This window comes from Tursiops truncatus, chromosome 1 (genome assembly GCF_011762595.2).
Source record: "Tursiops truncatus isolate mTurTru1 chromosome 1, mTurTru1.mat.Y, whole genome shotgun sequence".
Taxonomy (NCBI): domain Eukaryota; kingdom Metazoa; phylum Chordata; class Mammalia; order Artiodactyla; family Delphinidae; genus Tursiops; species Tursiops truncatus.
Window position 1 is genome coordinate 63,886,731 of NC_047034.1, and position 288,358 is coordinate 64,175,088.

Consider the following 288,358-nt stretch of genomic DNA (forward strand, 5'->3'; position numbering starts at 1 on the left):
CTTTGAAGGGTTTAAGAGGATTTCTTGGTGGAAAAAAAAGTTTCGAGCAGCGTTACCTTTTAGGTAACAAAAGGCGGAGTTAAGGATCTGTATTTGTGTTCTCTTTGATGTACTTACGTAAAGCAACTCTGGAAGGACACAGAAAAACTGAATATCTGGTAGATGTTGGGGAGAACTGTGGGAAGGGTGTGGAAGGGCAGCCTCCCTGCATCTGTTTTTATTCCCTGATTTTTGAACCCCATCAACATCTGCCTTTTCCATTCTTCCTCCCCACCTGTCAGCAGGGCCTGACTGCCAGGCTCTGAGGACTCAGAGCTCCATAGGACACAGATGTGTGTGTTTCCAGTGAAGGAGGCAGGCATCTAAAGAAAAACTGGTCATGTCATATGATAAACGGGAAACAGCCTGTGAAGGGACCCAGAGGAAGTGCTAATTACCTGTCGGAGAGCATCAGAAGTAGCTATTCAACAGGCCAGAGAAGAAAGTTGGGCGGAGGTGCTCCTGACTGAGGACACAGCCTGCACCCAAGCACAGGGATGTGCTGGGGTGATGTCCGGGCAATGTCTGTCTGAGGCACTGGTGGAAGCAGAGAGTTAGTGCATGGAGTCCAGTGGGAGAGGAGAGAAGAGAGCAGGGGAGAGGGAGAGATGATGCTAGAAAAGTTGATTGGGGCCAGAGAAGAAAAAACTTGAGACTTTTCTTGGCATGGGGGATGCATCAGAGGACTCCACGTGTATGTCTAAACCCCAGTGATGACGGCATGGGGCAGCAGCCGCAGCCCGGAGGTGCCCTCGTCTTTGAGGTGGGAGGTGGGACTCGCTGAGCCCGGAGACCCTTCCTTCCAGGGCTGGCTTTTCATGACTAGGTCAGTGCTTCTTCTGTTTCTGTGATTGCCAACCCTGTCAGCTGAGGCTCTGCCAGGTGCACGCAGAGCCCTCTTGTTAATGCCCTACCTTCGCAGGGCATGAGAAATACTATCTGCCCTGGGGCTCCGAGGAGAAGATGCAGCCCGGGGTGAAGCCACTTTCTTGTGCCTGGGAGTGAGTCAGTGATGCAACCGAAGCCCACTACCCAGTGGGAAGAAAGATGAGACGCTGAAGAAACTCCAAACTCTGATGGCTGTGCTCCGCCCTCCCCACCCTGCCCAGATGTTCTGGGAGACGCTGGCTGAACTTTGGGGCACACCCATCCATGTTCCTGGCAAGCATGGCAGCCCGGGGTGTTTGCACTACCTGGCTTGGAGCTGCTGCTGGCCCCGAACCAGGACAGGGTGGCTTAGTCCTGGTGAGGACACTGGGCTGCCTGGAATGTGTCCGGCACCTGCAGGTAGGTGCCCGGCTGTCGCCGCAAGGATCCGAGGCCAAGGTTTGTCCTTGAAACTTGGCAGCTCCAAACAGGGGCAGCGTTATTTTTCAGGCTGACGTTTAGGGTGGGTCTTACTCCACTTACATATGAAATCAATGAGATAATGAATGTGAAAACATTTTGAAAAGTCACCAAACTTCTTACTGCACCCCATCCAGCTGGTTTTCCTCCTGCATTTCCCACTTCTGTCTCACCATTACCCCAAGCTTCTTCGATTCCTTTTCTCCTTCCTTCCTCCTCACCTCACAATTAAACAGACACTGAGCTTTTCTGACTTGGCTTCTGGGATGTCTTTTACATCCACCCCCACCCCACTTTGATTTCATGTCTGCAGCCCCGGTCCACACCCTGGATTTCTTACTTATACTAGAGTAGTGAAGTGTATCTGTCTACCTCCCTTTTCTTCTTCCTTTGAATTATCAGCCACACTGCTACCAGATTTACTCATCTTTGACCATATGCCTAAGTATTTTCCTCCTCCAGTCCCAAACTTTCAAAGGCGATTACCTACAGAGTAAGAAATGCTAAGGTCCGGTATTCAGCCTCCTGGCTTGCCTCACTTGCCTGTGTTCACAGAGATCTTCCAACTTACCTTGGCTTTTTGGCCTTTGTGCTTTCACTCAAGCCCTGCCATCTGCCTGGAATGCATTCATTTTCAATAACCTCCTGACAAATTTCCCCTCCACTCTTTAAGGTTCAAAAGGGATTATAGATAAATTATTTATGGGATAAGAAAGGTGGCAATGACTATATTTTAGATGCATCAAAGAATCTTTCTTTTTAATGGTCTTGTTAACGTATTCATGCAGGAAATATTCATTTTGTGCAAGAAACTCTGCTGAAGATTGGGGTGGAAAGTTTCACTGTTTACCCACTTGGGCACAGGGATCTAGAGCTATGAGGATTAAGGTTACAAACAAACCCACAATCACAACTCTAATACTGGTGCAAAAATATCTGTAGAGTAGCTGCTTCCCTTGTTTGCTCTAGCTACCGGGAAGCTCAAAGGCAAATTTGACTCTCAGTGTTCATTTGCTCATTCAGACGGTCACACATAACAGGTGGCAAGAATGTACTCAGAACAATGTTAGATCAAACTAGGTGAGCCACACACAGACACGGCTGCTGCCAGCAAGATGTGGCCATTAACTCATACCCAGCACATCTGCATTATCCATTTTCTCTATCCCCAGTCTTGTGGTTCTATTTTATTTGTCTGTTGTATACAGCTTCAGTTTTATGTTAAATTCTTTTCGGAAAAAGAGAGATACAATCAGTATATAAAGGTAAAAATGTTCCAGCACTCTTCATGAGGTCACAGATTTGATCTCTATTGCCATGAGCTATATAGTTTTGTTCTTTTATTATAGACTTTCTCCTAAAGCCAACTAGACATATAAATATAATTGATACACAGTTAGATGTGATCAGAGCAATTTTGTAGGGCTTTACTTTTCTCTGTTTCGCCTTGTAAACTCAGAGTGACATTTAACATTCTATCACGATCAAAATATTAGCCCTGGGTTATTATTTGGGGGGTGATTTGTTTTTCTGTTCCCAGTATATAATTTTGATTTTTATAAAATCCATTTCAATATTGATAGTATTCATATGCAACCTCAAATTGTTTTTGGAAGCCACATGGTATATATTATGTAAATAAATTAACAGTTCCATAAACAGGGCATATTCATCAGAAGAAATGAGAGGGTATGTAGGCTAAGGGGTAAGGGGTGTCTTCAGTGTTCTGGCAGCAGCCACTCTAGCTTCATGTCCTTGATGGGTGAAGATACAGGTGGGGTCCCTTCCTTGCTGAAAATACCTGTAAGTAGCTGGGGTCTTACTCCGGGCTTGGTGGAGGCGGTCTCTGCAGCTGCTTATTGCAGAGCTGCCTCTGGGCATTGCCTGACTGAGGGGCTTGTTCAGAGCTGTTGTACCCTAGCACTGGACACCCCAGTGCTGCAAAAGGCTTTAGCCAGGCCCCCCAACTCTTCCCCCGGGCCTTGAGTCCAGGGCTGTCCTCCCAATCCACATACACATTCGCCATTCACTGCACACAACTGAGGGGAGGTGGGCAGGGGAACCGGGCGCAGAATGCTAACAGACCTGTCTCTTCACAGATCCTTCTCTATTTAGGTGCCTGGGGAGTTTACTCCTTGTAACCCATCCCCCGTTACATCCAAGTTCCTGGTACCTAGTGTGAAGTAGCACATGTAGACGTCAAGAGGGGGCTTGTCAGAGCCCAGGAGTGATAGGCTTATGCAGGAAGCCTGCAGTCTGGGGGCTTGTTAGGAGCACGTGGGATTGTTCCAAACAAAATCCCTTCTCAGATTGTAGGTGGAACTGAGAGCCAGACAGCACCTGAACTTCCCTCAGTGCCAAAGACTGTCTTCAGCTGAATTCAGTATTCAGTTCAGTTTAATTCCAGTCATAGTCTTTGGATACCGCTGCCTAAGTGCTAGGTACTAGGGCCACAGATGTATATAAAACACAGTCCTAGAGATGCTTATTGTCTGATGATGGTGATGATGATGGCAACTGAAAGTCACTGAACTCTTACTACGTGCCTATTACTTAGGTTGTATGTAGTTTTCATTTAACACACAGAGAAACAACTCAATTATTTTATCAGTTTATTACATGGGGAAACTGAGGATTGGAGAGATGAAGAAACTTTGCCCAAGGTCATCCCAAGTGGCAGAATCAAGGCTCAGTCTCAGGTCTGTGTGACCCCGGGACTCATCCTGTAACCACCCTTGCATCCTCCCAACCAGAGGGCACAGCCTACCCCAGGCACAGAAATGCCTCAATTACCCAGTGGCAACTGTTGTCATTAGACACATGGGCTCTGTCTAAATCTGGCACGGCTCCTGTTTGCTCATGAGAACAGGGCGAAGGTAAGATAATTTTCCTTTTCCTATATCTGCTCACTCATGGGGAGGTTAAAGTGAGACAGAGAGGATATCTGAACTTCCGGTTAACCAGACAGAGAGTTAGACGCTTCACATCCGTCATCTCTATTAACTCTTGAGGAATATTTTATTCCTTTCCTTGTACAGGTAAAGAAACTGGAAAATGGAGAGGTTGGGTGATTTAAGATTAAACCATTTACAAATGTCCCAGCGGGGATTTGAACTCAGACCTCTCTATTCTCAAAGCCCCGGCATGTTCATTCCAGTACACCCAGTTATGCCATGGAGTAGACTAAAACTTCAGGGCATTCTCCATGGAGTCAACACATATTCATTGGGTCTCTTTGGTATGTAAAGCATCTTGCTGGGCGCAGGAGAATCCCAGATGAATCCGACATGGATCCTTTCCCGAAGGAGCTCCCAGTCCAAGAGGGAGATGAAGTGGGCACATAGATGATTCGACTACAAGATCCAAAGAATGCGGTGTTTTAAATGGTGCCTTTGTTAGCCAGGATAAGTCTCCTCCGTGCCTCGGGCTGTGCTTGTCATGTTGGTGGGAGAATCTGGCTTAGGCATCGCCTGATTTCCCTCCTTTTCAGGCAGCTGGTTTGGGATACCCCCTTTCACTCCAGAAATCCCCAAGGCACCTTGTCCTCCAGTTCCTTCGAGAGATCTGAATGTCAACGCAGGGCCAGGAGGTTCCCGGGAAAAGAATCCAGAGGTCAGGAGAGTTTGTATTCCCAGTGTGTCCCCTGCCACATGAGTCTTTAGCCGCCCCCGTTAGCGTACTGCCTTCTCTGTCTAGGCAGTAATGTGTCTGCTTTTTTTCCTCTCGCTTGAAATGCACTTTGACATTTTTTAACAAATAACACAATTTTCCCTTTGTGTTTCCCTTAATAAAACACAGAAATGAGAGCAAGAAAAGGAAAGTAAAAAAACATGTTCCTGTCATCTCCACTCTGTAGCAGGACGTCCTTCTCCCTCACTTTCTGTCTCCCTCCCACCAAGCATCCGTCTTCCCACCCCTCTCCCCACATCTCAGCCACAAAGATTCACGAGTCTGATGGTGTCGCCTCTCCGTTTTCTGCCATAGAAAAGGGGTAGCTCCACAGCTGGTCTTTATGTCTCGCCTGCATCTTCCACAGATATGCTACTTGACTGGAGACAGATGATGGGAAAGAACTTGAACGGGATCAGGGCGCCTCCCGCTTGAAGGAGAACCCCCACCCCCACCCCGGGTTACGAGGTTCCTGCACACCCTCTTGGGGCCCCACGGTTACTCCTCATTCGTTGCCCTTGCCTGTCCTCCCATGATGGCAACCCCTGGACCAGCCTGACAAGGACTCCACATTTTCTCCTTAAAGCGGAGTACTAGGCTTAAGACACAGTCCCTGGATCTCTTGGAATCTGCTTGAAGTTGCAAGATTCCTGACGTTTCTTACCAGGGATAAATGGAAGTTTCCACACTTGAGGCCAAACACCAACTGTATAATTGCGATCTGGGGGAGATGTGGCCTACCGGCAGCCCGTGTGAAGAAGGACTGAGCAGGTTTTGTTAACAACATGTACAATGTGAGTCAACAGCGGCCAGCCACCGAAAACGCTAACATAAAATCAGACCATGCTAATGAGTGTTTTATGGCCAGAGAAAGGAGAGGAGGCCCTGAACATAGGATCACTGGAAAGTTGCAACAGGTCTGGCTGCCATAATTTATGAGAGATAGAGAAAAACTGGAGCGGGTTCAGAGAAAAGTGAACAGGATGGGGGAGGCCGCTCTGCCCACATCTGACAGATCTTGGAACTAGGATTTGACATTGTGAGTGCCCAGCCCTGAGCAATCAATGGACCTGAGGTGGCAATTCTAGGGGAATGAACTTGACCATATAAATAAAATAGTTGTACCAGATGAGCTTTAAGGTCACTTCCAATTCTGAAAGTCTGTAATTTGGGAAGTCTCTCCTGCAGCCTGTTTACCTCGCTTCCACAAATTCTTGGGAAAAAATACTTCTTTCTGATAAAAGGGAGAACACGGCTTATTTTTGATAAAGAGCTTCTGGACGGTGGCTCTGTGGTAACTTTTTTTCATTAAAAAGGTAAAATAATGGTGTTTGAGTTAAAAATGGAAAACCATGAGGCATGATTAGGAGGACTGTTCACAGGTGGAAATACGCCTGTTCACTCATTCATGTCACTGAGTTGACTAAGGGCCAAAGTGAAACAATAAGGGGTAGGAATGGGATTCATGATCCCTAATTCATTGGTAAGGGTAAAATAAATCACAGAAGATAAAACTCTGAATAAACAAGGTGTATCTATATTGGTTTAGACACATCACTTGGACACATCAGCTAGTCCACACCTAGACAAATGTTGCAAAGTACATAAGGATCCCCTGGTTCTACTGGCTATCCCATTGTCCAAAGGAAGTCTGGTTCTACAAACTTTAGACTGTGGGGGGCCTTACGGACCATATAGTATAGCCCCGTCATTTCAGAGAGGAAGTATTGCTGCACAGAGAGGTGAACGGATGGCCTGACTGACCCAGTGGCAGAGATGGGAATGAAACCGAGGTCTTTTGATTCCTGACACACTGTGTTTTCACCTTTACTGCAGTGCTTCCCCCCTCCCCCCCAGTGAGTGCATCCCTCATCCATCAGTTAAGTAAAGGGTACTTGTTGATCACATATATGTGCCTAGCTCTGCACCGAGGACCCTACGACTTATAATGTATCATGAGATACAACTCTGTCCTGGAGGTGCCCAAGGGCCAGCTGGGGAAAGACATTCCTACCAAAACCCTTGTGTAATCTACACTAGTCAGGCTGCCTTCCAGATGCAAGGACCACTGGAAAAAGTTGGGTCCCAGATCCAATGAGAATCTACCCACTTTCAGGATATTCTCTAAAAGAAACATTCTCACTACTAGTTAACATATTTCATAAATTCAAGACCTTCAGTGAAACCAAAACTCCGCTGGACATTTAAAAAATTCTTTATGATTGTATTTGCCTAACTCTTTTTTTCTTGCCTAACTTCTATTTTATGTATTCTCTTAAGAACACTTGTCATTCATATACATTTTCTTCACACCCTGCTCTATCTGGGGTGGCAGAAAGGACAAAGGACAGGTGTCAGGGGACATGCCACTAGCCATCTGGTCAACATCAGAGAAATCTCGCAGCCCTGCTAAGCCCCCCAAAATCATCTGAAACAATGGATAAAACTATTTGTTCTGCCTACCTCACGGGTTTATTGTAAAGATCAAGCAAAACCATGTATGTGAAAGTAGCCTGAACAGTATAAAGCAGCGTTCAAATGTAAAGCATTAAACTCTTTGCCCTTTTCCCTTGTTTCTCTGAAGTGATATTCAGTGTTTGGCTTGTGCTTGCTGGCATAAAGTACTGAAAATGGGGTCACTGCCCCTAAGCACATTGCAGCAAGTGCTGCCAGTACTTTTTCTTTAAAAATAAGCAAGTGGTCCTGTCCTTGGAGCAGGTAATAGAAAACGCTTGCTCTGTGGCATGTCCTCTGCTCAGGTTCACCTTGCCAAAGTGCGTGGGAATTCCAATTCACTTCTGTTCGGTTCAGGAACTGAGGGGCCCCCAGAGAACCCCAGAGAACTGAAACTCCCCGTAGTATTCAGGTGCCCTCTGTGCTCTGTTTGCCTCACCTGTAATATTGGGATAATGTCTCCACCTCATAGGGTTGCTGTAAAGATTAAATGAGTTAACTATGTAACCAAGCCTGGAACAAAATAAATGTTCCATAAACGTTAGCCAGTGTCATGATTTTTTTTATTGAGCCTCCACTTGAAGCCCAGGACAGTCGTAACCTCCTGGGATACACAGGAGACCCAGTTTCTGCTCCTGCAGGGGCGAATGCTCTATCACTGGAGGCTAGGGTTAGGAGGTGTAGTGAGTTAACATTTCCCCCCAGATACTTTGCTCCCCTTAGAATGTCCCCTTAGCTGACTTCCAGCGCAGTGTTATTCCGAGCTCACCTCCTGGGGGTCAGATCCCACCTAGTCGCTACCAGGAGCCTGATTCAAGCTCTGGCCTTGGATCCTCGGCATCTGCATCTGTGTTCGAACGGCTTTCAAAGTGAAACGGTGAACGGGGTTTTGAGGCCAACGGAAGTTGGGAACTTGCGGGAGCCCTGGGTGACCAAGAAGGGGTTTGAGTAGCTCGGAGCTGCAGGGTCCCGCAGCCACGCGCGGCAAATAGCTTCTTGGCCTTTCCGGCTGCCCGGGTGAGGTTTGCGGTGCTTTTATCACTCGCAGTGGTTGGAGAGCGGCCAGGGAACCAGCGTGCCGGCGCCGCGGTCCAGGTGGCGTGGAGATCTCTGCGAAGGCGCAGCGGGGGCTCGGGGCCGCGGGCGGCACTGGGGCCAGCGCTCCCGGAGGTAGCGATTACACGTGGAGGGGAGGAAACTTTGCGTGCCCGGGAGGTTGCAGCGGCCGAGGGGCGCACCCGGCGGTGGCCGCGAGGTTGGGCTGCTCAGCCAGGCTGGGAAGCGAGCACCACGGGCCCTCCACGGGACGCGCTCCCAGCCCCCTCCCTGCGCACCCCACCCCCTTCCCTCCGCCGCGCACGCAGCGCCGCGGCCCCTGTCAGAAGCGACCGGATCCGCCCCAGCCAAGCAGGGCCCGACTCGCACCCAGGACCGTGGGCCTCCGCCTTCCCTCTAGCCTGGGAGAAGCATCGGGCCCTCCCCTCCTCCCGAGGAGCGACGCGGGCGGGCAGGACGTCCCGAGAAGGCCGGCCGCCCGCGGCCACGTCCCGGCCCGGCCCGGGCGCGCCGAGGAGCGGAGCCAGGGGCCGGCGCTCGCTCCGGCTCCCTACCGGGCGCGCCGGAGCCGGGGGCGGCCGCTCTGGCTGCAGCCTCGAGGGCCTACGCCTCCCCCGGCCGAAGCTTCCCGCGGCGCTCGGCAACTTCATTCGGCTCCTGCCACCGGGAGCGAGCTCACCCATCAGGTAAGGAAGGCTGCCTGCTCCTAGGCTCCAGCTCGGGCGGGCGTGTTTCTGAAAGTTGATTTGAAATGCATCCAAGAGTGAGCAGGGCCAGCCGCGGCTCCTCCCCGAGGCGACTTCTTTGCTCCTGCAGACATTCCCGGCACCGGCCGACCGGCGGGAGGACCTCCCCGCGCGCCCAGCACGCCCGCTCCTGCGCGCCCCCAGCAGATGCCAGTGCCCTGAGTCCGGGAGCTGGCGGGACGCTCTCCGGGTCGCTTACTCTGCCCCTCCTCGGTCGGGGCAGGTGAGGGACGCAACGCGGCCGGTCTGGGCGCGGGCTATAGACCTCGTAGTTCCGCGTGCCTGGGCCGGGCCCCGCGAGGGAAAACACCCACTCTTTTTAATCTCCATCTTACCCCAGTAGTTGGGTTCCCGCAGAGGCGTCCCTAGGGCCCCCACTAGTATAGGTTGGGGCGGAGTCGGACTCGGGATGGGAAACCTGGGCTGGGGACCGGGTGGAGGGGGTTGGGGGGCAGGGGAAGGAGAAACGCAGTTGGGGGGCGGAGGCCTAAGTACTTAACGCGTTGACTTCGAGTGAAATCAGATCAGTCAGAGCAGTTCGCTGTGACTCGTTTCTCTCCTCCCACCCCACATTTCTCTTGGCTGGACTCTACCCTCCCAGCTCATTCTGGTCACCCTGGACACTCCCTCCGTCTTTTCCCAAGAGTGCGGCGGCTACGGGCGCCGCGTCCCAGAGGGCACAGACGCCTAAAGCGTCGTCTCCTCTCCTCTACAGGTCCTCCCGGCCCGGCCCGAACATGCTGGACGGCCTGAAGATGGAGGAGAACTTCCAAAGCGCCATTGAGACGTCGGCCTCCTTCTCCTCGCTGCTGGGTGAGTACTCAGGCCATGCGCCTGGGCGCACCGTCTTTCCGCCAGGCCCCAGCTCTGGAGCCCAGCTTGCTTGGACCCGGTCGGCAATAGGGGAGCTAGCGGCCCGCTTCATGCACTCAGTTGAGCCCACTCCCTGTCTAGCCGTCAGTCTCTGTGGGTCCTTCCTACCCTTAACCGACAAGCCACCCCAGGCCTCACGCATCGGGCACCGAACTCCCCAGAGCCGCGAGGGGCGGGCGAGATTGCTTGCAGGCGTTTGAATGGCAAATGATTAAAAATACCCAGGACTGGATTTTTAATCACAGAGCTGATCGACGTCTCACAAATGCCGCCGTCTTCTCTGAGGCTTAAGGACGAGCACACAAACCCCAGTCACGGAGCACCCAAGTTCGAGGCGGCATCTCGCCTCCACCAACTCCAGCCCCAATCTCAGCCTCAAGCACCGCGGAGAGGCTTTTCCGGGCCGGTGGGCAGCGCAGCGCGGGGATTAGCCCGCGCGGCAGGGCATTTGACTCGGCTTTAATTAACTGGAGCCGGATCTCGGGTCCGGCGTGTCGCCCTCCCTCCCGGGTCTCCCCAATCTCTTTGCAGCGACCACGGAGGAGCGGCGAACCCAGGGCTTCGACCCACACGCGGGTCTAACCGAGCTGAGGCCAGGGATTCCCACCCTCCACCCCGCACCCCGCCCTCGATGCTTTTCAAGTTTGGTGAATGGGTGTTTTAAAATTTTTTAGCGGGAGGGGTTTTCGTTTTGTCAGTTAAACCTCTTGCCTCTTTCCCTAACTCGGAACCGCTAGAGCGAGGTGGAGGCGGAGGATGAGGCTGTTCGGCTAGAGAAACCAGACTGAGGGAGGAATCCCCCCCTCAACTCCCCAGATGAAACGAAATCGCGTGCACCGCGTTCCCCTTTTTCAACCGCCCTTTCGGAAACTTACCGACTCCATACAGCCTCGGAAGATCCAGGGCGTCAGAGCTGGCCCAGACCTGGCGCAGGGCGCGCTCGAACTTCTTGCGTTCAGCGGGCGTCGCGGCTCGCCCGGTACTCCCTGCCCGGCCCACGTCCGCTCTCTGCGCCCGGCTCGTGGCCCTAGACGCCGAGACAGGGCAGAAAGAATAGGGAGTATTTTAAAGATCTCGCTACTTCTAGACCTCCCTGCCTGAGCGCCAAGGGGACCGGCCCCGCTCCTGAGCCGGTGGCTGCGTCTCCTGAGGGGAAGGCGACCGAGTAGCAGGGAAACTGGGAAGGGTCAGGCCCTTTGGGACACCACGCGCAAAGGTATTGTTACCCGGGGGAATAGGCCTTCTTTAAATAGCTGTGAAACGTGCCGACATAGCGACAAAGGTGGCTGAGCATCCCACTACCCTCAAAAAAAAAAAAAAAGCCGCCCCCCCGCACCCGCAAACTAAAGGGACAAAAGTGACACAAGTGCAAGGGTTGGGACAGAGAGGAGTCCCTTTCGCGCTGAGTCGCTTTGGGTGCGTTTTCGCCCTCAACGCGTGGCTGCTGAGCTCGCCTGATTCCCGGAATCCTGGCCGGACACTCCGCGGCGTCTCCGAATCCTGCTTCTTCCCTGGTTTTTTTTTTTCTTTCTTCCCTCCATTTTGATGCTTCTTAATTATGAAAAAAACCCATCTGTAATTTGCGCTCCAGCCAGCAGTTTGGGGTTCATTGGTTTGAACAATACTTAGTTTGCTTAGGGCGAGAACGGTATTTTTCTGCACGCACAGGACTTTTTAGGAAGCAAAGAAAATGTAAAGTTTTCCTTCAAAAAATAGAGCAGAATTGCGTTTTAGCAAAAGACAAAACCAAACAACAAAGTAAAAAATCCTTTTTACACACTCACAGTTTTAATAATAGACAATAGAGACAAGCATAGTGAGTGATTTAGTGATTATGTGATAAACCTGGGAGCACAAATTTATTTGCAGGCCGATTTTACAGGATGTGCGCACGTTTGCGCGCATACCAGGGTAGGTTTGATAATTAAAGGCCACTTATTATTGATTTCTGCCCCCTCCCCTGGTAGAACTGAAACCTTCCCACATAGTCCCTGTTTATTAGAAATGCCATTTGGTTTGATTTTGCTCTGCTCTCCAAATCTAAGCTTGGATGTTTTGCGGGGGGCTTCCCAGGGTGGGAGGACGCGGGGGTAAATCCGTGGGTGTGGAGTGATCCGTAGCTGGTCCGGGCCGGCTTTGGCCGGGATGCTGGGCCGGCTCGGCTCACGGGCGGACGTCTGTTGCTGCTGTAGGCAGAGCGGTGAGCCCCAAGTCTGTCTGCGAGGGCTGTCAACGGGTCATCTCGGACAGGTTTCTGCTGCGGCTCAACGACAGCTTCTGGCATGAGCAGTGCGTGCAGTGTACCTCCTGCAAAGAGCCCCTGGAGACCACCTGCTTCTACCGGGACAAGAAGCTCTACTGCAAGTATGACTACGAGAAGTAAGTGCCCGCGCCTCGGAGCGCGCCCCACACACCGGATCAGCGGGCGAGGGAGCCTTTCTCCTTCTTCACCCCCTCATATGCTTCTGGAAGGAGCAAGATGCGCCCAAGAGCCCAGATACGCAGGTGCCCATTTACCCGCATCCTCCATGCTCCCCAGGGCGGCAGAGGGACTGCGCGGGTGCACGCAGCCACGGCCCAGGCCCCGCAGAAGCCCAAGGGATGGCTCCCGTTGTGGTCTGCTCGCCCAGTTTTCCTGACCTGGCCATTCCCCGAGGACACTCCTTTGTGGGTACTCCCACCCCATCAACGTTGTTTCTCCCCTCCCTGCTTCACGGGGGGTGCCCTTGGGGGCGGCCAGTGGCCCACCTCTGCTCGCCGGCTCCCCCTCTACCTTACCCACCTGTCTGCGCCACCCACGCGCTTATGCGCAGAGCTGAGGCGGTCCTGATTCCATAGCTTGGGTCCCCTGTGCTCCTACCTCGCTTGGCTTTGTCCACTGGGGTCCCCAACAGATTGGGCTCGGAAACACCGCTGCTGCCCCTCTGAGCTCCGCGGCAGCGCACACCCCTTTTGCTTTTTCTCTCACTGTATTCTCCCCAGCCCCTTCCCCGTTGTCTGCAAAACCCTCGGGCCATAGGAGCAGTTAGGCCAGGTCCTCCATCCTCCGCCTCCTCCCTAATTCCCATGTGGGCATGCGTTTCTGCCACGCCGCAGGTTCAGTTCCCTCCCGTCGACGCGAACGTTCTGGTGTGTTTTGAGGAGACCTAGGAGACAGGTATTTAAGAAAGTGGATTTTTTCGATTCTAGATCTACATAATGTCTAAAGCCTGGACGAGGCTGGGGAGTGGGAGTTTGAAGGACTTCCTGGTTCCGGCCAGGCAGGCCCGGAGTTGCTTAGTAGAGCTGAGCTGGGGGGTAGTCTGGGGTGGGGGTGGGGGTTGGGGGACTGCCTTTCCTGGTCAAAAGAGTTCAGCAACAGGGACACTGACTTCACTGAGCTGTGCGGGGTATTGAAGCAAAGAAAAGTGGCTGAAACGGAGGCCTCTGTTTTTGTACCCGAGGACTGGATAAGTGACGGAGTGCCCTCGGGGCATGGGCAGGAGAATTCTGCATTTGTCACTGGTGAATGAAAGGGACAGCACTATATGAGGATAATCGAGGGAGGGTTAGTGTTCCTGAAAAGCAGTTCCTATCATGTTATTAAAAACACACCATGAAAGGAGGTGTCCAGGAGAAGTCTCAATATAACAGAAAGCTCTGGGAGAGAACAGAAATATCTTCTTGTCTGATTTGCCTGGACTCTGAGGTTTACTACAGACTGACAAAGCAATCAGATCCAGTGACCACACACACAAAAATTCTTTCTGCTGCTCAAACTCCCTTGCTATAGCAAGCTTGAATTTTACCCCCATGTGGATAGAGTACTGGGCATTTTGTTTTGTTTTGAAAAGATCATTTTACACTTTTCAGCACACAAAAAAATAGGTGTTTGATTTTGGATGCGTTGGGCCATACAGAAATATATAAAGAAGTGAAAATGCATCGCCATTACCCAAAGTGGTGATTACGGTTTCAATTTTTGAAAAAAGAAGATGTGGTTGTATCTGTTCTTGATTGTTCAGTGCTCTAGTGTCTGAGCGAAAAGTGCCGTTTTTAGGTAATTCAGCAGATTTTGTGCACACAGCTTCAAGTACCACCTTTGGATAAAGCTTCTGGTTGATTGCTCTTTTTTTTTTCTTTCTTTCCCCTGTTGCTTTTCGTCTGAAGGTTTTGGGATTGTGTAGTCCCCATCTTTATCTTTGTGCTTATAGATGACTGAAATGTCCACATCCTTCAGGCACAACACTGGCAAATTCAAAAGTATGGGAGCTTAGGAAAGGATTTGGGTGGTGAATTTCTATTGTTTGTGAAAAAAAAAATCACGAATCAAAGAAGGCTTAAGGGTCAACACAGCTGTCTGGCCAGTCAAATCTTCTTTAAGGAAGTCAGGCTGTGTCAAGAGGAGAAGAAACAGTTGTTGTAAAGTACTTAACACAACAATGTCCCCTCCATTTCAGCCTCCCAGGTTTGGAGCGGTTTGGGCTTATTAGCCCACTAGGGTCAGTTCTCCCCGCACAAAGCTATTTCTGCAAAGGGAAAATTGCAGGGATCAACTTGCCAGCTGTTGGCCAGAACCAAGCAGATTTTACAGAGTAGTGTGAGCTACATTGTTTGGAGAGGTGTTGATGCTACAGTGAGGGTTTTTAATTTTGATTTTAACATATATTTTGGAAACACAGATGGCCAAAATGGAGTTGCTTGTCTCTTTAGTTCACTGTCAGCACTTGTCTGTGCCCAGAGCCTCCACTGTTTTTTTCTGATTAATTTTATTCCGTTTTTCTCTCCTCTGTCCCCCATCCCAATCCCGTTCTTCTTTAACCAAGCAGGGCTGTAATATATTTAATAATCTTAATGGCATTCATCTGCGTGGTAGTTGCTATAAGAGAAGAAAGCGTGGTTTGTTTGTTTGTTTGTTTTAAAATTAGGCTCAAGACAAATTCCTTTATTCAACAAGCTCTTTGAGCTCCTACAGGCAAGGCACTAGGCTAGGGGATAGGAGGATACTGAGAAAAAGTCTTGGAGCCTGCCTTCAAGAGGCTTATATTATAGCCTAGCACTTTCTCCATCTATATTATCCTAACTATTGAATATTTCTTGAAAACCTCTACTGAGACTGCAGGACTAAGTATTGAATAGAAGCTGTCTGGAATGACCAGAAATTTAGCCTCCAGGAGGATGCAATTCAATTTTAGATAATAGACATGAAACAGTCACAGAGAGCACATTTCCTCTTTAACAAATACATTTGTAAACATAATTTTTGCTTTCTTTCTTCGGATCTTTTTAAAAATTTGAGACCCAGCCAGAGCAAGTGGAAAGGAAATTAAGATGGAAGTTAAAGTGATCGGACAATGGTGGTGGTAAATGATGGAACAGTTCATCGAAAATGAATATTCAGGCAGTGCCCTTGTCTCCAAAATTCATGGAGCTCAAATGCTGTTTTTACACATCAAAATAAAAGAACATATAGCTAATGCACAGTCTTCAGTGAAGTTCATAAACATAATATTAACCAAGTGGACTTATCCTGTTTATGTTAGCCATTTGTATGTGCATTTCTGGCCATTGAGCACTGTTGCATTTGAATTATTAGCTGCCTATTCATGGTGTCAGGCAGCCAGTTAAAAAGTGAAAATTATACTCTGTCAACTAGTTGTTACACCTTCTTGATGTCAAACACCATATTTGTCTAATTTTAAAGAATTGAATTGACAGTGGCATCTTAGGCGTACAGCCATTCATTTGAAGACTTCAGGGTATTTTGTTAAATATTTGTCTCATACACTGTGACACTCTTAGGAATAATTTATCTCCTCAGCATCCAAAACAAATAGGCATTTAAGGCTGGAGTGCGGAAAACTGATTTATGAACGTCCAGAAATTAAGAACTGGAGGTGACCTTTATTGTTCGTGACGTGCCGTCAAAGAAAAATAACTAGTTCGGTGGGATGGTACACGCACAGAATTGATGAAGGGGCATCATGTCACATAAAACATCAGGATGCTATAGGTGTGGGTGTTTAAACGTTGGACTCAGCCGTCTTCAGTGTTCCCGAAAGTTAGCAGACAGCCGAAGTATTTTCCAGCCTGGGGAACTTCTACTTACATAACTCTTGTTCCCTATTTAACTGAGTCCTCTAGGATCTGGTTAGTTTGGAGTTTTCCCTGAATTTGTTCCAAACAAATACTGTAGTTGGACTTACGTTGGAGAAAGAAGAGGCTGCTGAATAACAGGAATGTGGTAATACAATAGATAATTAAGCCTTCTGGAAGGGATCCCACATTTAAATCAAGTTTATATTGTTTCTTTCATGTGCCTGGCGGCTCTGTGTCAGGCGGGGCCCTCTCGCCTCACATATGAAGTTTATCATTACCCCTTCTGGACATCCTAGGAGCAGTGTGGGACAGTACTGCTGTCATCAGGGCTGCTCTTATAACATCATAACTCCCCACATGTCAGCAAAGGGCAGGCCTTGGGAAACCTTCTCTCAGAGGGCCAGTCCATGTTTTCTCCCCTTTCTTTTGGAGCAGACCAGTTTTTCTGAAGGAAGGGACTCGAGTGAAGCAGAGTACATATCCCTCACTTAGAGCTTTCTCTGTATGCTTCTTTCGACCTGGTGATTGGCAGCCCCGAGGAGAGGATGGCTGAGGTAATGATTTCTTTTAGGATCAGTAATAAACTAATGCTGCATTTTATCAAGGTAGTGTAGGCTGTATGTGTAGGGAGGATGGTTAGTTTGGTTTTATTACTGTGACATTACTTGGAGATCAAAATTGGGCATCAGTTCCTCGTAAAAGAAGCCCACAGATGAAATTACAGAGGCAGTTGTTAGATTTTTACTCTATCTTTTGTTGGCCTCACTCCTGGCATAATAAAAGTTAGGAATATAAAAATCAAACACAGCTAGGTAATGAATTGATGTCTGCATTAAATTGCAGGGGGGCTTAGCTTGGGATAAGCACGGTCCATGGGCTGTGGCTGTGTTTGTGCAGGCTGACTTATCTCTTTTTTTATTTAGAGGGTGATTGGAAACCCTCCTTGTTCAGAGGTTTTTTCTCTTTTTATATGTATTGGTCCATAGGTAGGACTTTCTGAATCTCAGACTTAAAATGTTGAAATAAAATTAGAGAGCAGGAGTAGATATTAATGGTATTCTGGGGATTAGATATGAACATTGCCTTTCAGAGTAGACTTGTGGGATTCTTTTGATCCTTCACGTAAATGGAGCACATTAAAAAAGTTATTTATCCGATCCAGTTTTACATATTGTAGAGTTCTGGGATTCTGTCATCCACCTGGCTAAGGAGTTGCTTTTGCTGTTCAGATTTCAGTGACAAGAGCTTTTCTGATAGTTCATTGTTTGTCTTGCTTTTTAGTTTCATTTTTCTTATTTATAACTTTTGTGTGAGCTAAAATACTGTTACTAAGTTTTGAGAGCCCTCTTTATTGTTGTTTTTTAATTCTGGGAAGGTGTTTTGGAATTAATGAGTAGGTACTGTTTCTCTAATGAGAACAGTTCCATTCATTAAATTATCAGCTAATTAATTTTTATGGTCAAAGAAATTATTTGGATCCTACTGTTCAGAAGTGAGAAAATAGACAAGGATTTAAAATACTCATTATATTGCCGGGAATTTATTAAAGCTTCTTAAATTGATATACAAAATGTCATTGTTGCTTTATATCAAGATCGAAGATTCAAACCGTATTGAATCACGTTAATTTGATCGTTAACTATAGTTGTACAATACTGGGAAATGAACTATGGGGGGAAAAGTGCGATCACATCCACTAAAGAAAGGTTTAAAAGTAATTTCCGCCTTAACTATGAAATCTTAGCTTTACTTTAATGCTTTGCAATTTTTTTTTTATACCTTTCTAACATGGAAATTTAAATGCCCATATCTTCAGATGGGAGTTCTTGGTAAGCCACTTGCAGGGTGGGGTATGGAGGATTGGGGGCTGTATGGGGTGGGCAGTGCCACCCCTCACCCCACCCTGCACAGAAGCAGAAAGGGTCCTATGTGGGAGAACCCTGTCCAGTTTCCAGCATGCCTGAGGCTTCCCCCTAGGAATGAATGCCCTGTATGTTTTTCTGAAAGTTTCTTAGCAATGTGTAGATCAGCGTTGCCAGCAGCCTTTTCAGATTCAGTTTGGGGAAGTTGGTAATTTTAGGAACAAAATGTAGAAAAGGTTCTGGAGAAAAGAGGCCCTTTTCTCCTTTGCGCCTGTTTTCTGGAACCCACAGAAAAACTTGGTACGCCTCACGATTTACATTTTCTCCTTCGTCTCCTTGACTAGCGCGATGTGGGACAGTTTAGTCAATTTATGACAATTAGAATTAGTTATGTTATCATTGACCAATGTCAGCCGCAGCTTTGTGTCTCTTTGTCGTATATTAAATGAAACCCAGCCAACTGTCTTGCTGAAATGAAGCAAACACCTTCCAAATGTCAAATTGTTATTTTAGTCAAGCACAATTATCTGTCTCTATATTTTTAAACAAGATGAAATTAATAAAATTGCTGTGGCCCTGGCATTAATTAGCAGGAGGATTAGAGCTATATCAGCTAAAAAGGAGGTGTAAACACTATAATCTTGCTGCATGTTTGTTTTCACACTACTGAAAATAAATAAAATGAGACTTAGGTTGGGGATTAAGTTTCTTTGGGCATTAGACAGCAGATGCAATTGGAATGCAGCAGAAACAGTGAAGTATTAGTGAAGACATTATCAGAGGAATAAAACTGTGGCCCAACACTGGTTTCCTACCAATTTCTGGTAGACTTGGTCCCATTGCAAATAGCCCCATCTGGGCAGTTAAAAGAGGATTTTTAAAACCTACTTCCGTGCTGTACTTTTCAGTCGCGAACCAGGGCAACCAGATCATCTGTAGAGCTTGTCACCTGGCTGCCGTGCTCGGGTTCGCTAGAATTTAATGGAACCCTTGCCAGATCCCCCATTATTGCACCATAATGTCATAACAACTAAAAATACAAAATGGACTGTGCTTCTCTTAGTCCTTAGCTGAAGTCACATGAAAGAGTTTGGTCTCTTCTAGCCTTTCAAGATTCCAGTTGGGGGATCCTATTTTTGGATAACAGTAAATATGTCTGGCTTTTCAGACTCTCTAGGCCTCCAGTGGCTTTCTACCCTGATGGATTTGTATTTTATCATCATTACCCTATAATGGACAAACCCTGGTAGGTATCTGGCCACTGTGGATCGGACTGCCTTGTCTCATGGGCCAGTTAAACTCTTCATATTAAAAAAGATCTTTGACATCCAGCAGTGCTAGGAATGGGCCACATGCCATATCTGACTTCACATCTAGCCCCATCCCGTTCTGCCTCCCCCTCACTCCCCTATGTCCTGTAGAATTCTACTAACTTGACTCTTGCAAGCACATGATATTACTTAACACCGTCTCATCAACTGCCTCATTTCTCCCCCATGCCAAGTTTATGGACTGTTGGTCCTCTTTTAATTTTTCTCACTTGGAGGAAACAAATTCATCTTTTAGATACACAGCATAATGGTCCACCCAGTTGTGGAGCAGAGCTCAGCTACAATACCTGGTGAGGGGCATTAAAACACTCAGGTTTGCATGATCCCATGACCACACTCTTTGGGTGACCAACTGGGGCCCCTGGACATCTTTCTGAGTGTGCCTGGCACCTTCATGGATGCTGGGTTATGTTTTTCAGTGGGTCGGAGAAGTGCCTGAGTCTGATGTTGTCACCAGTAAACCGGGATGAGGAGTTGTTTGGTGAGAAGCCTGGCTAGCGCTCTGATAGTGTGTACTCACTCTCAACTCTTTTTGCTGTTTCTTTGGGTGTCACACTTCTCCAACCTGGAAAGAACCATCCTTTATCTCTTGAGCGCCAGCGTCTGCTGCTGCAGTGAGAAGGGATCTCTGGAGCAGCCTCCTCTCCTAGTTCCATGGGGCCCCTTCAGTTACACGGTAGCCACTCCTTGACTCACAGTTCTCTTGCCTGCTCCCTGTCAAGCCTCAGGAACTTTTAAAAGGATTTTTCAAAACAAAACAAAACAAAACACCCCCTCCTGAACTCCAGATTAGCCTCTTAAGCTCATTAAAGTTCCTTTAAATACCAAAATGTTGGGCTCCTGGGGACTCTCCCCCCAAACCATATTTTCATTCTTAACATGTTGTCATCATTTGGTGTGCAGCAGATTAGGGCCAGCTCCCTCTGGGCCCATAAACAGTCCCCTCTCTCTCTGTAGGAGGGTCCAAATATGTCTTTGTGTGAGTACTCAACAGCCTAAACCTGAGTGGAAGTGGAAGCTGATGCCGGCTTGGCCTGGGGCCCCCAGCTCCAGGGTAGAGAAGGGGTTGATGTCACTGGGGACAGGGTGGGGCCCGGAAAAGGGAATGGGCAGGTGAGTGGACAAAGTGTGGCTCATACAGTTTTCAGGAGTTTGGTAGTCACTGAGCCCTCTCCCAGTCGCCGTGGAGACCCAGTGATGGGCGAGATTTAAAGGATTGTCCTTGCCCTAGAGAGGCAGCATGGCTTTGGGAGGACCCAACAGAAACACTAGAGCCAGTTTCTGTTCAGCTGCCAGGCATTGCTGGTCATCATCGTCCAGAGGTGGATTTTTACAGCTACACCTGCCTTTTGCCTGATGCTCTCTCTTTTATTGCAGCCTCTTTTCCAAAGGGCCTCCTTAATACATCCCACCCCGGTCTCTGTCATTTCAGGCTTCCTTCCTTAAAGCTGGCTCTTGGGGAGAGCTTTCTGGTTTTGACAGTGGAACAAATCCTTTTTAACATAACCATCGAGAGTTTCCTCCCCTGCTGCTGGCTCCCCCTCCCCCCTTCTCCTCCTGTCCCTCCTCACATTGTAGCAGGGATTCCTGTTGCGCACGTATTCCCCAGTACCACGCGCAGTGACGGATACCGTCTTCACAGGGATAAGGGCTCAGCTCTTCAGAGACATAAGCCATGCCATGCTAGTGCCTCATGGGCGGTACCATGAAGTAGACACCGGAAATCCAAAGGGGAAGAACATCCCAGGAGACCCTTCCCTGCGTGTCTTTGGTGGAAGTGTTGCTTGGTCTCTGCAACTGTCTTTCCCCTGGGGCTCTATGCACCTGGAAGCCCTGAGTTCAACCACAGCATGGGTTTTCCAACCCCCTTTTCAGAATCTCAGCTCAGCCTTGCCTTCTTGCGTGTCTTATGCTCAGAACCTATCTTATGACCTTTTAATTTTCAAATTATGCTGTGTGCAGGCTAGAGGCTGCTCTCCGCTAGCTGTCAAAATGGAGAGGATGTTATGAAATAATTCACATTGGGATGTACTGTGATATTCTTCCAAAGATACTTTTTAGCTGGAAGGGTGTTCAGTCAAATTATTTTCTTTGTGTTCTGTTATTGGTTGGGTTCTTCTATTTTAAAGTCCACGTCCATAGATGGAAGGGGTTGGACAGGTGGATATGAATGGTTTGGGCACTCCACAGCTCTCTGCATTACTGGAAAAATAATATGAAACACATGTCCTACTGTCAAGAGATATCCAAGCCACAATTTCCTCATCTATACAAAGGAATAGAATAATAACAGCCTCATAGGGTTATTGTGAGGATTAAATAAGGTAATGAACTTGAAAAGCCTTTTGGTAAAATGTGGAGAACTATACAGGCTTGGGTATTATTATTGTTGGTTTTTTAATATGAGTAAAAGAATACATATTCTTAGAAGCTGTGTACAATAACACAGTCTAGTGGTTAAGAGCATAAACTCTGGAGCCAGAGTGTCTGGGACCAAATCCTTGCTCTGCTGCTCACTAGCTGTGTTACCTTGGGTGAAGGTCATGCTTTCTCTGTGCCTGTTTCCTCTCTCTAAAATGGGGATAAGAATAGTACCAACCTCAGAAACTTCCACTTATAACATAAATAAGTACTAGGGATGTAATGCACAATATGATAAATATAATTAACAGAGCTGTATGTCATATATGAACATTATTAAGAGAGTAATCCTAAGAATCCTCGTCACAAGGAAAAATATTTTTTTCCTATTTATAAAAAGTTTGTGTCTATATGAAATGATGGATATTCATTAAACTTACTGTGGTAATCGTTTCGTGATGTATGTAAGTCAAGTCATTATGTTGTACACCTCAAACTTATGCAGTGCTATATGTTAATTATATCTCAATAAAACTAGAATAAAAAAATTGTACTAACCAACCTCATAGGATCATTTTGGGTTAATATTTTTAAAGCATGCAGATCAACGATTGACTCATAGAAAATGCCATCAAAGGATGTGTTGAAAAAGAATGTATCTTTTTGAATCTTCAGAGAGCCTTCACAGATATTATCTTTATTGGACCTTACAACAATTTAAAAAGTTAGATAAGGAGAGGTGTTTTTTTTTTTTTTTCCCCTTGCATTTTGTAGCTGAGAGAGAAGCTGGGATGCTATCCGAAGCCTCTGACTCCTGGTCCAATGGCCTTTCCACTAAATCACACCATCTGCTCCTTGAATTCTGGTGTTCACACCCCAGTGAGATCACAATTCTCAGTCTGTCCTATTGAACTAGCTCTTGGAAAACAAGTCCCCACCTGCTAGATACTTGAGCTTTCCGGCAGCCTTCCGACGGTCAGCTGTTTATATATTCTGTGGTTTTAAAGGAAGTTTTTTGGATTTGGGGAATGCCTGAGTCAGTGAGTGTGTGTGCGTGTGTGTGTGTGTGTGTGTGTGTGTGTGAAAGCTGCTAGTGTACACTCATCACTGTTTATCAAACTCCTCCGCAAGTGCAAAGCTGTCCTACCCATCCCTCCTATCCCATCCCATCTGCATTGGTCTCCACTGTCTGCCAGCATCGCTGTTCTTCCACACCAGAAGAATGACACAAAGGGAGACAAGCATCCGTTTACCTCCTCTCCAGCTCCCAGAGTTTGCGATTGGTGACTTTTGTTCTGGGAGCCTGTCTGCACATTTGGCAGCAGAACTGTTAACTATCAGATCTGGAGCCTTCTAGGCATACTTCCATTGGGACTAGCCAGCAGCTGTCCATCCATTCCTCAGATAACCCCTTTCCAAGTTTTCTTCTGAACTGTGCTGTATTTTCAAACAAGCCTCAGCCTCAGCTAGGAAAGATCCCACTGTGCCCCCGTGTGAGGCTGATTTCCCAAACTATTCGCTCCCTCTTGTTTATTACTTGGCCTGGCTGTATCGAAAAAGGGATAATGGAATCTTGGGTTTTGAGGAAATTAAGTATTCCTGTATTGTATTATTTCTCTCACCACTGCCGACACTTGGTTCTCTTAAAGGTAGGTCCAGTCAATTTTAGAGAGATGAAATGTACATTTGAATTTAATCTCTGTAAACTGGCGTTTAATGAAACTAGAGATTTCAGGTAATACACCAGCAATTGGAATGCACTTTACCTAGTTGTATGTGCATTTCTCAAATTTAGAACTAAATGGAATCTTATAAACAGTTGGTTCATTAATTAAATTACTCATGCATTCCTTTAATCATCAGACTTATTAAATTCCTGTATGTGACAGATATGTAAAAATGAATAAAACAAAGCACTGATGTATTAACAGTCTAGCAGAGATTGCTTAGAGACATAAATTAAACAGAGGCTTGAGAGAAGAGTAAACTTGTTTTAAGAGAGGCATGGCCACTGGGACTGAGTACCAGCTTGTCTAAATCCCTTGGTTCCCTATTGCTATGTGCTATTCATTATCTTTATAGTGCCTATCATAATTTGAAGTACATATTTATTTGTTGGTTTACTATCTGTCTGTGTCACAAGATCATAAGCTCAGTGAGGACAGGGACCTTCCTCTTTCTGTTTTTTTTGTTGTTGTTGCGGTACGCGGGCCTCTCACTGTTGTGGCCTCTCCCGTTGCGGAGCACAGGCTCCGGACGCGCAGGCTCAGCGGCCATGGCTCACGGGCCCAGCCGCTCCGCGGCATGTGGGATCTTCCCGGACCGGGACAGAACCCGTGTCCCCTGCATCGGCAGGCGGACTCTCAACCACTGCGCCACCAGGGAAGCCCCCTCGCTTTGTTTTTTAACTCCTGTATCTCCAGCATCTTGCATGGTTCTCGACAGATAATAGGCATTAGACATGATGGCTGAATGGATAAATGCATCAATGAATGACTTGCTTGGGGTTGTTGAAAAGGCTTCATGGAAGAGGTGATATGTTAATTGGCTCTTGGAGCGTGAATGGGAATGTGAACCATTCAGGTGGAGATGTCCAGGAGGCAGTTGTAAAAGAAGATCTAGAAACTATCCTGGACAAGAAGCTTTAGGATATGTTATCATATCAATATGAGAAGTGCCCAAGGGGATCCTACACAGAGTGAGAAGAGGCTCAAGGGTGTAGCTTTGGGGAGCCCTGGGAGAGGCTGTGATGAAATGGCACGGATGCAGGAGAAAACGCCAGGGTGAGTGGGCTTCCGGAGGACAGGGCAGAGGTGGGGAATTTTAAAATGTAGGGCCACCTATTTGCTCTTGGAATTGGCAGTTAGTCAGTGGTAACCTTATCAAGAATAGCTTTGTCAGAAGCTTGGCGGGATCAGGACAGCATTTTAATGGGTTTTACAATAAAAGAAAGAAGAAATGGAGTGATATGGCCGACTTTTTTGAGAAGATGGGTAGTGGAAGAAAGATGGGAGGGAAAACAGTACCTGGGGTAGAGGTAGAATAAAGGGAAGATGCTTTAGGATGGGGTGGTTTTGAGGCTCTATGATGGCTAAGGTGAGTTTTGCCAGGAAAGGAAAGAGGCTGAGGATCTGGGAGAGAGAGGGGCCTCCAGTTCACAGAGGAGAAGCTTGGGGAGGGTCAGGGATACATCTAGGGTACATGTTGAACTCCTGCTTTGGTCTTTCCTAACCATTCATTCCCTTTGTTCTCTTGTGCATTTCTCTGTGGATTAGCCAGAGCTGATCATCACTGAACAGAGGCCAGCAGAAGGTGGGTCCATTTCCCATCTCTCCTCAGGATCTCTTGTAAGGTGGCTACTGCAGCTTCCCACGTAGCTTCTTTCTCGAGGTCACCCTGGTTCATGGGCCGGGGGTGGGTGACAGCAGAGTGGGGCTTCAAGCTTGAGTCCTTCTTCAGATCCAGTTGTCTTGGTGTAAAACTTACTTATCATCTTCCTGTTTCTGCTCCTCGTTCGTGAAGATCTCTATTTGGTTACAGCACAGTCCAAGGTATACAGTATGTGGCTGATTCCCCAGGACACGTGTTCACATCTCCCCAGGCCAGGAACTAGTCAGTTGTGCTTGGCAACTAGACCATCCATACACCTATCCATTGGTAGGCTTTTGCTTCCCGTGATTCTCAGGAGAATATTCAAGAGAGGGGAGTCCAGGATGGGGACACCGTCCTCCTTATTGACCAGACCGCAGTGGCTTGGTCTCTTAACCCACTATCACTCTGTTTTACAGTCTTATTCATATGGTTGGTTCGTATATTTACTTTCCCAGACTGGAGGCTAGAGTGACCTATAGTGGAGAACCGTGGGTTTTCAGAATCCTTGAGCTTCAGTAATTCCTTTGCCTCTGCTTTATCTGGGTGGGCCCGGGCAAATCGTTTAACCTCCTTGAGATTCTCCCATTAGCCTCAGCGCCTTTACCTCGAGCTCTCTGAGGTCTGGAGCCTGATCACAAACTGCCTGATGTGTACAGTGGGGGAATGGGAATGTTTTTGACGAGGAGCGGGAGAGCAGTGTATGGTTGGGTGGGAATCCTTCCTTAGGTCTAGGGCTGTCGTATCTGTGTGACCCTAGCAGAGGAAAGGTGACAGGGTCATAAGGGGCCTGGCCACCTAACTTAGAAGGAAATTAAACTAAAATTGGTGCTATCAAGGAAGCTGAGCATTTTCCAATGGCTCTGCCTCTGTGGCCAGTAAATTCAGTGGAAAATATATCATTCAGTGATATGTTATTTGATATCATAGACACCCAACCGATTCATGGGATGAATTTTTCTGCTTGTCACCTGGCTGTAAGAGCTCCATTTAGACCGAGCTCAGTAGTGCTGGAAGGGGGAATTGGGTGGAGAACTGTAATACAAACTGCAATACTTCATGATGTATTATTTTTCAGTTTCCCTCCTGACAGTGAAAGGGCAAGGGCCGAATGGAATGTACTCTTTTAAATGGCAACATGGACACAGTGGGATTGCTGGAAAGCCGTTAGTAGCCAAACCCAGTTAATATCAGCTCAGGTAAACGCTCTTCATCACTGGCCCCTTTTCTCCAACTCAATTATTGAGGGAGTTCCCCAATGAACTCCTTTAAAATTTTAATGATGTATGTACGGTATTGCAGAGGTTGAACTGTTACGATGAGGTGATTTCGGCTTTACCCTGACGTTGCTGGTTAATTAGAGAGGAAAGAAGGTTCTGAAGCTCATATTACCTGTAACGTGGTAAGACCCACCATCAATAAAGTCACATGCCATGGAATCCAGGGAGCTCATATTCCTGCCTTTTTACCAGATTGAGCTAATTCTGGGGACAAGATGGAGGGAGAATATGTCCTGCCTGTGGCCCTCCAATTGTTTGTGGCTTTCGTCCAGATAGCACTTATTCTTAGAAGTGAATAGTGTTTTTAGGAGAAGCTAATGGAGAGATTTGTATCCAAGGCCTTGGTTTGATGTTGTAATTGTGCCTGAGGAGGTCGGTCAGTCCTCAACAGCCACCTGTAGCCTTCTTGAACATGAAGCATGTGCTTTGAGTTGCTCTTTTTGCAGGTAGTAACACAAACACGCACAGACCATATTCTGTCCCTTTGTGTAACTGAGGACGTACATAAGCGAGATCACTGGGCAAGGTCAGAGTTGTAACTTGTGGCCAGATAACTGAGTCACTGTCTCTTGGTTTCCATGGAGACCCAACCCATGTCTTCAGACTTACCAGCACCAAGGGATAAGTAAATGAGCTAATCGGCCACAACCAAGCTTAAAATCCAAGGGCATCAGTACACAGTGAGTGATCTGCATATGCAGATCTGTAATGGGGAGTACAGCTGGGGGTGAGGAAGGTGTGGCACAGTGGCTGGTACTTCCCAGGTTGGTGGCTTCTGTCTTCCATGGCGCGTCTCCACGTACCTCACTGAGAGCCTAACTGAGGGATCCTTCAGCATTTAGGAGTCCTGTATTTCAAGGGTCATTTCTAATTTTAAAACCCTATTTGATATCGGATATCCTGGGGCTTTTTTAAAAGCCCATTTCTTATTTCGCTTTTTAAAAGTGGGAATTCAGATTATTATCATTTTTCATGTAAGGTCAGTTTTCAGTTTTCCCTTCTGAAAGGTGACGCCAACTTGACTCGGTTTCTTTTCTCTTTGCTTTGAATTTACCGTTTAATTAAGGAGGTTGATATATTCAGGGTAAGATTTAGGATTGTGGCCCATCCCTCAGTTTTGGTCAGCCTGAAAGTAAATTTTAACTTTCATTTACTTTACTTATTCAGCTAATATTTGTTGAACACCTGCTGTGGGCATTGTTATAGGCACTTGGGGTAGAGCAGTGAACAATAGGAGAATTCCTGACTTCACGGAGCTTACCTTCTAGAGGGGAGGAAAGACAATAAACAAACAAATAAAATATGTCTCCCCCCAGATCTCCCCAAGTTTGACTCCTTTATGTGCTTACTCAGATATCCAGGTATTTAATATTACAACCCACCCTGACACTCTTCATTCTCCTATAACTTCTATATATTTCTTTTTTCCAGCTGCTAATCACCTTCTAGGTTACACTGTAATATATTTCTTTATTATGCCAATATATTGTTCCCCCCATTAGACTCTAAGCCCGTGAGAACAGTGATACAGGTTATGCCTCATTTAATAAGACACTTTGCTTTATTGTGCTCTGCAGAGATTGTGTTTTTTTACAAATTGGTTTGTGGCAACCCTGCATCGAGCAAGTCTGTTCGTGCCATTTTTCCAACAGCATTTGCTCACTTTGTGTCTCTGTGTCACATTTTGGTAATTCTCGCGATATTTCAAACTTTTCCGCTAATTTTAGATTTGTTATGGTGATCTGTAATCAGTGATCTCTGATGTTACTGTTGCAAAAAGATTACGACTCACTGAAGGCTCAGGTAATGTTTAGGGTTTTTTAGCAATAAAGTATTTTTAAATTAAGGTATGCACATTTTTTTAGACATAATGCTATTGCACACTTAATAGACTACAGTATAGTGTATACGTAACTTGTATATGTACTGGGAAGCCAAAAAATTTGTGTGACTCACTCTGTTGTGCCAATCGCTTTATTGTGGTGGTCTGGAACTGAACCTGCAATATCTCTGAGGTGTGTCTGTATTTATTTTGTTCACCGATGAGAGCCTGGAACATAGTTTTGTTTACTAGTCTGATGCCTGGAACGTAATAGGTACCCAGTGATCGTTGTGGAACGCTTGGAGTAATTTGATTCATCAGTAAAGCTGTCTTAGACCCATGGTGGACAAAAGTGAAGGCAAGAGGATGATTCCAAGATATTCCACCTGAGCTGAGTACCTTTACTGAGATGGCCAAGATGTGAGGAGAGTAGGGGAGAGGCAACAGTTGGGGAGGCCAGACTTTTCTTGTGTGTGGACAAGATAACACATCTGTTTCTTAGCTCCGTTATTTTATTCCTTAAAAACTTACGTAGAAACCAAAAAGGAGGGGGAAATGTAAAGGAGGTGAGTGAAAAACCCAGCAGTGTCGATGTTTGGAAACCGTATTTGGAATAGAGGTTTTTAAACCCAGGTTTTGCGTCAGGATATTCATGAATCCCTTGCCTTATTTTCCCAGGAGAGAGAGAAAGAGAGAGAGAGAGAGAGAGAGACTGTGTGTGTCTGTGTGTGTCTGTTTCTGGGGGAGAGGGTCCGTAGATTTTCATCAGATCCTGGAATCTTCTTGTGGTCCCCAAATGGTTAAGAGTTAGTAATCTGGAAGAAAAGGAAAGTTTTAGGAAGATTCTCACATGGAGATTGCAGCATCTTAAGAATGGGCGGCAGAAAGACCCCCTGCTTCCCCACACGGACAAGGGTTCAAATCCCAGCTCTGTTACTTGGCAAATTAACCTCTGAGAAATCTTCCTCTTTATTGGTAAAAGGCAGAAACTATCTCTTTACCTATGTTATAGGGATTAAAAATTACGCATGTCTATCCAGCATCTAGTAAAGATCCTCATTGGATGGCTGTTAATTATACTAATAATTTACTCACTAATGTTTAGCACTGCCAGCCAATCGTAGATTATGCCCATATGGGCAGTTTTATTCTGAAACCAGTGGTTTGTTTCTTTCATTACTTTTAAACCTCAGCATTACTTTTCTAAGAATTCTCAGTGGATATACCTAATATTTTAAAAAGATATAAAGGCAGACGGATTGCCTTGTGAAGTAAAGACACACATCAGATTTCAGAAGGAAAAATCAAGAGAAAGAAGTACTTGGTCTGAGAACAGGAGCTTTAAAACAGATAAAATCTACTTACCCTTGTGGGTTCATATGAACTGACTGATAAACTTAAGCTGCAGGCATCCAGTATTTATTTGTTACATTAATCCTAAACTGAAAGATAATTAGCAAATTTGTTAAGTAGGCTTATGTTTACTCTTCCTTGCCAACAATTATGATCATTTGTTGGCGACTTTGAACTGAGTTCTACGGACTTGATTACAGCTGTCAGGAGGAAATAATGCATTTGAATTTCACAAACCTGTGAACTTTCCAGGTCTGGTATGATATTTAACAGAGGCTCAGTGTTTCTCAGAAGGTACCTGTAATGACAAGACTTATCAACTTATTGATCATCCTTTTTAAACAAGGCCATAGAATAAACCGTAATTAATCAGTTTGCTAATAGTAATTTTGTGAATGGGCGTATATGCCAATTTTCAAATGTATCTATGGCACTAATTAATTTATGCATATGCTGTGTGTTTTAGCTTTTATGAGAGAGTCCAAAATCTTTGAATTTGTATTGTATTTAAAACATCCCATATGATTTCTCTCAACCTTTCTAATATTTACTTGGAATCTACCATGCAAAACTAGTGACACTGGGCTTTGAGAGCCTAAAAGAGAGAAAAGCCTAGAGAGTCTGTGAAAACAGACACTATATCATGTGATCATCACCACAGTCTCATTTGAGATGAGGAAATTGAGGCTCAAAGAGGCTAAATGATGGTGCCAGTGTTACATGGGTTCTGAGCCGTGTAGATGGGAAGCAGGCTCAGGCTTTCTAATGGCAAGTCCAGTGCTCTTTGCCATGTCACAGCTGCTTTGTCTGTGTGGCAAAGCCCTAGAGATGCTGCCTGTTCTAATCATCAGGCTGTGTGGAAAGGTCATGCCAATTTCTTCTGTGAAGGTTTAAATTCAAGCAGTTCTGGGACAGTTCTGTTGCTGAGCAGATAGGTTTAAGTTGCTCTCCAAGAATAAGTGAAGTGATTTTTCTGGACACGGTAATGCAAAAATTCCATCTGATTACCTGACACAGTGAGCATCGATTGAGAAACAAAACCAGCAATGATGCTGTGTTAACTTGGAAAATTGTCCTTTCCATCATTTCTTCTGGGTTTGGGTGCATGTATAGATTTGACCTTTATGTATCCTGAGTGTAAAAAAAAATTATATGTATTATATATGAACTTATGTATATATGCATATATACTTATACATGTGGAATCATTGGATTTTAGAGATGGAAGGTACTTCATAGGTCATGGATAGTATAATAGTTAAGAAAAGAAGACTCCCAACAGATTTCCTGATTTTTAATCTTTGTTTTTAAAGTACCACTCCTGTGGATAGCATTTAGCTGAGTCTTGCTTTTTTATCCATTCTGATAATCTCTTTCTTTTGATTGAACTGTTTATCCCACTAGCATTTAATGTAATTATTGATATAGTTGGATTTCAGTCTACCATTTTGCTATTATTATTTACTTTCTATTTATGCACTCTGTTTTTTGTTCTCCATTTCTCCTTTCGTGCTTTCTTTTGGTTAATGGAATATTTTTTTTAGAATTTCATTTTTATTTACTTATTGGCTTTTTAATTATACCTCCTTAGATTATTATTAACTTTTTCTTGGTGGTTGCTCCCAGGATTACAGTATGCATACATAACTATTCACGATGTCCTTAGAGTTAATATTGTACCACTGCACATAACATGTAAGAATCTTGGAACTGCTGTATACATCTATTTACTCTTTTACCCTGTTCTTTTTTGCTATAATTGTTAGTCTTTTTTATTTTTTTCTTTCTGTTTGTCAGATTGGATAACTTCTACTTACCTATATTTAAGTTCATTAACACTTTCTTCATCATCTCCAATCTGCTTTTAGGCCAATCCAGTGAATTTTTATTTCAGATAGTGTACTTTTTAGTTCTAGAGCTGCTCTGCCCAGTACAGTAGCCACTAGCAACATGTGGCTATTTAAATCTAATTCATTAAAATTAGATACAGTTTAAAAATTTAGTTCTTCAGTTGCAGTAGTCACATTGTAAGAACTCAATGGCCATATGTAGGTAGTGACACATTGTTTTGGACAGAAAAGATATAAAACATTTCTATTGTTACAGAAAGTTGTATTGGACAATGCTGTTAAAAATCTCCATTTGATTCTTTTTTATGGTTTGAATTTCTGTGATGTTAGTTCCTATCTTTTCATTCTCTTTAAGCATATTTTTCTTTATGTCCTTGATCATAGTTATAATAGATGCTTTAAAATCCCTATGAGCTAATTCTAAAATCTGGATCATTTTGGGGGTGATCTCTGTTGATTTTCTTTTCTCTCGAGTATGGGTCATATTAATAATTTTATATTGTATCCTGGACATGATACATTATAGATAACCTGAATCCTTATGTTCCCTCAAAGAGTATTTGTATTTTATTTTAAGAAACTTCCAGTTGGTAGTTAACTTGGATCAACTCAAACTGTAAACTCTGTCTTCCCTTTGGTGGGCCACACATGGAATCTCAGTTCAGTTCTCTGATCCTTAATTGGAAACTTGGAGTCTACCCAGCACACATGGGGTTCAGGGACCAGCTAGAGATTTGGGGCTCCCCCTCTCTGGGTAGTTCCAGGTTTCTTTTCTCACTTTTAGCCGCTGTGGTTGCCCTAAATTCTGTCCTTTGGTCCTTTTGGCCAGTAAGACTGTGGCTTTTTCATCTGAGTTTCTGAGTCACTCTGTGTGACTAAAAGCTGTAAAAACAGGAAAATTACCCAGTTCTAGTCAATTCCTCCATGCACTGATTCCTCTTCAATGTCTGCCTGCTTTGGGTCATCATCTGGTGTCTTCACATAGTTGTTTCCTATATTTTGCCTAGAGTTCCTAGTTATCTGTGGGAGAGCTGGTTTGATGGGATCTACTTAGTCATTGCTGAAGAGGAACCTTATTTCAGATCTTGAATCAGCCACTTACCATATGACCTTGTTACTACCTTTTATGCTTCAGTTCTCTTGTTTGTAAAATGGGAATAATACTACCTACTTTGTAAGATGAAATAAGTGCAGTAAGGGCACTTAGAGTTATTTCTGGCATAGAGACATTGCTCCATGTTAGCTGCTGTTAATATTACGAGTCCCGCCTTCTCATTTAGCATCTGTGGAAATCATCTAGCTGATCGGTGACAGAGACAGCACTGGAGCCCTAATCTCCAGCTGGGCTGCACATACACTCCGTGTACATACACAAGAAACATAGCAGTCTTAAAGATAACCATTTGCCCATCAGTAACATTTTTAATTATTCAGTGTGTTATAACTCTATAAATTATTTTGTTTCCATGGGAATGATTTTTTTTTGAGAGGTGTTTCCATGGGAATGATTCTTTTGAGGGGTGGGTGAAAGGCCAGTCTGACAGATCCTAGTACTAATAGCCTTTTCTGTTAGACTCCACAAAAACTTTTGTTTCCCATTTTGTTCCCCGTTTTGCTACCCTTTATTCACCTACATCACTGGGAGGCTTTTTGGGGGGAGTTATTCTGGCATATGGGCACTTACTACCTTCAACTACATTGTTCTGTTTTCTTTTCCTGTTTAATGGGACTGTTCAATTCCACTCTCTTTACTTTGTGCATGAATTAATCTTCCCAGACCCATGTCATGCTCGTTGCCTTTCACTGAATGGCCTTCAGGTTGCTGACCTGTTTTAGGGTCAGAGAAGCCCAGTCTTGCTTAGAGATCAAGCCAGGTCTTTGCATATCCAGCTATCAGCTCAGGGCTCTCTTTTACCATGGGGTAAGGGCTTCCCTGACGTACGTTGATACAGTCATGCCCACCGTTTTGTATTTTGAAATTTCTGCCCCAGAGAAATAAATTTCTTCCCTCCTGGCAATTGTACCATGACCTGAGGTTGTCCTCGGAAGCCATATTCTTTCCACGTGGGCGTGAGATAAAACAGAAGACCCAAGAGAGTTGGGGAATACAGTATGCGTTTCCCTTTGTTATGCAGCAGGAAACCTAGTACACACTGGAAACACATTGGAAACCTAGAACACATTGGAAAGGTGAAGTCTGCCCTAATTGTCTCTGTGAGTATGACTGAATTGCATAAACTCAGTCACTTTCAGAGCCTCATTCTCACAGTTGGGCCTCCAGCAGGATGCCGGCCATCATGGGCATGGGTGCACAAGCCCTAGAGCTGGCCCTGCCAGGTGATTCACCTGTTTGTCTTTGCTGGGTTCCTGGCCAGCTGCTGGGACAGACTTGCAGTGGGGTGAGGGCACCGTGGAGGTATAATGGAGAGCTTGCTTTCCAGCCTGCGGGGCTTGTATGTTGGCCTCACTTGTACCCACTTGTCCACATGTGGGAGATAGCCCTGTGCCCAGCGACAGGATGACAGCCGTGCACATCCCTCTGCGTCCGCATGCTGACAGGCTGTTGCTGTAGTTGGGATTGGCATCAAGACGGTGAACCCACAATCCCCAGCACTAATCACAGGAGCAGATACTTGGCCCGGTAGGCACCTGGTCACAATACAGACGCTTCTGTGAGAACTCGTGAGTAAGGGCTGAATGGGGGCGCAGCTTGGTATTTTGGTTAATGAGTTTTCCTTTCTTCCAGTTTGTGTCTCATGCTTTCCTCTCTCCTTCCTCTCTCATTGCTCTTCCTCTCCCCCAGTTTCCACCCCAGAGCCAGAATGAATGAAGCCATGCATTTTCCAGGCCTCCATGTTTGATGGAAATATTTTTCCATTAAAGTTCCTTGTTGGACTCGCTAAGTAGAGATGGTGGCTGCAGGCAGCTTTGGCCTCTCCCCACCTTTGAGAATTGCCCAGTCATGGCCTCTTAGGGAGAAGGATTTACAATTGAGACAATGCGGCTTTCACAGCTTTTAATTACACTTGACTCCTTCCAAAGCCTCCTGCTGGCAGTAGCTACCTTGTTGAAAAGGGCCTGGATTTGGGCTGAGAGCAGTGTGGGAGGCCCTCCCTGGCTGGGCCGTGTGTCCAGACCCTGAGTGGCCCCTGCCATCCAGCTGAGTTTCTCTCCCTGGCGGTGGAGGGCTTCGGGGAGAGAAACCCGAGGCTGTCCGTGGGGAGGTGAGCCCTAAGGGTGGAGTGTTCAGAGCAGCTGAGGAGGGCTGCCCTCGTGTCCTGTGTCCTTTTTGTTTGTTTGTTTTGGCCGTGCCGCATAGCTTGTGGGATCTTAGTTCCCTGACCAGGGATTGAACCCGTGCCCCCTGCAGTGGAAGCGTGGAGTCCTAACCACTGGACCTCCAGGGAATTTCCCCCCATGTCCTTTGAGGTGGATGCTGGGATAGGATTTGGAGTTTGCTGCTACGCTCTGAGATTCAGCAGCACCTTGGTTACCCCGCACACCCAGAGGGCTGGCGTGACAGTCCATGGCTCTCTCTCTGAAGCCAGGCTTGGTTCTGTTGAGGTCAGGAAGACCTGGGGCTTTTTCTGGGTGTCTATATCTGCTGTCACAGCCCCTTGAACATGGCCTGGGCCTGTAGCTGTTTCTGGATCATGTGCAAAGGTCGAGTTAACCCAGGGTTTGGGCTGCATTGGGGTCTTTTCTCTCCTTGGGGTGCTGCTTCTTTCTCCTCTTGGTCCCTCTGCGGTCCTTTCCCATAGTCCTCTCTTTCTCTCTCTCGCACGCCTTCTCCCAGCCGGTGAAAGCATCCACTCCCCTAATTGCAGCTGGCATCCCTTGGAGAGTGATTTTTGAATCCCAAGCCTAAAAGCTTACCTCTGCCTTAGTTTCTGGACCCATGTTTTCAAATTTCTAGCCAGGAGATTGAAACCAAGTTGTTGAACCAGTGAGTTCAGTAGGGTTGCTTCATCTCGGCCCTGTTGACATTTCGGGCTGGATGATTCTTTGTTGCGGGGCACTGCCCTGTGCACTGTAGGGTGTTTAGCAGCTTCCCTGACCTCTCCCCACTAGATGCCAATCTCAACTGTGACAATCAGAATATCTGTAACCATTGCCGTGTCTCCCCTGGGGGGCAAAATCTCCCCACGGTGAGATCCACTGGGGTGTAGTGTTACTAGTCACTGAAATGGGGACCACATGGAACTAAGCAGGTTTGGGGAAATAGATGGGTTAGGTTTTAGAGATATGATAGCAAGGGTGTTGGTGGCAGACAGGATGAGGAAGGCCTAGGGAGAGCTGGGGAAGAAAGATGCGGTCACCTGCAGAAAGAGGTCAAAAGGCCAGGGTCCAGACTGGGTGCTTCTCTTAAGCAGCCAGCCTAGTCGCTTGACTTAGTTGAGCCTCCGTTTCTTTCTCCATAAAACGAGGAGTTGGCCTAGAGGAATGTTCAGGTTCTGCTGCCCGGGGACTCTTTTCTCCACTTGTTTCATTCCATTGACCGATTCGAAAAGGCTGCCTTCTTGATGGATGGAGCGATTCCTTCAAAGGGAAAGAAAACAGGTGAGGGAGGAACCCACTTGCTGGGGGCTGGAAGGCACTGTGGTTAATATTGCCCTTATTTGCAGGTATTCCTAGTTGATCCTAAGAGAACCACACATTGCCTAGAGGGTGCAGCGAAATACTGAGCCTCAGAAGCCATGATATGGAAATTGGACTCCTGACAGCTCAGGCATGTCCAAAACCCAAATATCTTCCCTCCTATCTCATCTGCCCACTTCCCCTCCTCCCTCTCCCCAACTCCTTTAATCATCATTTCCATCCAGCCTCCTCCAGCCTATTGGAAAGATCTGGGAGGCCGGTGATGGATTTGACTGAACAGTGTGTAATATGAAAGGGCAGCGCTGAGCCCGAAGGGACTGGGGGCTGCCCGAGCTCCAATATTGCTTCCTCCACCAGGGCAGTGCTGGGGAGCCCCTCTGGGATTACTCACACGATATTACTGCCACCGATGAGGGTGGAGGGAGGAAGGGGAGGCAGGCAGGCGTGGGGGAGGGGCTTAGGAGAGCTGCCGCCCAGGCAGAGAATAACAACAACACAGATAACGGCGATATTTGAATAATAGTAAAAATAGTAATAATTGTGTTTTCCGGGTTTATTAACTTTGGGAAGTCTGGTTGATTAACTCTCCTGGCTTAATAACTTGGAGAAGTCTATGCTGGTTGCTGCAGATGCCTGAGGCTTGTGGGTGTGTTTGAGTTCATCCGTCTCAGGCAATCCAAGAGAAAGAGGGGCACAGGAGAGAGGGAAGGATGCGGGAGCAGTGATATTTGAAGTAATTAGAGAGACTTTATTGAAATCAAATGCACAGGCAAGAAATGGTAATTAACTGAGGGAAGAGGATGCTCTGTTCTCTTTCATCCAAGGACCGTGGGGCTGTCATAGATAATCCGCATCTTGGGGGCACTGGAGAGATTGTGAAAAGGCAGCGCTGGAAAAAATACTTAAAAAAAAACAAAACAGAGATCTAAATTGAACAGAGCAGGAAGGAAGCATACTTTTCCTCCTCTAGTTACCATTGGTACAACATGTCAAAAAAGTAAAAGTAAAATAAAAAAGATAGAATGGTTTAATTGGAAATTCAAGTTCCGTCCCAGAAGTTATTCACTCCTACGAATAATCCAAGACTCACTAAATAAGGGAAGAAACTGATTAGACAGATCTGGGAAGGTCAGATAGAAAACTTTTGATGAGAAGTACGGTGAGGAGTGGGATCTTGGGGGGGAAATTTCAGTATTTTGAAACTGACATCATGGTGTTGGCATTAGGAATCCAGAAGGTTGCATTTCCTTGGGTTCCCTTTGCGGGCTGTGCAGTTGCCTTTGGAGGGTTTTGGAGACGAAGGGGTGGTGGCCATCGGCGCTAACGAGTGGGATGGGCTCCTTGGAGAGACGGTTCAGCTTAACCTAAGGAAGACTTTCTAACATTGCTTTTGAACTTAGAGTCAGCCCTTTATTATGATGGTGGCATAGAAGGCACTACAAAATCCTTATATTGAATATATATTTATTATCTACTGTCTTTCAGTACAAAAAAGAAAACTGGCTTAACTAGATGAGTTTGAGATCAAAAGAGCACTGGATTTGGAGACAGAAAAGCCAAGTTTAAAGACACCCTTTGAACCTCAGTTTCTTCATGTGTAAAAACGGGGCAAATTATGTCTCTGGCAGGGTTGGCGTAAGGATTGCAGGAGGTAATGAAATCTGAATAACGCTTTGTAGGCTGTAAAGAGCTATACATCTTTAAGATTAGAAACAGTGATTGTTATTATTACTAGGTATTGTTTTATGAATATGAGGTTCCATGGTTCTAGTTGCAAATACTCTTTTTCTCCCAGCATCTCTGGTGGTTTTGCTTTATGTTCACCGTCCTGGAGCTGGACGGTAAGGAGCTGCTCTGTCAACATTGACACAGGGATTGCTCTGTGTCTGGATGTATTCAATCGGTAATTTCGCTTGCAGCTTCCTTTGTCAGTGCTTTGAGACTCATGGCCAAAATACACTGTGGACATGCAAAGTCTCTCCTGTATTATAGGGATTTACTTCTAATTAGGAGAGTATCAAGTTGAGAACTGGGCCCCTCATCAGGGTAGAGCCACTCTTGGGCTGGTGGAAGGAGGCTTAAGCTAGAGCCCTGGGTTGAGCTGTGTGGTCCAGGCTCCCATGAAGCCCAGACATTCAGCCCCAGGTGGGCCTTCGTCTTCCCACGCTGACTAGTCTGTGCTCACCTCTCTTACCTTCTGCAGGTGGTCTGTCCGAGAAGGCAGGGCTTTCTGACTATTCATCCCACTTATTCAGCATTTATTCCCCCAAACCTACTGAATGCCTGTTATGTGCCAGGCTTGAGTCTTATTTTAACAAACCATCCTTCTCACTGATTGGTGTCTGAGTTAGGCTGTTGATGCGACCACACTATAGACTAGGAAATGATGTGGGTGAATTTTGCTCTGTCTTTAAAAGAGAGTTGATAAAAAGATAACTACAAGTATTTAGTGGGCCCTTTTCATTCATTTAAACCTTTATCCATTCAGCAAATGTTTGCTGTACTGTTGTTGGGCTTATGGGAGGGAATAAAAGAAACAAGACAAGATCCTTGCCTTTCAGTATTTTATGATCCAGTGAAGGAGTTGAAAGCACAGATGGGAAAGTATTGGGAACAGTGAAATCAACAAGTGCAAAAGTGATGGAGTATAAATTAAACATGCAAGGCCTTATCATTTAGGAGCAAAGGAGTCACTAAAACGGACTGAAAAATAAGTCAGGGAAGGTCTTCTAGAGGAGGTAAGTTTTGACTTATGTCTTTAAGAAGGCAGTTGGTCGAGACCAGTGCTTCCCAGCTTTGCTGCCAGTGGTGGTACAAACGGTGAGTTTACCTGGCACGCAGGTGCACATTTTGTATTGCAATAGGACTGTTTTTACTTTTAATGTGTATAGAAAGATGGTAACATCAAACCAAGGATGTCATGGTAGTGATATAAGGTTTCTGTTTTAAAATACATCTGTTTAAGTAAAATAAGTGAATTGATTACAAATAAAGGGTTACAGTAGTACAGGTGGTGAGAGGCTTGGTGTAAACCATGTCTGCGACATGAAAATTCTTGGAGCTTAGGAAACACTGGCAGAGATGATATTATCACCTTACATAGGTTTAGTGCTTTACAGTTCACAAAACATTTTCATATATTTTATGTGATGTATCGTCATAACTGCCCTAATAGTCCAGTCCACTGACTGGGCAGGTAATGTTACCCTGGCACAAAGTAGAATTTTAATATGTATGTTTATTAATTGAATTTTGACTAGCCATTTACATGTAAGGAAACGAAGCTTGGAGAGGTTGACTTACCCAAGGTGAGACACCCAGTAAGTAGTGAACTGGGATCAGATCCTGAGCCTTTCGGTTCTGAAACAGTTACTCCATGGCAGAAGAGTAAGGGAGGTATTCCAGGTAAAGGGGATGGCATTTGAAGAAATGGAGTTAGTATTAGCAAATTGTGGTCTGACGTCATGGGTACAGCAAGACACGGGTGTACTGAATTAGGGCACGATCACACGTGCATTGAAAAATCTGGAAAGATAAGGATGGGGAAAATTGGAGAAGAGTTTTCAAAGACTAGGTGTTAAGGAAACGTGGTGGGTTACTGTTATTATTACTATTGTGGTAAAAGTCACATAACATAAAATTTACCATTTTAACATATACCATTCAGTGGCTTTTAGTACATTCCCAATATCTAATTCCAGCACTTTCCCATCATCCCCAAAAGAAACCTTGTACCCCTTAAGCAGATATTCCTCTTTCTCTCCTTCCCCAGCCCCTGGCAAACACTGCTCTGCCTTCTGTTTCTATAGATTTGCCTACTCTGTCTATTTCATATCAATTGAATCATACAATATGGCTTCTTTCACTTAGCATAATATTTTCAAGGTTCGTCCATGCCATAGCATGTATCAGTACATTAATCCTTTTTATGGATAAATAATATTTCATTGTATGACATACCACATTTTGTTTGTCATTCATTCATCAGTTGATGGACATTTAGGTTGTTTCAATCTTTTGGCTGCTGTGAATAATACCGCTAGGAGCATGCACGTACAAGTTTTGTTTGAACACCTGTTTTCAGTTCTCTTGTGTATATACCTAGGGGTGAAATTGCTGGGTCATATGGTATTTCTATATTTAACTTTTTGAGGAATTGTCAGACTGTTTTCCACAGCAGCTACACCGTTTTTTATTCCCACCAGCAGTGTATGAGGGTTCCAGTTTGTCCACATCCTCACCAACACTTGTTATTTTCCTTTTTTTTTTAAAATTATAGTCATCCTAGTGGGTGTGGAGTGGTATCTCATGGTTTTGATTTGTATTTTCCTGATGGTAATATTTTTATACACAGTTGACCCTTGAACAACATGGGTGTGAACTGCACAGGTCCACTTTATACGTGGACTTTTTTCAATAGTAAATACTACAGTACTACATGACCCTCAGTTGCTTGAATCTGAGGATGTAGAACAGTGGATGTGGAGTAACTGCCCGTAGGGAGGGAGGGCCGACTCTAAGTTATAAGTGTATTTTCGACCGTCTGGAGGGTTGGGTCCCCTAACCCCTGCATTGTTCAAGGGTCAACCGTACTTATTAGCCATCTGTATGTTTTCTTTGAAGAAATGCCTATTCAAGACCTTTTTGAATTGTGTTTTTTGTCTTTTTTTATTGAATTGTTAAGAAGCTTTATATATTGTGGATACTAGATCCTTATAAGTTATACGGTTTGTAAATATTGCATTCTGTGGGTTGTCTTTTCATGTTCTTGAATATGTCTTTTGATGCACAGAAGTTTTTAATTTTGATGAAATCCAATTCCCATTTTTTTCTTTTGTTGCTTGTTCCTTTGGTGTTGTATTCAAAATCCATTGCCAAATCCAAGGCCATTAAGATTTACTCCTATGTTTTCTTGAAGAAGTGTTATAGTTTTAGCTCTTATGATTGGGCCTTTGGGTCTATTTTGAGTGAATGTCTTGTATATGATGTAAAGTGAGGCATGATTGGGTTCTTGACTACAAAACGTTACCCAGCAGTCGTATAGGGAAAATTATTCTGACAGTTATTTTTCGAATGAAATAGAAAAACTGGGAGAAAAACAAGGAAGCTGTTGTGGAGGACAGAGCATTCAAATCATGTGGTTTATTTTTAAAGTAGCAGTTTTAGTGAGGTACAATTCACTCACCATAAGATACGCTCTTTTAAAGTATACGATTCAGTGATTTTTAGTGTATTCATAGTGTTGGGCAACTATCACTCCCACTTTCATTTTAGAACATTTGCGTCATCCCCCAAAGGAACCCTGTACCTATTGGTAGTTACTACCTATCCACAACCCCCCAGACCATGGAAAGCACTAACCTCCTTTCTGCTTCTGTGGGCGTGCCCTGTTGCAGACAGTTCTAATAAATGGAATCCTAAAATATGAGGTTTTTTGCGTTTGGCTTCTTTCACTAAGCATCCAGAGTTTATCCATGTTATAGCAAGTATCAGTACTTCATTCCTTTGTATGGTGAATAATATTCAATCGCATGGATAGACCACATTTTGTTTTGTTCAGTCGGTGCCCATTTGGGTTATGCTCAGTTTTTGGCTATTATAAGTAATGCTGCTATAACCATTCATGTAGAAGTTCTAGTGTGGATGTAATGTTTAGCTTTTATGTGATACTCATATTACATACTCAATAGTATTTTGTCATCACTTTCTACCTTTATCTTTCCTTATGATGTCTTTGACTAATCCGATGGAATTATTATTCAGGCACTCCAGTGAGAGTTCCTGTTGCTCCACATCCTTGCCAGCATCTGGCGTTGTCAGTGTTTGGATTCCGGTCATTCTAATAGATAGGCAGTGACATTCTCATTGTTGTTTTTCATTGACCAGTGTTTAATTACAAATATGTGATGATTGATAGTGTTACATTGCATTTTTAGATTACATATGTATTTGAAGAATTTTTCAAGTGTTTAATGGCCCTTTGTACTTTTCTGCTTTTCTTATTCCTTCTTTTATAACATACTTTTCACTCTCTTTCATGTGTATATATAAATTAACCCTTTTATTGTATTTAATGGATAGATTTTCCCCAGTTTGTAATTTGCTTTAAAATTTTTATCATATACATACATTTTATCTTATAATGAAATATTCATTTTCTTTTGTGATTTCTTTCATGGCATTACTGCCAACTAGTTAGTAAACAAATATGTTTGGAAGCCCTTCTCTATGCCAAGAACTGTGCCAAGCACTCGAAATTATAGTGAAAGTCAGACGTGGTGCCTGTCTTCATGGAGCTTGGAGCTCCTGAGATCACTTATACTTAATTCTTGCCTTTAGGGTTTCATTTTTTACATTTAACTCTTCCATCCATCTAGAATTATATTACTGTATATTGTCAAGTGAAGAAATTACTTTTCTCCAATATCTAGTTTTCCTGACGTCTTTTGTAGAAAAGCTTCTCTCTTCTCCATTTGTTTATGATGCTTTTGTTATCATCAGTTGAATTCATAGCCATGAGGGAATTTTTCAAGGCGACTTAAATTGTTTCACTTATTTGTCTGTCAATTCTAGATCTGCCAGTGTCATACTATTTTAACTTATGTAGCTTTATAATATATGTTTTAATAACTTAATAGAGCAAGACTGCCCTTGTCACCATAATTTTTTTTTTTTTAATAAAGACTTTTTGGTTTTCCTTGATTCATTCTTTATGCTGTATGTTTTTTTTGTTTTGTTTTTTGTTTTTTGCGGTACGCAGGTCTCTCACTGTTGGGGCCTCTCCCATTGCGGAGCACAGGCTCCGGACGCGCAGGCTCAGCAGCCATGGCTCACGGGCCCAGCCGCTCCGCGGCATGTGGGATCTTCCTGGACCGGGGCACGAACCCATGTCCCCTGCATCAGCAGGTGGACTCTCAACCACTGCGCCACCAGGGAAGCCCCTGTAGTATCTTCTTAGTTCCAGCTGTTGTATGTCTCTGTGTCTGTTTTATCTACTTTTTAGACAGAACTTCTTTAGTGGTGGTAATAGGGAATATTCTTGCCTTTTCCCTGGATTTTAAGGGGAAATGAATGCCTTTTGATTTTTTAAGTATGGTGTTGGCTGTAGGTGTAAGGTTGACATTCTTTTTTTTTTAAATTTATATTGTTTATTTATTTATTATTTATTTATTTATTTTTGGCCGCATTGGGTCTCCTTGCTGTGCGGGCTTTCTCCAGTTGCAGCGAGGAGGGGCTACTCTTCGTTGCGGTGTGCGGGCTTCTCGTTGCAGTGGCTTCTCTTGTTGTGGAGCACAGGCTCTAGGTGCGCGGGCTCAGTAGTTGTGGGTCAGGGGCTCTAGAGCACAGGCTCAGTAGTTGTGGCACACGGGCTTAGTTGTTCCACAGCATGCAGGATCTTCCTGGACCAGGGCTCAAACCTGTGTCCCCTGCATTGGCAGGCGGATTCTTAACCACTGCACCACCAGGGAAGTCCCCTGACATTCTTTTTTTTTTTTTTTTGCGGTACGCGGGCCTCTCACTATTGTGGCCTCTCCTGTTGCGGAGCATAGGCTCCGGACGTGCAGGCTCAGCGGCCATGGCTCACGGGCCCAGCCGCTCCACGGCATGTGGGATCTTCCCGGACCAGGGCACGAACCCATGTCCCCTGCATTGGCAGGCGGACTCTCAACCACTGCGCCACCAGGGAAGCCCCCCGCGACATTCTTTATCATGGTAAGTAATAGTTTTATTTTCTATGAAAAAGTTGGTGGGCACTGGTGTGTGTGTGTGTGTGTGTGTTTGCGAGAGGGAGAGAGGGAGAGAGGGAGATAAGCGGTGGGGGAGAGAGAGCGAGAGATCTCAGCTAAATTACTTTCAGCTTCAAATATCAGAAACCCAATTAACCTGGCTTAAATGGAAGTGGAATTTGTTTTTTTCCACATTATAAGAAGTCTGGGGGTAGGCAGTACTGAGACTGTGCCGCGGCTCATCAATGCCATCAGGCTCTTTCTCTATTTCTTCTTTCCATCCTTAGCTCATAGACCTTTATCCTCACGGCCAAGAAAGGCTGCGCAGCTCAGCCTCACAATCACATTCAAGGCAGGAAGAAGAAGAGGATAGGGCTAAAAAGGGAAGGGTAAAAGGCCAAAGAGTCAAACCAGCTGAGTCTTTTCTCCTAGGAGCCACCCAGGGGCTTTCACTTTATCTCATTAAGTCAGATGGATAACCCTTAACAGTACAAATTGGGAGAAGGGGCATGAGCACGTGGGTTGGGTCAACCAAGCAACAGCAGTGCGGCAGCTTGGAAGCAAATGGCTTGGAGACCCTAGAGAAGAGAAGTAATAGAATGCCTTAGCATTCAATACTCTGAACCGGGGGTCATTGGCTTTTGTGTGATTTTGAACTTCTCCTCTGACCCTCTGTGCCAGAACGGGTAAGTTACTTAACCTCTCCGTTCATGGGGTGATGTCTGCCTTGGCTATCTAGGAGGCTGCCTGTGAAGTGCAGGTGAAGTCAAATCCTAAGAGTGCCCCTATTTTCATTCTTTTTTTGCATTAGGATAAATTTTTTTGTGTTAATGAGTACGCTTCTCTTTCTTCCTGATTTTTATGGTATTATTAAATTACTTTTGTCTGAACTGAGCCGAAAGGTGAACGGGATGTCAAAAAAGGTAACATGGACAGCTGTTAGCAACAGGGATGATTCCTTTGAAATGGAGTGGAAATAAGGTGCTAAGAGAAAAAGCCAGAAAGTCATCTCAACTTCTGCCGAACCAGGGGAAGGAGGCGGATAGAACATTAACAAAGCTATTTAGTACTTTGCCCCAATCTGCTTTGCCACCCTTCTTTGCCTTGGGGTAAGAGAAGTGCCTTGCTTCACAGTTTTATTGGGAAAAGCACCCTCAATCATGTTGCTTTGTGGCAACTATTAATTGCTTCCTGAATTCAGACAGCATAAATAAAGTAGGTTGCCAGGGAGTGAATTACCCAGCGGATAAATGGTGGGTCATTAATGTAGTGTTGACCCTGAACCTGGAGGATGACGTGAGATCTACAAGAGCTCTCAGGAAATTTACCAGAACCCATTTCAGCTGGAGGTGATGTGTTTTAAATCCCTCTGTAATGCAATGAGGGGAATCAAATTAGATAATAGTTTGCAGAAATCTTCTGGGCCTGGAGCCCCACTCAGAAGGATTTTATCCTCTTGTATTATCATACTTCACATTTTAGGACTATACCTGTGTCCCAGTGTCTCCCAGAATGGCTTGATTTTCTCCCACATGGTGAAACTCAGAACTGACGCATCTGAAATGCCTTGCTCTGTCGGTGTTCTCTGTGCCCCTGTTTTTATAGTTATTTTGTATTAATAAGTAAATTCCAATTTTGTCTTATTCTGAAGCCCAAGATTTTAACCAATACAAAGAGAAGGGTAAGTTTAATATGTAAGTTTATCCATCCTCCTGCCTTCTTTGTGGCTTTCTCCTGTAAGAATACACAAGATTTCATTCCCCGGGTAGGTAAAACAGTCGGAATAGTTGGAGTGTGTGTATTAATTGTATTTCTGGGTATTTGTATTTATATGAGTCTTAAAAACTAGAATTGGAGGGCTTCCCTGGTGGCACAGTGGTTGAGAGTCCGCCTGCCGTTGCAGGGGACACGGGTTCGTGCCCCGGTCCGGGAAGATCCCACATGCCGCAGAGCGGCTGGGCCCGTGAGCCATGGCCGCTGAGCCTGCGCGTCCGGAGCCTGTGCTCCGCAACGGGAGAGGCCACAACAGTGAGAGGCCCGTGTACCGCAAAAAAAAAAAAAAAAAAGCTAGAATTGGAGCTGTTTGGGGTTTCATCTCTTTACTCTCCTCACTCTGCCTGGGTTCCACAAAGTCAGAGCACACTCGAGGAACAGAATAATTAACAATGGTTGAGGGCTGTGTGTGATGTATATGCTGAGTACATGGTGATGAGGTGGGTGGGGTCAGAAATATAGCAGAGAGGTCACTTTCTTCTTGGGCATTTACAAGCATCCATTCCATAAATGATCCTATCAGGGTAGTTTTGTCTTGAGTTTTTTTTCTTCTTCTGGTTTTTCTAAACTCGCTTTCCCTGAACCAGATCCTGATCAGGGATGTAAATATGCCAAAGGGGAAGGGGCACCTCAGTCCTGTGGAGGGTAGCAGGAGGGAAGGTAGAAGCCTTGCCTGGGTCCCGGGTGCACCTTGGGACCCAGGTGCAGACTCCTGCCGGCTGCTGGACTTCCCTCAGCCTCTACCTTCTGCACGTCCATTTTTCCTTGTGCTGTAAAAGGACAGACACATCTGGCTCCACTGCCAGCTGCACGTGTGGAACTCAGGTGTCCCTGGGAGCCTCACCTGCATGTGCATGCACATGGGGGCAGATTAACATTAAAGATTCCTTCCTCTGGCTCCAGTACCCATGTGGGACCTTTAGGACCCTGCAACTCTCCTCAGGCCCCTCCGCATCCCCAAGGCACACACTCCAAAGTATCTCTGCCTGTGGCTCTGCCGCCTGTCAGCCCCAGCCTCCAAGCAGAATTCTCCCGACCTTTCTGTCCTGTTCCAGCTCCTCCCTGCATGAAGCATCTTGAGGGAGAGTCACAGGCCCTACTGCCAAGGGTGTCTACTGGGAGGCTGCTGGTGTGGGTCCCAAGAGGCGGTGCCAATCCTCAAGGTGATGTGGGGTGATGGTTTCACGCGGAAGCGGGTGTTGTGCTCTGTCCCTGGGCCCTGAGGCAGCAACACTTGTGCTCGCAGCCCTCTCCACTCTGTCCTTACCCATCTCCCCGTCAGCTCTCAAAAGAAGTTCTTGGGGCTGGGAAGGGACAGGCACTGTGTGACCCCCTTCTGTCGCCCGGTGTCTGCCTGTCTCTCTCTCAGACCTGTGTGTGGTCTCCCTGTCTCTTTCTCTCTGTCACACACACACTTGTACATACACAAGGCAAAAAACCCACCATCAATGACTAAGCCACACAACTAGAAAAGAAAAACCTTCCTTTTTTTAATCAGGAAACGCAACACCCCATGCCGCCGTGCCACACAGATAGACTGTGGGTGACGGGTGTCTGGTCATAACAGCCTGACTGATTCTGGCCCTGCTTTGAGAGACAGACAGCGGGTCCTCACCTGAACAGCTCTCATCTGCCTCCTGTATGTCTGAGGCACTACCGTGGAGAATAGCCCTGTAAGAATTTCCATTTTCAGAACTCTTGATTTAAACCCACTACTGCTGAGAGGGGCACTCCTTGAATACTTTTTAGGCAATATCGTGGTGAGGATTAACTCTCAGCTGCTAGAGTCAAGGTTTTCTAGGAGAGGGGCAGAGGTCCTTGGGGGGTCACACGTGTCAGGAGATGTGTCAGGAGCACACGGGACTCTCCAGAGCCTCTTGTGCCTCCTTAGTGGTTTTGAGTTTCCGCCAAGGGCCCCTGCCAGCCAGAGGGGCCAGATCTCGACGCTATCAAGCGAGTAAGTACAGGATGGGGAAACCCTGCTCTGGGCTTCAGACTAACACAGAGTCAGGGTGACAAGGATTTAGTTTTACAGTGTTGGATTAAGGACCAAATACAAGTTGACTTGGATAATTTTCTCCTTGCTGGCTCCTTAGCTACAAGTAATTTATTCTAACCTTCTTCCATAATGCCAATTACAGCTGTTAGCACATACTTCAAAGGCAGGATTCAAAATACAAAGCTATGGTTAGGATTTCCTGCTCTGATATCCCAGGGGGCTTTAAACCAAGGTTGAAGTTGGTGGAGATGAAAGGGAGTGGGGCTTTTCCTCAGTGTTCTTTGGTTAGTGTGGAAGTTGGGGGAGCTTAGGGAGGGTGGGTAGAGCCAGCCCAAAGAGGGTGTGGCCAGAGGCAGGGCCAGTCAGGAGTTGTGGATGTGGCCAGGGGTGACATCGCCTTCCTAAACATAAAGGCTGTGGTTTACTAGAACCCTGATTTTCACTAAACAGGGAGGGGTAGAGAGCACCATGAAAGGCGAAGATGAAGAAAGAAAACAGGGCTATTAAGAGACAATTAATTGATAGACATGTCTTGTTGGACATGTCAAGAGGGGCAAACAGTGGGACTCCTGGCTGTCCTTTCCAGGGCAGGATTTCTGATCAGTCACTTAACCTGGGGGATGGATGACAGAAAAGGGAGCTGTGGAGCGAGTCCATCAGGAGCCTCCGGGGTGCTGGTGTCCAGGGCTTCTGTCTGGGAGGAGGGGAAACTGCCTGTGGTCACTGTGCCACTAGCTGGCGTGAGATGGACGCCATGGACTGTTATCTGCCGGCTCTGCCCTTAGTCCAATCATGCTTGTAATGATTGGGTGCTTGCTGTGGGGACAGGCAACAGGCTTGGCCACTGGAGAAGAGAAACTGCCAGTCTTGTGTAAAGGGGGGAGGTCCTAGAGGTCTTGTGGGTCTGGAAAGCATGGGCCTCTGTGCTCTTTGGTCAATCACTGAGAGGCTAAAGAAAAGAGAAGAGGGAGTGAATCTCAGAACGGGAGGTAAAACAGAAGAATAAAGGTATTGGGAGAAAAAAATATTTTTTAAAGGTAGAACAAAACCTAGAAGAAGTAAATGAAGAGAAAGAGAAGCTGAGAGGCAAGGGAGGAAAACAAGATGCAGGACTAGCTAGTAAGGGGGCCGGTCTGTTCTCTAACCTTCGGTTACTGTACCCTGTCTCTTGTCGGATCATCAAACCAGGAGAGGGTGACTTAGGAAAAAGTTACCACTGACCCGGAGGTACCCTGCACTTAAAATGCAAGCACAAAACCAGGGCTGCTGGAGCCCATTTAAAGCATCCTGGGCCGTTGGATTCTTAGAGGCTGACTCAACGAAGCCCTGTATCCCTTTGGCCGTGCTCACTACTTTGGCCTCCGAGGGACAAGCTGACAGTGTGTTCTGAAGCTCAGAAAAAAGCATGTGGTGTCTGTTCCTGACCCCCACCCCCCAAGGCATCTCCCACACAAATGGCTGAGACAGTATTTATTTCTCATGGAGGTGTCAGCTTGTGGAGATGTTTGCTGCCTCGTTTAGGCGCTGGCTGTGTCCTCTCTCTGTTTGCTGTTAACCCTCCCTCTCGTGGCTGTGGGCTGAGGGCTGGCCCCGGCCAGTTCTGGCTTAACCCCTCACTGCCTGCATCGCCTCACTGCACAGTCCAGCCCTGGCTTCTGAGGGCAGACATGGCAATCAAAGGATTCCTCCAGTGATTTTTTCTTTTATCTTAGATGAAAAAAAAAAGAAAAGGGAAAATGGTGAGATTTTCTAAAGACGGCTTTTCCAGCTTCCTAATAAATAAGACTTAGCTGTCATGTATGCTCCCATGAGACTGACTTGTGTGCTCTGCCTCTGTGGACTCACCTGGCCAATGGCTTCTCTTGGGTTTGACCAGAAATAGGCGATGATAGAAGAACTGAGGCCAAAAGGAGGAGGCTGGGTATTTATTCCCCTGACTCCATCCTTCTACAGTCCTGACATGTTGGCTCTGTCCTTTCACCAAAGCCATAGCTGCTGTCAGATGTGCTTTTCACACAGCTTTCTGGGTGCCTGTAACTGCTTCCTCTCCTCCACCCGACCCCAACCCCCAGGCCTAGGGATGGGCATGCTCCCTGAAGCTCCCAGCCCTGGGTTACTGTGCCATCCTTGGTTGCTCTCCTTAAACCCTATCCCACACCATTGTAAATAGTCCTTCTAAAAACTCTTCTCTGTTACCTAACCCAACAACAACAAAGAGGAGAGGGTATGTGTGTTTGCCCAAGTATGAAGTTGGTCAATCATTTCTAAAATGGTTCCTGACACTAGGCAGCTTCTGTCAGTTTTGTCCGGCCTTTTCTAAATGAAAATTTACGCATGAGTTGGGGTAAGGAACGGAGGAGGTGGGTTTCTAGAGTTTAGGATATGTGTACCTCTGATGTCAACCTGCTGTGCCATTCAGCTGGGATGCAGGGCCAGCTTCATGGGTGTGGGACCCGTGCAGTCACGCAGAGCCCTGTGTTCAGAAGGGTCCCACATTTGGTGTAACTCTTTGCTGTCCCGTCTTGAAATTCTTAATAATTGTCTATAATTATAATTCTTAATTTTTATAATCCTTGCATTTTCACTCTATCATGGGACCCCATAAATTATGCTGGTCCTGCTGGTATAAACTTGCCTATGGACTCTATCTTGTCTCCAACTGGCATAAGTTGAGCATGACTCATCCTCTGCCAGCCATGGGGATATAAGACTGCAACTAGAGTGTCATTTCTTCTTCTTCAGAAGACTTTTTTATTCCCCCTGCTGGTATGTAGCCTCTTTGAGATAGAGAGCAACCATTGAAAGATGATTCCTCTGTATTTTGTTCAGTCTCCTTTTCTCCATTTAAAAGTCTGAGTATACGTTCCCATTATTTATTGCTGCGTAGCAAATCACACCAAAAGTTAATGGCTTGAAACTATAGCTGTTTGTTTTGCTAATGAATTTGCAATTTGGGTAGGGCTCAGCAAGGATGGCTTGTTGCTGTTGGATGCGATGTCTGTCGGCTGGGATGGCTCAGCTGGAGACAGAGGACCTGTTTCCAAGATGGCTCACACATATGGCTGGCAGGTTGGTGCTGGCTCTTGCCTGGGGGCTCAGCTGGGGCTGTTGGCTAGGGGGCCTGATTCCTCTCCACGTGGGCCTCTCCACACAGGGTTGCTTGGGCTTCCTTACAGCATGGTGGCTGGTTTCCAAGAGTGAATGATCCAAGAAACAGGAAGTAGAAGCTGCCAGTCTTAAAATCTGTACCCAGAAACTGGCATGGTGTGACTCCCATGGTCACTTTTCCTGTCACAGTGCCCACCCAGATCCATGGTGAGAAGATATAGTCCCAGCTCTTGATAGGAAGAGAGTCAAAGAATTTACGATCAGATATCTTTAATCTTCCACAGTAAGCATACTTATTTTATATATGAAAAAATTCAAGGCAACAATGCAATGAAATCTTTTCTCAGGACAACTGCAAATCTGGGGCAGAGCTGGACTCAGTGCCTGTAAGCTCCTGATTTCCCAGACTGTGCTCTCTCTAGCATATCACACTGCTATTTTGCATAATCTAATAAACGGTAATAACTCTTCTCTGTCCTTGTGGCCCCATTTTTCAACCTCAAAGCGCATTAGAATAGTAGTAAGGAAAATATTCCAGTACTTTTGTTTTGCAGTGCTGAAACAGAGTCTAGGCATTTAGAAAACAAAGGAAAACACCAAAACCATAAAAATAGAAGCAGTTCTCATTTGTCTTGGTTGATTAGGTGATGTGGGGAGGATGTAACGGCACATGGTAACCTCATGTTACAGCAGCAGAGTGGGTAGCCCAGGACCACCTGCCTGAATGTCCATGATGGTACTAGGAGGCCCCTTGTGGGTCACTTTGAAGCTATAAGTTAAGATTAAAGGCTCTTGGGGAGCTCTCAGGCCTCATGAATGGCGTGCCACACACTGTGCCCTCTGAGAAGCTCCTGGGGGAGTCGGGCCTTATGGCAACAGTTGCCTCCCATCCTCTTTCAAAGAGCTTGGGTACCTTTGTGCTGATGGAGCCCAAAGATGAAGAGCTCACTTTCCCAGGAGCCTCCGGGGCAAGCATACCTTTATCCTTCTCCCTCAGTGCAGGGTCTACAGATTAGAACTTTCCCAGCCCAGGGTGATAGCCCTTAATCTTTGATGACAATTCTGGGAAAGAGATTGATGATCTCCAAACTCTGGAGTGTACGGCCCTTTGTTGTGGTACTTGGGATACCTTTTCTATCTTCAGGCATGTCTATGGAGTAACTGCAGGGACATGAAGCAGTTAAGAGCTAGCTAGTGGACCTCCACATCTGTCAGTTATAGTACCTGGGGTTCTGAGGGACAGGGTACTCCTGTCTTGCCATCTCTTAGGTGGAAGCAGAATGGGCTTGGGAACTTCCATTGGTTTCAGAATCCAGTTGAATGTAGGTTTCTTGCCACACAAATCCACATGAAGCTGGGAATGTGATATAAGCATGACTGGGCCCAAGACTCTTTCCACATAGAGGTACTTTGCATGTGATTATGAACCTCTGATAAAGTGCTTATCACTTCAGGCCTATGTGCCTCTCATGTTGAAAAACTCAGATGAATAGAGGCACTTTTATCCTGACCACTCTGATTCCAGCCAGGCATTCCTAGGGAAGAGTAAGGGACCCCGGGGAAAGAAAAAATGTGAATCCTGTTGATTGCAATGCTTAGTTCTTGGGATTCCATTACATCTGCGGAGGAGATTCCAGATAAGTCTTAAACTCCTAGAATGTCAGAGGAAGTGGGAAAGTCGGAATAGAAAGAGACTCCCAGATTTGGGAGACATTATAGCAAATAATGTCAAAATGGCAGCTTTTGTATAAAAAGTTCTCTCCCTGTCCTGTGGATGACTAGATTTACCCAAGATTATTCTAAGAGTCATAATCAAATACAATATCCTTTCCCAAGTCCTCGTTCACATAGCATCCCGTCTGTATTACCAAGTACCTAAGTCTGTGCAGATGAAATGCGCTGAGCTCTCCCAACTCTTGGTTCTGCCATTCAGTTGTAATTACTTTCCAGCCGACCTCAGTGACCCACACCGCATACCTGCATGACTCCCCAAATCATTCACTGGGATGTGACAAGACCAAAAATACAAGGGCAGAGAGAAGGAAGGGCGGGAGAGGGAAGGTGTGTGGGCCACATCTGCACCTCTGCCCTGTTGGTTGCAGGGCCCCTTCATTAATTATTCATTTTACACAGGCACTGATCTGCGTTGTCTCCAGTTTCCTCGGGGTTGTGATGATGTCCAGGTACCCTTGATAACCCACTTTGATGTACTGCTCCATCTTGGGTGCCCTGTGGATTTGGATGGAGGCAGCTTTGAGTTTTAAATGCTCCATCTGGTGACTTTCTATTAAGTAAGAAACAAAAGGAACAGGCACAGGAGGTGCTTCTTATCCTCTTGCCCTCCTCATTTATTTTATAACTTGAAGCATGCCAACTCTTCCCATCCTGGAAGAGAGCTTGGGTGGGGAACAAAGTGAGGATGAGCAAGAGACCGAGTCTGCGTTGGAAAGCAAGTATCATAGTCACCCATCACTGGTGAAGAATTTGAGTTTATACTGCATAAAGCTAGGATGAATCGGTGGGGCGTCAAGGGTCCTTGCCTTCAAGGAACTAACAGGCCACTGTAAGGGACAAGAGTCTAGAGAGCCTGAAACTCTGTGAACCAGGCAGAGAGCAATAGCCTTTCGTCACCAGACCAGGATTCATATGATCACTGCCACTTACAGATAGGAGAGCTTTGGGCAACGTCTTGTATTCCTGAGGCTTTTGTTCATCTGTAAAATGGGGAGAGTATTTGTGCCATGAGAGTGTTGGGAATATATGACACATCTTTGAGAAATGACCATTCAGTGTAGGTAGACAAGCATTTTTCTCACTTGTGTTTCTTTTTTCTCATTGAGGCAGCAAGATCGGATATGTCTTCTCTCTGGGCCTTTACAATGCGGTGATTTTTGCAGAGGTTGGATGCTGTGGTTTGGTTTGCCAAGACCAGCCCCCTACCACCAAGTTTCTAGCTCCAGACACAAAGAAGTGATGGTTCCCATGGGTCATGGGGAAGGTGGATCGTTCACTGGTCTTCTTGAGCACCTGGCAATGTCAGATGCCCAGCAGTTTTGGATTCTTCCCTGGGGAAGCTTCTGAGAGCCATGCAGGGAGTGCAAATTACCCTGAGAGTTTATAGCAGGAGATGAACCTACAGGAAGAATTGGGTGGAACTTGGCTAGAGGCGGGGGTGGGGGGGTGCGGGGCGGGGGGGAGGGTTCCTCCAGGGAAAGGGGAAGAAGCCATCATGCAGACCATTGTTGCTATTGTTAGATCCAAGGCAGAAGGACTGGGAGAAGATCACAGGGTGCCCTTGCATCTTGGACTGAGAGGTAACAAATGAGCTGACAGTCTGCCCTCCAGCCCCCCACCAGGACTTCTTGGTTTTGCCACTGGGAGCTCTTGCTAGGCAGCGATTCCTTCCCTGCCAGGTTTTTGTTATTAAAGTTGATCCCATGTATCAGAGAGTGGAAAGCAGGCCTTGGAAGTCAGCATCCAAGTGGGATTCGAGGCTCTCTATAGCAGCGTGTGCCAAGGGCTGGGGGTGGGGACGTGCGGCGAGCTTTCCACTCAGCATCCAGGAGCGAGCCCTCAGCATCATTCACTCTGTCAGGGTATCTCGGTGGTAATCACTTCCAAATGGCTGTGGGGTGGGGAGGGGGCTCCCCTCCAATCACCCAAGGAATGCCTTGACTCAGGACGGAAAGGGAGGTTTTCCATAAGCAGCTCCTCTTTCCAAAGGGGACGGAGGGTAGAATATGAGACGCCTGTGAGCCTCTCTCAGTGTCATCTAGAATACTCTCCATGTGAACAGAACGAAGGGGGAGGGAACGCTCAGCGAGGGTAGTGTCAGGTCCCATCATCTGACCTGGGAGGTGCTTTCAGGATGAGCAGCTCACCCCTCTAGAAACGACCACTACGTCTTGAGCGTCTTCCGGGTGGAGATTGTAAGAGTGTGTGCACAGACACAGACTCTGTCTCTACATGATAGACAGGTGCTGTAAAAGTCACCCGTCATACACATACGGACCAGAGCTGGAGAACATGGTGCAAGGGCGTCCAAATCACCTATCTGGGTGACCAGACCTGCACTGTTCCTTACTAGCTATGTGATTTTAACCGAGTCACGTAACCTTTCGATGCCTCGATTTTTCTTACCTGTGAAGTAGGGAGTATAATGTCTGTTTGGTAGAATTGTTGCCAGGACTCGGTAACAACACTTGGCAGAAAGTGCAACTCACCAAGTGCGTGCTTAGCATAGCTTCCAAACCTGCTATGGGAGATTCAGTGCCTTTCTCAATGCTTTGCCTTATACACCTTGCTGCCTGCAGTGCCTGCTGGGTGTTCGGCAGTGTCGCACGTGAACGTCAGGTCCAAAACCTGTCTGGGGCTTTCTTGCATTCAACACTTTCCTGTTTCCCGCCGCAACCCTCATCACTTCCATCTGCGGCGAGGAGACGAGAGGAGCTGGAGGGATTTGGCCACGTGGCTCATGGGTAGGGTATCCTGGGTGTTCCCAGCTCTCCTCCCAGCCATGGGTCCTCAGAGGGCTGACCCTGGGTTCTCTGGGGTCCACTGAGAACCCACGAACGGCCACCGGCCTGGCCTCCTGCAGTGAGGATGTGTTAGATGCATGTATTTCACACTTGGACTAATCCTTTCTTCATTAATATGCTGACTGGTTTTTCCTCAGAACTCTTTCTTCCATGGGTGATCCTTTCTTTCTTTTCCCCTCACGTTGGCAAGCAGTCTTCAGAAGTCCTTCTCCGGCTGCTCAACCTCCAGAGATGGTTCTGTGTCTCAACCTTTATTAAGGAGGAAGGGGGAAGTAGCATTCCTAACCATGGTTAGTGGTCTTCACTGTCTTTGTTTGAAAGTTAAAATTTTAAATGTGCTGTTGCTCAAGGACTATTTTCATTTAAGGCCTGAGTCCAAATACCAACGGTGGAATGAGGTACATGCTGTTAACTCACTGTACTTCTTCTAGGTCCTTCCATGCATGGGCCAGGCTCCTCTGGGTGGAAATTCCCAGGAGGTATGTACAGAGGACCAGCTGACCTAGCAGAGGGTGGCTGCTTAGTTGCAGACTCAGAAGGATCTGTCAGAAGGGTATTATTGAGGTCCAGAGGTCACAGGCAAATCGCCTAGTACCTCACCAGCATCTTTATTAAGTATGTACACACTGCACTGCGTATCACCCCAGAGTTCCTTCTGTGCGTAGCATGACCCTGGGGATGCAGGTCCTGATAACCTTCTTTATTCTGTCTGTGGCACAGGCATGTTTGTGGCTAATAACTGTCTCGAGTTGTACTATGGCCTTGGGCTTGTTCAAACCAGCCCCTCCCCCCACCCCTTTTTCATTTCTATCTGGCACCTGTGCTATCCAAAATTCTTGTGGAATGGCAGTCCAGTTTTCTGAACAGCAGATATCTGTCAGATTTAAGCCTTTTTGGAACTAGATTCGGTGAGGTTTGGATGGACAGAGTTATGAGGGCCAATGATGTAATATAGATTGATTTTCACACAAAAGTTAGAGCTCCTCTCTCACTTTCTTTGTCTCTTGTTCCCTATTATCTTTCCTCTTGCTTTCTCACCACTTCCAGATCTGTGCCCTGGCATTGCTTCCTGTGTTGGTCAGCAGAATGAATTTCCTGCCATTTGTTTCACTGTCATTTCTGGAACGAGAAGGGAAGTTTGGCTTGCCTTGCCTACACCGCCTGATTCCCTTGCATGAAGCCACAGGGAGTTCTCATTACCACTGCCCATATGCACAGACACAGCATCTGTCTTCTGCCCGGGAGGACACAGGGAGAGTGGCTGCCAGCAGCTCAGGCCTGAGCCCCATCTCCTGCTGACCACTTCACTCTGCATGCTGCCCGGGCAGGGGGACGGAGAGGAGAAGGAGGAAGGTGGCGTGGTCCACACAGCTTCCAGTAAGGACTGGAGTGGAAATCCTGCTGATGGTGGGAAGTCGGGCAGAAGCAGCCACCACCATCCACCTTATCTCTGGGCAGTATCAGGAGCTGTATCCTGGGTGTGAGATGGTGTGAGAGCCACCGGCGGGCTAGCGGTGAGGTTCAGAGGCCATCTGCGCAGACTGCACTTGGGAAGGAGCCATCACCGTGTGATGTAGATAAATGGGGGAAGAACAAGCAGATGATCACGTTTAGCTTTTAGAGAGTGTATTGGTTAGCTATGGCCACAGGAACGCAGCATAACAAAGCATCCTGAAACTCAGGGGCTTAAAAAAACAGACGTTTATTTTCTCCCTCATGGGTCTCTGGGTTGGCATGATTAATCCGTTTCAGGCTGTGGGCCATGTGGACTTGGCTCCAGGTGTCAGTTTGGGTTCGGGTCTTGTCTACATTCCCTTTGGATCAGCAGGCACTGAGCCGTGTTCCCGTGGAGGATGACAGCAGCCAAACCACATTTACTCACATTCCATTGGCCAAACAAGTCTTATGGTGAAGCCCAAAGTCAGTGGGGGAGGGAAATTTACTCAATCTCAAAGGGAAGTGGTGGGAGGGGAGTGAATATTTATTGTGTGTAGCCGGGGTACAGGTCCAGGCAGAATTTGGGCAATGAGGAAGTTAGCTCCTTTGTATGCACATCCGGGTGTGAGGGCTGCACTGGTTTCCCATGTGCCGTGGCTCTTGGCAGATCAGTCCTCGTCCTCCACGCTGCACCTTATCTCTTAGGCCCCAAATCTAGTCTTCGTGCTCACCCTGCTGTAGTTTTCAAGGAGCTGCCATTATGGGCTTTATGCCTGTCATTGAGACCAGTAATAAAGGTAGAGACCAGGTTTGAGTTGGATGCTGCCAGCACTTGGGTTCGATTTCTGCATCTTTGTACAGTTGGACCTCTGTGTCCGTAGGTTCTGCATCTGGGGACTGAACGCTGAGGATACCGAAGGCCAACTGTGCTGCAGCATTTCACATAAGAGTCTTGAGCATCTGCAGATTTTGGTAGCTGCAGCGGGCGGGAGGCTGGAACCAATCCCCCGCGGGTACCGAGGAATGACTGTATTTCTTTTGAACTACCAATGGGTATCCGATTTGACCTTTCTGCTGTGGAATGTGTATTTGGCCAGCTCCACCCAGGAGCCGTGTCAGGAAGAAGAGTGGTTATAGGGTCTTATCTGCTTCCCGACACTTACCCAGCAACCTGGTCTTGCCTCAGCCCTGAATGGAGGGGTTTCATTTTAGGTGCGATATTTGGCCTCCTAGGTCCTTTCAAACTTAAGCCTCAAGGTTTTCCTCTTGGAGTCTTTTTTTTTCCCCTCGTGCTAGTTTTCTAGAACACTCCATCCCAGATAGTGCCACAGTCAGAAGTTTTTCCCCTTCTCCTCTCTCGCTTGCTCAGTCATGAATTTCTAGCAGAGGGACCCTTTCTCCAGGGCCCTGTCACTGCTGGGTGGCAATGAGTCCATCAGATCCCGTTACTTGGGCAGTGTGCTATTTATCTGAGTCCCTCCTACCTGTAGACCAATCCAACTGCATGTTTCTATCTCCTTCCTTCCTGTCCTCCTTTCCACGAACACCTACTTTGTGCTGGTACCTGTGTCACACACACAAGACACACTCCTTGCTCTTGGGAGACCCATACTCTGGAGGGTCCATGAGACAAGGAATAAAAATCAATATAATTCAGAGTGGTAAGTGTAGTTGTGAAACAATGTACAGATCACAACTGGAACTTGAATTAGATGTACCTCAGCCTGCTGGTGGGGTTTGGTGGGGGGTAGTATTGCGTGGAAGGTGTCCGGGAGGAGGTAATGACTGAGAAGAATTGGCCAAAAGGAGAGGAGAAACTTTGCAGGCTGGTGGGACGATGTAAGTTGAGGCATCAGGCAGGAGGAGTATGCCAAGCACCAAGAAGGAAGCAGCAGTTCAGCAGTGCTGGATTACAGATGTCAAGAAAGATGGGGACGGGCAGGTGAAGAGGTGGGGAAGGCTGACGGCAGATCACAAGCCTTGGATGTCATGGAACGAGCTCTGTTTGGGGACCCATTGAAAGTGGCATTTGAAGCAGGGGAGTGACATGGTATATAAAAGAGTGTTAACCACGTACAATTAGTTATAATTATCTTGGTTTGGGGGGTAGAAATAAGTCATAGACTCAATAGCAAATCGTTTCCATCTTTCACTGTACATCCAAACCAGTCCTGCATGCCTCAGATGACCAAGTTTAGAGGAGGCATATCTTGGTGAGATGGTCCCACAACAGGAAACGTAATGTTTTTGCAAATAATGGAGAGAAGGCTGAACTAACTCTAGTGGAACTGTGTTCCTTTTTCTTTCTGAGACTGAGCTGTTATCTTGGAGGACAAGACTTTTTTAAGAAGGAGAGGCTAAAACTTACATGGCACTTGCCCTGAACCCAGCACATCCCATGGTCCTCTCAATCCCATGAGGTAGTTTCCATTATTGTTCCCATTTTACAGATGAGGAAACCAAGGCATGGAGAGGTTAAGTAACTTTGCCAGAGTGACCTAGTTAGGAAAGAGTGGAGCCTGGCTTCACCACCTCAGTTCTGACCCTACCTCCAGACCTGAGCTTCAAACCAGTATGTGGCACAGGGTCTACCTGTCACCCTCTTCTCCCTCCAGGCCCAGAGTCTGTACAGCTTGGATGGAGGGTGTGATAAACTCTGCATTTTAAGAAAATAACATCTGGTCTAGGATAATCCCACAGAGATACCAGACAGGACATCCTGTGTAGAAGACATGGAAAGTTTTATGTTCTGTAGCTACTGCCTTGGAATCCCCCCTGAGCTCCAGAGCTTGGACCAAAGGCTACTTAGAGAGAGAATTGTTAGGCAGAGGGGTCTTAGAATCTGGCAGAACACCGAGTATGGAGGAAGTGGCTTCTTTCTCAGTCTTAACCTTGGCTCCTTACATTCCTTTCTGGTACCTGTCTGCTTCCCATCATGCTTTCCCTCCTCGGGACCTGGAGGGCTGGCTGTTGGAGGGGAGAAGGCTTGGGCGTAGGCGCTGTCTGGAGGAACAAGTCATTGGGCTGCTGAAGCCAAGTCCGTGACCAGCAGGATCCCAGGAGGGTCAGCAGTTTGTGGTTACTTGGCCACTCTTCCAGCTGAGGAATGTGCTTCCCCCTTCTCATCTGTCTTGTGCTTTTGTAAATGTTGACGAGGATCCACGAACAACCCAAAGCTCCAGAGTGGGTACAAGGTCAGCCAACCACAAAGCATTCCCAGCCCCCAGCACATTTGGAGCAAGTCAGATGCCACTTGTGAGCCGTAAAAGAGGTGATCACGTGTGTGGATAAATGCCACAGGGCCATGGAAAGATGGGTGCACGGGGAGCCTGTCCCAGATTTACCTTCACATCTGGGATCCTCTTGGAGTTCTCTGTCTGTCTGTCTGCTATTGTAATCTCAGCACAAAAGGAATGTTCTCACCAGCTCTGCATTCCTGGTTTTGGCCCAAGATGTATGAAAATTATACATTATCTTTCTCCTCAAATCTTGAGAGTTTCATTAATATTATTTATATGATACCCTTCCAAAGATGATTTGAGGCATTTATAATAATATCAAATGCTATGGACCGAATGAATTTGGGGGAAGGGACAGTCATATGTTGAACCTTAATCCCCGACGTGATGGTATTTGGGGATGGGGACTTTGGGAGGTAATTAGGATTAGATAAAGTCATGAGGGTGGGGACCGCATGGTGGGATTAGTGCCCTTATAAGAAAAGGAGGAGACCTGAACTCTCTCTCTGCCATGTGAGGACACAGCAAGAAGTCTCCATCTGCAAACCAGGCAGCAGTTTCTCACTAGAAATCAGATCTGCCAGCACCTTGATCTTGGACTTCCCAGCTTCCAGAGCTGTAGGAAACAAATGTTTGTTATTTAAGCCACTCAGTCTGTGGTATTTGTTATAGAGTCTGAAATGACTAGGATAATGATTCAATAAAATGATTGAAGTAAGAATAAAAGAAGGAGAACAAGGGTGGTGTGGAGCAAGAGGTATTCCATAAAACACAGGCTCAGAGGAGTCATTCAGGTGGACATATGAAACTTAGTTCTGAACATTGGAAGCCAGCGGAGAAAGCAACTGTTCTGAGTTGCTGATAGGGCTCAATTGCTAGCAATTGGCAGCCTCCCTGGGCATCTGGAGAGAGAAACTTCCCCTGGCACTTTTCTCTAAGGAGGAGGAATCATAGGGACGATTATCCCAGGGTCACTGGGCAACTCAGTGGGCAGTGATTTTGTGAAAATACCTTTGCCACAAATTCAGTAAGAACTGCTACCTTCATGGCACATCTTCATGGCACTCAGGTAAAGTCAAAAGGAACAGGGCACAGACATTTTTGTTGGTCGATAGAGGACACTGAAGGCAAGGACATGCAATATCACTGTCCAGGGTAGTCAGGGAGTGAGGAGGAAAGGTGAGACCAGCATCACGGACATCTCAGAACATTCTCTCCTTTCGGTACGCCAGTGCGAGGGAACACGAGAAAGGCGGGGAGGGGTTGAGGGTTTCCTCTTGTCTCTGCTGTCAGACTGTCTGTCTCTGTGGTGTTGGGAAAGTCACTTAACTGTGGTCCAGCAAAATGTGGGCCTTGCAGTCCCCCTCTTCTATAAAATGAGAAGATAAATGATGCCCTGAAGCTCCCTTTGTACCCCAGCCTTCTATGATTTGGTATTTTTTCCCCTTCCCTGAGAGCCATAAACTGGAACCCAGTGAAAGAAGTCATCCCACAAAGAAATACTTCACCTTGAAAAAGCAAGTGGCTTTCCAGGGATAAATAACTCGGCAACAGCTGAAAACAAAGGAGAAAGAAAAAGAACGGATTTAATCCGTGCTCTTTCTTTTTCAGTCCTTTCTGTTTTCACTATCCCATCGCTTTTGCTCCTGATTCTGTTTTCTTCTTTAAGTACCTCTTGGAACCTGGCTGTCAGTTTTGACACTGGGGGAGCGTATTTAGCAAAGCGTTCTCACCTTTTTTTTCCTTTTGATGCTGAATTCCATCAGGTTGGAAACTGCTTGTCTGTGTAAACAGGGAGGAGGGCGGTACTTCGGATGGGTGTCGAGGAAGCAGAGAACGGTTACGTGAAGCGATGCGGTACATTTCCCAGCTCCTTCTTGTCCTCTGTGTGGGCATGTTTATGTAAACTTCAGGTCTTACAGAAACCATAGTATGTTACAGTATTGCATTGGCAGAAGAGTGTATGCTTGAGGCAAGTGTGTGTTGGACCCAGGCTAGTTTTGGGGTATGTGTATGTGCATGTATATAGGTGGGGGACCTCTGGAGTGGCAGTATTCAACCATACAGGCGCCAGGTGGGATGACAGGCAGGTGGGTATAACACCCGATAGAACCCAAACCGTAGAAAGTTCACTTGTTAAAGGGAAAGGGATATTAAATGGCCCATTGGGGGCTTCCACAGATGGCACAAGGTAGCTGTCCCACGGCTTCTCACCAGGTTCGGGATTGTGTTAAGCCGGTCCTGAGAGTTGGCGGTTTTGAGTCAGCGTCGTGCATATTTGCACAGTGGGCGGTGAGGAGAATTTTACCATGATTTCAAATGTAAGGAAAACAGATAACTGGGCTCTAATTTATTCGAGGGTCAGAACCTACTGCCATCAAACTCTTGATCCTCAGATTCTCTTGCCCTTAGATGCCACCCAGGAGCTTCTCTGGTTCAGTTCCCCAGGATGCTAAGTCCCTCTGTAATTTGCCTGGGTCCACAGGCGTCCTGGGATTCGTGGATGCAGAGAGCAGGTGGGGTGGGGAGGGGGAAGGGAGAGTTCTGGGCATTTCTATGATATTATATGCAAGTGCTGTGCAAATAAAATGCAAATTAAAACCGAGTGCTCTAGCACTGCGCAAAGGTGATGCAGATTTGCTTTTAATTTCTCTTCTGTGCAGTTGCGAGCATCGTGGACGCACCCGTGGAGCACTTGTGGGGCGGGGGAAGCAGGGAACGGCAGGGAGAAGCTGAGGCTGCTTTGGAGTCAGTGGTGGACTTGACAGTGGGTCTTCCTGTTTGATGCTTGAGTAAAGTATAAAGTGCAGCTCTCCTGAGAAGAGCTTATGAGAACTGCTTTCACCCTGGAGTTTTCTCTGTACTTAGAAATGAGTGAGGCTCGGGAGAAGGGAGGAGAGGACTTAATTGGGGTCAGGTCAAGGTTCCAATGGGGAAGAAGGTTGTGTTGGGCATTTCTCGCATGTCTGGAGAACTCCACTGAGGAAGGCCCTGGAAGCTGCCTGATCCAAGAGAACATCAGTGATGGGCAAGTCCTTTCTAGAAGGTCAGTGGGAGAGTTAAGACAGTGCTGCGTCAGGCCTAAGGTTGTGAGTACATTTTAGTTGATGGCAGCCTCTGATCGGCTCTGAGCTCAGAATGATTTGAGAACTCAGGATGTCAGCTGAGAATGGTATGGGTTGGGAAGGTCGGATCGGTGAGGCGCTGGCCTGCTCCCATCTCTTGGTGTCAGGCTCCGCAAGCCTTCTGGTGAATCGGAATTACTGCATGACTGACTCTTCCCAAAGGGGCCTGAGGGAAGAGTCTTCTATTGCAATGACCTTTGTCCCACAGAAGGTTCTAGGGCAGCCTGTCCTTGATGTGTAAACCAGTGATCTGACAGTCATGCTTGGTCAAGGCCAGGCCCCTAAGTAGGACTTAAAATTTTCCTGCCTGGGAGGAGGTCTAAGGGGGAAAAGAAAGGATTGGGGAGACAAAGTCAGGCGTCAGTCATGAAGAGCTAACTGCCACCTCTTGGAAGCTACTAATAGTATAGTTCCAAAAAGAATACTTTTATTTCTTTTTTTTTTTTTTTCAGCGTGTTTCTTCGTTGCCCCATTATCAGTCATACGTGCAGGAGCTCCAAGAGAAATATGTTTTAACATCCTGAAACTGAATTATTAAATGGGGATTAACTTGGTGTTGACTTTTCTTCATGGCTGATTTGCAGTATAAACTGGGTTTAAGGCATCTTTTGCTAAACCTTGTGGATTTTAGTAGATCGCATTGGATGAGCCATTCATTAAAGATTTCATGCTGATGTTATTTGTTTAGGCTTTGATGCCCTTTTTCTGTCCTCCCTCCCCTTTTATTCAATAATGATATCTTTCAGGCAGAGAATACCTTCCATCCTGTGGTATTAAGGGCTTTCTATGATGGAGAGCCTGGCCCCATGGCCAGCGGCTAGGCAGGAAGTCAGAGGACTTTGGTGCCCTCGCTGCCTGACCTCCTGACAGCCAAGCAGCTAGGATTGCAAGGATGGAGTGGGTGCCAGACTCTCTGTTTGGTAGGTGTCTCCTCCAGCTGCTTTTTAAAGACTGGATCCATTAACAAGGGGACTCACCTTTACATTTTACTCTTAAATGCCCAGAGAGAAATAATGGCTTAAATTCATACAGATATGTAAATGTCCATTACCGCATTCTGGTCAGAGAGCAGATATTGAAGGGAAGAGGAAGGATAGGGTGTCTGGGGTTGAGATATACCAGAAGGACACTGGCTTTCTAAAAATCATGAGTCTGAAACATGAGACTCTTTGGGTCTCTTTTTTTTTTTCATCTACAAAATGGGAAAAATAAAAATCTCTTGGAGTTGTAGGGATTAGTTAAAATTATTCTTGTAACGAGATCAGCAGAGAATAGATGCTCAATATTCCCTTCCCATGTGCAGACACAGTTCACATAGCTGAAATCAGAGTGTTGGCATCACTTTACATATCAGCCTTACAAAACACGCACCTCTTTTGATTCTGTAGTCCCTCTCTTTTTCATTGTGAGTCGCGGTGCAATATTATGTATGGTAATTTGCTAGACTCATTACTGTTGGCTAATTTGGCTGTTTCTAAAAGCTGCAGTCCCTTCTGTGGGCTTTGGAGCCTCCCTCTTCAGCGACGATTCAACCTCGTGGGGATTCATAACACAAAGTGCTGCCTCACTTTACTTTGGAACACGGGGAAGAGAGGTGATCTTAGCTGGCGTGGAAGCGTTTCACACACACCTCAGCCACATCACACTCTGGTCAGAGGTCAGCCACCAAAGTCCAGAATGGCACTTGGAATGTCATTCCCAGCCCTTTGGGCCCCACATCCTACAGCTGAGCCTTCGGACTGTATGTGTGGGAGCCCCGGGCTGCAGCAGCACAGACATCCTGCTGTCTATTTAGAGCCCTTTGGCTGACTGTGCAGAATTCCTCCCTTTGACCCCACTGACAGCAGCCTCAGCCCCTGGGCCACACGCCTTTCAGCTGAAAGTTGCACTTGAGCCTCCAGAGTCATTTCAGTCTTCAAGTGATGGAGGCCCTCGCTGGCCATAAATCTTTGAGATGTCTACTCATTCATACAAGAAAGAATATGTGTGAGAGGGAAAAATGTCCAAGGCCTGGACCCCACTGTACGAGATCTGATTTAGTAACTTTGTGATGGGTGGCAGGCATCGGCTGTTTATCCTGCATTCAAGGTGTAAAGAGAATGCTCTAAAGGCGCGTGGAGAAGAAACAGTTAATTCTGAATGGCGGCAGGGAAGAAGGCTTCGCGGTCAAGGAGATGTCTGGAGCTGGCTGTCTAAGAACCAGGCTCTTCTCCGCTGAGCCACACACATGTATTATGGCGCTTGACCGGACATGACGTTTGCATTTTGCAGATACCTCTCCTTTGAGGTGGCAAACGCTAGCGTGCCCTCCAAGACCTTCCCAGTTTCCTCTCCTGCCATTCCCCTGCCTCACTGTTTGTGCTCTGGTGTGCCTCTCTGTACCTGGTGTATGCTCTTCCCTGTCTGTGATGCCCTTCCCGCTTTTTCTCAACTGACTGACACCTGTTTGTATCTATTTATGTATGTATTTTGAGTGGGATTGCTAAACTGGATTTTTAGTCAATTCTCTCAAGGTTTCAACTATTTCCAACCAGACTTTTCTAGCCAAAGAAATATTTAGGTGGAGAGAAGAATAAACGTTCAATATTTTCTCCTGTTGTTCAGGGTGGTGCCCCAGACTTGGTGTGCAGATTCCAGGCCCATATGTTCGATTCGCTTCTACCAGCCATGTGAACTTTATGTTTATCCCAGCTCTCCTCCCATCTGCCCCTGGGGAGGGAGTTTTCTCCAGGGCTCGTGGCTGAGAACCGCCACTTGGAGAGTGTTTGCCTTAAAGAGCTGGAAACCCTTGCCTTTTCATTTATGGATTTGATATGCAGTGTTTCACCCTCTCTCTCTTGAGGAGAAAAGTATCTTCATTTTTACATACAAGTAGGTGGAATTTACTATTATCCACTGATCATGCACCTCGATTTTTTTTTTTTTTCCAACACAGCACAAGCTTTATTCAGTGGCCAAAGAATGGAGAAGCGGGAACTATAAGTTCACAGGTCAACTTCTGATTTTGGTTTTGACGTGGATGCCCTTTCCCTTGGGAGGCCTGGGAGCTTATATTTGGCAGTGGGAGAAAAGTGAAACTTCATGCTTGTTTAGGTGATATCATTAGATTATTTCTTTTTAAAAAATCAGTATATTTGATTACAAAAGGGCTTCATATTTATTATAAAGAATTCAGAACACGTAAAACATCATGAAGAAGAAACTAAAATCATCTATCATCTCACTGTCCAGAAATCTCTGTTAATGTTTGGATTCCAGCCTCCCATCTCCCATGTTTTTTTTTTCCCTCGGCCTACGTATTTTTGTAGGGATCATATTATAACATTTTATAATCTGCTTTCACGTTTGACAATTTATCACGAGCACTTTCTCGTGTCATTAAAAGTTCTTTCACATTTCCAACATTGTTTAAATGGCTGCATAATATTAAATTGAATTTATGTACCATATTATCCAGGTGTTGGACATCCCTGATTTTCTTTTCTTTAGGGATTCGGAGCTGAAACTCACGGACAGGTTTCAGATTGGCATCCATGCATCCTCTGTAATGGCATGCAAACATTCACGCGCATTTGATTTTTGTGGGGAGAAGGACCATATCTTTTATTAGAGAGTCAAAGGCTTAATTGCTGAAGGGTCAAAAATGGAGGAGACATTTACTTAAGTCAGATTCCTAGAAGGGAAATTACTGGGTCTAAATGGTCTGTACACTACCACCAGCAGTAGCTAAGGGTGCTTGTTTCCCTGCACCCTGGCCCACCCTGACCAACCAGGACCAGCCCTCGGCATGACCCCATTGAGATTCATCATCAGGTTATTACTCGTTGTACTGACTCTTTACTTGTAATTTACCCTCAAGCATTGTTGAGTTAGTGCTGCTCAACAGCACTTGCTGTTGGAGTCACAAGCACCCCAGAATACTGAGGTGTTTGCCAAGGTTCAGCTGAGAGAGCCTGGGTTTGTAACTAGAAGATCTGGGTTTGTGTTCTGTGTCATCATGGCCACTTCCCTTGCTGGGTGGGCCAGACAGTGTGGTGGGTAGGAACTTGGTGGCTAGGTTCAGACTTGATTGTGTTTCCACCTGGTGCCTCTGCTTCCAGCTGTGTTATCTTGCACAGGGTGTGTAAGCACTCTGTGTCACAGTTCCCTCATTTATAGAATAAGGGTCTAACATTAGTGCCCATTTCACTTGCAGGGCTGTAGTGAAGACCAACAAGAAAACCCTTGTATGACATTAGCTTCGTGTCTAGTGCATAGCGCGTGCTCAACATTCATTACCGATCACTATGGGGTGGACCATTCTTCAGGTCATTTCCTCTCTCTGAGTCTTAGCGCTGATGTTGAGAATCATAGCCTTTTAGAGCTGGAAAAGTTCTTACTGATCTTCAGCCCACATCTCTTATTTTACAGATGAGACAGCTGGGTTAGGCGTGGTGATGTGAATTGCCCACATTGAAACAGGGGTGATCACGCCTCCTTGTTCAGAGGGTTCAGAGGACCAAATATTGAGTGTGAAGTTCTTTTAAACTCCTACACATTAATCCGATGTTAATTAATCATGCACTGTCTGTATGGCCCCTGAAAAAAATAAAACTCAATAGAAATTGGCTAAGTGGAACTCTAATTGGTTAAATGGACGCTTCTTTAAGCCCTTTGTTCCCCTGAGGACATCTGCATATAGCTTTGACCCAATAAGTGTTTTTGATATTGCCAATGAGTGTGAAAAGGGCGTAAATCCCAAGACACCAGGCTGGTGTAGAGGGTCATCTCTATCCCTGGGTTGTATTTGCTTGCCTGTGTAAGTTCCTGGGTCTTGTTCATCTCTGAGAACCAACAGTTTGCACACATTTTGAGGGAATGAGCAAACGAATGATTATATATCTAGAAGAAATAAAGGGGAATGATTTTCATCATCAGGTGTTTTTTAAAGTACAAATCAATCAGACCTGTTATCTGGTAGGTGTGGATTGATGCCACAGTCTGAGTACTCCTGCTGCACAGGTGGCCTTCCAGGTGAGAGGCTGCCTGCTCTACTCTGTATGGGCCTTAGAACCCCCTCACTTGTCTAACCTGTCTTTTACTTCCCTCTCTGCCTTTTGGTGTATAACAACTAATCCTACTGCTGATTCACTTTCCTGAGCTTGGCTTCCAACTTTTAACACAGACCCCTCAGTGCGGTTCTCAGAGCTTTGATTTATTTTTAATTTTTATTTTTATTGGAGTATAGTTGCTTTACAATGTTGTGTTAGTTTCTGCTGTACAACGAATTGAATCAGTTACATGTATACATATATCCCCTCCCTCTTGGACCTTCCTCCCAACCCCTGCCAGCCCACCCACCTAGGTCATCACAGAGCACCGAGCTGGGCTCCCTGTGCTATACGGCAGGTTCCCAGTAGCTATCTGTTTTACACATGGTAGTGTATATATGTCAATATGAAAACAGTGTTTCCAGAATGGGCAACTATGATTTAGAGCTGCTGTGAGAGAGATGTTTCCCGTAGCTGTGCTCATTTTGATTCACTCCACAGTGTTCATTGCAGCACTGTTTACAATAGACAGGACATGGAACCAACCTATATGTCCATTGACAGATGAATGGATAAAGAAGATGTGGCACATATATACAATGGAATATTACTCAGCCATAAGAAGAAACGAAATTGAGTTATTTGTAGTGAGGTGGATGGACCTAGAGTCTGTCATACAGAGTGAAGTAAGTCAGAAAGACAAAAATAACTACCGTATGCTAATGCATATATATGGAATCTAAAAAAAAAAAAAAAAAAGGTACCGATGAACCTAGTTGCAGGGCAGGAATAAAGATACAGATATAGAGAATGGACTTGAGGACATGGGGTGGGATGGGGAAGCTGGGGCGAAGAGAGAGTGGCATTGACATATGTACACTACCGAATGTAAAATAATTAGCTAGTGGGAAGCAACAGCATAGCACAGGGAGATCAGCTCAGTGCTTTGCGATGACCTAGAGGGGAGGGATAGGGAGGGTGGGAGGGAGGCTCAAGGGGGGGGATATAGGGACATATGTGTGCATATGGCTGATTCACTTTGGTGTACAACAGAAACTAACACAGTATTGTGAAGCAATTATACTCCAATAAAGATCTATTTTTAAAAAAGAAAAAGAAACGAAAACCCCCAGAATCCTGCAGAAACATGATGCCAAATCCTGCTTTTTATAGTTGGTTTATGTTGGTTGTCTTTCAAAGCCAAAAGGGAGTGTGACTGCCTTTGCAAGGCATCCCTGCCCATCTTAGTCAGCTGTGAGCAGCCGTACAGAAGAGTGGTTGGGAGTACAGGTTCAAATCCCAGTTCCACCACTTACTAGCTGTGTGATATTAGGAAAGTTAGTTCTCCTCTCTAGCCAGTTTCTCATGTATAAAATGGAGATGATGACAGAACTCACCTTGTGGGGTTGAAATGAAGACCAAAATGTTTAAAACAGTACTTGCCGCAAGTAAGCATTCAGGATTAGGCATCATCATTATTTTTAATAATAATAAGAGAAGCACACTTGGCCACACTAAAAGTCGTAGACGATTAGATATTGTCCAGTTCACTTGCCTCATTTTTTAAATGAGTGTTGGGCCCAGACTCAGTCAGCTGGTACATCACATACATGGAAAGAGGCAAGCCCAGGCCCTGAACCCTCCTCTTCACCCCTAAGCTAGGGACAGAGATCTGCTACTACTTTACATCAGTGTTTCACATACCTTTGATCGGTGTCTCCATGCCGATGGTCACATCTTTAAAGCCACCACCTGTGCATTATATCTCCATCAGTGCCTAGGACCGTGCTGTAGACCAGAAGTTGGCATTGAGCAGTAGCTGGCTGCTGGGTTACTCAAGCATGGGGCTGTGTAAATTGGAGTTATTGCTGAGATGGGGAGTATTAGCAACGTTTGGAGTGTGTAGGGGAACGATAATAAAATTCTTAGATCTTGTATTAGTAACTTTAAACCGTTTCTAACCATTTTAACTGTGAGCAATGGAATGGGCAGTTATATGAAATAATAGGGTTTTTTTGTTTTGTTTTCTAAGAGTTTATTTTTCTGTTTGATCCATAATGAATTTGTGTATTATTTTTTTTTTTACTTTATCTAATATTATTTTATTTATTTATTTATTTTTTGGCTGTGTTGGGTCTTCGTTTCTGTGTGAGGGCTTTCTCCAGTTGCGGCGAGTGGGGGCCATTCTTCATCACAGTGCGTGGGCCTCTCCCGTTGCGGAGCACAGGCTCCAGACACATAGGCTCAGTAGTTGTGGCTCACGGGCCTAGCCGCTCCGCGGCATGTGGGATCTTCCCAGACCAGGGCTCGAACCTGTGTCCCCTGCATTGGCAGGCAGATTCTTAACCGATCTCTTGTGGAATCCTGCTTACTGCAGTACTGCAGGGAACGTCATGCTGCACTGAATTTGTGTATTTTAAATAATGGTTTCTTTTAAAAACATTTTCCTTTTTCACATTTATTATGTATGTCTTTAATTCATCTGGAATTTATTTTTGAATATTTAGTCCATCTAGTCTTTCCTCACTGATTTGCACTGCTCTTTCTATCACATATAACGTCCCAATGTCGACATTGGTCTATTTTTGAGACTTTTTTGTTCATTTTTCTATTTTTCCAACTCTATGCTAATGCCACACTTTCTTAATTACTGTAGATTTTTATAAATTTGCTAGCTGTTTCTATCACAAAAGGTAAGGTAAGCAAGGAGTCCTGATCATCATCTTATCTGGGTAACAGTGCCCTTTGCCAGCCTCCAGCCCTCTACTGTAGAAGTCAAAAACCTCAGTGCAACCAGCCTCCATCCAGCCATACGGCGTCTGTCAGCAGGAGCCCTGGAAATCTTCCCATGAGATGCAGTTAAAGTGGTGGTATTTAAGCAGAAGCTGGTTATAAATTTAGCAGAGATATTGGAAAAAGAAGGCTAGAATAAAGGAACTCCATAACCTTTAGTCCAGTGGTTCTCAGGCATTACCATGCATCAGAATCACCTTGTTAAAACAGGCTTGATAAAACATGGATTGCTGGGCTTCACCCCTGAGTTTCTTATTCAGAAGAGAGGAAAGGGCAAGAATTTAGTTTTCTAACAAGTTCCCAGGTGATGCTGATGGGCTGCGGACCACACTTTGAGAATCTTTGCTCTAACGTCTCTTAAGTCTGAGAGTCTGTAATCCTTAACACTCCTTGAGAGGCTTTTGTTGTCTGCTGTGTTCTCAGCACCCAGCACAATGTCTGACCCATAGTAGGTGTAGTGGGCTGAAGATGTCCCCACAAACACGTCAGGTCCTAAACCTTGCAGCCCGCCAGTGTGATCTTATATGGAAAAAGGGTCTTTGCAGATGTGATTTAAGATAAGGATCTGAGATGAGGAGATTATCCTGGATTATCCAGATGGACCCTAAATGCCATCACAAGTGTCCTCATAAGAGACAGCGAGAGGGCTTCCCTGGTAGCGCAGTGGTTAAGAATCCGCCTGCCAGTGCAGGGGACATGAGTTCGAGCCCTGGACCGGGGAGATCCCACATGCCACGGAGCAACCAAGCCCGTGCGCCACAACTACTGAGCCTGCGTTCTAGAGCCCGCGAGCCACAACTACGGAGCCAGCTTGCTACAGCTACTAAAGCCCACACGCCTAGAGCCTGTGCTCCGCAAGAGAAGCCACCGCAATGAGAAGCCCGCGCACCGCAACAAAGAGTAGCCCCCGCTCGCTGCAACTAGAGAAAGCCCACGTGTAGCAACGAAGACCCAACACAGCCAAAAATAAAATAAATAAAATTTTTAAAAAAGAGATGGAAGGAGATTACACACACACACACACACACACACACACACACACACACACACAGATGATGTGAAGGCAGAGGCAGAGATTGGAGTAATGCAGCCATAAGCCAAGGAATGTCAGTAACCACCAGAGCTAGAAGAAGCTTTTTCCCTTGAGTCTCTGGAGGCAGTGTGGCTCTGCTGATACCTTCATTTCAGCTTAGTGAAACAGATTTCATACTTCTGGCCTCCAGAACTATGTGAGAATAAATTTCTGCTGTTTTAAGTCATCAAGTTTGTGCTAATTTTTCACAGTGGCCATAGGAAATGAGTATAGTAAGTATTCAGTAAACATCAATGAAATGAATCTAGATGCAGGTATTAGGATGCCCATTTAACTGATACATAAACTGAGGGCTTGATGTATCTGGTCCAAGTACTGTACATGTTTACTGCAAGGGAGACCCAGATCTGTCACTTACTTCAGTTTCCATTCCACCAGCCTGGTGGTTTTCACCCCCAGTTGCACATTAGCACAATTAAATTTGAACCCCTGGCCATGGGGCCTATGCTTTGTTATTTTTTTAAAAGTTCCTCAAGTAATTCTAATCTACAGCCAGGGTTGAAATGGCCGAGACCAGGCTCGTCATAGAATCTGGCTGATCCTCCCGATGACTCTTAAGGGAGGCTCTGAGTCTGCAAAGGACTCCTATAAAGTTTAACCTCCACCGCGGCCCTCTGAGGCAGCCAGGGTGGGTGCCGTCCTCTTTTTCCAGATGAATTATGAGGCCAAGGAGAAGTTAGATGATGCAGAGTGGCTGGTCCTCCACCCAGACTCAGCCCTCTGACCCACACCCAGCGCTGCTTGTACCGTGTGGCACGTCACCAGCCCAAGCAGTAATTTGTGACTGTGTGCACCTAATGACATGTGCGTGGATTTTTGGTCCTGAGATTCTGGACGTTGGAAACAGGAACACTTTTATATATTGAATCACTTAAAACGTGTGACGGGAGAAACGGTCGGTGAGCTTTGAGGCTAGGGAAACGTAGTGACATTTCTTCAGAAGGCATTTCCAATTCATCCCACATCAGTTCCTGCGGCACTTTGCATCTGACTCTTTGGCCAGGCTTGGGTGCCCAGTGGCCCCAAATATGTGTTAGCGTGCTCATCGGCCCTAGGAGCCCATCTGGGGACAACTCGATCCGCAGTGCCGTTTTGTTCGTATAAATATCAGGGCTGCTGGCTCTCGTTTTCCATCAACGATCAGAGAAAAGTGGTCGACCACACTTTTTAGGGACTTTGGGTCCGTGGTGTTTAAGGTGTATCAACAGTACCCCTCCCCTAACTCCAGATGGACACATAATCATAACTTCATAAATGTAACCACAAAAGATTAGATGAAGGCACAGGGCAAGGAGGCCAGAGTCTCTGGTGTGGGTGTTTTGAAAGACACCCCCTGCAGGGGGCCAGAGGTCTGTTTGCTCTGTCCACTTGGCCCAGCTGCCAGCTCCTATGATTCACTCTGCCAATCGGATATTACTTAGTGATTTTTATGGAGTTCAAGCTAAAGGAAATTTGAGGAAGAGATCACTTCCTCTGTTTTAATTAGAGTTCTGAGACTGCACCACTGCACATCTGTAGCAGACCGGCTGCTGGGCCAGCACTGAGGCCCCATGAATTTTAAATATCTGGAGAGGTTTATTTGAAGAGCTGGGTCATGACTGCCGCTGCTGTCTGAGCGTGTGTGAGCGCGCGCGCACGCACACACACACACACACACACACACACACACACAGGCACGGTGTACCTCGTACAGATGTTTGAACAGTCCCTGGAGAACACACATTTTGTGTTGTAATAAAGGAAAACACAGTCCTCAGCTGTAACCTAGGAGACATGGGATCCCACCAGAGATGGAATCTAACCGCATCTTGGCTGCTTGCAGGAGCAGCCCAGGAGGGCCTTTCCTCCTGCAGGCGTCCCATTGCCTTGTAGTTCCCGGTGGCAGCTGCCTGCTGTTCGCTCACACATAAATCCCTGGGGAGAAATAAGAGCTAAGTGGTTGTTACAAAGGGGCGAAGGCTTCGACTCCCACGGCTAGTCACAGAAACGTTTCTGGCTCTAACACACGACAGGCACTGCTCATTCCAAGACACCTTTCTGCCCCTCACCTCTGAGCATATTTTGGAATCACAGGACTGGAAGGGGATTCGGGGGGTGGGGACCACCTACCCATTCCCCCAGTGCCTGTCAATTCTTCCTCTGTGTTGGCCCGGCCCGGGAGAGCTGTCCACCCAGGCCCCAGCCTGGGATGGGCATAAATATTGTTATCTCCATTTACTAGTGTGGTGCTAGAGCGTATTTGTTCCAGGGGAAATGACAGCGGTTTTAAGCCTAGTGACTTGGAGGTGATTTAAACCCCCTCATCTGTATTTGTTTAACACACTTCAGTTTTATTATTCGGTTTTCATACAGGAAGTTAATGAATAACTCAGTCTGGCTCTACGGCTATACAACCAAACAAGGGACCCTGGCTGGGAGTTCATTCTCAGGACAGGCATACCTCGATTTACACAACAGTGGCATTCTTGGGAAATTGGCTCTACGTCAGATATCTGAAATAAAAGAGTTTTTGGAGGAATTTAGTGGTCAGTCGGTTTGTTGTTATTGTTACTCGTTTGTTGTTGTTTAGTAGAACCGAGACCGTGGATAACTTTTCCCTAATTGACTTCTACAGATTTGTTGGGAATAGAGTATTCCTCAACCAGACTCTTGTATGTTCAAGACTCAGGCGGCAGGTGTGGCCCTTGTAGGAGGTGTTGCCTGGGAGGTGGAGGAAACAATACCGTTAGCGTCTAGAATTTTAGGATGGGAGACCTGGGTGGGAAGACCCAGCTTCACTCTTCCTGGACAAATAACTGGAGTCTACCAGAGCTCTAGAACGCAAAGGAACAAAAGAGTTATCAGACGTAACTCACTGAGGGCCCAGTTCCAACTAAATCTTGTCACTGCCTCATTTTTGGCAAATTAGTTTCTGAATTTGGGCTTCTCTCTTTAAGGAGAGGGGTAGTCCATGCTCCAATTTACCTACTGGGAGTGGAGTGAGAAGGACTTCAGTGCTTCAGGCCCCAGGGAGAAATGAATTCCCTTGTATGTGAAGAGGAATTCTCAAGTCACTGATCATGTTCTGCCACTGGAACAGTCTTTAGGGTCTGATGAATTGGGCTGAATCAGATGGATTTTACGGAGGCAGCCTGGCCCACACTACCTGAGGCAGCTGGCTAGGCAGGGAGTAGGAGGTCATTTAGACAATTAGTAGTTTGCATTTTTAAAGTTTCTGTGCTTCCTATTTTCAAGACAAATACAATGGGACATTCTTTTATTTTTCCTATTAACCTAGTCTTACTATTAATTCCCATTGTATGTATCTCCTGGATTTTAACCTAGTTGGGTGATAGGAGAGGGCAGAGAGATGGAGAATTTAAGGTAGATACACCTGGGAATCTGCAGTACTTAAGAACTGCTGGTTCCCTTCCAGCGTCAAATATTCTTTGTAGACACAATCTTGCAAATGCTCAGAACACCTCTTAGAGGTATTTAAAAATGCAAAAGGGGTTGTCTTCAGAGCTGGATAGGCTGCAGTTGAATCCTGGTGCCACACGTGATCTGTTTTGGTCTCTGGCAATGTGCTTTTGTAAATCTCAGTTTCCTTACCTGTAAAATGACTCTACAGTAATAACCCTGCAGGATTCTTGAGGATTAAAGGAAAGTATGGAAAGTGCTAAGTTTAGGGCCTGGTACATGGTGGGTACTCTCCCCCCCACCCTAGGTACTCTCGTTCCATCTTTACTGAATCAAGGGAAACTGAGGCACAGAGAAGCCAAGGGAACTTGATCAAGGCAAAGCCGAGTGTGGAATCCTCAGATTCTGGTTTTTGAAGCTGTGTGCTTCCATCGCCCAGGTACACGGCGTTGGGGTAATTTAGACCTGTTGAGGGTCCTTCACGAAATGAGTCAAAGGAACTGGCAGGCCGACCCACTCTGGCGCTTCCCTGGCTCCTGTCTTCCTGGTGTGACCTCTGAGGTCCATCAAGGCACTTCCTGCACAGATCCAGAGCCTGCCAGGAGGAAAAGAAGGACACTTACATTTACTGAGTGTCCACGTAACGAGTGCTTTATATAAGTTAACTCATCTAATATAAGAACCTTCCACGGTGGGAATTATTGAACCTAATTTTATAGATGAGGATATTAAGGTTCGGGGGTTTTAGGTAGTTTGTCCATAGTCACAGGAGTAGTGAAAGTGGTGATGGGAGGGGTCAACTCAACCCCCTGGACTTGAGACAACAGCCCTGCTGCCAACCTCACCTCCCCCTGCACAGCGACTGCTCAGGGGTCCTGCCTCCTCTTGGACTGAGCCTTTGAGTCTGTTTAAGTCCTGTTTTTGTTTTTTTTTAACTGGCCAAGGAGAGGGGCTGCCATTTCTGTAATCAGCTAGTCACACTCTGACGGACTCCGGAGAGCATCTCATGGCTGGGAAAGGTGGGACATCGCATAGCCCCTGCCCTTCCTCCCAGTTTCACTCCAGACTACTGAGCCACCTCAGACATACAAGGGCCCATCGGGCCAGAGGAGGAGTTTGAAAAAGAAGCTTACAACGCTTCTGTTAGTAACCCGTTGCCGTGTTTAACAACCCGTCCTGGCTAGAAACACTTCCCTACTTGCAGCCTAAGCCCAGCCCGTCAGGCGGAGCCCGTTCCCTTTCATTTGGTCCTGGATGGAGATGCTGAACAGCTGGTCCTCACGGGCTCCTTACTAATCCTTCATGGGGAAGCCCATATGCATGCATTCACCTTGGAGATTTCAGCCTTCTCTTGTCTTCTGGGCAAGAAGACTATCCTCCCTGGCAGCCCTGAGACACAGAGCAACTCTTGAGCAGAAAAGGCCTGCGGCATCTCAGAGCTGTCCCTTATTTCTTTTCAGAATGGTCCCTGGTTTTGTGGGCGTCATGGGAAGGGACAAGAAGAATTATAGAGTGATAGTGTTTAGACTGGAAGGAATGTGACATGCTATCTCATCCACATCTCGTTTTACAGAGGGAGCTCATCCCACAGGTCCAGACTCACCCAGCTTGGGTAGTAAATAGGGAATAGAGTTCTTGCAGAACTTTCTCTCCCTGAGGATTTCCTTCCAGGTGTGGGATGGGCCATAACTGTGAAGTGGAGATGAGAATTCTTGCATTTTCCTCACTGGATCCCTGCATCCTGGCTGGAGATCCTGCTGCGCATTTCACATGAACATTTAAATCTGAGAAATACATTTATTCTTTTTAAGAGGAGTACTCTGGGTGTGTGGCTAAGGTTTAAAGGACATTCTTCCAAACAGCAAGCCCTTCTTACCTGTCAGAGCTTGGCAAGGTCAACTTCCATTTTTCCTGTCAACCCATTTCACAGATGGAGAGACTGAGACCCTCTGGTTCTCCTGAAGGCCATGGCTGTTTACCCCCTTCGGTAGCTCGTGGTGCTGGGGCCCATTGCAGGCCGGTCAGAAATCTGAACACTTTCTGCCAGGTCCCTACACGCTCTTCTCTGCGGGAAGGAAGATCACCCAGATGGAGCCTGCCTTTCTTCCCACCCGGGTGCCCAGGCGGGCACTGTGCGGCCAAGGCTTTATAAAGGGAAGGACTTGCCTGCTCTGGCAAACCTGCTTGCGCTCAGCAGAGGTGCCCATAAATCTTGCTGAAAACAAACGCTTTAAAAGAGGAGGAAAGTTTAAGAGGCCCTGTGGGCATATTCTAATCAGTGCTGGCTAATATCAGCCAGCTTGGATTTAGAATGTGGTGTTCCCAGTGGAGGGGGCCTGGGTAGGCACCATGTAAAATGCCGCCAGCTGTAATTAACTCTGACCTCCTCCGCCTGCCGGCTCCTGGCTCTTAATATTAGCTTTGACTCCCAGAATGAGCCTTCCGTGTTTGTTGTTGGGATGCGTTCTTTAAAATTCATGGTTAGCAGCCCTTCTTTCGCTCCCATCCTGACCCAAAATACACACACACACCCTGAGCTAAGGTGATCGATGGTATCAAATGAAATCAATAATCAGGTAGATCTTTGCAGTCATTGAAAATTCCATTTATCTCAATAATGCCAATAATCCCTACATTTATAGCTTATACTTTGCAGTGTGCAAAGTGATTTTATATATTTCATTGTTCCTCATTACAATCCTTTCAGGTGGGCAGGGCTGGTAGTATGTTCATCCACCAGATGAGAAAAAAACAAAGGCCAGAGAGGGGGACGGGTGTTTGGCATCGCCTGTGTAGTGAGTGGCTGAGCCCCTGATTCAAACTTAGGTCTTTCGATCTCAAAACTGTTCCTTAAATACTGGTGTTCAGATGGACCATAGAGATAGTTTGTCATGATGGAGGTTGGGGTGAGGGGGAGCGAATTTGGTCTTTTCCTTACTTCCTGCCAATTGAGGCAATAATTATTCAGCAATTTCTTTCTTCTGCCTCCTGGCAACAGAAGGATATTAGACATAAAGTAAGCATGGGCTTGTGGTGTGTAATATCTTGTGGACAAAGAGAATGATGAGAAAATTCTACCTAAACGTCTGTGACCATGAATGTGTGTTTGTGTATATTTTATTGGTTAGAAGAGCCATACATTTGAAAATGTTCTGAGAACCTGCTACATGCTGGGCTCTGCTCTGGCCACTCAGATGTGATATCTCTGTTCATTGAGTTACATTAGAGCTGGAGGAGACAAACCAGGAATGAAGATGCAAATAAGAAAAACAGTGCTATGTAGGGTGATGTATAGAGTAACCAGATGGGTACTTTAGGGTGGGTGATCAGGGGGCCTATTGGGGCTGAGATCTGAATGCCAGAGGGAGCCATCCATGTAAGGGAGGAGGAGGAAAGGGGAGGGGGAGGGTGAAGAGGGAGGGGGAGGGGAGGAGGAGGAGGGGAGGAGGGGGAGGAGGAGGGGGAGGGGGGGGGGAGGGGGAGGGGGGGGAGGAGGGGGAGGGGGAGGAGGAGGGGAGGAGGAGGGGGATGGGGAGGGGGAGGGGAGGGGGAGGGGAGGGGGAGGAGGGGAGGAGCAGGAGGAGGAGGAGGGAGAGGAGGGGGAGGGAATGGGGAGGAGGGGAGGGATGGGGAGGGGGAAGGGGAGGGGGAGGAGGAAAGGGAAGGGGGGAGGGGAGAGGAGGGGGAGGGGGAGGGGGAAGGGGAGGGGGAGGGGGAAGGGGAGGGGGAGGGGGAAGGGGAGGGGAGGGGGGAAGGGGAGAGGGAGGGGAGGGGGAGGGGGAGGGGGAGGTGGCAGTGGTGCTGGTTGTTCCAGGCAGAAAATATGGCCAGTGAAAAGGCCCTGTGTTGGGAACAAGCTTGACCTATTTGAGCCCAGAAAGAAGGCAGTGAGGCTGGAGCTGAGTGAAGGAGGGGAGAGTGGCATGATATGGGGTTGGAGTTGGTGGCAAGGATCAGACTGGAAGTTTAGTAAATCAGAGTAGGGATTTTGGATTTTATTCCAAATCCAATGGGAAATCCTTGGAGGGCTTTACACAGGGGAGTGAGCTCTGATTTACATTTTCAGAAAGACCCTCTGGCTGCCCTGTGGCAGAGTTTAGGAGGGCAAGAAGTGGAGGTGCTAGTGGAGACAGTGAGAAAGGGAAGAGCTCTGGACGTGATTCAGAGGCCTCACGGGACTGGTTGACTTAGATGGCAGGGTGTGGAGGATAAAGTGACTCCTAGGTGGGTGGAGACCCCACTAACTGCCACGTGGACAATTTGGGGAGTAGACGGGGGCAAAGAGTTCTGCTTGGCCATGTGAAATTTGAGATGTGTGTTTTACATCCAAGTGGAGATGTCAAATAGCAATTGGATATGAGTTTGGAGTTTGGAAAAGGGAATGGAATTTTCAATGACTGCAAAGATCTACCTGATTATTGATTTCATTTGATACCATCGATCAGAGATAGGGCTTTGGGATTCATCAGCCTGTAGATGGTATTGAAAACCATGGGGTTGGATGGATGAATTGGGTAGAGTGTGTGGAGGAAGAGGAAGCAGAGGCCCAAGACGTGGGGTTTAGTCTCCAGCAAGAAGCAAGAGTGTCAAGGCAGGGGACTGGGGGTAGAACACGCTATGAGCTTCCTTCTATCCACTGCCGGAACCCCACTCAGCGGTTTCACAACTGTGGGCTATTGATCACCATGGCCTGAGTGAGAGGTTGATTTATCAGTGAAAACCCATTGCGATCTCTTGGGGGAAGGCCCTTAAATTATGTGGATAGTTTAAAAGTCTGTAGAATCACTTTTCAGTCAACAGGTAACTTACTGAACATACACTATTGGTTAAGTGGTATTCTGGGCAATATAGCTTCATTTTCAGAGGACAGTGCATTGTGGCTTCACACACACACATACACATTTACACACATATGTGTGTGGTATTATTACTTGTGGGTCCGTGTGCTTGAGTGGGCGTTCTGTAACAGACAATCACTGTATACACATAAATGCAAAAATGCACAGGTGCAGCCATCATCCGTAAAGCCTGCTTTCTGCTCTGTGTGGAGCCCCCCTGAAAGTTCCCTTGTCCTCACCTCCAGCAATCCTAGAGTCTCTTCTGTCTCCTGGGGATGGAGCTGGACTCTGTTGTTAAGCTCTGTGTTTGACACGTTTCCTGGCTTCCATGTTTGCTGTGATCACCTCTTAAATCTGCAGACCTGAATCCATGAACATTTAGGTCACCGGTCCAAGCAGACTTCAGCTCACAAACTGGTTGGAGGTGCTGGTCTGTGCTTTGGGGTTGGGTGTAGTTTCTCAGCTGCAACTTTTCAGTGGAGATGAGGGTTCAGGGAAGCCACATGCAAGAATCTTCAAGAACTAGAGTCTTGGAAATTTTTTAGGAAGTTTAATATCTGGCATTTGTGGATGAAAAATGTCACCTGCTGTATCAGTAAACAAAGGATGTTGCAGCCATCAAACCATTAGCCACTGTAGCCACCCCCAGCTATGCACTGTGAGGGGATTCTGGATGGAGAGAAAAGCGGGATGCTGGCCCTAGATAGTTAAGGTGCCTATCAAAGGAGTGATTTTCATAAGCCCAGACTTTTGCATCTTCCCATACATAGGAAAGCGCTTAATTCATTAACTTGAGATGTCTGTTTTCTCTTTAATTAATAGTAATCTTTTGATTTTCCGACTACCTGATTTTTGTTGCAAAAACTCCTATATATCCTGGCCCCTCCCTTACCTCTTCAGAGCAGTCCCTCAGAGCTATCTGAGAGACTGCCTCCCGGGCGTAAGTCCTCAGCAAGTTTTCCGAATAAAACATAATTTAAATTTTAGGTTGTGCATTTTTATTTTTCAGTCAACACATCTTTCTCAGAAGCAATGAAAATATTTTCTACTCCTTATCCCATTCACCTCTGACAGAGCCCCGGAAGTTCAGTGAGAGTAAGAATTGTTATTCTGAGTTTACGGAGAAGGCCCTTAACAAAGAATCCCGTGTGAGGTCCCAGAGTTAGCAGGGGATGCTGGTGGGACTCTAGCCACCAGGGCCAGTTCTCCATATCTTGGAGTGAAGAGGTGCTTTCTCCTACAGGAAAAGTATTGCTCTCATGAAATTTGCAGAGTCCATATGTAAGGACCCCAATCTAGTCTCCGGACCTTAAATGCCTGTTCTCCACCAACTGTTACAAAAGGGTCCAACTAATACACGAATCCTGGGGTATTTGGGTACAGGATAAATGGGGTAACATGGAGGCGGGAGAGGGAGGAAGGAGTGAAAGCTGTACTAAGTAGCAGTGGAGTTCAATGACGTTTACGTTTGATCTGAGATCTATAAGCCTGCTTCCATACCTTTTGCCCTTTCTACCTAGCCTTATACATTCTGCAGCAAAAAATGGACTGGACCACAAAAACATGCCTACTAGTTTATCAAGCGGGCTTTCTACCTGGGTACACAAATGCTAGTAATACTAATGATAGCCATGGCTTTAAAAATAACACTGACAGTGGCATTTCCAAAAATTAAAATAACCTCAAGTTTGAACTTTCACGATCCCAGTCATAGAAAGTCTACGACAGCATTGAATAAATGTGAGAGGTGTCATTTGAGGTGGAATGGTGAGACGTGGAGGTGAATCCCAGAACTCCACACCCTTCATCTCTAAGCGGTCAGCCTGCAAACCGCTGAGGACCGGCCTCAGAAGATGGCTCGTCAGAGCAGGGGGCTTTGGGGTGGGGGGCAGTTGTTCTTCAGGGTTAGGATCAAATTTAAAAGCACCACCATTTACCTTGGTTGCTAAGCCCTCCTGAGCCCGAAGTGAGGAATTCTGATTGGCAGAATCTGTAGGAATTTAGACAAGGGGAACAGCACGGAAAAACGGGAAGCTTAGGATGGGGACCCTGGCTGCAAAGCAACTCAGTGCTTCAATAAGCCCGAATCTGCTGAGAATACATTTTACGAACATGCAGCTAAGTTGGCTGCCTTTGTTTGGGGGTTTGTTAAGCATTATCTAAAGAATGCCATGGTTCAGCCTGCTCGGTGTGAAGTCTAATTCTTCCCCTTTCTGGAGCCACGGCCTGGTGTGTTCAATTTTTCTCTCTCCGTAGGGCTGCAGGCGCTCTGGTACTCCAGCCAAAAAAACACTCATATTTTAGCAAGCTTAGTCCCAGTCTGGTTGCCAGGCAGTAAAACGAGCACTTGCCTGCCCCAGGGAGAGGGGGACCGCGAGATGGAAAGGGGTCATGTAAACGGCTCACTCGAGCCCTCCCCCTAAATCTCCGCTTGAGAGTCTTTGGGGCAGTTGATATGTTTATCGATGTGGAGAGACACTGCTGCATAGGCCCAAACTGTGGTCGTTTGTCAGAACTAATACTACAAATTATTTTTATTATTGTAGAGATGCTAATCAAGGATAAGTTTGCCCTCTGCCGCTTCTGGAGGGTGTTAGATATACTCATTTGACTGACGTGGTTCTGCATACGCAGCACGGACCCCATTTCACGAAAGGGCAAAGTGAGGCATAAAGCAGCTGAGTTTCTTGCACTGAGGGAATAGATGAATCAAACAGCAGCATCTCGTTCCCCTCAAGGGAGGGCAGCATTGCAGGTGGACTTCGTGTATCTTCTCTGACATCTTCTCTCCAGTCTCCCTGCGGTGCAAGAGGCTGCAGGAGAGATGCCCTTCAGTCCTGGACATACTTCTCTGTGACTGATATTAAGAAGAGGGCGCTGAGATAGGCCCTCTGTCTCTTCTTCCAAGTCTCCGCTGGAACAGGAAGCAGACTCGGGCCAGTGCTTGCTGACTGCAGTGCTACTCTTCAGGGACAAGACCTCTGCCCACTGGATGAAGTCCACCCCCGTTTATTTTTCACAGACCGTGGAGTTCCCGTCAGGGAAGAACCGATTTCAGCCACGACTGGACAAGTCTGGTGAGTTTGCGACCCACAGTGGAAAGGCTACTAGTTCTGGCCTGGAACTCACTGACACAGGAAAACGTGCTGAATGCCCACAGGATGTCCAGCTGGTGGTGGACATTTAACTTCCGAGCTCCTCAAGCCTGAATTGCAGAAGAGGCCCTCACAAACAGAGAGGAGGCTGCCTCCTTTGCCTCCTGCCTGGTGCTCTCGGGGCTGAGGTTCCCTGTGGGCCTCCGATAAAAAGACTCACACCTCACCTTCAGGACCCTTGGCACTGGGTCCCCTTTAACGCTCTGATGCCTTCCTCTTGGCCTGCAGGTGAGTTTTCTCTGGGTGAAGGCTTTTTAATGCTGTGCTCCCCACTGAGGGCCTGTGTACTGAATTTTTTTTTAAAACAACTGATTATCAGTTTATTAAAAATGTTGATTTGAGCATCTGCAAATGGTGACTTCAACCTCGACTCCTGGCTGAAGACCGATGGAAGTGATCTGCTGGACAATCTCAGGAGGCCTGTGCAGGTCAGTGAGTCGCCTGTGGATCCTCATCTGGAAACGATCCCAAGTCTTAGAACCTTCACCACCAGGAGTTTTCCTTGTAGTTATTCTCAGAGTCTTGGTAGGCATCTGAACCGGTCCTTTCACTTTGGGATTCTTTTCCTTCGTGCCTCTGATCTGGTCAACACATACCTTCTCCAAAGACTTCACGTTGCGGCCGGTGAGGGTGATTCTAATATGGTGAATCACCACGCCACCTCTGGCTCCACGGAAGTCTTTCTGGTATCTTTAAAAGCCATGGCTGCGGCGCGGCTTCCTGACCGGCTTGTTCGTCGGTGGGGGTGAACAGCGGTGAGGCAGGGACAGGAGCGGGTGGCCCGAGGCTCCGCTGCAGTGGCGACCGCCTCTTCTTCAAAGAGCCTGTGTACTGAATTTCATCTGGTCCTGCCACCTCCCATCCAAATGCCAGTCAAACCAGGAGGTAGTCCAGAATCGGGTGGTATGGGCTAGCCCCTGGGCATATGGAACCAGCGAGGTTTGGAGAGCCTGCGGGTGAAGAGGGAGGACAGCAAGAGAGAGGGTGCAGCAAGCGGGCAGAGAGAGAACACCTGTGGCAGGGAAACTCCTGTGTTTGATGAAGGGCTTGGCGTGATGGAGGTGCCGGGAAGAAGTGAGGGGATGTGAGAAAGGTTGCTCTGAAAGGCAGGAGAAACCTCCTGAAGGAGAGCCTGGATGATCGTCGCTTTTCATTCTCTCATAGCGTGGCTGCCGAGTGTCTCCTGGGTTCCAGGCGCAGTGCTAGATTCTCGCATACAAAAACTAATAGGGCACAGCCACATGCTAGATGTTGATAGCTAGATGCCTCCAAGACAGTTAAGCGTGGTGAGGTTATGGACCTCTCTGAGAATGTGATGTAAACTGGCAAGGTGGTTTCGTGAGCGGGGGCTCTGCAGCTAGAGCCCTGGGTTTGAATCCCGGCTCCACCGCTGGTTGGTTCTGTGACTTTGGCAAGTTTTTTAACCTCTTGGTACTTCTGTTTCCCCATCTCTAAATGGAGGATGAAAGCAATTTGTATCTCCTATGTAAGGACTAAATTAGCTGCTATGGGTTAAGCCTTTAGAATAGCAACTCGTGCATGGTAACTGACATTGGGTATGGTAGTTATTCCCAGAAATTCGCATTAAGCACCTACACACAAAACCATACAATTTCTGGGGGGGTTCATAGACCTCCTGATGCCCAGTCATAGACCCCTGACTAAGAATCCTAGTTACTTCTTCACTTATGTCACCCAACCAATCAGAAGAAGCTGGATTCTTGCCCTGAAGAACAACAGATCCCATTCTTTCTCTGCCATTCTAGCAGGAAGCATTTTAGGTGCTGTGGGGTGCCGTGGAGGGTGGAGGTAGGGTGCACGCAGCAGAAGGATGAGACCTTCCTGTGGCCACAGTGGACGGAGGGAGGCAGATTCCAGGAATCTGAAGCCCAAAGAGGGCTGGTGGAGCAAAGGAGGACTTGGGTATTCCTGGCAGCCGGGTGCTTTGAAAGATTCGCGTGGAGCAGTGACGACCCACGTTAGATCCGTCTCTGATCCGAACATACACTTGCCTGCGGTGAGAGGGAGTGTGAGATGAAGAAGACCCAATGAGTGACGTTATCCCAGGTGTGGTTACCCTGTTTGCGGCCCCTGAACAGTCTCCCAGACGCTGCAACGGCCCTGGAATGCCCCTTCCTGAGCGGAAGATTCGGCAGAGATGCCCTCTCGAACGAAGCTGGCACTCCTGGTTCTGAGCCCTGGCGGAGAGTGGAGGGATGGGCAGATGCCAAGACAACTTCATCGAGTGGACGTGCCACCCACAGAGCCTTTCTGACCCCCACCTCTTCCTGTCGCCAGCGTCTTGCCACTCAGCCCTGCCCAGCATTTGGGATTCCAACGGCCCCAGCAAACTGGCCACTCCACCCCGACTTGACTTGCAGCTCTCACCGATGAGCCCTGCAGGTCCCTTCCCCGGCACCCCCCATTCCTGTCCCAAACAGTCGAATATAGGTCCCAGAGCTGTTGCACGATTGCACCCTACTTGCAGCTCATTCGTACCCTCACCGTACGTTGCTAGGAATCGTGAACACAGTTGTGGCATGCCTTGAATTTGGCCGATTAAAGACTTTAGTTCCCACATCTTGGGCTCAGTGGAGGCCCTTACCTCTACCTTTCTATATCTCTCTACTGCTCAGTGCCCTGTTTCTCCTGCTGTCAGTTGGAGTTACCAACAAGAACGGCACCAAATGATGTGTATGGAGTTCCCACGTCCTTTGTAAAGTGCGCTCACATGCGGTATCTTACTAATATCATCCTCCGTTTTCAATCATGAGTAAATGCTTTTTTCCAACCACTCTCTTAAGAGCTGAGGAATTTATTTCAACCAAGGAAGCCTGTCATCAGTCACACTTTAAAAATCTTTTTGCTTTTCATGACAAATGTAGAATAACATTGTCCGAGGTGATGTTAGCAGCCGAAGTCAGGAGAGAGTGGTTATACCCTCCAGTTCTGAGTCCTGTGTTCACCCTGGCTTCGAGCATATGGTTGTGGGACCACTGGCCATTCATCCTCTTTAAGTTACCCATCAAGTTACAAGTGCTGATTCTTCCTGGGACCCACGGCTGCATGCTGGGGCCAGGCTTTGCCAAAGACTGCATGGGGGAGGGCGGAGGGCAGCTGCCTCTTGGGCAGCACAGTCTGGCTGGAATCTTTTTATGTTTCAAGAGCTCTTCATCAGCAAGGGTCTGATTTTAAAATGCCGGCAGGCTCTTGTTATCAGAAAAAGAGGGACTTGTCTTAGCATTAAAGACCTCTTGAAGGGCAGGAAAAGGCAGAGAGGGTTTTCCAAGATAGACTGTGACCGGGGAGTTGAAGTTTGGCGAGGAGAATCAGAAAATGCATTCTCAGGGCGTGATACTGAGCGCAGAGGAGGGGCCTTAGCAGGGGTATATGTGAAGGAAGGTACTTCGATGTGGTTAGAAGTCACCTGTAAGTGAGGAGACCGCTGTCACCCCCCGTCAGGTTTAGTGTGACATCCTTTGGCGTTTTTTTCCTGGGGTATTGCTCACAAATGCTAATGGGCGGTTGCATTGGGCTCTCTCTAGCAGAGCCCAGACTGCTGCTTGTTGCAGGGGGGGGGGGGGGCGTGGGGTGGGGGGGGTGGGACTGTTATTCACACTTGCTAATGAATAACTTCCCTTAGTGTATTCACCAACCAAGTCAAACAAGTGACTGTGGGCACCTAGAAGCAAATTACTTGCCTGGTAGAGGCCCAGCCTGGGACTGAGATTGGGAGGACTTGAGTCCTGTAGCTCTTCAGTGGCAGTTTCAGATGTCAGTCTGGCTGTGTTTGATCCATGCGGAGGCTCGCTGATTGGAAACCATAGGGTTCCTTCCACCATTAACCCCAGAGTTCCTACAAACCCTGGTCTAGTGTGTTTAAATTAAAAACTGAACTGAGACCCAAGACGCTTCACTCTGGCAAGGTGAAAGGATACTAGAACTCCTAACAACAGGTAAGGAAATGAGAATTGCTATCAATTATTGAAGGCCTACTATGCTTCAGCTAGTGTGCTGTCTCTCTATTGTTGTATTAAATCCTGCCAACAAGCTTATGAGGCAGGTTACCATCTCCACGTTACAGATAGGGAAACTGAGGCTCAGAGAGGTTAAGTAACGCACTCTTGCCTGTGAATGGGTTCCCACCAGTGTTTCACCTCTAGGGGAATTTCAGTTTTTTGCCTCCATGGCACGTTACGTCCGTGACCGCCATGGCAACAATGCTATAAAGTTTCAAGGGACTTAGCAGCCCTGAGGCTGTGGCTGGAGACTGCGTCCCACAGCTCTTTATGAGGGTGGTGGCCATCCATCAGTCCTGCTGCCACTTCTGATTTCTGCAGTAAATACTCACCCCTGGAGTCCAGCTCTGGGAAGGTGGATTAGCTAAGGGCAGCGTGGTCATTTCTCAGTTCTTAGAGAGAATCAGCAGTCAGCCCTGACTTCTATGCCCCAAAACCAAAATCCCATGTTAGTTCAATTCAATTCATTTTAATTCAGTCTGACAAACAGTTAAGTACCTACTGTACTGTACATGGCTAGGTACTATGCTATGTACAGGGGATTAAAAAAAAAAAAAAGGAATATTGTTCCTCTAGGGACACAGTGTAGTGAGGGAGACAGATATAAGCTGATAGTTATAAATTCGGTGACATAGACCAAAGTAGATGCGTAAAGTGTTCTTAGACCATGAAGATGAGAGTATAAATACATATGTGTGTAGAGGTCCTGAGGATGGGAATGGAGGATGGCCAGGGGAGGCCACAATTGGACCTGAAAAGTAGAGAAGAGAGAAAAAGTCATTCCAGGAAACCAGGCAGGTGTGCACTGCCCAGGACTCAGGGCAGGTACGTCACCGTCAGGCTAGGATGAGATTACGCTCACTTAGCCTCTCTGTGCCCGGTTGCTTAGTCTGTAAGATGGGGACGATCACTGTGTCTGACTCAGGGTGGTGATGATGAATAAATGACTTCATCTAGTGCCTTGAGGAGTGTCTTGGGCATGTAAAGCTTCAGCGAGCGTGACTTGCTAGTGCTTGTTTGTCTTCACGTGGTGCTACCTTGTGGCATCGCTCTGTGGTCCTGTGTGTTCTCCCAGAGGTGCCAGATGTGTGCTCAGCAATCTGTTGAACGTCTTCTTGCACCCTCATCTTATTTAACTCTTGTATCATCACTTAGCTTTGCTCATGCTTGTGCTCTGAACCTCCAACTAGATGTTAGACTTCCCTGTGGAAGGAACAATCTATGTTTTTGTGATACTCATCGCATGGAGTGACTCAATACAGTGGGTGCTTAATAAATGCATATTTATTACAAATAAGATAATGTACGTAATAAGATGCGATGTGTTTGGTGGGGGCAACATTCATATCAGGAGAGACAAGATAGCAGAATTAGGAGCTCATCGTATGGGAGCCCAGATGGGAAGGTGAGATTTGCCTCAGTGGACAGGGTCCGAAGGATCCCTGATGGGTTGACCAGCCTTTCTTGAAAAATTTCGCCCCTTTGAGTCGATGGCACATTTGTGTCTGCTGGATGAATGGTCTTTGTATGGACACCGATTATCTCAGGACTTGCTGTTAGGAGGGGCTTCTGGGTGGTATTGGGTTCCTAGGAAGCCGTCAAGCAGGCTCCCTTCGTTAGACCACACATGCTACTCATCCTTTGTAAAGGGCGGGGGAATGAGTCCCTAGGCATGACAGGTCACTCAGGGATGGTGATGGCTTTGCACATCCCTCCTCCAAGAGCTTGCTCAGAAAGAGTTCTCCATCAGCGGGACACAGCACGTTTGGACTTGCCTGGGTGGCTGGTGCACAGAATCCTCCCCACACACCCTCAGGGCTGCTCTTACCTGCGCCAGAGCAGTTAGTGCTGTGGCTCCTCCCACCTCGTGTCTCCAGCTGGGCTGGTGCAAGTCCAAACCACGAAGTGCTTCTCCCAGGACAGATGGGAATGTGGGTGCAGTGCATAGGCTGAGCTGTAGAAAGTCCTCTATTTCCTCTCTCCGTGCCGCCAGGGATGTGCTTATAAATACCTCTCCGTGGGCCATAGAAGAACGTTCACGGAAGACCTAAATCCTGCCTTGTTCACAGCCATCACTCTGGGGACTTCCCCAGGCTGCATTCACTGCTGAGGGCCTTGTCAGCCCCAGGCTCACCCTCACTAGCATCTTCCTGAACCACACCATCAATAACTATCGATCATATCCCTAGGCGGGCCCCTAACAAGCTAGCCTGACTGCTCTGGGCCTCCTGGGGGCTTCTGCGTTTCTCCGTGCCTCTTATTTCATCGCTCACCGAACGATGGAACACAGCCAGCTCACTTCCCAGGCCATCCTCATCCTTCCGCCCCTTCCTGCCATCACCTCTCCCCACCCACGCAGCCCCAGTCCTTCCAACTCCCCCACAGTGGTTTTCCATCTGTGCTGATGGAGGTGAGCATTGTTGCACATTCTTGGGCCTGGGGTATGCACTTGTTTGAGCCCAGCGGAGGCGGGGACAGGCTGGATGGCAGGGGAGGGAGGAGTGGGTGAGGGTCCTTTGCACAGTTTGGTTGCCACCCTCACGTTGGCCCTGCTGCTTCTGATGAGTGAATGAGGCTGGTTGACGCTTCAGCCACCGGTGTAACCAGATCTCCCAGGACTCTTGAAAAATGGAGTCCTCTTCAGCAGCAAATGTTTGCAATTAACTTTAACATATGTGGAATTTGTTTTTGCGTCCGTAAAGCATGATAGGCAGTGAGGGTCTGGCAGGGAACGCGCCCAGCTTGTCACGCCCTGGGCCGAGCTGGTGGGTGGAATCTTTCCACTCTGTTTACAGCACGGAGTCGCTTGGTGAACTGAGTGGTCATCGATGGGTCAGCCGGGGCCCTGAGCCCTCCCTCTGGCTTGGTGCAGCCTCTTCCTTCCAGGTGTTTCTACCTGCCCAGCAGCAGGGTAAAGTGTGGTTCTCTTCCTTTTCACGACGGGGTCAGCAGCCGCTGGTCTTAGTGACCCTTGCTTCTCAGTTTTGGCCACTGTCTGGTTCCTGTGCTCTTGGAACACTGTGCCTTCTGCTGTCCGGCCGTCCTGCAGGGATCCACAGGCTTTGATCGGCATGCAATAGAAAACATAGGTCAGCTTTGGGACCAGATCCCAGGTGAACTCTATGACTTAGTAGGTATTGGGCTGCAAGTAACATGAAAATGAATGATCGTAGGTTTAAACCAAAGGGAGAGTGATTTTTTCTTAACCAGAAATTGGGAGGGATGCATTTCTGTGTTGGTTTGGCAGTTCAACTGTGTCATCCACGGTTTGGATCCAACCTCTCTCTAAATTCCTACCCTCTGTCCTCCGTGTGTTGACTTCATCGTCCTGCTTGTCACCCAGTGCCTGCAAGGTGGCTTCACATCGTCATAAGATAGGGCCCAGAGTGAGAAGGAAAGGGCTGGGACTAGAGCTTTCTTCGTTGTCTGCTTCTGAGAGGAAAATCTTTCTTTGAAGTCCCCAGCAGACTTCCCCTTATATCTCTTTGGCCACATACCCACCCACCCCCAGGTTGGTCACCGGCAAACGGGGAGAGATTGGTCTGCCTGGCTAAGATTACTCGCGACTTCTCCCTGGAACGGGGTACATTGCTGCCCATCAACATTGGGGTTCCCTTAGTGAGGTAGAAGTGGTGACTGGGAAGGCAACCAACGGTGTCTGCTGTGGTGTTCCTCCACTGGCAGAAAAGGCAAGGGTCACTGGGCTCGAAACTGCTGGAAGGGGAGAAGTCACTCCTGGGAAACAGAAGTGTGTGGGATATGAGATGGCAGTAAGTAGTCCACGCCTCCGCAGGATTCTTTTGCATCTATCCTGCATGCTGGCCTGACAGAGTTCCTCCTACGGCGCTGCTTGTCTCTGCTCAAAAACGTGTGGACTCCCATTTCCTATGAAATAGAGGTCAGACTCTCCTTAGCATTCAAGGCCCTCTCTCTCTGGCTCAAGACGGCCTCCCATCTCGCAGGAAACACACATTTCATATTTTATCTCTTGATACTCCTCTGTGCCAAGCAGGTAGCAGTCAAGCTAGTCTACTTTTTTACCTGCTTACCTCACCTTGGGCTTTTTGTCTGTGCATCCCAACTCACTCTAGAGTCTCCACTTGGCACGTATGACACTGTGACAGGCCGTTCAGGTTTTCTACTGATTATTTAAGGTTCTCGTTTAAGTCATCATTTCTTTGGAGAATACTGCCTTGATCGTCCCCAACTGGAAGTTTCCTGAGTCTTCTGTGAGTTTCTGCAGCTCTTGTTTTCAGTGTACCCACATGAGCCACAGAGAGCGCCGAATGGGCAAGGATGACTTCACAGCGGTGCTTGAGGCATGAGCTGACCCTTAAAGGCCGGGCAGGTTTTCGTTTGCTGAGAAGACAGAAGCCATGCCACGTAGTTGAGGGGGCAGGATGCAACTGTGAATAAGAACACACCAGGGTCTTCACATTCCTGCTTTTGCCTCACCTTCAAGCATCTTAACACTTTCTCTAGGAGCATGTGAAATTGGCTCATGGCCACCATACTGGATAGCACATATATAGGGCATTTATATCATTGCAGAAAGTTCTGTTGGGCAGTGCTGACCTGGAGGGTCGCCCGGGGAGGTGTCTAGTGGGGCTGAAATCCTGATGTCCTTTGGTGCAGGGACAGTTCCCACGTTTATTCTATTAGTTTGCTGAACTCTGACCCGGCAGTCTCTAGTGTGGGGATGGACATACAAACAGGCCTTTGAGAAGCTGGTTCTCAGCAGGGTATTCCCATGTAGCCCTGCTCTCAGCACTGGGACAGGTAACACCCTCTGGAGCCAGTCTCCAAATTGAGAGTCCAGAGTATCTCACCCTCTTTTGTCTCAAACCCTCCAAGGGACTGAAGTGTGCTTAAAGAGGTAATGGGGGTAAATGATGAAACAGGAGATCCATCCCTGGGTAGCTCTTGGTGAGCCTCTGGTGGCTTAGCCAGGGATGAGGTGGTGAGTCTAGGCTCTTGAAGAAGCCACACACCTGAGCTGTTGGGGATTTCTCTCTGTCCTGTTCTTCGACTTCGGGTCCAGTGTATAGAAAGCATGGCTCCCTTCTAGAGATTCTTGTTGCCTGTCATAGGGTCTTTGCAATAGCTTTCAAAAATTTTCATAAAAATATGAAGCACATCTAGATAGCTAAAACCAGGCTATGTACATGTACATAAAACCTGGTACGTGGACTGTTTTGCAGACTGTTTTTAGTGATATCCCCTCATTTGCTGCTAAAAACTGGTGACGTGGTTTTCATTAACCCCATTTTTCAGTTGAGAGATTCAGGCTCAGAGAATTAGTTAGCTTGACTGAGGTCACACGGATAGTAAGTGGTAGAGTGGGATCTCAAACTCATGCCTTTCAGTGCTCTTCCCACTACACTATCATTTCCCTTTAAATTATATTATAAAAAGACATTTAGCATCCCTTCCACCTTACTTCCTATTTGTACATATTGCAGTAGATGTGGGAATATTTACTAGCAATCCTACTGAGACAGTAACAATCTCTCTCAAAGCCATTCCTAAGGCCTCAGTATTTTGCATGTTGTGTGAGGTGCAGGGCTTGGTTTATCCAGTCTCTGCACTCGCTCTTGAGCCAGCTGCTCCACCATTCATGACTGTGGCTTTAACGTTAGCCCAAGAGCATCACAAAAAGTGTAGATCTGAGGCAAAGGAAAATTACTTGGATAGAATTACCATATGACCCAGCAATCCCACTACTGGGCATATACCCAGAGAAGACCATAATTCAAAAAGACACATGCACCCCAGTGTTCATTGCAGCACTGTTTACAATAGCCAGGTCATGGAAGCAACCTAAATGCCCATCGACAGATGAATGGATAAAGGAGATATGGTACATATATATAATGGAATATTAGCCATAAAAAGGAACGAAATTGGATCATTTGTAGAGACATGGATGGACCTAGAGACTGTCATACAGAGAGAGAAAAACAAATATTGTATATTAACACATATATGTGGAATCTAGAAGAATGGTACAGATGAACTGGTTTGGAAGGCAGAAATAGAGACATAGATGTAGACAACACATGTAGGGATACCAAGAGGGGAAAGTGGGGAGGGGGGATGGTGGTGGTGGTGGGATGAATTTGGAGGTTGCGATTGACATATATACACTAATATGTATAAAATAGATAACTAATAAGAACCTGCTGTATAAAAATTAAATTAAATTAGATTAAAAAAAGAAACTACAATTGCAAAAAAAATTAATAAAGGCCAATTTTTATCAATTGTCATTTAATCAACCAAGCAATCAGTCAAAATAAAAGTTACCTCAAAAGTCCCATTTAAGAAAAAAAAAGGAAAATTACTTGGCATATTCATTGCCAAATATTAGTGCTTTGATTTATGTGGTTTTGACTTAAGCTTGGCTCTGCTTTTGATTAGATCAAACAATCCAGAGTGGTCCAGACTTGGGCTCCTTTCAGTATGACTTTGCGAGAATTCTACCTATAGCACCCAGGAGGCTTACCTCGCTCTAAGTTAAGGCCAGTTCTTACTCCATGTGTGTGCTGGGTCCCATGGGATACCCACTCCTTCAGCTGGATGTTGCTCCAGAATGTCTCCCCTACCTCTGACGTCCATCCTGAAGATTCCCCTCATATCACATAATTCCTGTGGGCAAGCATTCCATAATTACTACCCCTGAAACCATCCTGGACCCTATATCCCCCTCCAGCTATCACTCCCTTTCTCTGTGCTATTTCACAAAACTCCTTGAAAGAGCTATTTACCCCTGTGTCCCCATGTCCCCCACTCCACTGCACCCCTCCCCCAGCCATCCACCCTCCCTCACCACATTGCTAAGCCAGGTGGTCAGTGCTCAGTCCTCATCTTCCTGGACTTGTCAGCAGCACTGGATGGGTTTCATCCCACCTGTTTCCTTGAAACATTCCCTTCACTTGGCGTCCACTGCACTTTCCTGTTCTTTCCCCTGTCTCCTGGTCACTTCTTCTCAGTGTCTGTCTCTTCTTACCTGGAGTATTTAAAAAACCTCCTATTGGCTTTCCTCCTTTTGACCTTCCCCTCCCTACACATAGCTCTCAACACAGCACTGACAGTGATCCCATTAAAACTTTATCCCATTAAAACTTCATCCTTATACCCCAAAGAATTGAAAACAGGAACCCAGTCAAGTTCATGGACATGCATGTTCATAGCAGCATCATCCCCAGTAGCCAAAACGTGGAAACAGCCCAAACGTCCATCAGTAGATGAATGGATAAATAAGTGTGGTATAGCCATTCAATGGAATATTACTCAGCCATAAAAGGAATGGAACACTGACACATGCTTCAACGTGGATGAACCTAGTAAACATGCTAAGTGGAAGAAGCCAGGCACAAAAGGACACATACTGTATGATTCTATTTATATGCAATATCCAAAATAGGTATCAGTAGAGACAAAACACAGATTCGTGGTTGCCCACGTTTAGGGGCAGGGGAGAATGGAGGGAGGAGAAGCTGATTAGTGTGTTAAGGGGTTTTATTTTGGAGTCATGGAAATGTTTTGGAATGAGATAGAGCTGGTGCTTCTACAACACTGTGAAGGTACTGAATGCCCCTGAATAGTTCCCTTTGAAACATGTTACGTGAATTTTACCTCAATAAATGAAAAAGGAAAAGAAAAACTTCATCCGGCAAATCACTCCTCTGCAAAACACCCTCCACTGGCTTCTGCAGGAAAAGTTGAAGTCCCCACTGTCATCTGCAAGGTCCTCTGTGGCCTATCTAGCCTCTCCCCCATAACTTCTCCAGTCACAGCTCTTACCACTCTGCCCCTTGCCCACATCATCCAGCCACACTGGACTCCATGCTGTTTCCTGCTTCTACCCCAGGGCCTCTGCACCTGCTGTTCTCTCTGCGGGGAAGGTTCTTCCCACAGGTAGTGGTAAGGCTCACTTACTTCACCAGCTCCTTCAGATTTTTGCTCAAACATCAGCTACTCAGTGAAAATGACAACTCCTCACCCTGGCACACTTCCCATCCTCTTGTATGCCTTCCTTTTAATCTACTGCACTCATCTGACATTCTATTTGGTGTCTGTTTGTTTTCAATCAAATGTAAACTCCAAGGGCTGGGATTTTGCTTGGTTTGTTCACTGTTATATTTCTAGCACCTAGAATGGTGCCTCGATATCAGCAGCTAGAATCGTAGGCACTACACAGTTATTTGTTATATGTGTGGATAAAACCTTTTCCATAAGGATCTATAATTTGAGTTTCCCAACTTCCTTTTCAATATTTGCAAGTTGTGAAGACCTTGTGTCCCTTTGTGAGGAATGCTGCAAAATTCATTATTTTTTCTCCAGGCGTGGCCATAAATTAGTTGGTCATGACCTTTATGTTGTTTTCTGGTTGGTGAAGATGTGTTGTGGTGTATGTTCCCCCTCTTTTTCTCTTCCCCTCCCATGGCTGCAGTTTGGACAAAGAACTTTTTTTTCGCGGGGCTACTGACCTGTTCTTAGAGGGATTCAGCCCACGACTATAGTCTAGGTAGCAATATGTTTCAGTGACAAGAACAATTACCAAATGTTCTTCCCGTGTGGCTCTTCTTGGTACAGTTGGGATAGAGGTTGATGCCAGTATATGCAGCTCCTTCCTCACAGTGAAGAAATAAGCAGGGCTCGGAGAAACACTCATGTTCAAGTGCAAAATAATTCTTGCCTTTTCCTTAGAAGTCCCTTCTTCCTGGTGGACTGGGGCAAGGTCTACAGGCCTTTTGAGAGGCATCTTCACGAAAGCTCCTCTGCCTACTCCCTTGCCCAAATGAAACACAAACCCCTGTCTTTGTGCCTGGTTGAAGTAATCTGCCTAGCACCCAGTACTGAAGGCAGGCATTTCTCCTGTCACCGGCACGAGGTCCCTCCAGCCTTAGGTTTTGGCTTGGAAGAACTGGCCTTCAAATTCCTAACTGTCCTTAAAATTCTACCTGGGAACCCGGAGTCTCTGAGAAGCAGGGAAGTGATGGGCTACTTTATTACCATCCTCCCTTTGATCCCTTCTTATAGACTCTGAGAGCTCACTGCCCTAAGTGGAACGGAGACACCCCTAAAAGCTCACGTTCCCTTCAAGACTTCCTCTGGCTTGGGGACACCCTAGCTGGTCATTATTTATTCCCATGGTAGGGAGGGGTTGTTATAAATTATTTTTTTTAACTTCTGGCCGTAGTCTGCTATGAAACCGAACTGGATCCCCAATCTAAGGGAGTGTGTGTGTGTGTGTGTATGCACTCACATCTGTCCACATAACTTGTACACATAACTGGTCACTGTGATTCCAAGCCAGGAATCCTGTTTCACAGAGATTTTTGTGGTTCTTTAGCTCCTCATGTCTGTCCCTGTTCTCTAATCCTCTGAATGGGGCTGGCTGTGGGGAGCAGAGCCATATGAAAGGCATCCAAGATGAAAATTATATCCCAGACTTGCACACGAATATTGTGGTTGGGGTGGAGGTTTGTTGGCTGGTGCTTCACACTCGCCACTGTTCCTCCTGGCTTTTCTGTTTTTCCCCAATTCCCACTCGCTTGTTTCTCACACAAGTTCCAAGGCTGATGCTCTTCTGGGTGACACCTGGCCTGGGCCTTTGATCTCAGAGCCTGGGCTCTCTCTCAAGAAGTGGAGGGCAACATCTGGCCTTTCCTTTCTAGGTATAATATTTCAGTAGAGTTTACTGATATTGCAATATAGGTGTAGGTGAACCTCATTCATCTACCTCTACCTTATCTGGAGCTTGGGTTGGTAACGGTGGTTGATAAGCATTGCCTTGTAGTCACATAGACTACATTTGTAAGGTACCATCCTACCATTTGATGAGGCAGCCCTCAGAGCTAAGTTAAACAATGATACAATGGATCTTTGGTGGGTTTTAGCCTTGGCAGACTTGATTTGAATCCTGCCCCCTGCCCCCAATGACTATCTGTGTAAAGTTGGGCAAATTACTTAAACCTTCACAAGCTTCTATTTTCTCATCTATAAAATGGGAATAAGTTTTGAGCAGATGAGTGACATGTTCTAATTTAGTTCTTAATGGGATCGCCCTGATTTCTGGGTTGAAAATCAACCTGGCAGGTGGCAAGAAGAAGCAGGTGGTCCATTTAGGAAGCTGTTGAGGTAATCCAGGGAAAATATGATGGAAGCACGGCCCACAGAAGGAGTAATGGAGATAAGTGATCAGATTCTGGTTATACTTTCAAGGTGGAGCAGAAATGGCTTGTTGACAGTTTGAATATGAGGCGTGTGGGAGAGAGGAGTCAAGAATGATTACGAGATATTTGTCTTGAGCAACAGGAAAGATGTAGGTGCCGTTCATCAACAGAAGAGTGGAGACTGTGGTTAGTTGGAGCAGATTTGAGTCAGGGTGAGGTAGGTGGGAAAAGATCAGGAATTCTACTTTAGTTTGAAGTTTGAGATTTAGAAATCCAAGTGAAGATATTGAGTGGATATATAAGTTCGATTTAGGAGAGTGATCTGGGGTGGAGATAGAAATCAAAGTAATTTAGCAGATACATGATACTTAAAGTAATGAGATTGGATAAGATCACCAAGGACAATGAGTCTAGACAGAGAAGGGGATGAAATATTTCTAGGTTAGGGAGATGAGGGAAACTAGAAAGAAGACCAAGAAGGAGTGACCAGTGAGATAGGAAGAAAACCAGAGAGTGAATGGTCCTGAAAGCCAAGTGATCCCAGTGTCAAATGCTGCTGATGGGCTGAGTGAGATGAAGACTGAGAAATATGGAGGCCATGAGTGACTTTTACAGGAAAGTTTTGTTAGTAAGAGTAGAATAAGTGCCTGATTGGATTGGCCATAAGAGAGAGTAGAAGGAGAGGAACTGGAGATAGAAAACAGAAGTAGGGGCTTTCCTGGTGGTGCAGTGGTTAAGAATCTGCCTGCCAATGCAGGGGACACGGGTTCGAGCCCTGGTCCGGGAAGAACCCACATGCCACAGAGCAGCTAAGCCCATGCGCCACAACTACTGAGCCTGCGTGCCACAGCCACTGAAGCCCACAAGCCTAGGGCCCCTGCTCCACAAGAGAAGCCACTGCAATGAGAAGCCCATGCACTGCAACGAAGAATAGCCCACCCTACTGCAACTAGAGAAAGCCCATACGCAGCAACGAAGACCCAACACAGCCAAAAATAAATAAATAAAATAAATAAATTTGTTTTTAAAAAAAAGAAAACAGAAGTAATTTCTTTTTGAATTTTTTCTATGAAGTTTGTCAACAAATTAGGACATAGTTGGTAGAGGAAGTAGGATCAAAAGAAGGATAATTTTTTTCCAAACACTGGAGAAATTTAAAAAATATATTAAAATGTTTACAGAGAGGGAAAATATATGACATAGCTTTTGAGTAAGCTGGAAGTGGTGAAGTCTAGTGTCTAAGTGGAGAAGTTGCCCTAGATAGAGCTTGGATGGGATGAGGAAGTCCTTCAAAATACTTGGCTTTATATAACTGTATCCTGACTACAGTGGGTTAATTAAAAAGGGATTTTATTTTTCTCACTGAAAGGGAGTCAAGAAGTAGGGAGTCCAAGGATGGTGCAACTGCTCATACAAGTCTTCAAGGATCCAGGCTTCTCTTCTCTTGCTTTGCATCCTTAACAGACAGCTTTCATCCTTTTGGTACCATAATGGCTGTTTCATCTCCAGATGTTATATTTTAGTTCCGGACAGAAATAGGGAAAGAGTGAAGAGCAAAATGTACGCACCCGCTGAGGCTGTCTCATTTCATCAAGAGAACAATAGCTTTTCCAGAACTTCCTGCTCATACCTCCACCCCCAGTAGAACCCCATGTACTGCTTCACGTGGCCACTCCTAGCTGCAAGGGAGCCTGGGCAGGTGAGATTTTCAACTGGAACACAGTCACTTAGATTTTGGTTATAGGAGGTAGAGTATGAACAATCACTGTGTCTTCCAGTTTTTTTAATTAATTTTTAAAAAATTGTAGTAAAATACACATGACATAAAATTTACCATCTCAACCATTTTTAAGTGTACAGTTCAGTGGCATTAAGTACATCACATTGTTGGGCAACCGTTACTACCATCCAACCACAGAATTCTTTTCATCTTTCAAAACTGAAACTTTTACCCATTAAACCATAACTTCCCAATTCCTCCTTTCTCTACCCACTGACAACCACTATTTTACTTTCTGTCTTCATGAATTTGCCTACTGCGGTTATCTGAGTGAAATCATATAATATTTGTCCTTTTGTGAGTGGCTTATTTCATTTAGCATAATATCCTTATTATGTTGTAGTATGTATCAGAATTTCCTTCCTTTTTAATGCTGAATAATATTCCAATACATTCCAAAGTATGTTTATCCATTCATCTGTTGATGGACACATGGGTTGCTTTCCCTTTTTGGCTATTATAAATAATGCTGGTATGAATATGAATATACAGACATCTGAGTCTCTGCTTTAAATTATTTTGGGTATATACCTAGAAGTAGAATTGTTGGATCATATGGTCATTGTATTTTTAACTTTTTGTGGAACTACCATACTGTTTTCTGTAGCAGCTGCACCATTTTGCAGTCCATAGTGCACAAGCGTTCCAATTTCTCCTCACCAAACTTGTTATTTTCCACGTTTGATAGTAGCCCCCCTAATGGGTGTGGTGTCTTCCAGTTTTTAATGGGTGAGGAGAGAGATGAAGGATAAAAAAGGGTAAAATGTTGAAGGGTAAAAAGAAAAAATAAAATAGAATAAAAAAAATAAAATAGAGAGATAAAAACTGTCTCCCTTCCATTGGGTCATACTTTGTTGAAACCTTTCTTCTGGAGCTCTCAAGACATATGGAATCTAAGTCAAAAGGAAAGCAATGCAATGTTATGGGAAAGAGGCTGCGTCAGAGGTTCAGGACACGTTTTTTTTTTTTTACTCTGGGCTCCACCACTGCTGAATTTTGGTGCTGTTATACACCCAAAATGCCACACCCTGCTGTGATGCCAGTTTTCTGTGTGATGAAGATACTAGATAATAAAATCTGACACACACCCCCCTTTACTTCAGAGCTGAGATGTTACATAAGATTGCACATGCTTTGAGATCTTTGAACTAAAGGCATTCTGGAAATTCAGATTATCCGGAGATATTTTCCACCCCTCACATGGAAAGGGAAAGTCCTACATGGCGCTCCCTTGGCTTTTATGCCACAGTGGGAGATTTTTACTCAGATGGTCAGTCAGTGTTTGTCTTCCCTTGTCTCCCCTTCGCCCAAGGGTGGGTGATCCTTGAGGAGAAGTATTACAACTGAGGAGAAGGATAGTAGTGACTGGTAATGTTTTAAACCAGGGGTCGCCCCCAATCCCCGGACCACGGATCAGTGCTGGTCCCCGGCCCGTTGGGAACCATGCCGCACAACAGGAGGTGAGCGACGGGTAAGTGAGCAAAGCTTCACCTGCCGCTCGCCATTGCCCCCATTGCTCACATCACCACCTGAACCCTATCCCCCCCAACCCCGTCCGAGGAAAAATTGTCTTCCATGAAACTGGTCCCTGGTGCCAAAAAGGTTGGGGACCACGGTTTTAAACATTATCGTGTGCTGGTCACTGCACCAGATGATTTAGAACGTCATCACTGGTCTTCAGAATCCATCTAGTTCCTAATATAGTGCAGTTGATATCAGTTGGTTCTATGAGGAGCTTTGGATTGTGACAACATGGCTTTTTCTTTTTTTTTTTTGGACATATAGCACAGCGGTAATAATGAAAAGTGATGGTGACAAAAAGCAAATGGGATTCATGGAGAGCTCGGTGTTACCCCTGCTGGGATCTCAGAATCTTTCCCATCAAAACATCATCAATAATGTCCTTGTCCTTCTTACTATTAATACACACACACACACACACACACACACACACACACACACAGAGCCCAGGAAACATACATTCTTTGTAAGCGTATACATTATATTGGCCACGTGCCATCCAGTCAAGCCAAAAATTGTGGAACAATAGGAATCTGTGCCCAGAATATCAGCTAAAAATACCTCATTCCCTCTGCTCTGTTCTTTGCTGGGTATGTTTAAGAGTGTCCCAGGAGGCTAATGAGGATGAAGGGAAAGGAAAACTGACATTTTTCAAAGGAAACCAAACCTTTAATTCCCTAAAAAGGAAACATGTATTTTCTGTATGTCTGTTTTATGTTTCTTGCCATTTTGCATGTCTGTGTGACAATATGGAAAGTCTGTAATATAAATCGTGCCACCTTGGCTTGGGTTATTGGAATCCATGCTTTCACCGCAGTCTTTTGCTCCATGGCCTGACTGGTAGTCAGCTTCCCAGGTTTCGGCAAAGAAGAGGGAGAGGGGAAAGCGAGAGCTTCTAAGCAGGAGAGGCTCACTGACGTACACTGTCTGCTCATTCAGCTGGTTAGGGCACTGCTTAAGAGCCTGGGGGACACGTTTCCATCCCTAGCTGTGCCATGTTATAACCTCTTTTATTTCTTGATTGTTAACCGAACCTCAATAATCTGAACTTTCTCTGTGGTCAGGGGTAGTCACTGCTCCTTCTCTGGCCTTGGTTTCTTTCCATTTATAAAATGAGGGGGGAGGTGGACTAATCTTGGGGTGGGGGGTCTGACAGTTAGGGGCACAAGGCAAGAATATGGGCATCTCAGTGTAGGTCCATACAGTGGTCAGCAGCCTCCATGAGAGGCAGTCATCTGAGAACTGAAGTGATACAGGCAAAGGGTCTGTTCCAAACATTTGTCAGATAATGTCAGCATTAACCAAATAGCAACTGTTGGCTCTGGTTGGTCAAACATGGAGCTGCCAACTTCCTGAACATATGTTGGGTGTTGGGCAATGAAAGTGGGTGTTGGTCGACACTGGTTGGCTAATGTCAATATTGACTTTGGGTTAGGGTAGACCATAGCCATGGTTGCCTGAATGAAATGCACCCTGTTCCCTCTTGAGTATTTGTCCTTTCATATTTGTCCATTTGTCTCTTCTCTGATAACATATGAAAGGCTTGTTGAAGTTTGATTTAATTTGTTATAGTAATGAAGAACAGAGCCTTGAGATGCTCATGAAGTTCTATTTTTGGCTCCGTTGGCTGTCTTGAAATAAATGATCTTATACAAATACGTACATGGGCAGATATGTTAAATTGATTTCAGTAAAGGGAGTTAAGAGCTGCCACTTACTGAGAGCAGCTAGTATGTATCAGGTCCTTCTGATACATTATCTTATTTAAGCTCCAAAACATCTTGTGGGATAGTTATGATCTCATTTTATAGATAAAGAAACTGAGTCTCCAAAGGAGTGTATAGCTTGCTCAAGTTCTCAAAGGTGGAATCAAGACTTGAATCCAGGTTCTATCAGACTTCAAAAGCCAGGCTCTTCCCACTCTGCCTGGCTGGTTCTGGAACAGATGCTTTGTGAGAACAAGAAAAGTACTCCGTCCACCATTTCGAGGTAAAAGCTGCCCATTGCCAGCAACATTTGCCATCAGTGATGAGCTGTTTGTGTTATCCTGCACTTCTCGGTGAAGCCAGAGCCTCACGGAGCCTCTGGGACGTGCAGACATCACACTTAGCAGTTCTCATCCCATTGTATGGTCCTTCTTACAGCTCCCCAGGAGCCCCAGGGAGACAGAGACTCTGATTGGCTCTGCCGGCCACTTATTGTTTTCCATTTTCTCCCCACTGCAGAGTCTTGAGACTGTCTCCTATAGAAGATCCTGCCACTCCTATTGTCCCTGCAGACTTTCCCACCGCCCCAGGACCACGGGCTCCATTGCTTATTGTGGTGGTGTTGGCTCAGCCTCAAGGACAGAGACCTTGAGCCAGCTGACAAGGTTGCTTGTGTCACTACTTCTAAGGCCACAAGCCATGCTTTTGGTTCCCAGTACTTTTGAATACTCTTCTCTCTCACCATCTCTCCTTCTTTTTAGCCACATGGTCTCCCAGACTCCCAGCGGCAGATTTTCCCGACAGACAGTTTTGGCATATGGCCAATCGCTGTCTCGGTGCCTGGATGACCTCAGTTACCAAGTCAACATGGCAGTTAATGCATGCTGCTATGCTGCCCCCTGGTGGAGAGGGTGGAAACTGAGTGATAGGCAGATTATTGTGTTCTTGTTAAAGAGCTGTACAAAAACCCCCTCCTACTTTCTAGACCAAAGTGTTCATATATCTGATTAAAAATAGTGTTGTCAGTGTCTGTCTGTGGAAAGGCTGCATGATCTGTAGTTGTCTGCTGTCCAAGGCTAAAAGTGGCTCTGATTTCTTATTTTGGTGGGAAAAAACAGTATCCCGTCAGTTGGCCTTAAGTTGGCATTAGGGTTTTTCGTGTATTTATTTTGTTTTCCATCCTTCCACTTAATTGTCTATGGTGCGGAGGCTTTGAGAGGCTCCCTTTGAGGTATGCAGTACTCTGGGTCAAGGTTAATGAAGGTCTCAGTCTTTCCAAACGTACTCTTGATTTAGGAACCTTCTACAGTATCATAATGGGGGCTCCCCTTATGTTTCTGCTCAGCCTTCATGAGTCTCAAAGCCCTTACCCTGGGATAGATCTGGGTTTGCATGAGGCTGCCATGTTCTTTAGTATTCCGTACGCGGGCCTCTCGCTGTTGTGGCCTCTCCCGTTGCGGAGCACAGGCTCCGGGCGCGCAGGCTCAGCGGCCATGGCTCACGGGCCCAGCCGCTCCGCTGCATGTGGGATCTTCCCGGACCGGGGCACGAACCCGCGTCCCCTGCATTGGCAGGCGGACTCTCAACCACTGCGCCGCCAGGGAAGCCCAAGGGTTACCCTTTTACTGAGGATTTACCATGTGCCAAGCACTCTGCTAAGCAGTTCTAATGTGTCAGTTCAATTAATTCTTACCGTGTCTCTCTGAGGTAAGTCCCTTTATTATTTCCATTTTATAGATGAGTAAACTAAGGCCGCCATAGCCTGATCAAGATCACATAGCTAATAAGTGGAGGAGCAGGGACTTGGACCTAAGTTTATTTGATGAATACCATGTTGCCTCCTTGTCCTGCTATTTCTACAGCTCAGTCTTTCTGGCTGGGCTTTCTTGGGTCTTTCTGGGTCCAACCCCCATGACCTACATTTCTGCCTGTATTCTGAAAACAGTGACCCACCAAATCCCCCAGTGACTGGGATTCCAACAGGAATTCTCTTGTTTCCCCATCTTTTTGCAATCAGAGTAGACTCTTGGGCGTGGTGGTGTTGGGTCTAAGCATCTATGGGACACTGTTTGTTCTTAACGTAAATCTACAGAGGAGAGAGCTCTTTGGGGGATCCCTTCAGATACTTTGGGGCCCAAGAGGTGAGTAGCTTGAAGGAATCAACTTGGTTCCTAACTCCTGCCTTTCACCTGCATGTGGGCAGCAGGGTCTCAGGACCTCCCACAAAGCCATGGGCCCACCCAGGAGACTTGGCGGGAGCTCAGGCCTCCGTCTTAGCTGCTTGATCTTTTCACTTATTTCTCCTGTGAAGAGAGTGCTAGAGAGGATGTATAGAGAAGAACCTGTGGATCGGCCCTCCCAGAGTCTGTCTCTCTTGTGGAAGAGAGGCATCGTGAACCAGGCTGAGCTGAAATATGACAAGGCTCTCTTTGAGTTCATAAAATAGTCCTGTTTGCTCTTACCCCATAAATTTAGTGAGGTAATGAATGTAAGAAGCACCACAGTTCTTGGCACCAAGTGACTATTCAGTGAAGACCAATTTCCTTTTTTCCTATCTTCTACAAGCTGCTTTTTCTTTGTAGTAAAATAATTTGGGGGATGAAATATATTCTAACCATTAGGACCCCAGTATCCTGAATGTGGAATGATTTTCTTGAGTTCACGTAACCAGCATCAAAGTCCAGGTGTCCACAAAGGGTCCTGGCACGTGGTCGTCTTTCTGCTGTAACTCTTACAGTGTGCAGGGTGTGCTGTTGCTTCCCAGAGGTCTGGCCTCTGTCTTGATTGCCTTAGACATGTTCTCTAGGAGTTTCTCAAGTGTCAAGCCTTCATATCTGCTTTGGAAACATTCTTATCTCCTTAGCTACAGAGCAGGATCCCCAACCCTATAATAAAAGCATGAATCATAAAAATGGGAGTGAATTTAAAAAGTATGCAGCCTATGGGCTTCCCTGGTGGTGCAGTGGTTAAGAATCCACCTGCCAATGCAGGGGACACTGGTTCGAGCCCTGGTCCAGGAAGATCCCACATGCCGCGGCGCAACTAAGCCCGTGTGCACAACTACTGAGCCTGCACTCTAGAGCCTGCAAGCCACAACTACTGAGCCCGTGCACCACAACTACTGAAGCCCGCGCACCGTAGAGCCCATGGTCCGCAACAAAAGAAGCCACCGCAATGAGAAGCCTGTGCACTGCAACAAAGAGTAGCCCCTGCTCGCCACCACTAGAGAAAGCCCACGTACAGCAACGAAGACCCAATGCAGCCAAAAATAAATAAATAAATTAGTTTTTTTTAAAAAAAGAGGGCTTCCCTGGTGGCACATTGGTTGAGAGTCCGCCTGCCAATGCAGGGGATACGGGTTCGTGCCCTGGCCCGGGAAGATCCCACATGCCGCGGAGCGGCTGGGCCCGTGAGCCATGGCCGCTGAGCCTGCGCGTCCAGAGCCTGTGCTCCTCAACGGGAGAGGCCGCAACAGTGAGAGGCCCGCGTACCGCAAAAAAAAAAAAAAAATTAAAAAAAATAAAAAGAAATTATCCCGCCTAATGGGTTTCAAACACGCCTTAGGAGCAAATTGATTTCTTCTTGTATATTTATATAAAATATATCTATATATACATATATCTATATACGTATGTAATATAAATCCTTTCTGGAAGTACGTATATATTTGTACCATACAGATAGGAAGAAAGAGACTATGGGAATGAGTTGTTGGTTTTAGCTGGTGTGTGTGTATGTATGTTTTGTGTGTTTGTGTGTCCATTCATACATAACCTCATTTGGCCTTACCTGTTCCATATATGTATATATATGCATATATATATAGGTGTATCTGTGAATGATATGGTTCTGGAAAATACCTTGTTTGGAGAATTACCATAGCAAGGCCCTGTCATGCTGAAACACCATCTGGAGACCTGGATTTAGGTGCGGCAGAGTGGGCTTCTCTGGTTGAAAGGAGGTACGCGGAATAAAGACTCTCCCCTTCCACAGCCTCTAAATTCTTGACGTAACACACTGATCTAGGGCAGTACTTTTCCATTAAAGATAAGAAAACTGGGGCTTCCCTGGTGGCGCCGTGGTTGAGAATCTGCCTGCCAATGCAGGGGACACGGGTTCGAGCCCTGGTCTGGGAAGATCCCACATGCCGCGGAGCAACTGGGCCTGTGAGCCACAACTACTGAGCCTGCGCGTCTGGAGCCTGTGCTCTGTGACAAGAGAGGCCGCGACAGTGAGAGGCCCGCGCACCACAATGAAGAGTGGCCCCCGCTCGCCGCAACTAGAGAAAGCCCTCGCACAGAAACGAAGACCCAACACAGCCAAAAATAAATAAATAAATAAATAAGCTGTCTGCCCCTTCTCAAAAAAAAAAAAAAAAGATAAGAAAACTGAGGCCCAGGAAAAGATGGTGGCTTTTCTGAGGCCTCTTGGTAAAAGAAGAACCCGTGAGCCCAGGTCTTCCTACATCAAGTCCTGTGCTCTTTCCATGAATCAGGTCACCTTTTCTTCTCTTCTTTGCTACCCTCCGTGGCCCCTAATACAAGAAACACTGTTTCCCTTGCATTGTCTTGGCACATTGTGGTGGGAGGTTGTGCCTTGTCTAAGGCGTGTGCTCTGTGTGGCAGCCCTGCCAGCTGGGCATCCCCGGCTTCATCTCCTGGGTCAGTGCCACACTCTTTGGAGAGGAAGTCATGCCAATGTCAAAGCTGGGAGAAGTCAGCAGGACTCCGCTGCTGAGGAAGAAGTGTTCTCTCAGTGTAGGACTCAGGAAACTTTTGAGCACAGAGAACCACCTTCGGGGTAAAAAAAAAAAAAACACAATCCACAAAGGTCAAAAGACGGAGGCTGGGCAAATAAAAAGAACTAAAAATTGTGCTCTTCCTTATAGGTCACAAAGTCCTTATACCTGTTTTCATTTAGTCCTCAGTAATCCAGGAGTGTCAGCGTCATCATTGCCTCTTCCATCTGAGCAGACTGAGACTGCCAAAGATTAAGTGATGAGCTCCGAGTCCCACTGACCGCTTGGAAGTGGCAGAGCCTGCCGATTCCGGCTCTCTCGCCAAAACTACAAGTTGTGCATCTTAGAGCTTGTGGCTGTACTGGGAGAGACGTAGGCAAGGCATAGAATGGAATTTCAGCCAGCCTCTGTTTCTCTGCCTGGTAGAGGGAGTGGGGAAGGGCCAGAGGGAAGAAGAGAATAAATAGGTGTAGAGGGAGGGAGGGAAGGAAGAGAAAGAAGATTCGGTCACCTCTAGCCCAAGCCAGGGGGATGGGGCTCTGCTTTGGGCCATTCTGGCTAATCCTCTGCTACGTACCCCAAACACACCCTCCTATGGTCATTGGCTGAAAGCCCACTGCCTGCTGGAGAATGTGAGCTCCCTGAGGACAGGGCAGCCTTGTCTAGCACTCCATCCCTACGCCTGCCCCACGGAGACTGCTCGGCAGAGGAAGGAGAGCAGTATTAGGGAGCTTGGGCTCTGGACGCTTCTCCCCCCGCTGGATCCTGTTATCCCCATTTTACAGGTGAGGGGATCAGATGCAGCAAAGAGATAAAGAATCATCTGGAGAGATTTCAGGGGTGGGTGAATTTCTAACAGTGGGCAAAGTTGAGAGTTGTTGTGTATGCCCAGAAGAGCTGGGCATTTCTGGAAACCCTGCTTAGCTTTCTAGGGCACAGGCAGGCTGCCAGGCTCTGAACCCAGAGAGAGGTCTCATTAGCATTCAGAGGCCAAAGTCACTGTGGGGGCCGCCATCCAGGGCATTGGGAAGAGACAGGCTGTGTTTTAATTACGACCTGGACTTTTGAACAAATCCTTTTCTCTGCTTGTCTGAGCCTTAGAGAAAACAACTTGTGGGAAGTGTGTAGTTGGCAGCTGGGTCCACAGTGGTACCCATACAGCTGTGTACACATCTGGCACACAGGTGGTGGACTGCGTGTGCCTTTTCTCCTTGGGTTGCCCTGGGGTTAGTGAGGGTAACGAGAGCCAGAGCAGTAAGGTGAGGTCAACCTGGTCTTTACCCAGAACGGGGCAGCCAATGCAGAGAATGGAGAGAAATGGGACTGCCCCCCTCTTCTGGGTCTGTATCCCACCCCTCGCGCAATCATGACCATTTCACAATCTGAGCCCAGACAATCCTGCCACTTCCTCTGGCCGTTCCTGAGTCAACATGGTGGGATTTCTTTGTTGAGCTCACCCTAACCCTCCCTTCTCCAACTTGGGGGAAATTTTTGGAGTGGGGGATGAAATTAAGAAGGGAGGAGGAGATTAACAGGGTGGAAGTTAGACAAGCACAGATGCCACCACCTGCGGCTGTGGATTCTCAAGAGCTTGTTGACTCCTGGGAGCGTTTGCCTTGAGTCTGTTTAACAGTTCATTCCTGGGGAAGGGGAGGAGAAGGAAGGAGGGCTTGGGGACAAAGGGCCTTTGACCGGCTCCTGTTAAAGTACTGATTCGTTTGCTCAGGTTGGCAAACAGTGTCTAGGGACTCCGGGCCAGGGATGAACCGGGTGGGTTTTCTGTCCGATGCACAACGTCCAGCATGGGGGGAGGGGAGTAAAGGCAGTTGTTCAAGGGCCTGAGGCGCCCTGAGGTTCAGACACGGAGAGCAAAACCACCCCAGGCAGCTGGGGGAAGGGAGGGGGCAGGGGCAGGACTGCTGGTACCTGGACTTCTGTTTTGGGGGCTGTCACATACCTTGGTGGTGGTGAAAGAGCTGCACCAGCCCTTGAACTGTCTCCCAACCTCATCCCCCTTTCTGAAGCTGAGAGGCAGAGGGAGGGTATATCAGGATGGGTGTTTCTAATGTGTTTCTGATGGCCAAGGGCAGGGAGGATGGGTGTTGGGGCCCAAGGTCCGGGTTAAGAGTGAGACCACACATGCACTTCTCATCCCGAGCTGTGCTGGAGTCACCTGCAAGCTGGCCTCTGTCCAGGGAGGCTGTTCCCTAGTAGATTCATGGGAGGCGGCTTCAATCCCTTCTCCAAGCCTTGGCTTCCTTCACTCAAAGAGTTTGAATGGCCTCCCTCTTTCTTGTACCAGTTCCCTCCTTGGGAATTCCTCCTTACCTGCTTTTCCACTCTACCCTCAAAACTCTTTCCTTCATCCAGGAAGCTTCCAAGATAAACACACTGTGCACGTGTATAGACTTAGGCACCAACTAGTACAGCTTTAGAGCTGAGAAGTGATTAAATATTATAAACAGACTATGGCTTTATGCCACTCTGTTTTGTATTCATGAAACATTGCTTTGTATCATTCTTATATTCTGTTTCCCGAAGGTCAGTCCCTCTGGGTAGACGTTATTTATCTGTTTGTTTCTTTGTTTGCTGTTTCTCTCACTATCATATGAGCTCCATGGAGTACGGCGACTTTGTTTTCTATCATCTGTGCCCACGATAGTGCCTGACACGTAACAGACACTCCACGTAGGCTGGTTTATGAACATGAATGTTGCTGGGTGGGGCTTTCTTTCCCCACCTCCCTGTTGTGTAGTGCACAGTGGTTGCTTCTGAATCAATGAGAGAATGAATGAAGACTAAATGAGCGAGTGAATGTATGAATGAGCTTTTGAGATGGGATTGGCCACACTTAAGCCATCATGGCGGATGGCCTGTCTATAGAAAAATGCTCTTCAGTTATTTATGTTTCCTTGTCTCCTGCCGAGGTAGGGCTCATGAGCAGAGCAGGGTGTCTTCAGCCCCCTGATATCCTCTGAGTCAGCTTGTGTCTGCCTTTGTGATGAGAGGAGGGGTGTTTGGAGCTCTGTGAATTCACTCTGCCCATTTTGTCTCCGCTTGGCACCATCCTCTCCCTTATACCATCTGACCTTCCCATGTCTAGTGACCCCTCTGGTATGTGGAGACAAACAGAGAGTGTTTTTGAGAGAGATTCCCCCCCCCCATTGCGCTACTACTTTAAAAAAGAAAATAACTCTTTATTTTGGAAATAGAAAAATGAATGCTATAATGAATGAATCCCAGAGATATTTTTAGGGTCTGTTATCTCTGTGCTTATACCCAAGGCTTTGACAAAGGCAATTATGTTATCATGAGGCAATTTAAAAAAGAGAAAGAGAAACGGAGAAATCTACTTTAGATTTTAATCTTTCATAGACTGCCCTGAGCTCTTACTGATCTGGGGTGACCGGGAAGAGATGGGCCACCTTTACTGGGAACCTACTGTGGGTCAGCTCTGAGGCCAGGCTCTTTGCACATCTTATTTCAGAAGAGGGTGAGCAGGTGAAATCAACAGGTCAAATCAAATCAACTTTTATTGAGTACCCACCATGTGCAAGAGGTTGTAGGGCATATAAATATTCCATAGGCCTAGTTCTTGGAATACAGGCTGTTGGCAAGATAAGTTATAAACATGGGAAAATTAAATAATAAGGCAAGATTAAGATATTTTAAGTCAGCATTAGGAAGCAATGCTCTTGGGACTTTTGGAGCTGGAAGAGATTGTGTGGCCTCACCTCTTTAACAACAGCAAGGTTTTGCAGACAGCTGTCTGCAGAGCGGGCGGCAGAGCCCAGGCTTCCAGATCGGCTATTCTTGTGTCTTGAAGCATCTCCAGATAACCGCCCAGTGACCAGCACAGACAGGTCATGGTGAAAGTGTTCAGAGGAGGTGCGGTCACTCCGGAGGGGTGTAGGGGAGGTCCGGGCAGGATTCAGGGAGAAGGTGGGAGCAGTTGTGTCCTGAAGGGTGTGTTGTATTCAGGTAGATTAAACAGAGAAGAAAGGGCTCTGCAGGAGGGCGGCAAGGCATAACAAGGCCCAGAGGTAGGAAATCGGGAACGTTGTGCGCAGGTGTGGTGACATATCACCATCCTCCAGCTCTGGCCGCCAGGAGCCTGGGAGCCGACCCCACACTTCCCAGTCTCCAAGCCCTGGCTCTGTCCCCTCCTGTCTGGCTTCCCTGCTGCTGCCTTAGTGCCGCCCCTTGTCACCACTCAGCTGCTCTCCCTCACTCATCTCTCCAACCCCAATTCCCCTCCACCTTTCACATTGCAAAGAGCTCCTTTTCTAAAACAGGCTCTTAGCATGTTAAAATTGTTCAAAGGCCTCTGGTTGCTTGTCAGATGCTGTCCAGCCCCAGTGTGCAATCCGGTCATGACTTGCCTCACCTGTCACCCTTCTCCAGGCCCCCAGCCTCCAACCTGGTGGAGGACACAGCATGCTCCCACCACAGCATGTACTTGCAGGACGTCAGGCCTTTGCCCAGGCTGTTCCTTCTGTGGGGAATCCACTCCCCAACCCCATCAGGCCTACTGCCTGCCCACCTTCCTGTCTTCCGTTTGACCAAGATTTATTGAATGGGTAATAAAATGCAAATCCCCCTGCTGACTCCCTGACAGTTGTCCTCTCTTCTGTGTTCCTGGGACCCTCTAGTTATTTGCACATGTTTGTCTCTCCCATTAGCCTGAGCTCATTTCTGGAAGGGATTTTCTTTTATTCACCTTAATATCACTAGTACCTACTGCATCCGCCTGGCATAGATAGACACCCTCTTCGTGGTTGGTTGAAAGTAAGTGAAATGAGATGAGGGTTGAAAGTAAGTGAAATGAGATGAGAGTTAAGTCCCGAGAGCCGGGCTGAATGCACTGAACGTCAGGCTGGGAAGTTGGGATGTAGTTTATCTCTCAACTAGATTACACCTCAGAATGCCCTGGGGAGCTTGTTAAAAATTCACTTTCTGGGACCCATCCTTTTGCCTGCTGATTGGAGTGGGCCTGGACCTTTTTGTTATTGTTATTTTGTTTCCATAATCACCCCCCTGGGGATTCTGGGCAGCCTGCCTGACACCAGCCTGGAGGGCATCCTTTGGGAACACTGGGCCATGGACCACACCAAATACACGCTGGGCTTCAGCTCACCCTTCTTCCAGCACCTCTCAGCCTGCTTCTCTTAAGCCTTTGAGAGAGTAACTTAACTGAATTCTTTGGTGCAACCTCCTCAGGGAAGAAATCATCTGGATTTAAAACCTATTCCATTCCAAGCCTCTTTGTCCCAGTTCTTGTTGAAGTTCCTTTCGTTGTTGACTTGAGAGGAGACCTGGGACCCAGCCATCTTTCTCACCGACCTTGCTTTGCTTTCTCCCATGCTGCCAGGCTGTTTGCTGTCAAATGCGGGGGCTGCTTTGAGGCCATCGCGCCCAATGAGTTTGTGATGCGGGCCCAGAAGAGCGTATACCACCTGAGCTGCTTCTGCTGTTGTGTCTGCGAGCGGCAGCTCCAGAAGGGCGATGAGTTTGTCCTGAAGGAGGGGCAGCTGCTCTGCAAAGGGGACTATGAGAAGGAGAGGGAGCTACTCAGCCTGGTGAGCCCGGCAGCCTCAGACTCAGGTGAGTGCCGTGTGGTGGGCGGGGGGGGGGGGGGGGTGGGAGAGTGGGGTGCGGTGGCAGTCTGCATTGCTTTCTCTTTTAGAGGGCCAGCCACCAGGGCACCCTGGTCCCATGGCAGAGCAGTGCTGTGCATTCCAGGAAGTTTCTTTGTGAGCTTGGAGTAAGCTCTTATCAGTCAGCTATTGCCATGATGATGCTGCATAACAAATTACCCCCGAATTCTATGTGTATGACCAGAAACACTTATTCACACATCCACAAGTCTCTGGGTTAATGGAAGTGACCTTGCTTCAAAGGTCTTCAAGTCACCTGGGATCTGCTGATCTCAGCCGAGCTTAGCTCTAGGCTGTAGACCAGGTTCAAGTCTGCTCTGTGTGGTTCATGCTGGGGTCCAGGCTTGAGAAACAGCAGCTATGCTGGGGCATAATTTCCTGGCAGTGGCAAAAGTGCAGGAAGGCATGCTCAACCATGCAAGCACATTTCAAACCTCTGCTCATATCATGGCTGCTAGTATTTCACTGGCCAAATCAAATCAGAAGATGAAACCCGAAGTCCAGGGAGGGGAAATACACTGCATGTACTGCAAGGCCCTGACAGGGTAAAGATTCATAAAACTATTAAAGAGAATGATGGATTGGAACCAATAATTGCATCTGCCGCAGTCACTGAACTACTCTCGCCTTTGTTTCCTCATCTGTCAAGTGGGAAAGCTGGAATCTCTAAGGCTTGGTGGGTCACATAAAGAAAGCATCTAGAATACACTTGTTCCACTCACCCAAGACCCACCCACCCTCCCTGGAGAGGGAAAAGAGAAGACATGGCAGAGGTTCAGAGTCCTTCTAGAGCAGGTATTACAAGGCCAGAGAAATTAAAACGGCCCAGGTGAAGCATGGAATGTCTTCCCAGGATGTCTGTCCCACAGGGCAGCGTGTGTCTTAGCCTGGCCTCCGTTTTCCTGGAAGAATCTGGAGACCCAATTAGGTGATATCCATGTAAACTTACCGGTTTTTGCCACTGCCGATTACAGTCCAGTTCCAAACGCCTTACTATGGCTTACAAGGCCTCTGGAATCTCACTCTGCCCAGCTCTTCAACCTCATGGGAGCCCCTGAGCCCTCCCCTCTACACTCAGCAGACATCAGTGTCTCCACTCACTTCCACATCGTAAAACGTTTCTTCCCTCTCTGCCTCTTTCCCTCACTCTTTTGTCTTGCTTGCATATCTTTTAAGCCTCTTTCTAAGGCCTGCTTCATCGAGGAAGACTCCTATTCCCATGTGCCGGGTGAGTTTACCCTTCACCTCTCCTGCCGTGAGATGGATCCTACTTGATTGGAGTTGCTTGCCTAGCTGTTTGTTGTCCTTGCCGGAGTGCTGAGCCCCATGAGGGACCGTGTGTGTCTTTTTTACCACTGTATCCACGGGGCTTAGCACACGCCTGGAACGCTGAGGGTGCTTGACAAAATCTGTGTTAAAGGATGAATAAACACATGGAACAGAAGTCCTACGGCGCGATGCTTGAGTCCGAGAGCTTTGGAGGTAGTCAGGTGGGCATTCTGACTGCACCACTTAGATCTGTGTGACTTTGGGCATGTTTCGGAACCTCTCTCAGCCTCAGCCTCCACGGCTGTAAAATGGTGAACATTGTGCCCACCTAATCATTTTATTTGGGGCAATAAAAGATAAATGTATGTAAGTGCTGGTGCTTATTTACCAAGTGCCTGCTGGTGTTGGCATCTTCATCGCAGTTGTGTTTTGCTTCCTTTACCTCCCAGCTGGTTCTTCTTGCCTGACTCCGCTTGCAGCCACAAGTAAGCTGACACCAGGGCAATCCCAACTTCTATTGGATTCATTAGACTTAAATTTTCCTGGATGTTTTAATCTGAGGGAAATTTCTCCTTGTCGGTAACACTGCCACTGAAATATTCAACGTCTCACTCTTGGGTAACTGGGCCCATCCTAAACTGAGCTTCATGGGCTCCACTTAGTAGGTTATCTCATCCTACTTTTCCTTTCGGTGTCATGCTGTACCCACTCACTAGGTCTCTTCTGCAGAATATTGAGCAATCTTCAAATTCCCGAGGGGCTTAGGTGCTACGGTGATCAAAATACCAGCATGACCTCAGAAAGACATGCAGACACAGAAGGACATACCATTCTTTCTCACATGGAAATAAATGCTGTGGTCTAGCTTTTCTTGCTAGAAATTGTGTGGGTCTTGACCAGTGTTTTCCAGTTACAGATTTTAATTGGCTACAGACAGTATGAGTCACTAGTGTATTGCCCTCTCCCCATGTGCAAAGACAAAAAGAAGTTGGATCTAAGGAGTGTTAAAAGTATAATGTTCAAAGACTTGTTGTTGCCAAGGGGGTGGGGACTGGAGAACGGAGGGATTGGGAGTTTGGGATTAGCAGATACAAACTATTATATATATTGGGCTTCCCTGGTGGCGCAGTGGTTGAGAGTCCGCCTGCCGATGCAGGGGACACAGGTTCGTGCCCCGGTCCGGGAAGATCCCAAATGCTGCGGAGCGGCTGGGCCCGTGAGCCATGGCCACTGAGCCTGCGCGTCCGGAGCCTGTGCTCTGCAACGGGAGAGGCCACAACAGTGAGAGGCCCGCATACTGCAAAAAAACCCAACCAAACAAACAAAAAAACCCAGAAACTATTATATATAGAATGGATAAACAACAAGGTCCTACTGTATAGCACAGGGAACTGTATTCAATATCCTGTGATAAACTATAATGGAAAAGAATTTTTAAAAGAATGTATGTATATGTATAACTGAATCACTTTGTTGTACAGCAGAAATTAACACAACATTGTAAATCTACTATACTTCAATTTTAAAAAAAGTATAATGTTCAGAGTAAGCAAACTGCAGTGGGTCCACTTTTCCAACCACATTTTCAGCGATACGTTTTGTAGTTCCAGGCATTTCTTTCTGAGGCTGATATTCACAAACTGGAGCTTTCCAGTTCGCTTATTCATGTATTCATTTGTTCAGTAGACGTATCTTGAGTGCTTGCTTTATGCCAGGCATGGTGTCAGGCTATGAATGACAAGAATGGCATGGGGGTGGGGAGGTCTCCAACCCACGTCAGATGAAGGAACTGGAGATATTTAGGCTAGAAAAGTAAAGACTAAATAAGGACATAATTATTGCCTTCAAATGGTTGGACCCAACCTGTTTTTTTTTCTAGCTTCAGAGAGAAGAATTAGAATTCATTCAATTCTTTAACAAAATCATTGAGTATTTATACTATAGATGAAAAGGCAAAGGGAAGTAATTTTGACTCAACATAGGGGATGTTACGATGTTATTCTAATTATAAGGTCTAACACAGTGTAACTACTCAGGAGATACCCAATTGTTGTAAGTAATATTGGCGAGGTGGGAGGGGAGGATGGTGCCAGAAGACCTCTGTTGCCCCCTTCAGCTCTAAAATCTATCATTGTTTTTGCAGCTTTAAACGAAATGACAAAGTCACAATCAGAATCAAATATGTTGTCTGTATCACTAATTTTGTCAATTACATAAATGTTGCAACATGAAATGTTTTGTGCGCCATCCTCACTAATGAGAGGAACAGCTTCTAGAGAATAGGGTTGTAGCTTTTAATTCCTTTGTTCCTTTAACAAAGCTTAGCATGATGCCAAGAGAAGAGTAAGTGATCAATAAGTACCTAATGAGTTGAGTTAAATCTTCAAGAAAAGAAGTCCACCTCATATTTACAGAAAGCAAACAATTTTAGGATCTGTCCCAATACAGATACAATTTTTCCTCTCATTTCTGTCCTGAGTGTTTTACATATTGTAGGTGCTTGATTAAATATTTGTTGAGTGAATGATTGAATGACTTGTCATCTTTAACGTTTTTATCAATGGTTTGGATGAAGACACCGAAAGCAGGATTATTCGATTTGCAGATGACACAAACCTGGCAGGGAGTGCTGGTGTGGCCGCTGATATTCGCCATGTTCAATAAGATTTTGACAAGCTAACAGAACAGTACAAAGTCAGCAAGATGAGATCTAGCCATTGGGTTCCCAAATTCAACAGTAATTATATGCAGTGGGGCCTCTTTTCATGGAATTTCACGTGGGGTTTTAGTTGATCATAAAGTCAGTAGGAACCAAAAGGCCATATACTGCATTACTAGAACTGTGATGTCCCTAACATGTAATTACAGTTCCTTTTTTTTTTTTTTTTTTTTTTTTTTTTTTTGCATTGGTCAGAGTACGTTTAGGATTTTTGGTCTAGGTTTAAACGATGCATTTTAGGAGGTCACAAACCAATTAGAGAAAGTCTTGAGGAGAGCGATTGGCTCGTTAAATGATACATATCTAAAGAAACTCAGTATATTTAGTTTTGTAAAAATAAGACTAAGGAGATATGAGAGTCACACCCAAGGGTGTAGACCCATGTACTGGGAGTGAAATGACAGATTTTGGTTCAATATAGGATAGAACTGTGTCCAAAAAGGGTGCAGACTAGACTCCCTTCATGGGGAATAAACCTGCTTGTCTTTTAACATTTTAATTACAGTGGGTGGGTGACTGGGTTAGTGACCTCTAGGGCTGCTTAAATCTGGGATTTTAGAATATATGCTGCTGGCTGTTCCAACTTACACAAAAGCATGTGACATGTTTAGAGCTATATGGGACACCGAACTCAGGAGATATTCGGGTGCTGGATGTTCTTTTCTTGTGTGGCCAGAAAATCCTCCTTTGTCCTGGTTCCTGCTTTGTCAGTGGCCTTGAAGGACCCTCCCAAGCAGTGGAATTGTATTTGTAGCCAGAGTCAGACCGTTTTGTTTGGGTTTATTGGACAACCTGGATGCCGAGGGCCTCCAGTATAGACCTGGCAACATTCATGCCTGTGCTTTCTTGATCAGAGAATTCTGGGCTCTGACAGTAATTGGTAGGCACATTAGAGGTTATCTGGTTCAGACTCCCACCAGGAGCTCATCCAGCCTCTGTTTGAACCTGTCTGACCATGGGGAGCTCTTGACCTCACATTCTGAGTGTGGATTGTCAGAACTGTTGAATTGAGCCCCAATATCTATTTCCATGTGTAACCTCAGCCTTGGCCTTGGTTCAGCTTTCAGAAACTCACAAAATATATCCGTCTCCCTGACATGTGGTAGCCCTTCGAGTTAGAGACAGAATCCCTTATGCTCCCTAAGTCTTCTCTTTTCCTTTCTAGTTCTTCCTCTTTCCTCCAGTTATTCCTTAGAAGAGACTCTTTGCTCTATCTGCAAAAATACTATATTCTCTTTAGAATGTACCACCCAGAAGGGGATAAAGTCTTCCATATGTGGTCTGAACTAGCACCATGTTATTATTACTACCTGTCATGGACATCGTATTCTATTGATGTCATTAGCTTTTTTGACCTGGGGAAGGGGGTGGAGACTTGGGGGCTGACTATAGGCCATCAGGGCTTCTGGCTCGTCCATGTTGCATTTCTTAATTACCTAGCCCTCTTATTTTCACATTTTCTTTTAACATCAGAGTTTGTCTAAGAATGTCTTGTGTAGTGATTTTTAAAAACTTTTAAAATTTTGGGCTTCCCTGGTGGTGCAGTGGTTGAGAGTCCGCCTGCCGATGCAGGGGACACCGGTTCGTGCCCCGCTCCGGGAAGATCCCACATGCCGCAGAGCGGCTGGGCCCGTGAGCCATGGCCGCTGAGCATGCGCGTCCGGAGCCTGTGCTCAGCAACGGGAGAGGCCACAACAGTGAGAGGCCCGCGTACAGCTAAAAAAAAAAAAAAATTAAAAAAAAAAAACTTAAAATTTTGAAATAAAATTTTAGATTTATAGAGCAGGTGCAAAGTGGGACAGACTTTCCCATATACCCTTCACTCAGCTCCTCCTAATGTCAACATGTTACATTTAAATATACATTTTGATAAACGTACCAAATTAACATTGGTACAGCTCTATTCACCGAACTATAGACTTTATTCAGTTTCAGGAGATTTTCTACTAATATCTTTATCCATTCCGGGATCCAATCTAGGATACCATGTTGCATTTAGTTTTATGTTATATTTATGTTAAATTGCCTTTTTTCTTCATTTTTGGGATCACTAGAAATGCCTAGTCAGAATTTCATTTTTGCCTCTCCCCCAGCAGTATCTGTTATGTTTTATTTCCTTTTAGCATCTCTCACCATAGGATCCATCTGTTTTTTGCTTATTTGTTTTGGGGTTCGTTTGCTTATCATTTTAAGATTTTCTTAACTGAAGAAGGGAATGCATTTTAGATCGTGCCCAGGGTTTATTCCTTGGCTATGATCTTCTCCCAGGGTTACATCCTCTGGTACCAGCTCTTCCTTGGTCAGACCAAAGTCCAAGAATAGCTGGTCTTGCACTTCTTCCTTTATCTTCTTAGAGTTAAAACTGCCAGCAGCCTAAGGCAGGATTCTTTCTGATGCTCTGCTTTTGTAGAGGGATTTTCCCAGAAGGAGCCTGGGTCATGAAGTCCCATCGTGAGTAGCCTTTCTGCAAAGGAGGTATTATGTTTTGGATGACTACAGCAATTTAGTGGCCTCTGTTTATCGGGTTGTCTGGACAGCACTGAAAGGCTTATGCTGCTTCTCTCCTAATGGTCTGCACTCCCCTGGCCCTCGCACAGTGTCTGGCATGCAGTAGGCACTCAGTAAATGTTTGCTGATTGTGTGAATACCTGTTCACGTTAGCCTCTGTGGTCCTCAGCAGAGAAACACCAACCAGAAGTATGACTTTCTTCTTACCGGAGCAGGAATGAAGATTATTCACACATCCCAGAGTTTACGAATCCTTCTTCCTTCTTAATTTTTCTTAGGATGTGGGATATTGCTGCTTTGAACGATTCAGATGACTCTCTTGTTCTCCTTGTGTAATACATCTCTCTCTCCTCCTCTTTTCATTACCACTGATATTTAGATACTGGTTTTCATTTCCTTCTACAACCTTGGAACTGATTTTTTTGTATTCATTACAGAAATATTTCAGCCTATCTTGGAACTCTTCTTGTTCTTCGATAAATTAGAATAGAGAGGCAGCAGTTACCTCATGAGCTCTGGAAAATAGTTGACTGTCCTGTGGGATTATCTTGTCAGCTCATAGTCATGAATTTTAAAATGCAAGGAGAAGTCAGCAGGAGGTATGAGGAAGTCTCATTCTCCACCTGGTAGTACAAAGGGCTTGGGATCTAAAGTTAGACAGATCTGAACTTGAGTCTTGCCTGCACTCAGAAGCAGCGTGATCTTGGGAAAAGTTACAGGCACACCTTGGAGATGTTGGGTTTGGTTCCAGACCACCTTAACAAAGAGACTATCTCTATAAAGCAACTCACAAGGATTTTTTAGTCTTTTTTTTTTTCTTTTTTTCTTTTTTTGCGGTACGCGGCCCTCTCACTGCTGTGGCCTCTCCCGTTGCGGAGCACAGGCTCCGGACGTGCAGGCCCAGTGGCCATGGCTCACGGGCCCAGTCGCTCTGCGGCATGTGGAATCCTCCCGGACCGGGGCACGAACCCGTGTCCCCTGCATCGGCAGGCGGACTCTCAACCACTGCGCCACCAGGGAAGCCATTTTTAGTCTCTTAATGGGTATAAAAGTTATGTTCACACTACACTCTAGTCTATTAAGTGTGCAATGGCATTATATCTAAAAACACAATATACATACCTTAATTAAAAAATACTTTACTGCTTTAAAAAGATGCCAAAACAGTTACAATAGTAACATCAAAGATCACTGATCCCAGATCATCATAACAAATATAATAATGATGCAAAAATTTGAAATATTGCGAGAAGTACCAAAACGTGACAGAGACATGAAGGGAGCAAATGCCATGGCCAATACAGCGCCGACAGACTTGCTCAGTGCAGAGTTGCCACAAACCTTCCATCTGTAAAAAAAATGCAGCATCTGCAAAGCGCAGTAAAGTGGTACACAATGGAATGAGGTCTGCCTGTACTTCTCATCTCCAGGACTCTCTTTCTTAATCAGTCAAAAGTGGATCATAACACTTCTTTTGTGGATTGCTGTAAGAATGCAGAGAGGTGATGCGTATCAAGGGCCTGAAATTTGTTGGATGCCCAGTGAATGGCAGGTGTCATTATTATCTCCTGGTGCAGAGGCTAGCATACTTCTGGATAGCTCATGACTCATAAGCTTATTTCTCCGAAGATCTGTCATTTCACAAACATCTCATCTTCTGTCTTTGCGCTTCTATTTTAGATGCTTCTGGATAGCTGACCCGAGGGCATCTCAGGGTAGTACAGAGGGCCTCTCATTTGGGGTGGCTAGGATGATGGACTGGAGAGGGGTCGATTCACTCCATGGGCCTGCGTGTCTCAGAGGTACTCTCCAGGCTTTGAACATTAGAGCTAGCATTGCGCCCTGGAAAGTCAGTGCAGAAGACCAGGAGGTCTTGCAGTCGCTTCTGGGACTCAATAGGAATTTCAAGCAAGAATGGAAAGGATGTGTTGAACTTAGCTGCTGTTTTCTTCTGCAACACTCATCTTTGAGTTCAGGAAGGACACTGAACCTGACAGTTAACCTGTTAGATAATGCACTGTATTCCAGCAGAGGCCTCAGCATTGCTCTGTCACATGCCATGATCTATTTCTGTCCTTCCAAGCAGCCACCTAACCAACCTTTAATCCGAGAGATATTTCTTACAGACGCCTACCCCGTGTCAGGCTCTGTGCTAAATGCTGTGTTTTAGTTGCAGAAAAAGAAGGGCAGAGGAGTTAAGAGAATACTGAGCAACTCAGATCAGAAAAACATCACAAAGCCAGCCTCCTAATATCAGGGGGAACAGTGAGGCCAACCTAGTTGATATAAAGGGGCTGAGAGCTAGGAAAAGAGACATAGCCTGGAGATCAGCCTTGTCATCCTTTCCTTTAAGAAACAAGGGGGTGAGCTATTATAAAAACAAATACAAAAACAAAAAACCTTGAGTAGATATTAAAATACTTAGATAAACATTATAGTTGTTAAGAAACTATTTAAATTCTATTTTATATTTTCTTCTAAAGCAGTGTGTTCAAGACTCCTCTACAAGAGCATTGTCCAGAAAATTTTAACTGCAGCTCAGTAAAAATATGTTTTTTAAATTATGCCCTAGCATACACATTTATATGTGTATATGAAAAAAACTTCAACAGTTATATTGATTTACTGCTTAATCTACATGCTGATATTATCCATTATATTTATTTTTTAATTCTAGTCTTAGCCACTCTATTAATTTCATAATCCATTGGTGGATCATGGCCTAAAGTTTGAAAAATACTGCTTCAAAGGGCAGTTACTTTCAACCCTATCCCCAGGTTTTGGAATTATAAATTCCTCAAATTTCAAGCTAATGAATATGTTTTAATCTTCTGCATATACCCACACTGTGTCAGGTGCTGCGACTAACACCAAAGACTCAGAAGATATCGTCTGGCCCCAAAGACTTGGCTCAATGCCGTGCGTAAACACGCAATTACTGTTATCTGTTTTCATCTTTGTTGGTATTATTAAGGAGACATGAAGAGCACACATATTTATATCATGACTAGCACAAAGGTCTTTGTGGACATTTTTTGATTTACTAATCTGGCATCTCTGGATAGTAGGCAAGAGGCAGTTATAATTGCCTGAACCTCTCAAAAGTTTTTTTCCAAAATCAAGTTTTGTCTTTTGTTAGTATCACAGCCATGAAATTGACGACCAGAATTATTTGTTGCCCTCCGCCTGAGGCTCAGAGCTTCTTGTCTCTTCTGAACCTTTGTCTTCTAGTGTATTTGTTTTGTCTTCGTGTTATAGATGGAAAAATAAGGACACAGGATACTTGAGTCGGGGATAAGCCAGAATAAGAACTTAATTCTACCAATTACCAGTCAGGATACTTGATACTCAGCCTTTGCTGTAATTATGAGTTGGGTAGAGTTTATCTTTGGTGCTTGAAACGTTACAGGCAAAATACAGATTATGCATTATCTCTTTTCTGCTGAACTGTAATTTAATTTTGGATAGGTGCTCACACTTAATTTTGATAAAAACCAAAATTTAAAACTAGTGCAACGGCTTCAGAGCATATTTAATCTATAATAGTGTGTTGTGTGCGTTCATTTCTTTGCACAATCCCTGTAAGAAAAAAAAATCGGTCAAGTGGACAATTGATCATTGTGATCTTTGCATGATGAAGATGATGTTAACAATCATGGAGCCCTCACTCTGCACAAAGCATTGCCTTAAGCACTTTACATGAGTGAACTAACTTAACCTTTATATCAAGCTGGTGAGGAAGGCAACGTTATGATAATTCCCATTCTACAGATTAGGAAGATGAACATGGACAAAGTATTAATTTGCTTAAAGTCCTACAGCTAGTAATGAAAAGAGCCAGCATTCAAACGCAGGCAGTTCAGCTGCAGTCTGATTCGTTAATAACTGGGCTGTATTGCCTAGTTGATAAAAATGTACACGTGTATTAAAATTGACCTCACGGGGCTTCCCTGGTGGCCCAGTGGTTGAGGGCCCGCCTGCCGATGCAGGGGACACGGGTTCGTGCCCCGGTCCGGGAGGATCCCACATGCCGCGGAGCGGCTGGGCCCGTGAGCCATGGCCGCTGAGCCTGCGCGTCCGGAGCCTGTGCTCCGCAACGGGAGAGGCCACAACAGTGAGAGGCCCGCTTACCGCAAAAAAAAATAAATAAATAAATAAAAAAATTGACCTCACGTTTTGTTCTCGTATTTCACTGACAGCTCTCCCTGCTAGCTATGGCAGGGCTCCAGGTACTCTGTCAGACTTACTACCTGAGAGACCCCGACTGAAAAATCTTTTCACGTACAATTAAAGCAATGAAAACAAGGTGATTTGAACTGAGTCTCCACTCCCTTTCAAATCAATCACAAGTTTGCCTTCTGTTCTAACCTCCTTAAGGTTTCTCCTTAATAATTAATATAATTAATAACTATCACTATACTTCACATGCACACCTTTTATAAGGAAGTAGGAGGCTTTCAAGGGTCCAAAGCCGACATGATGTATGAATGTGAAAGTACTTTAAAAGTATGCATAAGGTACTATTATTGTGTTTTGTTGTTTTGTTTTTACAACTACTCAACAAACTTCTGTTCTGCTCCCTATGGCTTATTTGATGGCAGCAGGAAAAAACAGTTGCTCTTTTTGTCCAGATGAGAGGTAGAGCCATCCAAACCACAGTCCTCATTAATTAAATGGATAAAAGTACAACGGTGGAGTAAATCAGTACCTATAAAAACTTTTTCTAACAGGCTGACCTGGAATGTCCTGCCGTCTGCTATAACCCCACTCTCAGGAGAAATGCACTCAGATTAGTTTTTCCGGCGGCGGTGATGAAATTTGTGCTTCTGTCTATCCATCTTCGTATCGGATCCTCTTTGGGTACAAGGGCAGGGCTTTGCAGTGTGACTGGTGAGTGTTAGGAGTGAAGTCTCTGGCCATGCAGAGCCAACCCATGACTTTGACCTTTCATGACCTGAGCTAAATAATCAGAGACTCACTTTCCTTTACTATCATGTAGTAAAGATGGGGTAGGAGGTGCAGAAAAGACGCCAGTTTTCTTACATAGACTTTCCAGCCAAGTCTATCAACTTTTAGATTTCCTACCAAGAGTTTTCATGATGGGTCTAAAGAAGCTTTAGACAGTATATGGAGCAAAAGGAAGAATCACCCCCAGTAGTTCCCTGTGTCCTGGTGTCAGTGACCTAGGAAAAACCCAAAGTCCAGTTTACTAAGGATTGGTGGCAAACCAGGTTCTGGCTTCCTCTGAGCACTTTGATATTTGATGCTGTAAAAGTATATGGAAGACTGAGTAATTTAAGAACCATTTGGATTCTTAGTGGTCCAAATCCAGGTTTGCACATTGGGATCCAGAGCTGTGCTTTTCTCTTCTTGGGGATTTGAGTAGCATGTGCATGTGTGCATTGGGTAGGATCAGTGGACCAAGCTGGTGTTCGAAGTGAATGTCCAGGTATTCCTTCTTAGGAATCATAAGTGGGGGCGGGGTGGAAGCAGTGACTGAACCAACTCAACATTCGTTCCATCCATAGAAATTTGCTGAGTGCCTGCATCGGGCAAGGACTGGGTTTGGGGCATGGGGGGGAACAAGTAGAAGTATATGAGGTTTGGCTGATGAGCAAATATTTTAGAGCACAGACTGTGTAGCTGGCCTATTATAGGTGGTTGAGTGAAAGCTCTGCTCTTATGAAACATACTCTAATGGAGGGAGACAGTCAATGGCCAAATAAATAGATAAATGAGATTGTATGTTCAAATGAGAGTTACTCTTCAAAGTAGTCACCCTATAAAACTTATTCTACGTATGTATTTTAAAAAATACTGTGGACTCCTGTGGAATGGGCCTTGAGGATTTAGTGGGTCTGGGGGTACAGCCTGGGCTTCAGGGATTCTTTGGAAGATCCGTGGTTGACTCTGATGTGCAGCCAGGATTGAAAACCACTGATCTAGTCGAAGGTGAAGCTCAGGGGGACAGAGTTGGGGCACCTCAATCAGCTGTTTTTCCCAACTGCAGAGCTTTGGTGCTGAACCAAAGAGATTCTAGAATTAAGACAGAAGGCAGCTTTTTCATTAGAGTGAGAAGGGTGGTGAGATTTAGCAAAGAAAAATCCGGTTAAATTTGAATTTCCCATAAATAGTGAATAATTTTTTTGGTATAACTATATCCTATGCCATACAAAGTTATTGTTTACCAGAAATTCAAATTCAACTCTGTGTCCTGTATTTTATCTGGCACTTCTAGATACAGTGAGCGTCTAGTGGGGAGCGGGTGTAACCAATAGAGTGGTGATTGGTGCTGGAGCCTGCACAGGTGTATAAATAGACGATTGATTGACTGGTTGGTTGATGCTAGCTAGATAGGGAGAAATGTAATCCTGTCTCAAGACACGCGAGTTCCCATTTCCCTTACGTGTGCGGGTTTGGCCCCAGCCAGGCACGAGGAGGCTCCCTCTCTTGGGCCTTAGAGAAAGGCGGCGAGTGGGAATCTCCCGTTACCTTGGCAACTCCCTCCTGCAGTCAGTTCACAACCCTTTGAATGACGCTCCTGCTAGGCGCTCACCAGTCCGATTTCTTTTCTTTCTCGCTCTCGTTTTCGCTCCCAGCGCTCAGGCTGAGCCAGCGAGCCGAGGCGGGGCTCCCCTTGCCATCAGGCCGGGAGGGAGAGCGAGGTGCCGGGCGCCCCAGCACATCCGGGCACCGCATTCACCCGCTCCTCCGAGGCCCTTTAGAAATATACAAGGGCGAGCGCAGAAACACACACGGACGGCAGTTTTATGAGAAAAATGCAGATAAAGAGCCCGGCGGTAGGGCCATATGTTCCCCATAATCTCCAAAGCCGTCACTTCAATTAGAGCCTCCCCTGAGTTCTAATGCCCGGTCCTGAGTAAACAAGCCGCTCTGAAAGCAGAACTCGGTTTCCAATTAAAAGTGTACTAACATTTCTCCTTTCCTTAATTCCCGCCGAGCAAAGCCCCGCGCGGGCGGAGGCGCGCCCGGGTCGCGGCGAGGTCGTCGCCGGTCCCCGCCGCCCCGCGCCACCGCGTTCCCAGGTGACGTCAGGCGGGCCCGGGATTAGGGCCCACCCTGCGCTCCCCGCGCCGGCCGCAGAGTTAATTAAAAGTAATGCCACGGTAAATCCGCCGCTCTCTTCTGGTGGAGCCGCCTTCGCCCGCGGGCCAGCCTTGGAGGGAGGGCTTTCCGAAGCAGGTGCTGGGGATTTGCGTGCGTGAGTGTGTGTGTGTGTGTTTGTTTTAAGAGGGAGGGACGTGTTGTTGAGTTTTGGAGGCTGAGATGACCTTTCCCCCCTCACCCCGTGCCTCCACCCCTGCACGTGCACTCGGATGGGGACGGACAGAGGCACAGACACATGCCACCTGAACTGGGCTTTCCTTTTGGCTCCCAGGGGACCTACGCATCCTGGATTGGATTTTGTTCCTGGGACTCAGGACTCCTGCACACTGGGCTGCAGATATCACTTACTGATTTGTCTCCCCCCACCCCTTTCATGCCCCAACCTTGAGAATTCTAAGAGCATAAATAAATGGTGGCCAGATCTGAGCTTATTTAAATAGCAGGAAAGCAACTTAACACCAACTGGCCTTCTTTAGGAGCGCTTTGGAGTGCTGAATCCGAACCTTGCAGGTCCTTCAGCCTCTGCATCACGGCATTCTAAAAACCTGGTCTCTATGGGATGCTTTCTGTTAAGCACAACTGGTTGAAAGTTGCCCGGTTTCAGACGGGAGAGTGATTGCTAGATTAACTTTCTGGCCTACTCTCTATACCATGAAAGAATCAAAGAATTGAAACCATTATCTGAAAAATTCCAGAAACATCAACAAGCAGAAAAGCCTCAGTAGATCATTCAAATGCAAATGGTTTTCCTTCTTTCATGAATTAACGACCCAAGTAATTACTTTAGTTTTCAGCTTGGCCTTGGTGGTGAAGACCTCAGAGAATTAGTCTCGCTAAGTCCATGACTGTTTGTTTATTCCTTACTCTCTGATTGATGCTAACTAAATTAAATTGAGGCCAGTTCAGCAAACATTTTGAGGACCTATCTATCTGTCAGACTCTGGGTTAGATACTAGTGATTACAAGAGGAAGGGAAACCACCTCTGTGTTGCAAGCTCTCAGGTTCCTCTGTGGATAAGAAACTCCAGTAACAAAATAATTACAGTAAAATATAATATGTGTGTATGTTATAGTGGAGGTACAAAGTGCTGTGATCGTAGAGATGGGATCAGTAATTCCTCTTGGGGTGTTTATACGTTATTGGGGCAGAGGGATCAGGGGACTGTTTTTTGTTTGTTTGTTTTTTTGCGGTACGCGGCCTCTCACTGTTGTGGCCTCTCCCGTTGCCTTGCGGAGCACAAGCTCCGGACGCGCAGGCTCAGCGGCCATGGCTCACGGGCCCAGCCGCTCCGCGGCATGTGGGATCTTCCCGGACCAGGGCACGAACCCGTGTCCCCTGCATCGGCAGGCGGACTCTCAACCACTGCGCCACCAAGGAAGCCCCAGGGGACTGTTTTTAAAAATGCTCACAATGGATGTGACATAGTAGAGTGGTTTTGACAGAGTACGTCATTTTCAGGTGATGAAAGGCAGATGAGTACATTGTTAGAATGGTATAGCTTTGCACGTACAGAGTTGCAGAAATAGGAATGTATCTGGCATGAGAGGAGGGCTGGAATGTAGGGTTCCTCTGCGGTAGTGGTCCCCAGCCTTTTTGGCACCAGGGACTGGTTTTGTGGAAGACAATTTTTCCACGGACAGGGCAGGAGTGGGGGGCGGGGGGATGGTTCAGGAGGTAATGTGAGCAAGGGGGAGTGATGGGGAGTCTTGGCCTGGTTCCTGACAGGCCTCGGACCAGCAGTGGTCTGAAGCCCAGGGGTTGGGGACCCCTGCTCTGGGGGTCTGAGATCCTGGTGTTGGTGAACGGCAAGAGTGATGCCAAAATGTGAAGTGTTTTGTGTAGCATCTTATCTTATCCTGATGGTCATTTAAAGTCTGATCAGAACTTTGTAAACACAGCAGTGACGTTACTCAATCTGTGCTTTCAACATAGAAGTATGGAGGGTGGGTTGGAGTTGAGGTATGACTACAGTCAGGGAAGCTGGGCAGGAGGTTATTACCATGTTACAGGTGAGGGATAAGGCTTGAACCAAGGCACAGATTAGAGAGAGGTTTCAGAGAATTCTTTCCTTCATTTATTTATTCAATACCAAGTGAATCTCTGCTATGTGCCAGGCATCATTCTAAGTGCTGGGGACATAATGGTAAACAAAACAGGCCAATATCCACCACTGGGGAGCTTAAATTCTAGAATTAAATGATGTTAAGTATAGGAAGAAAAGCTGAAGTTGAGGGTGACTTTGAGGTTTCTAAATTGAAGGAATGTTGTTATCACAAGCAGAGCTAGAAAGTTCAGAAAAGAAGGAAAGATCTGGATAGTGAACTCAGGTGGGTCGTGTTGCATTTGAAGGTTTTTGTGGACCACGTGCATGTGGGCAGTTGAACACATCTCTGGGATTCAAGAGGGAGGTCAGGTGTGGATTTGAGGATCACAGAAAAGCTGAGGGTTTAAAACTAGGTAGTTTTTCACCAGTGTCTCCACCGATGCAGTTGTTTGAGTCTGCATGGCTATGGGAAAACAAACAACAAAACAATAACAACAGACATCAAGTACAACAGTGGTTCTCAAAGTAAATATATCCCAGGACCAGCTGCATCAGCATCTCCTGGGAACTTGTTAGAAATGTGAATTCTTAGACCCTACTCAGACCTCCTGAATCAGATGCCCTAGGGGTGGAGTCAGAAATCTGTGAGGCTGTTGCCCTGTAAAATTTGAGAACTGCTGAACTAGAGCAGCCCATACAGCCTACCAGATACAAGCCATGATGACTGTAGCTCACGCATGAGCAGTACTTGTTAGGACTACTGTCTACAGAAATTGATGTGTCTCCATCCAGGACACCTGTGGGTTGTTCTGATTCCCCCAGGGAACATGTGGACACAGACGTTAATTTACATCCTGGAGTGTTATGCCTTGATTCCAGCTTCTTTTTTCATTCTAGTGTAACCTGTGGTATTGTGGGGCTTCTACCCTGTCTCATTCACCTCAGATTCTGATGAATGCAGTCTTCTGTTTGTCCATGTTTTTATTATATCCCCAACCATACTATGAATGAACGGATATGAAAGGACCTAGGCATCAGATACGGCTTGACAAAACCATTTCTGAAATTCCTTTTAACTCTGATTCTATGGTATGAATGATGCTCACACACACACACACACACACACACACACACACACACACAACCATTCTACAAGTCCCTCTTTATTACCGTCACCGCCAATGTGATTCATTCAGGCAACACTTGAACCCATCCTCTGTGACCAGCCTCAGACTGGTCACTCAGGGAACCTAAAAGATTCAAAAAACACCACCTCCGTGGTCCAGATGGGCCTCAACACACTCGAACTGACCAGCAAATAATACATTATCGTCTGAATAAATTGACAGTGATGTGATGTATGTTCTAGGGGTTTGAATGATTTTAGAGAAGAGAGAAATTGATGAGGACGGGAGTAGTCAGTGATCCAGTTAACGCATTGTTTTAAAACAGAGGCTGTGCACACCTGGATTTAATTTCTAGCTCTTCCACTTGCTAGCTGGTGACCTGGGGTAAGCAGTGGGAGCTTCCCTTTCCTCACTTGTAAAATGGGCTGTTGTGAGGCTTGTACAGGATAATATGTATAAAGTGTTTATTGTGGTGTCTGGCACACAGTAAGTGCTCAATAAAGAGAATGTGTCATTGTACATACGCACGGGGGACTTTTGCTTGTCGTTTTGACATCCTATTCATACACTGGCAAAGGAGAGTGAGGAAATCCAAGAAGTGGTAACATTCCAAGGACATCTTCCGACTCACCACGGTGCCCTTTTCACATGGTTGAGAAGCTGTGTGTTAGGCGGCCTGACAGTGATTCGAGGAACCACAGCTGGCATTACCTCATCTAACAGCTGGGGTGTGATGAGAGGGAATTCAGGCCCTCAAAGGAGGGACAAAGGACACCAGACATGATCCCTGCAAAGTGGAACGTGCCAAAGGGAGTGTGACATTGATTCTAGCACTTTCCCCAAGAATTCGTTTAGATTCATGTATATGGGGCAGTCTGGTTTGAATAGTGTTTATTTTCTTCATAAACGAACTACAACTTGGGAAGCTTCTCACCTTTGCAGAAGTATGTGCCTCCCCCAGCGCAGATGAGGCAATGATATCAGACGTTTCCTACCCTGAAAAAAGTACAGGGAAGTGTTCACTCTCCATCACTCCTTCCTTTGCTCGTGTCTCCTGGTTCTCTGGGATGCTGTAAGCCTACTCCATACTACCTGTAAGAGAGATCCATGGAGACTGGGTTTTCCCTCCAAAAGGCTGGTAGAACCATGCACTGGAATTTTTCCGGTGCTTTTCCTGGGTTGAGAAAAGGAACGGAAAGGCCTCCCTCTCTTTGATGACCCCTGGGTCTTTGAGCCAGGACACAGTAATTGCCAATGCGAAGGGCTCAGTGCAGGGCTGGACCTCTCCCCAGAGTGTCAAGGCTCCCACAGGCCTCTGCACACCCTCAGCTGGAGCCTTTGCTGCCCTAGCACAGGGGCATTCCCCCAGCCGTCCCTACACCATGAGCCATGGAGGCAGGTTTTACAGAGTGTTCCCCACGCTGTTCATTTTCTTTGACTTTGGGTGTGCCCAAGGGCCAAAAGGAGGTTTTTCCTTCTCCTTGTTTGAGAGCTCGTCCTTGAGAGTACTTAGTCAAATGCATACGACAGACTGGTTTCAGTCACTGTAATGCCCTGAATGCATTTGGATAGTCTATGTAGGCAAGTTCCCTGTAACAACAGATCTATAATCCTTAAGGTTCCAGAAAGTTGGGTGAAACTTGTATCTCAAAGGCTAGAATTCTCAAGTTATAAGCTCTAGAATTTATGATTTTCAGAACAGGTTAAAATGCCTATTACATTAGTGTAAGTAGGGGGGAAGGATTATTCAGATATAATAACAATGGTTATAATTTTGCATCAAACATAGGTTCATGTCACCCAACTAACTTGAACTCTCAATGAAGCAGAATGTCATTTGAAGTCCTCCTGTGGTATAAAGAGTGAATCAATCAGAAAATAAATGGATATTAAAGATTTATGTCAAGCAACAACCTTGAAAAAGTGTTTTTCCAGAGTTAGTCCCCACTCAGCCCAATCTTCTAGACTTTCTACCCTTGCAGGTGTATAAAGCAATTGTTTATGCTTAAAACAGTATCCTTCAGGACTTACTCAAAAATTGAGAACCATACAGAAAAGACTAATTCGGTCTATAACCTTAGTGAAGCAGAAAGATGGAATAATTTACATTAGAAAACTTTATATCAACAGATGTTAGGTGTGTTGGCGCTCAACCCTTCAGTCTGAGCACATGGCGTTAACAAGAATAGCACTTTTCTACAACATCAGTCCTGGGGTTCCTGCCCCCAGATCCACAATTTAAAACAAATGATGAGGAAACATCAGCCAACCTCAAACTGATAGACTTTCTATAGAATATCTGGCCTGTATTTTTCACGAGTGGAGCCTCACGAAAGTCAAGGGTTGAGGAGCTGTCCCAGATTGGGAAAGGTTATGGCAACACAGCAACTAATTTCAGCGTGGCTTCCTGGGTTGGGTTGTGGACCAGCAGGAGGCCGTCAGAAGGACAATTAGCAAAATTTGAATGAAGATTCAAATTTGTATTGCATTAATGTCACTTTCTAATTCTGACGATTGTACTGTGGTTATGCAAAGATATCACGATTCTTAGGAAATATTTAAGTATTTAGAGGGGGAAGAAAACAGTAGCCCATTCCCTGGGCAGCGGGTCAACAAAGTTTTATGCTGAGGTGTTCACCTTATCAGCTGAGCAGGAGCCTGACTCAGAACTGTCGAGGACTTTGCTCCTCTCACTACCTGTGATGGATACTTGGTGTGAGGAAGACTGAGCCAGGAGACTGGGAGCCTGTAATGCGGGCTGCTCCTACTAGGTGTATGATCTTGGACACGCTCCTTCACCTAACTGGGGCTCAGTTTCTTCAGCTGTAATGTGAAGTCATTGATCTGGATGTTCTCCAGGTTCCTTTATTCTTTGATGACGACCTGTTTCTCAGCATGTTCCAACAAGGGGCAGCTGGAAGGTAAGTGATAAAGCTGTGTTTATGTGCTGAATTGTGAACAATGTGACATGGCAGTGGAAACCTGTTGATTTCACTTAACTCATGCAGGGACTTATCGCCTTATATGTAGGGCTGATCCCATCACCAGGGAAAGTGAAACTTGAAAAGTTCGTGGGAGAATGTTAAGATTTAGATTGTCATCTAGAGAGAAAATTGGCGGGTGTAGTCCTTAGGCATTGCCTAAGTGACAGTCTTGCTTTCTCCCTTCTATAGCTATTGATATTAAGTCACTATAATAAAATTAGAAAAAAATCACAATGGAAACAGAACATAAGCACAGAGGTTTTTTTCACCATCATAAACACCATCTCAGAAGGCCTCAGTCAGCATTTTTCAATGTGAGCTCTATTGGCATTTTGGGTGTGACAGTTTACTATCTTGCATCTATGACCTCCATGCCTTAAATGCCAATAAGGCCACCAGTTGTTGTCACAACCAGGAAAAAACTGTACATTTGCAGATGACACTGTGGGACCAAACATTCCTGATTGAGAACCACTGGTCAGTTGAGTGATCATAACCAGATAGCAGGTTTGCTAATATTTTCTTTTTTCGTTTAAAAACATAGAAGATTGTGTTGAAAGGAATCTAAGACATCACTTCATAGTTGAGGAAACTGAGGTTAAGTGACTCATCCAAGGCACTGTAATTATTGAAGGAGGCATGTTTAGTATGAGGCTGTCTCTCACCCACTGCAGGGCTCACCCATTGACATGGTCAAAGAGATGTTTGGGACCAATAATTGAAATGACTGGAGGGCTGTCTATAACTTCTATTAATGGATGCCCTCCTCAAAGTCCGGAGCCTGAGGGTTTTCAGGAATCACCAGTTCTTTAACCAGTTTATCTGGTAAGAAGACTTAGGTGTCTAAGGAGGGCCAATGCTGTATTTCATATTCTAAGACACTTTTACTGGCTGCATTTTAACATATCCCTAATTGGGACGTGACTCACAGTTGATGTGATGAGAAAGCATTGTATCAAAGTTTCATTTGTCACATTTTCTTCCTTGGTAGTCCATAAAACAATGACATGTTTTCTGATTAAAAGCATCTTATATTTGATGAAATATGGTAGATAACTTCCAGGACAGGTTGTAGAGATCATTTCAGTTTTATCTATCCCTAAAGGTGTTGCAGCATGTGGCAAAACCTGTCCTTTTAATTACTTGGTCTCAATGTGACATAGTGGTACAGATATTGGAGACAAATTGAAGGGAGGCTCTACCAGTAAAGATGATAAGCTGCCCAATTTCTCTCTCTTGTCCCTGGAATAAAGTTCCATTGAAGTCATTTCTGGCCTCCAGTTTTTGTCTGTGGCCTTTTGGATCTGGCCATGGTGCTGACTGCTCATAGACCTTTACTACTGATTTCCAGCAAATCCTGTACCTAAAATCTAAATCCTGGGGCAGATAATTGCCATGTCTTGTTACTTAATTCTACTTTGGCATAAGCCTTCAAAAGTAGTTCCAAGGAAAATAACAAAGGAAGTGAGAGGGTGATTTGAGCTACCTTAGGTTTCAGTATGGCTAGTGAAATCGAGTGTCTGGAGATACTCACCTGGCAGATGGAGGGACAGTTGCCAAACCTGTGAAATCCCTCGTCAATCTCGAGATCTGTATCAGCCAGGGACCAGCCAGGAGGACAGAACCAACTGTCAGCATTTCAAACAGAGTTTAATACAGAGAATCGGTTACACGGTGATGAGATTGCTGGGATGCAAACAGATCGGGGTGGTGAGACAATCTACAAAGTTGCAAAGGAGAGAAGCCTCAGAGTGACAGGTGATGTGACTTCTGTGGACATCTGGTGGAAACAAAAACTACAGTGGGATTCTTAGGTGTGCCTTGGAGCCGTGCAGGAGATGCAACAGCTACCAGAAACCACCCAAGGCAGAAGGGGGTAGAGGGAACACCTTGGTTTCTCCCTTTCCTCTGTTTTCCTTGTAAATGCCTCCCGTTGGCTGGACCCAGGCAGATGTAGCAGCCTGCAAGGGTCAGCCCCCAGGTGATACACAGGACATAGAGGAGAGGCAAGGAAGAAATCTGAGTGCCAAGAAATTGCACTTAACCTGTGTAAAACCGATGAAGAAGAAAATTAGAGACATCTAAAATGGTGGAAAGAAAATTTAAAAATAAGTATGTGTTCACAAAAGTGGAGGCCTTCTTTTGTGTTGAGGAAAGGCATGTCTCTTGACTTCCTAGAGACAGGGAGCGAAGTATAGAAAAAAGCCCTGAACTAGGAAGGTAAGGGACGGGGACGGTAACTCTACTTCAGTCTTTGCCACTGACTCGTTATGGCTTCCCATAGTACTGAGAACAAATCCAGAGTCTCCGTCATGGCCTGTGTGCCCTAACCTGGCCTGCCCCTGCTTCCTCGCCTCATCTTCTACCTCTCTCCTCTTCAGGGACTAGGACATGGCCCTAACAGCTGAGTCCACCTGGCCCATTCTGCTCCTCTGCTGGGGACATTCTGCCCTGAGCTCTCACGTGGCTTGCTCTTTCTTGTCACCTTCAAATGTCACTTTCTCAGCAGGAGCTCCTCTATCTAAATGTCCAGGACCACTCTATCTAAAATGTCATCCTTAACACTGGACTTCTCCATCACAGTCACCCTGTTGTAAATCTCTTTTCATTACTTTTCACTATTTAAATTCTGGAATGATCTAGTTCATTCTGATTTGATATGTTTTCCCCAAAGATAGGTAGGTTCCCCAAAAGGAAGGAGTCTCATCTGTCTTCTTCCCCAATGTAGTCCCCAAACCTAGAACAACAGTGGCCAAAACATTGTGTGGCGTCAGTACATGTTTGCCGGAGTAGTGAACCAAAGCATGCCTTTAAATGACATTGAAATTAGCTGCTTATATGACGGTCTCCTTAGTTTGAGACTAAAGTGTTTTTCCCCTTTCCTTCCTTCCTTTTTTTTTTTTTTTTTTTTGCAGTGCGCGGGCCTCTCACCACTGCGGCCTCTCCCGTTGCGGAGCACAGGCTCCGGACGCACAGCCGCTCCGCGGCATGTGGGATCCTCCCAGACCGGGGCACGAACCCGTGTCCCCTGCATCGGCAGGCGGACTCTCAACCACTGCGCCACCAGGGAAGCCCATTCTTCCTTCCTTTTTTTTTTTTAAAACAGCAAAAAATTTTGGCCATTCCTCATGTTAGTAAGACCCTCTTGGATAGAGTATATGATATTACTTTATGATTACGTAGTTGTAACTGAGAAAATTAACATTTTAAATTTCTTAAATGTTTACTCTGTGCCCAGTACAGAAAACTGAGATTTGGAGAAATTAAGTAATTTGCTTCCAAAGGAGCCAGCATTGAACCTAGGTCTCTTTGATTTCAAAGCCCCTACTCTGAATCATTTCACTGTGTTGCTTCTATGTTTTAGAAAACTAAAATGCAAGAGCCTTCTTGATCAGCTCCACTTACTCCTTCACTGTCCATGCTCTGCTCTCTCTCTTGTGTCTAGAATATCCTTGCCTCTTCCTCTTTTATTTTAAATTTATTTTTGTTAAATCCAGCCTATTCTTTCCACAGTCTTCTTGAGTAATCCCACCCTGATCCCCAGTGACCACATTTGCTGCCCCTCCACGGAATTCTTCCCAGCATCACACTCTGATGGGGAATTCTCCCCATCAAAACACTTCTCCTGCTGCTTTGTAAATGCCTGCTCACCCGCTGTCTCCTCCACTACCCTGTACATTTTTTGAGCCAGGACTCTGTCTTGTTCATGGATGTATGCTAAGTACTTTGCAAAGTAAATATTTTAAAAATAGAGAGTAGAATGCTGGTTACCAGAGGCTGGGTGGTGGGGGATTTGGGGAGATATCATTTAAGGGTACAAACTGGGAACTAGGAGATAAATAAATCCTGGAGATGGAATGCCCAGCATAGTGATTATAGACAACAATACTGTATCATAAACTTCAGAGTTGCTCAGAGACTACATCTTGTTTCCACCACAAAAAAGAAATGATAATTATGCAACATGATAGAGGTGTCAGCTAATGCTATTGTGGTACTCATATTTTTGTGCACCTTAAATTTACACAGTGTTGTACGTCAATTATATTTCAATTAAAAATTTTTTAATTAAATTTTTTAGGTGAATGCATGAATGATTGAAGTATTAGGCTCCCCCTGTATATTGAAAAATATTTATTCCTTAAAATAAAGAATCTATGAAACTAAGAACTCTTCTTCACTGAGAGGATAAAATTCAGCTTTGCATAAAGAGTTTGATCCATGCACAACTTCTTAGGTGCGCATTCATTCTGTAGAACAAGATGTGTGATATAAAGAGGAGCTATATTAGCTTAGAACCCGATAGCAAGGTTAAGCTGCAGCTGCTGTTACAGCCCATTAGCCACCTACATTTTCCCGAAGCTCAGCTGTATCTGTAATGGTAGGGTATTTCCACATTGCCAAGCTTCCTGATAACCTCTTGCCCCGGCTCTCACTGGCATCAGTAGAGATGAAACAGCTGACTGCAAGGGAAGACTCATTTTAAGACTTGGTCTAGGACACTAAGCTAAATGGACACATCTGATGACATCTGTGTTTTTGTGAGCAGTGCATAGCTTTGAATCATTTGGGTGAGGCAAGCAGAAGGACCGCCCGACCCTTTGCTTCAATCCTGGAAGAGGCGATCCTAAATAGAGGGGAAGAGAGCAACTCCACACGAGGGTGAGGGAGAGCTGAATCATCCCCGAGTCCTTGTAGGGGCTCACTGCTCTCTTACCAGCTTAGGTGTCCCTGGCTTTGGTGTTTAGTGGCCGTGACACTTGACAAAGAGGCAGATCTGACCCCCATGCTTGGTAGGGTACTTCAAGACGACGCATACCAAGGGCTGTCCCTGCTCATGTCAACCTTAAGTCACTGCACACTCAACCCCACCTTTCCTGTGTGTGCACCATTATTATTTTAAAAATTTGTTTTTGTGAGATCGTTTAAGTTTAACTCTCTTAGCAAGTTTCAGTTATAAAATACTGTGTTATTAACTCTAGTCACCATGTTATATGTTAGATCCTCAAACCTTATTCATCTGGAAGTTTCTACCCTTTTACGGGGCTCACCCTATTTCCCCCACTCCCAGCCCCTTGGCAACCACTTTTCTACTCCCTATTTGAATATCTGGTCGTTCTTAATGTTGCCAACTCATGTAACAACTTAAAAGCAAAAATACTTTGAGGGCCAACACTGTCAAGGCCGAAGTAGCTAGTTTGCAACTTCTGGTTTACACTCGCACACCATTATTTTTAAAGAGGGAAACATTTTTAATCATAATTTTATTCTCCCCTAATTATCAAAACTGGCAGGAATTACTCTGAAGATTTGGAGTAATTGAAAAGATTTGAAGGCCTCCGTTAGCTGAAAGTAAGAATGTGTTATGATTACCAGACCTCCCTGTGTATGCGTGCAAGGGTAGGGGTAGGGGTAAGGAGGAATGTTCTAGATCAGTGATTTTCAAAGTGTGATTCCTGGACCAGAAGTATCAGCATCACCTGGGAAATCATTAGAAATGAAAAGTCACAGACTCCATCCCAGACCTACTGAATCAGAGACTCTGGGTGTGGAGCCAGCAGTCTGCGTCTAACCAGCCTTCCAGATGATTCTGAGGTGTGCTCAGATTTGAGAACCAAGTTTAGACTTGAATTCCAGTGGTCTTAGGTTCAGAATAACAGTATTCTTCCTCCCATCCTCATTTCAACAGTAAACTCCATACTTTACAAGTAATGACGGGATTGCAAAGAAGAGTTTTTAGGGTTAGAAATTCAAGGCTGGGGCTTCCCTGGTGGCGCAGTGGTTGAGAATCTGCCTGCTAATGCAGGGGACACAGGTTCGAGCCCTGGTCTGGGAGGATCCCATAGGCCACGGAGCAACTAGGCCCGTAAGCCACAACTACTGAGCCTCCGCGTCTGGAGCCTGTGCTCCGCAACAAGAGAGGCCGTGATAGTGAGAGGCCCGCGCACTGCGATGAAGAGTGGCCCCCGCTTGCCACAACTAGAGAAAGCCCTGGCACAGAAACGAAGACCCAACACAGCAAAAATAAATAAATAAACTCCTACCCCCAACATCTTCTTTAAAAAAAAAAAAAAGAAATTCAAGGCTAACTAATTACACGAAGCATTCGTGATGGTGCTATTAGCAATGATTTCATCAATATCAAAACCATCTTGGGACACACAACTTCACTTACGGGTAATAACCATAACTACTCTGCAAATTGTTGTAATGGAGTTCACTGCACACAGTTATACTCAGTTGATAGTTAATTTAGGGGAAGCTCTTCCTGTGATAAATATTTGTTTTCCTCACTCAATCTGTGTTCTTACCCGTGAAGAATCACGGCTATGGAAATGTCTGTTGAAGCTCTCTCAGTTAGGAAAGACAGCCCAGCTGGAAGGGGCTGAGGGCCTCCCGCCCTAGGGCCCCATCCTTCCCACAGCTGCCCTTGGAGACTGTGCCTTCCGGTCCCCTAAGGAATGGCGGGAGGACAAATTGCATGGTACCTGCCCCACAGCGTTGTCCTCCCTCTGTCCCATTTCCATTTTCTTTTCTTTAGTTTCCTTCCTTCCCCTTTCTATCCTTCGTTATTGTATTTTGGGTTTTTCTTTTTCATGGCTCACTTTCCTGTTCTCCTTGTGGAAGCATAACTGGATGGGTACTGATGAAACTGGGCCATCAGTGGAATCAATGTCAACATGAAAGAGAAATACAGATTGTAGTTTAAGGGAAGTAAATTTCATTCCAGCTGAGCCCCAAGTATGGAAGTAGCTTGTAATTCTATAATAATTTCTGTAACCACTGGAAGTTGGTTGGCATTGACAAATCTGTGAAAAGTGGAAACACAGGGAAGACTCTGCAGCATGCCTGTTAGTGCAGTGCGTCACTTCATTCTGTATTAACTGGACACCAACTACCAAAACTATTAATCTCCTGAGTGTTCAGCGTGGTGTTGTATGTGGAGGATACAAAGATGATTTAGATTTGATCTTTGTTTTCTAGAAGCTTATTCTGGTTATATAGAAGGTACACAAAATTATAATGGTGATAGTTAGCCAGCATTTGTGAAGTTCTTATCATGAGCTTAGTGCCATAAATACTGCACATAAATTGTCTATATCATTATTATAATTATCCTATTGGGTAGGTGCTATTAACCCCATTTGACAGATGGGAAACCAAGACTTAATGCAGAGGCAACTTGGCCCAGACTACTAGCTAATAAGTGATGGAGCAAATGTTGATATTTAAGCCCAAAGCACTGCTCTTAACCACTCTGCTGTAGCGCCTCCGGGAGTACGTCATAACGGAATTTCTATATTAGTCCAGTGCAATTTTTTTTTTCAAAAAATCTTAGCACTTGCAATATTGTTTTTGGCTAAAATAGTTGGAGAATAATGTAAGGCAACATATAAAATTGTCTTCTAATTTGCATATACTTGAGTAATGAAAACAGTGGAGGTAGACAAACACGTGCTCCAGGTGTGTGGAAAGGGAAGAAATTGACATGCGAAGGAGTTGACGGAGGCTTCAGGAGAAGATAGATTTGGATCTTCTTGGTGGTACAGAATTATGGAACCGAAAGAAGCTTCTCCCACTGCCCCCAATCATTCTTTGACACATTGCTCGATTTTATTTTATTAGCATTTAACATTGTTAAAGAATAAATTATGTGTTTCTTTATTCCTTGTCTCTCTTCTCCCGCTAGAGGTAGGAGAGCAGAGGCTGTCTGGACCTTGTTCACTCCTTATCCTGTGTCTAGAAAGGTGCCTGTACGTAGTAGGCACACTCCTGATGTAGTTGTTGAATGACAGGAGTTCCGTATGAGGAGTGTGAGTTTCATAGTCAGTGGAAACATACAGTAAGTTCATGAGCACTCAAGATGCATAATGAAAATAAAAATATTTTAAAATCTTACATTTTTATGCTATTTTACAAAATTTTTTCAAAGTGCTTTTACTTACTATTGAGTTCATAATCCTATCAGGGTAGCTTGGCAGATCTTTATTCCCCTGATTTTACAAATTAGGAAGGTGAGGTTCAGAGAGGTTAGGTCATTTGCTTTAGGTCACACAGCAGGTGAGTGAGTGGTGGACATAAGAACAGAGGTTAGGTGTCTGACTTCACTAGGTGTCTGACTTCACTTTTCCCTTCTCTCTTGAGCCTATCAGCAGTTTGTGGAATGGTCTAGAGTCTGAAGGCACAGACTTGGCTGGGTATTGGCCTCGGCTGCCGTTCCAAACCAGCAGAGGGCCTGCAGAACCAGGACGTCTCCACCAAGGGGGCAGGCATTCAGATCAGCTGTGGTCCTCTGGGCAAATTCTCTCTGTGGTCAAGTCCAAGGTGAATTTGTCCAGGGAGGACTCACTTCTGTGATAACATTTAGAGTGTGAGCCAATTCACCCCAGCTCCGCAGTAACCTAGAGCAGGGGGTCCCCAAGACCCAGGCCGGTCCGGGGCCTGTTAAGAACCAGGCTGCACAGCAGGAGGTGAGCGGGCAAGGAGCCGTCTGCCACTCCCCGTCGCTCATACCGCCTGAACCATCCTGCCCTCCCCCCAACACACTCCCCCCACCCCGCACCCCCGCCCCGTCCGTGCAAAAGTTGTCTTCCACGAAACTGGTCCCTGATGCCAAAAAGGCTGGGGACTGCTGCTGACCTAGAAGATTGTTCGTTTGGGTCTTTTTTACTTTGGAAAGAAAATTAACCCTTTGTCTCCCATCCCAGATCATTTTATCCTCCTGAAGACTAGTGATTAATGCAGCAAAATTGGACTATTCCAAAGAGATATGGTATTGATCCACTTAAGTCAGTTCGTAAATCGGAGCAAACACACTCCAACCTCATTAATATGAACTGAATATAATGTCATGCATGTCACACCCGTGCCTAGTGAACCATCGGGCTGGCGGATTAATGAGCTTTTATTGAGCCTGAGAGCAGAGCCCCGAACGTCTGATTCATCTTGTTCTGAGCTTCCCGGTCTCCTTCTCTGGGGCTGGCCGAATCCAAACGAACCAGTTATGGTTTTTATTTAGTATATGCATCCATGCTTGATTGGAATACAGTGATGTAGGGGTAGAGGTGTCTGCTGATATCTCGATTACCAGGAGTTCCAGTATATGACAAAGCTATGCATAGGTGCTTTGAGCATGTACACCTCTGCTTATCAGTTGGGGTTGCACGTGGCCACGTTTTCCTTAGGAAGGGGAGGAGAAAGAGACGGAAAAACTCAGAGAGGAAAAGATGCAGAGTGTGTGTGTCTGTGTAGAAGGGGGGAGGGAGTGAGGCAGGGTAGATGCCAGCACAAATCCTTTTTGAATGCGAAAAGACCCCAAACTGATGCAAATTCACAGTAATTCCACCAGTCAGTACCAATACTGTCTCTTTTCCCTACAAACCTCCCAGGCACAAGGTTTCCCTTTCAGGAGCACCAGCCAGCAGAGAAAAGCAAAAGGAGAGGGGTCCAGGCTGTGGCAGGCGCCAGCACTCCCAGAGTGGAGACCCAGCTCCCCTCGAGGGGCTGCCTGGATGTCGGAGCTGGATGCCCTTGCTCTGACCTGCCTTCCCCTCCCTCTGCCTGGCCCAGGAGTCTCCATCCACAGTGGGCATCGCTGAACAAAGGTGTCTTTCTTGGGACCCTTTACCCACAGCCTGACTCAGGAGAGCAGCTCGGCTTCTGTCTGCCCTGCTCTTGAAATGCCTAGCGCCCTGTCCCTGAGTGGGGTCGCAGTGGCAGGGGGTGCCTGGGGAGGGTGGGTAGGAGTGGGGGGAACCTGGATTTAAACTAAGCTCTGTCCCTTTTGGACTGAAAAGAATGGCTTTTCCAGCAGGAGCTCAAGAGTGTGAGTGGATGATCCGTACCCCTCAGAAAGCCTTCCCTTTTCTTTCCTCACTCTTTAATAACAGTGATGCTGCCTGCCGTTGGGCCTCACCTGATGTTCTGCAAGTCACAGGTATCCTTGGATCTTCAGATCCAGCAACCCCAGAGGCAGCTTAGGCGGGAGAGGGGAAGTGGGAGTGGAAGATGGAGCATCCCAGCTGTGTGCCCTTGGGCAAACATCACCCACGTCCGTGGGGCCTGGTTGACTCATCTCTCATCTGTAGGAAAAAAAAAAGGTGGGGGGTTGGATAATAACACATTTCCTGCCTCCTACTGTTCGAATGGAAACAATGAAATAATGCAATTGTAAAGTGAAGAAGCCCAGTCAACTATTAGCTAAGGGAAAGGGCTTTTTATTTCATCTTGTAGATGAAGAAATTGAGTCTCAGAAATGTGAGGAATTTCATTTAGGGGTATACAGCTTAGTAGCAAAATTAGAACTAGGGTCCAAGTCTCGTATTTCATGGCTAAAGTTACTTTCCGCCACTCCATATGTTCTTTGGATATAAAGAGTGATCTTTTCGTGGTCTTTGGCAACCTAGTATCTAGATTGCCTCCACTCTTGGGCTGGGACGTGCACAGGTGACTGTCATTTGCTTATGCCTGGTTTGCTGGTTAAAAAGCCTGTTTCTCTGCTCCCTGTAAGAGTGTCTCAGGCCTGGGCTTGGAAGCAGACAAGCTTTGCGTGAAACCTGGCCATCCCACCTAGGCCCTGTGTGTTGGGGGAGGTTCCTGAAACTCTCTGAGACTGTGTTTATTCCTTAGGTAGGAGAGGAGTTCCGCCAGTGCCTGCCATGCTGTGTTGCCACAGAGATGAGATGAAATGTTTACCCTGGACACGGGGCCTGGCACACAGCTGGTGGTTGGGATGTGGGCATTTGCTTCTTCTTTTTCAGGGCCCTTGTCTAGCGCTGAGACCTGAGAGACTCCCTCACCCCAGTCTGCAAAGTGGACCTGGTGGCCTGGTGGTGTCACCCACACATGGACACAGCAGTCTAGCAGCTGGTGTCTGTGCTTTCCCGGTCCATGGTGCCCTGCGCTCTGGGTCCACAATTTTCCTGTGTAGCTCCAGACACAGAACTCCCCCCGTGTCTCACCATTGCTAACAACATCGGCTCTGGAACATCAGGACCCCTGGAGTAAGCTCCACGTGGCCTCTCCACCCTGCATTTCTTCTCCCCTCAGAAGTGCACCCTCTGCCAGGGCCTTGAGGTCTCCCTCATGCCCATTCTCTCCCCTTTTCTCCAGTTCAAGGCTGAGCCATTCTCAGAACCCCTGCCCTCTCCCCTCTGCTTTTCCAGATCCACGCCTCCCTCCTCCCTTGCATTTAGGCTCCTGCCTTTACTAGCTCCTCTGGCACTTTGACACCTCTCTTTCCTATATGCCTACTTTTTTTTTTTTTTTTTTTTTTGTCTTGTAGCCATTTTCAGGGACCTTAAAGACTTCAGTGTCTTTAAGGCTCGTAACACGGCTTTCCTATTGCCAGCATTTTCTAAATTTCTGCAGAAACACATTCAGGTAAGCAGATTCATTGGCTGGCTTTATGCCTACATTTTTAAATTGAAGTATAGTTGATTTACAATGTTGTGTTAGTTTCAGGTGTATAGCAAAGTGATTCAGTGTTTTATATATATATATACTTCTACAGATTCATTTCCATTGTAGGTTATTACAGGATATTGAATATATAGTTCTTTGTGCCATATAGGAAGACCTTGTTGTTTATCTCTTTTATATGTAGTAGTGCGTATCTGCTAATCCCTAACTCCTAATTTATCCCTACCCCCCTTTCCCTGTCTATATATACCGTGCCTAAAGAGCATAACCAAATACTATTTTATATTTATTGTTTCACACGTGCTAACTCTAACACAGTTTTCTGTTCCTTGAGAGCAAGGGGTCATCTCAGATCTCACTCATCCCCTTGCGATGCAGTGCAGGGTGCTGAGTACCTAATGACATGCAAGGTACTATTGGATGTACCTCATCTATTGGATGAGCCTCGCTTCCCGGGTCAAGGTCTTGCTCCCATGTCGTTAGAAGTTCTCTCTGGACCTAAAACGCCCTCTCTGCCCTTTCCTGCCTGGCAACTTCTGTTCATTGTCATTCACTTTCACCTCGAGTGACACCTGTACTGTGTCACCTTCCCAGTTCCCTCCTCCAAGTCCTCTAAGCAGAGCTATTATTTTGGCATTGTAGCCTTCTCCCCTATTAATCTGGGATCTGTGAGAACAGAGGGCAAGTCTTAATCATCTCTGTAGCCCAGAACTGTCCTTGTTCAGTGCGTGATACACGAGCCCACGATGAATGCTTACTGAACGGATGACTACGCGAACAAGGTGCAAGGCAAATCTTTTCCGGGAACTTGATTGGGTCTGAGTTGAGACCTCCTTGAAGAACTCTGTGTGAGGCAGTCTCAAAACAGTAGCTGCAGGGACTTTGCTATTCTAGGCAACTTTACCTACTGCCTCTTGAATGTGAAATGCTGCCTTGCATCCAGTTATGCTCCCGGAGAATGGAATTCTGATCCATTCAGTGCAGGGCAGCGACTGAAATAGTTTCCTACATATTCTGTCTTCATAAATTCCTCCCTTACTTCTTTCCCTCCCCCCTCAACCCACCGCAAGTCCCAGACCCTTCCTTTTACTCCCCCGGCCTGAAGGACATTTATGAGGCCCATCACGTGGGAAGCATGTGAGGCCTGTTCCTGCCTCTCCCTTTCCTAGCACGAGGGTCTCTGGCCCTCCTCCTTCACCGTCGCCTCCTGGGCCAAGCTCTGATATCTCTTGCCCTGTTTATGAGCTGTTGGGATTTTTCCAACAACCTGAAATGAATCTGTGAGGCCCCACAGGTAGTACAGCCTGTCTCGGGGCCATAAACCATGGCTGGGTCTTTCATCTGCCATTGCTTATGTCATAAATGAGTGGGGGGACCAGGCAAGCGGGAAGCAACAGCCCCTGAGCCATTCCAGATTTTTTTTTTACAAGAGATGGGAAAGAAAGGCCCTGAGAAACATGTTCCAACTTTGTGCCAAGCAAATTCATTTCACCCTGGTAGGCTGTGCGTGGAGACTTAATCTCTGGACTTCCCCTCTAGGAGTCAGATTTATGCTGCGTTTGTGTCTAAATGGCCTCCAGGGATGCTGACATTTGTTGCTGGAGACAGCAAGTGGTGTTCCTTTCATCTCCGCTGAGGGGTGTCAGCTTAAATTATGAGGGATCGCTCTGGCCTGCATCTGGGTGTGGGAGCCTCTGGCAATGCCGAGGGGCTGCCCCTCCTTCCGCTTCCGAGATGTCTCTGCTGTTGGAAGGTTTTTCTGCATCTCCTGCTCTCCAGTACTCCTGCTGGCCCTGGGAGAAATCTCCTGGCTCGTTTAGAACTTTCCTTTCTCTTGGACAAATCAGTAAGTGTATATTTCAGGCACTGCCTGCTTTCATGGAGAAGTTGGCATCAGAGTCAGGCAGCCCTGCCCCTGGCGAACGAGGAGATGGGAGCCTCCCTGAACAGTCTGGAAGTTCCCCGAGGGAGTCAGAGGGCACTGCTATGCTCGTAATATTTACGACCCGGCAGACCGAAGCTGGGTGACGGTTAGCGATGGTCTGCATTCCCCTTGGCAGCCGGGTTGTGACATCTGTCTGCACTTTGGGAAATGCCCAAAGGCCTTCCATTCCTCTATCTTCAGAGTTTCTCTTGCTTAGATCTGCCAGGACACCTGAAATTCCATAGTGGTGACTGTTTGGTTGGAGGCATTCCATGTCTAGGTGTTATTGACTGTGGGAGAGGACACTTCAGACCCTGCTAATCCCTGACTCAGTGTAGCAGATGAGCAGTGCTTCCTGCCCCAGAGTCAGAGCGTGAAAGCCTGGAACACAGGATACGTAAGTTTTGATGGAGGACGGGTCAGGAGAGGTCTAGGGCAGGGGCCAGCAAACTATGGTATGCAGGCCAAATCCGGCCTGGTGCCTGCTTGTGAAATAGAGTTTTACTGGAGCCCAGCCATGCCTATTCGTCCTGCCTGCGGCTGCTTTCGTGCTACAGTGGCAGAGTTGAGTGGTTGCACTAGAGGCCATAAGGCCTGCAAAGAGTGAAATATTTTACTCTCTGGCCTTTTACAAAACAAGTTTGTAGATGCCTGGTCTAGAGCATCTAGTGCTTCTTGGAAGGCAAAATGGGGCCCTGAGCAGACAGAAGAGAGAGAGATTGAACAGCAAAAAGGAGGAATCAGAAGAAGAAAATGCACCCCAAAAAACGATAGAAACACTCCAGAGACAAATCTTAATCTCGTCCTCCCTCTGCTCCCACTTCCGCCCCTCCCTCTTCTTCTGAAAACAGATGTTTTTGTCTCTTCTCACAGGGATGTAGAGAGAATGAATGAGCAGTCGCCTGTGATGCTCTTTACATCCTCCCAAGATGGGCACCAAGGGCTGCCCTAGGAGATGGCTCTTTCCCCCACTGGTCCTTTCTGCTGTTCTAGGATGGGATAGCAGGTCTTGGGGAATGTGCATGTATCTTAGGCTGGGGTAAGTCCAGAGACAGTACGAAGACATCAGGGACCTCAGCCATCCACTTCTAGGGCTCCGACCAAACTTCAGCAATCGCGTCTTCCTTCTGGAACCAGCCCCCCGACTACCACCCCCCCTTCTTTCCCACAAGCACTCACACATACACTTTCTATAAAACCAACGCTTAGTGTGAGCTAGGGTCATATCTGCAAAGAGAGAGGAATGAACGCTTGTAGTGTAAAACCTTAACTCCAACCCCCATCAATGTGCAACTGTTAATAACAGAAAACATGGGTCTCAGATTAAGATCCCTTCTTTTGAAATGATGATGATGATGATGATTTAATAAACATCTATCTCACTCTAGACAGCGCTGAACCCTTTCCATGCATCATCTGATGTAATTCCAACAACACTGTTACTTTCTCCGATGAGAAAACTGAGTCTTGGGGATTTGTTCAGAATCACACATCATAACCGGCAAGGCCAGAATTGAAACCCGAGTTAGTACGGCTCCAGAGCCCATGCTGTGGACACTGTGCCATCTTGCTTTCCTGAATGTCGTCAACATATATGAGCCATCACCATGGAATCCACATTATTTTAGATTTTGCATTTTCATTAGTTACATCACCCTAGTCATCAATATACATTTGCATCAAGCTATGTGACTGTAAAAGAATCAGACTGACCCCGTGAGATGTTTGCAGATACCATTTCAAGGACAAAACTGGTATAAGACAAGTGGTTTCTGAAGATGATACAATTGCACTTTTTTTTTTTTGCGGTACGTGGGCCTCTCACTGTTGTGGCCTCTCCCGTTGCGGAGCACAGGCTCCGGACGCGCAGGCTCAGTGGCCATGGCTCACGGGCCCAGTCGCTCCGCGGCATGTGGGATCTTCCCGGACCGGGGCACGAACCCGCGTCCCCTGCATCGGCAGGTGGACTCTCAACCACTGCGCCACCAGGGAAGCCCACAATTGCATTTTAAAGTAAATTCTGTGCTTTGGACTTCTCACTTATTTGTTCTAGACTCAGTTCCTTGTAATCACCTGCCTTGCAGGAGATCTACACAATCCTTGGCGTGGGGTGTCAGCCACGTTTCCTCAGAAATATTACTGAAGGCATCACCAGTACCAGAGGAGCATCCTTTTGACCCCAAAGAATCCACCAACAGAGAGAATTACTGACGTCACTAAAGACTGGGCTGTGGGGGTGGGGGGTTCTCTGAGCAGCATGAGGTAGGGCCCAGCAAGGATGAATCTGCATAGTCAATGGCCTCCTTTTTTCTACCTTTCTTCTCTTGTGGGGGCTTCTTAGTTCCCTAAGGCTTTTAGTTCTTACATGCTTATTTTTTCCTTGCCATTCTGAAAACCTCCTTCTAGAAAGATCCTAAATACCCTTCAATCCTGAGGTCTGACTGAGATCAGCTTACTGAATCCCCCCCACTCCCATCAAGGAAAGAGCAGCCTAAGAATTGAAGATGCCAGAGTGGCCACTCCTTGTCAGGAGGATTCTTCTTTAATCTCTTCTTCATTCATCTTGTGGGTTTTTTTGTCTGTACTCTCAAGGGGAGTGAGGCAGAGGGGAAAAGACATCCTTCCCACAACATCTAATAAGAGCCTCCTCTGTGCCTCTGTGTTAGTTGCTTTGCACACAGCAGCACTACTCCTATGCCACCCCCTGGTGGGTATTCTTGTCTCCAGTGCGGGCTCAGTGCAGGACGTCCCTTGCACAGGGCTGTACTTAAAACAAGGGATAGAGCTGGATGGAGACCTAGGTCTGCCTATGTCAGACCCTGTTCAATTATATTGCAAGGCTTGTGCCCTCAAGGAACTCAGAGGTTCGTCTTCCTTCACGTTCAAATTGTATGCCTAAAAGTTCATAGAGGAAAGAATCTTAGCCATTGTTTTTTCAGATAAAACAAGGTTTTTTGTCTCTGGTAGAGCCAAAAATTAGAACTCAACTAAAGTCTAAACTAAAACATTATATGCAAAGAGCATCTTTCCAGAGGAGGGTGGGATGAAGAATTTTTTTTTTTTTTTTTTTTTTTTTGCGGTACGCGGGCCTCTCACTGCTGTGGCCTCTCCCGTTGCGGAGCACAGGCTCCGGACGCGCAGGCCCAGCGGCCATGGCTCACGGGCCCAGCCGCTCCGCGGCATGTGGGATCCTCCCGGACCGGGGCCCGAACCTGTGTCCCCTGCATCGGCAGGCTGACTCTCAACCACTGCGCCACCAGGGAAGCCCATCTTGGATTTCTTGAAGTGTCCAGAAGGGGATCAGAAGCAGGGGACTGGAGCTGGGGAAGCTCTCGGGACAAAGGTTTTTACTGGAGGAAAGAGGGCAGCTGAGCTCTGTAAAGACCCAGAGAGAAATGAGGGTCTCATTAGGGTAATGTGGGCACACAACTGCCTATGGCTTTTAATGCTGAAAGTAGTAAGGAGTCTCTCTCACATGGGTATTTCCCAGATCCTAGAAGCACCTTCTTAGGAGTGTGAAGTCTGTGGGATACAAGAGGTAGCCTGGGAAAGAATGTCATATATACTGAAGGCTTTATTTCCTTCAAGTTACTGCTTGTATTGATCACTGCTTATAGAGTTGAAATAATTCACGTAAATATAGATAAATACAGTCACTTTAATAGAGAGTTATTTATTTTATAGACAGGCAGTTTTGACTAACTGTCTGTGTTATCTGTACCTGCACGTAGTCTAATGTTGGTCTTCTGTGGCCTTTTAAACAGTATTGTTTTCTACATCCTGGCAGTGGCTAGAATTTCAGACATAGTATCTAGGAAGTTATATATAACTTATCCAGGTCTAGAGTTGAAAAATGACATTTAAGAAATATTAACCACCAACACTTACTGGGCATTTATTATATGCTAAGCAGCCTTCTGAGTGCCTTCTTGATAAACTCATTTAATCCTCACAACAACCCCAATGAAGTAGGTACTCCTATATCTCAATTTTGCAGATAAGGAAATTGAGCCACAGAGAGTTAAGTCACTTGCCCAAGGTCACACAACTAGTAAACGTGGAGCTAGGAGAGCCTCCCGAGAGAAAATCCTGAGCTGTGATGGTGGACTTCCTGGTTCCTGTCTCCACGTTTTAGAAGTTTTTCCTTAGCCCTTCCTGGGGGCTTTGGGATCAGTATCACACAGGGTGTTGCATTCATGTCTTAAGTCATACTTGGAACGTGGACCCAAGTGTCTTGTTATGGAATAACAGACAACTCCAGGAAGTGGCCTTAAGGGACTCAACACGTTATTTTCTGCTTCTTTCAGGCAAAAGTGATGATGAAGAAAGTCTTTGCAAGTCAGCCCATGGGGCAGGGAAAGGAGCCACTGAGGATGGCAAGGACCATAAGCGCCCTAAACGTCCCAGAACCATCTTGACAACCCAACAGAGGAGAGCATTCAAGGCCTCGTTTGAAGTATCCTCCAAGCCGTGCAGGAAGGTATGGTTGCGGGGAGGGGGGAAGAAGGGAGGAAAGGGGACGAGGCTCCTCTTCTCTGTGTGCACCCTGGACTCCTCTGGGGTGTCACTGTGCGCCTGGGGGTCAGGGTGGGAGATGCTGTTCAGACAGAGTCTGGGCATGTGGCCTTGAGCCCGGTTGGAGACTCCAGGGATCACTGCAGCTGTGGCCGGGGTCATGGTGGAATCTCCCTGTGCTTTGGGGTATGCATACCCACTCCAACTGGCTACTTGCTCATACCTTTCATTTCATGGAGAGCAATGGGGAGAATAACAATAAGAGGTTCCAGTTGGGATATAGATCGAAATGTTACAACACAGTAAAAATACAGTGGCTTGTAGCATGTATTCTTTTTCGGTCCAGTTTGTTCTGCTTGAGGTGGTGATTTTGACATTCATCCGTGTTGTGGTTCATCCATTTTTGTTGTTGCATAGTATTCCGTGGATGTACCATGGGCTGTTTGACCGTTCACCTGTTGATGGGCATGTGAGTTGTTTCCAGCTCGGGGCTGTTACAGATAGGGCTGCTGTGAACAGTTATGTAAAAAAATAATAATAATACAGTGACTTAATGAGATAGGAGTGTATGTCTTTCTTACATCACAGTCCAGAGATAAGCAATCCAAGACTGGCCGAGAAGCTCTGTTATCCATCCCATGGGTCCAAGGGGCTGCTCCAGGTGTCACCATTTTTTCCAGCCACCATGGTGGAGAAGGAGAAAGTCAGGGCAAGCAGCTGCCCTTTTAGGGACATACCCTGGGATTTTTTGCATCACTTTCACTCATGTGTGTTGGCTAGGGTTTAATCCTGAGGTTGTACCTCTTGCAAGGGGACTTGGGAAATGAGTCTATCTGGGTGTCCGTGTGCCTTGTTAAAACTTGGGGATAACATTGCTAAGAGGAGGAAGGAGAGAATGGATATTGGAGACAATTAGTAGTCTCTGCCACAAATAGCTGTGTCCGCTTATTAAGTACCCACCATTTATGGACTCCCTGCCGTATGCTGGGTACTGTCTTTTATGCAATAAAAATAAGAAAAGAAAGCTTTCTTGACATGGAAATTGAATTGAAATTCATAGAAGAAAGACATTTTAAATTTCTTAGCATCCGTCCCTAGCATCCCATCCCTTAGCACGCCCCCCTCTCTGTATGAATGGGCTTTTGCTGCAATAACAAACAAAATCTTAGCGGCTCCCGGCAAACATTTATTTCCTGCCCCTGGGCTGTGGGTTGGCTGTGACCCAGCTGGGCTCAGGTTCAGGCCTGCCCCACCGGTCTCTCATTAAAGAGTCCAGGGCAGTGGCCACCTGGGGCACACGGGTCTCATGACGACGGCAGAAAGCAAGAGGCCAAGTCACAGTGGGCAGTCCCACTGAATGGCTCTCCTTGAATATCACCAACTTCACATCCACTTACATTCCATGGGCCAAAGCAAGTCATGTGGCTAAGCCACTGTGAGTACAGGGGGAGGCGTACACCCCTCCATGGAGGAGGGGCGGGAAGGAACGATAATACAGTCTCCCACCACTTCTGCCTTTTGAAAAAAGTTCTCCCACCTGCAGAAGACTTCCTTTCCCTGCCCTCACCGCCCTCTAAGCTCTGGGAGAAGAGCTGGTAGAAAGTGGCAACAGCTCCAAGGTAGACCTGCGCAAGGACCAGTTCCCACTTCCTCGTTGGTTTACTTGTTCTACATGTACTGGACTCCTAGCCTCTGTATGGCCTGTGCCCAGTGCTTGTTCCCGGGCAGCGTCTAGGCCACCAGAGGGGAGGAGATGCGTACACTGGAACACTGGGGAGAACGCTCTGAGGACCAGAACAGAGGGGCAGCCAGGAGCTGCCGGAAGAGAAAGGCCGCCTCTGTCTGGGGGGTCAGGCAAGGCTTTGTGGAACAGGTGGGTTTTGAGCTGGGCCTCTGAAGGGTGGATAGGGTTTCAGCAGGTGGACGTGGGCCCCTGGGCATACTGCTGTTTCAGTTGGCGTTGCAGAAGGATGTGCCTGTAAAATCTTCTCTAATTATCCTGCTTCTAAGCCTCACCCCCAGCGGCATGATAAAGATGAGCACTTCCCAAGGCCTCCAGCTTGCTCGACTTCTGTGTTGATTCAAGGAGCTCCTACCATCTCATCTCCTCAGAATCTAACCAAGAGGGGGCGGTGTCTCTCAGGACCACTCTTGGGAAATCTGTGCTTCTTCCCCCTTCCCTTCTAGCCACTCTGCCAGCCCCTCACCAAATGCCTGTATAGAGGGCAGATGTTGAAACACGAGTCTTCATAATAGGGACCCTGATGGTCCTGTCTCTTCACAGTCCCAGGACATGTCCCCGCATCAGCACTGTCTCTCTTGCTCTGTCGGATCCCAGATGGCTCTTGACTTACTTCCTTCGGGCAAGGCTCACAGTGAATATGAATATTCATGAAACACCCAAAGAGACCTAAAGCTATGAGAGACAAAACCAAAAATTTAAGTCAGTGAATGTAGACAGGAGAAGAGAGCAAGAGAGAACCATTTGTTTTTGCAAAGTCGTTTTCACCCTCAGTTCTCCTTAAGTAGGTTAATGCATATGCCTGGCATACAGCTAAAAACACAGCAATAGATTTTGCTAATATCTAAGAACAAACTGAAGGCCTAGTTTCCAGAGGAAGAGAAACCCAGGAACACCTCTTGGAATGCACATCAAAATTAATGCTTATTCTTCTCTTCATTTACCTGGGTAAGGACCTTCTGTCCGCCTGAAGGAGAGCAATGTTCTTGTGTTTGGGATTTCGCTGAACACTGAACACTCGCCAGCTCCTACGGAAGATGCAGCCTGTTGGCCTCCCCGTGCACCACGTAGGGAACGTTCTGCTTTCTACTCTGAGGTGCCAATGTTTCTATATTTCTAACGTTCCATTTTTTCAAGGTGAGGGAGACTCTGGCTGCAGAGACAGGGCTGAGCGTCCGTGTCGTTCAGGTGTGGTTCCAGAACCAGAGAGCTAAGGTAATCTGCTTCTTACTTCTGTCTCTGTGGGGCCGGTTTCCTGAAACAATAGTAGGACATTGTTTTTGCCAGCAGGTTTTCTAACCCCAACTCATTGGATAGAATAGTTCTCTTGATTCAGAAATTTTGTGCTCAGCAGTCATTTCAGCTATAGCAGCCCTGCAGAAGGGGGAGAGACGGGGCAGTTGTTTTAGTGAGATGGCCTTTATTTTCCTCGTGGCTGTGACTGTGAATCTGGACAGCCATCTGCATGAAGAAATGCCTTTCTGTGTCTTTTGGTAAAAGCAGGTTCTTTAATTCCCATTCATTTAACACAGATACCAGAGTTCCTTTGAAGCTTCAGAGGGAAACCTACATAGCACCCCCATGATAGGTCTAAGACAACATTATGGCGCATGGAATGGACGCCCTGACTCACCTTTCCCAGTGCCCCACCCTTCCCTGATATAGGCCCAAACCATCCTATTGTCTGCTGGATCCTACCAAGGTCTGCATCCCCCTGCCGTGGTCTTTTACTTATTTTAGACCTTTACTTATTTATTCTCCTACCTGTGTACATGCATGAGTTAGTGGCCCAGTTCTCTACAGCCCTGATCTTTAGTGGGTGAAATGATTGGTTAAGATATCATTTCCCTCACTGAATTCCTCACACCAGGGCTGCTGGTGTGTAGTCCATGGTCCTTTCTATGAGAGGATTTCATGGTTCAGTAGGTTTGAGAGGACCTATAGCCTATGGATTCATAAGCAGAGAGCATATTTGAAGGTCTGAGAAATCTCACAGTAAAGAATTTAAAAAAAAAAACAACAACACTAGATTTAAAAAAATCTAGTGTTCCCTACACACACACACACACACACACACACACACACACACACACACACACACACACACACACACACTCTCTCACTCAAAATGTATGCTAATGTCTCATGGAACCCTAATGTTCCAATGTTTGAGAAACATTGGGTTACATTGTTCCTTCTGGGAAGTCTGTGTGTTAACAGGGTGCTTTGGGAGTCAAGCTCCTTACCTAGAGGCGTGCATCTCCTGGTAGGAGTCTCTGCCACAAGGACCAGCAGATAGGGGACTAGGGGGACCAGCCTCATCCCAAATCATACCCTGTCAGCAGACCCTTGCTGCACATCTAAGCTGGGCTGAAGACCCTGCATCCCCTCACATAAAACTGTCACAACATAAGCACTGAGAGGAAATCCCCCTTCCTGCTAAGACCAGCCACACTGTTGCTTCCCAGCCAGCTGTCTTTCCACGGCTGCAGTGTAAAAAGCCCTCAGCCACCGTGCATCGGGCGGGCTCCAGGCGCTGTTCCTGAAGTGTGGCTCCTTTCCTGAGTAAAAGCAGGGGAAGGGGTCCCTCTGCTTTACCCACGAGCCATTTTCCCCTGGCCTAGCCGCAGGAACCTGCTGCAGGCCCCCTGACTTCTAATCCTGTGGTCCTCCCCTCATCAGATGAAGAAGCTGGCCCGGCGGCAGCAGCAGCAACAGCAAGATCAACAGAACACCCAGAGGCTGAGCTCCGGTAAGCTGGAGCCTCTCCCGGCCAGGCCTCTCCTGCCAGGCGCCTCCAACCACCCAGCTCTCGGAGTGACATTTCTGAGCTCCGTGAAGCCCAGTCCACACCTGCTTGGGAGATGGGACCTTCCAGGGAGGACCAAACCATCAGAACTGTGAGAGGGTTCTGCAGGTCCAGAACTGCGGATTGGAGGTGGCCCTACCCTCATGCAAAGCCCCTTTGCCCGGGCCCTGCTGCAGTGTCAGGGCACTGTGTCAGGCCTACCTACAGGGTCAGAGACATGCCCAGTTTCTCATCCCACGTGGCCCTCCTCCTTCCAGGCAACCACGGTCCTAGACCAATGAGAGATGGAACTGGGGCTGGAACCTGTCTCTCTGATTCTGAGTTCCGCTCGGCCACGCTGCCTTAACTCACACTTACCTCCATTTGTTGTTGTTGTTTTTAATAGGGGTGGTGTGGGGACTGGGGAGGGTGTGAAGAGGGACAGGTTGTGGGACCCTTCAAGGAAGTTAAGAGAAAAAAAGCAAGAATAACTATATTAGAACAATGTCATTCTTAAAGGGATATGCGCTGCCCCCTCCCCATCTCAGCTGTCCAGCAGCGTTTCCTGAGTGGTCTCTTTGTACCCTAGAGCAAGGATTCTCACCCTTTAACATGCACCTAAATCACCTGGTATTTGGTAATGTGTAGATTCTGATTCTTAAGGTCTTGGTGGGCCCAGAGAGTCTGTGTGTTTAACAAGCTCTCATTGCTGCCAGCCTTGGACCACACTTGGAAGGCCGTGGAATGTGACATTGGTTGTCTGACCTCTAAACAGAGCCCCTTGTCCTTGCACGGACCTCACCTGTGCTTGATACCTGGGCTAGGCTCCAACGAGAATTTGACTCTTGCAGTCAAGAGTTCTTTTTGCTTTTGACCTTCTAGGCCTGACAGTATCTTAATGGCAAGATAGATGCTCTGGGAGAGAAGTGAAGCAAGGGCATGGGCCCTGGGGCGGGGTGGAGCCGCGAGCTGGTCAGAAGACCTGAATCTGCCCCAGTTCCACCTCCCAGTGCTGTTTGGAGATCTGGGACCTGTCTTTCTGTCTCTTTGCACCTCAGGCTCACATCCCTAGGGTAGGGTAATGGGGCCTGCTAGTCCTATCACACAGCACTGTGCACCTCAGAGAGGGTCACAGGTGTCAGAGGGCTTTAGGAAGAGCCATGGAAGTTGACTCCATGTAGGTCAACACGCTCAAAGGGAGGAGAACTCATCAAGGCATTATGAGAACACAGACTCCTAGTGCTTGGAACTTTGAAGAATTCTATGGGCAACTCCTAGGGTAGACTTAAGAAGGTGGCAGATCGAGTCCCTGAGAGTTAATGGCACTGTGTTCAGAGAACCACAGCAGGATGTGGAGGCAGGAACAGAGTCCTCCTTTTCTGATAAAATTCTGTACACGAGTGTAGCGCGTTGTCATTCCAAAGCACATACACACGATCTCATGGAGTCTTTGTATCAGCTACACGAGGTCCGCTGGGCCGGTGTCGTGAACCCCACTTGACGGACGGACTCCTAGTGGGGTAATGCTGGAAGGCTCTTTAGATGCATCCACTCCATTGGCTGCCAAGCCTGTGTGTAGCATCAAACGCCTTCGTTTTAGTGATGGAGTTCAAGGAAGCTCTCCAAGTACAACACCCGCCATGCCTGTCCTTCAAGGCAATCCCTGATGGCCCTTGGTAGGGCACAGACTGGGAGCCACTGATGTCACCTCAACCCTTCCGTTCTATAAATGAGGAAACCAAGGTCCAGGAAGTAGAATGATGTAGCCATGGTCACACAACTTGTGTGGTCACAAGCCAGTGGGGCATGTGAAGTTCAGAGCTTGTTCTGTGGCCCTCCCTCCCTCCCAGCGTGTGATGCTGGGCTGCACGTGGAGAATCATCTGTCTTCTTCTTTGTCCCACAGCTCAGACAAATGGTGGTGGGAGCACTGGGATGGAAGGGATCATGAACCCCTACACCGCTCTGCCCACCCCACAGCAGCTCCTGGCCATCGAGCAGAGCGTCTACAGCTCAGATCCCTTCCGACAGGGTCTCACCCCACCCCAGATGCCTGGAGACCACATGCACCCCTATGGTAAGAGGGACTCAAGCCATGCAGGGACCTCACACAACTTGCTCGCGTGAGTTTTTCATCCCCTCCCAGACACCTCTACACAGTTCCTAGATGCTCATTAAAGTTCCAAAGCAGAAGGAGTGTCCCACAAAATACTGCTAGAATCACCCAACTGATGGCTCCAGAAGAAAGACCAGCACACGTACACATTAGTCACGCTTCCATTTATTCTCCTTTTCAAAGCTTCTTTTTTTTTCCCGAAGCTTCTTATTTGTTAGTTTGAATAGGAGGTTGGGTTTTCATTGTAGACCTGTTGGTTGGGATTGAACTTCCCAAGTCTTTCATTTCATGCCAGGTACCACACTTACATGTTCATAAGCATTATCAGCAGTGTTATAGGCAGAGGCCTTAATTATGCGAACTCTCACGTAAGAAAAAAATATATTGAAAAGCACAGAAAACAGATGTTTGAATTGGACTCTCCTATTATAGATACTAGTAGGTGTACTAATGTAATTCCTGAAACATAAACTGACTTGTGAAGTGAAAAATATCTCCTCCCGGTCTCACCCCAGCCAAAACAGAGCTGCTTTAAACACAGGGAATGGGGACAGCTGAGACTCCCCCATTTTCCCAGTTTGCTGCTTAAGCTGATGTACAGAAGCTGGGGCCTGGGCACCCTGATGGGATGGGCAAGCTCTGGAGTGGAAGGCTGAAGTTCAATCTCAGTGCCAAACATAGGCCACTGCATTTTTATACAGAAAAGGTAAGTGGCCTATGTAATACATTCATCTGTACTGTGAAATCTGCAATTGTTAACCCTGATAGCTAAAAATAATGTTTTATTCCGCAAGCCTTCAAAACATTAGTATCAGAGATATATGCCTCAGTGCACAGATTATCAACTTCTTTTTTGCCTTCATTAAAAAAAATTATCTATAATGTTAAAATCAGCCCTATCTTCCCATGTGATGCATTCAGCAAACACTTATCAAGATCCAGCCATGTGCAGGAACGTCATTGACCAACCTCATTCATTCATACACACATAGATATATGTATATGCATGCTCCAGTGACCGCCATTCTCTTTGCTCCCTTAGAAGACTCAGGTAAGGTCTGTACCTGTCTTCACCACTATGCAAAATCAGGGCAAATGACTTTTTGGGTTTTTTTGCAAATTCTTACATTTTCAGAGTCCTGGGGGTCTTGTTACATAAAGGACTCCTGTGATGAATCCTTCAGTAAAATGAATAAGTAAAGCCACATGACCATTTTTATAAACTGCAGTTTTCATCTTTCCCGTTTACTTGAAGTAGAGGTGAAACATACATCCTCAAGGTTCCGGTCACAGTGGTCCCCCAGCTGTTGCTCAGTTTGCCCTCCTGTTTTTTTTTTTTTTTTTTTGGTCAAAGATGTAAATCAGTTGAGTCTGGGCACCTAACCTCCCTGTCCTTTGCAGTACAAATCTGGGGAAACAGCCGGCACTCAGTATACTTGTGCTATCTGAAAGGACAGGTGTTATCACCGGAGATTTCGTGTGCATCACTCTCAGAGCTGATGTTTGTTTTCTTACCATCCCTCCTTCAAGAACCAGTTTTGTGGCCAAAGTCCTCCAGAAGCCCTTGCCCCTGTCTCTCCAGCCTGTGGTGCTCTGTCTTGCCCACTTCCCACCCTCACTGTCTAGACATTCTGACATTTGCTTATGCTGCACTCAGTTTAGCACTTTGTTATATCCTAGTTCATATTATTTTCGGTTGTAGACGTGAGCCCCCCTAAGGAGATCTTTTGTGGACAGGGATTATGCCCGCTCCTACTCTTCTGTGTAGCTCTACCCTCCCCCACCCCCTCCCCAGCACCCAGTAGAAAGCGCCCCCTGGGGGACGTGCTCAGACCACGCTGGCTGAATTCCGCTGCATTTCCCAGCACTGAATGCGTCCCTCCTTCCAGACCCTCATGCCAGTGTTTCCTCTCCATTTCAGGTGCTGAGCCCCTTTTCCACGACCTGGACAGTGATGACACCTCTCTCAGTAACCTGGGTGACTGCTTCCTAGCAACCTCAGAAGCCGGGCCCCTGCAGTCCAGAGTGGGAAACCCCATTGACCACCTGTATTCCATGCAGAATTCTTACTTCACCTCTTGAGTTCACCCCTCGAGTTCTCCGGCTAGGCTCCCATTCTGGAACAACCGCGTTACATGAGGGGTCAGCTGGCTTTAGGATGGGGAGGCAGGGAAGAGGTGGGTTGGGGAGGGAGTTTTGTCCGGGATGCTGTTGTATAATGATATGGTGTAGCTCGGCATTTCCAAAGACTGAATACATTACGGATTGCATAGTTTAATGTTTCTAATAAGAGTCTTAGTGTTAGGTATGAAGATGTGTTTATCGTTAAGGACAGGGATTTTAAATATAGGCATTTTCATGCAAACTAGATACCTAGAGACCCCTAACAACTTCCCGCCATTTTTGGGGAAGCTCTTTTCAAGAGGTGCATATGTCTACCCATCCACACACCCACAGACAGACAGACAGACAGGTAGATAGATGTGTGCGTGAGTGTGTAACCTTTCATACTTTATCCCTAATTATAACAGACACCAACTGTACAGCAAAAAGTAACTTTATTTTCAGTGTGAACTATATTTAAGGAAATGCTTGATGCACTTAAGTTATAAAATGAGATAATTTACTTTTATAAACTTTATTTTGAGTTTGAAGAGACTTGTAGGCAGGGCAGAGAGCGCTGCTCCACCGAGGCCCCGTAGCTTTGAGTGCTTGAGTTCATTCTGTTTTCAGAGAGTGTCACTGAGGTCTGGAGAGCAACTCTGTGTGGTTGACAGTATTCACTGGTGGATTCTGGACTTGCGCTGTTTGAGGTGGAATCACTGGGCTTGGGTGGGACAGAACAGTCCCTGATCATGTCCTTAGAAAATGTAAAGCCTAGATTCTTCGGCTTTCTTTGAAATTCAGACATGTGGCTGATGGGCAGTGCTGGGAAAGTCACTTCTGCTCTTGAACTTCACCATCTGCAAGTGTGAGACGAGGCTGATAGTATGTACCTACCTCACTGGGGACGCTGAGGCTTCATTCAACCCCAGGACACGTGAGCAGGGCTGAGACTAATATCTGATATTTGCTTAAAATACAACCAGACCAGCCACTTGGCAAAGGAGGATACCTGGGGCTGCAGAGCAGGAACCTGAGGGCAACTCTGCCTGCCACGGTCCCTTCTGCAAAGCCTGCACTGCAGATACCAGCTCAGGGCAGCTTGGGGGGATGCCAGAGGCCTTCGATGGGAAGGAGGCTGTAACGGATGGGTTGGACAGGGCATCATCATGTTCTAGACCAGGGGCTGGCAAACCACAGCCCGCAGGCCTGTGTTTTATGGCCTGCCTCCTAAGAAGAGTTTTTACATTTTTAAAGGGTTGTAAAAAGCAAAGAGGAGAAGAATATGCAACAGACTGTATTGGACCAGAAAGCCTGAAATAGTTCCTATCTGTCCTGTCTGGCTCTTTTCATAAGAAGTTTGCTGACTCCTTTTCCAGACGCTCTGTTTGCTAACAACCTCTTGGAGTTCGCAGAGGCGGAGGGGGTCCAGTTGGAAAGACAGGGTTCCTCCTTCCGGCTCACTTTCCGGGCCGCCGAACACAGAAGACCCAGTTGCCATTGTACACAGGGACAGTTCCACACCCTGTCCTCCAATTGTGGTGCTAGGATGGGCTACTTCTGTGATAGGAGGCTTCCTGAGAAACCAGAATGAGTTGATGGGGAAGACGGAGGACTCCTCCAAGAGAGGCTGGGACAGGTTTGGCCTCACTCCTAGAGATGTCACCAGTCATCAGAGCTTCGGACACAGCTACTTGTCTCCACCACTCTCTGCACGGCCAGAGGGAACACGCCCCCTTATGGTAGAGTCGATGTTGTATGATTTTTGTGCTCTTTTTTATAATTTATGCAAACCACCCAGAAACCCAAACCAGTCTGTTGAGTGAAAATCATGCAGATGCTATATGGCTCCGCAGGCTTCCATGGTGAGAGGATCAGTTGGAGAAAAGTAGCAGATATTTTGTGAGGGAAAATGAATAGAGATCCTTATTCCACTCCTTAATGGCTTACCAAGGTGAAATTAAAAACCTCTTACAAATGAGCTGGTGTTTATTCAGGGGCAGGGGTGATGGGCTGGGGGCTGGGGGACCAGGATGTTTTGTCAACAGCGGGGGAAGCTTTGCATGAAGGGAAAGCGTGACTAAGTGACGACAGCAAAACAGAAGGAGAAAGCGGCTTTTACCCTCCTGCCAAGATGGACTCAGAGACCTCACTCTTTACAGACACCCCTCCAGAAGGAGGCACTGGCAACACTCCACCCTCACCAGCAAGTTCACTCAAGGCAGAGCAGCTGTGGTTCGCATTGTGGGAGCATTTACTTGGAAATCAGAGCAGAGTCACGGGGCAGGAGAAAGATTCTCCACGCAGAACTGAAGGCAGGTGCCTTGCCAGGGACAGGGTCAGAGCAACAGACAGTGTGCTCCCCTGATAGAGTCTCCCAACATTCTCAACAAGTTTCAGTGCGATGTATGGATAGGCAAAGATTATGCTCATGGAGAAAAGGAGTCAGGAAACAGTGTGGCTAGAAGACCAGAAGACACACTCAGAGGGGAGGCACCAGCATGTTCGGTCACCCGCCTGCAGTTGTTCAGCCCTTCCACCCCTGTCCCTGGCTCATCCACCCCATGGTAGAAGCTGGCTCTGCTTCCCACGAGGGCCTGGAAGGAGAGAGATGCGGGCAGGTGGAACCCGCTTAGGAGGCCTCTATCTCAGACTGACCTCCACTAGGCCAGCCCTGGTTTCATCTCCAGCTTTCCAGACAGAGCTTAGGGATGAGACCTTCACCCCTCATATGTGCCTACCTGACAACTACTTCTCCTTTAGCGTCAGCCTAGACTTGGCAGACTTCTCAAAGAAGTCTGCAGGGCTGGGTTCAGTACCTGTGTGGAGGAACCGGGCTGATGCTACCTGCTGTGATCACTCCTCCCAATTTTATAATAGCTCCAACACAAGAGAAATTTCTATTTGTGCTCGCATGAAAGGCCTGGGAGGGAGTTCGTGTGAGAAGGGCACCTTTCTTCCATCCAAGATTTCACTGGGGAATGGTTGTTTCCGTTCTTCTTTTCTCTCCCCTTCCAGCTGAAAGTGGGTGTGTCTAGATCCAAATCCAGCTCGTCCCCTTACTAACTGCGTGGCTTTGGGCAACTTACTTCCCCTTGCTGAGCCTCTGACTGCTCATCCAAAGGACAGGCGGGGTCCTTGTCACTAGCTACCTCAGAGGGGCGTTGAGGACGAGTGAGAAAACACACGCAAAGCACTTAGCCTTGCACTGGGCCCATGGTGAGTGCCCCACGTGTTAGCTGCTGTGCCAGGGACCAGACTCTGCACTCGGGGTTTGGTCACTGATGAAAGGCTTCTGGGAGTCTCAGACCACATTTGAGGAAGAAGAAGAACACATCCAGTTTCACTTGAGAGGAAGGCTCCTAGTCAAGCCTCACCGGAGCTCCTTTAAATCTCAGTGTGGGGGCTTCCCTGGTGGCGCGGTGGTTGGGAGTCCGCCTGCCGATTCAGGGGACACGGGTTTGTGCCCCAGTCCGGGAAGATCCCACATGCCGCGGAGCGGCTGGGCCCGTGAGCCATGGCCGCTGAGCCTGTGCATCCGGAGCCTGTGCTCCACAACAGGAGAGGCCACAACAGTGAGAGGCCCGCGTACCACACACACACAAAAAAATCTCAGTGTGGGTCTTCTATAGCCTGACTTACGGTTGTCGGGGAGTGGTTTGTTGTTTTGTTTTGTTTTGCTTTTTCGAAGCGTGAGGATAAAATTCCAATTCCAAAGACACATTAAGAACTCTGACCCCCAAGGAGAAGCAGTCAGGTCATAGGTGATTTCTCCAGCCATCTGTCACCTGGGGCCTTCCTTAGACATTAGGGCTGAGATGAGAGCGAGAGCCCAGAGCCACAGGCTGAATAAGAGAGTTCTGAGTTGACCTAGCATGAGTGAAAATGGGAAGAAAGTGGAATGAATTTGTCAATTCCAAACTCAAAGACAAAATAAATTTTTAACTGAACCTCCAGTAAAATCAAAGTACTTCTCTCCTTCTCTCCCCTCTCCCATCTCCTCACATACAAATCCAAATATATTCAGTCAATCCAGGTTGACCTGCAAACTGACATGATTTCACTAGAATAAAAACCAAGTTAATACCTTGTTTTCCTGCATCCCTTTGTTTTCCATGTTGCAACATTCTGTTCAATGACAAAAAGGGGAGAGCTATCTTTAGGGCTCAAGAAAAAGGCCTTGAGACATTTATGCTAAAAATACAGTCCCTCTACACGTGGATGATGTGGACAATGGGCGATTCCCTAACCTTGAAGTTTATGCCATATTTGAAGTTCCCTAAATAACCTTGAGCGGGGCTCTGAGCCTGCATTTCTTCATCTGTAAAATAGCGCCAGTGACACTTGCCTGTCTTACAGGTTGGTCACGGTGAGCATCAAAGGAAGTAATTACGAAAGCTCTTTGTAGACCACAGTGCTGTACAAACAGGAGGGCTTCTTAATATCTTGTCTCAGGAGGCACCTGCAGATGGACCACTTGGGGATCATGGCATCCAGGGGAGCAGTGCTTCTGCTTGGGAAATGGCCCGGAAGGAAATCAGGGTGATGTTATCAGACAGTGAATGTAGGATCAGAGTGAGAATACCTTATTTCCTCTCTCAGAAGCTGTAGATTACCTCTGCCACTGCCTGATGGGCCTTCTCCCCTCCAAGGGTGGATTCTGGAAAAAAAAAAAAACTAGGGTGGCCCAGCCCCTAATGGATGGTGCATTAGCTAACCTGTCACTATTTTTAATCTCCCCCCCCATCACCCCGTGTGCCTAGGACGGGAAAGATGGAACCTGCCCCTGATTTGTGGTGGGAATGACCCTCCCTAGATAGTTGTGCAGCTGATCACTCTGGCCTTTTTAGCACCTTATTTATTCATGTATTTAATTCCTTCAGTAAGTATTTACTGAGCATCTAGAATGTGCCAGGCTCTGGGATGGGTCATAGAAATAGAGGTGAGCAGAAAGAGACATTGGCCCTGCCCTCGTGGAGCTTACAGCTTAGTGGAGGAAAGAATCAATAATCAAAAATGCTAATAAATTTAACTTGCATAGTATCAGGAGCCACCAAGAACACTAAGAGCTATAAGAGAGCAGAATGCAGGGAGGTGTGACCTAGTCAGGAAGGTCAGAGAAGGCTTCTGTGAGCCAGTGATGATAGAGCTGAGTCTTTTTTCATCTCTCCTAGCGCCTTCCCCCCATCAAGTACGTAGTTCTGCATCTCCTTTCTGTAAGGTCTTATTCTAACTACCGTGCGTGGAAAGAATCTGAGGAACTAATGCCCTCCAAGGTGTTCACTGATAAGGCCTAAAGAAGTTGCTTATGGTATCTTTAATGCAAAATGTCTTCAGAGTCAAAGGAATGGACCACTGTCACTCAATCAACACTGTTATTAAGCTGATGGTGGACATGCTGCTTTTTGGCTATCCAGCCTCCATTCACTCTACTGATAACATCACTGATTTCCTTCAGGACTTTGACCTTTCTCCATCAGGGTGACTTGGGTTGCTGTAACCAAGAAGCAGGGACATATAATCAAAGCTAAGCCAACAATTTCCTCCCAGGATTGACATCTGAGAGAGTGGCACAGAGTTGGAAACTTGTTTGGAGTTAGTTCATTTCTGAAGGTGCTCCCGATGAGATGGCCAAACAGTTCCTGTTGTCTGGTTCCCAGAGTTGCCCTGCTCCCCAACAGTTGCCGAGACTGAGTTCCAGATACCTTATGATTCTGTGAACAATCTTTCCTGCTCTTCCAATAAAGACCCTTTTTGCCCAGGTTAGCCTGAGTTGGTTTCAGTTGCTTGCAGTCAAAAAGCCCTGACAAAGCTACTTACCTACAATTTGTGTGGTGTTTTGCCTTGTACAAAGGGTGTGTGTGTGTGAGGTCCTTACCACAACCCTCTGGATTAGCCTGGGCTGGTGTTACTTCCTTCCTTTTATAGATGAGAAACCTGTAGCTCAGAGAAATTAAGTCCAAGGTTGTAGAGCTAGTTAGGGTCGGAGTGCATTTTCTAATTTATTTCTCCCAGATTTCAGTTTTCTGTTGTTCCCCCAGCCCTGACTTCTAAGTGTCAAGATACTCAGAAGTTTAGAAGCACATGCATGCCAGGGATGGTGAGAGGTACAGAGAAGTTATGATACCTTTCCTCCTACAAGGAGCCTACAATCTAGTTGAAAGTAAAAGATGTGCAAACAAACTCAACATATATGCCTATATATTCCAGGTGTCAGGTTACTGGCATAGGTAATGTGTGCTTTGGGCATTCTGAAAAGAGAGAAGTTATTGGGAAAAGGTAAGGAGAGAAGAGGCTTTACCAAGAAGGTAGGGCTTGCACTGAGCCTTCAAAGATGGATAGAATTTAGAAAGGTAGCAAGAAAGAGGGAGGACATTCTAAACAAAAGGACCAGAGTGGGTACTAGTACAGAGGAAAGGATGCAAGGTGTGTTCAAGTGCAGATGCATAGAGGCCATTCTGGTTGGAGTGGAGGGGTGACTGATGGTGGAATTTGAGGCATTGAATGAGGTTGATGGTGAAGCTGTTGGTGACAGGAGCTTGTTGCCAGTGATTTACTAACACAGATCAAAGATATCCCATTTCAAGGTGTGGCTGGGGCTGCTAGTCATTTCCCTTAATCTATTCTCTCCTAAAGCAATACCTTCCATTTCTAGCTGGTACAAGGTAACTTGGAATAAAGCCTACATTTCTCAAAATCCAGTTCAGTTAAGTGTGTTCATTTGGTTAAGTCTTGACCAGTGAGATAGGCAGAAGTGTCATATGGCATCTTTGAGGTAACTTTCTTAAAAGACAACTGGTATGTGCCCTTCCCCTCTTCTTCTGTGTCACTGTCTTCTTCCTGCCTGGAATGCAGATATAATGGCTGGAACTGGAGCAACTGTCTTGAGGTTGTGAGATGAATTTGTGAATGGAGGCCACACATGGTGACACAACAAGGTAGAAAGAACCTGGATTCCTGAGGACTTCTGAGAGACACACTGCCATTCTAACCCTGAACTATCTATGTTCTAACGTATATATGAGAGAAAAATAAACTTTCTTTTTTTAAGTTACTGTTGTTTTGTGTTTCTTTGACTCATAGTTAAGTCTAATCCTAACCCATTTAGGAAGAAATCTAGGCTCATTTTGTTCCCCTTCTGTAGATAAAAAGTGAAATGTCCAGACAATATATTCCTAGGTAATGGGAGTCAACTGAGGCAAGGCAAATAGATGGTGGAATGATAGTCTTATGATTTTAGAATATACAGATGATCTAAAAAGCAGAGACTTTAGAGCTGGGTCTTCTTGTCCCTTGAAGAAAGGGATGTCAAGGTGGCTTTTTTATCTGCTCACCTCATCACAAATTTCTCTAAATATCTTACATATATTTGGGCATCTACAACCAATGTGGAACTTGTTCAGATTACCCAGCCTCCTGAAAGAGAAAGAACAGGCAATTCTATACACTGTTTCCTACATACCCCAGTTTTAGCCACCAGTGTAGCTGTAAAAATCATTTATATACACTCCTATTCATGATTTAAATTATTCACATATATATGTATACATACATGCATATATATGTATAAATACCTGTATTTACATATGCATATGTATGTACATAATATGGATACACATATAACACATATTTATGAGGAGATTTGGCCAGAAATCACACTCTCTCGTGGCTGGCCAGGTATTTTCTCTTAATCCTAGCCCTAAACTAGAATTTGGACAAATCCTAAGAATGGTTATATCTGTGTGTATTGGGGACCCAGAAGACATGAGAGTTGAAAAGAAGCAAAATGCTCTTTTAATTTCCTGTGATACACAAACTGCTTCCTCCAACCATCTGCTATAATCTGGGTGAGAAAGCAGAAAACAGGAGGCTGAACTAATTAGTCTAAGGAAATTTGCTCCTACTCTGAAGTAGGAAAAAGGACGTAAAGACACCTAAGGCATCTGGTCTACCTTATTCTGCCTTGAACAGATAGGCCTGGGTGGAGGACCAATCTAATATGATTAGAAGAGAATTAAGGCACTTGGGAAGCCAAGTGGAGTTGATTGATCACAAATCATACATCATGCCAATAACAAACAATTTATTGATTTTAGAGAGGAAACTTTGCTCCCCTAGTCTCATGTTTCTGTGAGGAGAACTCCACTGGAGAAACACTTCTGGCCTCTCTCCTCCCCTCTAACTTCCTTCTCCCTGAAGGAGTTGCATGAAGTATCTGAATGGTGGTTTGGGGAAAGGAGCTGAGCATGCGTGGCCCAGCCCTGCTGAGTCTGTGAGTCTTTGGGGTCTCTCTGTGGCCTGGACTCAGCATTAGGTGTTCCTGGTTCATCCATGTGGAAGGTTCCTGGGACAGAAATGCAGTTGGGGGAACAGTTCCATTTAAGGCGATTGTGTTATGGATCTTGAATGTGGCTGCAGATCTAAACTTCATCCTTTAATTAGATTTACCAATAAAGCTGATTTAAAAAAAAAAATCTCCGTTTGGCGGATTCCTTTGTAATATTTGCTGGTTAGTCACAAACTTGGGAAACAGAACCAATGATGTTATTTATTATTCCCCAAAACTCCAACAATTAAATACCCATTAGACCTACCATAAAAGTTTAGCAATTGCATGGCAAATTTAAATAAATTTATTCATTCATCCACTCAACGTTTTAGGCAAACTTTTTCAGAGCTATCTCTGTGCCAGTCACTAGGCTAGAATAGTGAGTATGAATTTTAATTTGAAAACTCAGCTTTATAAGAAGCATATCTGTCTTATTTTCTATATGGCAACCTAGTCTAGCTTCAATCCCTTTTCCTCTAGGTTGGGTTTCCCTCTCCTTGGCCATGTTATAGTCTTGTGTCTTGGGCAGGGTCAGTGTAGCCAAAGATTAAGAGAAAGGGGCCCATCTGGTGTTGGCTGTCATCCCAAGGCGCCCATCACCATGGTCAATGCCATCTACCTTTTTCATAGCTGTCAGGGTCCTGACCCACCTTGCAGTGGTTTCTGTTGGGTCTTCTGATAACATTACTAGGAAACCTATGTGGTATCCCACCTTTTTCCTTCTCCTAATCAAGCCAGGGATCCCTTTTTTTTTTTTTAACATCTTTATTGGAGTATAATTGCTTTACGAGGGTATGTTAGTTTCAGCTGTATAACAAAGTGAATCAGCTATACATATACATACATGCCCGTATCTCCTCCCTCTCGCATCTCCCTCAGGGATCCCTTTTTAATATGAGAAAAAGCTTTTCTTCATTATGTTTTCAATCAAGACATTTCCCCCCCATGTCCTGAATCCTTACTCATTTGCCTTTATTTAATTCTGCTGCAATAGAATAAAATAATATTTTAGAGTCAGATATTTTCCTGCCTCACTAGGTTCTGGAAATAATTAATCCTTTCCCACAGAGCATAATTCTAGCTGGTGAGAAAAGGTTTGTAAATAAATCCGTATGATATAATTGGACTTTTCACAAGGGTGTGTGCAGAGTTCCACAGAGGCAAAGTGAAGAAGGAGGGTTAGCAATGACATCACGGTGGAGGTGATATCTAATTGGGACCTTGGAAGATGAGGGTAATGCCAGGAATAGAGGGGAGGACAATCCAGAAAGAGCAGAACACAGTGTTGGGGGAACCTCTATTGTGGCTAGAACACTGCAGGCAGGGGAAGAGGGGTTGGGGAATGGCTGACCCAAGGCTATGAAATAAAATTATGGCCTTGTGGGCTGGGAAGGACCTCAGATGCTTCCTTAGCAGATGGGACCTCATCTACCAGGCATTAGAAATTTTTCAATTCAACAAACATCTCCTGAGCATCTACGAGAAAGAGACACTGCTATGGGATGCCATAAAGATAGACACAGCTTCCATTCTCATAAAGTTTAAAGGTTAGTAAGGAGGCATGGCATATTATTAAGTATTTTTAGTATATTTATTTAGGAAAATATTTGACAGTTTATTTAACAATCTATATGAGACAAATAGATACAAAACAAAATACAGTCAGCAATACAAAACAGAGACCTAAAGTATAGATCCCAACAAGTCAGGACTCCAAACGTGTCAGCCAGCTGGGTCCCTACAACCCCCCAACAGTCAGATGTTCGGAAGACCTAGGGTGATGGATTGAACTTTTCACTTTTCATTCAGACATTGACCAATGGAGAAACAGACACCACTTAGACAGATATGACCTCGGTTCTCTCTTTCTCATTCCACGGTGATGGGGAAACCAGTGTAGAAAGAGCACAAGAGCACTTTGGATTCAGATATGCTTGCTCTGTCATTCTACCACTTCCAGCCACACGTTTTCCCCCTCAAACCTGTTTCTTATCACTCAATGGGGATAAAGATGCCCGGTTGCCAGATTGGTATGAGGTGTAGAAGCATGAGATCAGTAGCAGCATTTAATCTGGGGGCAGTTATTGTGGTCACTCTGGGCAAAGTAATGGCCTGGTGTAGGGGGATGGGAAAGGGCAGAAAGGGTACTAATCGTGGGAAGGATTTCGTGGCGGAAGTCCCAGGACTTGATCACTCATCAGACAAGGGAAGAAGAGAGAGAGATTAAAGACTTTTTGGACCTGAGTGACTAGAAACATGGGGATGCCTTTTAAAATCGGCAACACCAAGTAAATCTTACCACGTCCCGTCTTCCTTTGTGGAGGAAGATTGCCTTTGATGAATACAAACACAGAACACGGAACTGGGTTCGAACCAGCCTTTGTGGGATGTCAGGCTCGCTTCTGGGATCCAGCCCGTCCAGGGGAACGGCTCAGAGGGAGTTTCTCCAGGGAGACTGCTCCATGCCTGCCGTGATTCCAGGGCTGCTGCTGACAACTCTTACTGCGGAGCAGTAAGCTGGACAGGCTCAGAGATGGGGGTCTTCCGGGGGGAGATTCCAAGGGAAATGAAGGTCTCCTCAGGGGCAGGAGGGTGCAGCGAGGAGAAAGGATGAATTCGGAATTGACCTTCCTCTGGGGATTGGGACATTCCATCAACAACCCCTCTTTTGTCCTCAGATCTTGCCCGATGGCCAGGCTGAGATTTGCTGGGAGATTATCTTTCAGGTGGGGAGTTCCACGTGATATTATCAGGAGAGGGCAAGAGTCTGCTCTGAGTGATCTTATGTTAATTACCTCACTTTGCAAAGGCAGGCAGAGACCTTGGCTTGGAGTTAAATGGAGGGGTTTCTAGCCAAGTGAACAGTCATTATGGGGCAGAGAAATGACTCGAACCAGGGCCTCTGCTAACCTGAACATCAGACGGTGAAGTGAGGCTACAGTATACTGCAGTGTCCACTAGGAATATAATATGAGCCACTCGTGGGTTTTAAAATTTTCCATTAGCCATATTTAAAAGAAAAGTAAGAAGTAATGGGTGATATTAATTTTAATCATATATTTTATTAAATCCCATATATTCAAAATATTATTTTTCAACATGTCCCACTAGCCACGTTTCAGCTCGTCGATAGCCACATGTGGGTAGTGTCTACAGTATCAGACAACACACATGTAGATAATTTGGGCCAAAAAAATTTCTAATACCCAGTGAGTGGCAAAAAGGAAGATGCTGCAGTTATAGCTTGAAATATCTGAAAACGCTGTTCCATTGCAAATGCAACGTGTTAGCATTTCCCTCGAGTTACTGGCTAAGGGCACCGTCAGTTGAATTCTCTAATTTTCTTGCATCATCTCTCTCTTTTCTTCTTTCTGCCTCCTTTTACCCCATATTTGCCAAAAAGAAAATGCTAAAATATTGAGAGAACAAGGACTTGGTCATGTTTGTGTATCATTATTCAAGAGGAATCATAGCACATGGTTGTTGAATCTGGATAAATCTGACCACCAGCCGGTATAAAATCTTTTCTACACTTCCCTCCTTAGGGTAGCTACCTACAGTTTTTGAATTCACTGGGTAATTGCTTGCTCCTTGGCCTATTTATGCAGCTGACTCTTCTGTGTCAACTGGTCCTGGATGCCCTTAACTAGGGAAGACATATCAGGGACAAACATCAAAATGACCAGTTATTTCCTGCTAGACATCATCTCCACACCTCTTACCTCTAATTCCTAGCACAGTGCCTGGAATATACCAGACATTTGAAAACTATTCGCTGAATTAAATGAAATTTGCAAGACGTAAACATTTAGCCTTTGCCCTAGAAAAATGGAGAAAGATATATTTCATTCAGATGTAAAGCCAGCAGGGGGGCCTGCTCAGTCACCAGAAGAGATGGGTGTCACTGGGTCAGCTGTTCATTTATTCCTTCAGCAAACATATCTGAGCTCCAAATATGTGCCTGGCATTACATTCTGCATCAGTGTATAATGATGAATCACATGAGCCCCTGCCCTTGTTCAAAAGAGAAGCGGGTACACAAAATTACAATCAGTACAAGACACACATTGAAATAGAAATTTGTACCAAGGAGCGTGGGAATATAGGAGAGGGCAAACTTAAATCTGCCTGGGGACTCGGGGAATGCTTTGCATAAGATATTCAAGTTGTGTCTTGGGAGGTGAGAGGGAGTTGGCCTGGAGACCAGGAGAGGAATGGTGTTCTGGGTTTAAGCACCAGCGTGATCAGAGGTAGGCAAGGGTGCAGGGAAGGTGAAAGAGGCTCGAGAGAGATGACAATTATCTGCTGTGGCTAGGCCAGCAGCTTTCAAGCCTTTTTGTCTCAGAGCCCATTTACACTTTTAAAAATTATTAAGAAACTCAAAGAACTTTTGTTGGGCTTCCCTGGTGGCGCAGTGGTTGAGAGTCCACCTGCCGGTGCAGGGGACACGGGTTCGTGCCCCTGTTCGGGAAAGTCCCACATGCTGCGGAGCGGCTGGGCCTGTGAGCCATGGCCGCTGAGCCTGCACGTCTGGAGCCTGTGCTCCGCAACGGGAGAGGCCACAGCAGTGAGAGCCCTGTGTACCGCAAAAAAAAAAAAAAAAAAAAAAAAAAAAGAACTTTTGTTTATGTGACTGTATGTATTGGGATTTACCATCTTAGAAATTTAAACCAAGAAAAATGTAACATATTTATTAGCTCCTTTAAAATAATCATAATAAACTATTACACATTAACATAACTACCACAAAAATAAATAACTATATTTTCCAAAAGAAAAATAATTTGCCATTACCTTTGTTTTACACTCTTCACATCTCTTTAACGTCTGGCTTCACAGTGACAGCTGGACTCTCATATCTGCTTCTGCACTCAGTCTGTTAAATCTGGCTTCATGCAGATACATCAATATGTGTTTGTAGGGAGGAGTATTTTAATAGCCTTTTTAAGATTATGTGGCTATTCTTCTTTCCTGTTACTCCCAAACTTGACAAGTTGTAGTTCCTTAAAGGTTATTTGAATCTGAAACCATGCTGTCTGTTACGTTAAAATCCATTAGTACCTAGGACCTAGATCTTGGTTTCTAATACCATTCTCTAATACAAGGAACTGGGGATCCTAGGAGAAATGACCGATTCTAGTAGGACTGGGGCAGGATATCTACAAGATGATCCTTAACACATACACACACACACACACACACAATGATGGGGGTACATCAAAGGGACACGGGAGTCAACTGAAAGAGCTGCCAGTGGCCAAAGCTAGAAAAACTTAAGCAGCAAAGTTAATAAAGAAGTATTGGATTATAACCCAAAGTATAAAATAAGTATGAATCCATATTGATATATATACATGAATGATTGAATAAACAAATAAATGGAGGAGAAAAGAGAAATCTCCCGTGTGAACAATTTCAAATAATTTATATGCGTACCCTGCCTGCTGGGAGGGGGAACTTAACTCCCCACTCCTTAAGTGTGGGCTGCAGTTAACGATTTCCTTCCAATAAGTACAGTATGAAAATAGAGAAAAGAGTAACTCAATGGTGGAGAAACCTTACAAACACTACCTCAGCCAGGTGACTAAAACGAACCTAACAGTCACACATCAGGTTGACAGTATATACCTTGGATATGATGTGATGAAAATACCGCTTCTGTGGTCTTTATCCCCAAACCCATAACCCCAGTCGAGTCATGAGAAAAATGTCAGACAAATTCAACTGAGGAACATTCTGCAAAATACCTGACCAATGTTCTTCAAAACCATCAATGTCATCAAAAACAAGGAGAGTCTGAGGAGTCGTCAGAGCAAGGGGAGCCGTAGTGATGAAATGTAATGTGATATCCTGCATGGGGTCCTGGAACGGAAAAAGTTAATTAGGTGAAAACTCTAGAAATCTGAATAAAGAATGGACTTTAGTTGATAATCATGTGTCTATATTGGTTCATTAATCACAACAAATGTACTATGCTAATACAAGCTGTTAATAATAGGGGAAATTGGGCACAGGTTATGTAGGAACTCGCTGAGTTCATAATTTTTCTTTAAATCTAAAACCGTTATAAAAAATGAAGGTTTTTTTTAGACATAGAGAACAGACTTGTGGTTGCCAAGGGAGAGAGGGGGTGGGGGAGGGATGGATTGGGAGTTTGGGATTAGCAGATGCAAACTATTATATGTAGAATGGATAAACAACAAGGTCCTACTATATAGCACAGGGAACTATATTCAGTATCCTGTAATAAACCATAATGGAAAAGAATATGAAAAAAAAAATATATATATATATAACTGAATCAATTTGTTCTATAGCATAAACTAACCCAACACTGTAAATCAACTATACTTCAGGGAAACAAACTTTAAAAAATAAAGTTTATTTTTAAAAATTCAAGGGTCAGTCTTGCACTTCGAATAGATTTTTTCAATCCATGGTTCATTTTGTGACATCGTTCCTTGGTCTTTTGGAAACTATTGATTTTCTGAGCTAGACAACTCTTCCCAGCGTTGACACATTTCATTACACCATACTCAACATCACATTTGTTAACATCACCACCGATCTCATCAGAGCAGTCTTTGAGGACTGGGGAGCTGTCAAGCTCTCAAGTACATGGGAGTTTTCAAGGGTCTCATTTTCTTTTGAACGCTCGAATTTTATTATTGGCAACAAAAGTGGTCAGTTTGTTCCCCTTGAATTGAAAAATTCACTTTGCTCATTTTTGAGAAAATGTCTAACAAATACCTAAATTGGCATAACCATTGTTTGTCAGTCACTTTTTCAAGTAAAAATGGTATCCTGCAGGAAGAGCAGCTTGTTCAGCTCACACCTTGAACAATCACATAAGAGCTTTGTGCGATGCAATGTCATCCATCAGTAAGCAGCTGCAGCACTTTGTGTGTACTTCCCATAGCATCACACCAAATCTTTAAAAAGACCTGTATTCAAGGGCTGAGATTTAATAAAATTAACCATTTTTACTGGCTCATCTATTACATCCTTTTTTTTTGTTGTTAAATATCTGTTAGATGAAATCATCAACTTTTTAAAAAAAATTAATTAGTTTATTTATTTATTTTTGGCTGCGTTGGGTCTTCGTGGCTGCATGTACGATTTTAGTTGCGGCGAGCGGGGGCTACTCGTTGTGGTGCGCAGGCTTCTCATTGCGGTGGCTTCTCTTGTTGCAGAGCATGGGCTCTAGGTATGCGGGCTCAGTAGTTGTGGCTCGCGGGCTCTAGGTCACAGGCTCAGTAGTTGTGGCGCAGGGCTTTGTTGCTCCACGACACGTGGATTCTCCCAGACCAGGGCTTGAGCGCGTGTCTCCTGCATTGGCAGGCGGATTCTTAACCCCTGTGCCACCAGGGAAGTCCCTCATCCATAACGTTCTTAAATGAAAGTGGCTTTTAAATAAATGGGAGTGTGCGGAAGTGAAGAATGCAATGACTACTAGTTCAATGTGGGGCTACTTCCTTGAATCAGGTGAAGGCTTCAGCGGTGTTACCAACCATTTCTTTAAGAGCACTAAGCAGACCAGTGACATGAGGGGCTATGTTTTATACCAGATACCTCTGACAGCAGTGGGGAGGATGGATTGGAGGGAAAGTGACACGAGACACAGCTGTCCCAACAACTGCTCCGGGCTTGCCCCCTGCCCTGGTTGGACCTGCCAGCCCCAGGGTGGTGTCTGCCTGTGGATGCTTCTGTCAAGGGCACATGGGTCAATACAAGGCAGGTTGTGGGTTCTTGCCCCTTGCGCCTCTAGCCAAAAGCCCTGGTCCATCTTTCTCCAAGCAGTGTGCTCTAGGGCCTTGGTGCGTCCTGCAGTGCAGTAGAAGGAGGCTCTGCCAGGCTTCTCTAGAGCAGGGGGTCCCCAACCCCTCTGTTAGGCACCAGGCCACACAGCAGGAGGTGAGTGTCGGGCGAGCGAGCATAGCTTCATCTGCCGCTCCCCATCGCTCCCCATCGTTCTCATTACGGCCTGAACAATTCCCCCCGCACCCCACCGTCCGTGGAAGAATTGTCTTCCACAAAACCAGTCGCTGATGGCAAAAAGGTTGGGGACTGCTGCTCTAGACCCTTCCCAGACTCTACTTTTAAGCCCCACCCCTGCATCCATAATAACAATGGTGTTTATCCCACTGTCCATGCAAGCAGGGAAGGCTGCTCTTTCCCTATGTGTGCCCTGAAGCCAGAGTGATCTTTCTAAAGGCAAACTGGACACCATCGCTGTGGCTTTCAGCATCCACAGCCTTGTCTTCTCCCCCTTCCCTGTGCCCTCCAAGTTCTCGTCCCCAGACCTCCAATCACCCAGCCTGCTGCACCTTCTCCCGTCTCCAGGTTTTGGCCTAGGTTATTTGTCGTACAGCATCCTACCACCACTGCACACCTGACTAACTTACTCATCCTTCAGGTTTCAAATTAGATATCATGTCCTCCAGGAGGTCCACTGCCCCTCCTTCCATGTCCAGGCCTCTGCCCTTTTTCAGGCTCTTGGAGCCTCCACTGGACTGTGTCACGGGCTACAGGAGGCGGGACCTGGTCTGTCCTCCACTTTTGTACGTCTGACCCCTAGCTGGTGCCAGGACTTATAGGGGTTAATATATGCCAAAATGAAAGGGTTTGGCCTGTCTCTCTTCCAGCTCTGCCTTGGCCTTGGCTTCATAAGAGCTCAGGGCCTGACACACAGTGGTCTCAGATCAGAAAACCAACCACAGAAACAGATTTCTGTTCTCAGTGGGCATAAAAGCAGTAGGGAGTGAGCAGTAGAGAGTCAGACAGCCTGAGCTCATAAGACTGGCTCTGGACTGGACTCTCGTGTGACCTTGAGAGACTAGGCCTCAGCAGAACGGTCATAATGCCAGTTTCTGTACCTAAGGTGACTGCAAGAATTAAAGAACCCAAGCATGTAACATGCCAGGCACATAATGATCGTCCAAGAAAGTGTGGTTCTTATCTTTTTGTTATTATCCGTCACTGCTATCTCTTTTTGACCCTTCAGTGCACTCAGGGCTGACTCCCCCCTCTAAGTGTCACTATATCCCACCCTCCTGCGGACTTTTGGCTACAGCAGTTGTTGCTGTGCCACCCATGGCAGCCTGAGTCCCATTGATCCTAGAAGTCTCTCAGCCCTGTCCCAGTTCCCGGCCCTTTGGGTCTGAAGCACACGTGCTGACCTGGGACTGGTGCCGCCTGCTAGCGGGGAGGGGTGGTGGGACCGGTGTTCCAGCAGTGTCTCTGCCAGCCACTGGTCTCAGGTAGACCGCCTTGGGGCATGTGGGCTTCTCCTGCTGTTGTGGCCCTGGGAGGGCTGCCCCAATTCTTCTGACATGTATGGATGGAAAGGCCATCTTCCTGTCCTTGTGTCCCTAGTGACCCAGCTGCCTGCTACTGTGGCTAAGCCCAGGTTGGATAACATTCCTAAACCTCCAACCTTTTAGACTGGGTTGGGAGGGGGAGAGTCAGAAAGGGAAGGCCTTTCCCCTAAGGTGAACAATGGGTTTAGATGGCAGCCCACCCCCAGCCCCGAAGGCCCTCTCAGTTTCTTGACCTGGGCCCATGCATGACCTGACTCTGCCCTCAAGGGAAACAGGTATCTCTGCCCCATCACAGTCTTCATTCACGTTCATTCAGCGATACAGGACCTGCCTGCTCCCATGAGGCCGGTGAAGCTTATTGTCAACACCCTTTCTGCATCCTTATCTTTGCAGGAGAAAGATTTTGTCTGCCATTCAAGAGGTACAGACAGTAGCCAGAAGGAGGGGAGTGGTTTATAGCCCTAGAGGCCTCTGGAGGCAAATGATCCAGAAACATGTTTACAGGGAGGTCTAAGACCTTGGGGCCAAAGCATTTGGGGACCTTTAGTAGGTGACCAGCCACTTTCGAAGCAGAGCTGCCCTTGATCCTCACCACCACCATGTGATGGGGCCTGTTCCCTTTAAACTGGGGAAATGGATTCCCGCTGCTTAATTGACTTGCCGAAGGTTCTGAAATTGAGGGCCTGGACTTAGTCTCAGGATTTCATCTCCACAAACTACAGATTTGAGATTTAAGGCCCTAAACGTGCAAGCACCTAGGACATAATCTGTGCTCTCGTCTTTCCTCCCTTCCTCCCTTCCTTTCTCTCTCCCTTCCATCAAATATATAATGAGTATATGCTAAGTGCCAGGCATTATAGGTGCTGAGAATATAATGAGGAGAAAAAAAACACCATCCCTTTCATGGAGTTTACTGTGTAGAAGTTCTCAGTGGTGGCAGGGAATTCCATTTGGGAAAGTAAAAGTATTTCCCAACATAATTATACATGCCATTTGCATTTTACAAGTTACATGTATCTTATTCAGAATGCTAATTTTTTAAAAAATTGGAGTTTTTGGTTGTGATTTTCATTTGCATTTCTCTGATCACTAATGTGCTTAAGCATAATGTTCACATGTGTGTCAGCTTTTTCTGTTTCATCTGTGAAGTGCCCAGGTGAGTGATCCTTTTTAAAGATTGTTTTGTACTGATATATAGAATACTGTTAGTCATCTGGATATAATCCTTTGCTTATATACATTGCAAATATATTCTCCCAGTTTTGTGGTTTTCTTTTCACTCTCAATCCTACAGATGAACAAAAATTTTTAATTATTCTACAGCTTTATTGAGGTATAACTGAAGACCAAAAAAACACACACATTTAATGTATACAACTTAATGAGGTTGGACATTTGTATACACCACCAGACATCATTACCAGAATCAAGGTAATAAACATCTATCACCTCTAAAAGTTTCCTTGTGCCCCTTTGTGTGTGTGTGTGTGTGTGTGTGTGTGTGTGTGTGTTGTAAGAACATTCAACATGGGATTTACCCTCTTAAATTTTTTTGACGCACAACACTGTATTGTCAGCTAGAGATACTATGTTATAAGGCAGATCTCTCGAACTTCTTCATCTTGTATAACTTTAGCCTTACATCCACTGCACAACTCCTTATTCTCCCCAGCCCCGGTCCTGGTAACCACCTTTCTATTTTCTACTTCTATACTTTTGACTATTTTAGATAACTCATATAAGTGGAATCATGCAGTATTTGTCCTTCTGTTACTGGCTAATTTCACTGAGCATAATGTCCTCCAGTTTCATCCACATTGTTGCAAAAGGTAGAATTTCCTTAATTTTTAAGGCTGAATAATATTCCATTGTGTGCGTGTGTGTGTGTGTGTATATATATATATATATATATATATATACTACATTTTCTTTATCCATTTATCTGTTGATGGACATTTGGGTTCTTTACATCTCTCAGCAATTGTGAATAATGCTGCAATGAACTTGGGAGTACAAATATTTCTTAAGATCTCAATTTCAATTCTTTTGGATACACACCCAGAAGCAGGATTGCTGTCATATGGGTAGTTCTATTTTTAAGTTTTTGAGGCGCCTTGAAATTGTCTTCTATAGTGGCTCTACCGTTCTACATTCCCACCAAGAGTGCAGGAGAAATTGAGTCAGAACACAAGGTGGCTCTCCTCAAGGTTTCCCTTGAGTTCTCAGTTAACATCATTTCTTTTTATTCCTAAAGGTGTTCATTCTCACCCTCCCAGAGACACTGTCCCTTGTCAAAATTCTTGCTTTGCCTCACTTTTCAGAATATCTCCATCTTTATAACATACAATCACATTTTAGTTTTCCAGACTTCTCAATGGTGAACAAGGCTCTCACCATTGCTTTTGTTCATAAAGAGCACAAAATGGAAAATGTTGACACGCTTTTCAAAATTTGAGATACTATTGACATATAACATTATATGAGTTTCAGGGGTACAACATAATGATTCAGTATTTCTATATATTGCAGAATGATCACCACAATAAGTCTAGTTAACATCCATCATCATACATAGTTACAAAAAAGTTTTTTCTTGTGATGAAGACTTTTAAGATCTAATCTCTTAGCAACTTTCAAATACGCAATACAGTATTATTAACTATAGCCACCATGCTGTACATTACATCCCCATACCTTAATTATTTTATAACTGGAAGTCTAGGCCTTTGGACCCTCCTTCACCCATTTCTCCCACCCCCTCTCCCCACTTCTGACAACCACCAATATGTTCTCTATCTATGAACTTGGTTTGCTGTTGTGTTTATTATTTATTTCTACATATAAGTGAGATCATATGATATTTGTCTTTTTCCATCTGACTTATTTCATTTAGCACAATGTCCTCCAGGTCCATCCATGTTGTCGCAAATGTCATGCAAGTTTTTATGAGATGTGACAAAGGGAGAATTCATTCCAAGTGACAGGATGGTATTTCAACTGGGTCTTAAATGATGGGTTTCGATAAACAAAGGTTAGGTAAGTACATTTTATTTTATTTATTATTATTATTTTTTTGCGGTACGCGGGCCTCTTCACTGTTGTGGCCTCTCCCGTTGCGTTGCGGAGCACAGGCTCCGGACGCGCAGGCTCAGCGGCCATGGCTCACGGGTCCAGCCGCTCTGCGGCATGTGGGATCCTCCCGGACCGGGGCACGAACCCGTGTCCCCTGCATCGGCAGGCGGACTCTCAACCACTGCCCACCAGGGAAGCCCGGTAAGTACATTTTAGGCAGAGGGAACAAACTACTTGGGCAAAGGCAGGGACACGTGCAGAACATTAAAGGTGAGAGGGAGCTTGAAGGCTGAGTATGGTTTTGCACCGTGATGCAGTGAGAGGAGCGTGGCGTCTGCCGTCAGACTTGTACCGATGTTGGAGGGTGTGGTGAACTTAGGGCTTGGCTCTTCACACTGAAATGGAAATAGCAATACTTCACTTATAGTATTGTTGTGGGTATTCAGGGAAGTTCATATAGCAAGCAAGGCACTTAAAAAGCACAAACATTGCCTACAGTGTAACCCCTACTCTTAAGAGGAAACCAAGATTCAGAGAGGTTGTGACTAGTTAAAGCCTCCTGGTGGGTTAGAGGCAAGACTTCTTTTCGCTATATTTTTGCTGTTAACCCACACTACTTCCTTCTTCAGAAAACCTGTGCTCTCTTTTGTTAACTTGCACGGTGACTGTCTACACATACAACTGCTCAAACATGTTGACCAATGGATGGGTAATTGGTTGAATATTTGTTTGGTCCGGCCACCTGTATTACAGGCAGCACTTTAGGATTTTTCTTAACTGTGTCTCCTCTTTACACCTGTTGTAAATTCCCTTTGCCTGAGAGAAACTGGGCTGGATTCTTGTATGCACTGTTAGTGTTAAATGGAATAATGACTTTCCTTAGAAAAACCCTACAATATCCAGAAAGGTGTGCTTGGAAGCATGACATGAGCTCCATGTTTGGAAGGCACGTGAGAGCAGGGTATCCCATTTTGGCAGGCAGGCAGGAAAGCAGCAATAGCGACAGGGAACCAGATCCCTGGTTCCTGTATTAGTTTCCTGTTGCTTCTGTAACCATTGATCACAAACTTAGTGGCTAAAACTACACAAGTTTATTCTCTAGCAGTTCTGGCAGTCAGAAGTCTGAAATGAGTCTTCTAGGGCTAAAATCAAGGCGTCAGCAGGGATGGTTCCTTCCAGGAGGCTCCAGGAGAGAATCTGTCTCTTGCCTCATTCCACCTTCTAGAGGCTGCCATGATTCCTTGGCGATCCTTTATTCATCACATCACTCCAGTCCATCACTTCCCTTGTCACATCTCTTATGTAGGTAGCCAAGTTTCCCTTTGCTCCCTCTTGTAAGGACCTTATGATTTACATTTAGGATCCACCTGGTTATAGAGGACAATCTTCCCATCTCAAGATCCTGACCTTAAACAAAGGCTCTTTTGCCATATATGGTAACATTTACGGGTTCCAGGTACTTAGGGTGTGGATATATTTGGGGCCATTATTCAGCCTACCGTGCCCTCCAAAGTGCCTCTTATCTGGGTACATCACCTCTCCTGGGCACAGGAGGATAACATAAAATCTTCCTCTTGCAGGTGTACAGCCCTGGACAGTGTTCACGTGTATCATCTCATTCCATCTCCACGACAACCTTGTGTCACTTCATACATGAGGAGAAGTGATGCTCAGGGAAGTTACGTGGTTTGCTCATTGTCACGTCATAAAGTCAGGAATCTTGCAGCCCTTTCTTCTACATTTTATTGAGCAATTAGGTTTATACCTGGGCCCCCCCCTCACTAGATCTGTGACATAACAGGCCCGATGTTCAAATGTTAGGTGTTCTCAGAACTAAGAAAAACCACAGGTTCTTGGACCTCAGCTCTTTGAGAAGATTAAGAAAAAGGGATTGTGAGATTCCTCAGTTCCCCTACTCTTACAAATGGGAGAGAGATTAATTTTTTCTAACATTCTCAAGATCTAGTCTTTGAACTTTCCGTACGTACATGGTCCTACGTAGAGGCAGTTCAGTTGCAGAAGTAGAACACGATCTGCCTAGGAACTCAATTTTCTAGACAGAAACAAAACAATTTCCAAAAGTAAGAATACTCAAATTAATGTGATTTAGGCATAAGTTACTGGACCCTTTTCTCAGTTCTATGCAGCTCTTGCCATCAAGTAACCATTTTAGAATAGTTTAGACAAGAAGCTGAGATAAATTATAAATAGTAATTGGTTCCTTTCTGCATCCTAATCAGGTCAAATAACTGATTAAAATGCCAAAAGTTTGGTTAGGAACATTCATAAATGGACTTAGTGCATTTTAAAATCAAATTGATTGGTATCAGTATAACCCCTGACAACTGGTTGATTGTTTCAATCCATGAGAAACAAAACGAAGTCAAACTGATTCACCTTAACTCAGTGGGAAGCCCATCTGGGTACCAAACAGTGCCCTGTTTGGATTTTATTCCTCACTTTCATCCATTAACTTGGTGTCACGTTGGCCCAAGTGCAGTAAGGCTCTGAGCTATCCGTTGATGTTTTACCACATTCCCAACTCACCAAACATTTGCACAATCTTTCACTTTTCTATCTGAACACAGCAGGGCATCAAAATGTGGGACAGTGTGTTGACTGGGTTAGGAGTCAAGCTTTGGAGTCAGCCCCCACTGGATCTAAATTCCCAGCTCTATTCTATATTGTTAAAGGGCTGTATGACCTTCAGGAAGTTATTTTATGTCTCTGGATATCAGCTTTCTTAACTATAAAATGGGTAATAATAATAATACTGTACCCACATCAGAGTTGTGAACCTTAAAACTGACAATCCGTTAAAGCACTTTAAATTGTGCAGAGAGCATTAAAAAATACCCTCCAAAAAGTTACTTATTAAACTTTAAATGTGTATACTTCTGAAGCAGTGTGGAAAAAGAGTTACCCATGAAATTCAATAGAAAATAAGCAAGTAATTCTTAGACTTACTTAGACTAGTGATGTCAGAGATTTCCAGGCATTGTGTTTGGTGATGTAACTATTTTCCTCCTTCCAATGGTATTTGTGCCTCAGCTCTGAGCAAATTGTTACCAATATACCCCAAACAAGATATTTTTTATACCCACTAAAACATCTTAACCAACATCTTGTACATCTTAACCAACAAACTTTGAAATTTTCTCTCTTCCAAATTATGGTGAGTATGTTGCATGTTATCCAAACTTTAGCACATAGGTCTGGGTTGGGGGAATTTGGAAATCTGAGGATCAGAACAAACCTACTCCTTGTGGCTTTTCACTAAGAAAGTTTTCTATCCATCGATCTATTCCTGGTAGGTAGGTCAGTCATTAAGATCTCTGTTGTTCTTATTTATGTCTACAGGATACTAAGTCATTCGGTTAGTACACGTCTCCTCTTGGTTTCCTCAGACAGCAGAACTGAGTGAAAGATTTACCAGAGGAGAAGAAAGGAAGCAGGAAGCAGGAGTGAAGCACAAGCAGAGTTAAGCACGAGTGGAGTCAGCTGGTCACCAATACAGGTGACCCAAAGCACAGCATCAACAAAGAAGGAGCTGGGAGGTGAGTGGTGAAGTCGGAGGTGAGGGCTGTCCAGTCAGACCTCCATGAAGCCGGTTGCAGCAGTTAGGGAAGAGGGTCTGAAGAGAGGCTAAAGGGGGTGTCCAACAGAGGGCATTAAACACACATACCAGTAAATGTTTTTATTGTACCCAGGACCGCAAGGCATCTGGGTTAAAAGGATGGAATGTTTTCTTTTCAACCAGTTCTTTTGACACTGCATAGTAGGGCTCTGAGAAAATGTACGCAACTAAATGTTGATACATTTGTATTTTTTTTACTTAGTACTGAAACTAAATCAAACTCCTTAAGGCCATTCTTGCCTCTATTGTCCAGTGAATGTGTCTGTTCTATTAAGTGGCTACACCCAGTGCAGCGCCAGCTGATTTGAGTTGGTTTCACGCTGGGTTCATATTAGCACTCTTCCTTCTTGATGGGGCCCTGGTCTCCGCCTTCCCATTCCAGTATACTGTGCCCTGGGCCTCTGGGTCGTGCTTGATGGACAGTTGTGAGTGCCCCACCCCCAGCCCATCTGGTAGGTTGCTGGGATCCATCCAGACCCCTCCCTTGCAGAGCACACTTTGCTCTCAGGATGCCATCCCGTGCCAGCCTCTCATGATGGAGAATGATGTGCCCAGCATGGCCCTCCGTTCCAGGTGCGCACACACGACATTCCTTGCCACCTCTGTGCCGTGCTTCAAATGTGCTGCCCCTCCATTTGAAATGCGCTTCCCACAGTCTCTGCCGTGTTTCCTGAACCACCTACAGACTCTTACTTTTCATGATGCTGTCCTACTCGGACCTCATCATGCAATGATTCTTCCTTTTCTCTGAATACCAGCCATACTTGATAGATGTTCGGTCTCTATACTGTGTCTGAGGAACCATCAATTCAGTCGTAAAGCTGGTTAACCTACTGTCTCTTTAAACAAACAAACAAACAAACAGAAAACCCTGACTTGTAGTGCTTGCTGATTTCCATGAGGTAAATACTTCCATTATGGCCCTTCAAGCTGCCAATAGTATAACAACCAGGTAGCAAAAGTCCTGAATATCTTACCACGGGCTCTCGACAGAATTCTCTCTTTGTCTTTGACTTTTGAGAATTTGATTTTAAAGTTTCTTGGCAATGTTCTCTTTATATTTAATCTATTTGAGGTTCTTTGGGTTTCACAGATCTGGATGCTTTTCTCCCTTTTCAGATTAGGAAAGTTTTCTGTCATTATTTCCTTAAATAAGCTTTCTGCCCACTGCTCCCCTGGGGCTTCCAGAATGAGTACACTGTTTTGCTTGATCATACGCCATGATTTCCATAGGCTTTCTTTATTCTATTTCATTCTTTTTTCTTTTCGTTTTTCTTGTTGAGTAATTTCAAATGTAATGTTTTGAGCTCTATCTATTCTGATAATTGAGTCGCTATTGAGGTACTCCATGAAATTTTTCAGTCCCACCATATGTGTTCTTCATCACCAGAATTTCTATTTGGTTCTTTTTATGGTTTATATCTCATTGTTAAACTTCTCATTTTGTTTATATATTGTTTTCCTGATTTCGTTTAGTTGTCTGCATCACTGATCTTCAAACTAATTATTTTGTATTGTGAGGCAATCTGTAGATCTCCACGTTTTTAGGGCTGGTTACTTGTGCTTTATTTGATTCCCTTGGTGGTGACCTATTTCCTTGATTTTTCATGACTCATAGCCTTGCGTTGATGTCTGTGCTTTTGAAGAAGTAGGCATCTCTTCCTGTCTTTACACACTGTCTTTGGCAGGGAAATCCCTTTACCAGTCAGCCTGTCCAGATGTTCACCTGGTGGTATCCATGACGTGCTTGCTGCTTGAAGTTCTCAGATGGGCCAGTCTGGTGCCTGGGTCTGCAGGGGGCAACTAGGCAACAAGGAGTACTGGGGTGAGCCTGGTGACTGGGTCTGTAGGGGTGGAGACTGGAGACTCCTGGAGACTGGGCCCACCGAGGCAGGTCTGGACCCTGGGTCTGTGGAGGTAGGCCTGAAGCCTATGTCTATGTGGGCTGACCTGGAGCCTGGCTTCATGAGGGCTGGCCTGGTCCTGGGCAGGCCTGGAGCCTGGGTCAGTGGGGACCAGCCTAGCCTTGAGGTCTGCTGGGGCATGCCTGGACCCTGGTTCCCCTAGAGCCTGAGAGTGCAGGGGAAGGTCTGGCACTAGGGAAGGCCTAGACCCTGGGGCCGCAGGGGCTGGCTTGGAGGCGTGGTCTGTGAGTGCTGGACTGATACTTGGGCAGGAAAGGAGCCTGGAACCATGGGAACTTGCCTGGAGCTTGGATCCACGGGAACCAGCCTGGCGCTGGGGCTAGCCTAGAGCCTGGAACTGCAGAGTCTGTCCTGATGCAGGGGTGGGTCTGGAGACTGGGTCTTTGGGTGTCTGGGGTGATGGGGACCTCATGCTGGGGTCCCCAGTGAAGTTGGGTGCTCGCTGCACTCTCTTTCTCCCATGGGGTGGGTGTCTGTCTCTGTAGTGCACTGCCCAGGCTTGCAGGAGGGGTGATGAGTGTAACGTGATACTGTCCTTTCTAACCTCTTGAATTGTCTTTTCTTATTTCTGTGCTCCACCCATGTGCTGTAATCTCTCATCTGGAATCCTTAGCTCTTGTGAAGATATTTTTGGGCGTGGTTAGTTGTTCAAACTGATGTTTTTGTGAGAAGATGAATGTGGAAACTCCTATATCTTCATCTTGTTGACATTACTCCTTCTTTTTCTAATTTATTTTTTCATTTTTATTTTTTTAAAAATTTCATTGGAGTATAGTTGATTTGCAATGTTGTGTTAGTTTAAGGAGTACCAACTTATGGTTACTGGGGGTAAGGGCAGGGGAGGGATAAATTGGAAGATTGGGATTGACACATACACACTGCTATATATAAAATACATCACCCCTTCTTCTGATTAGGGACTTTGACTCCATCTGCAAATCCCTTTTGTCATATAATATAACTTAATCACAGAAGTGACATCTCATCAGATTCACAGGTTCCACCCACATTCAACAGGAGAGCATCCTACAAGGTCAAGAGTCATTGGGGTTCTCTTAGAATTCTGCTTCCCACAATGGGGCAAAAAACAGTATCTTCCTCAAAAGGTTGTGAATTATATATGAAAAGCATTCAGAATAGTTCTTGGCACATAGTAAGTGCTCAGCAAACGTTAGTCAAAAAAACATTACTAAATGTGAGAGTTTTTCAAAGAAGGTTTCTTGCATCATTTACCTTGACTCCAGAGCCAAGTATCACTGGGAACTCAATAGATGTTTATTAAGTGAATGCATAAATCTACCTCATACAAGTATATAAAATAACATTTCACCAGTATAAGCAACTTGGAGGTCATCTGGTCCAACATCTGCATTTTAAATGTAACAAAATTGAGCCGAGATTGGTGAAGTGACGGTACAAAACCACTGACTAGGGGCAGAATGTCCTGTAGGTAACAAACCTCATGATTCTCTGTCTAATATCTTTCCCTGTATTCAACTGCACTGCAGACATTGACCTGGAATTACTCTCTCAGTTATTTTATCCAGTAAGACGCTCAACTGCCTTAGGGTCAGGGCAATGGTTTCTACTTTAGTGTCTCCTAATAGCACCCAGTGTAGTGCTAGGCGAACAAAGGGTAGGTGGACTGAGTTACTCTCTAGGTGACATCATGGGAGTTATCTGACTATATAATCAGTTATGGTGCCAAAGACCAACTCTATCTTTCCCTACGTACCAGCGAGATTCTCAGTATGATCTTTCATAGCAAAACAGATGACTTTAAGAGCAGATAAGCCTTTAGACACTTTCCAGTAGAGGGACGCCCAGGTTATATTTTTGCACAACATCAGGTCCAGAGATATTAATAAGAATTATTCTTAAAGAATATTGGTCACTCACACCTCCCTTCTACCAACTCTCTTCCCTGGTTTATTTTATTTCATAACACTTTCATCATCTAATATCCTATATACTTTTCAATTTTTTTATGTTGCTTTTAGTGTCTCCCCCATTAAAATGTAAGTTTCTTGCGGGAAGGCATTTCAGTGTGTTTTTTTTCCTGCTTAATCCCTAGCTCCTGGAACACTGCCTTATACAAAGTAGATACACAATCAATAATTTTTGAATGGAGAATGAAATGGGCTTGGGAAAAGTTGGGTTGAGAAAAGTTAGACTAAATTCTTTCCTTCAGAATTTCTCACAGCCTTTATTACAAGAATATGTGTCAAGGTTCTCTGAGATGGGATGTGGTGTATGGCAGCATTTCCCATGAATGATCATTAACGTATCAAGGCACATCACTGTGCAGAACACAGTGCATGAAGCATTCAAATTTTCTATCTTATTTTTCCAATGAGGGAACTGAGACCTGGGAGGATGAGTGACTTACCCAGGGTTCCAATCTTATTCTTTGGGCTGGAACCTCAAATCTGCTGACATTCAGACCATTGCTCTTTCAACTTCACTCTTCCTGAGACATCATTACATTAATTTCTCTGCCAGATAATAGCTATGTTTTAAATGATTACCTTAGTCCAAAAATCTTTTATCAGGTGGAAGCATGAAACTTGATAGAACAGCTCCCAACTATAAGGAAGAACATAAGATACTTAAATGGACATATAGATCAAATCTTAGTATTAAGACAAAAATGCCATTAGCCATCTAAATTCTTTCTCCATAATGAAATTTAATTATGATTATACTCACCTGAAATTGAATTTTCAAGAATTTAAAAAGAACATATCAAGCATTTAACCTTCATGATGAATTTGAAAATAAGAGAAAATGTAATGAGCTAGGTAGTAAAAGAGAGACATCTCTCTCTCTCCCTCTCTTTCTCTGTTTCTGCCTCTCTGTCTCTGTGCTCTGTGTCTATCTCTGTCTCTGTATCTCTCTCTCTCTCTCTCTCTCTCTCACACACACACACACACACACACACACACACACACACACACACGCACACTTATTTTACTTCTTTTGCCTGAAGATTCTGGAACTATTTTCTTCAGTGGTGAGAACTCTTTGAAAGAAGGACTGATGGTGGTTGGAGGGTCAGACAGCATGGTGCAGTAGAGACAGACCTGAACCTCCTAGCAGGGAATTGGGTTTCCTTCCTTCTCTGTCACTAACCAGCTGTGAGCCTCCTGGCAAGTCATTTCTTGGGTCTTAATGGCAGGCGGAAAAAGGTTAGCTTACTGCTATGAAGAGTCAGTAAGAGCTTATGCATGCTTTTCCCTTTGTTGCAATAGTCAGTGTAGGTACTAAGCTTAACCTGTAAGACTAAGTTTAACCTGTAAGACAATAGCTCTCATGAGAATCACCTGGAGTGCTTGGCAAACATTGGCTTCCAGACCACATTTCCAGAGATCTCTATTTAAGAACTCTGGGATAGGGCCCAAGAATCTGCAGTTTTAGCAAACGCTCCTAGAGATTCTGATACAGCTAGACTGAATACCATGCTTTTGGAAGCATTGTTCTAAAGTTGTGGAATTTCCATTGAAATTGATCAGGAAAAGCACCTGTGTTTACAATACCAGGCTGCCATGTTACAGACTTATTGCAACCTAATTAAGAACACTATTATAGGGGGAAGAGTAAAGGGAAAATGAAAAGATAATAGTAAAAGTGGCTGACAAGAGAGATTAATGATCTCCAGTCCCCATTGCTGAGCAATGCCCACGGGTTCACTGAGGGCTCTTGTTAGGCCCAGATAGAGATAGAGGGGAAAGCGGAAACGGTTTGCTGTGACCCAACCATATCAGCCAGGCTACATTGAGTCTTGACAGCTCTCTGCTAGGTTGATATAACTTATTATTCCCACTTTCCAAAGGAAAAAATAAGACTAATGACTTGTCCAAAGTCACATATGTACTAAACAATAGAAGCTAGAAAAACAAAGCTTTTGTGCTCTTCCTCATATACCACACTGCCACTATGTTAAAGAATGCCCGTGAACATATGTATGGATGTTTCTCCAGGCTTGGGGTAGATGGATTAGAGAGAAAAGAAGAGAAGAAATTGGGGTAGATGGATTAGAGAGAAAAGAAGAGAAGAAAAGAAAATGAAAGAAGAGAAATAATGGAGGGAGAGAAGTAGAAAATGCAGAGAAAGAAAACAGTATCCATGGTGAAGAGTATCATAGGATTACTAATATTTCTAGTTGGGGCAGGGACAAAGGCACTTGGAAAAACTGAAAAGGAGGGGACATTGACTTTGGGGCTTGAAATCCTCGTTAGAGTACTCCCAACTCCCCTGACTCAGGTAGCAAATCCTGAGGTCAGGAGTGGATTATCCTGAGGTCAGGAGTGGATTAAATGATGGATACGGTTCAAAACACAGGCTGCCAAGGATATTTGTATTTTAACAAGGAAGGAAATACTAAGCCAAAGGAATGCATGTCTAACTGTGGAATTTCAGGCCATAAAGGAAAATTAGGAGCGAGTAAAGTGGCTTCCCCATTGCATCTAAAAGAAAAAATCCCACGACAGAGGTTTCCTGCTCTGCTTCTGCCTACGCATAGGAGAACGGGGCTTTATTCAAGCACAGGTTAGACACTTCTCCAAAGAAAAGTTGATTTGTTGGCAACACCCTGAGCTTGAGGGATGAATTTTGGGGTTGAAAGAAGCCTGACCTCAGGCCATTATCTTCTGATTAATGACCCATTTCTTTCCTCCACTTCTATTCCTGTGCTCCCACAGCAAGGCAGAGTCCTTCTTCCTGTTCAGAGTAGCCCCAGGCTGGCCACTGAGTGAGCACCACACCTCATACAGCCACCAGCCACTCCTTTATGTGGCTGGTTACCCAGCAATCAGGGAGGCCTATGTTTTCAGGGCACCTGTCCCTGACCTGTAGAAGGTTCCTTCATTTAGTCCAACAACTTCTGCAAACCTTTTGAGGTCTGGGATCAATGACTCTAGCAAATGGTATCCATGCTCCTTGAAGAGGTGCTTTTAGGGAGTGAGGCTTTCACCCTCTGTCATTTGATAGGAGAAAGTTTACTTTGCTCTTAAGCCAGCCGACTGCCCAAAGTTACATCCCAGAGGATGCTGCCTTATGCTGCTTCTTCCAGATGCCACTAAGGGATTGCAGGGTCAGCTTTTTTTCTTATTTTCACCTGTATATTCATTGACAAATAGTTATTGAACACCTAGTGTTTGCTAGTCATGGCACTAAGTACACTGAGTCCTTGAGGAACCCACCTGCTAGTGGGGGAAGACAGATAAACGAGCAGGAAGTTATAATCAGTGCGCCAAGTGCAGAGGTAGAGGAAGAGCAGGATGCGCTGGGACATGTCGGGGTGAGGTGTACCGGGGACCAGGAAACACGTAGGACACAGACCAGGGCTTCAGAGACAATGTCCCGGAGGAGGCGTCAGCTAAGCTGCGTCCTGCAGGACCATCAAAACGTAGTGAGCTTCCCTGGTGGCGCAGTGGTTAAGAATCCGCCTGCCAATGCAGGGGACACGGGTTAGAGCCCTGGTCCAGGAAGATCCCACATACCACGGAGCAACTAAGCCTGTGTGCTGCAACTACTGAGCCCACGTGCCACAACTACTGAAGCCCGTGCGCCTAGAGCCCATGGTCCTCAATGAGAGAAGCCACTGCAATGAGAAGCCTGCACACCGTAACCAAGAGTACCCCCCACTTGCCACAACTAGAGAAAGCCCACGTGCAGCAAAGAAGACCCAATGCAGTCAAAAATAAATAAATAAAATAACTTTAAGGAAAAAATTAAAAAAAAAAAAAAGGTAGTGAAGCAAACAGGGGGATTGTGGGGATAGGAGTCTTCCAGACAGAGGGATTAGCATGAGAAAAGGCCCAAAGGCCAGAGAAGTGTTGCATGGTGGAGAAATTCCCTAGTGGTTCAGCAGCAAGAATGGAGTAGGGGGGGTGTTGGAGAGAAAAGTTTTAGAGGTGAAGTAAGGTGGGAGAGATAAGCAGGGCCAGCCCATAAAGGGTCTCATAAGTTTGTTTAAAAATTGACTGCTATTCTGAGGGTCCAAGGTCCGTTCAGAGACTCACCTGCTTCTTTGTCCCCTGTGTCATAACCAATGAGTGTGAAGGACACATCCACTGCCACTTCCATCACCAGATCTGCCATGGGCATGGCGACTGTTTGCTGGTTTTCAAGAACCTTCCCAGCCATCACTTCACACCATTCTCCCAAGAGCCCCAGGAACGTTATCTGTTTCACCCTCACTTTACAGATTTTCAAACTGCAACTCAGCAAGGTTAATAGACATGACTCAAATCACATAGGTAGTGAGTGGTAAAGACAGGACATAAATGCAGGATAATGGTAAGCAACAATATAATAGGTTAATCAAGAAAGGTAATATAAAGGGGGCAGAGTTCCTGTGAAACTAATGAATCTGCAGTCTTAATACAGCTCACTTCCATGGGCACCTTCAAAGAGCCTTGGAGAAGTTCTAGGAATGTGTTCAAGTGGTCATGGGCTTTTTTTTTTCTTTTTCTTTTTTTTTTGCGGTACACGGGCCTCTCACTGTGTGGCCTCTCCCGTTGCGGAGCACAGGCTCCGGACGCGCAGGCTCAGCAGCCATGGCTCACGGGCCCAGCCGCTCTGCGGCATGTGGGATCTTCCTGGACGGGGGCACGAACCCGTGTCCCCTGCATCGGCAGGCGGGCTCTCAACCACTGTGCCACCAGGGAAGCCCGGTCATGGGCTTTTGTAAAATTTGTACAATGAAATGGAATTAAATGGAATCAGTTAAGACCTTCTCTTCTCTCTGCCTTTCTTTCCATCCCATCTCCCTCAGTGTTGGGTGGTGCTACAAGAGCAATTTTGAGGTTTGGTTAAGGAGCAGTGGATTTGGGATTACAGTTGTTTGGGGATTAGTTCTTTCTGTGGTCACTTCTGTGTACAGTTACTCTAGCCAAGCTGGTACAGAAATGGCTCCCACTAATACGCCTACTACCCACATTCCAGTTCACTGATGAAATGAAGATGCAGGGCCAGAGATCACATCACACCTGGCGCCAGAACTGTGTAGCTCATAGGAGTGAAAGAAGACTTGAAATATATGGACCCAGAAACTAGTCTTTGGAAAATCCTTCCAAACATCAAATTGGAAGTGGGGGATTTGGCTCTCGTCAATGACTAATCAAAATGTAATTTTCCTCAGGTCAGGAACATACTTAAGGATGGAATACATGCAATTATAAATACACCCACACCCGCTATACATACCTAGGTAGAAAGTGTGGGTGCGTGGGTATGTGGGTGTGTAATGAGAATTACATGATATAGAATCTATCAGAATTCCTGATTCCTGTGTTTGTAGGAACAAACTGTAGTGGTAGTACAATACTGAGTAAATCTCTGTGTGTTTATGTTTTATGCATCCCACCTATCAATAGTAACGAAGTTTAATTAACCATGCTAAAAGAAAGATGAAAGTATCTTTTTATTCTGTTTGGTAGAAAACGTTACAAAAATATGTATGCATACAAAATAGTATGTAGCTAAAAATGTAGGGAACATATAAAAATGTATCAGGCAGTTCATTCACAAAAAATACGTTTTTTTCTGGATTTTGCAATGTTTGTTGTACCTGCCAGCTTTTAAAATTTTATAATTCGTTATTTCTTTTTTCATTCTATATAAATATTTACTTTCCTATCAAATTTGAATTATTATTTTGTGTTCTTTCTTTTACAAAGCCCCTCCCTTCCCTCCACCTATCCTAAACCGTATAATCTGATCTGCTCTGGCTACATGTATTGTGTAAACACTGGGCTATTATGGTCCGGGGGAGTTGAAGCTCTGGCCGAGGAGGTGTTGTTTGAGCTGGGCTTTGATGAAGGATGAAATTTTCTGTTAAATGTCCTAACTAGTTATGTACCAGTGAGTTTTAGCCATGAGACCATTTTGTAGAACCATAAGAGGATGCTACAGAAAGAAGGGGATTCTAAACAGCCAGCATAGTCCAACATAGCCATAAGGAGATAGTGAGTCTTTTATCCATACGCCATGTGAATGTCTCGGCTTTCCTCACACATAGAATGGAAGCCAACGGCTGGTCATCTTTGTCAGTAGGACCTTCAGTGCTGCTTTAAGTGGGAAAGGTGGTCTAAGGCTCAATAATCCAAGGTTATATAGTTCCAAATCTGCCCTCTTTCCTGTAAAAGACACTATTTCCCTCTATGATGACCAAATCTTTTCTGGTCTAGCCCTGCTCTATCAAGCCTTCAGTCCTGTGGTTCGTCCACACAAGGTGTGCTCTGCATCACGGATTATGGTGTGCTAAGGGTCCTGATGGGCCCACAGAGACTGAAGACAAATAAAGCCACATCATCTTTTCCATCCAATGTCAACTCCAGGGTTGATCCTCATCCTACAGAAGCCTATACAGGGTTTTGGCGCTGGAAGTCAGGAAAGAAAATGCTCTAATGACTGCAATGTTAATAAGGAACCAGCCTAAATATGATTTGTCCCTCACAAAGGCCACTCTGTCCTCGGCCGGCCGCATGGGAATCCTGTTTCAGCTCCGGGTCTGGCCACCCTGGCTCGGCCGCTGTCTTAGCGTGTGGAGCAGGCCAGGCCCGCCTGATAACATCACTCTGGCATAGTGGAGCTTTGTGTATTTTCAGGGCTCTGGTTACCTGGGGCAGGCAGGATGCAGGCTCGGTGCCGGAGGCCAGGAGGGAGGCAATGACTAAGTAAAAACAAGCATGAAAGGGGAGTGTTTTGGAAACCCCAAAGGAAGCTTTCTTCCCCTCTGTATCCTCAAGGTGCTTCCCAAGGAGGCTGCTCGATCATTGCCATCAAACTCAGCCGAGAAAAGGAATTTGGGCAAAGATGTTTCAGCTGTCAGCTGCTTTGGGTGGGTGCATGTGCTCCTACCCACAGCTGGATGTGTGCCAGCTTGCTAAATCAGCCGCTTCTCCTTAGTCCCTGGAGCCTTCTCCGTGTGACAAATCACAGGCGAACTGGCTTCCAAACTAGGGTTGGGTTGCCTGCGACTTCTTCATCTGAAGCCAGCAGCCGTTTTTTTTTTGCCTTCGAGCACCAGTCAGATGGTTCTTCAAGCTTTCACTTCAGATGAATGCAGGCTGAGAACGCTTTTCATAAATCATTTTGCTCAGCCCAGGGCCTATTCCAAGGAGACTGAGTTGGATCAACAGCTCGTTTGGGGAAAGCCGGAGTCCTTCCTGGGAATGAGGTCCATTCTCTGAGCTTTGGGCTTGAAGCTGCAGTGACATAAAACTGCGGGAATATCGAGTGCAGGCCATGGGGACTTAGAAAACAAACGTATGGTTACAAAAGGGGAAGGGGAGTGCAGATAAATTGGGAGTCTGGGACTGACTACTATACACACTACTATATTTAAAATAGATAACCAACAAGGACCTACTGTATAGCACAGGGAACTCTGCTCAATATTCTGTAATAACCTAAATGAGAAAACAATTTGAAAAAGAATAGATATACGTGTATGTAGAAACAAAAAAAACCCAGCTTTGTAGAACATATGTGAGGTCTGAATAAAGACCCCTGGTAAATTCACGCAATATGCTTTGTACACTAGTAAAATTCATCAGGGTCTCTTGGAATGCAAAAATTAAATAAATAAAAAAATAAAAATAAAAAGGCTGTCATTTCCTCAGTGTGAAAAAAAAAATGTGTAGGCTGTGGGGTTAGCTGTCATCACCCCTCAAGGCCCAGGCCCTGCCGACCCCTTCTTGTCACCTCTCACCCCAGGTGCCCATGTCCTCCTCTTCCCCAGAGTATTCTGGTGTGACCCATCTGCCACATTCTGTGCCCTCCCCGGGTCTGCTGGTCACAATCCCCTTCACCAACATTTCCTAATGCTCCATTTCCCTTCCTTGTGAAACACGAAAATGTCCCACGTCTCAGAGCTTTGAGGGCCAGAAGAAGCAAATCTAATAAATATAATGCTAAATATGAAATCTAATGCTGAGGCGTCATGTGAGTTTCCCGGGATTGCCAAAACAAATTACCACAAACTCGGTAGTTTAAAACAAAAAAATCCTATTCTCTCACAATTCTGGAGGGCAGAAGTCCAAAATCAAGGTGCTGGCCGGGGCTGACATTCCCCAAAGCTCCAGAGGAGGGTCCTTCCTTGCCTCTTCCAGCGTCTGGGGGCTCTGGGCAGTCCTTGGTTTGTGGCCGTGTCACTCCCTCTCTGCCTTTGTATTCACCTGGCCTTCTCCCCTGTGTGTTTGTTTTCTCCCCTTCTCTCTCTCATAGGGGCACTAGTTCTAGTCACAAGTTCTGGAGTTAGGACATGAACGTACGTTTTGGGGGGCCATGATTCAACCCACAACACGCGCAAAAAGCAGATCATACACTAAAGGGTTATCAACACTGCGCCATGTTTGCATTTTTTAAAGTGACACTTTACTATTTTAATTTGAAAGAATGCTACCTGGTGGAAATTTCCGGCATCCTCATAGGGAGGCCTGTGCAGTAGTTCGGGGCAGGGTTTTTTGCTTGTTTATTTCCTCCCATCACACCAATGCTCTGCCTTATAAGTGCCACTTGAGGAGAAGAGCTTCAGGGTTGCCTGAGAGTGAGAGAACGTGGCCCCTGAACCGAGAGGGGAGGAGCCAGCGGGAAGCTTGCTTTCCTAGATTGCTTTGGGAGAAGTGTCATCATCCTCCTAGGAGCTGGAAGGGGACGGGGGGGCTGTTAACAAGGGCTCTGCACGAGAGATCCGCTGGAACTGAGGGCCTGTTTGCAGCAGTACTCTTGAAAAATCGCTGCTCACAGACAGGTGGCTACGTTCCAGCTGGTCCTGGAAGGCATGAGGAAGAAGAAAAGGGGTCCCGTTTTCCTAACTCTCAATACTTGGCCTTTCCAAGACAGAGCTGGCCAGGCCTTCACACTTCTAACGTTTCTGAAGGAAGCAGACTTTGGGAGGACTTTTAGCCCCTTTGGAAATGTGTACAGAATGCAGTTCATGGATTCAGAGAAAGTACTGTTCTTCCTGCTTCCTGGATTGCCTTTCCCCCAGGCATCCACGTGGCTCTAGAGTGACCACCTTACCAAGAATAGCATCCTTATCCTCTTTCCTGCTCATTTTTTCCTTCTAGCACTCACCAACCACCTTGAGGATAAGACTGTCTGGAGCTATAGAAGTTTGGGAAATACTTGTGACTAAATAAATAAATTATGTCCAGACAATAATGAGTATGTACTATGTGGTTCTATCATGGAAAGTTCTAGGAAATGTAAAATAATGTATGGGGACAGGAGGAAGAGACTACCAAGTGTGAAGAGGAAAGTTTGAGGGTGTCGGATGTGTTCATTATGTTAATGGTGGTGCTGGTTTCTTGGCTGTATGCATGTGTCAAACTTATCAAATTGTTTTCTTTAAATATCTACAATTTATTGTATGCCAGTCATATCTCAATGAGCCTGTTAAAAAGAATAAAAATTAGATATAGAAAGAAATAAATGAACTGTGGAACTGGAAGGGATTCATAAAACCATCTATTTGACATAGTCACCTGCCATCAGATAGGATAATTTTCATTGTCATCCTTATTTTCTGGTAGAGGAAGGTGAGACCTGGAGAGGTGTGATCCTTATTTTATGGTAGAGTCTTGAGGTCACAGTATTTTAGGACATGAGGAAATAAAACTTGAATCTTGTGATTTCCAGTTCAAGGATCTTTCTACTAACCATTCAACCATTACATCAATTTATCTTTGGTTTAATTCAACCTAACTTTTCATCTTCATTAACAATTGGTTTTCCACTGGGGGTGAGATAAGGAAAACTGTAGGAATAGGGGGAAAATATGTGTAGAGGTGTCCTTCAGACACGAACGGATGCCAAGCGGAACTCAGCATGCTGAGAGCGATCCTCAAATACTTTGAGTTGAAACATGCTGTTATGATGACAGTAATGTCAGCTGCTGGTGTGTGTCGGGGGGAGGGGCGGGGGGTACATGAATGTGTGTTGGGAGGAGACAGTATAGAGAACACAGTAGTCAAATGTTTTCATAGTTAAGCTGGTAATTTTATTGATTCTTCCCTGCCTGTCTTATCTTTGCAAGGATCACATTTTTTTTCTTCCCAGCAGCTTTATTCCCCAGGCTCTTCGGAAATTAAGATTTCATTTCTTCTCTCACTCCCCCTGGCTGGCCAGCCCTCATGCCCACTGATCCTTACCAGGAGAGATGACCTGCAGGGAGGCAGCTAGCATGCGTTTCCCTCTTCCCTCACTACAGCTGCCCACGAGCAGATGCATGTTTATTTCTCTCCTAACTCAAGAATCACTCTTTATATGAAACTGTTCCTTAGTTGAGCTTCAGAGACTAAAGATAAAAAAACAAAAAAAATACAGAGAGACCTGTGGAGATGATGAAAGGCTTGGATAAGCGCCCTAAAAGAAAATGGAAAGAATTGGTGCACTTTGCCCCAGGGAGAGGGGAGCCTGGAGGAGGCGATCCAACAGGGCTGCCCAGGCGCATGGCAAGGTACCTGATGAGGCCTTGACTTGGTGGGTGAGGTGGAAATGAGGCTGGACAGGCAGCCAGGTCTAGTTCCAGCCACCGAACATTGGCAACTTCCGTTAACATTCCCAGATCTTGATTTCCTTATTTTTAAGGTCTCTAAACACTCTTGCAGCTCTGTCTTCCTGTGATTCTAGACATCCCCTTCATCAATCTTAAAATTAAAAGCAGGGAAGGAATGCTTTAATTTTTGTTGCTTCTTCCTTACCCAATAATGAAATAGTGACATTTGCAGTGTTTGTGCAGATTTGAGTTGAAGTGCAGCGTAGTGCCGTGAGTGTGGACTCGCCTATCAGGCAAACTCAGGTGAAAATCTTGGACTGACCTCTTACTGGGGAAAAGCACTTAACTCCTCTTAGACTTGTCTTCTAGGAAATGGGAATAATGATGCTTCCTAATTAGCTTGTTGGGAGGATTAAATGAGATAAGTGATAACAGCTGGTACTTACTGTACTAATTTAGGTACTGGGTTAAATGGTTTTCATGCGTTTTTCATTTAACCTTGTGAATTTGAGTTTTATGGATGAGGGAACCACTTAAGATCAGAATAATGCCTAGGCTTATCTGGATGTAAACCCCAAATTCATAGCCATGATGCTACGGCATCCTCACTACCCTCCCTCTCATTAGGAATTTGCCATAAACATACATTAGATTTCTTTTTCGCCTCTGTAGGCTTCTGGGTGACATTTTATTTTTACAACTCTTTCCATAAAAGGAAAATAAAGAATTTTCTTTGATTATGAAAATAATAAATGCATAATATTTATGTTTTTTAAAAAATGCAAATCTAAAAAGCCAGAAGAAGAAAATGGGAATTATTTAGACCCATTTCCTAGAGAAAGCCATTGTAAACATTTTGTTATATGTCCCTTCCATTCTATTATGTATATTTTATTACATATATGCACTATTTTCCCCCAAATAACATCATGTTGCTTTTCTGGTTTTGTAACTGGCTTTTTTCCCACAACGATATATTATGAATAAATTTAAATGGCAATTTTTAATTCAACAAATTTTCTTGAATATCTATTATGTGTCACGTGATACATCATGGAAGTAAACAAATGAAAATCATACTTCTTATGGAGTTCACACTGTGTTGTGCCATGCAACCAACAATAAGCAAAATGAAAAGCAAATCATATAGTCTCTAAAAAGATGATATGTGCCTTCAAAAAGAAAATAGAGCAGCATTTGGGTTACATTTTTAACCAAAGACCTTATTGAGAAGATGGCATTTGAGCAAAGACTTGAAGGAGGTGAGAGATTTAGACTGTGGCTGTGTGAGCATTCCAGGTGGGGAAAACAATCAGTGGTGGCGTAAGAAGGGGCAGAACGTGATTGGTTTCTGTATATGTGTGAAAGCAAAACCAGCAGGATTTTCTGACAGATCAAACGGGGAGGCATGAGAGAAAAAAAGCCAACATGGAAGATCCCAGGGTTTTGGTGTCAGCAAATGGACGTTTGGAGAAGACATCAACGGAAATGGGGGAAGGTTGAGGTAGAATAAGTTCTGGGGGAAAGATCCGTGGTCAGTTTCTGACATATTGCATCTGCAGTGGTCTACTGGGCAACCAGCTGAAGATGTTGGTTGTACACTCTGTAGTCCAGGAGTGAGAGTGGGGCCAGGGGGAGAGACAGACAACGGGAGTTATCAACGTATACGTGGTACTTAAAGTGATGCACCTGCCTGAGATCACCAGAGGAGAGCAAGTACAACAAGTAGAGAAGAGAACTAGGGTTGAATCCTGGGGGACTCCAATGTTGAGAGTTTGAGGTAGAAGAGGAAGAAAGCATAAAGGAGCCTGAGAAGGAGGAAGCAACGAAGTAGAAGGAAAGCCAGGAGAGTGTTGTGTCCTGGAGGTCAGAAAGTGTTTTAAATGTTTAGAGGAGGAGGGAGGAATCAACTGTGTTGAATGCTGCTTCTGAATCAAGTAATATGAGGGCTGAGAACTGACCATGTGCCTACAGCTGTAGTGAGTGCTGAGGGTGAAGGAGCCTCCAAGAGCTTCTCTGGTTCTTAGTTTATTCAATGGATTATAACTCATTACTATTATTATTAATTTTAAGGTTCATGTTGTCCTAGATTTGGCCATTGGGAGCCCCTTCCAGCTGGCCCCTGTGTCCTTTTCACAAGTCCATACTATTCTTGGAGCTCGCACTTATTTTCTAATGGACATTTCCAATTGTCCACTATCATAAGTGCTCTACTGATTATCCTTGAACAGACGTCTTTGTATCTTAGGCCATTTGTTAAACTTGCTCTTATTTCAGAACATATACTGACTATTTTCTTTTAATTTTTCTCCCATGCATGCTTTTTATTAGTATTGTCTACTTCATTCCCTTACAATGAGCATCTGTGTTTTTTCTTTCAGAACAAAAGTTGCTTTATTGTTTCTGATTTTCATGCTTACTGAAAATGTGTCAAACAAAATAGGAAAATAAAATTTGAAAACATAAAAACTCACCCGACTGAAATCACCCACTAATAACTTTTGGTGGAACACCATTCCAGACATTTATTTCTCATTGTATAACATATAACTATATCTGGTGTGATGTGTACATCCATAACTTTGGGTAATGAGATCATAATCATACCAAACAGATGTTCTGTAATCTACTGGTCCCCCACTCAATAGCATAGAACATGCATTTTAATATATACTAAACCAGAATATAACTAGCTTCGCAAGTAGAAAGATAATGACAGTAGTTTCCCTACATGGGTGCTACATTTTCTCATTTTATTTATCTGATAAATATTTATTGAGCACGTACTTTGTGCCAGCCTCTCTGACACCCTCTCCCTACTTCGATATTAGGTGTGAGTGAGTATTTGGGTAGTCATTATTGCTATTCATTAATGTTTAGGTTCTCCTCTTCTCCCAAACAGATAGTAGGATCACACGTCCCCATGGAGTTTGGGTGTGGTCATTGGATTTGCTTCACCTAATGAAACGTGATCAGGTGTCACTGCTAGGCCAAAGCCATGGGACCACTGCAAGACTTGCCACCTTTTCTCCTTGCTGTGGGTCTCTGGAAGCATATTTTAATATAGAACTTCTATCAGCCTGGCTGCACAAATGAACCAAGTTCCCTGCCAAGTCCATTGAGGAAGAAGTACACTTCTGCAACATTAAGTCACTGGGATTTCATGGTTAATTGTTACTGGAGTCTACCTTCTCCTCTGCTGACTGATAGTGTCTAACCAGCTATTAATTTACCTAGTTGTGTTAATAAGAGATTTTGACATTTGCCTTGCTGAACATCAGATATATGATATTTATAATTTGTCACTGATCTACCAGGCTAATAATTTTCTGGGTGTGAAATGGCAAATTACCCTGAACGGAGAGCATGATGGGAAAGAAGGTTGCAGGTTAGTCACTGTTCATTAAAGTGTGGTATGAGGAACACCAACATCAGATTCACCTGCGGTGCTTATCTAAAAATGCAAGTTTCCTGACCCCACCAATAAAAGAGTCAACAGCTCTGTGGTGTGCATTTCTAACAAACTCTCCAGCTGGGATTCAAAGCCACTAGTGTGAGGAGTGATTAAGGTCACACACTGACACAGCAATTTGGGGACTGTTGCAAAAGGAGTTCATTAGTGCCAAATGAGTACTTCCTACATGTCAGAGTTTATGCTGGATCCTGGAAACACAAAGACTGACAGAGTTCCTGCCCTTGGGAAGCTCAGAGACGATTACTGTGGGAGACATTTGTATAAATAAATAACTTTAATCATGTGTTAGGTTGGAAGCTTCTACAAAGATGCAGTGCAGACCCCAGGGTAGAAGTGGTGGTCCCTTGGGGTACAGTAAGGCACAGAAGTGATTTAAGCTGAGGGGAACAATTGTGTTTTGAAAACTGTTATCAGTAAAATGAGCCTAATATGATGTGGAGTGAGGAAGGAATCCTGGGGTGGTTTTTGAAAAGAAAGTTACATGGTTAAGGGGTGGCTGGGCACTATATTTTCAGCTTTGAAGAGAGTGACTAAAATCAAATACATCATCTTCAGAGATGTGTCTTTGGAGATGGCAAGGAAGGGAAGTACTTGGCTATTTCGGTGCATTTTGGTGGAAGTGGAGAGGGGGCTGAATCCACGCAATCAGGTTTGATCTGGATATGCATGTCTTTGCTTTCTGTGTCATGTCCCCCTCCCATTCCACCTCCCCCCCGGAGATCTCTTGGTGTTCTGCAGAGCAAAGAGACCTGATACGAGAGATGCACAGATATATTCACGTTCTGGCAGCATTTTGCAGAGAAGATTCCTACTTGAAAATAACCGAAACCATAATAGAACATAGATCCAGGCAGGACTAGAAAAAAATGCTGATTGACCTACAAATAAAAACCTGGGCCTGAGGATTCAACACTAGTGACAATAATCTTCTGAGGATGGGGTGTATGGCCCTTTGGTCTCAGGGTTAATTTTTTTTAAGTTATTTTTTATTTTTTAATTAATTTTTATTGGAGTATAGTTGCTTTACAATGTTGTGTTAGTTTCTGCTGTACAGCAAAGGGAATCAGTTTTATGTATACATATGTGGGATGAATTGGGAGATTGGGATTGACAGAGATATACTACTATGTATAAAATAGATAACTAATAAGAACCTACTGTATAGCACAGGGAACTCTACTCAGTGCTCTGTGGTGACCTAAATGGAAAGGAAATCTTAAAAAGAGGTTTAATGTTTCATTAGCTGGGACAAAATAAGATCTTCCCTTGAGATTGGCTTGAAGGAAAATCAGACATCCTACCAAAGTACTGTGGCTGGCACTTAGGAGAAGTGTTGACCTCTTTTCCTAAGCCTTTGTATCTGCCCTCTGTAAGACTGAGCAGTTGTCACATGCTATCTGGTGAGCCATTGCATTCCAAGGACAGATAATAGAACTCACCACATGGTTCTGAGTTTCCTTAGCTTCTCCAAAGTAAACCTATGCAGAACTGGGCAAATGGAGAGCTGATGTCCTAAAGCCCCATCAGCTAACCAGGGAGGGTTAACCTAAACAGGAGAGCATCACGGGAGCCATGAGGACTGCAAATATCAGAAGGATGGTTAATGAAAGAATAAATGGATTTTACTTAAAGTTGTCCAGCAGAGCGTCTAGCAAATAGTGGAAATTTGATCAGCTCTAGTTTCCTGTTGTCCCTTTGCCCAGGGGCAGAATAAGGACCACTGCGTGGAAAATGCAGGAAAGAAGACATGGGCTCAACATAAGGATGGATTTTTAAATAATTATAGCTGTTTAAATATGGTATGAGCTATTTTAGGGGAATGCACTCATCTTCATAGTCAACGACAATTACTGGAACATCATCTGAGTGTCAGATGTTGTATTAAGAGTTGAGGATACAATGATGAATAATATGCAGAGCTCACTCTCTCAGAGACCAATACGAGAGACAGATATGAATGTAAACAGATAAATTCCAATGCAATAGGCTCTGATGGACTGAAGGGAAAGTGCTGAAGGATCACAAATTATGAAGTAACTGATCTGCCTGGGGGAGTTGGGAGAAGTTTTACCAAGCAGATGACACTTGATCAGGGTCTTGAAGGATGAGTAGCAGTCTGCTATTCAGTGGTACGGAGCGCCTTATCACTGGAAGGGTTCAGACAGAGACTGAATGGCCGCCTGTCAAAGGTGTTGCAGAGGGATTCCTGGGGAGGTGGGCGACTGGCCTGGGTGACCTCAAGGTCCTTCCAAATCCAAGATTCTATGAAAGAGCCACAGTAGTAGAACATTAGTGTACTAGCATATATCTTACCATCCATCAACACATAATTCCCTATTCTCTGCCTCATGGGGCTAGAGGGGAGCTGCTGTCAACCTGAAGAGGGTTTATGATGGGATCAGGAAGGGGCAGGATTTATCTTTTCGGTGCCCTAAGGGTATGTATCTCTTTACACTTCTCAACTGAGTGTACTGAAATGGGAAAGTAAGATGGACTGAATGAGAAAACAAGGAGAGCTGGAGATGGAGGAGAAAGCTTTGCCCCTCTGCACGCTCGGCAGAGCCGGGGGGCGTTCCCTCATGCCCAGGTGGGCTTATATCGCTCCTGGCTGTACAGAACAGCTGAAACTGCCTCCTTTGCTGTAGCGCTGCTTGCCTGAGCCAAGACAGCCATCTGAGGCTCTCTGCCTGCCATGCAGCACAGACTGTGTCCTGCTGAGAAAAGCAATGGTGGCAAAGGAGAAATTCCCCAAGAGAAAAGTGCATCCAGAGTCTCTCAGCCTCGCAGCTGAGTTTCTCGGCTGGAGAATACTTGAATTGTTCACATTCTTGACTCCGCTCAGGTGAGCACAGGTGCACTCAGGTGGAGCCACCGTCCTTTTTCTTCACCTGTGGGGCTGAGAGGCCCCACTGACAGGCGGGCAGACAGACCTGCTATTGTCGCCTGCACAGGGTGGTATATCAAATGCATCTTAAGAAGGGCTTGGGACTCGAGACTCTTGGGTCTCCTAAGCACAGCCCTATGGAGAACCCTAAAAATGTAGGCTCTTTTTCTTGGGGTGGAGAGGTGGAAGAGCACTTAAACACCTGAGTCTAGCCACTTTCTGAGTGACTTCTCATGGTCAGTCAAATGTAGAAATAAATCACTTTACTTCCAGCTTCTCAAACACAAACCTTGGCTTTCACACTCGTTAAACTCTGGAACTAGTTAACACATCAAGTTTCTTCTGGGATGTCTGTCAAGAAGGATTAGCAGCCAGTTGATGGATGTGGGTTCAGACTGCAGTGAACTTGTAATATCCACTCAGCTCACGAGAGCTGGCTCTGTGTCCCCTGCTGACCCCTGCAGGTTCCTCTGAGTCAGTAGGAAATGCAACCTGATCTGATGGACTGACTATATGGTGTGTACCGATTGTGTCTTTCCTGTAAGCCAGTAATAATCCTGCTATTAATTTTTCTAAAGAAATATACATGCATCTGCTTATTTTTTTGCCAAAAGAAACACAGAAAGAGTAAACCTCAAACTCATGAGATTAGTTATTCGCAGGGAGTGGTGGGAATGGAGTGCAAAGAATTGGGGAAGGACAATTTAAAAATACCTTTTTGTATGATAACTTTTGGAACCAGGTCAACGTTTTACTACGCAAAAAAGTTAATCAGGAAGGACGAAGAAGAAACGGAATAAAATGGAATACAAACAGAAACAAATGGGTCTATTTACATTTCGTATGAAAAACATAATCACACCAAAGGAGGAAATAAAACTAATCCAAGTGACATTTGACCACAGTATTTTCACTATATAACCTCAATCTAAAAAAAAAGAACGAGAAATAAATATTGAACTCTACTTAGCAGGTTTGTTTTTCATAGTGGTGTGGGTTAGCAATTTTTTTCTTTTTTTAAAATTGAAGTATAGTTGATTTACAATGCTGTGTTAGTTTCAGGTGTACAGCAAAGTGATTCAGTTGTGTATCTTCTTTTTCAGATTCTTTTCCCTTATAGGTTATTACAAAATTTTGAGTGTATTTCCCTGTGCTATACAGTAGGTCCTCGTTGGTTATCTATTTTTTTTTATACTGTATGATTCCATATTTATGAAGTTCAAGAAGAGGCAAAACTAGTCTATCGGGTTAGATATCAGAATGATGGGTGCCTTTGTGGAGGAGGGCAATTAACAGGAAAGGGGCTCAGGGAACTTTCTAGAGTTACGGCAATGTTCCTTGTCTTGAATGCATCAGACTATCACACAAGATTTGTTTGTTTCATTGCATGCCATTGTATCTTTTTTTTTTAACACGAAGAGTTTGAAGCTTTTATTAAGCAATTACTTTAAGATAATTGATTCTGTACTCAAAAATTTCAAAATTTCTTGCCTCAAATACATCCACAAATACAAATATTCAGGCCCATTTTTTTTCCTTTTTTTCTTTTTTGTAGAGACATGGATGGACCTAGAGACTCTTATACAGAGTGAAGTAAGTCAGAAAGAGAAAAACAAATATTGTATATGAACGCATATAAGTGGAATCTGGAAAAACTGGTGTAGACGATTTTATTTACAAAGCAGAAATAGAGACACAGACGTAGAGAACAAACATATGAATACCAAGGGGGAAAGGGGGTGGTGGTGGAATGAATTGGGAGATTGGAATTGACATATATACACTATTGACACTATGTATAAAATAGATAACTAATGAGAACCTACTGCATAGCACAGGGAACTCTACTCAGTGCTCTGTGGTGACCTAAATGAGAAGGAAATCCAAAAAAGAGGGGATATATGTATATGTATAGCTGATTCACTTTGCCATACAGTGTAAACTAACATAATACTGGTTATCTATTTTATGTATAGTCGTGTGTATATGTTACTCCCAAACTCCTAATTTATCCCTCCCCTCCCTTCCCCCTTTGGTAACCATAAGTTTGTTTTCTATGTCTGTGGGTCTATTTCTGTTTTGTAAACAAGTTCATTTGTATCATTTTTTTAGATTCCAGATATAAGCGATATCATACGATAAGTGAAGTAACACAGGGTTAGCAATTTCAAAACTACTGTGTGAGTGTTTCAAGACTGGGCAAATAAGTATTTTGTGAATGGAAGCCAGGTTACTAACTGTCAGAGAAGAAAGTTACAAATATGGGCAGGGGAAGGGCTAGAATGCACTGGTAGTATTTATTTGAATGGAAGTACCAGTATAAACTCATGTTTTCGCTATATGTATATTATGCTTAATATATACACAGCTTACCCTTGGACACCACAGGTTTGAATTGGGCAGGTTCACTTATATACAGATTTTTTTCAATAAATACATACTGCAGAACTATACAATCTGCGGTTGGTTGAATCTGCTGATTTTGGTAATTGTACTGGGGGGATATAAGAGAATGTTCTTGTTCTTGGGAAATATACAGTAAGTTATTTAGGGCTAAAGGGACATGATGTCTGCAACGAGAGAGAGACAGAGAGACACGAGAGAGAGAAAGCAAATGCGGCAAATTATTACCAATTGTACATCTGGGTAAAGGACATACAGCTTTCTTTGTACTTCCTTATAACTTTTCTGTAATTTGAAATTATATCAAATAAAAGAGTTATGACATAAAAGAGATAAATTTTAACTATTATGATGATGATTATCCTTGCGCCATCCTTGGCTTGGGGAGAATTAAATATTGATTACGTTAAAAGAATTTCCATTTGTATTCTATTTCTGCATGTGCAACATGCTTTCACATTTGTTCCTTCATCTGATTCTCTCAACAGTCTTTTTTTTGGTCTTTTGTCCTGGTACTGAATTTTATTTTATGTTTTTAGCAAAACAGCATCCTTTTATATGTGAATTTTGTAGTCTCTTTGACACAAATGTGATAAATTTGATATGAAGGTTTTGACATAAGTGATGAGATTTCTGGTTTGATTGCTTAGTAGTTATTCTTATTATGTAAAAACATGATACTTGAACTAGGCATAAATGTCACGTTTTTTTTACGGTAGATGAAAACAGTAAACCAATCATACCTCCTTTAAAGTATGCATTTTCCACAGGAAACATCTCACAGATTTTCAACTCTTTCCTCTGGTCAGTCTTGAATTACCTTACTCTTCTGTAAACCTTTTCCTAGAGCTATGGCAAAACTGGATAAATTTGACTTCCTCACAACCGTCTTTTGAAGTAAGCAAGGCAGGTATTTTACAGGAAACCCAAGTTAGACACCTTAAGTGCATTTCTCAACGTCACAGAACTAGAAAGTGCCGAGGTCCAACTAAAAGTTGGACCCAGGCACTCTAACTTTTAGTACCCAGTTTTCCTCGCTGCACCGAGGTCATGCCTTTGACCTCAGCAGCATGCATGCTCCCTACCCATCAGGCATGGAGGGCAATGATTAGACTGTGATGATGTTTGGACACTCTGCCCTGTGTCGCTGCACCTGTCTTGGATGAGATCTTCCCACAGTGTAGCACAGTGTCATATGCATTGTGCAATTTAATAATTGTCTTGTAGGTGGTCATACCAGTATCAGAGGCTGGACTTTACTATACGTACAGATTCAGGTCCCTTTCCCCTCATACATGCCCACACCTTTTTGCTGTCTATTAAGTAAAAGACTAGCAGCTTGGGATACATTGAGCTTCTTAAATTCTATGGCTCCTTCCTTTCAAATTGTTCGATCTCAAGTAATAAAACTCTGCCACTGAGGAAGGGTCCTAGGCATGTGGACAGGTATTATAGTATGGACAGAAGGTGAGCCAGTGGAAAAGTCAACAATGGGCCTTGGTGATTGGTTAAAAGTGCAGGTCTTGAAAATGTTCATGCTATAGTTCTAGACTCTTTTGTTCAGAAGAGTCAAGATTAGAATTTCAGAGGGCTTTCTCTCAGTTCTAAAGGAGGCAGGGAGTGTCCTGGGATAAGACTTTATAAACTTGTAACCAAACTCCCCAGATTTAACTCCACTGAGGCTTATTGCAAGCCTTGATTTCTCTGTATAGCCATTCATGGTCCAGCCTGTTCCACAGTGTCTTCCTGTTCTGAATATTTAACCCTCTGATCGTCTGAGCCCCTCATTTAATTCTGATCACTTATTACCTGTTCCCAGTCTTTTTCCTCCACCATTTACCTGAAGCCGGCCTTCTTAACCTTTGAGGCTGTGACCAGGATGCAGATACGCACAGATACCATTTTATTTGTAATTTCAATCACCTCCTTTTTCTTACTCGTTTCTAATAGGAGTATTAAGCACAGGTGGTGATTTGTTTGTTGTTTTTGTTTTTTTTAACCATCTTACCTGACTAGGTGCAAAGAATCCCAGTGCTTGGCTTCAGGCCACAGCACTGGGCACCGTGTACATTGTGTTCGCCCTAGAAGCAGCCAGCAGGTCACCCTCTTCTGCTTGTCCCTGACCAAGCTTGGCTCTTGATGGACCCTGGTTTAGCCACTATCCCATCACACTGGGCTTCTATGAAATATTGAATTCTTTGTTCACTTGAGAAAGGTGGGCAGATAAAAGGTAGAGACAGAAAGCTTGTCTCCTGACTCAATTTTCGCCTCCAGATTCTTTTCTACTCATTCAATCCAGCCTCAGAACACCTGGATCATTTTCCTCTGTGATGCCAAGTACCAAAATTGAATGCTGAGTTCTATGAATTGATTAAACGTTTCAATACTGGGCAGACATAACTTTAAAAATTATACTGTGAGCTTCCGAAGTACTTCCTATTTCCTAGGGATGTTTGGAGATAGATTACACCCTATCTGGGAATGAACTTGGAGCTTCTTGGGAGAAATGATTACCCAACACTCTTTTGAAAATCTTGTCCAGATTTGCCAGGTGGCCAAAATTTTATTCATCCTACAAAATTGGTGTTAACCCCCCGCCCCCCTATTTACCAGTGTTACATCTTATCACCAGGTTGTCTCCTCCTGCTTCTCCTCATTTCATGAGGATGAGTAAGAACTCAGGGCTTCTGACTCCATGTCCAGAGTATTTTCAGGGCACAATGCAGAATGAACAATAATAACATGGATACAAAGAAATATGCCCTACAGTTCTGCCTTGAGGAATGTACAGTGCTGTTTGAGAGGGAGATTTGTGTGTGCCATGTCTAATTCTGTGTGTCAGCATTTTCTAAAGTAAGTTCCTTGGCATTCTAATTTCCCAGAAATCTGACAGATGCTACATGGGAGGGAAAACTCACCCATTTATTCATTTAAAAAAAATTATTGAAGTATAGTTGATTTACAATGCTGTGTTAATTTCTTCTGTAGAGCAAAGTGACTCAGATATACATACATATATATTCTCTTCCATTATGGTTTGTCACAGGATATTAAATATAGTTCCTTGTGCTATACAGTAGGACCTTATTGCTTATCCATCCTATATATCATAGGTTGCTTCTGGCTAATCCCAAACTCCCAGTCCTTCCCTCCCCACCCTCCATCCCCGTTGGCAACCACAAGTCTGTCCTCTCTGTCTGTGATTCTGTTCCTGTTTTGTAGATATGTTCATTTTAGATTCGTATTTTATGTGGAGTATTTTAGATTCCACATATAAGTGATATCATGTGGTATTTGCCTTTCTCTCTCTGACTTACTTCACTTAGTATGATAATCTGTAGGTCCATTCATGTTGCTGCAAATGGCATTATTTCATTCTTTTGGATGGCAAAGCTCACCCACTTATGTACTTGGTGACACAAACCAGCCAACCATTAGCCAGCCACTCACGATCAAGGACTTTTAGGAAATGGTGACACATGATAGAAACTCAGTAAAATATTGTTGAATGAATGCATCAATAAACAAAATCCTGAGCGGAACAGAGTTAAGTGGTATGGTGGGTCAGTTGCCCCAGAAGCAGACCCTGAGGTGAGGCCATATGGGCAGGGATTTATCAAGGAAGTGCTCCCTGCAGAAGGCAGTAAGTGAGGCAGGAGACAGGACAGAAGTGGAAGAAGTGAGGCAGGGTATAGTTTCAGATTATGTCTCAGCCTCAGTCTCAACCCCAGGAAACTCTGAGGCTTACGTTACTTGGCAGAATTTGTCCTACTCCAAGGCAAGGAGCTAGGCTTCCAAACTCCTGCCCCAGTCATCACTGGCCATGAGCCTCCCAGGGGAATGTGAACTCAGTACTCCAGCTCTCAGGGCCCCTATCAGTTCTCTGAAGAAACCTGTGGGGGACACAGAGGCTGGCGATGAGCATGAAGTACTGTAAAGAAATCTTGGAGGTCTGGATAGAGCACTGACAATGCAGCTCCTCAAAGCCTTTACTGTAGTACATTGACATAAATTGTGAAGAGTCAGGAGAAAGATCAAACGCTCAATGTTTTCCAAATTTATTTGGCCAGGAAGTCCATTTTGTTCTCCTCAGTGCTTCTCTTACTGGTTTTCTGTGAAACATTGTTTGGGAAATGCTGCTTACATTTTGCTCTCTCTTGCAAATTCTAAGGGTTTAGGGAGACATAAGATTAAGATTGTGTAAATGGGTTTGGGTTGGCCAATAATTCCCTAATTTACAGTACTTTCCAACTGATTAACCTGCATGTGCTTGATTTTAGGTAATATTGAATACTTTTGAGGATGGAAGATATTTAAGGTTGCCTGAGGAAAGTGAGGGAGTGATGGTCCTGTGGAATTTCAATGGCATTTTGGCCTTGGATTTCAAAGACCTAAAGAACATGTGTATCAACAAAATAGGTAGATATAAAATTTTTATACATACACGAAATTAAAAATTATAAAGTACTACATAACAGGATATTTAAAAGATCTTTCATTTCTAAGTATCCAGCTGAGGAAGGTCTAGTAACTTTTTCTCTTTGTTATACCACTGACTGCCATTAATCCAAGGCTGAAGTCTGGCTTTGTCCACTTTTTCTGGAGAGTTGAGAATTAGGAGAGACTGTTCCGATTTTGAGAAATCAACCTCAGATTGAAGGAAAGAGAGTAGAAGGGAAGGAGCATGGGAGGATGGGAGGGAAGAAAACCCAAACTGATGATCATGGGACAAAACAACCAACCACTGTAAGGGCAAGTTACACTTACACCCCTGTCCTGAGGGGCTTCCACTTCCAGAAGCCTGTGAGTTTATATCTTTAACCCAAAACATTTCCACATTCAGGAATGGAGGGATTTTATCTTAGTTCCTCCAAGTGCCAAATGGTAGAGGCAATAGATGTGTCCTGTACAAAGTTACTCTGCAAATGTAAAATTGACAGATCGGTTTCTCACATTGAGATTTGCAAAATGACAGCAATGCCTGCACCCAACTACGATAATGGTCAACTTTCAGATTACAACAGCTTTTCATGCGAGAGGATTCACGTGAAAACTCAAACAGTGAAACATAAATGCTCTCACTGACTAATGTCCCAGAAGGGATGGTGATTTTCAAATGTTTTTGGTATAGTTCCTATCCCGGATGGATAATTTGTTCGCTAAGAGCCTGCTGCCTTAATTAGAGGGTTATCTCTCTGAAATGCTTGTGAAGCATGGTGTTGTGGTTTACTATATTTACTGGCGGAGGGCAGGGATGGACAATTTCTGTGCCACAGGACTTCAGCTTTTACATTTGCATGATATCTCTGTATATACACATTAATCTGCTTTAAGTGTGGGCCTGTATACATCGGCACATAAATGTGCTGAGATCCAAGATGACCAAGAAGGGAAATTTCCCCCAATTATGAACAATTTCACAAGTGGGAATAGGATAGTTCACATGGAATCTGTCATATAAATCTTTGTTTCCACACATTTCTGTTACCCCCTGTTTAGCATTCAGTGACTCAGCCTTGGATGCTAAAAATATGCTTTGATCCTTGCGTTCTTCTTTCAGCCTTGTTTTCTGGGGTATGTGAGTGCCCTCTGGTGGGCATTTGGCTGGAAATGTTGAGCTGAGGATGCTCTGCGATGGAGGACAGACATGCATGGAACTTGTGTGAAGAGCAGGGGCCAAAGACAATGGGATCCAGCTCTCCCTATTCTTCTCCACGCCTGCGGTCTCTCCACAATCGTTTCAGAAACCATGCATTGTCTAAATCATAGCTGTCCAATAGAACTTTCTCCAGTGATGGAAATATTCAGTTTAGCTGGGCTGCCCAGCATGGTAGCCCCTAGCTACTGAGCCCTTGAACGTAGCTACTGAGCACTTGAGGAACTGCTTTATTTTTTATTGAGGTGAAATTCATATAACATAAAATTAACAATTTTAAATTGTGCAATTCAGTGGCTTTTAGTCCACTGTGCCACCACCACCTCTATCTAGTTCTAAAACATTTTCGTCACCTCAAAAGACAATCCAGTATGTATTAAGCAGTGGCTCTCCATTTCCACCCTCCCCTCAGTCCTTGTCAAAGACCAGTCTGCTTTCTGTCTCTACGGATTATCTAATCTGGATATTCCATAGAAAAGGAATCCCACGATACAGGACTTTGTGTGACTGGCTTCTTTCGCTCAGCATGTTTTTAAAGCTCGTCCGTGTTGTAGCGTGTATCAGGACCTCTAACCTTTTGATGGGTGAGTAATAGTCTTTTAAGTGTATGTACCACATTTTATTTATCATTTCATCCATTGATGGATGTTTGTATTGCTCCAACTTGTAGCTATTGTAAACAGTGCTTCTATGAATATTCGTGTACAAGGATCTGTTCAAATACCTGTTCTTAATTTCTTTGGATACATACTTAGGAGTGGAATTGCTGGGTCATATGGCAATCCTGTATTTAACTATTTGAGAACCCACCCAATTGTTTTCTAAGAGGTGAACTTTTAGTTTCATATCATTTTAATTAAACAATAATTAAATCATTTCAATTCCAACTTTTCAAAAGCCCTAATGATTCTACAGCACCTTGATTCTTTTTGTGCAATAGAGCAGGACGCTTAAGAACTATCCAGGCAATATTTTAAAACATACTCATGCAGAGAAAAAAAATTCCATAAATATCCACAATCTTAGCTTTTTCTGTCCTCTCTGCATTATAGGGAATTAGATCACAGGTCAAAGAAAATCAGGATTGAAAGTGACCTTAGAGGACAATTATCCCAGCCTTGGCAGGTTACAGATGAAGAAACAGAGGCCCAGAGAGGTGACATTTTGTTCATAAACATTTGATGGGCACCCCACTCAGGGCAAGCTGGGGAGCTTCTGAGGCAGCATGTGAATGCTGGATGGCAGCTGAGAGCAGGGAGGCAATAGGAGGAAACGGAGGATGGAGGTGGTTGATGCAGTGAGACTGGTCTACTGTATTGGCCAGAGTGTGGGCTCTGGGTGTGGGCTCACCTACCTAGGTTTAAAACTAGACTTCGCTGTATCCTAAAGCCAGTCCTATTGGTCCTACGTTCAGATATAACCTGGACAGCCAGTCCTCTCTACCTCCATCATTACCAAGCCTAGTATACTGCTTTCCACTTGAATCACCATCACACCCCCATCCCTTTCCACTATTGTCCGTTTGCAGTCTATTCTGCCCCAGCAACCTGATATATTCTCATTGCTCTTAAATTCCCAGGTCATTGCCATGGATGTGGCAAATGTATGTATGTGCTCCGGTTACTCTCCATCCTCATCTCTTATCATTGATCCTTCCTGCTCTCTGCTCCAGATGCAGCAGCTTCTTCAGTCTTCCTCCAACCCACAAGTGCATTGTGAACTTGCTATCCTTTTTGTCTAGGATACTCTTTCCAAAGATACCTTTTCTTTGTAAAGTTTTTTTTATTGAAGTATAGTGGATTTACAATATGTTACTTTCAGGTGTACAGCACAGTGATTCAGTGTTTTATATATGTATATGTATTCTTTTCAGATTCTTTTGCCTTATAGGTTATTACAAAATATCGAGTACATTTCTCTGCGCTATACAGTAGGTCTTTGATGGTTATCTATTTTACATATAGTAGTGTATATATGTTAATGATTCCCTCCTGCCCTTCATTCAGGTCGCTGCTCAAATGTCACCTTATCAGAGAACCTTCTCCTGAGCATCTGTATTAATGGATGCCCTTTCACCACCATCATCACTCTCTCTCCCTCTCTCAGTCATTATGACTCTCCATCGCTCTCATTACCTGGAAGTATGCTATACATATTATCTTCTATATAAAGTTATATTATTACTCCACTAGACTGTGAACTCCACAGGGGCCAGAACTGTCTTTTTGTTTTCTGTTGTGCCTAGAACAGTGACTGACCCACAGAATGTAAAGAAAAGAAGTGAAGAAGAAAGGGAGGAAGAAAAAAAAGAAGGAAATTTGGCAAATGAGCTAATCTCCCTTAAATCCCAGTTGTCTCATCTGAAAAATGGGATTAAGAATCATACCTGTCTCATTTGAAAAGTGCTCAGTAACTACAACTTCTTGTTATAACTTTTCCTTTGGAGGTCGCGTCCTCATCCCCTGTGCTCTGTGCGTCATCTCAGCCCGGGAAACGCACTGTTGACCCTTATTCCTTCCACTTCATTCCTACCCAGCTTGACCCGTCTGACCTGCCATTTTCTGCCTCTAGATGGCGCTCTTGACTCCGCCTCTGTTACACCTCGTTCCTTCACCGCTTTGCTCAGGATTTCTGGTTCCTTCAGGTTCTCCACTGATTTCTTACCATGTGGTACACTAATGCACTGCTGGGACTGATTTCATATTTAGTATACACACGCACTTCTCAACTTTTCAACTTCTCAGCACCCTTTAGAACCATTGAGGGAGTTCCCTGGTAGTCCAGGAATTAGGACTCCGAGTTTCCGCTGCTGCGAGCCAGGGTACAGTCCCCTCGTCGGGGAATAAAGATCCCGCGAGCCGCTTGGCGCAGACAAAAACCGCCCCCCCAAAACCCATTGCATCTCTGATTTATATAATAAGGTAATATCACTTTATTACATCTGCCTCCCCAAACAGTAAGAATGAGGCTAGGTGATCTGTCCTCAATAGACAGTGACTGGGGCCCCAATTGTCTAAGATCAGCTACGATATCTACTAGGGGATCTCCGTAGATCAAAGTTTCCTGGGCTGGTCTCTTACCCCGAAGAAGAATGGGGCTGGTGGTCCGTCTTTTCACCAAGACATTGTGTCCTTTGTGACCTTGTTTCCTGAGCCAGAGGACCAGTCCTCTGGGGTACAGAAGATTAGCTCCAGAATGAACATTGCAAACCTTCCTGGAGCATCAGTTTTCGGGGTATAAGTAATTTAAGTCATTGTTGGAAGAGGAGCACAGATATATTAAGAAGTAGACTGTAATATCCTCATAAATTTTCAAGATCAAGTATTAATCTTCACAGAAACGTCTTACTTGTGGGGACTGGCTCAGCCTACATTCCCAGGCTCCTGGCATTCTTCTCGTCCCCCAGAGGTACATGTTCTCACTCTCTTCTGCTCTTTGAATATTTCACTGGAATAATCTGAGGTGCATTATTGAGATAATATGTGCTGCTGTAGATATCTGCATGCTTTTCACAATCACAATGTGAAAAAGAGTGGCCCAATGCCAACAATTTATTTGATTAGTGACTGTGGCTCCTATGAAATAGGGCCTAATAATCCTTAAACCAACACCTATTCCCATCTCCCAGGAGCATTATCAAATGAACAAGCCTGGAGTTGATATACGTCTTTTTTTTTAGGGACAGGGAGAAGCTTTAATTATTTTGCAATAATTAATATTGGGAAAGAATGTTGCATTAAACGTATCTTTAGTGTTTTTAAGTGGGGCCTGGGTGTGCTTAGATTTTAAGTTCTAATGATGGATGTTTTTACATTCTTTAGGATCCTATCAGGGTTTTTGGGCATTTGGAGCCTCCTTGACCCAATGATCACCCACGAGTTCATAATCCCTCAATTGGTAAGATGATTGTGCATGAAAGAGTATAGCTTACCTGGGTGGTACCTACAGCAGCAAGCTCAGGTCCTCTGTAGCGGTCCTGGAGCTTGTGCTTCGGGCTGGTAATTACACTTAATAATAAGGTTGGTTCAGGGATTGTATAGTCAAAAATGCAGTCTGGAGAGTTCAAAAATTCATCTTGTGGCTGCCTCCCTGTCCTTCATTCCTGGACCAGCTTTCTCAAGTTACTCTTCTTTTGACCAAAGAAAATCATAATCACAGGGAAGGAACTTCAACCAAACATCTGCTGGGGAAACAAGTAGAGCTATTCACCTGCATAATCAAAGAGGTTCCTAAATTACATGGGGCACAGCAGTGACCTGGAATCCAACCACAGGAGCAGCCATACTGGGGGTCCTTCTCACTAATAGGAAGAAATTGACTGACGGGGAAAATTGCTTGTAGAGGGCGCTTAGGCCACGTAACCCCCAAGTTACCTTAATTCAGAGTCCCGGGCTAGTACAACTCCTCTCTCAGGTAGAATTCCACTTAGGGAAGGGGGAGGAGTGGGTCGTAAGAGACTGAAGGTCGTAAGAGATTGAAGAATGATGCTTAATGGAATAAACCAATGACAAAAGAAAGTTGAAATCCATTTCTGAACTGGAATCACTCCTTTGATCTTCTAGCTGTTGAAAGTTTGCTTTTCACATAAATGATCTATTCAGATAGATTGTTTGCTGGGCTTTGAGACAGTGGTGCTTTGAAAAAATTAGTCTTCCCGTTACTCACTGGCAGGGTGGTCCTAGGTTAGCTTTCATAGCAGGATAGGATCCATTTCCTTATGGGGCTCCCCTTTCAAAGCTCCTTCCTTTCACTTTATAGAAGCTAGCTAATAAGCTCTGGAAAAGGGGTGACGGCGCTTCTGGCCGACACATTCTCCTCTTAATTGTGGCCTTCTGAAAAGGAGTCCTGATCTTTTCCTAACCCATGCACGAAGCCTGTTATGGGAGTGAATTCACACACCAACCTGGTGGAGTGGAGGCAGCACAGATGAGGGGACTTTGGGTGCCTCAAGCCAGAGCAGAGACCAATCAGCTATCCTCTCTCACAACTAGGGGACATTTGTCCCTGAGTAGAAAGAGAACCAGGCAGATGGTCAGCCATACACGGTGTGCTTGGAAAAATATGGGAATTTTCCCTGCGCTGAAAGAATGTCTTTCTGCTGTCACCTGATAGCTGCAGTGCTGGGCACCCCTCATGAGCTCCTTCTAGGGCTGTCACGTGCACACCATGATGTTCGGCTGACATCCCTGTCACCCCTTCTAAATGTCCTTCTGCTGTCCTCCCCTCTTGTAGCCTGTGCCATCCTTCTTCCCTCATTCCCTCCCTTCCTTCCCTCCTTCATTTATTCCTTCATTCACTCATGACACAGGATTGGTGGGTGAGAAAAGTAAGAAGCAGACTTAGATGACCACAATGAGAAGTGATGATTGCTTTTGCTGCCCGTCTTCAGGCTGTCTGTTCATTTTCAAGTTCCAGTTCAAGGAGTTAGGTCTTGAGAAGCTTCTCCGAAGTGCTCCCAAGGAGAGTCACCTGCTGCCTCCTCTGATTTTCATTGTCCTTGTTCAAACTTCCCTCCTTACAGCTGCTGCTTTGTGTTATTATCTTATTCCATGGAGTCTCCCTACTGGCCAGTGAACACTTAAAGGGCAAGGATTAGTCTTACCGATTTCTAAGCCTGCAAGTGAACTCTGTTCTTGGCCCACAGTATGGGCTCCATAAGTGTGGATTAGATAGATGAATGAATGAAATGCATGACTGATCTCCTATTATCTGGAAAATAATGTCAGAATTCCTTAGGACAGCCTGCAGTACTTTGCTAGGTCTCTTCTCAACCTGAGACAAACCCTCTGATTCAGCCAAGATAAACTGTGTTGCCCTTCAGTGTACTATATACACTCCCACCTCCTTTACTTCCTCCCTCCCTCCCTCCCTCCCTCCCTCCCTCCTTTCCTCCCTCCCCTTCCTGCCTCCCACTTTCTTTCTCTCTCTCTTCCTTTCTTTCTCTCTTCCTTCCTTCCTTCCTTCCTTCCTTCCTTCCTTTCTTTCTTTCTTTCTTTCTTTCTTTCTTTCTTTCTTTCTTTCTTTCTTTCTTCCTTTCTTTCTCTCTGCCCTTTTACCCTCTCCAACTGTATAATATCTACACATGTTTTACTCTGAGTTCCCATCTTGCTCCTTAGTGGAGACTGTTCAGTCTTCTACAGCCCTACTTTCCTACTCTGAATTACTCACAGGGCCCTTAATCACATATAGCTTGTAGCATCTCTTACAATAGTTTTAAAATTGCTAGTCAATGAAAAATAACTTCTTAAGAGTGCCTTCTTGTCTCCTGGAAGCTTCCTGAAGACAGCGATCATGTCACATGCTTTTGAGGGTAGAACTCACCCCCTCTGAGCCCATCGCATTACTGGGAACTCAGGAGATGCTCAGGGCTGCTACTGAATGAATGAATGAGGCCAGCTCAGAAAAGGAAGACTTGGAGCAATCAAGTCATTTCCAGTTTGAGAGTAGTTTTCCTCTTCTGCCTCAGCTGCCCTAGATAACTTATGGAAGCTACAGCGGTGTGTTGAGTATCTGAGGAAGTGAGAGAAGGTGAAACAGCGTGGAAGAGGAAGGCTTGAAAGACCCCCAGGGACTTCTCTCTTTCACAGGTGCCTAAGTCAGACTCCAATGGAAAATGGAATCAGAATTACTTTGTCTATTTCCTCCACCTAATTGTGCCATTGACAATGACTCTACTTCTTTCCCTCTTTCCTTTCATATTCATCCACCCTTCCTCGCCCTCAGTTTCATGGATTTCCATTCCACATTGTGTCTTCTAGATATGCACAGCCATTTTGCCTCTGTCTTAAAAAAATGTTTTTTAACAGACTAATCCTTTCTCTGCCAAATTCCCTTCCTAAACTGCATGTTCCATCTATTCTTAATGATAGATACAAGATACCTTTACTTCTTTTTGTTAAAGTTGCAAACCCACTCTACTGATTCCCCAAATGCTCTGTTGGGTTTATTGGATACCATTGGGCTTTATTTGATCCCATTTTGTTCTAGATAGAACTTAGAGTGTATTGAACTGTTCAGCTGAAGTCTATTATTCATGCTTGTACCCTCGGCACTTAGTATAGCACCTGACTCTTGTTGAACTGTATTAAATTCAAATAAATCTCATTTATGATGGTGTTGAATGTTAAGACTGATATTTACCGTAAAGACCAGTGGCCTTCAGAGTGTGCGCCCTGCACCAGCAGCCTCAACATCACCTGGAAATTTGGTAGAAATGAATCAGTCACTCTGGGGGTGGGCCCAGCAATCTGTGTTTTAACAAGTCCTCCAGGTGGTTCTGATGCAGGCTCAAGTTTGAGAACCGCTGATGGACTCTCCTTAGCAGTTGAACTTTTTCAGCAACTAGTTGTTATATATTAAGGGATGCAAGAACTCAGTCCAGGTTTGTTTAAAGTCCTGCTATAACATGGTTCCAGTACATTGTATGTAAATCTGCAGGGGGCAGTGTGGCAGCTGGAGCTTGTTTTCAGTCTCTGATGTTCTATCAGTTGGAGAGAGAGTTGCCTGTCTGTCACCACACACGCCCTGGGTTTTCTTTGCTGCCCTCAATTTGCACTTAGCTGTTCTGTCCTCAGCATCCAGGGGATAAGAGGAGTAATAAAGACAGTGCTTGATTCGAGCAAGCCCTCCTCTGGCCCCTGTGCTATGCATGGCATTCCTAGACCCTGGCCAAGCCGCCCAAGCCCCTGTTCTGCTGAGATTCACCTGCACCAGGTAGACAGTGAGGGATTGTTCAGAGTGAAACACTGTGCAATCAACTGGAGATAACAGAGCACAGGGGTCAGGCGAGCTGCCCGGAGCATCTTTCATCTTTGACTTATATTGGTAGGGTGTAAAGTGTGGCATCGGCCTGGCCTCCTCAGCGGTCAATGACGGCCTTGTTCTGCCCCCCACTTATCTGCCATCGCTCTGATGTCACAAGTTTCATTTGGGTAGCTGACTTCAAAGGTGCTTTTCAAATTTTTTTAAATTTTTCTATTTCAGGGATAATAGCCCAGCTTTTCAAAAGCATTTTGCTGTGCAATCAAATCAAATATTCTTAAACGCATGGGGCCAAGTTAACCCAGCCCAGGCACAGAGGCTCCCGAAAGGCTGCCAACAAGTTGGTGCCAGTTCTGACAGATGGACAAAGGGAAGCTGTGTTTGCCGTCCTCCTCGACTCTATTCTTCTCTCAAATCCATCTGTGTGCTGAGATTTAAAAAACAAAAGATACCCCTCACCATTCCCTTCTCTCTGTGCAAACCGATGCAACTGGGCTATTTTCCACCAGAATCTGCCATATACTTACGACCCAGAAATAACTGGGCAATGGAGTCAAACAATTGAATGACTGAGTTTTTCTGATGGAATGACCACTAGTTCTATGGAAAAAGTCAGGTTGAGTTCTGGCCCTCATGTCTTATAGACTCAGCTTTCATTTGAGGCCGTATCTGTAAATGGACCACAGAATCTATCACTCTGTAGTCTGTTCCTTTTCTTGTTTTCTTCCGTTGTCACATTAATGGCCGAATGCTCCGTGGTGGGTTGCCTGGACCACGTGGCAGCCTCACCTGACTTTTAGGTAGGCTGAATGACCAGACACAAGCTCTAACCTTACATGGGAGGAACGTATTTCCAGTGAATGATAATGACAAACATTAATTGACATTTGTTATTTTATAGGTACTGAGCTAAGTGGTTTCTAGTTATCATCTCATTGAATTCTCATACCATCCCTCTGTGAGAGGTCTGTTAACCACATATTACAGATGAGAAAATAAGGCTGTTAGCCACAGTGTTTCATGGCTCCTGAGTCCTGCTGCAGGTGGAATCTGAGTAAAGGGAAATACAGAGATGAAAGAAAGAATAGGACCATGATTTTTAACCAGGGAATTTTTTCTCTGAGCTTCTCAGCATTAGCAAGGGATAAGAGGAACCATCACTTTTGGGCTTTCAGCCCCCCAGGGTCTGCCTTCCCTCTGGGACTAAGGAGAGCCCTCCCTGGGGGAAGAGAGGAGATTCCTTTGCTACTCTGGCTTCTGGGGATTGGAGAGATGTTAAGCCAAAATCATGTCTGAAGAGCAAGGACCAAACTTGGCTTTACAATCTCTAAATTGTGGGTACCTCACGGCACCAAAGAGCATAGGGCAGAGTTAGACACAAATCTTATACTTTAGGAATATAAACTGAGTGGTTCTCAGGGAATGTATCTGCGAGTTCAGTCATAAAAAGCTATGGAGATAAGTGCCTAAAAATAATGATGGACAGAACGCCATGCCATTGACCTCTGGGGGGGGCAATTTACAAGTCAACCAAAGTGCATCAAATGATAGAAATACTTTTAGAATTAGAATTTGAGCAAGAAAATCCAGTAACAAAGGATATCTCTCTGCTGAAGGTCAATGTTGAAAAGGAACGGGTCACAGAGAAAACAGAGCTCCCCAATACCTACTTTGCTTCTATACTTTTTTAAAAAGAAAGATTGTACAACTGTGAAGGTCAACATCAACGTTGTTGGGAGGGGATTTAAGCCCTGGAGAGGAGGAGAAGCAATAAAGGAGAAACAAGGTGCTCTACATGCATGCAAATCTCCCGAGAGGAACGGACTGCTTTCAGAGGAGGAGAGAACTTGCATATGAGCTGACTGGAAAGACCCTGCACAATCTGAAATCTGAGGAATCCAGAAATCAAAGGTCTTTGGAAAGCTGGCTTGTGAGCTCTTGGACAAGGAAACGGTGAACACTTGGATCCGGCGTAAATGTATTGAGGACAAGTGATGCTAAAATAGGCTCATCTCCTTTCTTCTTGGGATTTCTACAGGTATTTAATGAAACATCTGACAAACTCATATGGTTTCAAGCTAGGCACAACGACCAATATGCTAAGTGAGAAAATTAGAATCCCAATGTTATTGGTGGACCAGGACAATAAACCAAACTTCACGAGATAAATATAACATAAAATCAATAACTGTTCCAGTACTGACTGCTCAAGGGAGGAATTAGCAATCTAGAGCATTTTTAGGGGCTGATTCCCCTCTATTCCACTCTGGAGTTAGTGTGCTGTTCAGGGCACCAACTTTTTTTGGGTGAGGAGGAGGACAAAAATATAATGTAGTTACAGTGATAAAGCATCTGAAAATTGTCATACGAAGAAACACCGACAATGTTAAATTAGCAAACTAAAGATTTAGGGGGAATTTGAAATATGTCTTCCAGTAGTTGAAGGTCTGCTCTAGGAAAGAAAGAAAAAGATGTGTTTTGATTTACTCCAGAGGCAGATCTAGAGCCAATGGGGGATGGTTACAGGAATGTCAGTTTCCACTATGTGTAAGTTTCCTATTGCTGCTATAACAACTTACCCCAGACTTAGGGGCTTAAACAATACAAATTTATCTTCTTACAGTTGCATAGGTCAGAAGTTCAACATGGAGCCTAGTGGACTAAAATCAAGGTGGCAAGAGGGCCGTGTCCCTTCTAGTGGCTCTAAGGGAGAATCTATTTCCATCTTCTAGAGTTTGCCCACATTTCTTGGCTCATGACTCCCTTCCTCCATCTACAAGGCCAGCAGCATTGCATCTCTCTGATCACTCTTCTGAAGTCCCTCTAACACAGCTGGGAAAAGTTCCTTTCTTATAAGGACCTAGGTGATTAGAGTAGGCCCATCTGGATAATCAAGGATAATCTCCCTGTGGCAAGATCCTTAATCTGCAAAGTCTCTTTTTTTTTTTTTTCAGTATGCGGGCCTCTCACTGTTGTGGCCTCTCCCATTGCGGAGCACAGGCTCCGGACGCACAGGCCCAGCGGCCATGGCTCACGGGTCCAGCCGCTCCGCGGCACGTGGGATCCTCCCGGACCGGGGCACGAACCCATGTCCTCTGCATCTGCAGGCGGACTCTCAACCACTGCGCCACCAGGGAAGCCCTGCAAAGTCTCTTTTGCCATATATTCATGGGTTCCAGAGATTAGGACATGCACATTTTAGGCGGGTCATTATTCTGTTTATCACACATTCAGCATAAGAATGGATTATGTAGATAGATTCCTAATAAAGCTATACAGCAGTGAGTGGGCTGCATTGACATGCCACTCCTAGAAATAATCCAACAGAGAATGGACCAACTTTTGATGACAATGCTGTAGATGGGATTCTAATACCTGATAAGAGGTTGATTAGATGTCTTTATAAGGTTGTTCCAAACCTGAGACATAAGAAATCTGTCACAAATGGTGTAGTGGGTTGAATAATGTCCCTTCAAAATTCATGTCCACTCAGAACCTCAGAACAGGACCTTTGAAAATAGGGTCTTTGCAGATGTAACTAGTTAAGATGAGGTCATACAACATGAGGGTGGGCCTTACATCAAGTGACTGGTGTCTTTATAAGAAGAAGAGGGGAAACACAGAGACGCAGAGGGAAGAGGCTGTGAAATTGGAAACAGAGATTGGAGTGATATAGCTACAGGCCAAGGAAAACCAAGAATTGTTGGCAGACACTAGAAACAAGGAAGAGGCGAGGAAGTATTCTTTGTAGAACCGTAAGAGGGAGCGCATTTCTGCTGACACCTCGATTTCAGGCTTCTGGCCTCCAGATTCTCAAAGAATAAGTGTTTTCTTGTGGTAATTAGTTATGGCAGCCCTAGGAAACCCATACATGTGGGAAGATCTAGGGACTCCGCTTGCCCTTATTTTGACACATATTGTCTCAAGATTTCTAACTCTAGTCCTTTTTTTTTTTTATATAGACAATTTTTTTAAAGAGTGGTTTTAGGTTTACCAAAAAACTTAAGAGGAAGTTACAGAGATTTCCCATATACTTCCTGACCCCGCACATGCACAGCTCGCCCACTGTCAACATCGCTCACCAGAATGGTATGGTTTTACCAAGGATGAACCCCCATCGACACCTCATAATCACCCACAGTCCATAGTTTACTTTACGGTTCATTTTTGGTGTTGTACATTCAGTGGGTTTGGACAAATGTATAATGACGTATGCCCATCATTATAATATCATACAGAGTATTTTCATTGCCTTAAAATCTCTATACTCTGCCTATTCATCTTCCCCAGAAACCACTGATCTTTTTATTGTCTCCATCATTTTGCCTTTTCCAGAATGACATATAGTTGGACTCATATAGCTTTTTCAGACTGGTTCTTTCACTTAGTAACATGCATTTAAAGTTCCCCCATGTTTTTTCATGGCTTGATAGCTCTTTTTTGTTTTGTTTTGTTTTGTTTTGTTTTGTTTTAGCAGTGAATAATATTTCACTTTCTGGATGTACTACAGTGTATTCGTTCACTTACTGAAGGACATCTTGGTTGCTTCCAAGTTTTGGCAGTTATGAATAAAGCTGCTATAAACATCCATGTGCAGGTTTTTGTGTGGACCTAAGTTTTCAACGCCTGTGGGTAAATACCAATTGCTGGATTGTGCTGTAAGAGTACTTTTAGTTTTGTAAGAAACCACCAAAATGTCTTCCAAAGTGACTGTGCCATTTTGTATTCCCAACAATGATATGTAAGAGTTCCTGTTACACCACATACTTGTCAGCATTTGATGTTGTCAGTGTGATTTTGGCCATTTTGATAGGTGTATAGTAGTATCTCGTTGTTTTAATTTGCATTTCTCTGGTGACATATGCTGTGAAGAATTTTTTCATATACATATTTGCTACCTGTTTATCTTCTTTGATGAGGTGTCTGTTAAGGTCTTTGGTCCATTTTTTAAATTGGGTTGTTTTCTTATTGTTGAGTTTTAAGAGTTCTTTGTTTATTTTGGACAACAGTCCTTTATCAGATGCATCTTTCCCAAATATAGTCTCCCAGACTGTGGCTTGTCTTCCAATGCTCTTGATACTGTCTTTCGCAGGTCAGAAGATTTTAATTTTAAAGAAGTCCAGCTTATCAGTTATTTCTTTTGTAGATTGTGTTTTTGGTGTTGTAACCTAAAAGGCATCACCAAACCCAAGGTCATCTAGATTTTCTCCTGTTATCTTCTAGGAGTTGTATAGTTTTGCAATTTACGTTAGCTCTATGATCCATCTTGAGTTAATTTTTGTGAAAGGTGTCTAGATTCATTTTTTTGCATGTGGATGTCCAGTTGTTCTACCACCATTTATTGAAGAGGCTATCTTTGCTCTGTTGTATTGCCTTTGCTCCTGTGTCAAGTATCAGTTAACTAGATTTATGTGGATCTATTTCTGGGCTCTCTATTCTGTTCCATTGATCTTTTGGTCTATTCTTTCACCAGTACCACACTGTCCAGATCACTGTAGCTTTATGGTAAGTCTTGAAGTTGGGTAGCATCAGTTCTCCAACTTTGTTCTTCTCTTTCAATATTGTATTGGCTAACCTGGGTCTTTTGCCTCTCTATATAAACTTTAGAATCATTTTGTCCATATCCACTTAAAAACTTGCTGAGATTTTATTTGAGATTGCATTGAATCTGTAGATCAAGTTGGGAAGAACTGATATCTTGACAATATTGAATCTTCCTATCTATGCGCATAGAATATCCCTCCATTTATTTAACTCTAATTTTGTTCATCAGAGTTTTGTAGTTTTCTTCATATACATCTTGTATGTATTTTGTTAGATTAATACCTAAGTATTTATTCTTGGGAGGTTCTAATTGTGTTTTAATGTCAAAATCCACTTGTTCATTATTGGTATGTACAAGAGCAATTGTCTTTTGTATATTAACCTTGTATCCTGCAGCCTTGCTACAGCCACTTATTATTTCCAGGAGTTTTTGTGTCGATTCTTTTGGACTTTCTACATAGACAATCATGTCATCTGTGAACAAAGACATATGTCTTCCCAATGTGTACACTTTTTATTTCCTTTTCTTGTGTCATTGCATTAGACTCTACCCCTTTTTAACATGCTGTTAAGGTCTTTGGTCCACTTTTTAAGTGAAGATATCCTCTCTCACGCTCTAGCTCTATTGTAATGGCCAAGTGTACAGGCCCTGGAAGCTAATGGCTCAGAGCTGAGTACTCAAGTCTCTTTATGATTCAGTTCTCTTATATTTTTAAGGATAAATAATGTTACCTACTTTGTAGGCATAATAATATTACCTACCTCGTTGTGGTATGGTGAGGATGAAATAAAACATCAATATTTTTAAAAAGCACTCAGTAAAGTATATTCACTCATTCTATGATCATTTATGGAGTCTGTCCCATTTGCTATGTACTATTCTAGATGCCTGGGATATCACCACACACAAGTCAGGCAAAAAGTCTCTGGCCTCATGGCATTTACATTGTACCAGGGAGCAGAAGATAATGAACCGAAAACTTAATAAATATGTAAATTATGTAATAAGCTGGAAGGAAATAAGAACTATGTTAAAAAAAAAAAAGAGATGCAGAGTAAGTGACATGGGGAGTATATGTGGAGAGTTTCAGGCTGAAATTCTAAACTGAGTAGTCAGAATAGGCCTTATTGTGAAAGTGAGATTTGAGCAGAAACCTGAAGCAGATGGAGTTAGTCATGCAGATATATGGGAAGGAGCATTTAAAGCATAGAGAACAAGCTGTGCAAAGTCCCTGAGGCAGGAATATTTCTAGTGCTTTGAAGAATATTTCTATTGTGTTTGAAGAATGTTTCTATTGTGCTGAACAGAGATATAGTCATAGAGTTAAGGGAAGGGAGTGGGTAAATGAGATTCAGGAAGGGGAAAGGTGACAATCTAAGGATTTGGCTTTTATCCTGAGCAAAATGGTAGCCATTAGAGGGAAGTGAGCAGAAGAGTGATATGATTTGACTTACTTTTTAAAGAAAGTTCTCTAGCTACTCAAGCTAGGTATTAAGAATAAATCACATAGGTTTAAGAGTGAAGCAAGGAAACTACTGCTGTTGTCTAGGGGAGAGATAATGGTGGTCTGGTCCAAGGTGGTAACAGCAGGGGAGGTCAGATTCTAGATACATTTTAAAGGTAAATCCAATAGGAGTTGATGATGTTGAGAGTAAAAAGGAGCCAAGAATGATTCTAAGGGATGAAGTGAGAGAGTAGCATTGACATATATACACTACCAAATGTAAAATAGATAGCTAGTGGGAAAGAGCTGCATAGCAGAGGGAGATCAGCTTGGTGCTTTGTGACCACCTAGAGGGGTGGGATAGGGAGGGTGGGAGGGAGATGCAAGAGGGAGGGTTTATGGGGATATATGTATACATATAGCTGATTCACTTTGTTATACAGCAGAAACTAACACACCATTGTAAAGCAATAATAGTCCAAAAAAGATGTTAAAAAAAAAGAATGACTCCAAGTTTTTTGACCTGGAAAGGAAAGGCCATTTACTAAGATAGGGAAGATTGAAAGTTGAGCCCGTTTGGGGAGAAACATAAGGAGTTAAATTTTGGATATGGTAAGATAGTGATGCCTATTATATATTTAAGTGTTTAAGTGTTGATGTAGAATAGGCAGTTAGATATAGAAGTCTGGGTTTAATAGATAAGAAATAACTTTGTAATATTTAAAGACACATAAAATTCTAAGTTACTGATTTTGTGGAGTATAAATTACAGGAGGGTGAGGACCATGTAAAATTCACATCTGAATCTTCAGACTGCCTAGCAGAGAGATTCACAAAGTTTATTGTCCAAAAATGTTGACTGAATAATTGAACACTTATACTTTACTGAATTTGTCAAGTCTGTAGCATAAATATAGGACTGATGTGCCTGAAAACTTGGGCTAGATGATTGTTTTCTCTGCTAATTATTACTTAATAGCAAATAAAAAGAGCAGATGATCTGGTTTGCTTACAACTAAGAGTCACTTCTCCTCTACATCCCTGAGTTTCATCCTTCGTGACATTTTGGATAACACCATTTCCTAAATGGATGCAGTAGAAAAATCCAGGATGCAGAGCAGTTTAAGTGATAGGTAAATTTCCCATTTGTTCACTACAAGTGACTGCAGAAAAATCATGCTACTTACCTTGCTGAAATTTCTTTGTTCTATTTAATTCTTACTTTTTTAAATCTTAAAATCTAATCCCATCCTCTTTCTCCCATCTCAGCACCTGCTCTGTGCCCTGAAGGGAGCCTTTTTTTTTTTTTAATCTGAGGAGCCTCAGAGAAAGATGAGCTCATGATCCCTTCAGAGGCTTAAACCCACTTTGTAATCTCAAGTATTTAAATCCAGAAGAATCAGCCAACTGCTCGACATCTACATTTCATCTTGAGCTCTAACCAGGCAGGATTTTCTGACTTGAATCTAGACAGAGAAGGACTTATTTTCAAATTAGACCCAGTCTAAACTCACCCTGAAGCTGACTAGAGTCCCCTAGTCTAGTAATTCTGAAGCCTGGAGACGCATGACAATCACCAATGGGAATTTTTAAAACTACAGATTTCAGGACCACATTCCAGATCTACTGACTCAGAAACCCCCAGGTCTTGGGCTCAGGAGTTTGTATTTTCTAAAGTCTCATTGCTGATTCTGATACAGATGGTCCATGGATTTAGAACATGCTACTTCCTTCTAACAAGATGGGACTCACAGTATCTGAGGCATCTCCCCTATTTTTAAAGGCATCCCCAAAAGGAATTGTTCAAACAGCCTCTGCAAAAGAGCTATGTTTCTAATGTCTTGGTAAATTCTCTTTTAGAAAAATGAGAATTGGCCATGCTCATTATTTATTCATTTTATTAATATTTATTAAGCAGTTTGCTAGCTGCTGAGAATACAATGAAAGAAAACACAGTCCTTGCCCTCTTAGAACTCTGCCTATAGTTGGTGGGGGGAATGGACAAATGGGCCATGCATGGTGGGAGGTGCTCTTAAGAATAGATAGATGATCTGGATATTAGTAGGCAGATACCCCGATGGACACATCACAGACACGCATCACAGACAAGCAAGCATGTATTGCTTGTGTGAAGATAAGTTTGTGCACAGATCCTTTGTGCCTACATCATCTTCAACCTTCAGGTTGGAAGGAACTGGCCTGATTTACGTTTTTTTCTCTTTTTCTCAGACCTCTATTGAACACTTCCTTGTGTGTCTTAGTCTTTTTGGGCTGCTATAACAAATACTGCAGACTGGGTAGCTTATAAACAACAGAAATTTTTTCTCACAGTTCTGGAGGCTGGGAAGTCCAAGATCAGGGTGCCAGCATGGTTGGATAAGGGCCTTCTTTTGTGTCGCAGACATCTCATTGTGTCCTCACATGGTGGAAGGAGCAAGGGAGCTCTTTGGGGTCTGTTTTGTAAGAGCGCTAACCCCATTCATGAAGACTCCACCCTCACTACCTAATCACCTCCCAAAGACCCCACTTACTAATATCATTATCTCTGAGGGTTAGGATTTCGACATACGAATTTGGAGGGGGCACAAACTTTGAGACCATAGCACTAAGTAACCACCACAGCTGCCAGTAAACACATGGGATGCATGAACGCTGATGTCCATGAGGACAACAAACAGAACTGCCTTCACAAGCAAGAACATGGTATTTTCGTTGTAGTTTATCGAATGTGATTCCACGGCCCTCTACTGTACTCTGGAAATTTGTAACATCCATTAGGACATATTAGGACAACCCTTCTATATAACTTTGCAGTATATGTACCCCCTTAGTCACACATTGCAAAATGGTTACCTTCCTTACATATCATCTTTTGTTTCAGATATTCCAAGGTCCTGTAAATGGCAATGCATTTGCTGCAACTTGAACTTATTTCATAGAACCGAGTGAATATTCCTAGGGCAGAAGGGCAGGCAGCGGTTCTCATTAAGCACTGATGAAGAATTCTTAATAATGAAACTAATCAAAATTCTTTGCCTGTGTGTATATATGACACATGTGACTACCTACGTGCATGGCCAACTGCATATTTTTACTTTGCCTTCACCACTTAGGCTTAGAGTGCTTTATTTACACGATCTCATTTCATCTTCACAGTCCTGTGAAAAAGGCAGGGGCTAGTGATATTATATCCATTTTGCCAAATTAAAAAAAAAGAGATTCAGAGAGTTTATGTCTTATTCAGTGTTACAGCTAGTGAGCAGGAGCCTGAAATTAAGCTCAAGGGTCTCACTCCAAATCCAAGGCTCTCTTGCATACAGTATTTAGGGTGCTTAGTGCATTCTTTGGCAATTCACAGCCCCACAGCATTCCTAAACAGTGAGGTTGTTGCTTCTATGAACTTGCCACTGTTGGAGTTTCTTCTTGGTGTGAAGTCCAAACTGAGAAGGGTGTCCTGTTATTTTCTCCTTGAATATTTCATATTGGCTCTTTGGGTGGAGATACCCACCTGGCCGTTTATTAGTGCTTGAATGTGGCACTAGTTACAAGAACTATCAGTAATGCTGATGGTCCAGGGCCATTGCTGTCTTTCCTCACGTTATGCTTACTATTGACAATGGCTCTGTCTGGCTCATAGGATGACTTTTGTAAATTGCTTACATTGTCCATATAAGACGAGTCTACCATTAACATAAGGGATTAAGAGTGTGATCAAAAAGAAATATATTTTGCTTGGGACAAATAGGAGAGGGATAAGATCAGGACTCTAGGACCCATATGGCTCTGTCAGTGGTGGAGGTTGTCATTTACAGTAATGATTTACATGGATTAAGCCTAAAGGCTTAGAAGGTGCTGGGTTGGGATAATTTTGCTTTTATGAATTGTCACCCCGAGGTCAGGAAATAAATGTCACAGCCACCTAGAAAAGCAAGTTGAAAAGGTGAGGGACATGAAGTCATGCCTCCAGGGTGACTGAAGGGTGTTCCCAGCATACACTGACGACAGCCTGCACTGTTTGTCCTCATCTGCAGGGGGATGAATTCCCTGGAGCTTGTGATGATTAATGGCACACCAGCTGCTCTATCTTTATTGCTGTCAGTCACCGTGTCTGCCCTGCTTGTCCGCAGAGACGTGGCTTCCGTGGCCAGAGTGCAAGGTGCCGATCAGTGTCTGCCTTCTTGCTGTCCTCGCCTACCTTCCACACCAGCTCCCGCTTTCTTAATAGTTTCCTTAATTTCATGAGCTGCTTCAGAGGCATCTGATGGCCAACTGCGCCACCTGCTGAGCCCAGAGGCAGCATTTAAAATTAGGATTCTGTGCACATCTAAATGGAGCTGGACTGCTATCCTGCCTGTCCACTCCACCTCTGCAGCTGGGTAGCCTAGATGAAAAAGATATCTGAAAATACAATTTGAGGTAGAGACAGTAGGATGGTTGTTGCCAGGGATTGAGGGGAAGGGGGATTTGAGAGTTATTGTTAACAGGTGGAGAGTTTCAGTTTCGCAAGATGAAAAGAGTCCTGAAGATGAATGGTGGTGTTGGTTGCACACAATATGAATACACTTAATACTACTGAACTGTATACTTAAAAATGGTTATGATGGTACATTTTGTTTTACGTGTATTTTACCACAATAAAAGAATCCATAGAACTGTATGAAGGAATAGAGTTTTCAGCAAATGAGATATTTGATCATCAAAAACACATACAAACATACATAAATAACATACATAAAATTTGAGAATCTTCCATGTATTCAATACCCTGTCTCCACAAAACTCTTTACATCTCATTAATCCTGAAATTGGTAATGAGAGGGCACAGTCATTCATTTAGTAAAGTGGCAGAGCAATGATTGGAAATGACCCCATATCTAAGACTTGGGTTCTGATCCCCAACTCTATAACCAGCCATTCCAAGAACTTAGCCTTTGTGAACTTATTTGTCAACTCATTGATTAAAAGAAAAAGAGATCTAAGATTTCTTCAGCTCGAAGGCTAAAAATTTCAAATATTTCCCGTGAAGGTAAAAATTTGACTCAAATTCTCAATAGGTTGGAAATGAATGAAAACTTCTTAAGTGCAGGCTTTAGTTAAGGAAAGAGCACAAAGGAAAAGAGCACTTTAAGGCAAAAAGGTGACACAGAGAAGACGGGACAGTTTTCAGACAGAGAGTTCTAATTCTTTAGTGGATCATGAAAACAGTTTATTGGTTTTCAATCAACATTTATAAAAGGAAATAGAACAGAACATATTTGACTTTGTTGCATGTATCATGGTGAGTGTAATGTGAAACTCTTATGTGATTTCTGTATGTATGCTATTCTCTTCTAGTTTGTGAGCCTGGGAAGGATAAAGCATGTCAAAAATTCCAGAGAGAGGTGGGCTTGAGAAGTCATAAGTGCATTCTGAGGACCCAACACCCAGGCCACATTCCTTGATGGGTGGACTTCCAATTCTGTGTGCCATGTCACATTGGATGGTGTAGCTCTTCGTAAATCAGACATATCTGAAGGCTTGGAGGGCATGGTGTGAAAGCTAAACAGACAGTCAAACTATTAGTGCTAAATTTTTCAGACCTTACAGAGTATTCCTATTAAAAATGTACATGTCCCCAATGGTCTCATTTGCTAACTTTTCCAACATTCCATTCAGTAAACTAAGCAATTGCCTTTGAGAGACTTTAATTTCCAAATTATGCACAGAATGTTTGCCAAAATGCAGTTAATTTGGGGTTGTTCTCATTCTTTGGTGAGACTCTGTTGTGTAAAGAAGGTTTTTCATATCCCCAGAGGGAAGTTCTCACAAATCCCCAATATTTTCTAATAAAGTTACATAACAATGTAATAAGATCATAATAGTGGGAACAGTTACCTATAATAAATGAGAATTTTATCCCCAATCCTATGTATTAAGTATTAGTCAAGGTAGGTTAATTGCTATAGCAAAACAACCCCCAAACTCTGTGATTTAACAAAATAAAATATTTTTTCTTGTTCACATAAAATACAATGCAGTGCTCCTGGCTGGGTGGTTCTCCTGGCAGGCTCTCCAACAAGTGGTGACTCAGAGGTGCAGGCTTCTTCCATCTTGTGACGCCACCATCTTTAACAGGGTCTCCAAAGACAAAACAGAAGGAAAGAAAAATGGGGAAGGATATTAACAATCTTGGCTTGGAAGTAACACACATCACTTACACTCACATTGCTTAGACCAGAACTGGTCACTCAGATGCTGGAGCATGTAGTCCTGGCTGGGAAACACTTTCCAGCAACAACTCTACACCATGGAAAGAGGACACCAGTCTCTGATGGTCCGGTAGCTGCCACAGACACATCTTGCACTTAATACAGTCAATCAGAGGTCCACAATAAATATCTGCCGAACTTACAAAGGGATAAATGAATGAATAGTAGAGACTATTTTATTTCTTAATATTTTATTATTTCTATGACCAAAGCTTCATTTCCTATTTTAAATCATTTTAAAGAATAATACAGAGCAAGCACTCATTTTGCTGGTTTTCCTTGCAGGTCTTTCAAGTGATTCTATACCATGTCTCAGGATAGCTTAGGTGGAATTTTCCTTAGGAACTAATGTAGGGGTCTGATAAATTAACTTCAAATCCTTTCCAACTTGGACCTTTGTAAGTTACACAAACATCACTTTGGCATTGCCCATAGTCAATGACATATTCTCTTGCAATGATTCTAGTTCAGCTAATTATGGGACTTGGTTGATGAAGACAAGGCAATGGTTGTAGCCAGGATATGAGAAGTGTTCTCAGAATTATTCAAGGCTCAGAAAACCAATTGAACTGCAAAACATTCAACTTTACTATAACTTGTCTCATATTATACATTGGGCTTATGGTAACATTATTTTTATTTAATTAATTAATTTATTTATTAATTTATTTATTTTTTGCTGTGTTGGGTCTTCGCTTCTGTGTGCAGACTTTCTCTAGTTGTGGCGAGTGGGGCTACTCTTCGTTGCAGTGCACAGGCTTCTTATGGAGGTGGCTTCTCTTGTTGCGGAGCACAGGCTCTAGGCATGCGGGCTTCAGTAGTTGTGGCACGTGGGCTTAATAGTTGTGGCTCGCAGGCTCTAAAGTGCAGGCTCAGTAGTTGTAACTCACGGGCTTAGTTGCTCTGCAGCATGTGGGATCTTCCCGAACCAGGGCTCGAACCCGTGTTCCCTGCATTGGCAGGTGGATTCTTAACCACTGCACCACCAGGGAAGCCCTTATGGTAACTTTAAAAACCAGAACTGAAAATTTAAAAATCATCGGCAGATTTTAGTACCGCCAGAGAGAAAATAAAATGATATATCCAGTGGTTCCAAGAATTCTATCCACAAGATAGATGTATTGTACTTACTGTGGGATAGAGACATTTATTAAGCCTTTCTGTAACTTGAATGACATTTCCTGTAACTATATCTAATTTACTTTGTTCTAAACTTCTGCTCAGTCCAGAATCTGATTACTCTGCAAATGCTGTTAATTGATTACCCCTTAATAAATATGTTGAATTGATCAATACTCTCTGTTCCTTCCATAGAACTTACAGACTGATGCCCACAGTGTCTTTCATGGAACAGAAGTCCAGAGGCAAGCAGTCCAGACTCAGATGATAGTATCATGAGGTTGCTAAGGATCCAGCCTCCCTCCAGGTTTCTGCTTCACTATCCTTGGAAAGTAACCATCATCCTTATGGCCCAATATGACTCCCAGAGTGCCAATCATCCACCACTTTCTTTTTAAGAGACTTCCAGGAAGTATCCCATATACACTAAAATGAAATGTTTAATATAGTAGCTTGTATCATTTTTAAATGATTATCCACTTTAACCAACTCATTTAGATTAACTACCAACTACTCATCTTAATAATATCTGTTAACAGAGCTTCTAATTCAGTTTCCCATGATGTTGAATAAGAAGAGGATGCTCAGTAGACAGAATTAAACATTCCTGTTTGGGGAAATGTATAGTAGGTAGTAGGAAGGGCAAAGTAGCATTTGGTTTTCTCATCAGTCACATGCACAATTGGAAGCCTAATTCTGTCAGTTAGAGTAGAGTCCAAGCAGATATAACAAAGAGCCCCCCAAAACACAATGGCTTAAATTGATAGAAATTTATTTTTCTCTTATGTCACAGTCCAGTGGTAATTATAGGGCTCAAGACTGGTAGAACAGCTCTGTCCTCATAAAAGGTGTCATCCCTTTGTGGGCAAATGTGTTTGCTCCAGTGTTTGCTTCTTTCTCAGACAGCTGAAAGATTTTTTAAAAATAGAAGGACCCAGAGAAACATGCGCCCAACTCTTTTAAGGGTACCCTGAAATGGCATATATCACTTCCATTCCACTGGCCAGAATGTAATCATATGGCTACACCTAGCTGCTAGGTAGGCAGCTACAACTTTTTTCCTGTGGAAGAAAGGGAAACAGATGTTTTGGGACAGCTAGCAGTCTCCCACAGTAATTTGTTGCTATTGAGTCTAATCAACTCTAGCTCATCTGATGGGATCTCGTTTCTAAACATGTAAGTCTTAGGATCAGACCTTGATTAATAATAATAAGATGCTATGAACATTCCTGCACTTGTTTGTGTGTGGACATAAGTTCTTATTTCTCTTGTGTATATACCTAGGAGTAGAATTGCTGGATCATATGGTAACTCAGTACCTTTTGAGGTACTGCCCGAATATTTTCCAAAGCAACTGCACCATTTTACATCCCTGCCGGCAATGTATGAGGGTTCCAATTTCTCCATATCCTTGTTTTCCACATCCTCATCAACTCTCATGATTGCTGTCTTTTTGATTATAGCCATCCTAGTGGGTGTGAAGGTATTTCCTTCTGATTTGTATTTCCCTGCTGGCTCATGATGTTTGAACACATTTTCATGTGCTTTTTAGCCATGTGTATATCTTCAGAGAAATCTCCATTTAGATCCTTTGACCATTTAAAAAATTGGGTTATTTGTCTTTTTATTATTGAGTTATAAGCATTCTTTATATATTCCAGATACAAGTCCCCTATCAGATATATGATTTGCAAATATTTTCTCCTATTCCGTGAGTTGTATTTTCACTTTCTTGATGGTGTTGAAGACAAGTTTCTTGCCTCCAATTAACTTGCAGACAAAGGTATTATGTGGATACAATACAGGGAGAATTTTCCTGCAACGAATTTTTTCTAATGAAGTAGAGTTGATTTACAATGTTGTGTTAGTTTCAGGTGTACAGCAAAGTGATTCAGATATATATATAGGGTATTTATAAATACCCTATATCTCTTATAGGGTATTACAAAATACCTAGTATAGTTCTCTGTGCTATACAGTAGGTCCTTGTTGGTTATCTATTTTATATACAGTAGTGTGTATATGTTAATCTCAAACTCCTAATTTATCCCTTGCCCCCCTTTCCCCTTTGATAACCATGTTTGTTTTTTAAGATTCCACATAAAAGTGATATCATATGATATTTGTCTTTCTCTGTCTGGCTTACTTCACTTAGTATGATAATCTCTAGGTCCATCTATGTTGCTGTAAATGGCATTATTTCATTCTTCTTTATGGCTGAATTTTTTATTTATATATATATATATATATATATATATATATATATATCTCACATCTTCTTTATCCATTCATCTGTCGATGGACATTTAGGTTGCTTCCATGTCTTAGCTATTGTAAATAGTGCTGCAATGAACGCTGTGGTGCATGTATCTTTTTGAATTATGGTTTTTTCTGGATATAGGCCAAGGAGTGGGATTGTAGGATCATATGGTAGCTTAAAAATCACCCCAGATGGAGGCTGTGGTTGATTAGGAGAACAAGTGTCCATGAACTCCTCAGGTAGTCTGTGTAAATTCTTTTGTGACCAACTATTTAGCCCATAAATTCAGTCAAAATAGCAGTCAGTTCAGTCAAAAAGCTGGTGTGGCTGAGTTTTCTTATTTACTGGGCTGACCGAATGTTGACTGAACCAATTGCTTATCTGGTAGTGAAAGAATGTCCAAGGACTTCACTGATTTTTATTCCACTTATTGACCATAGAATCTACTCTACTTGGTTAGAAGAATTACAGCTTGGAACCAACAGATCCAAGGGGTCCAGCTCATACACGAGGAAGTTAAGACACTCATCCTGGTCTCATAGTGCCTGGTAGTGAGGATGACCAGTAGCTGTCTCCCTGAGTTTTAGGCAGGCAGTCTCTCTCCCTACACCCCTATATTATTGCTCCTCCTCCCTGCCCTTCCTGGTGGCCTCTTAAACCTTCTGACTCACTTTCCTGAAAAGCAAAAGTGGGAAGTGAAAGTCTCTGGGAAGCGTTTAGGGTCTTTAACAACAACTGCGTTGCTGTTGGGGCCCAGGTTTGGAGTAGCTGGGCATATAGATTCAGTCCATTTTTTCCCTTATTGAGCAGATAGAACACTCCCAGTAGCTAAGGGCTTCTGGGCACAGAATCTGCCAGTGAGGCATCCTGGCTGAGGGTTGATCTAGCACAGGAACAGATGACAGGACGGCAGGCAGTCTGTCCCCTTCTAGGGAATAAGGCAAGGATTCCTTTAACACAATGTGACAACTAATCTCTCTATAGCATCTGACTGAGAGGTTTTAATTACTACTGTGATATACACACGTGATTTCTTTATTCACACAAACAGCCAGGGTGTTTATGTGTTTCTCCATAATTTTGCAGGGTGTGTATCAGCACAGAGTGAGATGATTCTGAATCCTCTCCTTCTTTTCTCCCTGTCTCTTTAGTTCCCTCTTTCCTCCTGTTTTCTTTTCAGCCCCCCTTTCATTTCTTCTTAATTTGTTCGAATGAGCTTATTGATTTTCTGCTTTGAACATAAGGCCAAGTCCTTCAGCTTTTCTTCCCCTCCCAGATATGGCAGCAAACCCAGTGGTCACAGGAATGGAGGTGTTTTCGCAGCCTGGCGGGCATTCAGATGAAGACCTCTTTGGGAGAGTGTGTGTGTGTGCTGGGATGGAATTGCATTGTGGAGAAAGGCAGGAATCACAAAAAGGAATTTGGGGGGAGCATCTAGATCAGACTTTCTTCTAGCTTAGAGTTAAACTGTGACCCAGTTCTGAGCCTGTGTCACCATAATACCAAATATCTATAGCTTTTGCCATGTAAAAACAAAAATGTCTTGATCTTACAATAACAGATGTCTAAATAGTTGAAAGAATCAGGACACTAACTGAGCTTATTTGTTTATATTCAAATAGAAGATGATCTAAATCATCAGTTTGGAAGAGTATTTGAAATCTCCATTTGTAAATCTCCCTGCTTTTACTAGGCAGAACAATGTTGAAAAAGATGCCAAGAAAAGTTTTAGAAAATGGAAATATTGATCAGACATGGTTTGAGGGCCAAGATGTTCCACAGTGAAGCACTTCTCAGTGGTTTAAATATATATATGGACACTTGTTTCATTTAAAGAGAAAGAATATGAATTAAAGAGGAAAACTCTGAAATCATCACTGTTATGCCCCAATGGGCAGAGTGAGGGTAATACTCAGTCATCCTTTGCCTGCTCTGGTGATTCCAGGCCTGTGGGTGGTAATTTTCACCCCAAGGTTCACATCACCCCAAGGCTTAGAAGAGATTTTAGGTTTTTTAACTATTCTCCCTTAAGTTCAGTTCTTACCAAGAACAAGACTACAGCCACTTTGGAGAGACAAACTGATGATACTTAACCTGGTTTGATGGAAAGGACACTTCATCCTTCCTGTTCTCTACTCCAGGAACCATCAAATTAATGTCATTCACTGTCTCAACATGCTACGTTTGGTGGACTCTAGCAATGTTTCCTAAATTTCTAGCATCTCAGTCCTCAGTTCCCTTCTATGCTCCCCTCATCCTTCTGCAGCAGGCCTTGCTTTGGAGTGGATAGTGTAAGGGCCTCTGCAGCTCCTGTGTATGGCTCAGACCATATCATGCTGACCTAGTCTAGCCTTTGGTCTGACTCTTTGGGCCACCGAGGGTCTTGGCTACCTACTTTAGTGGGTTAAGTGCATCAGAAAATTCCCTCCCTCTACCAAGTATCTGACCAAGAACTGGACTATTTGCCTGTTATCCAAACATACTCTGTACTTTTTCATTTCTAAACCTTTGTCTGCTGTTCCACCCTCCTGGGATGTCCTTCCATCCTCAATGTCATCAAAATCCTACACGTTTTAAAAGATTCAGCCTAAATGCCTCCTTTTCCAAGGGCCTTTCCTCTGAGCCCTCATAACACTTTTCTTGCAACTCTTTGGGGCTCTGATAATACTCTTTGTGGAAAAGGAGGAGGGGCCCTTATTGGAAGACAATGTATTTACTTCAGCTCTGTGACCAAAAGGTGTGTGGCCTTAACTGTGTTCCTCAATCTCCTTGAGCCTCAGTTTCCTCATGTGTCAACATGATGGGTTGAATTATATGGCCCCTAAGGAGCCTTCTGTTTAAAGTCCAGTAATTATAATTATATAATTATGTACTATAATTATATAATTATAACCCTATGATTATAATTCAGAGTCTACATGTTAACTCCCTATAACCCACTAACTTCTTTAGGGCAAGATTGATACCTTATTCATTTAAACTTTCTTTTCCTTTTTGGTGCAAGAGTATCTTACACACAGTACATACCCCATAAATCCTTGTTAAATGAAAGAGTGGATGACAAAAACTTGCTGCAATTTGATCTCACATCTTATTTTGTTTTTAGATGTGATATGGAAAAGAGCTGATGTGTACTGTCGATTTAATAACTGTTTCCTACCTCCTGTTGTTCATACACAGCGCTTGCTTTGGCTAAAGTGTTATGTACCGGAGATCAAATTTTGATGAAAGGAAGGTGGCTCTCCTATCCTTCTCTGACTGTCTTTTTCTGTGTGCCTATGAAATTTTGTCTTTCTAAATAAATTGTATGAGATACGTGTTAATTTATCTGAGGGGATATTCTTCACCCTCTGCCTTCTGTCACAAAAGAGGCATGCTTTTAATTTTTGAAGAGATGCCCAGTGCTTCTATATAACCCCATGGCTACTGGAACTCTCTGAATTGGTTGGCTGCATCAAGTGGGAGATCACCCATGTGATGTGATTTCGGACATACTAGCGGGGCTACCATCTGCCTACCCATTGGTTGTCATGAAAGAATTACTCCTTTGGTTCAAGAAGGCTTTGTGTCTTCAAGAGTAGCCTGGTAAAATGGTATACCTCAGATTATCACTGAAGACCCTTCAGGCCATCATCCTTTACCTCAAGCGCATTCTCGAAAACCCAAGTTCCATGAGAGGCTAATAGGTGTTACATAAAAATGGAATCTCTGTGATGGAAAAATTGGGGCAGCTACAACACTTAAAATTAAACAGGCTTTCGGGCTTCCCTGGTGGCGCAGTGGTTAAGGATCCGGCTGCCTATGCAGGGGACGTGCGTTCGCGCCCTGGTCCGGGAAGATCCTACGTGACGCAGAGCAACTGAGCCTATGCGTCACAACTACTGAGCCTGTGCTCTAGAGCCCGTGTGCCACAACTACTGAAGCCGGCGTGCCTAGAGCCCATGCTCCGCAACAAGAGAAGCCACTGCAATGAGAAGCCCGCGCACCGCAAGAAAGAGTGGCCCCCGCTCACTGAAACTAGAGAAAGCCTGAGTGCAGCAACGAAGACCCAACACAGCCAAAAATAAATAAATAAAATTTATTAACAAAACATTAAACAGGATTTCCTGGTTACAGGAATTCTCAGAACTTTGAACTGGCCAAATGCGCAAGGGGAATGCAGTAGTCACTGTTCCCAAATTTATATGACAGAACCAGAACCCTCTCCAGGACTTATTGTATTTTATTATTTATTTTTTAGATTAAGTGTCCCACGAGTCTAGATTTTCACCGAATATACTCTGAGGAAAGCTGCCTTAGGGGCCATGAGAGCTAGCCCCATGCCAACTTCAGAGAGGCAAGCAGGGCTGAAGTAAATAAAAAGACGCATCAAAGACACACTGCAGCCTCCAGCAGCTCAGCCGAACTCAGCATGGCAGGTGAAGGCCCAGGACAGGTGGTGGATGATACCAGTTCTGCCCGAGCCTCAGGTGTCACCTTTCCTTTCGCAAAGTGGCACCTGATTCAGTTTTGATCGGCTGTCCTCACACTTCCGCTGGGTGACCTTGAGGGTTCAGAGAAAGCTGTGCTGTTTCACCAATGTACTTGCTCAATGCTGGGCCCTGCACTTGGCAGAGCAGAGGGAAGCTATGAGAATCCCGACCCAGGACTTCAGAAGGCACTGCCCATCAGATGCTAAAATTACTGCTTAGCTCACTAAGTCAGACATTTAGTCTGTTCCGCTCGGGGAAGTGGTCTCAGTGGGAGGGGTGGAGTGATTGGAAAACAGTAAAGCTCATTTCTTGATAATGCTGAGTTAAAAATAGATGATGATTATTTCCCCTTGACTTTTCAAAAGCTTCTTGGCTGTCTGCATACAAATTTCCTAAGACAAACAGGTTGACCACAAACTTTGAAAGAAAAGACCAGCCATTCTATAGCTAAATCAAAACCTCTTACATGAGTGAGTGGGCTGCCGTGTGGGAACTGAAGGAAGCCGCTGGGATGGACATGGGAGGAAGAAAAGAGGGTGAAGAGAAGCAAGGATGCCAACTCCAGGTGAGAAGCCCTGGTCCACCCTGAGAAGCCCCAGACTGGGGCCTACTGCTCTTGTTACGTAAGAAGGAAAAAGCACAGTGAGAGGAGAGGCTGCAGATTCTGTAAAGCCCTCCTAGAGCAGGCACTGTGTCCAGGCTATCCTGCTGCCTTCGGTTGCTAAAATCTAGTGCACTCTCCCCATCACAGCCCCACCCCATCGTGTGCTACTCAACCCCCCACTCCTCTACCAGCTCTCTGTCCTGATCGGTCTGTCCCTCACCTGTTGCCCCTGCTTCAACTTTGCGCTCTGCCTGGAAGGTCCCAGGCTTCAGTCCTCACCTCCTTGCTGGGCTGTGGCCTCCTCAAAGGCAGGGGACACACCTTCTGGTGGTCTTTACAGCCCTAGTCAGCAGCGCACAGCAGGCTCAGAGGATACTGCCAACCTCCGGCTCCTCCATTTCTTTTAAATTCATTTCTCTTGTTCCTCTCACTACTCATTCAGCATCAGGACGCCTCTTGCATTGCTGCACTGCTGTTTTCCTTACACACTGTGATCTCACTCCTCCCTATTAGACTGCAAGAATCCAAGGAGCACCCTTATTCCCTAGCGAGGTGTCTCGCCCATCCTGTGTGGTCATACCCAGCAGATGTGAGCAACTAACCACACTCAACCAAGAGCAAAGGGCCAGGTCCGGCTCGGCCGCTGGGGGGCGCCACCTGGAGCGTGGTATCTCCAGGCTTAGCAGGGATGTCAAAACATCTGGGCCAGGGAGCTGAGGATGAAGCTGATTTCTTACTTTCTCTACCCCAAACCCCTATGTCCTCGCTTCAGAGGCTGGAAGACCCAGAAAGAGTGAACAAGGTGACCGCCCAGTGGTTAGGGGAGTGGCAGGACAGTGGTCCAGGAAGCAGGGCAGGCTGAAGATGCAGCAGCTCTTTCTCATCTGCCCTGGCGGCAGCCCAGCGGGGGGCTAATGAGAGATGAGGTGTGAGGCAGGAGCTTCAGCGGCAATTACAGCTGCTCAAAGTGCTGACAGCACGTGGCGCCACCGGCGCCCGCAGCTACCTGTGCCGTGCCGCCCCTCACCCTCCTAATGAGGTTATTACTGCCCCAGCGGCTGCGGGGGCCTCCAGGCCCTCCCCACCCCTCTGTCTTCCCACTTGTGGGTGCAAGCGGCCCTCCGTTCTCTAAGAGGAGGATTGTCTTAAGGGTGTCCTATACCTGCAGGGGGAAGTGTCCCATTAGCCCAGCTGGCTTTTCTGCTCACGGCCTTCCCTGGCTTCTTCCAGAAGGAGGAGAAGGGAGCAGAGGATTGCTGTGGTACCCCCAGCATTAGCGACCTCTGCCTTCCCCGGGCTTAAGCTTGGGTCTCCCTCTGCGGAACCATGACAGTGACACCTGTCTAATGCCTGCTCGTTTTCAACACTCAGCTCAGGGGTTCCCTCTTTGGGGGGTGCCTCCCTGGGCTTCCCTTGACTCTCGCCTCTGACCAAGAACCCTGCCACGGCCCTTGCCTGGCTCTCTCGCACGCCTCTTGCCCTGGGTTGTAACGCTCACTCCCTTTTGGTTTCTCAGCCTCATTATCAGTTCCTCGGGCTCTTCTGTATCTCGGTTCCCATCACGGTGCCTGGCAGAGCTGGGTTCTGTAAAAGCTGTTGAATAATGAAACAAAGGAACCAGTCATTTGAATTCACCACCTAGCTCAGCGCTGGGTAGCAGGATCTGGAGAGGCCAAGGAGCCTGTCCCCACCCCCTCTCCCAGGGGTATAGCAGTGCTCAGCATCCTTCCCGTTACACAGTCGGGGCTCCATAAACATCAGGGCTCTTCCCCTCTACTCCCTCCTCAATCCAGGCAGCAGCACTAATCATTTTGTTAGAAAATCGGAATGGCTGCAGGACACATCTGCTGCTCAGTAGGAATGCATTCTAAAACAGGCTTACAAGACTTTTTTAAAAAGTGTATTCCTTCTTGAATCATATTTGTCCCACAAACGGGACAAAGACCTTTGTATTTTTACCAACAGCAGGCCTGCCCCCCTCTCCAAGTGCTTCTTTTTCTCCCTCCTGTGCTCCAGCCAGTTCCTGGAGGTACAGACCAACCTCCTAACGCTGGCATCTTCCCCCTACCCGTGTCCGATGCTTCAAAACCACCCCTTCTTTCTTCCTCCCCGTCGCCCACTCCAGCTCATATATTCTCTCCTTTCTTAGCAAGAATAACTCTGATTGAATTTATCTCCCAATAAGAGAAAGTAAGAGGGGCACAATGATTTCAGTCCAGGAGGGGAGGGAGATTTCTGGGTGTTGGCGGGCAAGGATGCTTCCTGATGCCCCATATGAAACCTGAAACTTCCTCCTTTCCTCTGTACCCAACCCCCGGCTGTGATCAGGAGGTAAACGAAGAGAAAGAAATGAGATGCTAAAGCCCACAGCCTCTAGCCCGCCCCGCTCTTGGAACAAAGATGTGGTCGGCTGGCAGGAAGCAGCGTGCGTAGTCCACAGGCGCGTCCACCTGCCCACAGCCTCCCGTCCTCGAAACGCCCGCCGTGCTCCACCTCTCAGAACAGCTGGCCCGCGTGTCACAGCCAATTAGGCTTTGGAGGGAGTGAGAGGGAAAGAAGTGACACCGCATACTGACCCCTGCTGTCACGGGGCAGATGTGGAGGCCAGCACGCGTCCCCCCGCTCCGCCACGCCGCTAATTAATCACCTCGGCCACCGAGTCGTGACAGCGCTTTGCGCGCGGCGCGAGGCGCACGTGGAGGCAGGGCCCGGGCACCTGCGGAGCGAGCTGCCGAGGGGGGAGCTCTGGGCGCCCAGCCGCCCCCTCTCTCAGCTGGCCTGGCAGGCCTGCTGCTGGCAAGTTTTCACGGAAGCTGCTGGGGTTAAAAGGAAGGGTGGAAAACAGGGAGGAAACTTTTGAAAAGCCGTAAGTAATTACACAGAGTGCAGGCTAGTGGAGCGAGAGAGCTGGGCATGGAGATGGGAATGGGGCCGGAGCCAACCAGGAGACAGACCATCTCTTTAGGGCCGGTGTTTGGGAAGAGTCTGTGGGATGCTCAGGGGTGTGCCTAGGAAAGAGCCTGGGACCAGGAGGCCCTACAGTTTTACCTTCTTCCTCCTTCCACCAGTTTCTTTGTGCACACTGTTTAGATCCTGTCCTTTCTCTGTCAGACATCTAGGGAGTGGATCAGGTCCTGCACCAAATACAGAGGAGCCTTAACTCCTGCACATCTGGTAAAACTTGACTTAGATTTTACTGCCTCTAGGATATGGCCCCAACCCCTCAAGTCCACTGTGGGTAGCCTTGTGATGAGCACCCTGCACCCTGCCTTTTCCCAATCACAGCACTCAAGTAACAGAACTGTGATTGTCTATTTAATGAGCTCAGGGACCCCATCAGTGCTACTCACCTTTGCCACTCCAGTCCCTAGTACAGTCTCTGGTGCCAACTTTGCATTTACCCATATTTGTTGAATAATTCCTGAGTAAGGCATGAGCATACATTCAAGGAACTTAAGGTCTGCTGGGGAGGTAGGCATATACCAGGTCACTGCACTGCAGCCTGGCCAAGTCTGTGGTGTTATGTACTAGGGCACAGGGTGAGGGGTGAGGGCAGAGAAGAGGAACGCCAGCCCCAGTGCCAGCCGCAAAGCAAGTAAGTGACCTTGTTTGATTGACAACTGCTTTTGTGAAATCTTGGGTCAAGTCTGCTCCATTTCTATGAAAGCTCAAAATAATGGCCAAAGCACATCAATCACTGTATAGCTTATTCTTAGGCAAAAACTCCCCTTCTGTGAGATAAAGCTTGTCCTAGTCACTCATAAACTTGAAACAGGCCAGGCTGCTTCAAGTGACATGAAACACCGCATGGGAACATGCTATGTGCGTCCGCTTGGGTATAGATCATTAAAGGTTCATTTGTTCTAATATTAAGACTCATGAGCCATTTATGCCTATCACACCAAGCCTCGAATCTTTACTCCTTAGCGTGTGTGAAAAGGAAGCTTTTTGGCATCCAGCCTCAATGACAATTTCAATGTCCTCTCTCTCCCCAAACACAGCACTGCCACTTTGCAAGCATTTTCTCTGCTGAGGAAGCTCTCTGCCCTTGGTCCACCCCTGGTAAATGTCAGCTCCCCTCCAAGATTCCCCCGAAACCATCTCTCCTCAGACTTCCTTTCTAGAAGACAGGCTAACATGAGAGCTGGAAAAGTCAGTCACAGAAGTCATCCAGTAGGGTCAGGTTCCTTCTGTTATAGAAGAGCAGCGGAGAGCAAATTGGAGGATTCCAACAAAATTCTCTTCCATTTTTTGATTGGTTGAGTGGATAAAAGAATCTATAAGCAAACAAGTGAGGGAACTTTCAACCTCTCCCTCAACAGCCATGGAAATAACAGTTGATTTTATTCATTCATTTATTCTCTCATAAAGACATTGATTTATCTATGGCTCTGAATAAATTAAAAAATTATTAGAAAAGAGCATTTTCACAAGAAGTGTCTTAACGAAATGTTTAGATCTTGGGATACCCCCGAAGTATCTCTGTGTTTCTAGAGAAAAGTCTCAGAAAAATAGACAAAAACAACTAAAAAACAAGTGGTTTAAAAGTTGTAATAAATGATACTTTAAAATGTCAAAAACTGAAATTTGTAGCTTAAAATATGTGGGAAAAAAGTGTTTAGATGAAGAAGAGAGAGCCATGCACAGGAGTGGCTGCTGCAGCCTGTAGATTGCCTGAACGCCCTCTGACCCAGACCTGGCCTTCATTGCTCGCAAGCCTTAGAGAGCTAGCATTTGGGGGACAATAGGATGGCTCTGGACCACATTCCAGGGCATTAGACCTTGCCACCTCTCTGTATTGTACCTTTGGTCGTGAACCTCAAATGGCAATGGTTGTATTGGAAGGAATATACACTTGAAAGTCAGGCTGGCACTGAGTTCAAGTGTGCCCTCTTAACTTGTGTGCCTTTGAGCCGCCTTCTTTTATTCGACGGATACTTTAACACACGATCACTCTTGCACTCACACCATACTCTTATATTGATATCCTGAGTAAGATAGGGAGTCAGATAGTCCGCTCGTACTAGGGATACGAGTGGGATGTCCCAGACGTGCTCCCTGCCACAGAGCTCTCAGTTTGGCGACAAGTGCCGTTTAATTCCTTCAGGGGTTAGTGCTGGTGTCTTCTTTGTCTTCTTTGCTTATCTCAAAGCCATGCCATCCCTTGTCTGGACAGTTTGCTTAGAGCAACAACCAAACTTGTGTGCATTTTGCTTTGACTTCTGATACTTGTTTTTGACATATGTCATGCCATAAATTCCACTTTTTGACATTTATAACAATGTTGTGGTGAGCAATAAATGGACCAGTATTTGCTCTTTCAAAAATTAATCTACCTGGAAAGAAGGAGCTAATCAGTTAAAATTTTTCTTCTTCCTGTTTCAAATGTTTGTGTCTTTGTTTTTGCTTCTCCTTGTACTTAATGCCCAGCAGTAGGTACTACTGGAGATGCAGGCGAACGTTTTCTTATTTTCCTATTTTCTGCTTTCTTACTTGGGGTATATATGGAAGTATGTGTTATAAGTGGTGAGTGAATGTGTGAGTATGTGTGTGTATGGGATGGTATATAAAATGTGAGTGTAACAATGAGTTAGTGAGTGTGCGTTTGCACATGTGTACATATGTACACGCGTGTAGGTGAGTGTGTGTGCATGCGTGAGGGTATATGTACGGGTGCATGTTTATGTGAGAGTGTATGTGTGAGTGTATATGTATGTGTGTGTGAATGTGTGTGTCTATTAGTGTATATGTGTAAGTGTGTATGTAAAGTGAGTGTGTGAGTGGATGGGAGAGTGAGTATGCATTAGTATGCACACGTGTGTGCACACATATGTGAGTGAGTGTCTGTGCATGTAAGCATGTGAGTATGTGTGTCTGTGAGTGAGACTGCGGGTATGTGTGAGGCTGTGTGTTTATGTGTGTGTCTGTGAAGACACCGTGGTGACTCCCTAACTGGACAGACTCTGAAGACCAGTCGCCTGCTCATAAGAGCAGGACAGGGAGTCTTAGTATAAAGTTAAAGGCAGTCAGGCAACATGTTCCTCCGTACCACTCCAAGGGGCTTTTCTTTTTGTTTTTTCTTTTTTTTTTTTTGCGGTACGCGGGCCTCTCACTGTTGTGGCCTCTCCCGTTGCGGAGCACAGGTTCCGGACGCACAGGCTCAGCAGCCATGGCTCACGGGCCCAGCCGCTCCGCGGCATGTGGGATCTTCCTGGACCGGGGCACGAACCCATGTCCCCTGCATCGGCAGGCGGACTCTCAACCACTGCACCACCAGGGAAGCCCCAAGGGGCTTTTGTTGGACAGATTTTTCTCTACTTAATCAGCCTTTCAATATGAAATCAAAGTAAATAAGATGTTTTTAAAATGGCTGGGGAGTTGGCCTGAAAAAAGAATGCAAAAATATCCCCCCCAAAACCAGAAACCAGCAGGGATCAAAAACAAAAACAAAACCAGAAACAAACAAGCAAACAAAAAAACAGCTGACAGTATGAACCTTGTTGGTGAAATGTAAACTGAGCAAAAGTGACGAACTTCAGCCGCTTCGGGAAGGCAGTGTGCAGCCCCGGCTCTGCTCAGCGATGGGCAAGGGATGCCTGCTTCAGGACTGCCCTCCCTAGCCTTTCAGCGCCTTCCTGAAAGCTGGGCCAAGGTTTCCAGTGTAAAAGGCGAAGTCTCCATCTTGTGGTCAAACGCAAAGCTGCAGCTCCTCAGGAGCAATTCCCAAACGCACGCGCTTACCAGCTAAGAGCACAGGGCTGGATCTGCAGCCGCATCTGTGAGGCTGGCGAAGTTGTCTGCATCATGAGGCCTGGCTTTCTGCAGCCCCTGCCTTTCCCCCTGCGACATAATAGAAAATATATATATTGGTCTCTGCCCCTGGTTCCCAGCACAGCGCTCCTAAAACCCTTGAAGCTTCCTAACTGCTAAGAGCACTTAGGAACATCTTTTGTTCAAATATTTGGTCTTTGACCCTGTTCCCTGACACAGAGCTCCTAAATTCCTTGGAATTTCCTGAGTGATAGGAGTGTCTTTTGCTCTAATGAGGCAACCCTGGGTGGGCTCCTGGGTGGGCTTCAGGATGAGGGCTGGTCACTGGAAAGAACAAGCCTTTATTAGAAATTTGGAACTTTCAGCTCCATCCCCCATTCTCTGGAGAAAGAAAGGGGGCTGAAGCTTGAGATAACTCTCTATCATGCCTATGAGATGAAACTTCCATAGAAATCTCTGGAGCCTTCCAGACCTCGCCCTATGTACCTCTTCATCTGGCTGATCATCTGTGTCCTGAATGATCTCCTTTATTATATAATAAGTCGGTAAATGTGTTTCCCCGAGTTCTGTGAGCTGTTCTAGGAAATGACAGAACCCAAAGTGGGGGTAGGGGAACAACCAACTTGCAACCAAGTTGAACAGAACTTGTGGGTAACCTATACTTGTCATTGGCATCTGAAGTGGGGGGCAGTCTTGTGGGACTGAGCCCCTAACCTGTGGAGTCTGCTCTAACTCCAGAATTCAATGATCGTACAATCAGCTGGTGTAGCAGAGAGTTGCTTGGTGTGGGAAAGAAGCCCACACACCTGGTGTCAGAGGTGCTGTGAGTGTGGTGCAGTGAGAGAGATTAAAGGAGAGATACAGACAGGGAGATGCAAACTCCCTCCTCCTAGCTTCAAAGGCTGCCGCTTTCCTGCCTTCCAACCACCAAAGCTGGCTAAATATCTACCATCATTTGATCTCTTTTCCCCCATATGTTTTTCCTTTCTAAGGCAATGTTACCACTTTACAAAAGAGAAAGAGAAGGCCAAGATCGGAAGATGTCAGATGGGTGATTTCTGCACTTTTGTTACCACAAGACTGGGAGTTGAGTTTTGCCTAAAAGAATGGCAGACAGTGTGAGCAGTCAATGTTAAGAGAGGAAGTTCACAAAATCTGCCTGTTTGCCAATACGGATACCGCTTCAGATTGGATCCTTGGCTAAGGTGGGCCAAGGTCTGTGCATCAGCCTATAGAAGGAGACTTGACCCACCAGGCAGGTCGTGCCCAGCAGGGACTTCTAGTCTACTGCTAATCCACTGACATTTTTGCAGCTGCCTTTTTGGGTCTAAGGGAAATGACTGGCAACTTCCCAGGCCGACTTGAGGCTCTATGATCTTGTATATCCCAGTAACACAAGGAGGGTTCTAGCCTTTTATCACAGACGCAAACTATGGGAATGTATACTAGAGGGCAGGGTACTCTCTGTGGAATAGAATACTGACACCACTTCAAATGCCCTTATGGAAAAATAATAATGACTAACTTGTTGAAGTGTTTTTAAACTTTTTTATTCACTTGTTTTTTATTGAAGTATAGTTGATTTACAATGTTGTGTTCGTTTCAGGTGTACAGCAAAGTGATTCAGTTTTATATATATATGTATATTTAGATTCTTTTCTCTTATAGGTTATTACAAACTATTGAGTAGAGTTCCCTGTGCTATATAGTATGTCCCTGTTGGTTATCTATTTTATCTATAGCAGTGTGTTTATGTTAATCCCAAACTTCTAATTTATCCCCCCTCTTTTGGTACCTGGTAGCTACTTAATAAATATTAGCCCCTGTGATTACCCATGAAGCCACTTTTAATGGTATCAGTGCAATCTTCCTAACAACCCTGTGATTAGAAAATAATATTATCTCTAATAGATGAGAAAATTAAATCTTTGAAAGGCTAGCCACCTGGTGAAACTCTGGTTGAACTGGAACTCCAATCTCAGTTTGTTTGACTCCCCAAATCAGGCTACAATGTCAAGCTATTTTTAAGGAAAATGTAAAGACATGGAAAGATGTTCATAATATATCATGTGAAAAGGAAAGGCGTACAACATAATGGTACAGTCTAGCCACATTCTGTGAAAAAAGAAAGTGTGTGTGCACATCATAGACAGAGGAAGGTGAATTATGAGAGAGGAGTAAAGGGTTTAAGCATATGAGGGTTGGAGCCTTGCTTCTGGTTTCAAATTCTGGTTCAGCTGTTTCCTAGCCTTTTCAGGAAATACAGACTAGAGTTACCTCTCTATACTTCAGTGACAATCCTACCCGACAGGGTTGTCCTAAGGATTAAATCAGGTGGGAAAGGTAAGCACGTAACTTAGGGTGTGGCACTTAGTAACCACTCCATACATGTTGGCTCTTACTCTAGACAGAAACAAAAACTTTACAATGCTGATCTCAAGGAAGTGTGACTATGGGGGACTTCTCTTCCTTGGTTTTCTATACAATGGAATATTACTCAGCCATAAAAAGAAACAAAACTGAGTTATTTGTAGTGAGGTGGATGGACCTAGAGTCTGTCCTACAGAGTGAAGTAAGTCAGAAAGAGAAAAACAAATACCGTATGCTAACACGTATATATGGAATCTAAAAAAAAAAAGGTCATGAAGAACCTAGGGGCAGGACGGGAATAAAGACGCAGGCCTACTAGAAAATGGACTTGAGGACATGGGGAGGATAAGCTGGGACCAAGTGAGAGAGTGGCATGGACATATAGACACTACCAAATGTAAAACCGATAGCTAGTGGGAAGCAGCCACATAGCCCAGGGAGATCAGCTCGGTGCTTTGTGTCCACCTAGAGGGGTGGGATAGGGAGGGTGGGAGGGAGTTGCAAGAGGGAGGAGATATGGGTATGTATGTATATGTATAACTGATTCACTTTGTTATAAAGCAGAAACTAACACACCATTGTAAAGCAATTATACTCCAATAAACATGTTTTAAAAAATGAGTCTTTTGTTTATAATGTGTAATAAAGGAGGGAAAGCATTTTAAAAGAATGGGGGTAGAGCAGGAGGGTCGGGGGGAACTGTGGGTCAGGAGCTGGATGAAGACCAGGTGGAGGCTGGTGATGGGAAGGGAAGAAGCTGTGTGTGTGCATCCTCCCGGTTTCAACTCAGCCAGGTGGAACTGAGGTTCTAGTTCAGATATGGCTTGTGCTTATGATGGGGCAGTAAAGATGGCCAGCTGTCCTCAGATCTGCTCTTCTCTTCCTACATGGTAACAACTCCACCCATTAGCTGGGTTCATGGCCACACAGAACGGAGACTACCCTTTGCAGTTCTCCTTGCCGGCAGGTGTGACTTGGCGACTAATTCCAGCCCATGGGACACACAGGCTGTGTGTCACTTTGGGGGAGTGTCTTAAAGGCAGAGGACGCTGGCGCTTCACTCTGCCTCCTTCCTGTGGCTGAAGCAACACTTGGGCTTGCAGCTGCAGTAGCCACTTTGGACCATGACGAGGACCCCCATGTGGCTAACAGAGAGGCAGCAGGAAGGCGCCCCTTCTCTGATAACACGGAACCTCTATACGAGCCACATTGCTGACTTTAGGACTTCAGTGGCATGAGAGAGAAATAAATTTGTGTCTTATTTTAGCCACTCTTATTTGGGATTTTCTGTCATTCATGGCTCATTGATTTGCAGTTGGGGGCTACCTCAGGGGACACGTGGCGAGGTCAGGAGACGTTTTTAGTTGTAAGAACTGGAGAGCTGCTCTTGGCATCTTGTTGGGAGAGACCAGGAAAGCTGCTAACCAATGCACAGGACAGCCCTCCACAACAAAGAAGGATCCAGCCACCCATGTCAGCAGTGCTGAGGTTGAGAGACCCTGCTGAGTTCAACCTTAACAGATAGAAGGAGCTTCCTAAGAGCATATCCACATTGGCTTCGTAACGAGACTTGACCACCCCCCGGAGCATGGCCACGAGGTTGATCTGTGCCATGGGAAATGCTGCCAGGTTGATTACAGCGGGCACCGGGGTCAGTGGAACAAGGACAGGCCTTGCTGGAAGGTGGAGTGCACATACGTAGCTTTAGCTCTGAGGTAGACATCAAGGTGGCGTGTTCGCCTTGCTGAGAGGTCTGTGTGATCTGTCTGGGGGCTGGGAAACGCTTCAGTTGCAGTTATTTGGGGCAGCTCCTATCCCCTTCTAGTCCATAAATTTCACTGCCGCTGGTGCATTTAAATGTCAGGCCAGGGTCTCCCTTGAATGCTCTCTGTCTCTAGGCTTCGTCTGAGCAGTGGTTTCCTGGTCCACATAAACCCAGTCCCCTGTGCACCAGAGGCTGGGGCTCCTGGGTGAATGGTAGCATAAGAAGGACCAACAGATCTATTGCTTGTCCCAACACTGGGGCAGGTTAGAGGAAGGACATACCTGTTCCCAGAGATCTAGGGGGTTGAACTCCCAGAAATCTGTGGGGCCATGACATCCCATCCAGAGAGGAAGTACCTCCCAGCCTGGATCCCAAGGGTCAGCTACACAAGTCATGTGCTATGAAGTCTGAGAGTGAGTTACATCTGGCAAGCTTTCCCTCACTGATGGGCTAGTGACTCTCTCCTTGGCCAGATGAAACTTTGGCAGTGCAATCTTAAGAAGTATGTGACTTGCACAAAGAGAAAGACAAATACCATATGATATCACTAATGTGTGGAATCTAAAATATGACACAAATGAACTTATCTACGAAACAGAAACAGACTCACAGACATAGAGAACAGACTTGTGGTTGCCAAGGGGGAGAGTGTGGGGGAGGGATGGATTGGGAGTTTGGGATTGACAGATACAAACTATTATATGTAGAATGGATAAACAACAAGGTCCTACAGTATAGCATAGGGAACCATATTCAATATCCTGTGATAAACCATAATGGAAAAGAATATGAAAAAGAATGTATGTATAACTGAATCACTTTGCTGTACAGCAGAAATTAACACAACATTGTAAATCAATTATACTTCAATAAGATACATTTAAAAGAAAGAAGTATATGACTTGACGGTCAAAGAGCAGTTCCCTACATAGGAAGAGACTTGGCTATGTGGTTTCAGAGGCATCCCCCTCACTCTGCCCCAATCCTCCTCCCAGTGTGGCTGCGAGACCCCAGGTATTTCACAAGGATCTTGGGGCTGCCCAGCTCATCTGACTTGTTTTGATGTACCAGGCATCCCCATGGCCTGGCTGAGCATGGGCTGATCGAATTAGGCTGGTTGTAAGCCTCACTTCATTAAGCACTCCTAGATGTGGGCAATTTGATTCCAGTTCAGCTCCTGGGTGAGAAGGTTGGACAAGGTGGTCCATGAATGGACATTGCTGTTCCCTTGATGCAAGTGGCACGTGGTGATGTTGGCAGCTTCCTGTTCAACTGTGCTTATCAATTCTACTAGAATGTTGAGGCACTCTCACAAATCCCTTGACGGGCTTGGGGAGAGGCTCTTGTGACCCAAGAGTCAAAATAATGGAGGTAACCAGGGTCAAACGGTGGGAGTTCTAAGGTGGCTGGCTGGGGAAAAGATGTCAAAGATCAGTAGTAATTAGGGAGGAGAGTGGGGATATTGGAAGTAGTTGCTAGAGCAATTTGAGTGAGTTATTTTAAACTGGGTATCCTCTTTGAAAAATAATTTTAAATTATAGTACACAAAAGCAAAGAGAATAGTATAATAAGCCTCATGTGACCATCAATTCACAGCTCATCTTATTTCATTTTTTACCCCTACCTAATTCCTCCCTCCCACCACCCTGAGATTATTTTGAAACAAATTGTATTGTTTTATATAAATACCTTAGTAACTACCTCGAAATATAGGCTCTTTTTTAAAAAAAACATAACTAATAATACCATTATCACACCTAAAAAAGTGAACGATAATTCTTTAATATCATCAAATATTTACATTCCTCCAATTGTCTTATAGTAGTTTTCTTACTATTTGTTTTGAATAGGGATACAAATAAAGTCCATGCATTGTAGTCTACTGATAAGTCTCTTAATTCTCTTTCAACAGGCTCCCCCTTTAAGTCTTTTTTCCCCCGTTACAACTAAGTTGTGAAGAAACCAGGTTGTTTGACCTATAGATTTTCTCATGGGCTGGGTTTTTCTGTTCTCATTCCCATGGTGATATTAATGTGTTACTCTGTCTCCTGTATTTCCTAAGATGAGTGCTTAGACCTAGAAGATTGACCAAATTTGGATGTAACTTTGTTGTTGTTGTTAAAACCATTTCAGAGGTGGTGTGTGTATTTCCACTGGAGGGTACATAATGTCTGGTTATCTCTCTTTCTGATGATTATTGCTTAGATCCATTAATTCCCAGGGGTTACAAAATGGTGATCCTGAGCCATCTCAGGATCCAGGCTGTGCAGCTGAGTAGCTATAAGGGCAACTTATGCTCTCTACAACTTGTTTTGCTTTTTCCTCTCACAAAGGAAAAGTATTTTCAAAATCACTGAAAGCAGTATGGCATAATGAAAAATGTCAGATAGACCTCGGTTGGAATCCTAGTCCCAGCACTCATTCACTCTATGATGTGGTATGTAAGTTCCATAATTCCTCTGTGCTTTAATTTCCTGATGCATAAAATGAACATAACAGAACACACCATATATCAGTGTGGTGAGTATTTGGAAGAATGTATATAAAATGCCTGGTACATAATGGACTCTCAGTAAAAGCTAACGTTTGTAATCCCATGGTTTTTTGTTTTGTTTTTACTATCCACAATTTTTTACATATTAACGTCTGAAATTTGGATGCATCTTATAATCCAAGGTATTTTAGGTTCAATGACATGATGGAAGTAGATAGCTTTCTCTTGCTCAGGTGCACTGACTCTAAGTCATTGATATTGCTACAGAGACTCAATCATTTGAAAAAGGGCTTTCTCAAGTGAGCATATTCTGTTAATAGTTTCTATTAGCCTTAGAATTTTCCAGTTTCATGGAGGCTGTCCATTCTAGGATACTAGGAATGGATTCTAAGTGTCTTTTTTTATAAATCAACAACAGTGAATTCTCAGAAGTACTTTGGAAATTCTAACATTATCATTTGTTATTGGATATTTAAGGCAAAAGAAAATAGCAATTGAAAAAGTGAGCTACCTCCGTGTCATAGGTCACTTCAGATTCTTCTCTCAAACCACCCTCCCTTTCCTTTCTCTTTCTTCTCCCACCACAAGGTGTTAATCTTGTACATCAGATTCTGGAATTTGAATGGGGCTGTTGTGGACTGAATATATGTGTCCCCCACAGATCCAAATGTTGAAAACTAACCCCCAAGGTGATGGTACCAGAAGGGCCTTTGGGAGGTGATTAGGTCATGAGGGTGGAGCCCCCTTGAATGGTGTTAGTGCCCCTATTAAGGGGCTCCAAGGAACTCCCAAACCTGTTCTTCCATGTGACGACACAGCGATGAGCTGGCTGTCTGCACCTGGAAGAGGACTCTTTCCAGAACCCAACCCTGGTTCCCTGATCTTGGACTTGCATGTCTGGTACTGTGAGAAATAAATGTCTGTGGTTTATAAGCCATACATTGTTATAACAGTCCTGCATAATAGTTGTGCATATGTTCCACCTCCTCTACTTGTGATAGCAAAGAGAGAAGGTCAGCAATCTTGGCCTTTCATATAATCATGTTTTGTTTAATTTAACCGCATATCATAGATATCTTTCCATGCTTCTGTATAGTCAAATTTTAACAGTTAAGCACTTATGACTAAGTTATTATTTCATTCCATAGTTATACGTAATTCAGTTAACCATTATCTCTTATGGACATCTTTGTAATTTTTCAGTGCCATAAAAACATTGCTATAGACCTCTTTGAATCAAGCATTTAAAAAATTATTTTGGATTGTTTACTTAGAATGAATAATTTAAATGCAGAACTAATTTAAATGCAACTGTGGTTAATTAAAGCCATTATTAGACAAAAAAAAGTATTTTTATAAGTTTGGTTTTAAGAGAATCTGTCCAAGGCTGAGAAAAGATTCCATTAGAATAGGGAAGGCCAAGAGGGGCAGGGGTTTGAACGGGAATGAGTGGGTCAGGCCCTAATCTGCAAGTTGTGGGCCCTGTAGGACTTTTGAGCTGATGATACAATGGTGATCATGGCTTCTTACCCAGAATGCTTCACTTTAATATTGGTGGAATCCTGACCACAAAATGCCAGATAATCCAAGGGATCCCTTGCTTAGCACACAGGGACAATGCACTAGGCTTTCATGATAGTTGATAAAGAGCTCACTGCCATGTCCCATCAAGAGGTTCTATGCTGTGCTTTGACCAAACCTCTATGATCCCCTTCTTTGGGAATTTTTGTGGATGACTTTATGTGAGGTGATAATGAATATTTTACTGCTCTTTGCAACCAACATGCTTTTTCATGTGTCTTTTCCTTGGTGCATGCTTTTCCCTCTGCCTCTAACAACTTTCCTCCCCCTGTTGCCAGGTTGGTCCCTTTTGGCAGACCCTGTTGCTTGCTAAAAGAAACCCAACTTGGTTAAGGTTTGGAGCAGCAGTGTGCTCAGTTGGTGAGTTCTTTCTGCAGTCCCAGTGGAAGATCTGTGGTTGGTCCAAGCCAATCATGGTAATCTTATGCTCCTTTGCCAACAATTGACATAGGGCTGTGTAAACAACATAATTATGGCTAACAGAGCCTAAGAGAAAGTTTACTGAAGACATCTGAAAATATTTTCCACCTGATAAATAGTGAGAGTGCCCCTTCCCTTTCCACACTGGAACATTGTTAGGTAAGGATGTGTTTTGTATGGAGCTTCAGCAGCCATCTTGCATCATGAGGGGTAACATCCCTGATACAATGAAGATGGTGGGCTAGAATGATTGAAAGAGCTTGAATCCTGCAGAGAATAGAATTTCCCACTGTGGGTGGGCACTAGCAGCTTGGCAACTAGACAGAGGGTGAACACCCAACACTCACCAGTGCCATCAAGTCATAGTGCAGAAAAATGACCAAGTTAGGAACAGACTGTATTCCAGACTAGGGCTGATGCTGTGGCTCTGTGAAGGCATTCGTGCCCTAGGTTCCTTCAGTCTTTCTTCTTGGCCATCCTTGGCTGTGGTTTTCCTTGAATTGTTGCTTTAAGCCCGCTTCACCTCTAGCCTTGTGTCTGTACTTTAGGGAGTATAAAGGAGAAAGAGACAAGCACAAAGGGTCAGGGCTCATGATAAGAAAATGAAAATGTCCTAACAACTTCCACATACTCCTTACTGACCAGAGTTGACATGTGCCACCTCTAGGAGAGGCTGGGAAAGAGGATTTGGGGGACACATTGCCATCCTGAATAGAACTGGGCATCTGTGAGAAAAGAGCAAGGGGTATGGGTTTGATAAGCAGAAACACCATTTGGGAAGATGCTCTAACCACCCGTTTGAAATGAACATGTCTCTGGTGCTCGGCATCTTTCAGGGGAGTGGGAAAGTGGGAAGGAGCCTTGGCAGATGGAAATCAAACTGGCCACCAACTCAGGCTCGAGCCAAACGTAATGAAAGAACATCACATTTCTTGTTCCCTGGTACCACAAAGCCAATCATACCCATTAGGTCAGAAAGAAGAAATGGCTTTGAAACTGAGTAGGACCCTGTGGGGCCCTCTCCAGTATAAATCCTTTCCATGTCACCTGTTTCTTGTTCATAGGAAATTGGCTCCATTAAGCCTCCTAGACCTTCCCTGAGTTCCAAAGTGTAGATTCAAACAGTTGCTTATCAGGGAAGGGAGAGAATGCAAAAACGAAGGAGGTGCAGTCAAGAAACAATAGTACCTGGATAAAGCAGGGTTCTGGTTCCTCCTCAAGGAATACACATAACAATGTATTTTTGAGCTCTTCTATAGGACCTAAGACCCCCACCCAGGTGGAGGATGGTAACTTCAAGCTGAGCACAAGATTCCTGGAACACAGCCCTGTTACTTCACCACCAACCAGTCAGAAGAAAGTCACACATCCTCCAGCCCTCACCCCATATTTTGACTATAAAAACTTCTCACTGAAAACCATTGGGGAGTTCAGGAGTTTTTGAGCACAAGCTACCCATTCTCCTTGCTTGGCTCTGCAATAAACTTTTCTCTGCTCCAATCTCTGACGTTTAAATTTGTTTGGCCTCACTGTGTGTGGGGCACATGAACCTGTGTTCAGTAACAGCTACTGTTTAAAAATAGTTCAGCCCTTCCTCTGCATTTTCTCAACATGTTACACTGCTGGAATTCTCTCTCTCTGTCTCTGACTCTGTCTTGATCTCTCTGTCTCTGTTTCTGTCTCGCTCTGTCCCCTCCAGAGAAGAGGCCCTACTCATTCGTTGCATGCCTTTTACTGTCACCCCACCTGATAGGACATCTCTAGAACTGTTAGTGATTAACTAACAGTGTGGTTTTCAGCCATTAAAAGTCTGAAGTTACCTGTTTAAGGCTGTATCCCATTCTTTGTTTAAAAGATGTCAGCTTCTTCTGTCCCCTCGTTGCCCTACCCCCTCAGTCTTTTTGTGAAGATATTACTCAAACTGGTTGCTTGGGGTTGTGTAAACAAAACCACCAGCTTAAATGTGTTACGGCTGAGACAGATGTTCTTGGTGATACAGGTGTGTCCTGCGCTTTGGGAGCCATGGCTGTCACACGGCTCGGTCCTCCTCCTCCCTCTGCAGAGGTGCTGGCAAGAGGACACCCAAGGACCGGAGCCTCTCTCTTCACACACCCAGAGCTTCTACCAGCAAGGAGGATGCACGGGGCTGCTCAGAGAAGCTCAAAATGCAAAGCCATCAAGGGATGGGGATCTTGCCTTGGGCTGGACCAGGAGAGAGGTTGGATAGGCTATATCTGTGGTAGGTGTGACTGCCTCTTTTCTGGCCCTGAGAACTTCCCCAGCTCTCTCATCTCTACTTTTAGCATCTCGGGCTTCCTGAAATTTGTTACAACTTGCCTCACGCGGCCAAGAGGGAAATTACACATGCTCCTCTGAGCTGTGCTGTGTTCTCCAAGAAAGAAAGGGAGCATGAGCCCTTCAAGCTGTGGCCTTTTGAGAAAGTGACACCATATCCATTTCTCCTAGGATGTCTCTCCATCTTCCTTTATACTCTCAGGATTATTTCTTTAAATTTGACTTTCAAAGTCCAATATGTAAAAAGTTAGAAATCAGCACTTGTCTGGTTGAAGAGTGAGGCTCCCCCAAACTTCTGCAGACCCCTAAGTTTCTGCATCACACAGGTGAAACACCTCCATTCCCCTTCCCGGCTTGTTGAGGGGAGTGTGAAGCTTTTTGGTGCCTGTCAATTACACCATGAAGGATGCAGCTCTGAACTCAGGCAGGCCCAGGATGGGTCTATGTGCCTTGGAACACAGCCTCTCTCCTTCCCCACCTGAGGAATAAACCTGCTTGGTCTGAGGACTGCCAGCTGTTCCCCACAGGCCTGGCTTCCAGATTTCAGAGAGCATTGCAAAGACAGGAAAGGCGACCCCTACTGCCTCCACTACCTGACAGAGGACACGCAAAGACAGCAGTGGGGATGGCATTTATCAGCACCCAGGTGTATGTTATCAAGAAGATTAGAAAAACCAATCTCTTTGCTTGAACTGCTTATGTCTGCAGTTTTCCAGGGTCCAGTGGAAATTGTTAATATGGCTGTTAAATGACAGTTGGCAGCTAGGAGTGTGGTCATTGACTGGAACAAAACATTAGGCCAGAAATTTAAGACAATGAATTGATTCCTTTTCTCTCTGATATAGAAACAAAAGAGCAAGTTTCTTGGTCTAACCGAAAGTGTTTCGCAACCTCACATTAGCGACACGGAGCGGGAGAGTTCTCTGTGGAGGGTTGTCCAATGCACTGAAGAGTGTTCAGCAGCATCCTTGGCCTCTACTCACTAGAGGCCGTAGCGACCGCCCTCCAACAAATTGTGACAATAAAAAATGTCTCCAAACGTTGTTCCCTGAGGGTCAAAATCGTCTGAACCACTGTCCTTATCAGTTGACTTGGAAGGCAAAAGACTATTTGCCAAGCTAATTTCTGGGGACAGGTTGAGGAAATTAAAAATCATTTCAGGACTAGAAGAGGAAGATGTTTTTTGGAGTCTGAGGGGACAACATTAGAGGCAGCTACAAATGGGGTTTTTCTGAGAAGGGACCCTCTGGCCCATCATCCCACAGGCCAAGACCCATGGAAGGAGTAGTCTGGAGGATGGGATAATAGAGATTTAGATAAATGTGGAGGTTCCAGAGGAGAGGACCTGGGCCTCAATTGCAAGGTGTAGCCTGGAGAGGATTCCAGCTTAAGAGTGTCCTGGAGCCTCTCACACCTCCTTATGGGGTAGGGAAAGGAGCTGCAAGTATCTGCTCTGAAGTAAGCCTTGGAAAAGTAGTTGAGAGACGGCTGCAGACCCAGAGGGTGCCAAGAGAGATGCGAAGGATGCAGATGCAAGGCTTCGCGAGGAAAAGTGAAGTCACAGAACAGATGGGACGCGTCCATCAGCAGTGGTCGTGACCAAGGTTAGAGTCTGAAGACTGGTCACCTGGCTCCAATGGAACCCGAGGAAGGAAGGCCCTCCATGATTTTAAATCACCCACAGGAAGTGGACGAGTGGAGGGGAAACTCCTGAACTGATGGAGAACATTTGCTTTGACCATGTTTCCCTTGCATCGTCAGGATTAGTATTTTTTTCAAGACACCAAAGTTAGTTTATGTTCAGTTTTAGAAAACAGTCACATTTTTGCACCCCTGAGTTTGTGAAATGTATACCTGCTACAATTCATTTAAGCCAGCATTTCTGATCTTATTTGACAAGGAATACTTTCTTTTTTCTGAGAAATATCTACGACTAGCCATTCAAACCAGTGTCCCTCTTACTACACTCCAGGGAATTCTGGGTGTTGACTGAAAAGAAAACAGCACAACCTAAAAGTTAAGAATTACGTTTTATTCGGCAGACTTGACCAGGATGCAGCCAATCTGAGGGACTCTTCCAGAGAAGTAAGGGAGAAGCCAGCATATATAGGAGTTTCAACAAAACAAAACAAACCCAGATAGTCAAACATCAAAAGATTATTGCTATTTAAGAAAACCAGCTATCTCAGGTTAATGAATTTAGTGCCTTCCTATGTATTGAAAGATGCAAGAGTCTGGGTTCATTGAAATTATTCCTTTGATACGCACCTTAACTATTTAGGACCCATATCTTGTTTTTCTCCATTTTGAATCCCCTCAGGGTGCACAGCTGGGGAGGCTGCAATGGCTGCTGTCTTGATGGCCACAGCGTCCTTTGTTGACTGATATGGCAGGTGACATTATTCATCCATATGGGTTACAATGTGCCATTCATATAAAACAAACAAGCAAACAAATCTATTCTTGGATCATCGTGCTTATTATCAATAGCAAATCATCTCTGCTGAGTGTTCAGAAGTAAGAATCAGACAGCTGTGCTCGGCCTAAAAGGAAAAATTCTAAGATTTCTAGGGGTGCAAGGCCAACCATGCCTCTCTTTGAACTTAAGACAAACACATCCTGGAGAACCACTGGTGCAGAGCTGAAGACACGGGTGCTGGTGGGTATCAGACCCGGTTTCAGAACCTGGCATTTTACCTCGTGGGCTGCTGAGATAAGAGGTGAGAGCTGGGCTCTGGAGCCAGGCAGATCTGGCCCTTAACCTGCTCCACTGTTCACCAGCCCTAACCCTCTTCGGCTCTCTCCCTTCCAGCTCCTTCTGGAATGCCCTTCCCAGAGTCTCAAGAGTCCCCCAGAGTAGGAGACAAAGATTGAAAGCCCACATTGCCAGGTCTTAGAGAAAGCCCTAGCTGGAAGGTTCTCACGTGGCAGGAACTTCCCCAGCCAGTGTCAGAGGAAGGCCTGGAGCCGTGCTTCCTTAGAGATGCTTCTTTCAACAGAGGCCGTTTGGTAAATTGTGGGCCTTTTTGATCCTCACATTGAGGGGCCCTGTCGGTATTTGTGGGTAGGGTCTTAGGTCGTTAAATATTCTGAAATACAATGAACAATCCAGCATGACAAAGAATTGTTGCAGCTTCCCCTACAGCTTTGGAAAGTTCCACCAGAACAGGTGAAAAGCCCATTTATAGTTGCCTGAGGAGCCTACACCCTAACTCCACTTACCATAAAAACATAAAGGACTTTTTGCAAAATTTTAGTATACGCTAAATTTCCTAGAAATGGAGCTGCCATGCAAATCCCAGGGAAGATTCTTCTATAGTTTTGTTTGGAATTTTACCAGATTTTTTTTTTTTTTTTACTTATAAAAAAAACAACAACCCCCCCCCCCCCATAACCTACAGTAATGCTGCTTGTGGCACTTGAGATCCCAGCGTAGTACATTTCTACTACTGCATTTGTGACTGTCACATTCTTGACGATTCTGACTAGATGCAAGTTTCCGATAATTATATCTTCTAGAACACTTGGACCTGGACATTTATATACTAAAGTTGCTTTGTTATATATATAAAACAATCTGCATTTCAATATATAAATATATGTATTTATTTACTTAATTACTATCTTTATATATAAAATATATGTTTACTTAATTTTATTTTTTTAATTATTAAAAAATACTTACCTTGGATTTTTATTCTAAATTACAATTTAAGTTTGGATTTTTATGAGTTATTTTGAAATTATACGCGTATGTTAGCTATATTCAATTCAAATAGGAAACAGCCCCAAATATTTACCGTTTAAAAGGCATCCCAAAGCGAAGGTCTCAGGGTTAAAGCAATGAGAGCAATTCTACAAATTCTCCACTGGAAGTCGCTAGAATCTCACCCCAAAGGGTCAGGGACGCCTAGGGGAGAATCTTATTTCCCCATATTAAATCAATAGCGATGCAAATTGCTATTAACATTACTCATCCCCTCCCTCGCCCCACTCCACACACAAGGGATTGTTTTTTCCCAAGTGTCTCCTCTCTCGTATCTTCTCTTTCACACGTGTGTTAGCACCAAGCCTCCTTTATTCACAGCCAGTGCTCTGGCTCGTGCGCCTGTCTTCCCTGAGGTTCAATTTCAAGGATATAGAGATGTCGAGCTGCGTGGAGGATGACTGCCTTATCTCTCTGCTCTGGTAAAAAGCAGATAAATCGGCATTTTGAAGAATTTAAAATGAGACCATACATTACACGCTGTGTTGAAGTTTACCATGCCAGTATTGCCGCCCCAGGGGCAGATAGACAGAGTTCTCTTCAACAGAGCTGTATAAATGATACCACTCTTTTAACGTTAAAATAGAGAAATGACCAAGGAAGGGGAAAATGCTCACTATTTTAAAAAAATCTATTTGACTATTGAGGAACAACATTTCTCGATACAGCACATCTTCAGGGCCTTGGTATGTTGTAAAGACCTTGGCCACAAGATAACTTCTCCGTGAATCACAATCTCTCTGTTTTCTTTGTGTCTCACAAAACCAATTTGCATAAGTCTTCACTCCCATTTAGAAATGGAAAATCCATGTGTGGCACACTTTCTGAGGATTGTCAGAGAAAATGAAGACTGCATCAGGACCAGAGTTAGAGCTTTAGGAGTTGAGAAGTCAGTTCCGGAGCCCCTTCCCTTGAACTCCCACTCCTTAAAGAAGAGAAACCCCCAACCTGGGGAGGAAAGTGAGAAGATGAAGTGAAGATTCAGGAGTGTAGTTCCCTCAGGTGAGGGGAGGCTGGGGGGCCGGAAGGGGCTGGAGCATCTAGGGGCTTATTAGGTAGTGACTGTGTTCTACTTCTTGTGTTGGGTCAGGGACAAAGATGTTTGAATATAAACAAGCAAAACAAATGGATAAAGTCCCAAAGTGGGCCCTGCGCAGACAGGTGACAGGAGAGTATCGTGAACCAAAGATTACGATAAATCTGAGTCTGAGTACTTGAGGTCCAAAATGAAAGTGGGAAGGAATAAAGAGTGGTTCCTAACATCACCTTCCAGCTCTGAGAGGCAGAACCCAGACTCAGATGTTGGTCTCCAACTCTAAGCAAAGGTCAGCCCTGCTGTTCCTCATTGCTCCTTCAGCTCTTAGGTTGTCTTGCAATGCACACTTTGCTGAAAGCTAGTTGTAAATAAATAAATAAGTGAACAAAGGAACAAATAAAAAATAAAAACAAAGGACTGTGGGGATCCAAATGTAGAGAGGAAGTGATATATAAATATCAAGACAGCATCCTTCAGGAGTAAAGATGCAGGCATAGAGAATGGACTTGAGGACATGGGGAGGGGGAAGGGTAAGCTGGGACAAGTGAGAGAGAGGCACTGACATATATACACTACCAAATGGAAAATAGAGAGCCAGTGGGAAGCAGCTGCATAGCACAGGGAGATCAGCTCGGTGCTTTGTGACCACCTAGAGGGGTGGGATAGGGAGGGTGGGAGGGAGATGCAAGAGGGAGGAGATAAGGGGATGTATGTATATGTATAGCTGATTCACTTTGTTATACAGCAGAAACTAACACAGCATTGTAAAGCAGTTATACTCCAATAAAGGTGTTAAAAAATAAAGACATTAAAAACAAACAAAGCAAAACAAAAGATAACATCCTTTATTTGAACAGGTAAATTTCACACAGTCTAAAATCAATAGACCCTGCTTCTCTCTGAGGATAGCACCCTCAAAGGATTTTTCTGAGAAAGAAACATTCAAAGGACCCTTATATTATGGAGAGGATCTAAGAAGTTAGAGAATAATAACAGCCATTCCAGAAACAGAATGACAGTACGGAATTCCCTAATTTTCTTTTTCTTTTTTCTAGATAAAATTTAGCCAACTACAGCCCGCGGGCCAAATCCAAATAATGTTTTATTGCAGTGGTTTCAACTGGGATGACTGTTCCCTAAGGAACATTTGGCAATGTCTGGGGGCATTTTTGGTTGTCACGAGTCGGGGTGGGGACGCTGCTGGCATTTAGTGGGTCAAGTCCAGGGATGCCAGTAATCATACTGCAATGCACATAACAGCCCTGCACAACAAAAAATTGTTGGGGCAAAATGTCAGTAGTAGGGAGGTTGAGAAGCCCTGGTTTTATTGGAGGCCAACCGCATTCGTTTGTTCCTGTACTCTGGCTGCTTCAATGTGCTCCAACAGCAGAGCTGAGTATCTGAGACAGAGATTATATGGCCCCCAAAGCCTAAAATATTTACTGTCTGCCGCTTTAGAGCAAAAGTTGCCAACGCAAATCTAGATCATCAGCTAAGAACAATGAGCGAACAAGAAAACCTGTGTTAGTTTTTGTAATGCTAATGTTTTGTCTGAAACATGTATAATATCCCTTAGAAATCCTCTTTGTTTTGACCTGGTATGGCTATGTTTTAATTCTATATCCTTCTGATGACCGCTCCATTATATCTATCTATTATGGCCCTACTTACCCACCAGGTGCTGAGTTGAGCCCTCTCCATTCAAATGCAGGCACACTGCCTGCTCTTTGGAGAGCTCATGGCCTAGTAGGGGAGACAGATATTAATTAAAGCATCACCCTAATGAATATACAATGACAAACTGTGATAAACTAGAGACAGATTCTGTGACAGTTGACTGGGGCTCAGGAAATGCTCAGTGAGGAAGTGATTTGAACAGAGGCCTAAAGTGAGGAGCAGAGGTTAACTAGACCAAGGCTGTGTGTGTGTGTGTGTGTGTGTGTGTGTGTGTGTGTGTGGTGGTGGTGATAGTGGTGTGGGCAGAGGGGCAGTGGGGTGGGGGGAGTTAGACAATGGTGAGAGAGCACTTGGAACATTGGTGATCGGGGCTCAAAGAACCTGGGCGGGGGGATGGTTGAAGATGAAGCTGGAGGAGGATGTCTGTGGTGACCAAGCGAGCCTGTGGGCAAGGTTATGTGTGTGGTCTTTATCCCAAGAGCACAAGAATGAAGGTAAGCTATTGAAGCACCTGGGGAGGGGGGATTTGATCCATTTGCATTTCAAAGTTATAAATTATCAAACTCTAAAATTGAAAAAAAAAATGTTGAACTCCTTTAAAAACCCAGTTATTTTAAAAATAACCAGTTCACGGATTAACTTAAAAATGTAAACTATTGTGTTCTTTTTTTCTCTCCCAATATAGTCAGGGAAGAGACTGAATTCAAATATGATCATTTTCCTTTTCACAAAATACGTTTGTGTGTGTAGACTCAGCTGGAATTTATCCTACAGTGATTTCTAAGGTCATACCTCTTTTGAAGATCGGTTGAATATTTATGTGTGTGTTTTTTGATGTTGTTAAAATTCCCAATTCTCGCTGTGCCTTCTAAGTTTTCTAGGATTTTGAAAATATACTCACCAGAAGTCAGTAGAATCAATAGCTCATTGCATACATTCTCTATGGTGTAGACCATCTCATTTTCTGGTGCAAAAGGTGGTTTTTAACCAAGTTTTTATTTCCTTTTTGTCTTATCTTTATAGCTGATCATTCCTAGCCTACTAAATTTTATTACTGTCCATAACAGTACTGCTGTAATAAACAGTAGTACTGTTCCTTATTTATTAGCAGTGCCTTTGGAAATTTAGGCTGCCAACCCTCTGTGTGACTAAGTCAACCAAATATTCTAGCGCATGGGTTAAAGGGTGGATGAATGATGGCGTGCGTAATAGGATGTGATTTGGTTATTGTTCCTTTGAGTTATTGACAACTGTCCTTCTAGAAATAATGATTTCTAGTCCATAGCAGGGGTTGTCAAACTACTGAGTCCAGCTGGATGCCTGATTTGTACATAAAGTTTTATAGGAACACAGTCACCCTCATTTGTTCATGTAACATCTAGGGCTACCTTCATGCTACAAGACAAAGTTGAGTAACCACAAGCCTAAAATATTTGCTGTCTGACACTCTACAGAAAAAGTTTGTTGACTCTTATTCTAGAAAGTAGGTGAAGCTATGTATAGCTTCCTTTTTTGTAAGAACATTTAGTGGCAGCTACACACATGCCCTTTGCCTTTTTATGGTCATCCTAGAAACTCTGTGTCTTCCCACTCATCAGGTAAGACCCTGTAAAGGGCTGATAATAGTTCTTAGCACTCACTCCATAAGCAACACATCACTTAGCATTTTATATACATTATCTCACATAACCCTCATCACAACCCTGTGAATTAGATAGTATCATCCTCATTTTACAAATGAGTAAATTTAGATGAGACAAGTTAAGTAACTTGTACAAGTGCATAGAACTTGTAAGTGGCAGAAATGAGAATTTGATTCAATTTCTCTCTCTTTCCTGGGCTACTAACCACTCTATTGCACTGAGTTCCCTGCGTATTCTCTATCAGGACCGGCTAACATAGGAAAATGGCTGTTGGGTTCAAAAGTACTATGTAGCTTCCTGGGAAGGACCTGAGGTTGCCAACTCTCAGGACTAAAGTATTTCTAAATGCAGACTTACTCTCCTTCCAAGAAACCATGCAGATGCTATACTTGGAGTGGTTATGGCTGGGTTATCTTTTTGCAATTCATTTTTGAGAGATTTTAGTTTTATCTTGAAATATACAAGGTAAAGAAGTCTGAACAGAAACTTCTCTTGACCACGTGGGGTTCCAAATATCCTCCATATTCAAAGCTCTCGTTTATCGAAGACCAGAATATTTGATGGAATTATAGAATTATTAAAGGAGCCCTCCTTCCCAGCCCCATCTGTCATCATTTGAATATTTGCATTTCACAAGCAAAATCAATTACCTGATGAGATGCTGCTGCTTCTGCCATCACAAGGTGGCCGCTGAGGCTGCCCAGCCCTGAGATGCTGGGGATTTCTTAAATGACATACTGTGGCATCGCCTGCAGCAAACTGAAACCCTTGATCTGCTAGACAAGCCTGCTTGATTGCAATAGAACTCACCGGATGGACCTCTCAGAACCCCAGTCCACTTGTCCCCAGAGGCACCCACTGCTTTGTGAAAATAAAGTCACATCAACTCTCAGTTGTTTGAATTCAACAGGTAATTTTCAAAAGAGCCTGGCATTTGATGTAATTCAAATTTCTTTTCCCTTGAAGCAGTTTGTTTGAAAAAAATATATATATATATTTTTAATGACTCTTCAAACAAAATGGGAATAAAATAATACTGCACTCTGGGGCTTTTCCTTCCTCCAGGATAAATCAGGAATTATTTAAAATCTCTTCTGAACACAACGATACCCTATTAACCTCCCTGGTCGAGAGACAGGTCACTAGGGTTGAGTAAGTTAAAAAACAGAATTTTTAAAGTCCCCAACTATAAAACGAATTACCCAACAGATGAAGCAGGCTCTGAAGGAATCATTAAGAGCTATTTAGCTAAATAATATCTGTGCTAACAAGTCCCACACAACAGATCTTGGTGACAATGTGCACTCTACAATGGCCCTAAACACCCTTCACACCATAAGGGTTCTATCAGCTAATTAATATAGGGTGAGAGCTTAAAAAAAATGAAATTAACTGAATAAGATTCTCTTAACTGATCTCTCCACTTAAATAGCAAGAGGAAAGCTATTTATGGAGCTCAGAGAGCATCAAGTCTCCATTTGACTGTGTTTTGGCCTCTGAGGACAGGAACTCCGCATAGTTTGGTCTATCTCTTGCCCTTCTAGAAACTCTCCCAGCAAATATGCTTAGAGAGCAGTTCTTTGATGCTCCTGCCACAGCAGGAGTGATGAGGATTCTCAGCTTGTGAGTCTGTCCTAATCTCTCAACAGCATTTATTGAGCTCCCACTGCGTGCCAGCTCCTAGATACTTGTCAACAGATGGTGCTGCCTTCACCCCTTGGCTGCGTCTGCCTTAGCTACGCTGGACAACATTGCCGGGTAGTATAGCTGCACTTGGGGAAGCTCTTAAAGCTCAAGTAAATGAATCTCAGTAGCCTTCTGACTTTGAGCCATCCCACGAGCAGTTAATTCCAACCCCGTAGTGGCCTTTCGCAGCCGTGGGTAGTGAAGGGGAGCAGAATTTGTCCCCCCAAAACCTGCCACTGTGGTATGAGGAATATTTTGAGCTAAAGGCAATCAAAACCAAGTAGATTCAGAAAAAGCTCTTTACCTCTCCCTCAACTGCAAAAATTTACATTGGAAAGGGGTTTTGTCACAAGGAGAGACTACCAGAGGTACCTTTTTATCTAACAAATTTATTTGAGTAACAGGGCAACCTTTGTTTTCCAAACGTCTCCTTGCCCTTCCAGTGAATGGCTTTCCTCTCCTTTGTCTCTGCAGACTCCAACCCCTTTGCTTAGCTCAGGATGTCATATAAACTTCAGTTACCTGGTTGCCTTTGGAGTCTTCATATTTTTATGGGACCCTCATTTGTACGTAATTTTGTTTGTTTTTCTCCTGTTAATTTGTCCTATATCAATTTAATTATTAGACCAATCAAAGAACCTAGAAGGGAAGAAGGGAAGTTATTTTCCACTCCTACAGTAGACAGCATCAATCTTCCTTCCAAGCTCTCAAAAAAAACCCAAATCAGAAAGTCGTACTAAATAGATTTCATGAACATGCGTGTGACAAGTTCCAATCCATCCCTCCAAATCAGAGATGTGCTGGCAAGGAGTCTGGCATGACCATTAAAGTGTTGTCATACAAGTTCATGTTAAGATTAATTCCCTCTGCTTCCTATAGCACACCTACCCCCCAAATAGTAATTATGAGGTTGCGTGCCTTTCTTCCTCTGGCTTGTCAGTCGCCAGAGGAGTTTGAGTTTATGGTGCATGGGGCTGCTGGGAGTTTGGTCTTTAAGTATAAACTCAACACCTAACTTCTGTGGACATACATATGGCTCATACTTTAGCAAGATGAATAGCCGATAAACAGTTGCCATCCAGTGTGACAGATGAACAATAAAGATACATATTTTTATATATATATATATATGTATAAAGCCTACTAGCTGCATGAAAAATGCAGTGATCATTGTTGCCTTGGCTGGAGGATCGGGGATGTCTTCTCAGAGGAAGGGGTGGAACACTGAGCCCTGAAAACCCATTTAACCTGAAGGACAAGGGTGGAGGAAAGGGGGAGGAATAAGCATTCCAGGGAGAGGGATGAACCTAGTAGAGCTTCCAGTGAAACAAGATGGTAAGGGCAGGATTCCACTGGTAGTTTGGCATTACTTAGGCATCTGGTACGAGGCAGAGAGCTTCTGGAAATGAGGACTGATGGATGTTCAGGGACCACGCAGCACAGAGCAAAACATAAGTTTTTATATTAAGTATGCTTTTGAAAGCAACATTGGTTTTTATTCATCATTGTATTTCCCAGAGCATCGAACATGGTTCCTTGTTCTTCCTAGAGTGTCTGCAAAATATTTACTCATTTGTCTGTTGAATAAAGTACTGAAACAATATTTTTCAACCATTTATTGACCCATTTCTGTACAATTAGCTGGATCATGTGTATGATAAACAGAATCCGATCATACACTCTTCCTAAAACTTGGGAAGCGAGACACCTTTAAACAAGGCTATTCTTGGAATGGGGTGCTGATCACTGACGGACAACACATACAAAAGGGGATGGCATTGGATATATGGGAGGAGAACTGGATGGAAGGGTAATGGGGGGATGTTTGCTTTTTAAGGAGCAGGAGACTGGAACATGATGGAAGAGTGCAGTATGTGCTCAACTCTTATACCCACACTGTCCAGTAGAAATATAATGCAAGCCACATACATAATGGACTGGAATGGAATGAAGGAGGCTTAAAAAGGAAAAAGAAACTAGTGAAATTAATTTTAATAATACATGAGTGAGAAATTTTACACTCTTTTAAAAAATTTCCTTCAGACTCCAGTGTATTTTATATTGCTATCACATTTCAATTTGGACAAGCTCACTAGCTACACGTGACTTGTGGTGACTGTATTGGACCATCTCCAAATAACGGAAGATAGATATCACAAAATGCTGCTATAAATGGGGTTGATCAGCAAGCTATAGGCCTATACTAAAAGATCGAAAACTTTCAAATTGGTAAGTCCACACCTTGCTTTTCTAACAAGTCAGGGTGGCAGTTCGCTGTTTGCGTGATGACTCCCATGATGGCCGTTAACTCTAACAAGAGGCCATAGAGGGGCATGGGAACAATAATTGTGATATTTATTGAGCATCTACTATGTGCCAGACAATTCTAGTGACTTATTGTACTTAATCCTCACAACAGCCTGTGAGATAAATGCTCTCAGTATCTTCTTTTTTACAGATACGGGAATCGAGATTCCAAAAGTCTGTTACTGGCCCAAGTCACATGACTGTGACCGGAAGCAAGATTCAAGTCCAAGCATGTGACACTGGTCAGATCATTGTTCTGCCTCCCAGCCAGCATGAGTGCCTTTGGTAATGCACTTGTGCTGGCTGGGAGGCAGAATATATATATTATATATATATGTTATATATGATGTGATTATATATATGTATATATATACAGACATACATATATTTTTTATTGGTTCTGTTCAACAAATTCAATCCAGCAAACCTTCCCACAAACAACCTCCATAATCATTAAGTGTCCAGGGTCAGGGCCTTCCCTGGCAGCCCAGTGATTGGCTCTGTGCTTCCACTGCAGGGGGCACAGGTTCGATCCCTGTCAGGGAACTAAGATCCTGCATGCCTCACAGTGCCAAAAAAAAGATGTGAAGATGTGGTGTGTATATATATATATATATATATATATATATATATATATATATATATATATATATAAAGTGTCCAGTGTCAAAACTGTGTAAGGCTCTGGGTAGAAAGAAATTAATAAGGTAGGCACCAAGTCACCAACTCTGTATGGGATTTTACAGTTTAGAGAGGAAAACAAACATGAATTGAAAACTATTCAATACATTCGTACCAGCAAAGAGGGAGAACCCAAGGAGCACAGGGTAGGAAGGAGAGTATGTTGAGTTCAGTTGGGGGGACTAGAGAGGCTTTGTAATGTGCATCTTCAGAGCTGCATCCAGAAGGCAGAGTATCCCCTGGTTTAGATTCCAATGAACAACTTTTCATTATTAAACTAAAGGAGTCTGTTTACCCACAGACATACATGAGAGGAATGGAACCCATGAGGTAGTTATTCCTACTCCTTTAAGGGTATCCTTCCTCTGGTCCAGTGTTTTGTATACTCAGGCAATTAATTAGTTGAGTCAAGAGCAGCATCTGCCTTAATGAAATAAATTAAAATAATAAAGAACGGTGGGTATCAGGGGCAGTTCTGGCCTCAGGATTCATATCCTCCTGGCAGCCAGACATTTTTCCAAGTATAATCAGTTATTGATCCTGTGCATTTTGCACTGAGTAAAGGTATTATTTCATGAGACTTTTACTTGAATATACATATTGGTATACTGAGGTGCAGCATATAATGTATTTCGTACTATGGCCACAGTCACAGAAGTTTGAAAACCACTGCTCTGTGTGTACATGACTATGTTACCAAACCAAATTTGGGTTCGCTCGCCCAAGCACAGTAAAGCCAATCCACTGACATCAGATTGTAGTGAAGGAAAGTGCAGCATTTATTGTAAAGATGCCAATACAAGGAGGACGGGTGGCTCGTGCTTTAAAACCCCCAAATCGGGCTTCCCTGGTGGCGCAGTGGTTCAGAGTCTGCCTGCCGATGCAGGGGACACGGGTTCGTGCCCCGGTCTGGGAGAATCCCACATGCCGCGGAGCGGCTGGGCCCGTGAGCCATGGCCACTGAGCCTGCGCGTCCGGAGCCCGTGCTCCGCAACGGGAGAGGCCACGACAGTGAGAGGCCTGCGTACCGCAAAAAACAAACAAACAAGCAAAAAAAAAACCCCAAATCCCTGCAGGGTTTCAGCAAAGCATTTTTTAAAAAATTTTTTTTTGCGGTACACGGGCCTCTCACTGTCGTGGCCTCTCCCGTTGCGGAGCACGGGCTCCGGACGCGCAGGCTCAGTGGCCATGGCTCACGGGCCCAGCCGCTCCGCGGCATGTGGGATTCTCCCAGACCGGGGCACGAACCCGTGTCCCCTGAATCGTCAGGGTATGTGATCAGCTAGTGCACAATTCTCTGGTCGAGGGTGGTCAATCCTTAGGCACCAGAAGTTCCGAGAGCTACTGCTCATGATCATCACGTGGTTAATTTCTTTCATTTGGTGGTGGTTTTAACAGCTGAAAAACTCAGGAAATATGCATCATATGCGATTACCTAGGTACTTCGGAGAGGAGCTAAAGCAGAGGATATGGGGGAGAGGGGTCTGTCCTGGGAAGGCCTCATAAGGTCCTGCTTAGTTACAACTATTGAGGAGCATTTGCCTTCAGCTTTTCTGACTCTGGCCTGGCAACTCTGGCCTTCCCATCCCTCTCGTCATGGCTACAGGCTGCCCTTCACTTGGTGCTGTCTGCTGCCCAGAACTCCTAGACAATTCCCCAGGATGCCTGGGCTGAGGGGTGGATGTGGGACAGCCACACCGCATCCACTGCCCCACGTTCACTCTCCACGGCTCTCTCCCCAAGCCCCATGGCTACACCACCCTTTACTGAAGAGAAGAATTTCCTGTAGGAGCAGAAAATCCTAAACATGACTTCCCCTTAGTCCATTAAAAAGGCACCCCGGGTGTTAAAATATTTACAGATGGCCCATCACCTGCATTTCTTAATCTCGTGTCTCGGCCTTAGCTCTGCTCTTCTCTGCAAGAATACCTCCTTCTTCCAACTTCCATGATGCCAGTTGTCACCCCACCATTTAGGAAATCTTACAAGGGCAGGTCTGGCCTGGAGTGCATATCTTTCCTGTCTGCTGGAACTCTCTGCGGTCTGTTTCCATTATGGAATCAAGCCCACATATCAGGAGGGGTGGTCTATTGGGCACTGTATGTATGTGCACACCTATACGTGTTTACAGACGTACATGTGGCAAGGAGAGGTTTTGACATTCCATGTCCTGCGGAATAACTCTGGACAGATACAGGCAGGCTAAATCCCATGCCTCTTGAGTCGTGAGCTGCCCACCTGCCTCTTCATTCATTCAGTTGCAGAGGTTACTTCTAGGATCAAACAGATATTCATAAACACACACTTCCCAAAGACCAACATTAATTCCCTCAGTACTAAAATTTAGACCAATGGTTTTCAAATGAGACAAGTATTAGAAGCATTTGGGGAGTGCGTTAAAATTTAAACTCTTGGACCCTCATCCAGGGAATTTTGGTTCTGGAGGTCTGAGCCTAGGAATGTGAATTATAACTAATATTCCAGGTGATTCTGATGCAATCTTGGGGCCCCCTTTTGAAAAATGCTGCTGTATTTACTTGAGCCATTTCCCCAAGGCCACTACAATTGGCAAGGTCACCTTCCCACTATGGAGTCAGGACTTCCCAGTATTAGGCAGGGTAGTATTTTCTGTTCCGTTTTCATCTCCAGCCCGTAGCCCTTCCCCCACTTACCTAGGGCCTACCTAGAAGAATAAGATGTCCCCCGTGCAGAGATGAGGGACACCTAAGTGGTGGCTTCCCTCAACAACACACCAATTGGAATCTTGAAATGATCACCTGGGAGTGCTTGAATAGATGTGTGCACCAAGGCCTTCTGAGGATGGGGGTTGAGGTATGTGTAGGGGAAGGTGCCTGATCTTCCAGCCACAGTTACGTACCTTCCACATGTTACAGGATCGATGTAATCTTATGTAGAGACAGATGACTTGGAAGACTCACAGGACTGGGTGGTTAAAAGAGCCTGTGGAGTTTCCTGGAGGAAGATCATGCCAGCATCCAGCACAGAGCTGCCTTGGGGGACTGGGGAGGGGGAGGGGTGCAAACCATTCATGACATTCAGTGTGTCTCTGCATATGCCCATTTCAAGAGGATAGAAGCCTGAGAAAAAGGCAAGTCTAGGCCTGGAGCTGTGGGGTGATGGGGAGACATAAAATCATGGTAGCCCTCTGCCAGGACCCTGGCCAGTCCTCTATCCTCTGGCTGATGGGTGACAGCTGCTCAGCTTGGTCTAATTTACACATGAAAAGAATAAACCCAGTCTTCTACCAATGGCTCTAATCCTCAAGCCAACCGACGTGGTAGGTCTCTAAAATTGTTTCTTTTTTTTCTTTACTTCTCACCCTGTGAATTTACACCTTTGCCAAAACCTCCCTTTTCTCTACTTTTTCTTTTCCTCAGCATTCAATTTCATTTCTTGGTCTTTAGTTGAGGAGGACTGTGCTTCTTTCCCAGACAACTTTCTCATGGCATGATCGCAGACCCTGTACATGGCCTGGCTACATGCACCTTGTTCTGGTGGCTTTGGTGTACTTATAGAGTACTATTCTGGCATTACACATCTTTGCAGCTAGGCCTCCATTTTGTCAACTTTGTAACAATGTTTTCCAGCCTTTTATAGTCAGCATGGTTGCCCTTCTCTATGGCTGAACCTAACACTAGTCTGGGTGTTCATTATGTGAATGAAGGCTATTCACTATGCGTTCCAGTCACATGGGCCTATTCCCTCCTGTTCCTTGAACGTTCCTGGGTGATCTCACTTTAGGGCCTTTGCACTGGCTGTTCCCTCTGCCTGGAATATCAGCTAACAGCCTAACCTCCCTTAAGTCTTTGCTAAGCTCTCACCTTGTCAGCGAGGAACAATCCAACCACCCCTTTTAAAATGGCAACCCTACCACAGTCCTGATCCCCTTAATTTCTCCATTCATTTTTTTGTCCTTATTGTTTCTAAATATTTGCTGTTTATTGTCTGTCTTCCTGTGCTAGACCCTAAGTTCCTCAAGACTAGGGATTCTGTTCTGTGTTGAACACTGATTTGTTCCCAAGCTTTTAGACCAGACCTTGGCACATGGTAGGTGTTTAAGAAAAATCTGTTGAATGACTAAAACTGCCTTTGAGGTTAGGACCTGTGTTTGTTCCCTCCCTGTATCTATGCTAGAATACACATGGGAAGGGCTCAATAAATTTTCATTAAGCTCTAATTGTATTTTTATTACTAGTTTCATAATAACCTATGGATGGCAAGCAATATAATTTTAAAGGTTATTAATATTATTTTTTTAAAATAAGAGGCAGTATTGGAGAAGATAGGGCCAGGGTACACATGTTGCCTATGTTATGTTTCCCTGCTCTTCCTGCCCCACCATTTAACAGGATAGACTTTGTATCTCATCATGCCTTTCACACACCAGTGCTTTACTTCTGAATTAATAAAAGAGGTTGGCAAATTGCCCACTGCACTCTTACAGTTGAAATACCATGATGCTAATATTTGGGGTACTGCTTAGGAACTGTGATTATTAGTTAATCTATAGGAGATGGGCATTTTTTTTGTGCCAAAAATGACTGAATGTCAGAAATTTCATATGGTTCACCCTAACACATATTTAATGTGATGCAGTTGTGAATGCAACCAAAGATAACTAGACAAAACAGACTCTTCAGTGAAGAAATCCAGGCTCTTTTTTCCCCTCCACTTAAACCAGTTCTCAGCCAATTGATCTGGGGCCATGCTCAGAGACATTCAAAATCAGCTAGACCTTATCTTCTCAATGCCAGAAATGACCCTTCTTCTCAGTCAGCTGCTGGGTTCTGAGTCTTACCATGGTCCAGGGTGACAATTGGGGTCCTGAGTATGTGTCCCAGGATCCTCTTCTCCTCAGAGGATCACACCCTGTTTCCCAAACCTTAAATGCTAACCCCTATATTAAGGGCCTGTAAGACTTTCATATTGTCCATTTCAGCAGAGCCTACAGACCTTGAAAACCAGTGAATCCACCCCGATTCATGACAAAAGGACAGTACCCTGACATTCTCTAGAATAGATGACACATAAAAAAATACCCAGTTCAGGGGGAAACCTACAACCAAGATTACTCTAACCAGCAAGGACCTCATTCAGATTCAATGGAGAAAATAAAACTTTTACAGACAAGCAAAAGCTAAGAGAATTCAGCACAACCAAACCAGATGTACAACAAACGCTAAAGGAACTTCTCTTGGCAGGAAACACAAGAGAAGGAAAGAGTTACAATAACAAACCCAAAACAATTAAGAAAATGGTAATAGGAGCATACACATCTATAACTACCTTAAATGTAAATGGATTAAATGCTCCAACCAAAAGACATAGACTGGCTAAATGGATACAAAAGCAAGACCCGTATATATGCTATCTAAAAGAGACCCACTTCAGACCTAGGGACACATACAGACTGAAATTAAGTGGATGGACAAAGATATTCCATGCAAATGGAAATTGAAAGAAAGCTGTAGTAGCAATTCCCATATCAGACAAAAAAGACTTTAAAATAAAGACTACTACAAGAGACAAAGATGGACACTACATAATGATCAAGGGATCAATCCAAGAAGAGATATAATAATTGCAAATATTTATGCATCCAACATAGGAGCACCTCAATACATAAGGCAAATGCTAACAGCCATAAAAGGGGAAATCAACAGTAACACAGTCATAGTAGGGAACTTTAACACCCCACTTTCACCAATGGACAGATCATCCAAAATGAATAAATAAGGAAACACAAGCTTTAAATGATACATTAAACAAGATGGACTTAGTTGATATTTATAGGACATTCTATCCAAAAACAGCAGATTACACTTTCTTCTCAAGTGCTCACGGACCATTTTCCAGGATAGATCATATCTTGGGTCACAAATCAAGCCTTGGGAAATTTAAGAAAATTGAAATTGTATCAAGTATCTTTTCTTACCACAATGTTATGAGACTAGATATCAATTACAGGAAAAATTCTGTAAAACAGAAAACAAACAACTGGAGGCTAAACAATACACTACTAAAAAACCAAGAAAGCACTGAGGAAATCAAAAAGTACCTAGAAACAAATGACAATGAAAACACGATGACCCAAAACCTATGGGATGCAGCAAAAGCAGTTCTAAGAGGGAAGTTTATAGCAATACAATCCTACGTCAAGAAACAAGAAACATCTCAAATAACCTAACCTTACACCTAAAGCAATTACAGAAAGAACAAAAAAACCCCAAAGTTAGCAGAAGGAAAGAACGCATAAAGATCAGATCAGAAAAAAATGAAAAAGAAATGAAGAAAACAATAGCAAAGATCAATAAAACTAAAAGCTGGTTCTTTGAGAAGATAAACAAAATTGATAAACCATTAGCCAGACTCATCAAGAAAAAAAGGGAGAAGACTCAAATCAATAGAATTAGAAATGAAAAAGGAGAAGTAACAACTGACACTGCAGAAATACAAAGGATCATGAGAGATTACTACAAGAAACTAGATACCAATAAAATGGACAACCTGGAAGAAATGGACAAATTCTTAGAAAAGCACAATGTTCTGAGACTGAACCACGAAGAAGTAGAAAATATACACAGACAAATTCCAAGCACTGATATTGAAACTGTGATTAAAAATCTTCCAACCCAGGACCAGATGGCTTCACAAGTGAATTCTATCAAACATTTAGAGAAGAGCTAACACCTATCCTTCTCAAACTCTTCCAAAGTATAGCAGAGGGAGGAACACTCCCAAACTCATTCTACGAAACCACCATCACCCTGATACTAAAACCAGACAAAGACGCCACAAAAAAAAGAAAACTACAGGCCAATATCACTGATGAACATAGATGCAAAACTCCTCAACAAAATACTAGCAAACAGAATCCAACAGCACATTAAAAGGATCATACACCATGATCAAGTGGGGTTTATCCCAGGAATGCAAGGATTCTTCAATATATGCAAATCAATCAATGTGATACACCACATTAACAAATTGAAGGAGAAAAACCATACGATCATCTCAATAGATGCAGAAAAAGCTTTCAACAAAATTCAACACCCATTTATGATAAAAACCCTCCAGAGAGTAGGCATACAGGGACCTTACCTCAACATAATAAAGGCCATATATGACAAACTCACAGCCAACATTGTCCTCAATGTGAAAAACTGAAACCATTTCCACTAAGATTGGGAACAAAACAAGGCTGCCCACTCTCATCACTGTTATTCAACATAGTTTTGGAAGTTTTAGCCACAGAAATTAGAGAAGAAAAAGAAATAAAAGGAATCCAACTCGGAAAAGAAGTAAAACTGTCACTATTTGCAGATGACATGATACTATACATAGAGAATCCTACAGATGCTACCAGAAAACTACTAGAACTAATCAATGAACTTGGTAAAGTTGCAGGATACAAAATTAATGCACAGAAGTCTCTTGCATTCCTACACACTAATGATGAAAAACCTGAAAGAGAAATTATGGAAACACTCCCATTTACCACTGCAACAAAAAGCATACCTAGGAATAAACCTACCTAAGGAGACAAAAGACCTGTATGCAGAAAACTATAAGGCACTGATGAAAGAAATTAAAGATGGTACCAAAAGATGGAAAGATATACTATGTTCTTGGATAGGAAGAATCAACATTGTGAAAATGACCATACTACCCAAAGTAATCTACAGATTCAAGGCAATCCCTGTCAAACTATCAATGACATTTTTCACAGACTAGAACAAAAAATTGCATAATTTGTATGGAAACACAGAAGACTTTGAATAGCCAAAGCAATCTTGAGAAAGAAAAACGGAGCTGGAGGAATAAGGCTCCCAGACTTCAGACTATACTACAAAAAGCTACAGTAATCAAGACAGTATGGTACTGGCACAAAAACAGAAATATAGATCAATGGAACAGGATAGAAAGCCCAGAGATAAACCCACACACATATGGTCACCTTATCTTTGATAAAGGAGGCAAGAATATACAATGGAGAAAAGACAGCCTCTTCAATAAGTGCTGCTGGGACACCTGGACAGCTACATGTAAAAGAATGAAATTAGAAGACTCCCTAATACCATACACAAAAATAAACTCAAAATGGATTAAAGACCTAAATGTAAGGCTAGATACTATCAAACTCTTAGAGGAAAACATAGGCAGAACACTCTATGGCATAAATCACAGCAAGATCCTTTTTGACCCACCTCCTAGAGAAATGGAAATAAAAACAAAAATAAACAAGTGGGACCTAATGAAACTTAAAAAGTTTTACACAGCAAAGGAAACCATAAACAAGACAAAAAGACAACCCTCAGAGTGGGAGAAAATATTTGCAAATGAAACAACTGACAAAGGATTAATTTCCAAAATATACAAGCAGCTCATGCAGCTCCATATCAAAGAAACAAACAACCCAATCCAGAAATGGGCAGAAGACCTAAACAGACATTTCCCCAAAGAAGATATACAGACTGCCAACAAGCACATGAAAGGATGCTCAACATCACTAATCATTAGAGAAATGCAAATCAAAACTACAATGAGATATCATCTCACACCAGTCAGAATGGCCATCATCAAAAAATCTAGAAACAATAAATGCTGGAGAGGGTGTGGAGAAAAGGGAACACTCTTGCACTGTTGGTGGGAATTAAGTTGATACAGACACTATGGAGAACAGTATGGAGTTTCCTCAAAAAACTAAAAATAGAACTACCATATGACCCAGCAATCCCACTACTGGGCATATACCCTGAGAAAACCATAATTCAAAAAGAGTCCTGTGGGCTTCCCTGGTGGCACAGTGGTTGAGAGTCTGCCTGCCGATGCAGGGGACACGGGTTCGTGCCCCCGTCCGGGAGGATCCCACATGCCGCGAAGCGGCTGGGCCTGTGAGCCATGGCCTCTGAGCCTGCGCATCTGGAGCCTGTGCTCCACAACGGGAGAGGCCACAACAGTGAGAGGCCCGCGTACCGCAAAAAAAAAAGAAAACAAAAAGTCATCTACCACAATGTTCATTGCAGGTCTATATACAATAGCCAGGACATGGAAGAAACCTAAGTGTCCATCGACAGATGAATGGATAAAGAAGATGTGGCACATACATACAATGGAATATTACTCAGCCATAAAAAGAAACGAAATTGAGCTATTTGCAGTGAGGTGGATGGACCTGGAGACTGTCATACAGAGTGAAGTATGTCAGAAAGAGAAAAACAAATACCGTATGCTAACACATATATATGGTATCTAAAAAAAAAAAAAAAGAAAGAAATGGTTTGGAAGAACCTAGGGGCAGGACAGGAGTAAAGACACAGACGTAGAAAATGGACTTGAGGACACGGGGAGGGAGAAGGGTAAGCTGGGACATAGTGAGAGAGTGGCATGGGTATATATACACTACCAAATGTAAAATAGATATCTAGTAGGAAGCAGTCACATAACACAGGGAGATCAGCTCCATGCTTTGTGTCTACATAGAGGGGTGGGATAGGGAGGGTGGGAGGGAGACACAAGAGGGAGGAGATATGGGGATATACGTATATGTATAGCTGATTCACTTTGTTATAAGTCAGAAACTACCACACCATTGTAAAGCAATTATAATCCAATAAAGATGTTAAAAAGAAAATGTCCAGTCCTTTGGATATAAGGTGCCAGGAGGCAATATCTGGACTTCATGAAATTTTAATACAAAGCAAAAAACAAATGCTAATATGTCCTTTTCACAAAGCACATGTCATGTGGAGAAGCTTAATGAACTGCAAAGAGCTTGCCAATCCCATTTTAAGAAACATCGATTAGCAGTCAGTAATCACAACTCTGTCTTGATGAGCCAAGAGCACAATTTTTTTTTTTTTTTAAAGACAGTGTATGAGAGTCACTTTTTTTTTAAAGTAATTAATTTATTTGTTTTTGGCTGTGTTGGGTCTTCGTTTCTGTGCGAGGGTTTTCTCTAGTTGTGGCAAGCGGGGGCCCCTCTTCATCGCGGTGCGCGGGCCACTCACTATCGCGGCCTCTCCTGTTGCGGAGCACAGGCTCCAGACGCGCAGGCTCAGTAATTGTGGCTCACGGGCCCAGTTGCTCCGCGGCATGTGGGATCTTCCCAGACCAGGGCTTGAACCCGTGTCCCCTGCATCGGCAGGCAGATTCTCAACCACTGCGCCACCAGGGAAGCCCGAGCACAATTTTTGATCTGATTCTCTGAGCCGCAATCATTCATTCAACAAGGATTTATTGGGAACTGAGGTGGCAGAGAGTCCTGGTGAAGAGCAGGGACTCCCACCTGTGCCAATTACAGCCGTAGAATCTTATGGAAGTTAAGGAAACTCTCTGTGCCTCAGTTTCTTCATCTGTTACATGGAGATCTTAGTGCCTACCTCATAGGTCTGATGTGACAACTGAATAGATGAACATGAGTGTTTAAAAAGTGATTCACATCCTGCTTCACAAATGGTAGGCACTACATAAGTGTAAACCTAAGTGTTACCTCTAACTATTACAATGTGTCTGCATCTTCAGAACACTCAGTGTACCCAGTATTTGGGAAGATAGCAGGGGTTCCATGAGTGAGCACCTGAATGAGAAAGTGGATGTGGCTGGATTATTATAATTGCACCAACACGCTGAATTTACCTTTGCCTGGGTCCACAATTCACCAGGAAACCAGATCAGTGCAGTGGGAGAAATATTAGACTGATTGTTTGATGCTGTATAGATAAACTTATCCCCCAAAGTGTTACTACTTATGTTTAATTGTGAATATGGTTTAATTAATTGTGGCTGCAGGGGTATATTTTAAATCACCCTCATGCAAACCATTTTAATTAATGGTTAATTCTTGATTCTCTGGAAGGAACAGGAATGTTTATCAGAGTAATGATTTGGGTACAAAATAAGGTCCTACCTATGTTCCTATTACCCAAATAAACGCTACTGCACAGAGCGATAGAGAATAGCTCCAAATTAACACTGCCCATGGGAATATCCATTTAATATTTTCACACAGAGAATTTCTTCTGTTATTATTCAAGCATCAGTTGGGAAACACCATCTTGATCTGAGCATGCTTTGATGATGCAGGAGTTTATAGCTATAAGCAGAAAAAGATACATTTTCTTCAACAAATTTGGTGGAAGCAGAAAAGCATGCAGTAAATTAAACTTGATTTGCATGACATTGTGCACTGTTGCAGCCCTTCCTATGAGCCAGGGAATGCTCTTTGATTGAATTTTTCTATCTCTCTATGTCTGTGTGGCATTCTGGGAACAATCCAGGAGCCCTCTGTTGGCTCATTAACACCTGTAAATTCACATTGCCTGGTGTCTTCCTTACACTGTAGAGGTAATGAGTTAAATCCTGGTAGGGTTGTATTTTTATTAAAATTTCTTTGTATCTTTTTCTTTTCGTGTCAAACAGCTTGCTACATGTTTAACCCTTTATTGCCTTTTATGTTATTTTGTTATCCTGGGAAGTAAAGCAGGAGTTAGAGAACTATCATTGGGTTGCTAAGAAGGAGAAATCAAACACCCAGGGAAGTTGTGACTGGTAAAATATTGGTTCTGTGTGGTGACAAAACAGTAGGAGATTGGAATTCCAGATACTTAAGCTGGGGGTCAGTCTATAGGATGCCAAATAAAGGCTCATTAATTCACTGACAGATATTTCTTGAGTGACCCATACATGGTGCTGAAGGCAAGGTGGTTATCAAGAGGAAAGACAAAGCCACTGCTCCCAAGTCACAGTCTGGCAAAAGAGATAACAGTAAATAAATGCAAAACTGGCTAATACACGGAAATAGGCTCAGGGTACTATGAAAAACTAGAGAAGGGAGAAGCTAACCCATTCTGAAGGATCATGGGCTTCTCAGAGTAGATTAAACTTGACCCGAATGTTAAGGAGTCAGTTAGCTGTGGAACAGGGATGGGGGCCTCAGAGGGAAGAAGTGACATATATGAATGCTCTGTTAATGGAGAATGCGGGTGCCTATGTGTGTACAATTCCAGGGAGAGTTCCAATGATCCCTTCCATGATGGGGTGGCTTCAGTGGTAGAGGCCAGCTCACTTTGGAGATCTTGCTCTTTGAGGCTGAAAAGCCATTTGGTTCTAATTCCTAGTTGGTAATCTATTCCCCAGAATGAGCTATTCCATCATGACCTATTCCGTGAAAATATACTTTGCTGATTTACTGAACAACTGTGCCATCAGTGGGGGTAACCCCAGAAGTGTTGTGAAGATGCTGACCATTCTGTGCATAGTCATCCTGCCCTGAAATATCTGGAATCACCTGTCACCATCAGGAGAAGCCTCAGCACACAAGTAATAGAGAAACTATACCTCTCCCCTATGTGCTTCCAGTGTAAGAGTTGGGGGTACCAGATCTGATGATAGTGGATGCAAGGGAATCAGAATGTACTAACTAATGCAAGCTTGAGTCTGTTTTGTGTTGATATATCAGGCTCTATTGTTGACCAGCCTCAAGGTTACATTATTCTGAGTGGATATGGTCAATGGGTACCTTCTGCTGGAGAGATTAATAATGAATAAGACCCTAGTCATAAAAGTTAGAGTACAGGGCCATATGGAGAAGTTCATCCTATTGATTGCTCTATTAATTAAGGTGAGCTAGTTACCATAACAAACAAGTCACCAAATGTATAATGGCTCAAACACAGTGCAAGGTTTCCTTGTTTTTTTTTTTTTTATGTGTAACAGTGCTGAGTAGAAGAACGGATTGATTCAGTGAGTGACCCTCATCCATTCAACTATTCAGGAACCCAGGCTGATGGAAGATGTGCCATTTTCAAATTGTGGCTGAGAAGATCACCTTGGGAGTTGTCTCCATTCCTTCCAGTTAAAAGAGAAAAGAATGTAGAGGAAAGCATAGGGGAGGTTTTTATGGGCTGCCTGGAAATGGAACACACCATATCTATTCATATTCCATTGGCTAGAACCCAGTTATATGGCTACATCTAATTGCAAGGGAGTTAGGGAAATGTAGTCTAACTTTATGCCCCCAAAGAAGAGGAGAGAATGAATTTTTGATAGCAGCTAACAGTCTTCTACAATCCCCCCCACCTGGTATCACCTTGACTATTAGACCTTACCTAGATTTTGTACATGGCCCAATAATCACCTTGGGTACCAGGACCATGGTTTACTGCTATCATTGTGTGCAAGCCATGTAGCCATACGCTTTATCCTCACTACTGCTAACCAGGGTGATGTGACATGACAGTTCATGGTTGATTGCCAAGATCGTAAAAATAAGAGTTGGAGAAGCTTCCCCTGTGATCTCATGTCTGGAGGGCCACATTGTTTTAAGATGATAGAATCTGATGCTTTCATCTGCTTTATTGGTTCATAGTTCTGGATAACATTCTGACTGAACAAAAAGTTCCAAACAAACAAAAAATTTGAAAATAACTGGGCTAGACTTCTAAACCAATTTCTATGCATCTTAGAAATAGATTGTGTCAGAGAAATGAGTTTAAAAGTTGTGATTGAATAGTAATTAGTCATGAGAGATATCTAGAATTCAATTATAAGAGATAGGAAGTAGATGAAAAGAATGCAAGATTCTGACAGGTCCAAAAGTCTTTAGAATTAACTAGAAAATGCATTTATATATATTAAGAAACAAAGAAAAGCAAAATCCAGTCAAATAAGCTGGATTTGGGAATGCAGTTTTCTGGGGGTAAATGGAATAAATCATGTAATATATAACTTGATATGGGCTAAACGTTCTATGAGCCCAGACCATTGGAGGGTTTTGGTATAACCATGGTAAATGGAACTAGGTAAGCCCCATCAGTACTGCTGACAGATATCCAGTCACCATCCCAGCTGAAACCTCAGGTCATTGTGTTAACCTCAACTGAATCAGATATTATCTCCCCCAAATTATGTGGGTAACACTATTGTTTCTTTACTGTGTAAGCATCTTTCAAAACTCAGAAGATTTAGAATTAAGTATTGGAATGTTTAAAAGACCAGAACCGTCATATTAATATCTTTGTGTCAGGAAAAATTTGGAATTTCAGTTACTAGTAATGGTTAGATACTTATAATGACCTATTAGAATAATAGTTAAGCTTTGTAACTTCAATTTAAAACACACTATTGAGTAGTTGATTTAGTCCTGTAATTTTAGGTTGAAATCTTACTAATTTTATATACAGTGTTAAAATATTTAAGAGAACTTAAGGTACACTGTATTTAAAAGTCTAATTTATTAGATTTATAAGAATTTTAAGTATGGGGAAAGTTTTTCAGCCAGATAATTGAAGTATTTAAAGAGAAAATGGAATATATTAAATTTATAAGTGCAGCTTAAAATTTGTAAAGGAGCTTAACCAAGTTTATATATGGGACCAAACATGAATAACTGCCCCTTCCTGAAATATGATTGTTAAGATTTGTTAGATTTAAAGGTAAAATAGTAAGACTTGCAAACTGAACTAAAAAGCTTAAGGAAGGATTACATTTTTGGATTAGTAACTTTAATAAAATGGGTATTAATTATTATAACCAATAAGATAATCTGATTGGAATTCTTTGGCACAGAAAAACTACTCTCAAACACACACACACACACACACACACACACACACACACACATACGCACACAGATACAACCCTTATGTTTATCAGATTTTATATTCAGGATTCCATATGAGGTTTCAGGAAACTTGTAAAAAGAAAAAAAATCAGTCAACCAATTGATGGAATTCCATATTGATGGAATTGACCAGGCTTCAGATTACCATCTCAAAGGTTTCCCAAGAGCAAATCCAGAGATGGAGAGCTGGTTCATTCTGTGCAGTGTTATTCCTCAAACTGAGCAACGTATGTAGACCCCCTTTAAAGGGAGAAATGCTCAAGGATCCCTGTGTTAAATTATTATTATGTGACTTAAATGTGTTTAACATAAAACTAGATATAAACGTTCATGGTAAGAGCTCTAATAACGCTCCAAACAACTTAAGCAACTAAGTAAAAACTCAAATACAAACATAATAAAATTCAAATGAATAACATTAATGTACTGTGATGAGTAATGTTTGGCTGAAACGCAATCAATCACAGTTTGCAACACGAGTATGGTACTGGCTGTGCAGCCCCAGCTCCTCGGACGTCCGTTATTACCTTGTGTACTGACTCCATTTGCCCATCACTTTCTTCTTCTGAACTACTTTGTATGGCCTGCTGTGATGTCATTTGGCTGTCATTTGGCATGAACACAACATTTCCTATTCAGTTCACCTCTGTTCTTTTCTCATTAGTAGGAGCCATTAAAGCAGTGCCACTTGGCAACAACATAATTGCAAACAAAAGCAAATAATGCTGACATCTTGGGGCAGAGCTCAGTTATAAGGTGGTTATTGGGCTCATCCAGAATACCTATCCATTAAAGTTTTTGGATTATTATAAAAATGAAAACTGATCTAAAAGTTACTATAGAATGTTGAGGGTGTCCAGTTTGAGAAACATGGTAAAGAGGAAAGAAGTTAAGCTTTGAAGAAAGACAAAAGTTCAAATCCTTCTAACTTTTCCACTTGATAGCTGTGTGACTGCTTAGCATCTCTTTTCCCCATTAAAAAAATAAGGATAATAATACCAATCACAGAGCTGAAAAGAGAATTAGAGGTAATATGTATAAAAAGATGAACAAATGGGTAAGCACTCAGTGAAAGAGTGTTGCTATTATTATTAGAGATTAACTATACTTAATATATTTACCAAATAACCTCTTCCGAAGTTATATATGTGTGTGTGCATGTGTATGTGGAGAGAGCTGTGTAGCTGGAAATTTTACCCACATCAGAGACAAATGAAAGATATTTTAA

The 288,358-nt window shown here is 44.7% G+C and overlaps 1 protein-coding gene, 1 long non-coding RNA gene, 1 other non-coding gene and 1 pseudogene across 3 annotated transcripts; 1 reads left to right on the plus strand and 3 right to left on the minus strand.

The window, feature by feature from the left end:
• Positions 1 to 5,314: 5,314 nt before the first annotated feature.
• On the minus strand, positions 5,315 to 9,523 carry LOC141278752 (uncharacterized). The gene is made up of 3 exons (XR_012331896.1): positions 9,245 to 9,523; positions 7,949 to 8,433; positions 5,315 to 5,435 (listed from the first exon to the last, which is right to left on the minus strand). It is a non-coding gene; the product is annotated as an uncharacterized lncRNA (long non-coding RNA).
• LMX1A (LIM homeobox transcription factor 1 alpha) lies at positions 8,927 to 161,323 on the plus strand. The gene is made up of 9 exons (XM_019934234.3): positions 8,927 to 9,251; positions 10,027 to 10,124; positions 12,377 to 12,563; positions 112,660 to 112,892; positions 150,378 to 150,550; positions 153,464 to 153,541; positions 155,009 to 155,078; positions 157,020 to 157,190; positions 159,151 to 161,323. The coding sequence occupies exons 2-9, from the start codon at positions 10,049 to 10,051 to the stop codon at positions 159,309 to 159,311; spliced, it is 1,149 nt and encodes a 382-aa protein (XP_019789793.1). The 5' UTR covers positions 8,927 to 9,251; positions 10,027 to 10,048; the 3' UTR covers positions 159,312 to 161,323.
• LOC101334161 (small ribosomal subunit protein uS10-like) lies at positions 83,667 to 84,046 on the minus strand (annotated as a pseudogene).
• On the minus strand, positions 144,002 to 144,131 carry LOC117309962 (small nucleolar RNA SNORA33). The gene has a single exon (XR_004524233.1). It is a non-coding gene; the product is annotated as a small nucleolar RNA SNORA33 (small nucleolar RNA).
• Positions 161,324 to 288,358: the final 127,035 nt, after the last annotated feature.

What these genes read in the sequence shown, in the direction of transcription:
- LMX1A (XM_019934234.3), top strand. Translation starts at nt 10,049, where the DNA reads ATGCTGGACGGCCTGAAGATGGAGGAGAACTTCCAAAGCGCCATTGAG. An exon ending in TGCAAGTATGACTACGAGAA is followed by an intron (nt 12,564 to 112,659) that starts GTAAGTGCCCGC and finishes CCATGCTGCCAG; the next exon opens with GCTGTTTGCTGTCAAATGCG. An exon ending in CACCCAGAGGCTGAGCTCCG is followed by an intron (nt 155,079 to 157,019) that starts GTAAGCTGGAGC and finishes TTTGTCCCACAG; the next exon opens with CTCAGACAAATGGTGGTGGG.